The following is a 288,358-nucleotide window of genomic DNA, read 5'->3' on the forward strand; positions in this document are numbered from 1 at the left end:
TCCGTTCCGCAGATGATAGCGTGGTAGCTGGAGCGGGTCCGGTGGTGGTGCGGATCCGTTCCGCAGATGATAGCGTGGTAGCTGGAGCGGGTCCGGTGGTGGTGCGGATCCGTTCCGCAGATGATAGCGTGGTAGCCGGAGCGGGTTTGGTGGTGCAAGGATCGGTTCCCAGGTGTCCTGTACATAGGTGGTGAGGCAGCAGGCGAACTGACTACAATCACAGCACGCCATGCCGCCTCACCAGCCCCTTTAAATCAGAACCAGGAAGTACAAGAGGACCTTCTGATTGGTCCGGATGACTTCCGCGTTCCACCGTGGAACGCAGTCGCCGCGTCACAAGCTGGAGCTGGTGCATCTTCCGCGTTCCACGGTGGAACGCAAGGACCGCAGCAGGCAAGGCAAAGGCCGTCGCGTCGGCGGCATTACAGTATCCCCCCCCCAAAGGAACGCCTCCGGAGTTCTCCCTGGGAGTAGGCCGATCAGGATACCTACGATGGAACAAACGGGTCAATCTAGGAGCATGTACGTCCCGCGAGTCTTCCCAAGAATCATCCGCAGGAGTATAACCCTTCCATCTTATGAGATACTGTATAGATAATCCCCTTTTACGGGAGTCGAGTATTTTGTCGACTTCGTACTCAACCTCACCCTGGACCTGAATTGGGGGGCCAGGGGGGAAGGCTCTAAGGGGGAGTCGGTTAGGTTTGTACGGTTTAAGCAAGGACACATGGAAGGAGGGATGGATTTTCCAGTCGGGAGGAAGAGTTAGGCGAACCGCATTTTGATTCAGGACTCTCTCGATGGGAAATGGGCCGATGTACTGGCGACCGAGTTTCCTAGCGGGTACGTTAAGGCGGAGATTTCTCGTCGACAACCACACCATGTCTCCCACACAGTATGCGGGGGGATTAGAGTGTCGAGTATCATAATGTCTTTTTTGTCGCTCCTTTGCGGTCTTTAGGTTATCTTGTAGTGTAAGGGAAGTCTCTCTTAGACATTCGAGATAGTCCTGAACTGCAGGAACGTTCCCGGGTAAGTAATCAGGAGGCAGGTTGGTGGGGTGGAAACCGTAGTTTGCATAGAAGGGGGAGTATTGAGTGGAGGAGTTCATTGAATTGTTGTATGCAAACTCGGCCAGAGGCAGTAGCTCGAACCAGTCATCTTGGAGATGACTGCAATAGCATCGAATGTATTGTTCTAGACACTGGTTTACACGCTCTGTTTGGCCGTTAGTTTGCGGGTGGTATGCGGTCGACATTCTGTGATCAATTTGGAGGGCTGTGCAAAGTGCCTTCCAAAATTTTGATATAAACTGACTGCCCCTGTCGGAAATAATTGTGGAAGGTAACCCGTGCAATCGAAGGACTTGACTGAGGAAAGTTTGGGCGGTTTCTTTTGATGATGGTAATTTTTTAAGCGGGGAGAAGTGAGCCATTTTGGTTAATAGGTCGACAGTAACCATGATGGTGTTACAACCCTCTGAGCGAGGGAGGTCGACTATAAAATCGACAGATACCACCTGCCAAGGTCTGGTGGGTGTTTCCAGTGACATCAGTAACCCATAGGGAGGCTTTCTGTCGGTTTTGGTAGAGGCGCAGACATCGCAGGTGGAGACATATTCGTGGATGGATTTGGTCATGTCTGGCCACCAGAATTTTCTGCGTAGAAGCTCCAAGGTTTTGGTGATGCCTGGGTGGCCCGCTAGAGGTGTGTCATGCATGAGTTGAATGACAGAAGGTTGCATTCTGGGAGGAACGTAAAGTTTGTCATTTTTGAAAAGGAATCCATCGGTTGTTGTCAACCCCGGAGGAGCAGGAGGGTCCCCTTCAGAGGGAGTATGTTTTAAGAGCTCCTTGAATTTCGTGGCGAGACCCACGAACCGGTTTGCCGGAAGTAGTAAGGAAGGAGGTTCTGTGTCAGTACTCTCCTCGTATAACCTGGAGAGGGAGTCAGCCTTTGTGTTTTTGGAACCTGGTCTGTAAGATATATGGAAGTCAAAACGATCAAAGAAAAGGCTCCACCGTACTTGTCTTGCCGACATGGTTTTACAAGTTTTGAGGAACTGTAAATTGCGGTGGTCAGTGTAGATCATGATGGGATGTTTGGTTCCTTCCAAAAGATGTCTCCAGTTGCCTAAGGCATCCTTAATGGCTAACAGCTCTTTTTCCCCTATGGGGTAATTTTTCTCAGCAGTGTTAAGAGTTCGGGAGTAGTATGCAACTGGGTGCAAGGGTTCAGAAAGGGACGGTTGTTGCGATAGAACTGCTCCAATGGCGAGGTGGGAAGCATCCACCTCTAGAACAAAATGGAAATCGGGGTTGGGCAATTGGAGTATGGGAGCTGAGGTATACCTTTGTTTGAGTACTTCGAAGGCCTTTTGGGCGTCGGGGGACCATGTATAGGGAATTGTAGTACTGGTTAGTTTTGTCAATGGTTTTACTATCTCTGAGAAATTTTTTATGAATTTCCGGTAATAGTTGGAAAAGCCTAAGAATCGTTGGAGTGCCTTGCGTGTGTGGGGCACAGGCCAGGCCAGGATGCATTCCACTTTGGACTGATCCATTTGAATCCCCTGGGGGGAGATGTGATATCCCAGGAAGGAAATGGAAGGTTTTTCGAAGATACACTTCTCTAATTTAGCGAAAAGGGAGTGGACCCGAAGACGAGACAGCACCCATCTTAGGTGCCTTCTGTGGTCGGTAGGACTGTCCGAGTACACCAGAATGTCATCCAGATAGACTACTACGCAGACGTCCAGCAGATCTCGAAAAATATCGTTAACGAAATGCTGGAACGTTGCCGGCGCATTGCACAGTCCGAAAGGCATTACTCTGTACTCGAACAGTCCGTATCTGGTTCTGAATGCCGTCTTCCACTCATCACCTTCCCGGATCCTGATTAAGTTATAGGCGCTTCTGAGGTCCAGTTTGGTGAAAATACGGGATGATTGTAACCTCTCGATCAGTTCGGGGATGAGTGGAAGAGGGTAGCGGTTTTTTATGGTAATTTTGTTGAGACCTCTGTAGTCAATTATTGGCCTTAATCCGCCATCCTTGTTTTTCACAAAGAACATCCCTGCGCTAGCAGGTGAGGTTGAGGGCCTAATGAAACCCTTTTTTAAGTTTTCGTCTAAGTAAGCCTTCAGGTGGACTAATTCTGGTTGGGAGAGTGGATAAATGCGGCCCGTAGGAAGAGGACTGCCGGGAATGAGGTCAATAGGGCAGTCATAGGGTCTATGTGGGGGAAGTGTGGCTGCACCAGATTGGCTGAAAACGTCTTCAAATTCAGCGAGATGAGGAGGTAGCCCCGTGGGAGCGACCTGCATGAGGGCAGTGTTTGGATAACAAGTGGAGGTACAGTAGTGGGAATCCAACTGCACCTCTCCTTTAGGCCACGAGCAGTGGTTGGGTGTGGTGAGAGATTGGTCCTGATGGGGATGTGGACCCATCTAAAAAAGTAACTGAGACCGGGTTCTGCTTCAAGGTGTGGGGTATTTTATTGGACTTAACCAGATGTGAATCTATAAAGTTGCCACAGGCTCCGGTGTCTATCATGGCCTTGATGGTGATCCTCTCGGTATCCCACTGTAGGCTGAGAGAAATATATATGTAAGAATTGCGGTGGCAGAGACTATGTGTCAGTTTGCAGATATGTATCTCCCTACCTTCTGTCTTCTTTTTAACCGCCGGGCAGTCGTCTACTACGTGGTCAGGGGAGGCACAGTAGAGACATAGGTTCAGAGTGCGTCTCCTGGCTTTTTCAGCCGTCGTGAGGGGTCCTCGCAAGGTTCCTAGCTCCATTGGCTCCTCTTTAGGGGAAGATCTGGCTCCTCTTACAGCTGGTGTAGGGGAAAAGACTCTCTCAGCTCTCCGTTCGCGGAGACGGCGGTCAATTGTAACAGAGCGTTGGATTAGGTCGTCCAAGGTGGGAGGTAACTCATCACGGGCAATCTCATCCTTCAAGGCCTCCGAAAGGCCGAGGCGGAATTGGTTGCGGAGACTGAGGTTATTCCACTCAGTTTCCCTGGCCCACCGTTTAAACTCGGCTATATAATCTTCGACTGGTCGGCGGCCTTGTTTAAGTGCTCTGATGGCAGTCTCTGCGGTCAATTGTTTACTGGAGTCATCATAGAGGAGTGCCATGGCCTCCATGAATCTGGGAAAGGAATCTAGGACCTCATCCTCTTCATCAAAGTAGGTCTCGGCCCAGGCTCGGGGTTCCCCTTTTAGGTAGGAAATGAGTGTGAGAACCTTTATACGGTCGTTGTAATAAGTGCGTGGCCGCAGATCAAACATGAGTCTGCACGAACTTATGAACTGACGGAATAGTTTCCTATCCCCGGAGAAGGGTTCGGGGGCACAGACCTTAGGTTCAGGTCCCTCTCTGGGAGGTGCAGCACCTGTGTTTTGGGCAACCAAAGCACGCAATCTCTGGTTCTCCAGCTGCAGGTCCTGCATGGAGGCAGACAGGGTCTCGACTCTTTGGGACAAGGAAACCATATGTCTAGCGAGTTCCGCTGGATCCATTTTTATGTGGTGCTGTGATACTGTCACGCCTACAATTTTTCAACAGTGGATCTCAACCGCGGAGTTAATTAGGACCAATCAGATATGAATCTCAGGCGTCACTCACAACCTTAACGGCGAGTTTGAGATTCTACCATCACGTGGTCAAAAGGAAACAACTCTGGTCGGCACAGTACTATTGCTTCATAGACTGCGGTTTGGGGTTAGTATACTAGTGTGCGGTAGGTGTCGCGGGGTTAATAGAGGCCACTCAGCAGGAAACCTACACCGTTATCTTAGCCTATGTATGTAAGGAGACGTGCTCTCTGACAGAGAGGGTACTTGCGGTTGGCAGCGGCCTTGCGATGGTGGAGACTCCGCTGCGGACTGTAGCTTCAGGGCAGAGTGGGTCCGTCTCCTAGATGGTATTGCGGAGGTGAGAAGGATTGGAGTATTGAGCGGATCCGTCCTCCGGATTGCAGCGGGGTAGCTGGAGCGGGTCTGGTGGTGGAGCGGAACCGTTCCTCAGGTGGTAGCTGGAGCGGGTCCGGTGGTGTTGCGGATCCGTTCCGCAGATGATAGCGTGGTAGCTGGAGCGGGTCCGGTGGTGGTGCGGATCCGTTCCGCAGATGATAGCGTGGTAGCTGGAGCGGGTCCGGTGGTGGTGCGGATCCGTTCCGCAGATGATAGCGTGGTAGCCGGAGCGGGTTTGGTGGTGCAAGGATCGGTTCCCAGGTGTCCTGTACATAGGTGGTGAGGCAGCAGGCGAACTGACTACAATCACAGCACGCCATGCCGCCTCACCAGCCCCTTTAAATCAGAACCAGGAAGTACAAGAGGACCTTCTGATTGGTCCGGATGACTTCCGCGTTCCACCGTGGAACGCAGTCGCCGCGTCACAAGCTGGAGCTGGTGCATCTTCCGCGTTCCACGGTGGAACGCAAGGACCGCAGCAGGCAAGGCAAAGGCCGTCGCGTCGGCGGCATTACAGACCGTGACATGTAGTGGCTGTATAGCCTGCAAACATATCCAGACTTGAAAGACCTTTAAAAGCAAATGTCACTGGAAAGGAGTATGTCATTTGCGATTAGATAAACTGCAAAACACGTGGTGTTATTTATCGGCTTACATGTGAATGTGGTAAAGAATACATTGACAAGACCACCTGGGAATTCCGCAGGTGGGTGGGTGAACATCTTAATGATATTGCCAACATGAGAGATACACCTGTTGCTAAACATGTCCACTGCCTTCATAACGGCAAGGCACGTATGTCACGGACGGTGTACAGGAAACAAGACAAAGCAACATGCATATATGACTGAGTGGATTTAAAGCTAAGGAACCAAAAGGGAGACCCCTGCACAAGACCTGAGACTATCCCTGGCTGCTCAGCCTATGCAAAGATCCGAAAGGTGGAGGTTTGCATATCCACGTACCTCGACTATATACCCCTGAACACCCTACAATAGTGAGGGGACACGACCACCGGCTCCCTACTCCAGACACGGAGGGAGTCAGGGTCACCTGGGATCCAGCAAACAGAAAATAACAGATAAATGTTCAGCACTTAACTTTGTAGCAGACAGGAAAACAAGATCAGCATGCACACACACTCCAAGAGGAAGTATAAGCCGCCCAGCAATGCACCATGGGGAGGGATTTAAAGGGAAGCAATTAGTCCAACTCCATGACAGCTGAGAGAGGCTAACGAGATGAGGAACTGAACAGCACAACAAAGAGGACTCAAGGAGGAGGTTCTGAAAGGCCTCTGTCAGAGCTTCTCAGCTGTCTGGTTGTGACAACGTATTTCCTTCATGGCCATTGACAAAATTCACCCACCCCCGAGAGGAGGTGATTGGGACAAGAACATCTTGCGGAGGGAGGCCTGTTGGATTTTTTATATTAAAACCACTGCCCCGCTTGGATTAAATGAGCAGCTGAATTTCAGCTGTTTCATTTAATATGCCATTATTATAGTTGTTTCCATGTGTGGGTTTTGTGTCTCTTTGTATTGACTTCTTTACGGGTCATCTGCTCACTGACATTTATATTCCTATAATTTTCTTTTATCTCACTCCTTAGTTTATCTGCGCCTTTGGATTGTATTATGTCTTGTTCTGCGATGATATAATACTGCCCTTGCAACTTTAGGTCTCATGTATTTTTTGTCTAAGAATTGTCCATTAGGTATAATATGTCCTGCAGCCCGTGCAGCAATGGTCTTAACCCGTACCCTGCCACAAAGCTCCACTCTTATTTCTTTGTGTACCAAAGGGCGGATTATAATGAAAAAAATTAATTTTCACCTATTTTCAACTGCAATATTTCACATAAATACTGTTCAATATATTTTATCAGAAATATATTTCCATATCTTTACTTTACTGTGGCTGCACTTTCGAAAAACCTTTACATTTTTTAGAAACTTAAAAAACAATAGTTTTAACATTAATATATTTTTTTTTAAATACTGTATTTTCACCCTATAAGTGGGGGAAAATGGCAGCGCATCTTATAAGGTGAATACTAATAAGCGCTTCCATTATGGAAGCGTTCATTAGTACAGTAGGACAAGGGAATACTTTTACTGGCTGTACTCACCACTCCCTGTTTTTTGCCGGAGCCGCATGCTGTGCTGTGACCTGCGCACAGCATCAGGACATAGGTGCGCTCAGTGACCTCACGCTGTGCGATGTCTGTATAAAATACAGGCTAGATTATTTAACAAAGTAGCCAGTTTATTATCATAGACGCATCGGGTAGCTGAGATGGCTTCTATGTATAGATGTAGGCCAGCCAGTATCCTCTTTCTCCAGGGACCTCCCTTCTTGAAATTGCTGCAGGGACTTCAATAATCAATCATTGTGTAGTGTCTTGCTGCCTGCCGCTGTATGAGTAGGCAGTATTTGCATGTAGTTGTACAGTGGGCCCCTCAAATGAATTTTACAGGTGGGCCCTAGGCATCACAGTATGACACTGTACATTGCTTTGCAATATACAGTCCTGATCATACAAGGTTCCAAGTAGAGCTTCAACATGCAACAAGAAGAAATGGGAGTGAGACAATTTTTTTTTGAGCATTCAATTTAATGAAAACGAATAAACTGAAACAGGTTGTTTTTCAGCTAATCAAAAGTCTAGGACCACATGCCTTAAAAAGGCCAAATCTGTGCAAAGATGTGGATTCATTGTCATTTTCTGTCAGGTAGTCACACGTTGTGATGGCAAAGGCAAAAAAACTCTCCCTGGGTCTCTCACAGCGGGCCATCGCTGCTGAGGTGGGACGCAGTAAGACAGTCATTTGGAATTTCTTAAATTCTTAAGTGATCCTGAGGGTTATGGAACAAAAAAGTCAAGTGGAAGACCCATAAAAATTCCATCAGCACTGAGCCAGAGGATCCAATTAGCTGTCCGTCAAGACACTGGACGATCCTCAACCCAAATTAAGGCCCTTATTGGTGCTGACTGGAGCCCCATAACCATCAGACGGCATTTGAGACTGAAGGGCGTTTCCAAAACAAAAAACGTCTTCAAAGACCTCGTCTCCTTGAACGCCACAGAACTGCTTGTTTGGACTTTGCAAGAGAGCACTAAACATGGGACATTCAAAGGTGGAAGAAAGTTTTATTCTCTGATGATGTAACCTTGATGGTCCTGATGGTTTCCAACGTTACTGGCATGACAAACAGACCCCACCTGAGATGTTTTCTACGCGCCACAGTGGAGGGAGCGCCATAATGGTCTGGGGTGCTTCAGTGGAACAATGGAGCTTTAGGAAGTGCAGGGGCGTCAAACGGCCACTGGCTATGTCCAGATGTTGCAGAGAGCATTCCTCATGACTGAGGGCCCTCCTCTGTGTGGTAACGACTGGGTTTTTCAACAGAACAACGCTACAGTACACAATGCCCGCAGGACAAGGGACTTCTTCCAGGAGAATAACATCACTCTTTTGGCCCATCCTGTGTGTTCCCCTGATCTAAATCCAATTGAGAACTTTTAAGGATGGATGGCAAGGGAAGTTTACAAAAATGGACAACAGTTCTGGACAGTAGATGGCCTTCGTGCGGCCGTCTTCACCACTTGGAGAAATGTTCCCATTCACCTCATGGAAACGCTTGCATCAAGCATGCCGAAATGAATTTTTGAAGTGATAAACAATAACGGTGGAGCTACTTACTGAGTTCATGTTTGGAAGTTGGATCCCTGTTTTGAAGTGGGGGGGGGGGGTTAGTTTTTTCTTGGAGTGTGGTCCTAAACTTTTGATCAGCTGAAAAACAGCCTGTTTCAGTTTATTCGTTGTTTTCATTAAATTGAATGCTCAAAAAATGTTTTGTCTCACTCCCATTTCTTCTTGTTGCATGTTGAAGCTCTACTTGGAACCTTGTTAAGATCCAGCCATGCTAAATATATTTTTTTTGCCATTTTTCAAGTGGTCTTAAACTTTTGATCAGGACTGTATGAACTATTGGCAAGTTTGACAAACAAGACAAAGATGTGATAGTTTTATTGCAGAGGGCACTAACATAACAAGCAAAACTGCGCTTTTAAACTTATTTCATAAATGTTTTTTAGATTTCATGCATAAACTGATACCATGAGTTAATTTTTGGAATTCAGACCTAGATATCTTCATTGGTGGCTAGGTGGCGCCATTGACATACTACACAGTCCAGGATTCTTGAAATGCTCTATCCATCTTAATATAAGGAACAGCACTTGCTGGTATGTATAAAAATAAATAGAAAAATAGGGGAACAAGTGAATACATGGGGAAATTTAACATTCTGAAAGCAAATTTTTTTTAAACAGGATTTATTAGATTTTTAACACAGTAGGAACAAAGGGAAAAGAATATTGTTCATACATAAATAGACCTATCCATCAAAACTCTATTACACATCCTATCATATAAAGAAAAAAAATTGGGTAGAAATGACCAATGCTGGTATGTGGTATTGTGAGGAGAGGAAAACAGTTAACATATTACCCAGGGTGTGATACAAGCATGTACAGATAAAGGCCTCATGCACACGACCGTTGTGTGCATCCGTGGCCGTTGTGCCGTTTTCATTTTTTTTTTGCGGACCCATTGACTTTCAATGGGTCCGTGGAAAAATCGGAAAAAGCACCGTTTGGCAGCCGCATCCGTGATCCGTTTTTCCTGGCCGTGAAAAAAATAAGACCTGTCCTATTTTTTTCACGGCCAATGGTTCACGGACCCATTCAAGTCAATGGGTCCGTGAAAAAACACTGATGCACACAAGATTGTCATCCGCGTCCGTGATCCGTGTCCGTTTTTTCCTATCATTTCAATGGCAAACTTGACTTAGATTTTTTTTTCATATTTCATGTCCGTGGATCCTCCAAAAATCAAGGAAGACCCACGGACGAAAAAACGGTCACAGATCACGGACCTACGGACCACGTTTTTGCGGACCTTAAAAAAAAAAACGATTGTGTGCATGAGGCCAAAGAAGTATAATACAGTATATGTAGGTAAAAAGGACCTTATGACAGGCAATTCCATTTTATGGCTTCCTACCCTAGGTTGCTAAGTGAGGATAACTATGAGAGATGAAAACAAATATTTAAAAAAGAGCAAATATTATAAAATCTAAAAGTATAAAAATACAACAACATACATAAAATAATGCTAAATACATGAATGATGTGCAATATTAGATTAGTGCATATGTACGATGTAAATAATATGTGGGGTATAGATGTCACGGCTGTTTAAGGGTAACCAGAGCATACACAGTAAGAAGAGCTACTGACCAGACCCCAAACTAGGGAAGAGAAAGGGTGACCCCTGTCAGACCCTGAACACTCTCCCTATGCTGCTAAAGCACATGCCCGGATCCAAATGGTGGAACGAGGCATGCCCGCGTACCTTAGACTGATGAGCCCTGTAACCCCTACAATAGTGGAAGGGGCACGGCCACCGGTGCCCTGCTCAGAATATGGAGGGAACCGTGGCCACCTCAGATCCAGTCAGGAAATCACCAGGTACACAACAAAGTCTGCACACTTAGCTGATGGAGCTGCAGCCGCAGAGAAGACGGATCCAAGGGCCGCTGGCAATATCCGGAGTGCTTGCAGCAGCAGAACACAGGTCCAGAGAACAAGTAGCTAAAGAAGTGAAGATACTCAAGGCAGAGCTACAACTGAAAAGAGAAATATAATCCACGCCCTGCAATAGGAGGAGGGGTGATTTAAAGGCAGGGAAATCAGGAGAGACAGCTGGGAGTAAAGACCTCATCACAGGGGCGGAGAAACAGAACAGTGAGAACACCTCCAAACTCTAAGTGACATCATCACAGGGGTGGAGACACAGAGCTGTGAGAACGTCTCAAAGCTCTGGTAGTGACAATAGATTTGTTATAGTACTTTTAAATGGAATCTGTCACCAGCAACCTCCCTATCCAACTGTTTGCATAGACACATAGCTGTGGTTCACCCAAAACAGTCTTTCTGTTGTTGATCTGAGGCTCCGTTTCCAAGTTACGATACATTTTCTTAATATGCAAATTAAGCCTGCAATGAGGGAGTCACCATTGCTCTTGTTACACTCAAGCTCCATCCCTTCCCTCGCTGCTCTGCCACTGTCTGACCCCGTTGGTCAAAGCAGAGAGGGAGGGACTGACCACAGAAAGGAGCAGAGCTCGACTGCAACAAGAGCAATGGTTACGGCCCTCTTTGAATTAAAAAGGATTGTCCCAACATTAACCCTTTTAGGACCAGGGAAATTTTCATTTATTTTGTTCATTTTTCCTGCTTCCCATTCCAAGAGCCATGACTTTTTTTCTTTTTCTTTCTTTTGCAGGACAAGTTATATTTTTAATGGCATGATTTACTTTACCAAATCTTGTACTGAAAAATGGGGGAAAACATTTTGTTGAACTGTTGAAACTATTGATAAGTGAATTACATGTAATCCCTAAAAATGACATGATGCCCTTAATCTGTCTATCAGTACAAATACCAAATTTATGTATTTTGTATTACATTTTAAAACTTTTAAAAATAAAACATTTTGGAAAAAAAATGTCTTTATCTTTTTTATCACTTTTTATTCAAGATTTTCTCAGGGGGCAAGGTGACCTGTGAGCATGGAATTTCACCACTGCTGCCAGAAAGATGACAACAACAGTACAGGACCGATGCACAACACTGAAAGCAGCAGGGCAGTACATTAGTAAGTATTGCTCATTTTGTAATTTTAGGCCATTTACTGCTGTTGGCTGAGATTTTATTTAACTCAGACAAACCTCTTTAAAGGTGTTATCCAAGTTCTATAATTCCCCCCTATATGCCCGGGCCCCTCACAGAGACAGTACTAACCTCGCTGCAGTGACGGGGGATGGGGGGGACTGGGGGAGTTCAGCGAATAGCAGGCCACAATGGAGACGAGCCTCCCTAGCGTCACCCGCAATACTAGGGAGGCTCGTTCCCATCACGGTCTGCTATTGGCTGACCCCGGATCCCCCCCCCCCCTCCCCCCAACATCTGTATGAGAAGCGACGAAGGTGCCAGGGAGAGAGGTAAGTACAATCTGTTTGAAGTCTGTTGAGGGGCCCAAGCATATGGGGGGGGGGGGCAATTATAGAACTTGGATAACCCAAGCACAGTCACCGCCCCATTCACTTCTAGGAGACTGACAGAAATAGCTGAGCCAGAGCTCGGCTATGTTTGGCAGTCTCATAGGAATGACTGGAGGGCGGCCACGCATATAGCTCAACATGAAAAGAAAATTACTTTTGTAATATATTTTCTGTAACAAAAATGCCCCAGTTACAAGATATTTCATTTCCTTCATTATAATGGATCCTCCTGGTGTCCAACCTGCATAGCAGTGTGCACTGTCTCTTACTGAACCAAATGAGCATGGTCACACATGCTCAGTTCTATCCTTCGGCTGCTACCCGCTGGATTTTCTTTCATTTTAGGCAGTGCTACAGAATGGTCAGCCTCTGCAAGCTGTGACACAGAGAGCTGCAAAAAGGACCCCCTCAGCTGCCGGCCTGAAGAAAATCTAGCAGAGCAATGGATGGGGAGATCTCTGGATCCATGCGTGGTACAGGGCTGGTTCTAGCTTTGTTAGAGATTTGCTATGTATTATATATTATCTTTAATTTTCACTTTTAACATTAATCACAGGATGCCCCCTTTAAGGATCTCTAAAAATATTACAGAGATTTCCAGAGAAATATGTACACCCAAACCATAATTTCACACCGTTACATATCATTAAAGTCTCTCTCTTCAGCAAACATTTTCGGTTGTCTCTACAAAAAGCATAGTTTGTCAAACCCAATCAGAGACCGTCCCTGCTGTGGGGTCTGCTGCCTATGCCCACTGAATAGGAGAGTGCTTAACTAAGTGGTTTCTGAAATGTACTATTCATATCTGCCCAGACAGTCTTTCTGTACAGCAACACAAAAATGTCACAATTCAGCCATGTTCATAATTTAGCAAATGATAAACCATCACTGAAATATTAGCACATTCAGCCTAAGATACAGTGGCCACTATAAAGCTTGCTCCAGGGATAATGCTCGTCATGCGTAGAACAGATGAATAAATATGCACATGAATGTGACCGTTATACAATGTTGTATATCTGTGTATCATACCAGGCATTGGAACATATTCTGTTCTCTTTAGGCTACTTTCACACTTGCGGCAGAGTGATCCGGCAAGCAGTTCCGTCGCCGGAACTGCCTGCCGGATCCGGCAAAACGTATGCCAACTGATGGCATTTGTAAGACTGATCAGGATCCTGATCCGTCTTACAAATGCATTAAAATGCCAGATCAGTCTTTCCGGTGTCATCCGGAAAAAACGGATCCGGCATTTATTTTTTTCGGTCTGCGGAATGCTCTCCATTCAGAACCCATGGGGATAAAACTGATCAGTATTGAGCCCCCTAGGACGAAACTCTATGCCGGAAAAGAAAAACGCAAGTGTGAAAGAAATACAAGTTATCTCTATTTTTATTTATCAGGGTACTTTCACACTTGCGTTAAACTTTTCCGGTATTGAGTTCCGTCCTAGGGGCTCAATACTGGAACAAAACTGATCAGTTTTATCCTAATGCATTCTGAATGGAGAGCAATCCATTCAGGATGCATCAGGATGTCTTCAGTTCAGCCACTGTACGGTTTTTGGACGGAGAAAATAAATTGTATACGTTTGCATACAGATTGCCGGATGCGGCAGGCAGTTAAGGCGACGGAATCCAGCAACACAAGTGTGAAAGTACCCTTACTTATTTATACACTGCCTGTCCAAAAAAAAAAAGACGCCACCAAAAAAAAAGGTCGCACACTCTAATATTTCGTTGGACCGCCTTTAGCTTTGATTACGGCACGCATTTGCTGTGGCATTGTTTCGATAAGCTTCTGCAATGTCACAAGATTTATTTCCATCCAGTGTTGCATGCATTTTTCACCAAGATCTTGCATTGATGATGGTAGAGTCTGACCGCTATGCAAAGCCTTCTCCAGCACACCCAAAAGATAATCAATGGGGTTAAGGTCTGGACTCTGTGGTGGCCAATCCATGTGTGAAAATGATGTCTCGTGCTCCCTGAACCACTCTTTCACAATTTGAGCATGATGAATCCTGGCATTGTCATCTTGGAATATGCCTGTGCCATCAGGGAAGAAAAAAATCCATTGATGGAATAAGCTAGTCATTCAGTATGTTTAGGTAGTCAGCTGACCTAATTCTTGGAGCACATACTGTTGCTGAACCTAGACCTGACCAACTGCAGCAACCCCAGATGATAGCACTGCCCCCACAGGCTTGTACAGTAGGCACTAGGCATGATGGGTGCATTACTTCATCTGCCTCTCTTCTTACCCTGATGCGCCCATCACTCTGGAACAGGGTAAATCTTGACCACATGACCTTGTTCCATTGCTCCAGAGTCCAATCTTTATGCTCCCTAGCAAATTGAAGCCTTTTTTCCTGGTTTGCCTCACTGGTTAGTGGTTTTGTTACAGCTACACAGCTGTTCAGTCCCAATCCCTCGAGTTCCCTTTGCATTGTGCGTGTGGAAATGCTCTTACTTTCACTATTAAACATAGCCCTGAGTTCTACTGTTGTTTTTCTTCGATTTGATTTCACCAAACGTTTAAGTGATCGCCGATCACGATTATTCAGGATTTTTTTCCTGCCACATTTCTTCCTGAATATGATAGGCCCCTGCTATCCTTCCAGTTTTTAATAATGCGTTGGACAGTTCTTAACCACAATCTCCTTAGATGTTTTCTATGCTTGATGCATGCCAATGATTTGACCCTTCTCAAACAGACTAACATCTTTTCCACGACCACGAGATGTGTTATTCAACATGGTTGTTTAAGAAATAAGAAGCAACTCATTGCACCAGTTGAGGTTAAATAACTTATTGCCAGCTGAAAGATAATCGCCCATGCAGTAATTATCCAATAGGAGGCTCATAACTATTTGCTTAGTTAAATCCAGGTGGCGACTTTTTTTGTTGTTGGACAGGCAGTGTATATTGCTAACATATTCTGCAACTTTTTACAGACATTGTCACCACTCTGTGCCCAATGGGGCTCACAATTTAAATTCTGTGTGTCTTGGTGGAGGGAGGGAGCAAACCAGAGTAACTGGAGAACTGTATGCAGATGGGCTGAACAAAACTAGAAGTTGCTTCCAGAAGAGCAGACCAATATGCAACAGGGTAAAGCTAGATGTGATCTGTAGCAAAATTCCACTTTTCTGGTCTGGTATAAAGAAAAGCTGAATCATCGGATGTACCTTGTGCCAGACACCACCACTGCCTGACTGATCCCATCCTGCCAGAACCTCCGCCACAGATGTGAACCTAAAAGAGATGTAGCAAGGAGATGTGGGGTAAAACCAGGGGGAACTACATGTACCAGATTACAACCATAAGGTAATTCTGTAGGTAGGCAAGCAGAGTCATGGCCAAAACACAGCAGGTTCATGACTTCACTGGAGTGGGCCAGATGCTGAGTTCTGCTAATTCTTGAGGGGAAAACACAGTTTTTCTACTTCTTTTTCAAGACGATTTGATTCAGGTATGCAGGATGAGGCCCCATGCACACGGCCGTTGTTCACAGCCGTGTGCGGGCCGTGGAACCGCGGCCTGGATCCCTCCTGAGAGCAGGAGCGCACGGCGTCACTGGTTGCTATGACGCCGTGCGCTCCCTGCTGCCGGCACAGTACAGTAATACACTGGTATAGACCATACCAGTGTATTACTGTATTGCGGCGGCAGCAGGGAGCGCACGGCGTCATAGCAACCAGTGACGCCGTGCGCTCCTGCTCTCAGGAGGGATCCAGGCCGCGGTTCCACGGCCCGCACACGGCCGTGAAACACGGCAGTGTGCATGGGGCCTGATCCTGTAAATTGATAAACCATGTTGGCATGTTTTTTTTATTTTTTCCTATTGCATTAACCCCTTCAACCCCAGGCCTGTTTTCACCTTCCTGCCCAGGCCATTTTTTGCAAATCTGACGTGTCACTTTATGTGGTGATAACTTTAAAACGCTTTTACTTATACAGGCCATTCTGAGATTGTTTTCTCGTCACATATTGTATATATATATATTTTTATTATATTTTAGAAATTACACCCCTCAAGGTATACAAAACTGATTTTACAAACTTTGTTAACCCTTTAGGTGTTCCACAAGACATGATGGAAAATGGAGATGAAATTTCAGAATTTCACTTTTTTGGCAGATTTTACATTTTAATAAATTTTTTCCAGTAGCAAAGCAAGGGTTAACAGCCAAATAAAACTCAATATTTATTACCCTGATTCTGCGGTTTACAGAAACACCCCACATATGATCGTAAACTGCTGTACGGGAACACGGCAGGGCGCAGAAGGAAAGGAACGCCATATGGTTTTTGGAAGACAAATTTAGCTCAACTGGTTTTTAGATGCCATGTCCCATTCGAAGCCCCCCTGATGCACCCCTACAGTAGAAACTAAAAAAAGTGACCACATTTTGGAAACTACGGTATAAGGTGCCAGTTTTATTGGTACTATTTTGGGGTACATATTATTTTTAATTGCTCTATATTACGTTTTTTGTGAGGCAAGGTAACCAAAAAATTGATGTTTTGGCACCGTTTTTATTTTTACAACGTTTACCTGAGGGATAAGGTCATGTGACTTTTTTATAGAGCAGATCGTTACGCATGTGGCAATACCTAATGTCTACTTTTTCTTATTTATTTAAGTTTTACACAGTAAGAGCATTTTTGAAACCGAAATAATGATATTTTAGTGTCTCCATAGTCTCCATAGTCTGAGAGCCATAACTTTTAAATTTTTTGACCGATTCTCTTAGGTAGGGTCTCATTTTTTGCAGGATTAGGTGACGGTCTGATTGATACTATTTTGGGGGGCATACGCCTTTTTTATAAATTGCTGTTGCAATTTTTGTGATGTAATGTGACAAAAATTGCTTTTTTTTTACACTTTTTTTAAACGTTTTTTCTGAAGAATACAGGGAGAGAGCAGACAGCAGCAGAGTGCAGGGGGGCGTGGCCAGCTCAGTGACATCTGGTGTACAGACACATCTGCTCTCTCAGGCTTGTGCATGAAACATCATCAGAGCAGGGAGAAATGCTGACATCACAGGTCATGTGACCCTCAGTGAAATCTGAAAAAGCAGCAACTGGAGGTAAAGTAAGTAAATTGTAAAGTCCTTACATTTGCCTAGTTAGAAACATACAAAGAACAAAAAAATAACTCACACATCCTTTTCATTTCTAGGTTTAGTGTTTCTTTGAGGGGGGTTTTCCAATATTGATGACCTGTCCTCAGGATCTGATCCACAGGAGCCTGACACCCCACACCCCCTTGATTAGCTGCTCCCTGCATCCTCTGGCGCATTAACGAACAGTTTGAATTGAACAGGAAGCACAGCTCTGTTCAAAGTGTAGTGGCCGTGGCTGAGCTGCAGTAACCCAGCATGGCCACTACACGTTGAATGGAGCTGTCTGCTTCCTGTTCCAGTACTGGAGACTGCAGGAAACAGCTGATCGGTGGGGGTGTTGGGTCTAAGACCCTCACCGATTGCATATTAATAACCTATCCTGATGAGAGGTCATCAATATCAGGAGCCTGGAAAATCTCTTTAATCTTAAGGAGCTAATAAACTTGCAGTCCTTGTCTACCTATTATAAATGTAACTATTCTGGGGATTTTCTCTGGTATACAGGCTTGCAGACGCAGTACAGAGGCAATGACAACGTCTTTAACTTAAAAAGTGCACTATTTTATTCACACAGACGTAAAGTGACAAAATAACAATTTCAAGATAAAACAGTCACCTTGAGTCTGGTGTTAGTTCACACCAGGCTGCAGCACATAAGTCCTTGAAGGAAGCAGTAGTCCATGTGCTTTTGTCCACAAACAATGTAGCAGGCTTAGTCAAGGCCCAAACCCTCAAGCACCACGACCCAGACTGCCAGCACTCCACTAGCAGATGGAGGATAATCCACACCACCTGAACATGCTGGCTGGGTTTTTATATTCCAGCCCAAACCCGGCCTGGAACCGTGGGGAACAGCCACCCACCCTGCTCTTTGGCTGCTCCCAATAAGAACCGGCCTGGATTGGCTTTACAGCCATTCTGACAGCTGAAGTGTCAGACTGCACTACAGAACTGACACTTCAGGAAAAAAAAATCCGGTTCTTACCTCACCGAGGCCAGGAACCTCGGTGACACGTATCTTCCGTCAATGACGGCTCCTTGTTCCTTCTTACATACCTCCCCCCTTTGTTCAACCCTGAGGGGGTGAACACTTGCCAGACAGTGTACGCGGGAGAGGGCATCCGCGTTTCCCTGTAACCTGCCTGCTCTGTGTTCCACGGAAAACTTAAAATTTTGCAAAGATAAGAACCACCTGGTGACCCGAGCATTCCTCTCTTTGGCCTGGCTCATCCATTTCAGGGGGGAGTGGTCGGTCACCAGACGGAACCTTCTCCCCAAAAGGTAGTAGAGAAGAGACTCGAGTGCCCACTTGATGACCAGGTACTCTCTCTCCACTATACTGTACCTAGTCTCAGCTGGGGTGAGCTTCCGGCTGAGGAAGACAACGGGATGCTCCTCCCCGTCAATATCTTGAGATAGTACAGCACCGAGACCTACCTCGGAGGCATCGGTCTGCACTATAAACTCCCTTTTGAAGTTGGGTGTCACCAAAACCGGGGACCCACACAGGGCCGACTTCAAAGCGGAGAAAGCCTTTTCCGCCTGCTCATTCCGGTGGACCGTCACTGACTTGCGTCCCTTCAAAAGGCCTGTCAATGGTGCAGCGACTGTAGCAAAATTGGGGACAAACCTCATATAGTACCCCACCATACCCAGGAACGACTTTACTTGCCGAGTAGTGACAGGTCGGGGCCAATCCCTAATTGCCTCAATTTTGTTCACCTGAGGTTTGATCATTCCGCGCCCAATGACATACCCCAGGTACTTGGTCTCTTCTAACCCTATTGAGCACTTTTTCGGGTTAGCGGTTAAGCCAGCCTTCCTAAGGGAGTCAACTACAGCCTGTACTTTAGGTAAGTGACTTTCCCAGTCGGTGCTATGGACAACGATATTGTCCAGGTACTCCGAAGCGTACCGACGATGTGGACGGAGTACAATGTCCATTAACCTTTGAAACGTGGCGAGAGCGCCATGTAGACCAAAGGGTAATACCTTGTACTGATACAGCCCCTCTGGCGTGACGAAAGCCGTTTTTTCTTTGGCAGCCTCCGTCAAGGGTACCTGCCAGTAACCTTTGGTGAGGTCCAACACAGAAAAATACCGGGCCTGGCCCAACTTTTCAATAAGCTCATCCACTCGGGGCATGGGATACGCGTCAAACTTGGACACCTCATTAAGTTTGCGGAAGTCATTACAGAACCGCAATGTCCCGTCTGGCTTGGGTATTAATACTATCGGACTGGCTCACTCACTTTGACTCCTCGATGACACCCAGCTGGAGCATTAGCTGCACTTCCTCCGTGATGGCTTGTCGCCGAGCCTCGGGTACCCGGTACGGTTTTAACCGGACTTTCGCCTGAGGCTCAGTGACAATGTCATGCCGGATTACGGACGTGCGTCCAGGGAGGTCTGAGAACACATCCGTATTCCGACTAATGAACTCCCTGGCTTCCTGAGCCTGTTTAGAGGAGAGGCTGTCAGCAATTTTTACTGTGACAGCCGCTTCCCCTGCTTAAGACTGAGGGTCCGAAACCGCTTCCCCTAGGAACCCTGGTCGTGGGTTCCGTACAGGTACGTCTTCCGTACAGGTTTCCCTTTCCTTCCACGGCTTGAGCAGATTCACATGGTACACCTGCTGCGGCTTTCGCCTCCCTGGCTGGTGTACTTTGTAATCTACCGGTCCAATTTTTTCTAGTACCTCGTAGGGCCCCTGCCACCTAGCTAGGAACTTACTATCTACAGTCGGTACCAGAACCAACACCCGATCACCCGGGTTAAAGTTTCGGACCCGGGCCTGCCGATTATAGACCCTACTCTGGGCTCGCTGCGCTGCCTCCATATGCTCCCTAACCAGAGGTAACACTGTTTCCATCCGTCCCTGCATCTGGGTGATATACACTTTTGTGCGGTGTGGTTTTTTGTTCCCACGCCTCTCTGGCGACGTCCAATAAACCACGAGGGTGTCTGCCGTATAGCAGTTCGAAGGGCGAGAACCCGGTAGAGGCCTGGGGCACTTCTCGCACTGCGAACATGAGATAGGGCAGAAGAAGGTACCAGCCCTTCCCATCCTTAGACACCGCTCTTTTCAACATATTTTTTAGCATCTGGTTAAACCTCTCTACCAGGCCATCTGTTTGCGGATGATACACGGATGTCCGTAACTGTTTTATTTGGAGCAACTTACAGAGTTCCCTTATGACCTTGGACATAAATGGGGTCCCTTGGTCAGTTAGAACCTCCTTAGGCAGACCCACTCTAGAAAAAATTTCCATTAACTCCTTAGCTATGAGTTTGGCTGACGTATGACGCAGTGGCACCGCCTCCAGGTACCGCGTGGCGTAGTCGAGGATGACCAGGATGTGCTGGTGCCCTCTAGCTGACTTTGGTACTGGGCCTATGAGATCCATAGCGATCCGCTCGAAGGGAACCTCAATAATCGGGAGAGGGACCAGAGGACTACGGAAATGTGGCTGGGGGCTGGTTATCTGGCAGGTTGGGCAAGACTTGCAAAACTCTTCTACCTCTCTGAACACACTGGGCCAGTAAAACCGCTGTAAAATCCGGTCCTGCGTTTCCTGCTGGCCCAGGTGTCCCCCAAGAACATGTTGGTGGGCTAATTCCAACACGAGCTTGCGAATTGGCTGGGGCACCACCAGCTGTTCAATATGTTCACCCCGTAGTTTATTTACCCGATACAGCATCTCCTGTTGAACCACAAAACGGGGGAACATAGATTCGGCCCCCGGTTGTTGCGGCTCACCCTCAACTACTACCACATTTTCCCAGGCTCGAGATAGAGTCAGATCCTGGTGTTGTGCTGTACCGAAATTATCTCCAGAGACATTGAGGTCTGCCAGCTCAGGACCCGGCGGCAAATCCTCTACGTCTCCCACCATCACACTTAATGGGGTTGTTTCCCCCTCTTCCACCGAAGTGGCGGTCACCCCTACTGCTGGTCGTTCTGACTCAGGTTCCCATCCTCATGCATCCACCTGCCGGCCACCATTGACAGAGAGACCAGGGCAGTGGGATACTCCGTTAAGTCCCCATGTATGTAGACAACGCCGACTCTTCGGCCAGTATACTCAGCCGGCCGCACCAGGGCAGCTCTTACCAGGGACACCAGGCTCCCTGAATCCAGCAGAGCCACCGCCAGAGTGCCCCCCACTTCCACCTGGCACAGGTGGCTATTGTCCATAGTCTCTGAAGTTCCTGTGGCACACAACATTCTGGCATATAATGAGTGGCGGAAGCCATAGTTGGTGTCCATGGGTTCCCCCCGATGGGGACAGTCGGCCCTTATGTGTCCAGGCTCCTGACAACGCCAGCAGACCACCGGGTTTGGGTCGGCAGGGGGTACATCCCGGGCGGGTCTAGCTGGCACCGGCCGCCGAGTCTGGGGTGGAGTTTTCCGGGGTTTAACTGGCCCCCTCCCAAAAGAACCCCCCTGTAGATTTCTGGTGGCCTCATAGCGCTCCACCAGGTCGACCATCTCCAGGGCATTATTCGGAGACACCTGGCCGACCCAGTGCTGGAGAGGGTACGGCAAAGCCCTCCAAAACACATCCGCCAACAGCCGATCCAACATAGCAGTGGGAGTCAACATGTCAGGCTGCAGCCATTTTTGCAAACGGTGCAGCAGATCATAATATTGTGGTCTGGCGGGTTCAGCCGGGTTAAAATCCCACTGATGCACCCTCTGGGCTCGGACCAACACATTCACCCCGAGTCTCGCCAGGATTTAACTTTTTACTGTCGGGTAGTCGGCCGCCTGATCATCGGGGAGATCAAACAATACTTGCTGGGGACCGGACGCCAGGAACGGAGCAACGACCTCAGCCCACTGGTCTCGGGGTAATTTTTCCCTTACGGACACTTTTTCGAAGACCGCCAGATAGGTCTCGACATCATCCGAGGGGGTCATCTTTGGAATCGCTGCGCGCGGACAGCTTTACGGGCATCATGGACATTCTGGGACGCTCCTGACGCCTGCCAAGCCATCACATGTTGCAAAAGCAGCTGGTTCGTTTCTTGTTGCTGCTTGTTAGCCTCCCGCTGCTGCAAGTTAGCCTCCACGAGGGCCTTCACGACCGCCTCCATTTTGTCAGGGGATACGGGTCGTAACCTTGCCGGCTTAATGTAGGACATGCACTTGTGTCCAGATAAAACAAAAACTTTTCGGCCTTCAGGCCTGCCTCACTGTGCTTGCCCGCATCCGACACCAAATGTGGGGATTTGCTCTGGTAGACAGGCTTGCGGACGCAGTACAGAGGCAATGACAACGTCTTTAACTTAAATAGTGCACTGTTTTATTCACACAGACGTAAAGTGACAAAATAACAATTTCAAGAAAAATCAGTCACTTGAAGGAAGCAGTAGTCCATGTGCTTTTGTCCACAAACAATGTAGCAGGCTTAGTCAAGGCCCAAACCCTCAAGCTCCACCACCCAGACTGCCAGCACTCCTAGCAGATGGAGGATAATCCACACCACCTGAACATGCTGGCTGGGTTTTTATATTCCAGCCAAAACCCGTCCTGGAACCATGGGGAACAGCCACCCCCCCTGCTCTTTGGCTGCTCCCAATAAGAACCGGCCAGGATTGGCTTTACAGCCATTCTGACAGCTGAAGTGTCAGACTGCACTACAGAACTGACACTTAAGGAAAAAAATCTGGTTCTTACCTCACCGAGGCCAGGAACCTCGGTGACACGTATCTTCCATCAATGACTACTCCTTGTTCCTTCTTACACTATTCTTCAGATTTTCAGCAGAATATTTCATACATAATTTAAAATAATGGAAGCTTAACAAGAGACAGCAAAATAAGACTGACTTGGCTGTAGTTGTCTCTGTACAACTTATAAATGGAAACAAAGTCAAATGCTTGGCACTGGCTAAAAGCTGGCCATACACATTAGATTAATGTTGGCCAAACCAGCAGATTTCAACCAACCATCTAATTTGTATGGTGGTGCCCTTGCTCTTCCTAATGGCACAATCCAGGAGAAAGAAAGGCCTGGCCTTATTGAGAACACATGCACACGCAGCATGGCATACATGTATATGGTGGAATAAATCGGAAAACCTCTGAGTTGAATCAGCATTTGGCCAACTGCTTTCTAAAGTGTATGGCCAGCTTAAAGGGTTTCTCATCCTGGGTGAGATGAGCATAACCATAGTAAGAGACGGCCAGGGATAGCTACTAGTCAGAGTTATGGAAATAGTCGGGCAGGCTTCCGTAACTCCCAAAGCAGTGAATGGAAACAGCATAGGTCCTATTCACTTCTTTCTTTTTTTTAAATCTTTTTCTTGATTTTGGATAAGGTAACAGCTTATACATTATACAACAAACAGAGTACCGTAAATTAGAAATACTGCCACATAAAAGGTGGAAATTCTGAAGTCCTTTATAATAGGACAACAATTTACAGAATAACAGAGAAATTGTAGAAAGTAGACTTGAAGTTGCTCAATCCAACACACCTCAATGAAGAAGGTGATCAATAGCAAAGGCCTGAGTCAGGCGCGTACTTCGTCTATTAGGCGTGGGACATCATAACCTGTCTCACTTACTGCCCCACCTTAAAATCAAGGGCACACATTAAATGAGTCCTATTCACTTCTATGGGAGTTACAGAAACAGTTTTAGCGCTCATGCCCATGAACGTAAGGGCCCCATGCCCGAGCCGCAGACCACCAATAGTGGTCCGCAATGCACGGGCACTGGCCATGTGCTCTCAATGCTGCGTACGGCCATTGACTTGAATGGGCCCGCGATCCACAAGATATGGCGAAAGATAGGACATGTTTTATCTTTTGCGGTGCGGAGGCACAGACCTGAAAGCCCACAGAAGCACTTTGTAGTGTTCCTGTGGGCTTCAGATCCATGCCTCTGCTCTGCAAAAGATAGGACATGTCCTATCTTTGGCTGTATCTTGTGGATCGTGGGCCCATTCAAGTCATCCCTAGCATGGAGTGCACACAGCCAGTGCCTGTATATTGCAGACCCGCTGTTTGCAGTCTGCAATACAGGCACTAAGCCCTTACACAGGAACTGTATATGTAGTTCCTCCTACCCCTAGCTGCCACTTGCAAGTATTATTTTGATCTCATACATGAAAGGCTGAGATGGGAATAAACCTTTCAGACAAACAAGCATTTCTTAATGGATCACTGACAAAAGTCCTATTTATTGAGATTTCTGTTTTCCAGAACTATTCCTTTCCCTGGTGCATGCACAAACTCCTGAATCCATCTAATCTGCGCATGGACCAGTTAAAGGAACAGTTCTGTCTCTGTAGACAGTGGAAGTGATGTCCCGTCCATATCTTGGGTCAGAAACCTGGTAAAGCATATCATGTTGGCAGAAGCTGAATTTTCAGAAGAGGAGCGTCACGTGACATGGTTCCCAAGAGGTGATCCATGCAACTTTGGAAAGGAAAGTATATTACAAACTTAACAGAACAAGTGTGTTATCTGTAATTAAGATGGGTTGGCAAGTGTTTAAAAGTAAAGTGGGGGCATGGCCTGCTGCACATGGAGTATGATGATTGTTCTTGAGCTCAGCTCCTGGGCTAAATTATCAACAAATAGCATTTGACCTTACCTTCAGGTTCCACAGAAAACGGGGTCCAGGAAGAATACAAAGCCTGCTGAGATGGCAGTTCCTCCAGTTCACGCTCTCTCAACATGGCCCAGGTGGGGAGCCTCAGCAAGTCCAGCATGATGCTGACAGTCTGATAATGCTCCTTCCCAAACCTTGATGCAGTCACTGTAAGGGGCAATACATTGTAAGCTGACATCCCTGCCATATTGCCACCTAAGATCACCAATGCCTACTCTCTGTCTTTCCTCTTCATTATTACTACTAGAGCATCACCTCATGTTACTTGCCCAGAACACTGCTGTTCAGTTATCCTAAACGTTAGCAGCTACAGACAATCCTATCTCTGAGAGTTCTTTGACCTTACAGTTTCCAGCGTCTCTATATACAACCTGCATTTATAAACCTGCTGAAAATGTTCAATGAACTGGGGGACAGGACACCCCATATAGAACACAAATTAGTGGAGTTCTCTGAAGTTCTCAAAATTGTAGTGGATCAGATTAACCACTTTTGTCACACTATGCTGTAAAGTGGCTGATTTAGAACACAGTTTGCTCCACAATTTTAGAGCTTTCCATAGTCGATTGCTGTCCTGCTCACCCCTGGGAGCATGGACACCATGTTACTGACCATGCTGGTTCCGCCATGCCTCTGCCTAGTGCCTCAACCTCTGTTCCCTTAGGGATCACTTGTGATCACCTATGTCCCTTAAAGGAACAGTGCGCACACCTCAAAATCCTTCCCCAGTCAATGGGTATTTAAGGCACCCTTTCCAGGAAGAGGGTGTCTGAGCTTTAAGGTTCCTGGTGATCAGCAAGGGTGTTGCAGTCTAGTGCCTCTGCGATTTTGTTGCATTTTGCCTGTATTTATCCTACATTTGTTCCTGTCAGTGCTCCAGCCCTGTACCCATCCTGCCTGTGTGTTCCTGCAACTTCCAGTTTCCGTTCTGTAAGGCCTCTTTCACATGGGCGTCATGTTTTTTGCCCGGATAAGAGGCGGGTGCGTTGCGGGAAAATGCGCGACTTTTCAGCGCGAGTGCAAAACATTGTCATGCGTTTTGCACTCGCGTGAGAAAAATCGCGCATGTTTGGTACCCAAACCCGAACTTCTTCACAGAAGTTCGGGCTGAAGAATTTGTTCTGAAGAAAATTTGTTCTCAGAAATTGTTCTGAAGATTGCATTATTTTCCCTTATAACATGGTTATAAGGGAAAATAATAGCATTCTGAATACAGAATGCTTAGTATAATAGTGCTGGAAGGGTTAAAAATAATAAAAAAGTTAACTCACCTTCTCCTCTTGTTCGCGTAGATGCCGGTCTGTTCTTTAGCTGTGGACTGAATGACCTGAGGTGATGTCAGATCACATGCTCCAATCACATGGTCCATCACCATGGTGATGGAGCATGTGATCTGACATCACCACAGGTCCTTCAGCCCACAGCTAAAGAACAGACCGGCATCTACACGAACAAGAGGAGAAGGTGAGTTAACTTTTTTATTATTTTTAACCCCTCCAGCACTATTATACTAAGCATTCTGTATTCAGAATGCTATTATTTTCCCTTATAACCATGTTATAAGGGAAAATAATACAGTGAATAGACTGTCACCTAGAACCCATGCGTGAAAATCGCACCGCATCCGCACTTGCTTGCGGATGCATGCGATTTTCATGCAACCCCATTCATTTCTACAGGGCCTGCGTTACGTGAAAAACGCACAAAGAGGAGCATGCTGCGATTTTCACGCACAAGTGATGCGTGAAAATCACCGCTCGTGTGCACAGTCCCATAGAAATGAATGGGTCAGGATTCAGTGCGGGTGCAGTGCGTTCACCGCACGCATCGCACCCGCACGGAAAACTCGCCCGTGTGAAAGGGGCCTTAGTGTTTAAGTTAATTCTGTCCGTCTGCCTGTGTCTTCACTGCACCTAGCCTGTTGGGTTATCCTATGTCTCCATTTATCTACACTACCAGTGTTAAGTCCAGATCTAGTAACCTGCATTTAAGCCTTAGTGACTGTTCAGACTACCTCTGTGGTTTTGGTGCATTTTCTGTATCCTGAGCTCTTGATGCTTGCACCGGAGTCCCTGACACGAGTGGGTTAGCTGCTAATCACAACAGGACTATCCTCAGAGGTAGCAGTCCGCTTGCTTCCCTGCAGCGAAGGCCATATCCCTGTACAGGGGTTAAAGGGTGAATATGAGGGGAGCGCCAGAATAACACCCTTAATTTTAGCCCAAAGCCAAACTGGTTAGTTGGCACAATGGGTCCACACTTACTGATCTGTAACAAACAACACAGGTTTCAGGGGCATTTCTCAATCTGTCAAGGCAGATCAGTTTACTGAATTTTTTTCTTGCATTGCTGCTTGAATCCCTGCAGTCCGATCTAATCATCATGTTCCATGGCATGCTTAAGCCACGTCTGCCACGTCTCCTAGGGATATCATAGCTCAGATCCATTGTTATCAATTTGAATTGGTATTCCCAGTGGCGTAACTAGAACTGACTGGGCCCCACAGCAAATTTTTTAACGGGACCCCCCTCCTCCATGCAACCCTCACTCCTGCAGCTAGTTAAGATAGCTCTCTCAGACTAGGCCAGACAGCCATCCATCAATTTCCTACACGTATATACTGTATATTATGTCACTGTATATACTGTCACTGTATACAATGTCATTTTATAATACTGTTGAGAATGCCTTGACTATAAAATCTTTTAGTCCTACTTCCAGGGGGCCCCTTCTGAGGTTCGGTCCCATAGCAGCTGCTTCTCCTGCTTCCCCTATAGCTACGTCCCTGGGTATTACCACCTCATACTTTCATAGCATATTCACAGGATAGATGCTGGTCCCACTTCTTTCAAACCACATCTATCTCAAGAATGGGGCCCCATCCAAGGGATAGTGAAAGGAGAGAGCTGTACATGTGTGGCCACCTCTCCATACAGTGCAAACAGGGCCCCATTTTCAAAATAGATGTGGATCCTTGAGGCAACCTGCATCTAGCAGACTGTTATAACAAATCGCGTGGATATGCTATAAAAGTCAGAGATGGCTTAGTCAAAATTTATGTTTATGACAAGGGATGCCAAAAACTCACCTAAAAGATTTTGAAACATTAAAGTTCAACTAAAGCCAGAAAACTAACACAAAAAAAAACTGCCAACAAAATGTAACATAATATCGTATCTTTGTTATTTCCTCTTGTTTCCTCACATATTACAATTTAAGGGTACTTTCACACTTGCAGCAGGACGGATCCTACAGGCTGTTCACCATGTCGGATCCGTCCTGCCGCTATATCGCCGTGCCGCCGGACCGCTGCTCCCTCCCCATTGACTATAATGGGGACGGGAGCGGAGCTCCGGCGCAGCACGGCAGTGCACAGCGAAAGCCGCCGGAATAAAAAGTCTGACATACAGGACGGCGAAATAGCGGCAGGACGGATCCGACATGGTGAACAGCCTGTCGGTTCCGTCCTGCCGCAAGTGTGAAAGTACCCTAAAGGGGTTCTCGGGGCTTTCAATATTGATGAACTATCCTCAGAATAGGTAATCAATATCAGATCGGCAGGGCAGATCGGCACCCCTGCCGATCAGCTGTATGAAGGGAAGGCGCACGCAGTGCGGGCGTGCTGTCTCCCTTCTCTATTCCTGCTTGCTGCTGCTATGTCTATGGTGAGCAGGAAGATAGAACGGAGCGTGCGCCTTCCCTTCATACAGCTGATCGGCGGGGGTGCCAGGTGTCGGACCCACGCTGATCTGATATTGATGACTTATCCTGAGGATAGGTCATCAATATTAAAAGCCCGGAGAACCCTTTCATAGACCATAAAAATACAATAGAAAAGCAGTGCATTGTTTTCTCAGGCTGCAGCCCTGACTTCTCTCCCTCTGATGCTAGGGCACATGATCAAGGTAGTAAATATGGGGGATTCAGCCCGCACAACCCCTAGCAGGTGCAGATTGCTATGGCGAAATACAGATACAAACGCAAAAACACAAAATGCAATGGCACTCTGCAACCAGCACTCTGCCCTGCCTTAATGCTGGATGTTGAATAAGGCATTGGTGTACATTTTGGCCAAAGCGTAATAAGCCACTCACCACGTCAAGGTCGCCTTCATGAGTGGTCCCTAACACTTGTTCCTACCTGTTATGGGCCATGACAGCCACACAAAGTCCAGGGAGTGCAGGTACAGCATGCACGCCAAGCACACTCTGCTTTTAACCCCGTCCGGTGCCATTACAGCTTTCATCGGATCCAGGGATGCAAGTACCAACATGCATGCTGAGCCCACTATATACTTCTCCTGGAGCCAAATGGCTACTGGTAGGTGCTATATAAGCAGACTCAGTTTTATACTGACTTTAAAACCAGCCTCCAGGGCATACTAACTGGTCAGGTGTGCATGACTGCTTGGAGATCGCCACACCTCCAATATATACTACAAAGAGAAAATATGGGGGATTCAGCCCGCACAACCCCTAGCAGGTGCAGATTGCTGCTATGGCGAAATACAGATACAAACGCAAAAACACAAAATGCAATCGCACTCTGCAACCAGCACTCTGCCCTGCCTTAATGCTGGATGTTGAATAAGGCATTGGTGTACATTTTGGCCAAAGCGTAATAAGCCACTCACCACGTCAAGGTCGCCTTCATGAGTGGTCCCTAACACTTGTTCCTACCTGTTATGGGCCATGACAGCCACACAAAGTCCAGGGAGTGCAGGTACAGCATGCACGCCAAGCACACTCTGCTTTTAACCCCGTCCGGTGCCATTACAGCTTTCATCGGATCCAGGGATGCAAGTACCAACATGCATGCTGAGCCCACTATATACTTCTCCTGGAGCCAAATGGCTACTGGTAGGTGCTATATAAGCAGACTCAGTTTTATACTGACTTTAAAACCAGCCTCCAGGGCTTACTAACTGGTCAGGTGTGCATGACTGCTTGGAGATCGCCACGCCTCCAATATATACTACAAAGAGAAAATATGGGGGATTCAGCCCGCACAACTCCTAGCAGGTGCAGATTGCTGCTATGGCGAAATACAGATACAAACGCAAAAACACAAAATGCAATCGCACTCTGCAACCAGCACTCTGCCCTGCCTCTATGCTGGATGTTGAATAAGTCATTGGTGTACATTTTGTCCAAAGCGTAATAAGCCACTCACCACGTCAAGGTCGCCTCTGAGTGGTCCCTAACACTAGTTCCTACCTGTTATGGGCCATGACAGCCACAAAAAGTCCAGGGAGCGCAGGTACAGCATGCACGCCAAGCACACTCTGCTTTTAACCCCGTCCGGTGCCATTACAGCTTTCATCGGATCCAGGGATGCAAGTACCAACATGCATGCTGAGCCCACTATATATATGATCCAGGAAGTGTAGGGTTAGGGTGCTGGGTTTAATTTGGATAACTTTTGTGTACACAGTGAGTGTGGCCATTTGGTCGGAAGGACTATCTGTGTCCGGGACCACAGGAGTCCACATAGGCTGGTGCTTTTTCCTATAGTATGCAAGCATGACCACGACTGCTCGATTGCTGGGTGGTCGTAACCATGGAAACGAGCAGTGTATAATGTGATGGAAAAATGAATCCAGCCAGCAAAGGAAGCAATATGGACAATAACAATACATTAGTAAATGGCTTGTATTAATTTCCTCTACATAATAAATGCTATTTGCTGAAGTGAGACAACTCTTCTAAGGCTGGAATAACACATGCATTTTGGTGGCAGTTTTTTGAGCCATGCGTGGTTACAAAAAATAGAAAAAAGGATTAAATACTATGGGAAAGACTTGAACTTCTCTCACATTGACTTCTGCTGCAGGCTTAAAGGGGTTCTCTGGCCTAAACCTTTTTTTGGCTCATAACTTCTAACCTGTGGAGTAAAGATTATTGGTGACATACTTACCTTCTACAGTGTAGCCGTTCCTGAGATCTGCCTCCTGGTCACGTGGTCCCTCCAGATGGATTTTCTGTTCTTCCGGGCGAAGTCTGTCTCCTTGTATTCTCTTCCGGCCTTGAGCAGGAGACGGAACGTCATGAATAACATCACCACCTCCTGCAAAAGAAAGCTCCGCCTGACCGTCCGCACTCACCACGCAAGTGCACTATGCTGAATGCTAGTGCGCATGCACTGGATTGCCGTCTGTATTGTACAGGCTTCTATGTGAAGCCTGTACTGATTCCTGCACAGCGCGATGTAAGCGCTGTGCAGGAGTGACAGCATAGAGATCAGCCACAGAGGCTGATCACTATGCTGTGCATGTCCCAGGGGGCACTGGATGGAAAACAGAGGGCACTGGATGGCACAATGGGGGGCAATGGATGTCACAAGGGGGCAATGGATAGCACAAGGGGGCACTGGATGGCACAATGAGGGACCTGGATGTCAAACAGGGGCACTGGGTGGCAAACAGGGGGCACTAGATGTCACAAGGGGGTAATGGATGGCACAAGGGGGCAATGGATGGCACAATGGATGTCACAAGGGGGCACTGGATGGCACAAAGAGGCACTGGATGGCACAATAGGGGAAATGGATGTCACAAGGGGGCAATGGATGGCACAAAGGGGCACTGGACGTCACTGTTATGGGGGCGCTGTGGATGTTACTGGTATGGGAATACTGTGGATGCCACTGTTATGGGGCAGTGTGGATGACACTTATGGGAGCACAGTGGACGTCACTGTTATGGGGGCACCGTGGACGTCATTGTTATGGGAACACTGTGGATGACACTGTTATGGGAATACTGTGGATGGCACACTTATGGACGCACTGTGGATGGCACTGTTATGGGGGCAGTGTGGATGTCACTGTTATGGGGACAGTGTGGATGACACTTATGGGAGCATTGTGGACATCACTGTTATGGGGCGCTGTGGATGTCATTGTTATGGGGGCACTGTGGATGTCATTATTATGGGTGATGGGGCTCGTGCACAGAACAGTTTCGGTTTTGCGGTCTGCAAGTTGCGGATCCACTAAATAGGGATACTGTCCGTGTGCGATTCACATTTTTTTGCAGTCCCATTGAGTTCTATAGGTTTTAGATCTGCATTATGAGGCCCAGAATAGGACATGTTCTATCTTTCGCAGAACTGACATACGGATGTGGAAAGCACACGGACGTCGTCAGTGTGTTTTTTACATCCGTATGTCTGTTCCAGTAAAGACAGAACATGTCCTACTCTGGTTCTCAAAATGAGGACCTCAAATCCATCGAACTCAATGGGACTGCAAAAAAATGTGGATCGCAAAATGAATACGGTCGTGTGCATAAAGGTTTAGATACACAGCTCAGCAGGCACGATCATACAAGATAGGATTAGATACACTACTCAGCAGGTTGTATGATACCAAATGGAATTAGATACACAGCTCAGCAGGCAGTATCATAGAAGATGGGATTAGATACACTACTCAGCAGGTTGTATGATACCAAATGGAATTAGATACACAGCTCAGCAGGCAGTATCATAGAAGATGGGATTAGATACACACTAGAGCAGGCAGTATCACACACAACAGGATGTGTATCAGGCACACATACATGTTAGGATTAGATACAGATGTGTTTGGACGTACTTGCCGATTCCAGCTGTTTATCACACTCTGGAAATGGTGAGGGAAGAGCCTGTGGACGATCAGTGATGGGATTAGATACACAACTCAGCAGGCTGTATCACACAGCATAGGATTAGATACACATGTGAGGGCAGAGCCTGTGGACAGTCAGTAATGGGATTTAGACACTGAGTGAGAAGTAGATTCATGTCTGGGTGTAGAAAGATGGACACAGGAGTTGTAGTGGGTGTGGCTGCTGCAGACAGAGCAGTGAGGGGGGCGTGTCCAGCCTGTGACTCATCTCTGTGCAGTGCAGCCAGGCTTGTGTATCAATAAAGTTATGTATTCAATAAAATAAGAAGGTTGCCCACACTTGCGGTCACCCACGCCCGCCCCGCCGCAGTGACAAAAAATATATATTTTTTATAACTGCGCAATAACTACACAAGCACTGCGACACTGTTTTTTTTTTTTAGCTGTTCTTGACTGCGGAGCTCTTGGACTTAGCCGTGGCAGAAACAAATCGGTATGCCACTCAATTTATAGCCACCAACCCGGGAAGATTTTATGCCCAGTCTTTCCGGTGGAAACTATTCCAAGCTTCCGAATGTAAAACTTTTCTGGGCCTTCTCCTCAACATGGGCCTGACAAAAAGCATGAATTGCGGTCATATTGGTCCACGAACCCAATTCATCACATGTTCTCTGCTGCCATGTCCAGGACACAATTTGAGACCATCCTGCGTTTCCTGCACTTTAGTGACAACAGCACCTCTCGTCCCAGAGGCCACCCAGCTTTTGACCGGCTCCTCAAAATTCGGCCCCTCATAGACCACTTTAACACCAAATTTGCAGATTTGTATACCCCTGAGCAAAACATCTGCATAGACGAGTCCCTTATACATTTTACCGGGCGCCTTGGCTTCAAACAATACATCCCAAGCAAGCGCGCCCGGTATGGGGTCAAATTGTATAAGCACTGTGAAAGGGCCACAGGCTATACGCACAAATTTCGAGTCTATGAGGGTAAAGATCAGACCCTGGAGCCGGTCGGTTGCCCTGACTACCTGAGGAGCAGTGGGAAGACAGTCTGGGATTTGGTGTCACTCTTATTTGGCTAGGGGTACCATCTTTATGTGGACAATTTTTACACAAGTGTGGCCCTCTTCAAGCATTTGTTTCTAAAACAGATTGGCTGCTGTGGCACCGCGCGACTTAGTCGCCGGGGCTTCCCCCAACGGCTCCTTACCACCCGTCTTGCAAGGGGGGAGAGGGCTGCCTTGCGTAACGAAGAACTGCTCGCGGTGAAATGGAGAGACAAGCATGACGTTTACATGCTCTCTTCCATTCACGCAGACACGACAATACAAATTGAACGAGCAACCAGTGTCATTGAAAAGCCCCTCTGTGTCCACAACTATAATTTGCTAATTGAAGGGGTTGACTTCAATGACCAGATGTTGGCTCCTTATTTACTTTCCCGCAGGACCAGACGCTGGTATAAGAAGGTGTCTGTATATCTAATTCAATTGATGATGTACAATACTTTTGTTCTCTACAGTAAGGCTGGGAGAACACGATTCTTCCTCAAATTTCAGGAAGATATCATCGAGAACCTCCTGTATCCAGGAGGTTCCGTGGCCCCAACCACCAGTGTAGTGAGCCGTCTACACGAGCGACATTTCCCCAATGTCATTGCTGGTACCCCGAAAAAGATGTTGTGTCTGTAGCAGGAGTGGAATAAGACGTGACACCTGCTATTTCTGTCCTGACTGCCCTGACCACCCTGCCCTATGCTTAGGGGAGTGTTTCCGGAATTACCACACACAGGTACACTTAGCATAGGGATTGCGTTACACAGGACAGGCACACAGGGCTCTTAGGGCCCATTCAGAGAGAGCTGCTGCAAACCTCTCCTTTCACCTGGGACAAAGTGCATAATGTACTTCGCCACATCTCTGGGCGATTTGCGCTTTGCACATTGTCCCATGGGGATAGAGAGGTTTGTCCTATAAAGGTAGAAAAAAAAAAAAAAAAAAAATCACCGGTAAGCAAAAAAGTTAATGTTCCAAAAGTTAAAAAAAGTTTATAAAAGTTAATGTTCTGTTTCAAATGTTATATAAAGTTAATGTTAATAAATGTATTGCGTTGCGGCCTGTTTTTTTTTTTTTTACCTTCTAGGTGGACCAACCGATCAACCAGCTGCCGCACTGATGTGCATTCTGACCTTCTAGGTGGACCAACCGATCAACCAGCTGCCGCACTGATGTGCATTCTGACAGAAGCTATCAGATTACACAAAAGTTGGTGTATGCGGCGCTGCAAGACGAGATTTCTCCTCTGCAGTAAAAAAGATACGTTTGCTGAGGCTTATGAGCTGAGAGGCGGTGTTCATATGCTTTGGCAAACACTTTGTATATAAAAAAATAATAATAATAATTCCGGCAATGATTTATTCATCCACATCGATTGATGTGAAAGGAGAAATCGGGTTTGCCAGGGCATACGGGCTGAGTGGGTTTGGATGTTGGGCGGAGCTCCTATGTCCTGGCAGACGCCTTTCCCCTCGTTTTTTTTTGCACATTTTTTGGCAGAGATTTTTTTATCCACATTGATCGATGCGAATGAAGAAATCCCAGAGGCTGAACGGAAAAAAAAAATCTCATTACCCGTATGCTCAATATAAGGAGAATAGCAGAAACTCCTAATGCTGGCCATACATGTAATGATTGTGGAGACCCTCAAATGCCAGGGCAGTACAAACACCCCACAAATGACCCCATTTTGGAAAGAAGACAACCCAAGGTATTCGCTGAGGGGCATATTGAGTCCATGAAAGATTTAACTTTTTGTCCCAAGTTAGCGGAAAGGGAGACTTTGTGAGAAAAAAATAAATAAAAAATTTCCGCTAACTTGTGCCAAAAAAAGAAAATCTTCTATGAACTCGACGTGCCCCTCACGGAATACCTTGGGGTGTCTTCTTTCCGAAATGGGGTCACATGTGGGGTATTTATACTGCCCTGGCATTTTAGGGGCCCTAAAGCGTGAGAAGAAGTCTGGAATCCAAATGTCTAAAAATGCCCTCCTAAAAGGTACTCATTGGAATTTGGGCCCCTTTGCGCACCTAGGCTGCAAAAAAGTGTAACACATGTGGTATCGCCGTACTCAGGACAAGTAGGGCAATGTGTTTTGGGGTGTATTTTTACATATACCCATGCTGAGTGAGAGAAATATCTCTGTCAAATGACAACTTTGTATTAAAAAAATGACATTTTTCACTTTCAGTTGTAAAATTTTTCAAATAAAACTACATTTCTATATAAATTTTTCTCAAAATGTATTGTTCTACATGTCTTTGATAAAAAAAAATGCAATAAGTGTATATTTATTAGTTTGCGCAAAAGGTCCAAAAATGTGAATTTCCGCATTTTGAAACAGCTCTGACTTTCCGAGCACCTGTCACGTTTCCTGAGGTTCTACAATGCCCAGACAGTAGAAACACCCCACAAATGACCCCATTTCGGAAAGTAGACACCCTAAGGTATTTGCTGATGGGCATAGTGAGTTCATAGAAGTTTTTATTTTTTGTCACAAGTTAGCGGAAAATGATGATTTTTTTATTTTTTCTTACAAAGTCTCATATTCCATTAACTTTTGACAAAAAATAAAAACTTCCATGAACTCACTATGCCCATCACGAAATACTTTGGGGTGTCTTCTTTCCAAAATGGGGTCACTTGTGGGGTATTTATACTGCCCTGGCATTTTAGGGGACCCTAATGTGTGAGAAGTAGTTTGAAATCCAAATGTGTCAAAAATGCCCTGTGAAATCCTAAAGGTGCTCTTTAGAATTTGGGCCCCTTTGCCCACCTAGGCTGCAAAAAAGTGTCAAACATGTGGTATCGCTGTACTCAGAAGAAGTAGGGCAATGTGTTTTGGGGTGTATTTTTACATATACCCATGCTGGGTGAGAGAAATATCTCTCTAAAAGTCAACTTTTCCCCAAAAATGTATACAAAGTTGTCATTTTAGAGAGATATTTCTCTCACCCAGCATGGGTATATGTAAAAAGACACCCCAAAACACATTGCCCAACTTCTTCTGAGTACGGTGATACCACATGTGTGACACTTTTTTGCAGCCTAGGTGGGCAAAGGTGCCCAAATTCTAAAGAGCACCTTTAGGATTTCACAGGGCATTTTTTACACATTTGGATTTGGATACAAGAGGTTCGCGATGATCTCTTCCTGAAATTTGAGGAAGGATCCTGTTCTCCCAGCCTTACTGTAGAGAACAAAACTTTTATACAGTGCCAATTGAATTAAATATACAGACACCTTCTTATACCAGCGTCTGGTGCGGCGGGACACTAAATAAGGAGCCAACATCTGGTCATTGAAGTCCACCCCTCCCATGAGCAAATTATAGTCGTGGACCGAGAGGGGCTTTTCAATGACACTGGTTGCTCGTTCAATTTGTATTGCCGTGTCTGCGTGAATGGAGGAGAGTATGTAAACGTCACGCTTGTCTCTCCAATTCACCACAAGCAGTTCTTCGTTACACAAGGCAGCCCTCTCCCCCCTTGCAAGACCATGGTAACGAGCTGTTGGGGGAAGCCCCGATGACTAGGTCGCGTGGTGCCACAGCAGCCAATCTGTTCTAAAAACAAATGCCTCAAGAGGGGCACACTTGTGTAAAAATTGTCCACATAAAGATGGTACCCCTTGCCAAATAAGAGTGACACCAAGTCCCAGACTGTCTTCCCACTGCTCCCCAGGTAGTCAGGGCAACCGACCGGCTCCAGGGTCTGATCTTTACCTTCATAGACACAAAATTTGTGCGTATAGCCTGTGGCCCTTTCACAGAGCTTATACAATTTGACCCCATACTGGGCACGCTTGCTTGGGATGTATTGTTTGAAGCCAAGGCGCCCGGTAAAATGTATAAGGGACTCGTCTATGCAGATGTTTTTCTCAGGGGTATACAAATCTGCAAATTTGGTGTTAAGGTGGTCTATGAGGGACCGAATTTTGTGGAGCCGTTTAAAGGCTGGGTGGCCTCTGGGACGAGAGGTGCTGTTGTCACTAAAGTGCAGGAAACGCAGGATGGTCTCAAATCGTGTCCTGGACATGGCAGCAGAGAACATGCGCATGTGATGAATTGGGTTTGTGGACCAATATGACCGCAATTCATGCTTTTTTGTTAGGCCCATGTTGAGGAGAAGGCCCAGAAAAGACTGGGCATAAAAGCTTCCCGGGTTGGCGGCTAAAAAATTGAGTGGCATACCGATTTGTTTCTGCCACGACTAAGTCCAAGAGCTCTGCAGTCAAGAACAGCTCAAAAAACCCCAGTGTCGATCCGGTCTGAGCTGTCTCAACCCGAACTCCAGACTGGACGGGGAAAGGGGGAACTACTGGTGCGGCTGAAGTTGGGGGCTGCCAATCAGGGTTTGCCAGCACCTCAGGGACTCTAGGGGCTCTATGGGCCTGTCTGTGCGGTGGCTGCGACGGGGGAACTACTGCACATGCCACCATACCAGCTTCAACTGCCCTTCTGGTGCTCGCCACTTCACCATGTTGTACGGCAGTGCTGGTACTAGGTCCAGGATGGGCTGCGCTGCTGGTGTATGCCTCACCACGTAATCCGACAGCGCCAGCCCCACTCTGCTGCCCTTGAAGCGGATCCTGCGCAACCTGTGGTCTAGCAACATGGGGCCGGGTACGCCTGGTGGTATCAGGGACCTCATCGTCCGAACTTTGGGTCAGACTGCCACTGCTTTCTACAGGTTCGTATTCTGACCCAATGGATTCGTCAGATGAGGGTTCCCATTCCTCATCCGACTGGGTCAGAAGCCTGTAGGCCTCTTCAGAAGAATACCCCTTATTTGCCATTTGGTCAACTAAATTTAGGGGGTATTCCCTGAGACTACCCAAGAAAAAAAGCAAGCCTGTCTTACAAATGGGTGGCTAGCGAAGTACCGGAAGCCGCTGCGATTGATAAAAAATGTCCAAACTGATTTTTTTATCGCCGCAGCGCTTGTAAAGTGATTGTGCAGTGATAAAAAAAAATAGGCACTGCGGCGGGGCGGGCGTGGGTGAACGCACATGTGGGCGACCGATCAGGCCTGATCGGGCAAAAACTGCGTTTTGGGTGGAGGGCGAGCTAAGGTGACACTAATACTATTATAGATCTGACTGTGATAAGTTCTGATCACTTACAGATACTATAAAAGTACAAATGCTGATTAGCGATACGCTAATCAGCGACTGCGGTGCGGTGGGCTGGGCGCTAACCGACGCTAACTACCTAACAAAGGGGCCTAAACTATCCTAAAACCTAACCGTCAATACTAGTGGAAAAAAAAGTGACAGTTTACACTGATCACTTTTTTCCTTTCACTAGTGATTGACAGGGGTGATCAAGGGGTTAATTGGGGTGATGGGGGGTGATCTGGGGCTAAGTGTGTGGTGTCTTGTGTACTTACAGTGATCTGTGCTCCTCTGCTGGGACCAACTGACGAAAAGGACCAGCAGAGGAGCACAGAAGCCATTTAACACCTTATATTTATAAATATAAAGTGTTATATGGCTTTTGATTCATTTTTTTGAAACTCATCAGCCTGCCAGCGATGATCATTGGCTGGCAGGCTGGTGACGAAATACTCCTTGAACTTTTGCCGGCCCGCAATGCGCATGCGCGGGCCGGCTGTGTGCGTAATCTCGCGTCTCGCGAGATGACGCACGGATGCGTCGCCGAGGAATGAATTGACCGCCTCCGGACCGCGATCCTGCGTTAGGTGGTCCGGAGGCGGTTAAGCTAGGGGAGCTGAGGTGGTTAAAAACTGCACAGAAAATTTGGGAATTCAGCCATATACAGGGTGGCTGTAACTCAAGATATGTCCAAACATAATGGTGTTAATGCAGATTTTTTTTATCCATATTAAATCTGTAATTCTTCACAGGAAATTCACAGAAGCAAATCCTCATCAAATCGTGCAGATTTTAGTCTAGATTTGCTTGCAGGTTTGATACAGAAAACCGTGCAGATTTTCCTTATGAACTGCAATGATAATGAATAAAAATACAGTAGATGTTAATGGGGAAAAATTGTGACAATTCCATCACAGAAATTGACATATTGTGAATTTAAAAATCTGTATTGCAGGTCAAGTTCTGCGCAGAAAATGTATGTACTTTATGGATTTCTATAAAATTCATTCTCTTTGCTGGTACTGGATCCTGACGGTAATCTGCAGCAAATCCGTTACATGTGGACAAGCACTTACAGGACATACACAGGATATTTCCCACATAAACAAGCCAATCAGGCACCTATTAGGGTTGGTGGTATTGGAGAGGAAGAAAAAGTCCTACGTATGTGGCGTCATCTTGTATAGGCAAAAATCCACGGCACTGAAGATCTGAAATCTGCAATTCTGGATAATGATTCTCCTCCTCATGCTCCGTACAGAGCGCAAGGTGACGTCACTTGAGCTGCAGAATCTCCAAAGGATCAAACTAAATGTAACGCATTCTTCCCCTAATTATATAGGCATCTCCAGAATTAAATGGACAACATAGAGACTTACTGTACTTACAGGCAGTGCTCCATGGGGAAAAATTATAGTTTGGCTATTATGATATATTGTTTCCTTCCATCAGAAGGAAGTTTAATTAGCATACTGTTTTCCCATGAAGCAATGCCTCTAAGTAAAGGCCCTTTTACACAGCTTAAAGGGGTATTCCCATCACATACATTGGGGGCATATCGCTAGGATATGCCGCCATTGTTTGATAGGTGCGGGTCCTACCTCTTGGACCTGCACCTACAACAAGAACGGAGCGGGAAGAGATGTGGTTGGAAGACCCCGAGGTTTGTCCACCACCAAACGCTGCTCCCATAGAAGTGAATGGGAGCGCACCGCGCACTTGCGGCCCCTGCTCCTATTTATTTCTATGAGGCAGACCCAAAGAAATGAATGGAGGGCGGCTGCGCATGCGCAGTGCGCCCTCCGTTCATTTCCCCGCTCCGTTCTCATTGTAGGTGCAGGTCCCAGAGGTGGGACCTGCACCTATCAGGGTCCATTGTCTGAGATGGCAAAACCCCTTTAATTGAGCAGACGATTGTAGTAAAGGAAGTGTTCCTTCCCGACAATCGCCTGCTCATCAGTGAAAGAGACCACTGCATTTACATGCATTAATCTCTTCCACAGTATAGGGAGGAGTGATCGCTAATATCATCGCTCGTCCCCATACTGAATCATTGTTTGCCAGCAGCAGTGTTTAGACAGTACGATCTACTGCCAGCAAATTATGATTTAGATGTCCACACCAACGATCCTATTACCCAATGAATGAACGAAATGAGTAACACTCTTAGGCCTCTTTCACACGAGCGTGTCCGGATAAGATCCAGATGCGTTGTGGCAAACCCACACGAGTAGGTACCCAATTGCAGTCAGTTTTGACTGCGATTGCGTTCCGTCGTTCAGTTTTTATCGCGCGGGTACAATGTGTTTTGCACCGCGTGATAAAAAACTGAATGTGGTACACAGACCCGAACTTCTTCACAGAAGTTTAGGTTTGGGTTCAAGGTTGTGTAGATTGTATTATTTTCCCTTATAACATGGTTATAAGGGAAAATAATAGCATTCTGAATAGAGAATGCATAGTACAATAGGGCTGGAGGGGTTAAAAAAATAAATAATCTAACTCCACTTGTTCGTGCAGCCGGCATCTTTTCTGTCTTCTTCTTTGAGGAATAGGACCTTTGATGACGTCACTGTGCTCATCACATGGTCCATCACATGATCTTTTACCATGGTGATGGATCATGTGATGGACCATGTAATGAGCGTAGTGACGTCATCAAAGGTCCTATTCCTCAAAGAAGAAAACAGAAGAGATGTCAGCTGCGCAAACAAGTGGATTAAGGTGAGTTAAATTTATTTATTTTTTTAACCCCTCCAGCCCTATTGTACTATGCATTCTGTATTCGGAATGCTATTATTTTCCCTTATGACCATGCTATAAGGGAAAATAATAAAGATCGGGTCCCCATCCCGATCGTCTCCTAGCAACCGTGCGTGAAAATCGCACCGCATCCGCACTTGCTTGCGGATGCTTGCGATTTTCACGCAGCCCTATTCACTTCCATGGGGCCTGCGTTGCGTGAAAAACAAGTGATGCGTGAAAATCACCGCTCATGTGCACAGCCCCATAGAAATGAATGGGTCTGGATTCAGTGCGGGTGCAATGCGTTCACCTCACGCACTGCACCCGCGCGGAAAACTCGTGTGAAAGGGGCCTTACACCAGCAGATTATTGCTAACAAGTGTTTGTACGAATGCTTGCTAGCGACAATCTGCCCGAACATCTTGCCTTTGGTCTCTATTTGCCAGCTGGATCTCTATATGTCAACTGAGAACTAGTGACCTCAAGAGCTATACTGTAGAGAGGCAGGAACCCTAAATCAGCTGTCTACAAATGGGTGTAACATGGCTAACATGATATTGTTTTATTCCTTCTGGACGAGATCTAAGTTGCATACGTCATCAAGCCAAAATCCCATAAAGCTGCGACTGCTAGGGTACGCTGCAAAGGAAAAAACTCCACAGGGCCACGCTGCACGAGCCCAGCAGACTTGATAGCAGGACATTATTAAATGACACTAAAGCCTGATAAGAAAAAATAAACATAACTAGCTAAGGAAAGTTTATCTTTATCTCTTTCTGCTTGGACATCTTGAAACTAGTTTTAGATTTCTTGTAGTCAGACAAGTGCCTCGTTCCTCCTTGCCTCTCCATCTTTGGCTTAAGACAGGCTGTCACGTGCCGGACGCCCAAGGCAGACCTCTGGGACGTCTTGCAAACCCGACACAGGCAAGATACAGACCAGGGACCAACAGAATACTTTATTACATATGTAATAAAAGCACATGACAGTAAAGCAGGTTAGGCAATAGTGGTAGCACTACCACAGAACCAAGTGCACCGGCAGCCCAAAGGCAAAACCTAGAGGGCAGAATGCCAGTGAGCCCCATTCTTCACAAAGGCCCTGGTGGTGGGGATGAACTGGGCCGAGGGCTCACTGGTCACACCTGCAGAAAGGTCCCAGTACACTGGGCCCCTACCTGCAAGGAACCACACTGGTGCAAGCACAGCGGAACAGACAACAGAACTGGAACCCAAGCAAACACAGGACATGGAAGAGACAACAAGGCAAACAGGAACCGACACAGAAGCAGATGCCTGGACCCCAAGCGTAATAGAAGCATGGCGGTCTCAGGCAGAGCTGCACACAGACTAGAGATCCTCCTTCTGGAGAACCCAGGGACCCTCTCACGAAGGCAGGACAGACACAGGAGCAGAAGCAGTAGGTCACTGCAGGACAGACAAGGAACAGACTAGATCAGAAGCAGTTTAGCACTGCCGGGCTGGACATAGGACAGGATCAGAAGCAGTTTAGCACTGCCGGGCTGGACATAGGACAGGATCAGAAGCAGTTTAGCACTGCCAGGCTGGACATAGGAGAGGATCAGAAGCAGTTTAGCACTGCCAGGCTATCAGACGCAGTTAGAGCACTCCTAGGCTAGACATGAAACAGACAGGATCAGAACACAGAACAGGTACAGAAGATCAGGCAAGGACATAACATCAACAACACCAATGCAATACCAGGGGACACCACACAGAAGGTCAGATGGTAAAAAAAACCTTGGGTCAGCAGCAAGGGCTACACCCAGTAAGGCACAGGACAGACAGAACCTCCTGGGTGAGCAGCGAGGTGCTACACCGAGCAAGAGACTGACTATAAGCCCCACAGCTCACAGGTAGATATAGCTGCATAAGGGCTCGTTCATACGAATGTGTGCTGCCCGTTTCCGTATTGTGCACCACATTTGTGGATCCGCAATACACGGGCACCGTTCTGTGACCATTTTGCATCATGGATGCGGACCCATTCATTTCAATGGGTCCGCAAATCCGTAGATACGGAACGTAAGAACGAAACACTACAGAAGCACTACAGAGTGCTTTCTGGAGTTCCGCTCCATGCTTCTGCACCGCAAAAAGATAGAACTTGCTCTATATTTTTGCGGAACGGAGGGATTGCGGACCCATTCAAGTGAATGGGTCTGCGATCCCCATGCGCCTGCCCCATGGACGGTGCCGTGCATTGCGGACCGCAATTTGTGGTCCACAGCACGGGCTTCACACAAGTGTAAACAAACCCTAATGAGGGCATCTGATAAGGCACACCCAGGAACGGACCAGGGGAAGTTAACCCCATCAGAACCAAACAGGGAGGGGAGCCTGCATGAACAGGGAAGTGAACACACAGGCTGCAGTACTAGACGTTGCCCCTGGCAAACAGCATACACGGAGTCCACTGCAGCCAGTACGCCAGAGCGCAAAAAACCTGTGACACAAACAGAAATGCATCCATACTAAAGCCATGTTCACACACAAGGCCGCAGCCAGCACACATCACAGAACCAGCATACATGGGGATACCCACAGCCAGTACACAAAGCGCATGCAGCCAGGCTACACGGCACCAGAGACAGGAGCCACAGAGCTGCAGACACGGAAGCCACAAACACAGGCCACAGTTCACACAACCACCGCAGCCAGCACGCAGTCCCAAGCAACCAGCATACACAGGAGTCAGCCTGCAGTCAGTACGCAAGGGAGCCTACACAGCACCATAGACAGGAACTGCACAGAGAAGCAGACACACGGGGAGTGCAAGCATTCACAGGCATAGTTCACACAAGACACCTCAGCCAGCACGCAGCCCTAAGCAACCAGCATACACAGGTTTCAGCCTGCAGCCAGTACGCAAGAGAGCCTGCAGCCAGCCTACACGGCCAAAACTGTCACAGTGAACTGCACCATGACACAAGCTGATATCAGTTTATGTGCACTAACAACATCTGTATGGACTTTGTATGTTCTCCCCTTGTCTGTGTGGGTTTCCTCTGGGTACTCCGGTTTCCTTCTATACTCTAAGGCCTCTTGCACACGGACGTTGTGTGCTCATGGCCGTATTGCGGCCCACATACGGCGGGTCCGCAATACATGGGAACCGGCCTGTGTGCACTCCGCATCACGGATGTGGACCCATTCACTTGAATGGGTCCGCAATCATGGAGATGAGGAACTGAAGCACGGATCGCAACCCCACGGAAGCACTACAGAGTGCTTCCGTGGTGTTTCTGTCCGTGCCTCCGCACCGCAAAAAATAGAACTTGTTCTATTTTTTATGCGGTGCGGATGGATCACGGACCCATTCAAGTTGAATGGGCCTCGATCCGTTCCGGCTGCCGCAAGGATGTTGCCCGTGCATTGGGGAACCGCAAATTGCAGTCACCAATGCACGGAACGGATGCACAACTTTCGTGTGCAAGAGACCTACTGATAGGGGACTTAGATTGTGAGCTTCACTGAGGACAAAAAGCAATGATAATGTCTTTAAAGCTCTGCGGAATATGTCAGTGCTATATAGGTGAGGAGAATAAGGGTACTTTTACACTAGCGTTTTTCTTTTCCGGCACTGAGTTCCGTCACAGGGGCTCTATACCGGAAAATAACTGATCAGTTTTATCCTAATGCTGTCACAACCAGACAGCTGAGAAGCTCTGACAGAAGCCTTTCAGAACCTCCTCCTTGAGTTTTCTTTGTTTTTGGTTTTCAGTTCCTCATCTCGTTAGCCTCTCTCAGCTGTCATGTAGTTGGACTGATTGCATCAAATTCCTCCCCATAATGCATTTGTGTGCGGTTTATACAGCTTCCTGGAGTGTGTGTGCATGCTGATCCTATTTCCCAGTTCTTCTACAAGTTAAGTGTTTTACATTCATTTATGAATTTCTGTTTGCTGGATCCCAGGTGACCCTGACTCCCTCCGTGTCTAGTGTAGGGAGCCGGTGGTCGTGTCCCTTCACTATTGTAGGGTGTTCAGGTGTTATATAGTCGAGGTACGAGGATATGCGATCATCCACCATTGGGATTATTGCATAGGCTGAGCAGTAAGGGAGAGAGCCAGGTCTGATGCAGGGGTCTCCCTTTTTGTTCCTTAGTTTTGGATCCAGTGAGTCATATATTCATTTTGCATTGTCTTGTTTCCTGTACACCTTGCGTGACAAATGCATTCTGAATGGAGAGCAATCCGTTCAGGATGAATCAGGATGTCTTTAGTTCAGTCACTGAACAACGTTTTGGACGGAGGAAATACAGCAGCATGCTGCGGTATTATCTCCGTCCAAAATTCCGGATCAGTTGCCGGAATGCCGGATCCGGCATTAATTTACATTGAAATGTATTAGTGCCGGATCTGGCATTAAAAATACCGCAATGCTGGATCCGTCCTTCCAGTCTGCGCATGCGCAGACCTTTAAAAATTTGAAAAAAAAAATAGAAACTGATCTGTTTGTCCCTATGACAAACGGAGAGACGGATCCGTTCTTGCAATGCATTTGTAAGACGGATCCGGATTTTTTATACAAATGCTGTCCGCTTGCATGCAGATTGCCTGATCTGGCAGGCAGTTCCGGCAACGGAACTGCTTGCCGGATCAGTCTGCCACAAGTGTGAAAGTAGCCCAAGTAATAACATCAACGCACAGTCACACAGCAATTTCAGGAAAGGGCTTAACTCTAGTACATTTCAATAGCCACTCCGAGCACTATGAAACGGCTGGAAACTTAGCAGATTCTTAAAAAACCTCCTTGTTTGCAGGGATACAGGCCACTGACACGACAGAAAATTCTACCCAGCTTTCCTAGATGCCTGAATGCGCAAGAAGGATTTTTCACTGACTGTCTAGGCTCTAAGCAAATCTGACATCCATCAGTGTGGAAAGGATTGAGTAGAAGTCTTGTGTAGCTATACACTTACATAGGGCAAGTAACCCAACTTTTCCAGGACCCTGAAAGACCCATCTTAGCTCACCTAGCTTTGGTACTATTGAGGAGTGAGGAGGGGCTTTGTCTTGGTAGATTTAGTATTCTGCAGTCTATTACAGTTCCACATAGTGATAACCCAGTTTTACCAGGATCTCAAAAGGCAAATCTGCATAGCTATAGCACAATTTAGGAGTGAGGAGGGGGAGTTATTTAGGCAAACTTAGTATTTAGCAGTCCTTATACTGTTCCACATAATGTGTTACCCAGCTTTCCTGGGACCCAGAATGACAAATCTGTCCAGCTATACAACAGTATAGAAAGTTTGTAATTGGGCATTTATCATGTGGTACCAGGGCAACATAATCTGTTGTCACCAACGCAGCTGCTCGGTGAGGTTTTCCAGGGCCCTGACCAGCAAGTTGCTCTAGCTACATAATTAGGCCTCATGCACACGACCGTATGTATTTCGCAGTCCGCAAAAAATACGGATGACGTCCGTGTGCATTCCGTATGTTGCGGAATGGAACATCTGGCCCCTAATAGAACAATACTATCCTTGTCCGTTATGCGGACAATAATAGGACATGTTCTATTTTTTTGCGGAACAGAAATACGGACATATGGAAACGGAATGCACACGCTTTTTTTTTTGCGGACTCATTGAAATGAATGGTTCCGTATATGGTCCACAAAAAAAAAACGGAATGGACATGGAAAGAAAATATGTTCGTGTGCATGAGGCCTAAGGCAAATTTAAAACAGGTGTAGAAAATGATGAATGAGACGGGGCTGCCCATCCCCTTCCCTGCCGTGGGTAAAAGTCACAGATTGCAGCGCAAATAACTATTGCGCCTAATATAGGTGTATTTCTGGATAGTAAATGACCCCTTATAGATTTATTTTGGTCTCCAACATACTTTCCCCATGCTACCCAGCTTTCTAAGGGCTCATTCACACAAACGTGTGCTGCCCGTTGCCGTATTGCGGACCGCATTTTCGGATCCGCAATACATGGGCACCGTTCCGTGTGCATTCCTCATCACGGATGCAGACCCATTCACCTCAATGGGTCCGCAAATCCGGAGATGCGGAACGGAAGCACGGAATGGAACACTACAGAAGCACTACGGAGTGCTTTTTGGGGTTCCGCTCCGTGCCTCCGCACCACAAAAAGATAGAACATGCTCTTGCTGTTTGTTTGGATTCTGGGTTTAGTGGTCCTTTAACCCGTAGGATGCCAGCGCTGTATATGTACAGCGCTGGAAGCTGGGACACAAATCCCAGTGCTGTACAGCTACGGCGCTCTGATCGGGCGGGTGCAGGAGCTGCGCCCGCCCGATCAGCTGCAGGGGTCCGGCAGTCACTGATAGCTGGGTGGCCATCCTGGATAGCTGGGCGATGCCTTCCTTAGGCCCCTTTCACATGGGCGAGAATTCCGCGCGGGTGCAATGCGTGAGGTGAACGCATTGCACCCGCACTGATTCCAGACCAATTCATTTCTATGGGTCTGTGCACATGAGCGGTGATTTTCACACATCACTTGTGCGTTGCGTGAAAACCACAGCATGTTCTATATTCCTCATTTTTCACACAACGCAGGCACCATAGAAATGAATGGGGATGCGTGAAAATTGCAAGAATCCGCAAGCAAGTGCAGATACAATGCAATTTTCACGCATGGTTGCTAAGGAGACGAGGGATGAGTTACCCAGGACCCCATTTACTTTAACTTGGTTATAATGGAAAATAATAGCATTCTTTAATTCTGTAAAAGTAAAAGGTCCATTGTGGGGTTAAAAATAAAAAAAATATGTAAGGCTACTTTCACACTTGCGTTCGGGGCACCGCTTGTGAGTTCCGTTTTTAGGCTCTGCCCCCTGCTGCCTGGCAGCACCTGCCAGGCAGCAGGGGGCAGTCATGTACACAGTTCTTTTAGTATATTCTAACTTGAAGCGTCCCCATCACCATGGGAACGCCTCTGTGTTAGAATATACTGTCGGATCTGAGTTTTCACAAAGTGAAAAATCAGATCTGAAAAAAACAGTTATGCAGACGGATCCATTCTGAACGGATGCAAGTGTTTGCATTATAGGAGCGGATCCGTCTGTGCAGATACCAGACGGATCCGCTCCAAACGCAAGTGTGAAAGTAGCCTTACTCACCTCATCCACTTGATCGTGCAGCCGGGCTGGTCTTCTTTCTTCTTCTTCTTGCAGGACCTGGCTGGAAAAGGACCTTCGGTGACATCACCACCCTCAAGTGAACACCGTAAAAAAATAAAAACAGTGTCAAAAAAGTAATTTTTTGTCAACTTACATCACAAAAAGTGTAATAGCAAGAGATCATATTTATCCCAAAATAGTGCCAATCAAATCGTCATCCCATCCCGCAAAAATTATACCCTACCTAAGACAATCGCCAACTAAAGACAGCCGGCCGGCGCACTGCGCAATATGAAAAGCTGTTCCTCTGGCCATATTGGGCAGAGCAGTGCGCAGGTGCGTACCAGTTCCCAGCCTGACTTCTTCTTTTGCCGCCCGTGACGTTCGCCGGCTGGAGGCAAAGGTAATAATATGACAGAAGGGCGGGCCAGAGGGCTGAAAGAGGTATGTTTTTCTAGGCACATCGCCCAGTAACGCCGCCCCTGGGCACCTTCAGAACCTCATTTGCATACATTTAAAAAGTATTTTTTTTCATGATCTGGACGAGGGACACAGAAAACAAAGTTACCATTGTAATGAGGATCAAAGAGTCTATAACCTGATCTGAGCGGTCTAAAACTTGAGCACAGCATCTAAAGGCTTTAATGACCGCGATCGGCATTATTGCTGGTCGTGGCCATTAACCGCGGATCTCTGCTGTTTGAAACGAGCGAGCACCATGTTTGCCCAGCGCCGTACATGTACGAAGCTGGTAGCAAAGGGGTTAAAGAGGTATCCTACGGACAGGGGTAAATCCTGTTTATGGTGTCTTCAAATGCGATAGATTTTGTTGCAAAAAATTTCTGCGACTGAAAATCAGTTCCACTCACTCAAATGGATTACTGCATGCCCCACCCAGTTAGATGAATGGAACTGATTTTCCGCTGCAGAAATTTTCTGAAACAAACTCTTTCAAGTGTGAAGGCACCTGTAGAGGAATGGCCAAGACTCTTTGCATTAGGTCACCTTCAGAATGAAGGATCTGTCTTTTTGGATTTCATCTCACCTGATCCTCTGTTCCCCCAGGTGATCAGTGTTACCTCTAGGAGTATCTAGCAGCGGCATATGCATGCCTTTTTATGGGGGAGACCATGTGCATGGCCAGCATGTTGTGGTCATTCTTCATAGCTATACAACGTTATTAGACTGCAGCAGACTGTCAGATGGTCCTCTGCTGTGGTGGTCCCCTACGGAAGCTTGCCAGGTAGATCGCACACAAAGATGCAATCCAACTTCCGTTGCATGCTGCATTTTAAATATCTGCAGCCATGCCAGGAAACAATGCCACTCATGCAATATTGGCACCAGGGTTGCATAGGTGGCATATGCCCTTAATCGAGTTGTTGCACACGCAGGCACATATTAGTGTAATGTAGCGTGCAGTGAAGATAGGAACATCTCTTCTCATTACCATATGCCCTTCACAATGCAGGCCTAGTATGTCTGTAATGTGGGTCAATTTATTTCTGCATTAGTGAGGACAGTACGTTGACACCCCTTCGTGACGTCACACGGATGTACCCTTAGGTGACTCATGGCCTCTGATGCCTAAATAGATCCAGCACGATGAATGTAATTATAGCTGGCTCATCTAAAGTGTTTCCGTCTCAATTTCAATCATTTATCCACACAGGAATTGTATCATTTTTAGCATTATATATTACAATGGACACGCAAATAGATTTCCCAATTTTGTCTATAAACCCAGTGATGCCCATAATCACATTGTGAAGATGGGCTGATAGAAGTAGCTCCATTTTTCAGTAAAAAAACCTTGGATGTTGCAGCTGTTGTTGACTGCGGCATCTGAGGGGTTAAACAGCCAAGGAGGCTGTCTCTGTGGCCGAGCGATCACTGTGATATATGTGTTCAGCAGGGTGCCTTGAAGAGGTGTGTCATTGGAGGCTAGAATATGCCACCGATGTCAGATAGGTGCGGGTCCCACCTGTGAAAGTGGGCGAGCAGCCACTCTCCATTCATTTCTATGAGACTGCTGAAAATAGCAGAACAGTGGCTCGGCTATCTCCAGAAGTCCCATAGAAGTGAATGGAGCAGTGGCCGTACATGCGTGGTATGCTCTCCGTTCATGTCTGTGGGACTTGGGCACACCACACAGGCATGGTGCGCTCTCCTTCACTTTTGGGCTCCGATTGTACTCTTGCCATGTGTGAGATTTTAAGACCAGGCATTGGAACAGTGAGTATGCCTGGCCCTGTCGGTCAATGGGGGATAGGAGGAGATGAAGCAGTACTCCGAGGGGCTAGGCCTGCCCCTTGGTGCCCCAAGTACCTCGTTAGCATAATAATACATGTATGAATTTCCCTGCAACGGAACGTCTGACTGCAGCATGAGAGCTATCGTTAAACTCACTGTGATCAATATTTTACTTAGGCTACTTTCACACTAGCGTTTGGGGCTCCGCTTGTGAGTTCCGTTTGAAGGCTCTCACAAGCGGCCCCGAACGGATCCGTACTGCCCTAATGCATTCTGAGTGGATGCGGATCCGCTCAGAATGCATCAGTCTGGCACAGTTTGTCCTCCGCTCCGCTCAGCAGGCGGACACCTGAACGCTGCTTGCAGCGTTCGGGTGTCCACCTGGCCGTGCGTATGCAAACGGATCCGTCCAGACTTACAATGTAAGTCAATGGGGACGGATCCGTTTGAAGTTGACACAATATGGTGCAATTTTCAAACTGATCCGTCCCCATTGACTTTCAATGTAAAGTCAAAACGGATCCGTTTGCATTATCATGAACAAAAAAAAAAACAAAAAAAAATTATTATTTTTTTGTTCATGGTAATGCAAACGGATCCGTTCTGAACGGATCTAAGCGTTTGCATTATAGGTGCGGATCCGTCTGCGCAGATACCAGACGGATCCGCACCTAAACGCAGGTGTGAAAGTGGCCTTACAAGGTACTTGAATATCCAACTTTATAACATAGGCCTGTCAGTGGGGATATGAAGGTCATGCAACTTTGGTGTTTCGCTCAAGATTTTCTTCAGATCCTCATTGATAACGGCTCATATATAAAATTAAAGGGGTATTCCCACCTCAGCCATGCATAGCTGAAATTGTACTACCTATTCCAGGGATGGCCAACCTGCGGCTCTGCAGCTGTTGTAAAACTACAATTCCCACCATGCCCTGCTGTAGGCTGATAGCTGTAGGCAGTCTTTGCATGCTGGGAGTTGTAGTTTTGCAACAGTTGGGGAGCCGCAGGTTGGCCATCCCTGATTATTCTATGCTGCAGCCAGGATGACCAGAGAGTTCCAGGGATAGCTGAGCAGGCTGCGCTATGCTGCTTCCATCCCTCACATATTAGTAAATGGGAGCCACAGAAAACAGTGCAGCACAGTGAGCTATACTTTGTTAGCTGCCAGCTTAGGCTAGTTTCACTCTAGCACATGACAGCTCTGGCAGGGAGCAGTCTGCTGGAGCTGTCTAGGAAACTGCCTGAATGCCCACTACCGGCGGAGATCCAGCCGCAGTCCGTGGTGGCAATGCCATTGTTCTGGCTGATTGGTGTAGACATGTAATGAATAGTGAGGCCTGTATATAATATGGTGGCGTGCAGTCTCCTGTTACAGCTCTGGGTGGTAATCTGCATGGAGTTCCTACATCCTCCTAGTGGCCAATCCAGTTTTCTCCCACACTACGTCAGACATTGACCCATAGGAAACCACTATGGAGACGGTTTTCTTTCCCCGGTGCGAGATACAGCTTTGCATATTATTCTGTTTCCAAGGAGCACTGCCATTAAGTCTCTATACACAGCTGATCAACCGAAAGGGGTTGTCCCATCACAGACAATGGGGGTCCCACCTCTGCAGAACAGAGGGGGGAAAGGTGCTGGAGGGCGCACTGTGCATACGCAGCCGCCCTCCATTCATTTCTATGTGGCAGCCAAAAAAGCGCTAGCTCATTATTTCTGTCAGCCCCATAGAAATGAATGGGACAGCGCACTCCTATTCACTTGTATGGGGAGAGCGCTTGGTCCTCCAGCCACCGCTCAGTTCTTGTCATAGGTGCGGGTCCCAGAGGTGGGACAGTGCACTGAGGGGCGGGTCCTAGACCTCGGTGCACCTTTCCAATGCTGGCCGTGCTTATTGGTGCTCTGAAGTCCTCATTTGCATAAAGAATTGAAGGGCATCTGTCAGCAGATTTGTACCTATGACACCGGCTGACCTGTTCCATGTGCGCTTGGCAGCTGAAGGCATCTGTGTTGGTCCCATGTTCATATGTGCCCGCATTGCTGAGAAATATGATGTTCATATACAAATGAGCGGCTAGGAGCAATGGGGGCGTTACCATTACACCTGGAGGCTCTGCTCTCATTACATTGGCACTTTGACAGGTCCAGAAAATGTTATCATGTCTGTACCTGTCAATCAAAGTGCAGAGGACACAGCAGCTGCAGAGAGAGCAGAGCCTCTGGGTGTAATGGTAACGCCCCCTTTGCTCCTAGCCGCTCATTTGTATATAAACATCATATATTCTCAGCAATGCGGACACATATGAGTATGGGACATACAACAGGTCAGCCATTTTATAGGTGCTCTTTAAGGTCTTTTTTTTCCCCTCAGGAAAGCCAACACTGATTTACACAAGACAGGTATCTTCTTAACCAGCATGCCCAACCCTACCAGGCAGTGGGTTGATCCTGCAGACTGTCTTATAACCATTGTAAGGAATTGTGGAAACATCTGAGGGGCCATGGCTTTGCTGTTTCTTTGCCTCCCATAGCAGTGAATGGAGGGACTGAAGCAGATGCACCAATGTATGAAGTAGTCCATGCGCCACAGAACACGTTGGCGCTATATAATAATAGGACGGGCTCTAGGGCCAGTGACATAGACTCCTGTCAGTCACACGGTACCACAGACGAGTATTCCTCAGCAACACAGGAGCCACCATTGTGTAAAGGGGGGTGCTCCGTACAGTCCCTGCTGTATCAGACGCCTCCGCCATCCTGAGTGACTGTGAGGCGGCCCGGGACTAACGGGGCACCATATCCAACCCCCTAAGCCTCGCGGCTGAGGTAAACGTGCGGCCGCTCTCCGCCGCTGTGCGTTTTCCAGGGCCCGGACTCCCCTCCCCCTTTGGTGAGTTGCGCGACCCCTCCTCCCCCGTGGTGGCCATGTTCCTCCAGCGCTGGAGGAGCTGCAGTCAGTGCTGTGTGCAGCTGGATCGCATGCTCTGGCTCCTCCGTCCCTCTCCTCCTCTAGCACCCGCAGGACAGCAGCATGGCAGTGGCAGTGGGCAGGCAGACCGTAAGTTGGCATCGCGTGTTTGCATGGCTCTGCTTTTCCCTGTATTTCCATCAGTGCTGCTCCTTTGTCCTGTACGATCTCCCCATCTGCTGGATTCCTCCATCCTGCAGGGAAAGCGCTACGATCCGAGGATGAGCAGAGAATGTCTTTTGTATAAAGCGTAGGAGTGAGTTATATAACGGATCCGTGCAGGGCAGAGCAGCAGGCATACACCTAGATGCAATGCCAGGTGCCCATGCACAGGAGTGTGCCAGGGTATGTGGGTGAGCAGAAGGTGTGCCAGGCGAATAGAATTCTAGATGAACCCAAGAGCTAGCAGTCTGAATACCGCTGTGAGTGACATCCTGCCTGATGCAAAAAAAGCCTGGTATTTTTGTCTCCTTTTTATACTGATGAAGATGTGGGGGGTGAAACGTCCGATTAAAAAGCCCCAAATTTCTGACTTCACGAAAGGAGATGTTGGGACTTGTAGTGGAAGGGTGTGGTTCTGTCTCCGGTGGTCCAAGCTCCGTCAGGGGTCCCTCTGGTAACGAGGGGCTCTTGTGATTTTGGCATGGGCTCCTAGTATTGCAGCCAGAGGAGGTGTTAGAGGTTACAATATGAGATGTGAAGGCATCCCTTTGTTGGCTGCAGTGGCCGGATGGAGAGGCCTCACCCCATCCCGCTCAGCTTCCCCCCTCATCCAGCCCTTGGACAAACAGTTATCATTTCCTCCCTGAATACAGTCTGGCTATCTGCGCTGTGTAGGCTGAGACAGAAATAACCCTGGCGGTTTTACACGGGGAAGTCTCCGTCCACGGAGTCGTACGGTACTTTCCCGGCTGTCGCTCCAGTTCTTGAACTTGCAGAAGTGCAGGCTGTGAGTTACTGTCCTCCGTATGCAAATGTTCCAGGAAACATCGCAGTGCCGTACGCGAGAAAAGTTTGACGATTTCAGTCGACTCATTTGGAAAAACTGGCGCAAACGATCGTTAGCGATGGGTGAAAATGTAACTAGCCATGCCGGAAAATGTTGTCGGCCGAAACTGCATGTATATGGCATAGTTCAGACAATTATTTGCCACTGTGCTCAAGGACCACGCAAGTGCAAAGCGTTTTTCGCGCACGTGATAAAAAAAACCTGAAGGCTTACAAACAACATCTCCTAGCAACCATCAGTGAAAAATGCAATGCGTCTGCACTTCCGGATGCAATGCGTTTTTCATTGAAGCCCCATTCACTTCTATGGAGCCAGGGCTGCGTGAAAAACGCAGAATATAGAACCTGCTGTGTTTTTCACGCAACGCAGAACTGATGCGTAAAAAAAAAAAAAACGCTCATGTACACAGACCCATTCAAATGAATGGGTCTGGATTCAGTGTGGGTGCAATGCGTTCACGTCACGGATTGCACCCGTGCGGAAAACTCGCTCCTCTGAAAGTGGCCTTACGGATGTGTGAATGGACCCTTAGGCCCCTTTCACTCAAGCAAGTTTTCCGCATGGGTGCAATCTGTGACGTGCAATGTTTGTGAGTTTCATTGAACGCATCCAGAGCCAATCCGCTGCGCTCGTGTGAAAGAGGCCTCAGTCTGGCATATGGCTGGTGGGATCGGTACCACAAACAATCCCACAGACGACTGATCGGCTGATGCAGCTAATTCTTGGGGTAGATTTATCAAAACTGGCTTAGTTGCCCATAGCAACCAATCAGATTCCATCTTTTGTTCAGAGCTCTGAAAGGTGGAATCTGATTGGCTGCTATGGGCAACTAAGCCAGTTTTCCTTTGCACCATTTTGATCAATCTCCCCCATTGTCTGGCCTCATGCACACAACCGTGGTGTGTTTTGCGGTCTGCAAATCGCTGATCCGCAAAACACAGATGGCGTCCGTGCGCGTTCCGCAATTTGCAGAATGGCACGGACAGCCTTCAATATAAATGCCTATTCTTGTCCGCAAAGCGTGGACAAGAATAGGACATGTTATATTTTTTTTTAGCGGGGAAACAGGACGGAGCAACGGATGCAGACAGCACGCGGAGAGCTGTCCGCATCTTTTGTGGCCCCAAGTAAAGTAAATGGGTCCGCATCTGAGCCGCTAAAACGGCGGCTCTGATGCGGACCAAAACATCCGTGTGCATGAGACCTAAGGCTATTGTTATGTCTAGGTATTGGTGGGCCAATAAGAAGTGTCTCTTTAAGTGGTCCAGATAGTGGCCCCAATTTACTAATCCCGTAGCTGGTATAATCTTAGACCGGCATCTAGACCTGTGCCAGATTTATCACAGAGGTACAGGCTGGACGATAAACCTGGTGTTGCAAAGTAAGCCAACTATTGGTTGGCATTTTTGTGACAGAATTGTGGGACAATGTTGGCACAAAAGTCACAAATTTAGACCACGCCCCTTTCATGTGAAGCTCCACCCATTCTCAGTAAGCGCCTTTTGAGCAAATCTTTGTGTGTGGAGTATAGAAACCCTAGTTGCACCACATTACGCCATTTTGTACCACTTTTTAGATTCTAGGAGCAGACAGTAAATCAGGGACTGTGTTAAGTGGGTTCACATAGTGATCATGGAGGAGACATTACCCTGCAGTCAGCCTCTTGCCCACATGAATTGGCTGAGAACAGAGAACGGTACTTGTAAGGCGAGGATGAGGTTGTAGTAACTCCACAGCAGAATTGTGTGTGGAAAATCCGCCACCGGTTAGGACAGCCTGGCTAGGCCTCCGCCATCTGGGCCCTTCTTTTTATTATGTTGTCTGGGTATGGCTGCAGTTGCTCTAATTGGTGTCCCCCACATCAGGGATATGTCTGTACAGGAGGTGACATGATGTCAGGCTTCCAGGGGCCCGCGCGCTCCCTCAGCCGGGTTCCCACACTCTAATGCACAGCTGTTATTGGTAATCTTCACTTTGAGGAATTGCTTGTCACTTTAATGTGGGAATGTTCAGCCCTCCTAATTTGTTTCTAGTGCTTTCATCATCACTTAGGCATCATGTAAACTCTCAGCTTGGGATATTTTAAAACCTAGTATACTGTTTATAATACTGTGCGATCACTCATGATGGTTTTTATTTTCCTTTGGGGAAAAAAACCAGCATGATACAGTACCAGCAAAGGGACTGAGATTTGCCAAATCTCATGTACACATTGCATATTTTGAACATACCAAAATTGACCTGCTATGCCGATTGTGTTCTTCAACAGCTTATATAGTGATTACTCCCCCCCCCCCCCCCCCCCCATAGACTTCAGATGGGTTGTGAATATAAACAGAAAAAACACAAACACAAATAGCGCAATTTTTGATGCTCTTTTCGTTCAGATTTTTGGCATATGGATTTTCTGGGCCCAACTGTAGATGAGAGTAAAAGGCGTTGTCCAGGATTTGGAAAAAAAAAATGCCTTTTTTAAATGATATATTTTTTCTTTCAGAACCAGTACTGCTTTTGCCCATGGGCTGTGTCTGGTTTTGCGGTTCATTGAATTGAATGGTGTTGAGCTGCAGAGCCAAGCACAGCCCATGGGCTAGGGTAGTGCTGTCACATGAAAAAAGACCCCTTCAAGCAAAATTCCACTGTTAGGGCTCATTCACATGACCGTGGTTTTGTTCCGCACCCGAGACGCTTTTTTTGCGGCTCGGGTGCGGACTCGTTCACTTCAATGGGGCCGCAAAAGAGTCTGGTCCTATTCTTGTCCGTTTTGCGGACAAGAATAGGCATTTGTATAAAGGGCCGTCCGTTCCGCAAATTGCGGAAGGCAAACAGGCGGCATCTGTGTTTTATGGATCCGCAAAATACGACACGTTGGTGTAAACAAGCTCTTAGGGTGTTGTCACAGTTTTTGTGGTAGTTTTTGATATGTTGTGTGTTGTTTTGAATTGCGAGGGCAATTCGTTCTCTCAGAAGTCTCGCTGGACTCCAGTGAATAACTTCAGACTTCGAACTTGAAAACCATTTTAAAACTCTGATCCATAGTCGGCCTTGGTACCGAGGTACCCTCTGGTACGGAAGCCGACTTCGCATTTCTGTTTTAAAATGGTTTCAAGTTTAAAAATCGAATGCCAACGTTATTCTCAGAAGTCTCGAACACATTTCACCTGGCCAGAGGCCATACATTTTAATGCTGTACGGAGACAGCAAAGTTTTGCAACTTCTTGGATCCGAAGCTGGCTTCGCTCAGCACTAGTTATTACGTGGGAATGCAAGTAGTTATTACAACAGACAGGTCAGGAGAGGTTCCTTCCTGCTGGATGCGCCTCTGGCTTTGACTCCCCTAATATATGGCTGCACGTAGCTGTTCTCAGTGGTCTCCGACATGGAATAAAAAAGCAAGGGACCGAACAGCTATGAATTCCCGTTTCCTGCCTCTTAATGGAGTGGCAAGGTGGATGTCCACAGCTCCATTCAGTTCTAGGATACAGCGATCCTTCCGTCCCATAGAAGTGAATGGAGCAGTGTCACTTTTCACATGGAGTGCCTACTTTCATCAGGACTGAAAGTTAGGAGCAACGTACCGCACTCACCATGGAGAATTAGACCGGCATGCCAAGTAATGGTGTGTATTATGTATTATTAGCTTTAAAGGGAACCTGTCATCAACGTTATGCTGCCCATACTAACAGCAGTATAAAGTAGAGACAGGTGAGTTGATTTCAGCGGTCTGTTATTTATAAGTTAAAAATAAGTGGTTGCTGAGAACCAACATCACAATCATTGCAGACTGGTCCTGGAAAAGAGTCCGGCCACCTGAGAAGAGTCCTGGTTATTCATGGACTCCTGCCCACCTGCTGATGGCTGACAGTCTTCTACCTAGTTTTCTCCCTTTCTGTCTAGGAGAGAACTGCCAATCATCAGCAGATGGATGAGCGTGCAGGAGCTTATGTATAACCAGGACTCTTCTCAGGTAGATTTGACTCTTTTCAAGGCCTGGGCTGCAATGATTATGATGCTGGTTCTCAGTAACCACTTACTATAATGAGTGACACACCGCTGACATCAGCATTTCTGTCACTATTTTATGCTGCCCTCAGTGAGGTCACCATAAAGTTGATGACAGGTTCCTTTTAATGGTTAATCACCAGACGTCTTTTAGTGACAGGAAGAGGGACATAGGGTTTGACCAGGATGTCATCTCTGATGTCAGCGGCACGCCCGCAGCCACTGCTTCTTCCTTCCTTTTAGCATGATAAATCCGTACAATAGTGACACCTCCTAAAGTGCTAAATGAGACCTTCCAGCATAAGAACATAACTGCTTTGGGAAGTCTCATCTTCTGACCTATGCTTGTAATAGTCATCTTATCTGAATTAGCGTTTCATGGGCTATTTGCATAGAAACGATGTGTGGGCCAATGTGCCCGTAAGCAAATGTCTGAAGGGTGCACTGTTGTATCTTTGACTGGGATGCCCCACGTGAACACTGCTTGGCAATACATTCCAAAGTGTCCATAATTTTATAAAACAAAAAAAAATCCAGTGCAATAGATTTTTTTTTTTTATTGTAGTCCGTGGCAAACATGTACATTTATCTGTGATGTGTTCGCTGGCATACACTAGTTTCAAATGGTCCCACAGAAAGTAGCTCAAATGATTTTATGTGTATATATGTATGTATATCGTATGCTTAAAGGGAACCTGTCACCTGGATTTTGGGTATAGAGCTGAGGACATGGGTTGCTAGATGGCCGCTAGCACATCCGCAATACCCAGTCCCCATAGCTCTGTGTGCTTTTATTGCGTACAAAAAACCGATTTGATACATATGCAAATTAACCTGAGATGAGTCATGAGCTTGAAAATATGACTCTTCTCTGGTCACACAAGTAAGATATGACTCTTTTATGCTAATTTGCATAAAAGGCGGGAAGTACAAAAATGCATAATACTTATTGAATTCGCCTGCAAATGAAATTTAAAGTATAATTTATATGTTTAGGGTAACACAATGAACATTTAGAAACACTCAGTGAGAGTAGCATAGTAGAGGTGACAGGTTCCCTTTAAGGGTCCATTCATACATCCGTAAGTGTTTTGCAGATCTGCAAAACACAGACACCTGCAATGTGCGATCCACACTTTGCGGACCACACATCACAGACACTATAATAGAAAATGCCTTTTATGGTCCACAATTGCGGATAGGAATAGGACATGTTCTATTATTTTTATTTTTTTTAGGAAAGGAAATGCGGATCCCGAAAATGCAGATTCACATTCCTTCCAGCCCCATCGAAAGTGAATGGATCTGCAAATTGTGGAACGAATGCGGACCCAAATTACGGACGTGTGAATGGACCCTTAGGCTGCTTTCACGTATTTCTTAGGGCTCATGCACACGAACGTATATATATATATTATTTTCTGTTCCGTTTTTTTACAGGTCTGTATGCGCAACCATTCAGTTCAATGGGCCCGCAAAAAAACAAAAACGGATGCAATACTGTTGTCATCCGTTTTATTTTAATTTTTTTCAGATCCGTGTTTTGTGGTTTGCAAAATACATACGGTCGTGTGCATGAGCCCTTAGTGTCGTTATTTGCATCTTTTCCAGCATATGTTTTTCTTTAAAGCACCAGATATTAGCAGAAGGTCTATGGGAAATATCAAAGGATCAAATGTAGGACACACAAGCGTTTACTAATGTGTCTGCACTTAGATTCTAGGTTTATTTTTTTTATTTTTATTTATGGTTTTCTCAAAAAGGGGAAGAGCTTCTCTAGAAAAGGCCATGAACTAAGATGGGCCTTTTTGTGTCACATTGCACCACAATCTGCTCTGCCCCTCAACGGTCAGTTGAGTGTGATTGGCTGCAGTGGTCACATGCACTATGCAGGCACAGACAGCGGCAGAAGAACAGAGAAGAGCACTGGACCTGAGGATAGGTCATCAATATCAGATCGTTGGGAGTCCGACTCCCAGCGTCCCCGCTGATCAGCTGTTTGAAGAGGCCTTTTACAAGGCCAGCGACGTCACGTGTCCTCGGCGCAGCTCAGTCCCATTCAGGTGAATGGGATTGGGCTGAAATGGTAACCACAGCCGCTATCCAATGGACACTGCGGTGCCTGGTAAGCTGCAAGCCTCACCAGAATGCCGCGGCCTCACACTGCTGATCAGCGGGGGGTCCCGGGTGTCAGACCCCTGCCGGTCTTATAACCTATGCTGAGGATAGGTCATTATTATCAGAATCTCTGAAAACTTTTTAACCATTCGAGTGCTTTTTTACAAAATGTTAATGGTTAGTTGCTATAGGTAACAAGGTAGTATTCATTTTGATGCATGGAGCTTTGTATACAGTATTCCTATTGAGGTATCTGCTCAGCCAGTATAGCTCAGACAGTTGGGGTATCTGCTCAGCCAGTATAGCTCAGACAGTTGGGGTATCGGCTCAGCCCGTATAGCTCAGACAGTTGGGGTATCTGCTCAGCCCGTATAGCTCAGACAGTTGGGGTATCTGCTCAGCCAGTATAGCTCAGACAGTTGGGGTATCTGCTCAGACAGTTGGGGTATCTGCTCAGCCCGTATAGCTCAGACAGTTGGGGTATCTGCTCAGCCAGTATAGCTCAGACAGTTGGGGTATCTGCTCAGACAGTTGGGGGTATCGGCTCAGCCCGTATAGCTCAGACAGTTGGGGTATCGGCTCAGCCCGTATAGCTCAGACAATTTCCAGTGTATGCTGTTTCACAGTGCAAGCATGAAGCTACTGATCCAGTAGTTTTCTATGGGTTCGTTCACATACATTCAGCACATCACGTATGATGACGGATGTCAAATAGTGCCGGATAGAAAAACGCTCCGAGTTACGTTTATGGATCAGTTGTGTTTGGCGCCGTAAAAAAACAAAACAAAAAACTAATGGACGGACACTACTAATACACAGTATGAGCACCCAGCCTTACTTTCAGAAGGCATTATGTCTTCCACTTATATAATTCTGAATTCTTCTCATTATAATCAGTTCCCATATAAAGGCTGGTGCCTGCGGGCATCTTCTTCCTCCCTGCCTTTCTTGACAGTTTATTTTACCCCGAAAAGCCTGATTGCTATGGTTGTTAATCCCCCTAATTAGTTAAATCAGATTTAAAAGAAATGCTAATTAGAAGATTAAATGAAGATATTCTGATAAGAACCTTTAAAGGTCTAAGTAGAAATGAGGATTGGGAACAGGAGTCCGTTTCCTTTCGAATTAGGGTTGACTCACACGACCGGTCTGGAAAACACAGGTTGCCTCTCCGGGACAGGCCGCGGCTCCCCTAACCTGATCTAATTTGGTCCCTGGTCTGTTGTACTGGCCTGACGTCATCATGTGGGTACAGTCCAATAGACCCACAATGCGATAGGAACTGACCGTATATAAATCACTATGATGGGGTCCAAGAGATGTGGCTCCTGGCCCGAGCACGGTCCTGTGACTGTAGCCTTACCCTCTTCACATTCTTGCCTTTCCCCAGTGATCTCCTTGTTCTTTTATGTAAGTACTTGTGCATAGTCATCTCACTCTGACCATGTTGTGCCATTTGAAGGCACTATGTAAGCTATAATAGATGCTAACTAGAACTTCAAGCTTTATATATTATGTAAATAAGGATATTTTTTAATTCATAGTCCCGTAGATTGGACTTCTTTATATTTGCGGCAAATCCTTCTGGTTGGTCAGCTTCGATGTTTGCTTGACCTGTAGTAGTCTATCCATAGAGAAACAATAAAGCCCTATAGTTTACACATGTCGGAGCTACCCATTAGAGATGAAAAGACCAGGCCACTTAACTCCCCTGCCCCCAATTTGAGACTACAGCTTGGAGGGCTATCCTGACACTTGATATCAGTTTGATGAACTTACCAGTGGCTGAATGGCTAGGGCACTTTTCTCACTTTTTCTCAGATTTAGGCCTCATGCACACAAAGGTATTTTGTTTCCGCGTCCGTTCTGTTTTATTTTTGCGGATAGGATCCAGACCCATTTATTTTTATGGAGCTGTTAAAAAATGCGGATAGTCAACAGTTTGTTTTCCGCGTCCGTTGTCCTTGGTTCCATTTCACAAAAAAATATAGAGCGTGTCCTATTGTTGTCTGTTTTGATGACAAGAATAGGCATATACGATGGATCGGCAAAAAAAAGAATGGATCCCATACGGACGTCATCCGTGTGTGGTGTGTGTGTGTTTTTTTGTTTTTGTTTTTCTCTTCGGATCTGCAATTTGCGGACCGCAAAACACATACGGTCGTGTGCATGTAGCCTTAAAGTGACAAAAAATGGTACCAGCCTTTCCCTTCCCTTTAGAGCGCTCATGCACACGGATGTATTTTCTTTCCGTGTCCGTTCTGGGTTTTTTTGCGGCCCGTATGCGGAAACATTCCCTTCAATAGGTCCGCAAACAAAAACGGAAGTTACTCTGTGTGCATTCTGTTTCCGTACATACGGTTGTGTGCATGAGCCCTTATTGACAGTTGAATTGTAAATGGTTTGCCATTTCTAAAGGGGTTTTCCGGGATTTTAATATTGATGACCCATCTTCAGGATAGGTCATCATCCAATATCAGATCGGTGGGGGTCCGACACCCAGCACCGCCACCGATCAGCTGGTTGAAGAGAAGGCTAGACACATTAGATGAATATCGGCCGACCCCCACCAACCATCTGAATATCGGGGGAAAGAAGGAATGGGCATGTGAGATTTCAACATGCCCAATCCTTTATTCTACTAAGGTGATAAGCCACTGGCCGAGCGGTCTAGCAGTGGCTTTTTCCCTCTCCCCATTCAGAACACATGCACACTTGGTCGAGTTACATGTGTATCTGTATAGGGGGTTGGGAGGAAAGTTGGGCTGCAGCTAACGATTATTTGAATAATCGATTAGTTGTCGATAATTTTATCGATTAATCGGGGGGAAAAACACCAAAATGACAAAAGGGGTTTATATGATTTTACTTGAAAAATTCTGTTCAAAGGCCATATTAAAACAAATTGTGAATGGCACTGTTATGGGGAGAGGGATCTGTGGGTGGCACTGTTTTGGGGAGGGGGATCTGTGGGTGGCACTGTTTTGGGGAGGGGGATCTGTGGGTGGCACTGTTTTGGGGAGGGGGATCTGTGGGTGGCACTGTTTTGGGGAGGGGGATCTGTGGGTGGCACTGTTTTGGGGAGGGGGATCTGTGGGTGGCACTGTTTTGGGGAGGGGGATCTGTGGGTGGCACTGTTTTGGGGAGGGGGATCTGTGGGTGGCACTGTTTTGGGGAGGGGGATCTGTGGGTGGCACTGTTTTGGGGAGGGGGATCTGTGGGTGGCACTGTTTTGGGGAGGGGATCTGTGGGTGGCACTGTTTTGGGGAGGGGGATCTGTGGGTGGCACTGTTTTGGGGAGGGGGATCTGTGGGTGGCACTGTTTTGGGGAGGGGGATCTGTGGGTGGCACTGTTTTGGGGAGGGGGATCTGTGGGTGGCACTGTTTTGGGGAGGGGGATCTGTGGGTGGCACTGTTTTGGGGAGGGGGATCTGTGGGTGGCACTGTTTTGGGGAGGGGGATCTGTGGGTGGCACTGTTTTGGGGAGGGGGATCTGTGGGTGGCACTGTTTTGGGGAGGGGGATCTGTGGGTGGCACTGTTTTGGGGAGGGGGATCTGTGGGTGGCACTGTTTTGGGGAGGGGGATCTGTGGGTGGCACTGTTTTGGGGAGGGGGATCTGTGGGTGGCACTGTTTTGGGGAGGGGGATCTGTGGGTGGCACTGTTTTGGGGAGGGGGATCTGTGGGTGGCACTGTTTTGGGGAGGGGGATCTGTGGGTGGCACTGTTTTGGGGAGGGGGATCTGTGGGTGGCACTGTTTTGGGGAGGGGGATCTGTGGGTGGCACTGTTTTGGGGAGGGGGATCTGTGGGTGGCACTGTTTTGGGGAGGGGGATCTGTGGGTGGCACTGTTTTGGGGAGGGGGATCTGTGGGTGGCACTGTTTTGGGGAGGGGGATCTGTGGGTGGCACTGTTTTGGGGAGGGGGATCTGTGGGTGGCACTGTTTTGGGGAGGGGGATCTGTGGGTGGCACTGTTTTGGGGAGGGGGATCTGTGGGTGGCACTGTTTTGGGGAGGGGGATCTGTGGGTGGCACTGTTTTGGGGAGGGGGATCTGTGGGTGGCACTGTTTTGGGGAGGGGGATCTGTGGGTGGCACTGTTTTGGGGAGGGGGATCTGTGGGTGGCACTGTTTTGGGGAGGGGGATCTGTGGGTGGCACTGTTTTGGGGAGGGGGATCTGTGGGTGGCACTGTTTTGGGGAGGGGGATCTGTGGGTGGCACTGTTTTGGGGAGGGGGATCTGTGGGTGGCACTGTTTTGGGGAGGGGGATCTGTGGGTGGCACTGTTTTGGGGAGGGGGATCTGTGGGTGGCACTGTTTTGGGGAGGGGGATCTGTGGGTGGCACTGTTTTGGGGAGGGGGATCTGTGGGTGGCACTGTTTTGGGGAGGGGGATCTGTGGGTGGCACTGTTTTGGGGAGGGGGATCTGTGGGTGGCACTGTTTTGGGGAGGGGGATCTGTGGGTGGCACTGTTTTGGGGAGGGGGATCTGTGGGTGGCACTGTTTTGGGGAGGGGGATCTGTGGGTGGCACTGTTTTGGGGAGGGGGATCTGTGGGTGGCACTGTTTTGGGGAGGGGGATCTGTGGGTGGCACTGTTATGGGGAGGGGGATCTGTGGGTGGCACTATATAGCATCTTATGCTATATGTGTCATCCACAGATCTCTCCCATAGCAGTGCCATCCACAGATCCCCCTCCCCATAACAGCCCTGGCCCCACCGCTCACAGCAGTATTCCTTAACCGGCAGTAACTTTTACTTTAAATCACCGCATCTTCTTTTACCTTACAATGAAGCTCCAGTAACAGGCAGAGTGGGTGGCGGCGTAACGTCACTTACTCACGTGACGCGCCTGCTCCACCTACTTTATGAATGGAGCAGGCGCGTCACTGTAAGGTAATAAAGATGCATTGATCTAAAGTTCAAGGGCCTGCAGGCATAGCGCCCGACCACCCGCATAGCAACGAATTGGCCGATTATTCGATAACTGTATTCGTTGACGACGAATCCCGTTATCGAATATTATCGATAACGTTGATTAATCGTTGCAGCCCTAGAGGAAAGGCTGACAGGACTCATTCAGATGGACAGTGTTCACATCTGGGTGCTGTCCGTGCAAAGCAGACTAAACACTGGCCCTTAATAGTCAATGGGCCAATTCACATTCATCTTTGGGCCATGCAGAGAGTTGCAACAAGCATCACCCAGGTCCAGTTTTCACATAAGCCTCACCCACTCAAGTAACTTGGCTAAAAGAGGCCTAAAGTGTGTGGATGGTGAGGCCTGCACCTACATTGGGGGCATATAGCTAGGATATGTCCCCAATATGCAAGACTAACCCTTTAGGAGAGAGAAAAACTCGGCCTGTCCAGTCTGTGGTTTTCCTGAGAAGACATGAGCCCTCCATTGATATTAGCCTGAACCTGTGTATTTAATAATGAGTCTTATAAATGGTTAGAAGGTTTGACCGGAGCTGGACCGTGCTTTCCTAGGAATTCATGAAGGCTCTGATTTCTAGGTAGTACAAGTGCCACACAGCATGTTCCATGTCTCCCGTTGAGCTGAACGAGTGTCCTACCAGAGTATTTTGCAGTTGATATGGCACGGTATAAAAATGTGCATAGATGGTATGGGAATCCAGTTTGAAACTTTGCAGGTGTTTGATCTATGGTGGATCTCTGACTTCTTTTATGGGGGTATGGTAAGAAGTCCTCTGACTGCAGATCCCATAATTTCCATGTGTGTAGAGAGCTAAATATAACTGGCTGAAAGTGTAGGTTATTGATTGTCACATCTTAGTAATGACCTTCATGTAAATGGCTGGTCAAAATGAGAAGGTTTTATTTAAAGGGGTTATCCGAGTAAAGAAAAAATAAAAATAAAATTATAAAACTCCTCAGGGCTTCTATCACCCCACTAAACTTTTTTTTTTTTTTGGGTACTTTATAATCCCTCTCCTGCGATATATCTATACATTATGTTATTAATCATTTTCGTTCTGTAGATAAGGCAAAAAACTAAAAAAAAAATACTTTTATAATATGCAAATTACCTGTCTACCAGCAAGTAGGGCGGCTACTTGCTGGTAGCAGCCGCAAAAAAACGCCCCCTCCTCTTGTTGATTGGCAGGGCCAGCAGTGATCTCCTCCACCCGGCCGGCCCTGTCTGCATTTCAAAAATCACGCGCCTGTCTTGATTCGGCGCAGGCGCTCTGAGAGAAGGAGGCTCGCCTCATCAGCACTCCCTCAGTGTGCCGATGACGTATTCTCTTTCGGTGACATCATCGGCGCAGGCGCACTGAGGGAGTGCTGAGGAGACGAGCCTCCTTCTCTCAGAGCGCCTGCGCCGAATCAAGACAGGCGCGCGATGCAGACAGGGCCAGCCGGGTGGAGGAGATTGCTGCTGGCCCTGTCAATCAACAAGAGGAGGGGGCGTTTTTTTGCGGCTGCTACCAGCAAGTAGCCGCCCTACTTGCTGGTAGACAGGTAATTGGCATATTGTAAAAGTACGTTTTTTTGCCTCATCTACAAAACGAAAATGATTAATAACATAATGTATAGATATATTGCAGGATAGTGATTATAAGTACCCCAAAAAAAAAAAAAAATGAGTTTAGTGGGGTGATAGAAGCCCTTTTAAAGAGGACCTTTCACTATTTTAAAAACTAAAAACTAACTTTATCAGTGGGCAGAGCGGCGCCCAGGGGTCCCCCTGCACTTACTAGTATGTCTGGGTGCCGCTCCATTCGCCCGGTATAGGCTCCGGTGTCTGCAGCTCCTTCTTTTGTACTGGGCGGAGTTTTTGTATTGGGGTTGTCCCTTGCTGCAGCGCTGGCCAATCGTAGCGCACAGCTCATAGCCTGCAGAACCCCTTTAAGGTGAAAAGTGGCTCGGTAGTGAAGGGGTTAAAGATCACCTGATGGGGCACATCATGTGATACTTTTAAACAATTGGTTGTTACAGATGTGGTAAATAATTATTTTTTCCCTATTTTTTACAATAGGAATACATTTTGTTACGTCAGCTGCCTGGATCCAGTGGTTGCAACTCCTGCATCCACCCGAACACAGCGCCCAACAGCGCTGGGCGGCAAGTTACATCCCTCTGCTTCATACACTTATGGCTCTGGCCTGGAAGGGGTTAAATAGAGGACAAACTTGTGATGTGAACCCATCCTCACAAACGTAGTGGTCCGCAAAACACGGTCACCATACATATGAACTGCATGTCACGGATGGAGATGCAATCACGTTAATTGCTCTGTGATGTACAAGATACGGAAAAACTTAGGGGTATGTCTTATCTTTTGCCGTATTTTGTGGATCGCAGACCGATTTCAAGTCAACGGGTCTACATCCGTGAAAAGGGATTCACACAGCTGGTGCCTGTGTATATTACAGACCGCTATTTGCAGTCCGCAACATGGGAACGGTGACCATATGGTTGTGTGAATGAGCTCTTAGAAGTAACATATAATGCAGGTGAGCCTGGATTCTTATCTTATTTTACACCATTTACAGTGGTTGCCATAGCATCCACTACACAGATTTGCTGCGCACATTACACACGCAGCCTGCTACACAAACACATGCATGCATTATCAGCACTGCACACATACACAGCCCTGCAACAAAACCACTATGTATATAGATTTGTAGCACACATACAGTTCTGCTACACAACCACTGCACAGATTTGCTGAACATGGTTCACACAACCACTATACATACAATTGGTGCACACATTACACACACAGCTTTGCTACACAAACACATGCATGCAATCAGCACTGCACACACAACACTACATATATATATATATATATATATATATAAAAAATATAGATATCAGCTCTGCTACACAACCACTATGCATACAATTGCTGCACACATTACACATACACAGCTCTGCTATACAACCACACCACTAAATATATTGCACACTGCTGTACAAACACTACACATGGATTTGCCGTACAGATTACACACACAGCTCTGCTACAAAACTAGACGTAGATTTGCTGCACACATTACAAAAGCACCTCTGCGTGCATCAGCAACCTAATGCGCATACTCACACACACCACTACTGCAAGTCACAACACACCCAGCCCTGCTGCATGAACGCGTCACTCCCCTGCAGAGCAGGTATAGGGACTACGACTCCCACCATTCTGTGCCAGTGCATGCTGGGGCTTGTAGTCTCACCTCAGTTCTGGTTCTAGTCACTGATGGCCTGGGCATAGATTTACTTTTGTCTGGTCATTGGGGGTGGCTTTGGCAGGGGATCGGCTGTGTTTCACTGCAGAAATGATTTCACACTGCTGCTGGCACTGGTAGGGATCGCACATGCACGATCCCTCACAGGAGCCGGCCGGCTGCCAGATGAGAGAGAAGTGGCGGGTACACAAAACTTCACCACAGGAGCCTGGTGGATGACGTCGGGGGTCACGTGACCCGCATCGGCCCTGTAGAAACACTGCATAATACATGAAGTGAGTAAATTACAAATGTATTTTTAAGAATGTTATAAGCCACATTAACATGTATACAGATAACTCGGACATCCCCTTTAACCATTGCTGGTGCTAGGGCTGTAGGACGCAGCTGTTATGTAATCGAAGTTGACTTGTGGGTGACGCATTCTTTGTCTTCATCAGATTCGGGTCCCTTTTTAATTTAAAAAAAAACCTGCTTTTGCTGCAGTGTGTCAGCACAAATCAGCTCTGCGTTCATATTCTTTACAAATCTATGTCAGTGATTTTACATAAATGATTGCTCAGGGGCAAACTGTTGCCATGATGTCCCCCTTCCCCAGTGTCTCCTATGCCATCAGCCCCTCCATTCCTTCCAGATTGCCATGATGTCCCCCTTCCCAAGTGCCTCCATGCCATCCACCATGTCCGCCACTCCCCCAGATCAGCCCCTCCATGGGCCAAATCACAGGTGCCCCCATTTCCCCATGCCAAATCACAGGTGCCCCATTTCCCCATGCCAAATCACAGGTGCCCCACCATTAGCCCACTCCCTCACAGCTGCTGCCTCTGCTAACTTTACTTACCTTTCAGTGCAGAGTGAGCCGACACATGGAGTCTGCAGGAGACGCGTCTTCATTAGTGTTGAGCGAACTTGTGTGTTAAGTTCGGTGTCTAAAGTTCGGGCAGTCTGAAATGTTGCAGCAGATATCAATGTTTCCTAAAGCAGAGCATGCATGCAGAGCTGTCCTAGTTTAATATACAGCTGGATGGTTCAGCCCCCCCATGCAGAGCAGATGGCTGTCACCCCTGATCACCTCATACACATGCCTGCTTTGCTCAGCTGAGTATGCATGTAGAAACAAAAGATTGGGGGGGGGGGGGGGGGGGGGAGTCAGGAGGTCCCTATACATCATTGCCGCAGATCCCGCCCTTGCATTTAAAAGCGTAAAATCCACACAAAAGAAATATGCAGCAAGTTAATTTCCACCCCAAACGAAAAAGCAAAGAGTATAGATTTGTGAAATCTCCTACAGTTTGCTGGTACTGTATTGCGCTTCGTTTTTTCTGCACAAGAATCGGCGCAGAAAAAGCACACAATCCGCAATGTGCGGCCTTAGGCTGCCTGATACTGCACAAATGCTGGCTGTTAGCTGGGCCAAAAACCGTTGCCTGCAACAGTTTTTATGTGGCCTAAACCAAGCATTTATGACAGAAAGTGGTTGGATTAACCCCGAATCCCTTCTCTTTTACGGTGTATGTTACAGTCACTAATTATAATGTGCTTAGCCAGATTAGCAGTCTTGCAGTGGATATACTGTACATGACCTTTGGTATTTGAACAAGTTTACGTTTTGAGTACTCTAAGCTGGACAGAGATGCCACAAAGTGTATTGTAATTAATGTGATTGCTCAGTTCCGCTCATGGTTAGTTTATTATACAGTAAATCAAGCATCCTATAAACAGGCGCTGCAGAAATACTAGCAATGCTTCATAAGCAATGGCCCCCATTATGCTTAGATTTGTGGGAAGTGACCTCTCTGTTAAACTTCAGCTTGGCGAAAAGAACAGTTTTATTAAAATCCAAGCATACGTCCAGTTTCCAAAAAACACGTCATGAGGGGTCTGGATGCTAAGACCCCTACCTGTTGCTAAAATGAAGGGGCAGAAGATCTTAGCTGGGTGTTCTTCTCAGAGTGTACAATCTGCTCAGAGATCTGAGGAGAGTCAACCAGAGCTTAAAGGGGTTTTCCAGACTACTGTTGTCCTATCCTCCAAATAGGTCATCCATATCTGATCAATAAACTGGGGGAACAGCCAAGTAAAAAAAAAAAAATGTGTGAAAAGGCGAAAGAACAGTGGGGTTTGGTCCAACTCGCCCCTGATACAAATTCCAGAGTAAAAAGTTGAAGCAGCACTCCCATAGGTAGTTCAAAAATAGGTGTCGAGATTTATCGCAGAAACAAAATCATATCCAACGTTTGCTATTAGGGATGTCCCGATACCATTTGTTTTTTAGACCGAGTACGAGTACCGATACTTTTTATTTAAGTACTCACCGATACCAATTATAACAATTAAATAAATAACACATTTATTTTGTGACCACTGACCAACCAAAAGTCCAAAAAACAGCCCCCCAGCCTCTGATCAGCCCCCCAGCCTCTCATGTGCCCCCCCAGCCTCTCCCTCTTATCAGCCCCCTCTGGTAACGCAACCCCCCCCCCCTAGTATTAATCATTGGTGGCAGTGGCCACAGGGTCCCCCTCCCCCCCCCCCCATCATTGGTGGCAGTGGGCAGTTCCGATCGGAGTTCCAGCAGTGTAATGTTGGGGCTCCGATCGGTTACCATGGCAGCCAGGACGCTACAGAAATCCTGGCTGCCATTGTATGTTAGTGAGCAGCATTATACTCACGTGCGCTGTGGCCGCTGGTCGCTCCTTCTTCTGTTTGTGCGGCGCATTGCTAATGCTTATAGCATTAGCAATGCGCCGCACAGACCTATGAGAAGAAGGAGTGCCTGGTGGCCACGATGCACGTGAGTATAATGCGGCTCACTAACATACAATGATTAAAGAGGACCTTTCACTAGTTTAAAAACTAAAAACTAACTATATCAGTGGGCAGAGGGGCGCCCAGGGGTCCCCCTGCACTTACTAGTATGCCTGGGCGCCGCTCCGTTCGCCTGGTATAGGCTCTGGTGTCTCAGCTCAGTCTGTTGTACTGGGCGGAGTATATGTATTTTTAAACATCTCTATTGAAGTGGAAGGAACCATACAATACGCACACCAGTTTCTTGTCACACATGATACAAGACAATATCTGCGGATTGTACAGACAAGTAACATTGCATAGTGCCCCACTCATTTTTCAATTTTTTCCCCCAATAAAGTAATCTCACCCACCTCCCCCTCCCCCCCCTCCCAACGCCCCCCAACCCAGAACCACTAGTCTGGTCACTGAATGCCACTTTGCATATTGCTCATTACGTCATGAGTCAGCAGGTCCCCCAAGATACATTATATTTCCAGCTTCCCCAACCTGTTTGCAAGTTGCGCTTCTAGGTACCACCTTGTCAACGTAAATGGGGCCATCAGCTCTCTGATCTCGCAAGAAGACAAAAACTCCTCTACAAAAACCTTCCATTTCTTGATGAATTTCCCCACCAGTCGCTCTTTGTCCTGCTCCACCTCCAGTCTTTCCAAATAGAGGACATTCTTCATCGTCCCAACCACCTCGTCCCATGACGGCACTTCCACTCCCAACCAGTGACGCAAAAGAGACTTTTTCACTGCCATCAACGTTTTTGTATTAGGGTTGTCCCTTGCTGCAGCGCTGGCCAATCGTAGCGCACAGCTCATAGCCTGGGACTCCCAGCAACCTCTCCAATCAGCTGTTTGAAGAGGCCAAAGCTCCCTGGTCAGCACTACAACTGATTCCTAGGCCAATGATATCACATTCATTGGTCGCCTGGTGCAGGTGCTGCTCAGTCCCATTCAATGGCAAGCGCAGCCACTATACAAGTAATGGCACTGTGCTTGGTATGTTTTATGGAGGCCACAGAGCTCCCCAGCAGCCTCTTCAAACAGTTGATCGCGAGGGTGCCAGATATTGATGGCCTATCTCGAGGACGGGTTATCCATATAGTATTCCCGTAAAACTCCTTTTAAAGGGGTTCTCCGGGAATTAAGAAAATGGAAATGCTTAGAGGACCTTTCACCGATTATTACAATGTGAACTAGGGCTGAAACGATTATTCGAATAACTCGATTAAATCAAGTCAAAAAATTCATCGATGCAGTTTCCCTGCATCGAGGAATCGTTTAAATCACGTGATCACGGAGCGGGAGTGAAATTAAGCGTCTCACTCACCGCTTCCGTGTCCTCCGGAGGCCAGAGAGGCAGGACTGAGCGGCCGGCACAGCTGAGGGAGGAGGAGGGAGTCTCTCCCTCCCCACTGTGCGCGGCTGCCGCTGAAGACCAAGTAGGAGGAGGAGGGGAGGGACTGAGTAGGAGGAGGAGGGGAGGGGAGGGACTGTGGCCACTGCACCACCAATGAATGTGCCGGCCATATCCCACAGGGTCCCCCTCCTTCCCCCCATCATTGGTGGCAGTGTCAGTTCCGATCGGAGCCCCAGCAGTGTAATGCTGGGGCTCCGATCGGTTACCATGGCAGCCAGGACGCTACTGAAGTCCTGGCTGCCATGGTATGTTAGTGAGCAGAGAGCAGCGCATTATACTCACGTGCGCTGTGGCCGGCGGTCGCTCCTTCTCATAGGTCTGTGCGGCGCATTGCTAATGCTGTAAGCATTAGCAATCCGCCGCACAGACAGAAGAAGGAGCGACCGGCGGCCACAGCGCACGTGAGTATAATGCGCTGCTCTCTGCTCACTAACATACCATGGCAGCCAGGGCTTCAGTAGTGTGACTCCTGGCTGCCATGGTAACCGATCAGAGGCTGGGGGGAGGGGGGGGGGAGGCAGATCAGAGGCTGGGGGGAGGGGGGGGGAGGCAGATCAGAGGCTGGGGGGAGGGGGGGGAGGCAGATCAGAGGCTGGGGGGAGGGGGGGGAGGCAGATCAGAGGCTGGGGGGAGGGGGGGGGGAGGCAGATCAGAGGCTGGGGGGAGGGGGGGGGGGAGGCAGATCAGAGGCTGGGGGGAGGGGGGGGGGAGGCAGATCAGAGGCTGGGGGGAGGGGGGGGGGAGGCAGATCAGAGGCTGGGGGAGGGGGGGGGGAGGCAGATCAGAGGCTGGGGGGAGGGGGGGGGAGGCAGATCAGAGGCTGGGGGGAGGGGGGGGGGAGGCAGATCAGAGGCTGGGGGAGGGGGGGGGGAGGCAGATCAGAGGCTGGGGGGAGGGGGGGGGGAGGCAGATCAGAGGCTGGGGGGAGGGGGGGAGGCAGATCAGAGGCTGGGGGGAGGGGGGGGCAGATCAGAGGCTGGGGGGAGGGGGGGGAGGCAGATCAGAGGCTGGGGGGAGGGGGGGGGGGCAGATCAGAGGCTGGGGGGGGCAGATCAGAGGCTGGGGGAGGCAGATGGAGAGAGAGTGGTTAATGGAGGCTGCAAGCACCACCTTGGCATGTATAAAGTTATTGGTTTAGAGAGGGGTTAATGAAGGCACCTCCAAGGTGCTTTTATTAACCTCTTCAAACCAATAACTTTATACATGCCTAATGCCAAGGTGCTTCCATTAACCCCTCCAAACCCAATGGGCATGTATAAAGTTATTGGTTTGGAGGGGTTAATGGAAGCACCTTGGCATTAGGCATGTATAAAGTTATTAACCCCTTCAAACCAATAACTTTATACATACCTAATTACGTACGTTATTTTAAGTAGCTTTTTCTTATTAGATTACTCGATGAATCGAGAAATATAATCGATAGAATACTCGATTACAAAAATATTCGTTTACTGCAGCCCTAATGTGAACTAAGAATACAGACATGTAGAGCAGCGCCCGGGGATCTCACTGCACTTACAATTATCCCCGGGCGCCGCTCCGTTCTCCCGCTATGCCCTCCGGTATCTCCGCTCACTAAGTTATAGTAGGCAGAGATTTCAGTCACTAAGTAATGGTAGGCGGAGTCTGCCCTTGTTCTGCTCTAGCGCTGCTGGCCAATCGCAGCACAGAGCTCACAGCCTGGGCTGTGAGCTCTGCAATGCAATTGGCCTGCGCTACAGAAGAACAAGGGCAGACTCCGCCTACCATAACTTAGTGAGCGGAGATACCGGAGGGCATAGCGGGAGAACAGAGCGGCGCCCAGGGATAATAGTAAGTGCAGTGAGATCCCTGAGCGCCGCTCTACATGTCTGTATACTTACTTCACAGTGTAATAATTGGTGAAAGGGCCTCTTTAAATATTACTTTATTATAAATATATTCTCAAATGCCTTTCCTTATTTATAATAATTTCATCGAAGCACATGGTGTGCTCTCCGCATCCATTCCGTCCCCATAGAGAATGAATGCGTCTGCACCCGTTCCGCAATTAGCGAAATGGATGCGGACCCATTATTACAGATGTGTGAATGGAGCCATACAGATAGATAGATAATTGATATATTTGTAGAAGGTACCACAGCTACCCCTCTTTTTCCTTACATTGAACTTCTGTTATGCCCATTTCACACGAGCGAGTATTCTGCGCGGGTGCAATGCGTAATGCGAACGCATTGCGCCCGCACGGAATCCGGACCCATTCATAAGATAAGATAAGATAAGATGCCTTTATTGTCACTGTACAATACAATGTACAATACAATGAAAAGTTGTTTGGAGCAATCCAAACCCATTAATTTCAATGGGTCTGCGTACATGAGCGTTTGGTTTTCACGCAACACTTGTGCGTTGCGTGAAAATCGCGATTTTCATGCAAGCTGGCCCAATAGAAGTGAATGGGGCTGCGTGAAAATCGCATTGGATTTTTCACTGATGGTTGCTGAGATGTTTGTAAAGATTCCGTTTTTTATCACGCGTGTGAAAAACACATTAAATCGCATTGAACCCGCATGATAAAAACTGAACGCGATCGCAGACAAAACTGAATGAACTTGCTTGCGAAATCGCGCATTTTTTCACTGAACGCATCCAGACCTATTCCGCTCACGCTCGTCTGCAAGGGCCTCAGTGGGATTTCTGGCCCTTCTGTAATTCAATTTATGAACCAGAAAGTGCAAACTTGATACATGGTTTAGGTTATCAGTTATTTGTATGTATTTTCTGTGGAATAGTCCTGGAATAACATTTTATTATGTGCCCATAAAACCTTATGAACTAGACTCGGAGCAGTTCTACTTAAATGGACCAAAAATTCTGCCAAGAATGTGTATGTCAGAATTTGCTGATCTTGCATTTAGAAAACCTAATGCAAAAACAGATACGTGGAATTACCGTAAAAGTTTGTATAAGAATCTCCACTCCTATTTTCTATACTTAGCATTGCTATTCAGTAGTGTACCGTTACTTCTTGGCTGTTCAAATTGCAGTGTGTTCAAAAAAAGAACGAAATTCATGTGTCATCGCACCACAGGAACCACTGATTCCTTTTCACACGTGAAATGTCACACTTCTCTCAACTGTCAAAACATCTGTGTACACAGTCGGTTCAGAATCTGCCAAAATGTACACAGGCATTCATGCTGAAAGGTGGGGTCTCCCTTTACACACACACACAAAAATGAAAGGGGTTGTCCAACCTTTTAAGGCCTCTTGCACACACACATTTTTTTCCCCGTTTACATTACGTTTTTTGCGGACCATATACGGAACCATTCATTTCAATGGATCCGCCAAAAAAAAACTGAAGGTACTCCGTATGCCTTCCGTTCCGTTCAAAGCTAGAACATGTCCTATTATTGTTCACATAACGGACAAGGATAGTACTGTTCTATCAGGGGCCAGCTGTTCCGTTTCGCAAAATTTAATCCGTATTTTTTGCGGATATGTTCTTTGCGGACGGGTCACTTGCACAATGCGGCTCAGGGGTGACCAAAGAACTGTTAAAAAGCTAGATGACCTCTTTTTAAATCCCAGCAAATGTTCCCTTACGCTCCTCCTCCTTTGATCATATTCTGTCTCTCACTGTGATCAAAACTGTGAGAAATGTATCAAGAATTGTCTCCCTGGAGATCAGCCATTGTTCGTCTCTTCTCACAAGCCGTCTCTGGCTCTAAAACAGCTGGCTGCAGAAGGATCCTCTCCCCTATAGCTCTGTCTGCCATCCGAGACCGGGAAATCTGTTCCCTGTCCTCTCATTAAACTATACCTCATCAGCTGTCTGCCTGTTAAAAATGGAAGAGATCAGGAGGAAATTAAAGGGGTTGGCCACTTTCTGGTTACTGTTGGCCAATGTGTTCGTAAGATGATTATGTGACACTTACTAATATAGTCTTTGTTGAAATTCTGTGGTATTTTCTATATTTTATAAGGTATGCCTCTTTGTTTGCCAAGTCTTTTGTGATGTCCATAAAATGGCTGCTGATGGAGAGTCATGTGACCAGGCAAATCGCCCCCATGTGATGTCTTCTCTGTTCAAACACACTGAATCTGGACTAACCTCCTAACAGAACAAGGGCAGGAGCGGTGTATCTGAATTGAGGAGACATCACACGGCAGTGATTTGCCTGGTCTCGTGACCCTCCATCAGCAGCCTTCTTATGGACATGACCTTTGTGTGGACAGCACAAAATAAATTGTAAACAAGGGGGCATATCTTATAAAATCTAGAAAATAGTGCAGAATTTCAACAAAGGCTATATTAGTAAGTGTCATATTATCATCTAAGAAACATATTGGTCAACAATAACCTGAAAGTGGCCAACCCCTTTAACCCATGTTCTCTGCAAGATTTCTACTACTTGTTTGTTTCAGGGATATGTAGAACACTTTGCCAGATAATAGGCACAGTTGTTCTGTTTACCTTCATCATTCATTTTTAGGTTTAGTGTTCCTCCTGTCACATCTCCCTCTTTCCCCTTATTGCCTTCAGTCAAGCACTTTTGAAGTCCTTACTATGTTCTCTGGGGTTCAGGTGGTAGCAGCTGGGCATCAGTAGTCGTAAACACTGGCAGAACCTCGGTTAAAGGTGGCATATTTTGATCTCTAGTTGAGCATGGAAATCTGGATGCTTCACATACTGGCCATAGCATGCATTTTTAAGCAACATCTCAAGCTAGCTTGGACTACTGCCTGGTAAACAGTGTAGACATAAAATTATTCCTAAGGGTATCTAAATAACTTCCAAATTAATAATTCTGCTGGGAAATTGCTTTGACTGGACTTTTCATTTAATAGTCTCTTTATTAAAATCATGCTTCTCCATATGCAGCGGAATGCAAAAATTTGGGCACCCCTGGTCACAATTACTGTTACTGAACAGTTAAGCAAGTTGAAGATGAAATTATGAAAGGCATACAGTTAAAGGTGACATTCCTTTTATATTTTAAAAGATGAAGATTAAAAATAGTTGTGGCTTACATTTTCAAAATAAAAAAGGAAAAGGGCCTGAAGCAAAGCTTTGAACACCCTGCATGGTTAGTACCTAGTAGCACCCCCTAGCAAATATTACAGCTTGAAAACGCTTTTTGTAGCCAGCCAAGAGTCTTTCAGTTCTTGTTTGAGAGTTTTTCATCCATTCTTCCTTGCAAAAGTCTTTCAGTTCTGTAAGATTCCTGGGCCGTCTTGCATGCGCTGCTCTTTTGAGGTCTATCCACGGATTTTCAATGATGTGCAGATCACGGAACTGTGAGGACCATGGTAAAACCTTCATCTTTTGAGGTGGTTTCAGGTTGCGATTTCCTCAGTTTGAAATGTAATTAAGAAGTGGCAGTTAACAGGAACAGTGGAGGTCAAGAGAAGGTCTGGAAGACAAAGAATAATTTCAGAGACTGCTGCTCGTAGGGTTTGCTAGAAAGGCAAATACGAACCCCTGCTTGACTACAAAAGACCTTCATGAAGATTTAGTAAAATCTGTAATTGTGGTACGTTGCTCTGCTGTTCAGCGACACCTGCACAAATCTGGCCTTCATGGAAGAGTCATCAGAAGAAAACTTCTTCTGTATCCTCACCACAAAATTCGGCATCAGAAGTTTGCAAACAAGTCTGATGCATTTTGGAAACACGTCCTATGGACTGATGAGGTTTAAATAGAACTCTGTGGCCACAAGAGCAACGGTACGTTTGGAGAAAAAAACATGGCACAGAATTTCAAAAAAGAACACCTGTCTAACCATTAAGCATCGAGGTCGATCAATCATGCTTTGGGGTTGTTTTGCAGCCAATGGCACAGGAAACATTTTACAGGTAGAGGGAAGAATGGCGTCGATGAAATCTAAGCAAATTCATGAAGCAAACACAACACAAACTGTAAAAAAAAAAAAAAAAGTTGACGTTGAATAGAGGATAGCTTCTGCAAATGGATAATGATCCTAAACACACCTCAAAATCCACAACAGACTACCTCAAATGGCGCAAGCTGAGGGTTCTACCATGGCCCTCACAGTCCCCTGATCTGAACATCATTGAAAATCTGCGTGTATAGACCTCAAAAGACCAGTTAATGCAAGATGGTCCAGGACTCTCCCAGAACTGGAAGACATTTGCTAAGGGAAAATGTATGAAAAATCCTCAAACAAGAGCTAAAAGACTCTTGGCTGGCTACAAAAAGCGTATACAATTTGTGATGCTTGCCAAAGGGGCTGTTACAAGGTACTAACCATGCAGAGTGCCCTAAGTTCTGCTTCAAGCCCTTTTCCTTGTTTGTTATTTTGAAAATGTAGGGCTACTTTCACACTTGCACTTATCCCTGATGCAGCAGGGATCAGCAAAAACACGACGTTTTTGAAAATACAATCTGCTATATCCGTTATGAACGGATCTGGTTGTGTTATCATTAAAATAGCATGAAAACCTTTGTTGGGCTACTTTCACACTGGCGTTTCTGGGTCCGCTTGTGAGATCTGTTCAGGGCTCTCACAAGCGGCCCAAAACGGATCAGTTTAGCCCCAGTGCATTCTGAACGGATAAGGATCCGTTCAGAATACATCAGTTTGCCTCTGTTCAGCAGTGTTTTGGTGTCCGCCTGACGATGCGGAGCCAAACGGAGCCGTCCTGACTTACAATGTAAGTCAGTGGGGACGGATCCATTTTCACTGACACAATATGGTGCAATTGAAAACGGATTCGCCTCCCATTGACTTTCAGTGTAAGTCAAAACGGAATTGTTTGCATTATCATTCATGGTAATGCAAACGGATCCGTTCTGAACGGATACAAGTGTTTGCATTATAGGTGCGGATCCGTCTGTGCAGATACCAGACGGATCTGCACCTAACGCAGGTGTGAAAGTAGTCTAAGTCAATGGGTGCCAGATCAGTTTTATATTGTGTTCGAGAACACGGATCCGGTACCATTGACTTGCATTGTCTGTCATGCCAGATCCATTTTGCTCTGCATCTAACTTGTAACAATTAGAAGCGGAGGCATTGAATACATTGGAGTTGGATAGATCCATGGTCATCAAGCGGTCCGACAAGGGTGGTAACTTGGTGATCATGGATCACGACTCTTATTCTGGGATGTGCCTGGACCTCCTGAAAGATGGAGGGGGTACCGGATCCTGTCAGGAGACCCGACTGATACGTTTAGGGAAAAACTGAGGATAATTCTTAAATTCAGCCTGGGCAACAAGACCATTGGCAAGGCCGAATATGAATTTTTGTTACCTGCAGCTCCACAAATAGCTACTTTCTACAGCCTCCCAAAGGTTCGTAAGGGGACAAATCCCCTCAGGGGCCGCCCGATAGTGTCTGGTATCAATTCCCTCTCCCAAAACAGTGGGATATACAGAAATCAAGTGATGAGAGATTTTGTTCTCTCACTGGCATCGTACACAAGAGATACAATGGACTTTTTGAACAAAGTAGAGTCCCTAGTCGTTGAACCATCTGTATTGCTTGCAAGTATAGACATTGAGTCCTTATACAGCAGCATCCCCCACGACAAAGGATTACTAGCAATCCAGTATTATCTCAGTACGAGAGGGACGCAGCTTAGAAATCAGAACCAATTTATCCCCTGCTTGGAATATGTCTTGAAGCACAACTATTTCTTGTTCAGGGGGCGATTTTTTTTTTATCACCAGCTCAGGGGGACGGCGATCTCTTCCTGGGCCGGTGGGAGGACAACACTGTCTTCCCCAGCCACACAACATGGTGGCAGGATAAAATCGCCTTCGGGACAAGATACATCGATTATGTTTTTGTGCTGTGGAATGGAACAAGAGATGAGTTCATGAAATTTGTGGATGCCCTTAACATCAATGAGATCGGCCTTACTATTTACTTCTGAGATCCAGACTGAATGCATTAGCTTCCTGGATGTAAAAGTCTACAAGCAGGGGGAAAGGTTAACAAGCAATGTGTTCAGGAAATCCATGGCAACTAACGCTATCTTGAGATGGGAGAGCCACCACCCGCCCCCACTAAAGAGGGGCATCCCGAGAGGACAGTACCTGCGCAGAAACTGTTCATCTCCTGGAGGATTTCCATCTAGAATCTAAAAAACTATACTACCGACTAAGGGATAGGGGGTACCCCAATGCAACTTTGAGAGAGGCTTTCCAGCAGGCTTTGGGTACAAATAGAGAGGCCCTGCTTACCCCTAAAAAACAAGATAAAAATGATAAAGCACAGACCAGACTTATTTCTATCTATGACACTGCAAATAAAGAAGTAATAGAAAATACTAGAAAAGTACTGGCCAATCCTTAAAATGGATCCCGAAATGAGTAAGAACATCATGTCTTATCCAAGTATTGCATACCGCAAAGGCAGAAGCCTGAGAGATAGGCTAGTGCGCAGCTTCTATGTACCTGTGGCACCGTCAGGAACTTGGCTGGACCGTAGACCCACGGGTATGTTTAGATGTGGAGCATGCAAGGCGTGCGCCTCCATTTCTACATGTAAGACCGTTACATGCTCGGCGACTGGCAGGATTTTCACTATAAGAGATTTCATCAATTGTAGGACTAAAGGGGTGATTTTATATCTGTCAATGCCCATGCCCAAAAGATTATGTAGGGAACTCAGGAAAAGTATCTGTGCACACCTAAATGATGCAGTGAAGAAGAATGTAACGTCAGTCACCGATCATGTGAATGAATTCCATGGAGGAAGTGCTAAGGCTCTAAAATGTTCTGCTTTGGAATGTGTACCCATGTCCCCTAGAAAGGGAGACTGGAATAAAAAAATCCTCCAAAGAGAAGCAGAATGGATTTTTAGATGTAAGTCCCAAGCACCCTTAGGCCTAAATGAGAGATTATCTTTTACTTCATTGACTAGTGTAGGTTTGGTCTGTTGAACAATCCCACAGTTGGAAAAGAGAAACTGGTCGGACTGTGGGATTGGACCATATTCTAGATGGATGTTATGGAACTGGATAGCATAAAAATAGGAATAAAAACTTCCTGAAAAGAGAATTAAGCCCCTTAAGCTTCTGTTTAAGGTATTAATGATAGTTCAAAAATTGGTCATGAGTGCGGGAAGTACTCAAATAAATACAATATGTCGCCACCAGGTCGGCATCCTATTCGCGTTCTGCGTTCCCCCAGACCGGAAGTAAGGCTGTGGCGTGCATTCCACGCGCCGGAAGGGCCTGAGGAGCGCAGATTTTAAAAGAACAGAATCTCCCTTGTATGCCACTGCCATATCGACCCTGGGAGGAGGCAGTCACGTCAGGAGCTGGGAGCTAAACTGTAAGTGTACCTGAATGTCCCTGGATCCCTGGTATTGTGATCTTCTGCCGGATGTGAAAGGGGCCTAAAAGATCAAAAAAAAATACGTTTTGCTTAAAATGCAAAGGGAATATATCATTTTTAAGTTTATGCCGTTTGGAGATCATTTCATCCTCAACTTGCTAAACTGTTCACACAGTGATTTTTACCAGGGGTGCCCAAATCTCTGCATGCCGCTGTCAAATCAATATTAGTTTCTTCTTGTTCTTAGAAGTCCAGTGCACAAGTTGTTGTGTTTTGGAAGGAAAGATGAACAGTTGGCAAATGCCGGTTGTTTTCCTGACATTCCCTTGTATTTTCAATGGTCACAACTTCCTGTTTAGTGAAGTTGAGGATGGTGGGAAGTGCGCTGCAGCCACGAGTAGATCTAATGGTCAGTGTGGTAAACTCTACGCAAGGCATTCTGCCATTTTACGTGGTTAGACAATGGTGGTTATGCTTGGTATTTATTCCGGCTTATATTATTGTCCCATTTTGTGTTCTGCAAAATCAATAATCTTCTTATTTGCTTGATTTTTATTTTGTCCACACATGTGAAATATTTTCTTCATAATGTATAAACTAGTTGTCTGCAGTGTCACAAGTTAAAAGTCCCTTTGGAAAAAAAATACTATAAGGGGAAGTATCGGTGACTGGTTATATGCAATGTACTATTAGGCCAGTTTCAGATGAACATATTATGGCAGAATTTTTATTTTTGCCTGTATTACGGTTGAATGTCCTGGCCCAATCGTGGGTATCATAGGAATCTATCATGCTATATAAGCTCTGGTCAGTAGACGCCAGGACACTTGGCTCTAATATGGGCACCAAAATACTCCCATAATAAGCTGATGTGAAACAAGCCTTAAAATGAAGTTGCCTACATTTTGTATGCAAGGGAGGCTTCTTGTCTATGGACGAGGGTATTTTCACACTAGTGTTTTTCTTTTCCGGCATAGAGTTCCATCACAGGGGCTCTATACCGGAAAAGAACTGTTTAGGCATATCCCCATGCATTCTGAATGGAGAGTAATCCGATCAGTTTGCATCAGGATGTCTTCAGTTCAGTCGTTTTGACTGATCAGGCAAAAGAGAGAACCGCAGCATGCTACGGTTTTATCTCCGGCGAAAAAAACTGAAGACATGCCTGAATTTTTTCCCCATAGCAATGTATTAGTGCCGGATCCGGCATTCAGAATACCGGAATGTCGGATCTGTCCTTCCGGTCTGCGCATGCGCAGACTGAAAAAAAGGTGAACAAAAATTAATGCCGGATCCGTTTTGCCGGATGACACCGGAAAGACGGATCCGGAATTTCATTGCATTTTTTCGACTGATCAGGCATTTTTAAGACTGATAAGGATCCTGATCAGTCTTACTAATGCCATCAGTTGGCATACATTTTGCCTGATCTGGCTGGCAGTTCCGGCGACGGAACTGCTTGCCGGATCTCTCTGCCGCAAGTGTGAAAGTAACCTGAGCTAGTTGTACATACACTATATGGACAAACGTATTGGAACACGTCTCTTAGTCGTTGAATTCAGAGATTTTATTCAGTCCCATTGCCACAGGTGTATAAGATCCAGCATCTAGCCACACAGTCTTCCTTTACAAACATTTTGTGAACGATTGGGTCCTTCTAAAGAGCTCCCTGGAACTCCAGCCAACGTTGTAACAAGTCAGTTTGTGAAATGTCTTCCCTTCTAGATATTCCACCATCAGCCGTGAATGGTGGTATAGGGAAGTGCCTGACTCGGGCAGGTGGCATGGAAGCAGACGGAAAAGCACCCAATGGACACTTCTCCTGTGCGGTAACTTTGTTTCAGAGGAGAACTGTAAAGAGGGAGCCTGGCACTGTTTCATGCCTCCGGTGGTTAGAGCAGCACAAAACTGATGATGGCTTCCCTTTGAATAGCAAATGGACTGTAGATATTATCAGTGTATGATCAATGTGGCAATTAATACCCATATTGCAAATGAGATATTACAGAAGATACATTGTCGCAGACTAGATACCCAATCCTAAGAGCTAGGATGTGGACGGAGTGAAAGTTTGTCTGGATAATGATTACTGTAGTATTTCAGACTATGGTCTGCTAAATGATTAATCATTAAATGCGTTGGCATTCTCAAAATCCATTTCTTCATTTGTACAGTAATCCAGGTTGGCAAAACATATATTTTTTTTATCATTGTCTAGGTGCTTATAAAATATAGTCTAAGAAACTGACTTCATAGCATTGTCTCTAGGGCATCCCTGCCTTTATATTAAAGAGCATCTGTCAGCAGATTTGTACCTATGAAAACGGCTGACCAGTTCCATGTGCGCTTGGCAGCTGAAGGCATCTGTGTTTGTCTCATGTTCATATGTGACTGCATTGCTGATTGCGTATTAATATATGCAAATTAGGCTCTAAGAGCAACAGGGGTGTGGCCATTGCACCTAGAGGCTCTGCTGTCTGCTACTGCCACGCCCTCTCCACTTTGATTGACAAGTCCAGGCAGGAAAACGCCATAACGCTTGGGCCTGTCAATCAAAGTGCATATATTAAAACATGTTAAGGCCTCATGCACACGACCGTATATATTTTGCGGTCCGCAAAAAATACGGATCAAGTCTGTGTGCATTGCGTGTTTTACGGAACCGCTGGCCCCTAATAAAACAGTACTATCCTTGTCTGTAATGCAGACAATGATGGGACGTGTGTGTGTGTGTTTTTTTGCGGAACAGAAATACGGAAATGGAATGCACACAGAGTAACTTCTGTTTTTTTGCGGACCCATTGAAAGGAATGGTTCTGTATACGGTCCGCAAAAAACGTAACGGACACGTAATGAAAATATGTTTGCGTACAAGAGGCCTCATTCTCAGCAATGCGGACACATATGAACATGGGACCAACACAGATGCCTTCAGCTGCCAAGCGCACATGTAACAGGTCAGCCGGTGTCATAGGTACAAATCTGCTGACAGATGCCCTTTAAAGGGAACTTGTCAGACCGATTTTGGACTATGATCTTCTACAGTAATGCATGAGTAGTGGTGCAGATCACTAGTTCTTATTTTCCTACTGCCCCCGGTTTCCCCTACTACAGCACTTAAAGCTGCACTGAAATATACAGTCTGTGTATGGTGAAATGCATTGTCAGGACTGCTGTGCATGCACACAGGAGTCCTCTCCATTATGTCAGAACAGCACAGCACACCGCTCCATGTCCCTGATAGCAGGGGAATGGGGGCGGTAGGCAAAAAAAAAATTGTGATCTGGACTCTATCTGCCTATCTATCTCTATCTGCCGTATTACTGTAGATAATGGTCCAAAATCGGGGTGAGAGATTCTCTTTGATATATCAAAGGGACGAAATCGGATGTATATTTTTATGGTAAAGCATAACTTTTAACAAAACTGTTAATTTACAACTAAAAATACATCATGCCCAAATTGAGTGCAACATGTCATTTCTGACGGGTTCCTTAGGCCCACTAGAGGGAATTATTCTTGAGGTCCAACTCCTATATCCTCAATAGAGTCTAACAGGTTTTAATCAAGGAAATAGACCCTAGTGGCAAGTGATTGGCGCCAAAGGTCACTATATATATATATATATATATATATATATATATATATATATATATATATATATATAATTTATTTTTATTTATTTTTTTTTTCTTATGGATCTTTGGGTCCTAGTGTTGTATTAGAGCTTGGTTCTATCGGAGGGTCCTCTGGTATTCTGGTGGGCCAGTCTGACCCTTCTTCAGTTGTACTAAGGAAGTCTTTATCTGGTCCTGAATGCGGTTGTATATAGTACACACTGAAGCAGCTTTTCTCTGGATGTTTTTTAGTAGTACGTTTTTGCACTCATTGCTAGGAATATGCTTGTGTTTTAGGTTTATCAAACCTTGTGAACTGGTTTTGGTTTAGGTATGTACGTGTTTCGTGTTATTTCAGGACATGCTGTAATATTTGTATGAGTTTTATTTTTATTTTTTTAGCTTTGCATTTCATACAGATAAAAATTCAGTGTATTGGAAAGTGGGCAGAGCTGACTCAGCTGTAGCTTGGCGTGGCCTGGCATGCAGACATATATGTGTGTGTATACTGATCCAGGGCTAAAACGATTAGTTGAATTAATCGATTAACTCGATACACAAAAATCCTCTGCATGTTTTTGGCATCGATGATTCGTTTGTGCCATGTGACCACGGAGTGTGAGTGAAGAGCTTGCTATTACTCACGCTCCGTGGTCGCCCGCCCAGCGCTGCACTGGATACTAACATACACACATCGTCAGGACATTTTAGTTCACTGCTGCTGTGGCTGGGCACTGATGGCAGTGGGGGGAGATGGTGGCATTGGAGGGGGAACTGATGGCACTGAGAGGGGAAGCAACTGATAACAGGGAAGCTAGTGGCACTGGAGGGGGAACTTGTGGCACTGCTGGAGGAACTAATTGCATTGGAGGGGGAACTGATGGCACTGAGAGGGGAAGCAACTGATAACAGGGAAGCTAGTGGCACTGGAGGGGGAACTTTTGGCACTGCTGGAGGAACTAATTGCATTGGAGGGGGAACTGATGGCAGGGGGTGCTGATAATTTTTTATAGAAAATGTTCTTTTAATAGTTTTTTCTTATTAGAGTACTCGCTTAATCGTTTGAATGAGGTAGAATACTTGATTACCAAAATAATGGATAGCTGCAGCCCTACACTGATCATGCATTTGTGTGGAATCCTGAGTATTCTTCCACCCAGTAAGCATTGCATTCCTATAGCTCATGGTGGCTGAGACTGGAATGTCATTGCTGTGCAGAAAAATGATTGCATCAAGGTCCAGCAATGTCCGCAGAAGAGCTCCTACACAACCCTGTCATCTACTGTATCTGGAATAAAATGTGTAATCAAATATGCACTTATTCCTAAATTATGCATATTTACATTACCTACGTGCTCCATAATTGCCCGTCTTTATGAATTGTGCGTCTTTATGCATTACAGTGTAATATTACAGTTGGAGTAACGCCTCAGGCTTTGTGATTTTCATTTCGCTTTGGCTTATCGAGCTGTAACCAGCCACAGGGGAGGGTTCCTGGTTTCTAAGTAATAGCATATTACCTTTTGAGTAGAAAACTCATTGGTGTGTGATGGTCATTGCTGTAATAATCATGACCAATGAAGGTAGGATAGGCAGTGTTTCTCCTCAGTAGATGAGGTCTGAAACTTCTGCAGTGCGGTAATGACAACAGATCAGCATTTTATGCAGCCAGGAGTTGTTGGCTTGCAAATCTTTGTATGACTAGGACGTTGTGGAGAACCTAGTCTGGACAGGGCTCTATGGAACAGGTTAGCTGCTAAGCCATGTTTCTATCGAGCAAAATAGACCGAATTATTGTCAGTAGTACAGAGAAAAAAAAATCCTCTCTAAAAATGAATAGGGCAAAAAGAGGGGAGCAACACTTTGCTTAAAGTGACTCCAGGATCAACCCTATTAAACCAGACATACTGCCTGGTAGGGCTCATCATGCTGATTCAAACTATACCATTCTTTTGACCTTCAGCCACAACTCTCCCCGGCTCTGTCCTCCTTGTAGATGCGGGTCCTAGAGGTGGGACCCGAACTTAATAGACAAGGGGGGCATATCTTAGCGATATGCCCCCATTGTCTAAGATGGGATAACCCCTTTAACCATCTCAGGACCGCCGCATGCAGGATTGCGTCCTGGCGGCGGCCCTGTTGTTCCTCCCGGACGCGCCAGCGCGTCATCTCGTGAGACGCGAGATTTCCTGTGAACGCGCGCACACAGGAGTGCGCGTTCACAGGAACCGAAGGTAAACCAGTGGATCTACAGCCTGCGATCGGCGATCATGTTTTGTTAACAGCGTCTGATATACCTGCTAACTGGTCCTCTGGTGGTCCCTTTTGCTTGGATCGACCACCAGAGGACACAGGCAGCTCAGTAATAAGTAGCACCCCCCCCCGGTCACTTATTAACCCCTGATCACCCCCCTGTAAGGCTCCATTCAGACGTCCGTATGTGTTTTGCGGATGGATCCGCAAAACACGGACACCGAGGATCTACAAAACACTGACACCGGCAATGTGCTTTCCGCACATTGCCAGAACTATATAGAAAATGCCTTTTCTTGCCCGCAATTGCGGACAAGAATAGGACATGTTCTATAGGCTCTACAAAAAACGCAGTGTTCGCCCGATCAGGCCTGATGCGCACACTTGCGTTCAGTCCGCCTCACCACAGTGACAGAATTTTTTTTTTTTCTGATCACTGCAAAAACACTGTAAAATCGCTGCGGCGCTATAAAGATCACTTTTGAGGGGCATGGCAAGTTCATAGAAGGTTTTTTTTTTTATTTATTTTTGCACAAGTTAGCGGAAATTGTATTTTTTTTATTTTTTCTTACAAAGTCTCATATTCCCCTAACTTGTGACAAAAAATAAAATCTCACATGAACTCACCATACCCCTCATGGAATCCAAATGCGTAAACATTTTTAGACATTTATATTCCAGACTTCTTCTCACGCTTTAGGCCCCCTAAAATGCCAGGGCAGTATAAATACCCCATAAGTGACCCCATTTTGGAAAGAAGACACCCCAAGGTATTTCGTGAGGGGCATGGTGAGTTCCTAGAATATATATATTTTTTTTTTTTGGCACAAGTTAGTAGAAAATGTTTTTATTTATTTTTTTTCTCTTACAAAATCATTTTCCGCTAACTTGTGCCCCAAAAAAATATTCTAGGAACTCGCCATGCCCCTCACAGAATACCATACCTTGGGGTGTCTTTCCAAAATGGGGTCACTTGTGGGGTATTTATACTGCCCTGACATTTTAGGGGCCTAAAGCGTGAGAAGTCTGGAATACAAATGCCTAAAAATGCCCTCCTTAAAGGTACTCATTGGAATTTAGGCCCCTTTGCGCACCTAGGCTGCAAAAAAAGTGTCACACGTGGTATCGCCGTACTCAGAAGAAGTAGGGCAATGTGTTTTGGGGTGTCTTTTTACATATACCCATGCTGGGTGAGAGAAATATCTCTCTAAGGCCGAATGCACACGGCCGTTGTTCACGGCCGTGAGCGGTCCGTGGAACCGCGGCCTGGATTCCTGCTGAGTGCAGGAGCGCACAGCGTCATGGGTTGTTGCTATGATGCCGTGCGCTCCCTGCTGCCGCCGCGGTACAGTAATACACTGGTAAAGACAACTTTTACCTTTTTTTTTTTTTTTTATTTTTTTATTTTTTTTTTATACAAAGTTGTCATTTGACAGAGATATTTCTCTCACCCAGCATGGATATATGTAAAAATACACCCCAAAACACATTGCCCTACTTCTCCTGAGTACGGCGATACCACATGTTTGACACTTTTTTGCAGCCAAGATGCGCAAAGGGGCCCAAATTCCAATGAGTACTTTCAGGATTTCACAGGGCATTTTTACGCATTTGGATTCCAAACTACTTCTCACGCTTTAGGGCCCCTAAAATGCCCGGGCAGTATAAATACCCCACAAGTGACCGCATTTTGGAAAGAAGACACCCCAAGGTATTTCGTGAGGGGTATGGTGAGTTCATGTAAAATTGTATTTTTTGTCACAAGTTAGTGGAATATGAGACTTTGTAAGAAAAAAAAAAAGATGATTTTCCGCTAACTTGTGACAAAAAATAAAAACTTCCATGAACTCACTATGCCCATCAGCGAATACCTTTAGGGTGTCTACTTTCCGAAATGGGGTCATTTGTGGGGTGTTTCTACTGTCTGGGCATTGTAGAACCTCCGGAAACATGACAGGTGCTCAGAAAGTCAAAGTGCGTAAATTCACATTTTTGCACCATAGTTTGTAAACGCTATAACTTTTACCCAAACAATAAATATACACTTATTGCATTTTTCTTTTTTTATCAAAGACATGTAGAACAAAAAATTTATATACAAAATGTATATAGAAATGTAGTTTTAATTGAAAAATTTTACAACAGAAAGTGAAAAATGTCATTTTTTGGCAAAAATTTCAGTCCATTTCGATTTAATATAAAAAAAAATGTAAAAATGTCAGCAGCAATGAAATACCACCAAATGAAAGCTCTATTAGTGAGAAGAAAAGGAGGCAAAATTCATTTGGGTGATAAGTTGTATGACCGAGCAATAAACCGTGAAAGTAGTGTAGTGCAGAATTGTAGAAAGGGGTCTGGTCATTAAGGGGGTTTAAGCTAAGTGGTTAAAGGGGTTGTCCCACGAAAAATATTCTTCAGTTTTCAAACCAACACCCGAATCTGGATACTTTTTTAAATAGCATATAATTAAACATTTCACATAGCCACTGAGTTATTCAATAAAATGTATCTGTATATCACCTCCTGCTCTGTGTTTTGTTTTTGTTTTTTCTTAACTTTGACCTGCTCACTGAGAAGGCCGCACATGCTCAGTTTCATCCTTCAACTGCCTGAGCTGTGATAGGGAGAGCATGGACACGCCCCCTGAGCTGCTGCAGAGAAGACACTCCCCTTGAGCTGTCAGCTTGCTATAAATCTAGCAGAGCAATGAATAGGGAGATCTCTGGACCCATGTGAGGCCCAAGGCTGGTTCTAGCTTTATTAGAAAGAGACTGTTATGTACTATATGATGTCTGGTTTTCATTCTTTAGATTAGTCATGGGCTAACCCCTTTATGGCCTAGAACTGCCGAACTCTGTCTAATGTTTAATAAATCCAGTTATTGGCACAGTGACCTGGAATCACTGATGTTCAGGGCTTCCTGGCGCTGAAGGAATGAGAGGTGCCGTGCAGTGTCTAGATGTAAACTTTGCTTGACGGGGCTATCCCATGTTTGATGTAAGATATTAAAACCATACATAATATAGTACACGAAAACCTCTTTCTAACAAAGCTAGAACCGGCCCTGTGACCCTGACGAGATGCATCCAGAGATCTCCCCATTCATTACTCAAACCTGCTATATTTATTTCAAGCTGGCAGCTTATGTCCTTTCTCAAAGGGTATGCCCTGTCTGCTGCAGCTAGTGGTAGTTGAAGGACGGAACTGAGCATGTGCTTCCATCTCGGTGAGAAGGACAGAGAAATTATAAAAAAAAGTAGGTGGCGATATACAGATAGATTTCATTGACTATCTCAATAGCTATACTAAATTTTTAATTACATGCGACTACAAAAGAATTCAGATCCAGGTGCTGGTTGAAAACTGTAGAATATTATTTGTGGGCCAACCCTTTTAAAGGGGTCATCCATTGAGGACAATGTCATTGCCTAGCACCTACAAATTTCTGCGGGAGGAATGAAGTGCACCATGTATCATATGGTTGCTATCCAAGGCTGGGTTTTTAGAATACATATACGTGACATTGTAGAACACGTTCTGAGAACGGGCACGCTGACTAAACCCTTGAACTGATATACCTACCCTACCAGATGGTGCATTTCTTATTAGTGCACTCATCCCTGCTATCCTCTGTATTTCGTAACATTTGCTCAGGGACAAGCAGTTGTTGGTGTGCACAGATAGAAGTCTAGCATGTGGCTTGCTGGCCACTGAAGCAGGAGATGCCTATTGCTGGATGCTTTGTGTGGATGGGGCATGTTGCTGATTGGGAGTAGTTGTGACATTGCATGGAATGTAATTCAGCTATCCTAAGAATACACACTTGTGCTGGAGAAGCAGCTCTGATATTTGGAGAAGAGTACTAGCAGAGGCTTGGCCCAGAACTTGGACCTAACATATGTTTCCAGTTTGACTTCGAATCTGAGAATTCTTCTTTGCCTCTCACATCCTTGTTGTTCTGGAGGAAGTTTGTGAGACGCAGAAGAATGCACAGATGTTCCTTGTCATCTCTGCACCCTGGGTTTCTAGTGGGCAACTGTCTGTTCCAATGCCTCAAACGTGTTGGATACAGAGATGTTCTCAGAAAAATATCTGCAAAGACAGGACCGTAAATTTCCAGTTTACTGCTTCTTTTTTTTTTTTTTTGTGTGTTTTTTGACCAGTATGAATTTACAGCAGCCAAGTCATGTTAACTTTACAAAGTTGTTAGCAAACCTTGAGCCCAGCAAAGAAGTAAGCCTTCTCTGTCTTGTGATACTTGTGATACTTTCCAGGGTGATAGTCCTTTTCTTCTCAACCCTAGCACTGTGGAACCTCCAGAAGGTTGACGGACCATTAATATTAGAGTTCAGTAGACCTTTTCATGAGTATTTGACTTGATTGACATTGTCCCTGAAAAATATTGGCCAACCTAATTAAGAACTGGGCATACTGTTGTAGTAAACTCAGGTACAAACGATAGAACCGCAGTATAGCGGTAAAACAATACATTGAAAAACAAAGCATCTAGTGAAGAACCATGTAATATCTCTAAGTCCTACAACTATAAAGAGAATATATAACTAACAAAAACAAAGTAAAGCCATACAATTGGTACTCCTATATCAAAACTGCCTAGCAGAAAACTGACCTTATTATCCAACCAATCATAGTGCAGCTTGTATTTTCCAAACCAGTTGAAGAAATGAAAGCTGTCCTGTGGTTGGTTGATGCGGGCAACAAGAAATGTTTTCATGACCCATTGGAGCAGATTTACTAATCCTGTATAATGTTTAGAAAGACCATGTACACTTAAACTAGACAAGTCTAAAGGCGCACAAGATTTATCAAACTCCCCTGCTGGATAATAAATTTGCATCTTTTGCCTAATTTTACACCATCTAAGCCATGCCTTTTTACAATAAGCCTCACCTTCTTGGTGGATGAGGTGCAAATAATATCTAAAACACATAGGGGAAATGTATTAAACTGTTGTAAAGTAGAAATGGCTTAGTTGCCCATAGCAACCAATCAGATTCCTCCTTTCATTTTTGACAGCTCCTTTGGAAAATGAAAGGCAGAATCTGATTGGTTGCTATAGGAAACTAAGTCAGTTCTACTTTACACCAGTTTGATAAATGACCCCAATAGTATATTTGGTGCAAAGCATGTATGCCGGGTTTGGAGGGCAAATTAGGCCACCATTCTGCCACATTTAACTTCTGCCACAAATTATACGGTCAGTCAAGAATATTGGTGATGCAGATAGTGGCACGATCCCATGTTGTCTGTACATTAGTCATACAAATATGACTATGGGGTCATACCCATATACAAACACTTAAAGGGGTTCTGCACTTTGTTTAAACTGATGATCTATCCTCTGGATAGTTGTGATGTCAGTGGGCCAGCGGTAAACAGTGAGAAGGCCGTGGCGCTGCTGGAGCGCCTCTGCCTTCTCAAACAGCTGATCGGTGGGGGTCCCGGGTGTCGGACCCCGCCGATCAGAAGCTAATGATCTATCCAGAGGATAGATCATCACTTTAAACAAAGTGCAGAACCCCTTTAAGCCTTTATTACACCAACAGATTATCTGACCAATATCTCTCGAATCCGACCAATGGTTGGTGTGTATAGTTAAAGAGCTGTGTTTGTAAACGGTCATCTGACCAATGATTGGGCAGAAAATCTCAGATAATCTGTTTAAGGCTACATTCACACGTCAGTATTTTTCTATAATCTGAATTTCGGTCCGTTTTTTGCGGATCCGTTGTTCCTGAAAATGTTTACGTATGTCATCCATTTTTTGCGGATCCGCAAAAAACGGAAACATGTATACATTTCAATAATCAAATAAAGTTGTTTGGATTTCTTTGAAAAAAAATTGGAAAAAAAAATAAAAATAATTTGCTATGTGTTTCCAGGAACGGATTCCGCAAAAAACGGAAGACATACGGAATGACATCCGAATGTCTTCAGTTTTTTGCGGATCCATTGACTTTGTATTGTACCAGGATCCGAATTTTGCGGAAAAGAATAGGACATGTTTTATATTTAAACGGACATGCGGAACGGAACAACGGAAACGGACAGCACACATTGTGCTGTCCGATTTTTTTTCCAGGACCCATTGAAAATGAATGGGTCCAGATCTGGTCCTGATCTGTTCCGCAAAAAACGGAACAGATCAGGAAAAAAAAAACGGACGTGTGAATGGACCCTTAGTGTAATACAGCCCTAAACCATACTCTTATCAGGTTGAGGTCAGAGATAAGAGAAAATCACAGAAAAAGATACAAAGCATCCTGCACAATATAGAACTGAATATGCGGATGTACATGGCAACATTTGTCAAAGAAAAATCAGGCGGGCACAGATGTGTTTTGATCAAAATAAATTGGCTATGAGCCTCCAGCTGATGGGATTCAAAGAAAACAGCTTGCAAAAAGACTGATTTATTATTTTTAATTTTTTAAACTCTGGTATCTCAAAGTGCAGTACTGTACGGCACATGCTTGGGCACCTTTTAATATGCTCCGTCCACTCTGTGACAGTACATTGTGTGCGTTTGTGCCAATAGAAAGTACCACACAAGGCACCGTCGAAATGAAGCATAAAAGAAATAGACATATTCCTATAATACATACAGAGCTGGATGAAGTGGAACTCTAAATGAGTTTATGCTTGCCAAAATCTCTCTCTAATTTATCTTTGCTGTATATGCCATGATCCCGGGGTGTGGAATTGGTAGCGGGTGAGTCATACTTTTGTCTGCAAGTGCTTATCATGTGGCTAACCACACTGCACACTGGATAGGAAGACTATTAGTGCCATGGACTCTGGTGAAAGAGGTAGTGGCCACATACTGGATTTCTGTGGGCAGGAAAGAATTCAATTATCACAGAGTAAAAGCATCAGTGCCAATATAGATGTGCAATCCATGAAAAACGAAAAGGTTGAATCGTATAATAAATAAATAAAAATACCATAATCAAATAAAGTAAATGGCGGTAAAAGCGTAATTTAATGAGATCTGTCCGCTCCCAGTGAAAGTTATTTTTGGGAAAAGTATTTGCAAAAACAGACCTGTCAAGAGAAATGACAGTTCCTCTTAAAGAGAACCCGTCACCAGGATTTGATGTATAGAGCTGAGGACATGGGTTGCTAGATGGCCGCTAGCACATCTGCAATATCCAGTCCCCATAGCTCTGTGTGCTTTTAAAGGGAACCCGTCACTGGGATTTTGTGTATAGAGCTGAGGACATGGGTTGTAGATGGCCACTAGCACATACCCAGGTCCCGTAGCACTCTGCGCTTTTATTGTGTTTAAAAAACAGTTTTGATCGATATGCAAATGACCTGATATGAGTCCTGTATCCGGAGATGAGTCAATCAAGCGGAAAGGAGCCCAGCACCACCCCACGTCCTCCGAATCTCCTCCTCGCTGGCTGACGTCAGAGCTGGAGCGCCAAAATCTCGCAATGCGCGAGCTAGCGCATGCGTAGTTCGTTCCCTGTGCTGATGCCAACACTGCGCATGCGCTAGCTCGCGCATCGCGAGATTTCGTCGCTCCAGCTCTGTGACGTCAGCCAGCAAGGAGGCGATTCGGAGGACGCGGGGCGGTGCTGGGCTCTTTTCCGCTTGACTCATCTCCGGATACAGGACTCATATCCGGTCATTTGCATATCGATCAAAACTGTTTTTTAACACCGTAAAAGCGAAGAGAGCTATGGGACCTGGGTACTGCAGATGTGCTAGTGGCCATCTAGCAGCCCATGTCCCCAGCTCTATGCGCAAAATCATGGTGACAGGTTTCCTTTAATGTGTATAAAAACCGATTTGATACATATGCAAATTAACCTGAGACGAGTCAGAGCTTGAAAATATTACTATTTGGGTGACCCTTCACTACGTGTTGAGACACCCATACCGGGGAGACCTATAGTGTCAGGCAATCAAAGCCTCTGTGAGGGGATTAGCAACTATGTTGATCAGATAATTTCTCCTTTTGTATCGAGCCTTTCATCCTACCTGAAAGACACTAAAGATGCTTTGACTAAACTCCAAGACATTCAAGTAAGTAGAACAACAATCATCGCTAGCCTTGATGTAGATGCACTGTACACGAGCATCAAGCATGATCTGGGACTTGAGGCCATAAAACGCTACCTATAAACCAAAGGTACACAATATCATGAGCACAATAAGTTTGTTTTATCTATACTACACTTTCTGTTGACGCACAATTACTTTATTTTCGATAGTAAGTATTATTTACAGACCACCGGGACTGCAATGGGGATGATTTGTGCACCAAGTTTTGCCAACTTGTTTTTAGGGTGGTGGGAAGAAAGGATAGTTTTCACAGATGAATATAATGATTTCACAAAGCACATACTATATTGGGGTCGTTTTATAGACGACATTTTAATTTTGTAGGAGGGCACTGAAACACTATTTTTTTTATTTTGTTGAAAAACTCAATGTATTAGGCCTCAAGTTCACTGCAGAAATAAATGGCAACAGGCTAAATTTCTTGGACCTTACTATTGTCTTGGACACGAGTGGTAGTATCAATACTACAATATATAGAAAGCCCACGTCTACAAACAACTTACTCCATTGGGATAGCCATTATCCAACTACTCAAAAAAAAAAAAAAAGGGCATCCCTATTGGGCAGTATCTTCGGGCAAGGCGGAACTGCTCTACTGACGAAGGATTTGAAGATGTGTAAACTCCTATACAGCAGATTCATGGCGAGAGGATACCCCAAAAAAACATTACACAAAGCATATAAAAAAGCTTAAAAAAGTAACAGGATCTCACTACTTTCTGACTTTAAAAATCAACAACAGGACAAGAAGATTGTACGATGTATAGGCAATTATGATAGCCAATATGACAAGATCCAAAACATACTCGGAAAGCATTGGCATATCCTACTCGCAGACGAAGAGTTAAAAGAAATTCTTCCTCCCCACCCTGCCATTACTTGCAGAAGGGGACAAAATGTAAAAGAAAAACTAGTGCATAGCCATTTTACATCAGAGAAAACACCATGTGAACAGACATTTGGCGGCTTGTCATTACAGACTTTGGCACGGTCTGTTCATTGTTGCCAGTGTCAGACTGTGTAGGGACACATGATAATTGGATGATAACACCCAGTTGTCAATTAATTCTCTAGATGGAGAGCGCCTAGTAGGAAGGAGTAAGGAGCCTTATAGGCCAGGCAGTGCTTCTCCAGGAAAAAGGTGTGAAAATTGACTCGTTCCAAAAAAAGAAAAGAAAGCTTAACCTCTGATGCCCCCAGAAGTAATGTAGCAATCCTATCCGAAGTCAGTGCTCGACCTTTAACTTGGATAGTAAATAAGCCAGCACCTCATCTGCAGATGGCTGTTTCGGGGGGATTGCCCCTCATCAGTGCACAGCAGAAAGAACTGGTTTAAGTGCTTGGGAGGCCCCCCGTCAGATACTATTTCTCCTTTATGAGAGGGCCTAGCAGGCATAAGGATTCCTATAGGCCAGGCAATGCTCCTCTGGGAAAAAGGTAATAGTACATCCATAATCTGCTCTGAACTGATGAGGGGCAGTCACCCCGAAATGCCGGTTTGCAGATGACATTCCGGCTTAAAGGGACACTGACAGGCCCAATAACCATAATTAGCTGTACATATGCATGTACAGGTCTTCTAATGTGCATTCAAAATATATAAGTATCCCCCCTGTCCACATTATGAATACTGCAAACTCATGTTTTATAACCTGAAGTAATCGCTTTTCTTTCTGCCCAAGGGGCGGGGTTTCAGTTCCACTTGCGCCCAGCCAGCATCAGCCCAACCGCAGTTTTTGAAGTGCCGCCCAGCTCATCAATATTCACCTAGCTGGGCGGCTTCTGCAGTCCCCGACCTTCCGAGATCCGGCGCATGCCCAATAGAAAGCTATGGGCATCGGACTCGCTTTCAGCTTCTGCGCATGCGCCCGGCACCCATAGCTTTCCTATTGGGCATGCGCCGGATCTCGGAAGGTCGGGGACTGCAGAAGCCGCCCAGCTAAGTGAATATTGATGAGCTGGGCGGCGCTTCAAAAACGGCGGTTGGGCTGATGCTGGCTGGGCGCGAGTGAACTGAAACCCCGCCCCTTGGGCAGAAAGAACAACGATTAGTTCAGGTTATAAAACATGAGTTTACTGTATTCATAATGTGGACAGGGGGGATACTTTATATGTTTTTAATGCACATTAGAAGACCTGTACATACATATGTACAGCTAATTATGGTTATTGGGCCTGTCAGTGTCCCTTTTAAGTATTAACATGCCTTAAGTCCTGTTTAAGAGATCAAGATTTTTTTTTTTTTTTTTTAGGATCGCTATCTTATCTGGTGGCATCAAAGGCCCAGTTTTCTTTTCTTTATGGAAAGCGAGCTAAGTTGCATAGGTTTGATCTAGCACAGCCTTTTTGAAGACATCTGCACATCTGCTGTGTGCTTGTGGTTTCTGCGGTTCTTGACATGCCAGACATTTTTCTTTAAAGTATGCCGAGCTAATGTAATGTGCTGGTCAGCAAAAACACTGTAGTAGGTATATAAGCTACCTTCTCACACTGCCCTCCACAAACATTACGTTTTGGTGCACTTTAGGTGTGTTTTGTTAATATGGAACCACACTGTCAAGTGAACTGTTTTCACATTAGTTTTTTAGCAAAACTATAAGCATTTAATGATGGCAGATAGGCAATAGTTGTAGAAACATGTAAATCCAGTGCAAAGGCTAACCTAGTCTTGGCTTCCGGCCCATACATTGAGATAATTAACCCCATCAATAAGTGATGCTTTCTACAGCCAGTATGTTTTTGATACGGTTTTCACACGCGTGAAGAAAAACCTGAATTGCACACAGAATCTCCTGTTTTTTTTTTTTTTCATGGATCCATTGACTTCAATGCACCAGTCCTTCTTGAAAAACGCATGAAGATGAAAATGTTCCGCTTTTTCCTGAACGGACAGATGGTCAGTGAAAAACAATGCTCATGGCATATACCCATTGAAATGAACGGGTCAGGGTTCAGTCCGTTGCAAAAAAAACGAACTCATCAGGACGTAAAACTGGTGTGAAATAAACCTTAGATCACCAGATTGTGATGAGTGGCCAGTCACTGATTTCTGCAGATCAATTTGTCAGAGTCAGAGAAAACAGAAAGGCGCTCATAGTGTAAGCGCGTAAAGACATGTATAACCAAGCAAGGTATGGGTGGGCTGAAATAGGCACAACACTATTGTGAGCTTGTAACATCAAGCGATTGCCTGGGTCTGGTTGCCAGCAACTTCCAAGTGGGAGACAAACTGAAATTGTTGGTGAAGCCGCTAACGTGCAAGTGATGGATCCAAATTCAGATCATTTTAGAAACTGATACATTTATTGTGGTCTCTTTAAAAACAACTTGAAGAACAGACCTTAGAGACCTGAAACGCGTTGTTTTTAAAAGACCACAATAAATGTATTGGTTCTTAAAATAATTTGGATTTGGATCCATCACTCGCCAGATTAAGGTCCTGCACCTTAGCGGTGTCGCTAAGGTGCGGTGTCACTTGCATTTGGCCAGAAAACTACTGCTTGTAGCTATGGGCCCTGTGAAATCTGTTTTTAGTTTAAAAAAAGAAGTGATTGAATATATGGCTGTCACAATCTAGAACATGCTGCCCCAGATAGAACCACGTGAGCAATGCCGCCCAAAATAGCTGCTTCCTAAAGGGGTTAAAGCAAAGTATAATGCTAAGTTGTAGACTGTTTCGTCGTATAGTGTCTAATATTTGCACAAAACCAGAAACCCCCTTTAACTATCACAAGCCAATTAGCTAAAAGTTAACGGGAACCTGTCACCAGGATTTTGTGTATAGAGCTGAGGGCATGGGTTGCTAGATGGTCGCTAGCACATCCGCAATATCCAGTCCCCATAGCTCTGTGTGCTTTTATTGTGTAAAAAAAACTATTTAATACGTATGCAAATTAACCTGAGATGAGTCCTGTCCCTGACTCATCTCGCGTATAGGACTCACCTCAGGTTAATTTGCATATGTATCAAATCGGTTTTTTTTTACACAATAAAGGCACACGGGGCTATGAGGACTGGGTATTGCGGATGTGCTAGCGGCCATCTAGCAACCCATGTCCTCAGCTCTATACACAAAAAATCCCGGTGACAGGTTCCCTTTAAGTGTCTTTATTGAAGTCCAGGAGATGTTAGTTACAATGGACAAAAAATGAGCATTTAAAATTAAAGGGAGTCTGTCATCTCCATATGGCCATATACAGTGCTTACATGGCTCTGTAGCACACCTATACAGGATTGTAACGGTACCTTTGTTCTTTTCTTTAGACTTGCACCAGCAGGAAAAACTAAGTTTAATTCATATGCAAATGAGCACTCGCAAGTGCCCAGGGGCGGCGTTCAGTGTGTAGGTGCCCAGGCTGCTCTGCCTTCTTTTCACTTTACTCCTCCCCAGTCTCTGCCTTTGCCCGCCCTCCAAGTCTCTTGCCTCATCGATAGGTCCGGACTTGGAGGGCGGGAAAAGGAAGAGGCTGAGGAGGAGTAAAGTGAAAAGAAGGCAGAGCAGCCTGGGCACTTGCACACTGAACGCCGCCCCTGGGCACTTGCGAAAGTGCCCAGGCTGCTCTGCCTTCTTTTCACTTTACTCCTCCTCAGCCTCTTCCTTTTCCCGCCCTCCAAGTCCGGACCTATCGATGAGGCAAGAGACTTGGAGGGCGGGCAAAGGCAGAGACTGGGGAGGAGTAAAGTGAAAAGAAGGCAGAGCAGCCTGGGCACCTACACACTGAACGCCGCCCCTGGGCACTTGCGAGTGCTCATTTGCATATGAATTAAACTTAGTTTTTCCTGCTGGTGCAAGTCTAAAGACACAGGTACCAATACAATTCTGTATAGGTGTGCTACAGAGCCATGTAAGCACTGTATATGGCCATATGGAAGTGACAGACTCCCTTTAAGATCCATACGTTAAATATGTCCCATGTGGCTATAAGGTCCTTATCTCATGGCCAGGCTGATTTTTGAGTTGACGGAAACTAAGGCCGTTTTTCACGGATCTGTTGTTCCGTTTTTGAGTTCCGTTGTGTTTCCTTTCCGTTTTTTCCGTATGCCATATACAGTAATTACATAGAAATAATTGGGCTGGGCATAACATTTTCAATAGATGGTTCAGAAAAAAACGGAACAGATGCGGAAGACACGGATGCATTTCCGTATGTGTTCAGTGTTTTTTGCGGACCCATTGACTTGAACGTGATTTGCAGGCATGTTCTATCTTTCAACGGAACGGAAATACGGAAACTGAATGCATACGGAGTACATTCCGTTTTTTTTGTGGAACCATTGAAATGAATGGTTCCGTATACGGACCACAAAAAAACGGGCCGTACACTCACAAAAAAGAAAACAATTGTGTGAACTAGGCCTAATAAGTACATTCAATTGATATACAGCTGGACTGACCCTTCTCGGGTGCCTTGATTGACCAGTGTGTTAATGTACATCTCTCTTCATCCGTATTGTACCGAGCCTATATGACAGCTCATAAATGACCATCCCAGCTTCTGTAGGATTCAGTAAAATACATTTTGGCTTTAAATGTTGGCTTTGACTTGAATAATGGTCAAGTGTTTCCTTTATCTGTGTTTATAAAGGGAAAGTATGAACAGAGACCATGAGGGAGTCTAAAGTTTCCATTATTGCCATTTCTGGTCTGTAAGGCTGGGTTCAGACCTGAGCGTTCGGGATGGAGCGCTCTTTATGCGCAATTGTATGAGTGTTTACAATCGCGGCTCCGGAACAAGCGAACGCCCATTGTCGCGCGTTCCCGGAAGTCTATGTACGCGAACGTGCGACAAGACGCCCCAAAGAAGCTCCTGGGGGCGTCGGGCATTTTACAGCGCGATCGTACGCGCTGTAAAACGTTCAGGTGAGAACCATTCCCATAGGGAATCATTGGTTCTTGCCTGTTGAGTGTTTTACAGCGCGTAGGAACACGCTGTAAAACGCTCAGGTCTGAACCCAGCCTTAGGTGTGGTGTGCAAGAGCACCAGAAAAAATAGATGGTTAACTTCCTAAGAAGAGTAGTACTTAAAGCGGTTTTCTAACATTATATCAGACCTCACAGATCGGCCCACCCGCGTTGGTGATCATGCTTGCCTGGTACCCACCACAATTTGCTGCAGCGGTCACGTGCCCCCTCCGTCCTATTTACTTCAATAGGACGGAGGGGGCATGTGACCGTAAACAGTGAAGAGAAGGCAGCAACTCATACAGAGCTGTGTTCTCCTCAAACAGCTGATCAACGGGGGTGCCGCCCATCTCTTATTGATTTACCTATCCTGAGAATGCAGCCCCTTCATTCCAGTATCGATGTGTGTACTAGTTTGTCAGACCCCCACAAATCTCATAAAGTTCGTGGCATACCCTAGCGATATCTGGGGTAGGATACTATATTTCACAAAGAAAATTAAAGCTCTTAAAGGGGTTGTCTGAAAGTATTTATTTTCATGATTTCCTCCCAGCCTTCCAAAAGGTATTTTCTGTTTACATAGCCATAGCAATGATCTGTAGGTGTGCATATTCACTGGGTAATAGGATCATTGGCGTGGTCACCTAATTCATCATTTGCCAGCAGCAGATCGTGCTGTCTAAATACACTCTCCTGCCGGCAAACAATGATTTTGTATGGGGACAAGCGATGGAGGAGGAGGAGATCGCAGCATGTAATAGCACTGATGAGCAGGCAAATTCCAGGAAGGAACGCTTAAAGGTCCTCCCATTTCAGTGCTGCGGGTCTGGTCCCCGTCAGACTGAAAGTGATGACATCACATCCATCATTGACATCACGTCTCTGGCCTCAGTGGTCACATGTCGTTCATGCACATGTGTAGGCCCAGGGACCAGACTTGAAGTGCTGGAACCAAGGGCTTTTAGCAGGTCATTTACGTTTTTGTTTTCTTAGTTTTATAAGCCTGTCTGCCCTTTTGAAGTCTTTAAATACTGCAGGACAACCCCTTTTTAATATCTAGAGCAGCGTTTATACCGAGCAACTCATCAAAGCTCCTCTCTGCCCAATGATAAATTGTGCTCATGAATGTTCCCCTTCTGGGTTTCTGCATTTTTAGTTGTTGGCGCAGGAAGTGGACTTTCCAAATGTTGTGCTTGTATCTATTTCACTAGGCCGGAGAGTCAAGTCTTCTGAAGGGTCAATTATTTTTTGCCAAGTTAATTTCTTCACTTCTCCATGTTTATGATGAATATAATTTGGACATTCCTATCTAAAGAGATGCTTGTTTTAATTTATAATGAGTGCACTGTCTCCCTTAGCATCATGAGCACAAGCTGAATAAGCAATACTGTAACTTGGCGTAAATTCATGTGAATCAATGTGTCCATTATCGTGCCAGAAAATTCTAGTTCATCAGACTTGCCAGGAATAAGTTTTGTGGTGATGGCTTTAGTGTGTGTTCACCTTTTTAATTAGAATAACCAGAATATTTTCTATTACTATGGCATTATTGTACTTTATTTGGTTTGCAGAGTGCTGTTGCATTGTGTTTTAGTCTTTGTGTTTCTAGCCATGGCAGCGCGCACCTGCGCATTGGGATGTGCTGACTGATCCCCTTTTTTCTTTGCAGTTTGTACTGGAGGTGTGGCTGACTCCATTTAGTCTTGCACCCCTGACCAGCCTGTCTGTCCCATAGGCTGATTTTAATTAGTGTAATTATAAAGCTGTAGCTCATTGGAAGCCTTTTGGCACCAGGGGAGGTATAGAGTGGACTCTCATTGCATTCATTGGAAGCCGACTGGCACCAAGAGAGATATAGAGTGGGCTCAGCATGCATGTTGGTACCGGTATTCCCTTAATTTAATGGAGGCCATTTTGAGACCCAAAATGATAAAAAGCAGAGTGGACCCAGCATGCATGTGGAACCTGCACTCTCTGAATTTTATGGTGGCCGTTATAGCACATAACGGGTAGCATTTAGTGTTAGGTTCCTGTCTTACAGAGATCGCCTTGATGCGTGGCAGACGGGCCCAAATAATTTTGTACAAAATGTATTTGCCAAGAATCTAAAATTTACAAAATAAGCGTAGTATTAGCACCAGAATATTTTCTATTACAATGGCATCACTGTATTTTATTTGGTTTGCAGAGTACTGTTGCATTGTGTTTTTAGTCTGTGTTTCTAGCCATGGCAGCGCGCACCTGCGTATTGGGATGTGCTAACTGACCCCTTTTTTTCTTTGCACCTTTTAATTAGAATTATCTGGGAGACCAACGTTCCTTATGTAATAGTAGAAAATAGCACACAAGTTAACACAAGGGTACACAAGCACACAAGGGTAACTGTCAGGTTTTCATCCAAAAATAAATTTTAGCATATGTTACTGATGCTGCAGGATTATGTATAAAGCAATCTTTAGTTTCTTCACATACCGCTGTTTTAACATTCACAATATGAGGACCTCCTCAAGGTGGCTCCTCTGCCAGTTCTGAGGCCAAAACTGCTATCCCTCACTTCCCATACACAATTGCTGTAGCCAGCAGCTTCCTGCCCGCCAATCAGATTGGATTACTGAGAGACACGCCTCCTCACTCTGAAGCCTAAAGCAGGCAAAGAGTGTGAAGGACCGCCCCTCTGTCTTCTGTTTATACTAAAGGGAAGATAGACTCAGAAAGTGTGGGGTTTGTGGTGTGAATCTAACCTAACTACCTCGTCTGGTTCTGCAGTCTCTATAGATTCTTGAAACGGTATAGTAGTGAATGTTACACGCTTATCATGATTCTAATAGCTTAAACTTTTTATTGCGAATGTATGCATGTCATGTATAGTGAATTTAATGCAACTAATTCCGTTGTACTATATTTTATTATACTTATATCAGAAAAAGTCAATTTGCTTGTTACTGTATGCTGCATAAGAATACTTTGTGTGCATATGTCTGTACCATGTAAGTGCCTTGTTACTCTTTTTCAATAAAACGAGTAAAAAAAAAAAAAGAAAAAGGGAAGATAGACAAGCCATAGCAACGGTCATTTAAGGGAGTAGTGGAAAGGGACAGGGGACATCGATTGTCAAAAGATCTGTAATTACCTTATAATAACAGCTTTCATTATTGACTGACTAACTCAGGTATACATGCCTAGCTCTAATAAACGAGCAAATAAGAAATATGGCAGTTACCCTTTAACATATTTATAGCAGAAAGTTGGCATGAAAGTTATTTCATTGTTGGATCCACTTAAAATAGAACCAAATACAAGGATTTTCCCCCAAGCTGTCCAAATTGTAATCTAATGATATTGTAGAATATTATTTTTCTTTTATTATGGAAGTAAACAGGGGAGTACACTATGCATCAGGAGTATGGTAGCACAGTGTAGCTACAGTACGAGGGACCACGTGCACCCATGTTCAAGGTCTGGGCCTAAGGTATTACGTGTATACTTCCTGATACCTAAGGGTTTTCATAGCAAGGGGCCTGTCTGCAGCCACTCATAGTATTGCTATGCTACTAGAATGCACCCTTTGACAAATATGATACGATAACTTTACACCAGACATAAGGGATCTAGGATTGTTTGATGAACACGGCAGATAAGCTTTCCAAACACCTGAATGGAACAAAGGCCGAGATGCATGACTGCACCAAAGTTATGAACAATTCTCCTGCTAGATGCTATTTAATCGCGCAACATGGTCTTTCTGGGAGGTCTGGGCTGCATGGCCTTACATTTTAAGAATTAAACCATTAACCTGTCTAAGTTTATCCATATTTTTTATTTATTCTGTATGTCAAAGTCCAAATGAATATTCTGTAAATGAAAATTTACGCAGACCATCAGGTGAAGTTGTCCCTCTAGGTCAGGGATGGCCAACCTGTGGCTCTCCAGCTGTTGCAAAACTACAACTCCCAGCATGTCTAGACTGCTTACAGCTATCAGCCTACAGCAGGGCATGGTGGGAATTGTAGTTTTACAACAGTTGGAGAGCAGCAGGTTGGCCATCTCTGCTCTAGGTGTAGATCACACATGTAGAGGAGTCTTTTATTGGTTGCTATTCAACCAAGCTGAACAATAGTAGTTTTCTCTGATGAGTTGTTTAATACGTCTTTCTTTTAATGTATATGTTTTGCTTTTTCAGTCGCCCAATGATGACCTCAGGAATCTGGCCCTTTCTGGACATGTTGGATTTGACAGTCTGCCCGACCAGCTAGTCAACAAGTCCACATCCCAGGGATTCTGCTTTAATATATTATGTGTTGGTGAGTTAGTGTTTTGTTTGATGTTACAACAATTCTATGTTCTGTCATTTAAAAAAAAAGTCCAATAGATTCAACATAAAAAAAAAGTCCATAAAAAATATTTCCGCCCTTTTACATGTTTACGAAATAGGGAAGCCTGTCTTCTTCAGGTGTAAGGTTATGTATTTCAAAGACAACGGCCAGGCCTTTGGCATATTCAGTAGAACTTTGTCTGCAAGGAGGTTACGGGAGTACTGTTTCTCCTTTTGGAGGGCGCCAAGTTGGCGTAGGGAGTCTTATAAGCCAGACAATGCTCCTTGGGAAGTATGCAAAGTAGGTCTCCCCTAGGAATAAAGAAGCAAAACATTTACTGAGACAAATCTCTTCTTGATGACCTATTGACCAGGAACTATTCCACCCTGCCTTGGGGAGTGTTGGTCACCATAAGTCCAGGAAATGGATAGAAATCTGATAGCTTGCTAGAAATATGGCTTTTTTTTTTTCTATTAAAACATGAACGTTTAGACACCCAGTCTATGTAACTTGTAGTCATTTCTTGCTTTCTTGCCCATGCTGGTATTTATAGAACTGTCATGGACTGATTAAAAAATGTGTTTTCTCTGGATGCACTTTGTTCTCTAGTTTACAGCAAATTGAAAATTTGTTTAGAGTATTAAACTTGGAGGCAATTACATCTTCCACATGGTAGTACTTGGCCGCTGGAGCTAGAAATTAAAGGAACATAGTCAATGTTTCACAAACTCTCAACCAAAATAAAGCATTTGCTCTGATTTTCCTGAAGGCTGTGAAATTTTGCGAGGCTAGCGTATTATATATAGCAAGTGACAACAAGTGAGGCCATTTACACATAGGGAGGGAAATATTTCATTGTAGATAAAGGAAACCCTGCTGGTTCCTATCCCCAGCCCATACCTGTGTCTATCAGCAGTTTTGCCCTTACAAAAGACTTCCTTTGACAAAGATATCCTATGCAACAGCATCTGCAATGGACCATGGTGACATTTTTTTTCAACAGATGTAAATAGTGAAGTGATAAAATGCTTTATGTAAAATAATAATTAGCCCGATGAACATACCAGTTAATATAGAAAGTTAGGGGGTCATTTATCAAGCTAAGTCTATATAAGGCGTACTTCAGGTGCAGATTGCCGTGCAATCTGCGACTTTTCCCCAATCACGCTAGTTCTAATAAAGTGTGTGTGTGTGTGTGTGTGTGCTTCAGGCGTAGAAAAAGCTCTAAATGTAAGACGGCTAGAAAGAATTTAGAAGCGGTGGTGGATCCGCCGAAGTTATGAAGAGGCGGGCGCCTTTTCATAACTCCGGCGGATCCAGTGCAGGGGTTTATTAAGACTGGCGTCTAAAACGCCAGTCTGAGGGCTGTTTCAGACGAGCGGATGCCGTGCGTGGCATCCGCTCCGTGAATGACAGCCAAGACCCGATGCAGACTGCAGAGGCACAGGAGCATTAACATGACTGATAATGCTCCGTGACGCTCAGTGATCTCTTTACTACGAAATCACAGTTGTCACTGTGATTTTGTAGTAAAGAGATCACAGAGAGGCACGGAGCATTAACAGTCATGTTACTGCTCCGTGCCTCTGCAGTCTGCATCGGGTCTTGGCACTCTTTCACGGAGCGGATGTCACGCACGGCATCCGCTCGTGTGAAACAGCCTTTAATAAGTGTTCCCCTTAGTTCTTCATTTACAGCAGCCGATTGGCTGGCTTGATGTAGTTCAGAGACTGATAACTGCTTCAGATTGTGCTGGGATTTCCTGCTGAACTGGCAGAGAGCGAGCTGCTTTATTGAGAATCCCGATGTCTGACCTATTCACATGACTGCTACAGGAACATCAGAGTAGAAATAAAATACATCTGTTAATTTCTGCTTTTAATATCCAATTATGTGAAATCCTGTGGGTTATACCGGTAGTTAGTTCATATATACCCCTTGCCGACTGATGGGCAGATGCATGATGTGAAAGTCCCAAATGGATATGTGGTTATGGATGATTCATTCATATGTTTATACTGGAAAACCAGAATTGTAAAGTTCCCTTTTAAGTATACTTAAGGGACATTTTTACTGCCTGTTAATTTCTCAGATGTGATGACAAGACCTTAGAGCGGAGGTAGCATTACTGTAGTAATGTATGTGCTTTCTAATCTTTGATCATGCCTATGAACCTGTGACAGTCCTCATAAAATGGTACCACCACTCTTCCTTGTGTCTGTTGGTAGCCACCTCGTGTAGCATAGAAGGGCCCCAGCATGTTCATTCGTGTGCAGAGTTGTTGCTGGTGTTCATAGAGGGATATGCTGCCTACAGTAGTGAAACCATATGTGTCCCAATAATCATTAGATCATGTGCAGTACCGTTTTTTTTTTTTCTCCATGTAAATGGAGCAAAATGATCGCCAATCCATTGGCTATCGCTATATTGTCAATCGATGCTCATCGAGAACAAGAAATCTGCCAGCCAAAAGGACCCTAAAGCTGGCCATGAGAACACTCATTCGGCGACAGATGCCTCTCCTGATCCTCCTATACATACAGTATGCATGCTTGGCTCGTCTGATGTAGATGGAGGAGCGGGGAGAAAGCTGCTGGCAGACACAACTGGCGATGGCTTATCTCTCTGAGAGCAAGAAGATCAGGCAGTTGCAACTTGCCCGATCCTTATCTTCCCCCAACATCTGCTGCTGGGGGAGAGTTGGGAGGCTCCATACACATTAGATGATAGAACTTAGCTGCCGAATTCGGTGGGCTCAGTTGACACAGATCTATTGTATATGGCCATCTTTAGGCTGCATTCACACTGGATCAGCAGATCATGACTAAATAGCTTATGATCCACCATCGTTGTTATTTTCCGGCATTGAGTTTCGTCCTAGGGGCTCTATACCGGAAAGGAACTGATCAGTTTTATCCTAATGCATTCTGAATGGAGAGCAAGCTGTTCAGGATTTCTTCAGTTCAGTCTTTTTGCCTTTTCAGGATGGAGATAATAGCGTAGCATGCTGCGGTTTTATCTCCGTCCAAAGTCCCGGAACACTTGCCGGAATGCCGGATCTGTCATTTTTTCTGATTGACATGCATTAATGCCGGGTCCGGCCCCGAGTGTTCCGGCATAACGGATCGGCATTGCGGTCTGCGCATGGTCAGACCACAAAAAAATTGAAAAAAATACTGGATCCGTTTTTCCGGATGACACTGGAGAGACGGATCCGGCATTTCAATGCATTTGTCATACGGATCAGGATCTTGATCCGTCTGCCAAATGCCATCACTTTGCATATGATTTGATGGATCCAGCAGGCAGTTCCGGTGACGGATGTGCCTGCCTGAATCCTCTGCCGAAAGTGTGAAAGTACGCTAAGCTTGGCTTAGGCAAACGTATTAATAGGGATGAGTGAATCGACTTCAGATGCAACATCCAAAGTTGATTCACATAAAATTTAGTTTCAATACTGTACCCCCGTTCAATTGAACAGAGCTTAGCCGCGCCCAGGCCAGTTGATACTAGATGTGACGTCACTGGGCCAGCGGTAAAAAGTGAGAAGGCTGTGACGCTCCTGGAGCGCCGCTGCCTTTTCAAACAGCTGATCGACGGGGGTCCCGGGTGTGTCGGACCCCCGTCGGTCAGATGCTGATGATCTATCCAGAGGATAGATCATCAGTTTAAGCAAACTGCAGAACCCCTTTGAATATAGATATTGACATGGAAAATGAAAAATAATATATATATAAAAAAAGTTAAACTTTAAAAGCATAATTTAAACAATAGGTCTTTTTCTGATGACTCATTCCCTTTAGTTGATTCTTATGACAAGTAACAAACAATGGGGAAGATTTATTTACTATTAAAAATGTGGCAGTTTTATTTGACACAATTTTAAAAAATCTGGTTTACATGCTTTGCACTGCATTTTTTAAGGGTTTTAAATGAGCGAATTTCAGGTTATGAAATTTGTTCACGCTTCGTTTGGTGGTAAAAGCAGAATTGCGTTATGGATTCCGTTACCACAGACCATAACGCAATTCTATGACTGAGTGCCTTTAGAGGCATTCAGTTATTCATTCCGCCATAATAGAAGTCTATGGGCTGCAAAACGGATCCGTCCCGTTTCCGTTATGCAGGGGAGTCCTCTCCTGCATAACGGAAACTGGACGGATCCGTTTTGCAGCCCATAGACTTCTATTATAGCGGAATGAATAACGGAATGCCTCTAAAGGCACTCAGTCATAGAATTGCGTTATGGTCAAGTAAAACTAATATAACAAATAGGTCGTGTGACGTTAAACTAGTTCTGAGATGCCCAACCTGCGGCCCTCCAGCTATTGAAAAACTACAATTCCCAACATGCCCTGATAGCTGTAGATTGTCAGGGCATGGCGGGAGTTGTAGTTTTGCAACAGCTGAAGGGCCGCAGGTTGGGCATCCCAGGGCTAGACAGTCTATAGGTGCGCCAGATTTGTCATCCAGCGTCAGCCACTGTCATAACACTGGCACAGGTTAACACGGTGTAGCCTAACTTCACACCACCTATTTGTTGGCTTAGTGTTAGTGAGAAAATGTACCAAATGTATGCACTTTTTACTGTCTAACAACTATTAGGCAGCATTAGTATACCTGCCTCAATATTCCTGTCAAATGTCAATGGCCTATTACAATCCATGTAATCTTCATATTTGCTTATTTTCAGGGGAAACGGGCATTGGAAAGTCGACCTTAATGGACACTATATTTAACACGAAATTTGAAAGTGAACCAGTCTCTCACAGTGAGCCCGGAGTGCGGTTAAAAGCAAGACGCTATGAACTTCAGGAGAGCAATGTGCGCCTGAAGCTAACCATAGTTGACACTGTAGGATTTGGAGATCAGATCAATAAAGATGATAGGTATGTATATGGGTAGGGACCGTTACCTTGTGATGTATACATAGAAATCAGCATTTACCTGTTATACTCCCACTTTGGGTCTCCTAAATCTCAAAATGGCATTTCCTCTGTGAGGAATAGCGCCGTTTCCAAGCCTTTCAATTAGAGAAGAAAGTAGCTGGATCCTACATGTCCTCAGCGGCCCAGGAGAGGCAGGTCTCCATCTGAAGATCCCACCTTGTTGATCGACTGAAAGCAGAAACCGTAAGAACTGATAAAGGTGCTTTATGTTGGAAAATTGTATAACTTTGAATTGTAAAAAATAGCTAAAACTGTAATCTTTTCAAGCCTAAAGATGCCTATCCAGATGCTACTTACAACACTGTGCTCTTTATAGCAGGAACTGGTAGTGACTGGCACCATCTCGACATCTTTCAATTGCCCCCTGTGTTGCACGGTTAAATGAGCTATTTGGGGAATTATCGTCCAAGCTGAATAAGCATAGAATGTGCTAATATATGAATTGTCATAGGAGCAGAATTATTAGAATGACGTTTCAGAAGCACAAGGCAGCTTTGAAACCCTAATTATCCTATTTATTTTCCGGGGATGGATTTATTTTTCACTATACAGGGTCACATGAAAATATTAGTATGGGTATTTTTATGGTGAGCATGGTAGCCAAGACCTTCAAATGGTATCTCAACTTTAAATTTAATCTAAACTGTAGCTATATAATAAATGTTAGATATCATCTCGATTTCAGGTATTGTGCACACAACTGGCCTAATGGAAGTGATTATTTAGAGCTTACTAATGCTTGACAGGGATTGTGACTAACAGTTTGGATGGAAGCAGAACATTTATACTGGGGCCACGTGGTGGCTGTGCCACAATTGCGCTGCAACCTCATTGAGATGACCGTATATATTTGTGTCTGCATCCCTTCCGTGTGCGGACCAATTCATTTCAATAAGGCTGCAAAAAAAGACCATGTCCTATTAATAGGCATTTCTATCATAGGGCTGGTCATTCTGTTCCGCAAAATGTGGAACGCACATGGCCAGTATTCATGCTTTGGTGATCAGCAATTTCCGGCCCACAAAAATGGATACCGTCGTCTGAATGAGCCTTTATCCTATAGCAAATAAAGTTCCAATAGACCTTGCGGCTGTCATGATAAAGATTTGACCATGGCAACCTTTTGCAATGTTGCAAGGTAGTCCATGACCATGTGTACCATAAGGAAACATTAAGATTGCTGTAATCCTGTGATTTAACTGGAATGCACATGTAGCTGAAAGTCACTTAGCCCCAACCTAAGGCTACCCAAAATCCACATCAAATCTGCGGACAAGCGGCATCTCATGCATGTGAATAGGAAAACAACTAACCGATCCAAACAGGTTTTTGGTGCCACCACAGAAATAAGTAGCATTCTACTTTAATTTTGCAGATTTCAGTCAGAAAAGTCAAAGATTAGTCTCATTAAATGTCTCTGGGCTGATTCTCACGATGACCTGCTGCATACCCTATTGGCTTCTTATAACCTATATCCCATTTTTTTTAAGTTAGATCTCGGTGAAGAAAAATATGAAATTGCACTCTGTTTTACTTATTCATGATATTTGGATGTTCAGCTGCCCACTTTATTACAGTTGTCTCCATGTATGGGCAAAATGGTCACACAAGGCCTTGTCAATCAAACGCTGTTCTTGCACTGTGCGCTCCCATGGGTTCCTGTGTGTTGAAGTAAAGAGTTCATAAGGAAGTCTGCACAGGAAAAGATGGATAGATCAAAGCTCTGCTGCATGATTGTGGACTTTTTGTGTAGTCATTGTTAATTTGGCTCTGGTGGTCTTTCTAGTAGAAAACGCTGTGCCAGAGGTATGAGAATCCCATAATGATGTAGAAAATTTAAATGACTTGGGTTGCGTCTAACCTTTACATCCTCAGAAGACTTGAACTTACAGTCCACATCAATGACTAATGTTGATCCAATCTGATCATCATGTAGGGTCAGGATGGTATTTTTCTCCTTTTTGGCTCATGTCATATGACATGAACCAATAGGGGAAGACAGTTCAAAACATTTTTCAGTTCTCTGGCTAGTCCAGCAATGTCAGATCCATAGGGGTCTAACTCCTGGCAGTCCTGCTGATCCGATGTTTGGAAGGGCCAAGGTCTCTTCATAGTTTACTTGGGTCTGACTACCGGCATACCATTTACTTGGTAGTGGGTTACAGGGTATTGTAGAGGGCATTCTGCTAGTCAGACACATGTAAACAATGAATGGTCAGAACCCCCCATTCTGATATTGTTGGTATGCGGATTCATGAGAAGCTCATCTAATATACAGTATATATTTTCAAATGTAACTCTCCTAGATATAAATGTATGTCTAGTATGATTTTGGGTTATGTCTTCTGGACGACTTGAATGGGCTGCAGTTTTAAAAAAAAGTTCATTTACTGCTAGAACAGGTTTTCGGACAGGACACTATTCTTTATGTAGAGTACAATTTACTATACTTTTTAAATTGGATTGTAAAAAAACTATTGCAATTTTAAAAAGTTACGTAATACGTCTTTAGGTGTCAGTAGAGTGACGGTAAGTGCTGATGGTGGGAACTGCAACTTATTGAGGAAGGTATTGTAATCCTTAGGTTCCCATGCACCTTCAGTAGCTGTCAGTTGAGCGATCATCTGGCCGACAGCACGGACTCTCTCAACTCCCACATATCCCACGTACATGGCTGAACATATAAGCTTTTTCCACAGAGAGAAGGGAGAAATAGTTTCCATCAGAACAAAAGGATCGGGTGTTAAAATTCAACATACTCAGTCCTTTTCTTCCTCGACATTATCTGTTGGGGAAGAGAAAGAAGCTGCTGTATATGTTAGACTGTTAGCCAGTCCCGCCAAAAACAGCAAGTTTGGCCACCAACAGTAACGCGGGGGGCTTTCGAATATGCTATGGGATTGGAGAGATAACAGTTCATTTATTTAATGTTTCACCCAAACAGAACCTAAAGTGCTTGTGTGAGAGGATCTGCTCAGACTTCTCCTCATTAGGAATAAGCAGAACTTTTTTTTTTTTTTTTTTTTAAGTAGCTTGCTCTTTCTTCCCAGGAAGCATCTAATGGGTTCCTCAATTATATAGCTTTGATAGAAATTCTGTAGAAGAGCGTTGACTGCAGTCCTCTGTACGGAAATGAACAACGCTTGTGAGCCAGTAAGATAACACTTGCTAACACAGGCGCATTATTAGTAGGAGACCCCCCCCCCTCGATCACATGACCCCCTCAATCTGTTCTGTAACATACTAGTTATATTCAGTCTGTCCTTGGGTGATGTGGATGACTGTAAAATGTATTTTCTGCTTAGTTGGTGTGATAGTAATATTGAATTCTAATAACTCAGCTCTGAGATGGATCTCTCTTTCTCAGGGCTGTAATTGTTTTCCTGTAATCTATTCTCAATTACACGAAAAAGGGAAACCACAGGACAAATTTAACGTCCGGTAATGTGTTTCATTTCAGCTACCGGCCTATTGTGGAGTACATTGATGCACAGTTTGAGGCCTACCTACAAGAAGAGCTGAAAATCAGAAGATCGCTTTTCAACTACCATGACACGAGGATTCATGCCTGCCTATACTTCATTGCCCCCACCGGCCATTCTTTGAAATCTCTGGACCTGGTCACAATGAAGAAGCTTGACAGTAAGGTACTAACCTAGAATTAGCCAACAATAAATTACGCAGAACAGTTTTTTATAATGTGACAGATAACACTAGCAATATGTAAGTAAGGCCTCTTTCACACATCCGTGTTGACGTGTGTGTGACAAGATCAGTCAGTGATTCATCTGTGAAAAATCCATGTTAAGGCCTCATGCACACGACAAAAACGGGGTCCGTAGGTCCGTGATCCGTGACAGTTTTTTCGTCCGTGGGTCTTCCTTGATTTTTGGAGGATCCACGGCCGTGCGGAGCCAAACGGATCCGTCCTAAATTACAATGCAAGTCAATGGGGACGGATCCGTTTGACGTTGACACAATATGGTGCCATTTCAAACGGATCCGTCCCCATTGACTTTCAATGTAAAGTCTGGAGTTCTTTTATACCATCGGATTGGAGTTTTCTCCAATCCGATGGTATATTTTAACTTGAAGCGTCCCCATCACCATGGGAACGCCTCTATGTTAGAATATACTGTCGGATATGAGCTACATCGTGAAACTCAGATCCGACAGTATATTCTAACACAGAGGCGTTCCCATGGTGATGGGGACACTTCAGGTTAGAATATACAAAGAAACTGTGTACATGACTGCCCCCCCCCCCCCCCTGTTTTTAACTCATTGGTGGCCAGTGTGCGCCCCCCGCCCCCCCCCCCCCCTCCCTCTATTGTAATAATAGCATTGGTGGCAGTGTGCGCCCCCCGCCCCCCCCCCCCCCCTCCCTCTATTGTAATAATAGCATTGGTGGCAGTGTGCGCCCCCCCCCCCCCCCCTCTATTGTAATAATAGCATTGGTGGCAGTGTGCGCCCCCCCGCCCCCCTCCCTCTATTGTAATAATAGCATTGGTGGCAGTGTGCGCCCCCCTCCCTCCCTCTATTGTAATAATAGCATTGGTGGCAGTGTGCATCATACTTACCTGGCTGCTGGCTGCTGCGATCTCTGTGTCCGGCCGGGAGCTCCTCCTACTGGTAAGTGACAGGTCTGTGCGGCGCATTGCTGTCACTTACCAGTAGGAGGAGCTCCCGGCCGGATGCAGACATCGCAGCAGCCAGCAGGTAAGTATGAATCTTCTACTATTGCTAAGGCTAAGTAACCATGGCAACCAGGACTGCAGTAGCGTCCTCGTTGCCATGGTTACCGATCGGAGCCCCAGCGATTAAATTGGGACTCCGATCGGAACTCCGCTGCCACCAATGATCTGGGGGGGGAAGAGGGGAGGCCGCACACTGCCACCAATGTATTAAAAGAATAGAGGGAGGAGGGGGGGGGGGGGCGCACACTGCTACCAATGTTAATGCAATAGAGGGAGGGAGGGGGGCCGCACACTGTGCCACCAATGCTATTATTACAATAGAGGGAGGGAGGGGGGGCCGGGGGGGGGGGGGGGGCGCACACTGTGCCACCAATGTTATCATTACAATAGAGGGAGGGAGGGGGGGGGCGCACTGGCCACCAATGAAATTTAAACTGGGGAGGGAGGGGGGTCTGCCCCCTGCTGCCTGGCAGCCCCGGATCTCTTACAGGGGGCTATGATAGCACAATTAACCCCTTCAGGTGCAGGGGTTAATTGTACGGATCACGGCCTCCTGTAAGAGATCAGGTGCTGCCAGGCAACAGGGGGCAGTCTTGTACACAGTTCATTGTATATTCTAACTAGAAGCGTCCCCATCACCATGGGAACGCCTCTGTGTTAGAATATACTGTCGGATCTGAGTTTTCACGAAGTGAAAACTCAGCTATGAAAAAGCTTTTATGCAGACGGATCTTCGGATCCGTCTGTATGAAAGTAACCTACGGCCACGGATCACGGACACGGATGCCAATCTTGTGTGCATCCGTGTTCTTTCACGGACCCATTGACTTGAATGGGTCCGTGAACCGTTGTCCGTCAAAAAAATAGGACAGGTCAATGGGTCCGCGAAAAAAAACGGCACAACGGCCACGGATGCACACAACGGTCGTGTGCATGAGGCCTAAGTCCGAAGCTTTCACAGACCTGTAGACTATAATGTGCGTGAGGGATCCGTAATCACAGACAAAAATAGGGCACGCTTCCGTGGTGAAAAACCACTGATGCGTGAGCACACATGTTAAAATTAACGGATACGTGAGCAGATTCATTCGTGTTTTACTGACCTGTATGTGTAAACCTCATCTTCTCGCAAATGGTATACTAACCAATTATGCAGTGATAGGAAACAAAAAGTGCATGTACAGACATGCTTTCTATTTAGGGGACAAAGGGGTTGTCGGGGTTTAGAGCTAAACCCTGACATATCACTATCTTCACCTCTCTGGTCCAACTGATATGAGCATCAGATTATTTTTAGGAGATCCAGTGATATAGCGGGCTCTCTATAGGGACTCCTAGGCGGAGGCTTCCGCCCAGCAGTGTTCCCGGTGACATCACCAGCACTAATGGGCGGGCTTTAGTGCTGCCCTAGCCTGTAAAACGGCCCCGAACTTCCGGTCTGCGGCTCCGCAAAAAATAGCACGTCGTATTCTTGTCATCGACTGCGGACAAGACTAGGCATTTCTATTGGGGTGCCGGCCCGGTGTTTTGCGAATCTGCAAAACATTTGGGACATGTGAATGGACCCTTATGGGATCATGTAAACTGATTCTTAAGTGAGCAGGCAGTCTGTCTTTTTGTTTTAACAGGACATATTTATCACAAATTTCAGAGAGAATGTTAGTTTTGCCAAATCCCAACTCCCCTGCCTCCCCATCTATCTATACACAGTGCTCAACAAGCTGTAGCTATTATTACTATGTCAGCCCAGTTACAAGAGAAATCGGCAATAAATGTAAAGTTAAATGTCCTCCAAAGGTATGGTGTGAACTTATAAGGCAGTGGTGGCGAACCTATGGCACGGATGCCAGAGGTGGCATTTAGAGCCCTCTCTGTAGGCACCCAAACCCTGGAACATGTCCATGGTGTACCAATATGCCTTAGACTTTTCCTGCCATTAATCAGCGCAGGATACACTATGAACGACACAGGCAGCGCACTGAATGTAGGCAGGATATTATAGCTAAATGATAAAGTACATGGAAGATATACTATATTGTTATTCAGGCTAAATTGCAGTGTGGACACATTACAATAAATAAGTGGGTTTTGGGTTGCAGTTTGGGCACTTGGTCTGTAAAAGGTTCACCATCATTGTTATAGGGGGTACAAAGTGTCAAATAATAAAAGTAAAGATAAAATATATAAATAAATTAAAATCTCCACTGCACACCAAAATGCAGCTTCTAGCCCTGCCCCAGCAACCATAACCCATACATCATATAACACATTGTTAGGAAACATCCACATTTATATTTTCGGCAGGACTTTGTCATGAATGTCATGCTCATGAATGGTCTGCTTTAGCTTGTATTACAGCTTGCATTGGTATGCAAATTCCAAAATTGTTTTAATTTTCTACTCAAGCATCTTCCTCTGCTTCTTCAGATCTATGCGGTTTAACTTTCAGCCTACATTTTCATGGTCACAGAGTCAGAAAAATTCCCCTTTTGAGCATGCCAGAAAGCAACTTATTGCAGTAAACCTTTATCCAGCATTGGTTTGTTATATTTAGACTGGTGACACTACGTGAAACTTTTTCTGATGAGGGAGGATGAGAACGTTGAACTTGTTTCCTGCTCTGGTATATGAATGACGGCACCACATTTCCTGTCCAAATTCTTGTACTTGCTGGGCTTAAAGTACATCAAATCTACCGCCATGTAGACTTTTGTCGATCTGTCATCCAAATCTTTTAACGTCTACTGTCCGTTAAATCTTAGTGGAGGTCCAGTCATCTATAACATAGAAGATATTTTTGGAGCGGACTTCTATATAAAAGTTAGAGCTATTCTATAGAAGTTTTTTTAAATTCTTTTATTTGAGCATACAAAATACACAAGGTATGCAAAGTACACACAACGGTATGTACCATACGAAAATCAATTACAATCTGTACCATGTCATATCACCTGTTCGTGATACCAAATACACATTTTCACATATATTGTTATGGTTGCTTTTATCACATTCAATACATTACATGAGCTCACAATTGCCTCAACATATTAGCCAGGGAGTTAGAAAGATCCTGTCGAGTGTACATTGACTGCGGTGAGGAGCACCACCTTTCCCATACCTTAGCAGATTTAGAGGCACACCCTCTATTTTTGTATACAATATTCTCATATGGAATGATGGTATTTACTAAGTTTTTCCATTGATTCAATGTGGGCCCTCTCTCCCCCATCCACTTAATTGCCACTGCTTTCCGTGCCAAAAACGAGGTCTCCCTCAAAAATATTCTATCATAGTGATCCCATAATTCATCGTCTAAAATACCAAAGATACATAATTTGGGGTTCATGGGTACTGTGCGACCCATAAGAATAGTTAAGAAGTCAGTGATTTTTGTCCAAAACCTCTGAATGTGCGAACACATCCATATCGGATGCCAAAAATCTGTGCCTTCTATGGAGCACCTATGACAACAGGAATGTGATAGTGCACCAATTTTAGCCAAACGCAAGGGAGAGGAGTATCCCTGGTGTATTATGCATAACTGTATAAACTTATTTTCTCGCCCAGTTTCCTTGGGGGACACAGAAGACCTTGGGTATAGCTCATCTCCATAGGAGGCGTGACACTAAGTGAAAACTGTTAAGCCCCTCCTCCACAGCTATACCCTCAGCCTGGAGAGAGAGACTGCCAGTTTTTAGCTTAGTGTCCAAGGAGGCAAGACACTCCCTGCTCTGCAGGGCTGTTTTCTCCTTGTTTAAATTTTAGATTTTTACTTTTTTCTTTCTTTTTTGTTCCAGATCATCAGGGACAACAGAGTCGCACTAGACCTCTCTGTTTCTCCCGGGGTTGAGCTGCGCCAGTGCCGGTCACCGCACTGCTGCCTCCCCCACAGAAGGCAAGGTGGATCAGGGCAGCCTAGCTCCCTTACATCCCGCCAGCGCAAGGGTCGCCCGCACGCCAAGCCCCTCTTCCAGCGTCCTGCCACTACGGTGCCAGTAGCTGAAGGGGCGACCCTGCTGGAATGGACCGAGGGTGAAGACGGCTGTGGTAAGAGAGTGGCTTCTCCAGCCCTACGTCCCCCACCCAATGGTCTCCTGCGTGCCTGACCCCCATACTGGGCCTCTGGACCCTTCCCCTGCTGGACATAGGCATGGGGTGCTGCTGTGCGGCAATCTGCTCCCCTTTTCTCCTGGCCTCATAGGACATGCTGCTAGTGAGGGGACTATATCCTGACCTCTCCGTCTCTGGGTCCCCCCCTGGCATCTGCGCTTCCCCCCATCTCGCCTAATCACATTGGGCTTACCGGAGGGGCAGGACGCTGCAGTGGAGTAAGGAGGACCCCTTACTCTTCCGGCCGGCGGGGTGGGCTCCCGCGGCCAGCGAGCCGCTATTCCGGCCCTTCTGTCTTTTCTGGCGGCGGGGTGGGCTCCCGCGGCCGGCAAGACCGCATTCCGGCCCCTGTCTTTTCCGGCCGGCCGGGTGGGCTCCCGCGGCCGGCAGAACCGCCACTCCGGGCCCCTGTATCTTCCGGCCGGCGGGGTGGGCTCCCGCGGCCAGCGAGCCGCCATTCCGGCCCTCCTGTCTCTTCTGGTGGCGGGGTGGGCTCCCGCGACCGGCAATGCCACGTTCCGGCCCCTGTCTTCTCCGGCCGGCCGGGTGGGCTCCGCGGCCGGCAGAACCGCCACTCCGGGCCCTGTCTCTTTCGGCCGACGGGGTGGGCTCCCGCGGCCGGCATTGGGCTTGACTATGCCCCAGCAGGTGCCGGTCGGCGGGGCTCCGCTAATTGGTCCCAGGCTTCGCGGCCTGCTGGGCCGCAATCCCGACCGGCCCGCGGGGTGGGCTCCCGCGGCCGGTTTGAACCGCCTCAGGTCCCGGCGGTATGACGGGCCGGACTCCGCAAATTTAGCCCCCGGCTTCGCGGCCTACTAGGCCGCACTTTTCCGGTCTCTGGTGGAGGGGGCGGGAACTTCTCCAGGCGCGATTTTTTTCCCGCCTGGAGGTTCCTCCGCCCTCAGGGGATCGCACGCCGCCCTCCAGGCCGGATCCCTGTTAACCCTTTGGGTGCAGGCCGGCTCCCACAAATGGGTCTGTATAGTTGGCCCCCCTTTTTTCTTTTTTTCTCCTGGTCTCTCAGGGCCCCTATATAGTGGCTCCCCTTTAGCCTCTGAAGCTGGGTTTAAATGAAATTAAAAAAAAAATAAATAAAAAAAAAAAAAAAAAAAAAAAAAAAAAAAAATAAAATGTTTTATAATGATGCAATAATTAATAATAGATCATGATTTCTATTGGGCTGCGCAGGACGCTGCAGCCTCATCAGTAATGCTGCATGTCTGCATGACCTCTTTCCTCAGGCGGCATGGTGTTGCGCTCCCAGCCTGCGTCGCTGCTAGGGCATTTCCCCTTTTAGGCGGTTTTTTCTTGCCTCTTCCAGGATACGGCGCTGGCCAAGTGCATTCGGACCTTCTGTAGGCAGCATTCATCGTCTCTCCAGTTATGGTGCCTGCCATGTGCATTCCCCCCCCTCCTAGGCGGGCTACTGCACTCTCCCTAGCTGGCCATGTGCATGACCCCCTTCTTAGGCGGAATACTGCACCTTCACCGGATACGGTGCTGGCCATGTGCACGACCCCCTTCCATAAGCGGAACGCTGCACTCTCTGGATTTGCTGCCGGCCATGTGCGGGACCCCCCTTCCTGGGCGGAACGCAGCACTCACTGGATTCGCTGCCGGCCATGTGCGTGACCCCCTTCCTGGGCGGAACGCAGCACTCTCACTGGATCTGTTGCCGATCATGTGCATGACCCCCTTTTTTAGGCGGAATACTGCACTCACCGGATACGGTACTGGCTATGTGCACGTCCCCCTTCCATTGGCGGAATGCTGCACTCTCGCTGATGTGCTATGATGTACTTATGTACTATGTTATTGTGCTGCACTCTCACTGGTTTCGCTGCCGGCCATTTCTTGGGCGGTATGCTGCACCCTTGTTGGATTCCCTGCCGGCCTTAGGTATGCCTCCTTCCCTCAGGCAGCATACATACATCCCTCTGTCGTTGGTTGTTTCCTCGCAGGTACGTTGCTGGCCACGTGCATGTACCCCATACATGGCAGGGTGCTTGCACTCTCGCTGGATCCGCTGTCGGCCATATGCATGGGCCTCTTCCGTAGGCGGTGTACGCACTCTTGCTGGATTCTCTGCCAGCCCGGGGCATGCCTTCCTTCCTCAGGCGACATGCACACATCCTTAGTGACTGTGTTTGTCTCTTGCCGGTGCATTGCTGGCCATGTGTATGACTCCCATGCATGGCGGTGTGCTCGCACTCTCCCTGGATGAGATGCTGGCCATGTGCTTTACCCTCCCTTTTTCTGGGCGTTGTGCTACATTCTCACCGGATACATTGCTGGCCATGAGAATGGCCCTCTAACATGGGTGGAACGCTTGCACTTCCATTGGTTACGGTGCTGGCCTTGTGCGTGACCACCTCTCACTTCAAGGGCAGAATTTGGCACGCTCATGAGATTCACGGCTGTCCTTATATGGCTGTGCTGGACTTGTACATGTCCCCCTTCGTTGGCAGAGTAGTTGCACTCTCGCTGAGTTCAGTGTTGGGTGTATTATTGCACACTCATTTAATGCTAGGATATCCCTGTGCATGTTCCCCTTTCGCTAGGTGGACCTCCTGCGTTTCCTGCTGGTTTATAGGGTAATGTCCTGCTTCTCTGAAGTAGGTACGGCCTTAGGCATCACTCCCTTTTGGGACGGGTCTTTGCACTCTTGCCGACTGCTGTTGGCCAGGTACAATTTCCCCCCTTTCAGGGTGGACTGATTGCGTTCCTTCGCATGCTATGCTAGGTTTGTGCATATCTCCCTTTCAGGTTGCACTTTGCAATTCCGTACATGCTGTGGCACTCTGGGACGAGCCCCCCCTTTTTTCTAGGTGGGTTGGCCCTCTCGCTGCTTACGGGGCTGCTCGTACGTATGCCTCACCTGCTTCCTGCGGCATACCTTTGTTTCTTGGGAGACTATGCTTGCCGCCAGCCTTGCACTCGTCCCTAGGGAGTTCATTCTGTCCTCCTGACCGGACAGGCTCTTTTGCTCTCTGCTGCACCGAGCTGCCAGTGAGTGTTCGTGGGTCCTAGATGCATGCCCATGCGTCCTTCTGCGGCATTACTTCCCTGCGCTAGTGGTCACATGGTCGAGAGTGCTGTTGTCTGCAGCGCCTCTCGAATTCTTCGTTGGCTCTGGCAGGACTGCGGTTCCCTTGCCTGCTGCAATTTCCTCCTCTTCGGATGCAGTGTGGTATGAGTCCGTCCTCTTGGCGCCTCTACGCTTCTGTCTGATCTGCTACCGGGTTCGGGCTGTTCTTCTCGGGAAGGTCACCCGACTTCTCTTGGGTGCTGGATTGCCCAGGTCCGGGGACCTCCGCCTTGGGTTCTTCAAGGTATTCGCCTTCTGCGAGACGGTGGACCGGGCGTCTCACAGTGTAGCGGGTTCTGCTTTTGAGTCCTATGGCTTCCCTGTTGCCCACTCCTCCTCCTTTCGGTTGGAGGGTGTTTTGTCGGCCTCTGTCTCGACGGCCTTATCTCGCCGGCTTTGTTCGGCTCCCGCTCTATACGAATCACTCCGATGTGGCTTCTCGCCAGCTTTCGGGGGCTGTATTTTCACTGTCCTCCCCTCTGGGGAGAGCATGATTGTTCATGTGGATGGTTCCGGTGTTCCTTTTGGCCTCGTACCGTCTCCCTTGTTCACGCTGGCTGTATTAGCTGTGTGCCTATTTACCGAGTCTACCGCGTTCTGTCCCCCCACTGAGTGCAGATTGCGTGGCCCGTTCTAAGACGATGGTCCTGATGTAGACTTGCTTTTCTCGATAACTTGGGGGGACTACCTCGGTCCAGATTGTCCTTTGATCTCCCTCACCGGGACTGTACAACGTGGTTGCATCAGCATGGACTTTAGCCTGCCTTCCCCTGGCGTCTGGCGGATCCTTTGGGTTCTTTCCCTCTGTCCTCTGCTCCTCCACTCGGGTGGATACGGGACAACGTTGTTCGAGGGCCGACGGGGCTAGTTTTGTCGACCCTTGTGCCCGTGTTACTGGTCTGCGCCTGATCACATTGGGTTTTTCGCCTGCTTTCCAGGCGACTGCCCACTCCTGGCTGTGTTTCGTCCAGGATCTGTCGTGAGACTTAAGTTTTTTTTTTTTTTTTTGTCTGGGGTTCTGTGGGAAGCTGTGCATTCCCCACTCTGAAGTTCTATCCCCAAGGTTCTGTCTTTTCCTTGAGGTGTCAAGTGTCGGCGCTGTTCTTCCTCTTCCAGCGTTCCCGGCCCTGTGGCCTGCCAAGACCTTCTTCCTCGGAGTGGCTCTTGGTTCCTCTGTACTGTCTTTCGGTGCCGCCCTGGGGACTGTATTCTGAGCTCTCGGCGCTCCAATCTTGTCCTTGGAGCCGTTACAGGAGTTCTCTCTATCCCTTCTGTCCTGTACGGTTGTGTTCCGTATCAGTCGTGTCTCTGACGGGTGCCGGAATGGCCCCTTTTTTTGTTATGAGCTTTCTGTCTTTTCCAGGACAGGGCTGTTCTGCATCCCGTTTCTTCCTTCCTTCCTTCCTTCCTTCTGAAGGTGGTGTTTGCCTTTCGCTTCAACACCTCACCTATTTGGACGTTGTTTGGGCCTTGCCGTTTTTACTTGGAGATCTCCGACTCTTGCAGACGTTCGGCCTCTTGGGTTTCCAGGAGGTCTGTGCATAGGGTTGACAGACTCCAGGGTGTTTTTCCTCCGCTTGATCAGATTGGCTGTTGCTGAGGTTACCGCACCTAGGGCAGGATTCTGTCTTTGGTGTCACCGTTCCTTTCACCAGAGCGGTCGGTGCCTCCTGGGCGGAGGCATTGGGCTTCGGCTGGGCATTTGGGCACGGCGGCCACAGGTCTGCCTTGCACGCCTTACTGAGTTTCTACAGGGTGCATACTCTGGCGGATGCTGCCTTACCCCGCCTGGGTTTACAGGCGGCGGTTCATTGATGCCTTTCGGGTGCTTCACCTTGGTGCTGTGGTCCCTCCCCCTTTTGGACTGCTTTTGAACGTCCCAAGGTCTTCTGTGTCCCCCAAGGAAACTGGGCGAGAAAACGAGATTTTTGTATAACTTACCAGTAAAATCTCTTTCTCGCTCTTTCCTTGGGGGACACAGCACCCACCCATTCATTGTTTTTTCTCTGTGCGTTTTCCGAGTTTTTGTTACCCGTTGGGTAGTTGGCTTTTTGGTTCCTTGTTGGTCTTTGCCTTTTCTCACTGCTTGGACACGCAACTGGCAGTCTCTCTCTCCAGGCTGAGGGTATAGCTGTGGAGGAGGGGCTTAACAGTTTTCACTTAGTGTCACGCCTCCTATGGAGATGAGCTATACCCAAGGTCTTCTGTGTCCCCCAAGGAAAGAGCGAGAAAGAGATTTTACTGGTAAGTTATACAAAAATCTCGTTATTTATAGCTGGAGATACCAGTACCAGAGATTCTAGTAAATCTTCAATATCTTCGTCAGTAAGATCTGGTATCAATGATTGCCATTTCAATATCACCTTTAATGGGGTTAGCTTACATTTAGCGTTCAGTAGATGGGTGTACAACCCCGAAATAAATCCCTTGGGGCCCTGGGATCGAATCGCCCCAATCATAGGAAATATGGTAATCTGAATGTGGTTGGTACCAAAATGTGTCTGCAGAGCATGACGTATCTATAAGAATTTATGAAATGAACTCCTGGGCAAGTCATATCTATTACACATTGTGTCATATGTACAGAAATTATTGCTGTCATACACATTTCCTAACAGATGCACATTATGCTGTTTCCAAAATTGAATTCCGGGTAATGATAGTAAAGATGGGAACATGGGATTATCCCATAGAGGAACATCTGGAATGTGATCCGAATAATTATGCAAGGTTTTAAATGCTCTCCACACTTGCATACCCAATCTATGTATTGGCAGTAGCTGTCTAGGGAATAGGCTTGGTTGTTCTAAAACGGGCCACAATGATTTAATGTTCAGCATTTCAGCTAAAAGGCATTCAGATCTGGGTACCTGGATATCAGTGGTCATCCAGGCCTTCAGGTAGCGCAGCTGGTCTGTATATACAGTACAGACCAAAAGTTTGGACACACCTTCTCATTCAAAGAGTTTTCTTTATTTTCATGACTATGAAAATTGTAAATTCACACTGAAGGCATCAAAACTATGAATTAACACATGTGGAATTATATACATAACAAAAAAGTGTGAAACAACTGAAAATATGTCATATTCTAGGTTCTTCAAAGTAGCCACCTTTTGCTTTGATTACTGCTTTGCACACTCTTGGCATTCTCTTGATGAGCTTCAAGAGGTAGTCACCTGAAATGGTCTTCCAACAGTCTTGAAGGAGTTCCCAGAAATGATTAGCACTTGTTGGCCCTTTTGCCTTCACTCTGCTCGATTGGGTTCAGGTCCGGTGACTGTGGAGGCCAGGTCATCTGGCGCAGCACCCCATCACTCTCCTTCATGGTCAAATAGCCCTTACACAGCCTGGAGGTGTGTTTGGGGTCATTCTCCTGTTGAAAAATAAATGATGGTCCAACTAAACGCAAACCGGTTGGATTAGCATGCCACTGCAAGATGCTGTGGTAGCCATGCTGGTTCAGTATGCCTTCAATTTTGAATAAATCCCCAACAGTGTCACCAGCAAAGCACCCCCACACCATCACATCTCCTCCTCCATGCTTCACGGTGGGAACCAGGCATGTAGAGTCCATCCGTTCACCTTTTCTGCGTCGCACAAAGACACGGTGGTTGGAACCAAAGATCTCAAATTTGGACTCATCAGACCAAAGCACAGATTTCCACTGGTCTAATGTCCATTCCTTGTGTTCTTTAACCCAAACAAGTCTCTTCTGCTTGTTGCCTGTCCTTAGCAGTGGTTTCCTAGCAGATATTCTAACATGAAGGCCTGATTCACACAGTCTCCTCTTAACAGTTGTTCTAGAGATGTGTCTGCTGCTAGAACTCTGTGTGGCATTGACCTGGTCTCTAATCTGAGCTGCTGTTAACCTGCGATTTCTGAGGCTGGTGACTCGGATGAACTTATCCTCCGCAGCAGAGATGACTCTTGGTCTTCCTTTCCTGGGGCGGTCCGCATGTGAGGCAGTTTCTTTGTAGCGCTTGATGGTTTTTGTGACTGCACTTGGGGACACTTTCAAAGTTTTCCCAATTTTTCGGACTGACTGACCTATATACACACCTAGCAGGAAATATAGGATGCCTTGGATGTATGCTGCTACAAATATGTATCTACCAGCAGGCTCAATCTGCATTTGCTCAAGCTCCCACCGCAATGATTTTTGTATCATTATAGATACTCCTCGGGACATATTTGTATAGCAGGAGTGCTGCACCCATTGCTGCCATGGTTTTCTCAGCCTCTTGACCGTATCTGTGGTTAAGTGTGTTTCTTGCAAACACAAGATGTGTGGATTGAATTTTCTTATCTCAGAAAATACCATGGCCCTTTTCTTAACACTCCCTAAACCCTGGATATTCCACGACATTACTCGCATGTCTGCCATTTTGGTATACAAAACTCAATGATTCGGGTCCACTGCAAATACGAATACCTCCCATCCCCCTCATCTAATACCCTAGCAATCTCATGTCCTGGCGAACTTGATAGTGTAACACTGACATAGTACAAATCATTGAACAAATAGAACAATATAGAGAAGGACTCGGAATATAACGTATTCCAGGCAGATGATCTTCAGTCCTGCAAGTGACTAAACAATGTCAAGGCCCCCGTGGAAACAATTAAACGGGGAGTACTAATGGTAGATTTTTACCAATCGCACTGATGTCAGCTGTAACATACAAAAACACATACCCTAACTTTCACATATTTAAATGAACAATGTGTATACGCACAACTTGAAAACATATACGATGGTGCCACCGTTATAAATGCTGCGGTCCGGTGAGGCATCTTCCCTCCCACCCATCCACACATACATCTACAAATATATGTTAGCTACCATTCTCGTAAAGCATAGGATATTATAGTATTATACGATTATCTCTAGAGGAAAGATGCCGCCCCCTCACAGCCTAACATGTTCAAGATCCTAAAACCTCACGGCAACATGTAAACGTGTAGCATAAGGCAGAACGTGAATGATAAAAGCGGAGTTCCGCCTACCAGGTTAATACCTGCGACACCAAGGCGTAGTTGAAAACAAATTGCATTCCCGGTAGTAAGGCCATACAACTTAATAGCGTTCACCTCTCATAGTATGTTAGCATACCACAAGTGTCCCTAAGAATAGAGTCATCTGTGATCTCTGGCGGGACGGGGTCTGCTCTCCAACCAGGTGACAGCTTCTGCCGGCGAGTTGAAAAATCTGCTCCTCTCTCCGTCTGTGATCCGCAGTCGGGCTGGGTACGCCATAGAATATGGTATGTCCAGATCTCGAAGGCGCTTTGTCACTGCCACAAACATAGCTCTGCGTCTTTTTGTAATTCCGCAGAGAAATCCGGGAAAAGCATAACTGTGGCGTTTTCAAAGCATAAATTCTGTTTGCGCCTCGCCAGTTGATGGATGTGATCCCTATCATTGGAATTCAGCAATCGCGCCAACAACGGGCGCGGAGGAGTTCCTGGTGGCGGTGCTTTGGCGGGAACTCTATGAGCTCTCTCTACGATGAATGCACTGGTAAAGCTTGCATCAGGAAAGGTAGACATTAGCCATATAGTAACGAAAGTACCAGGATCAGTACCCGCCGCTCTTTCTGGAAGTCCAACGATGCGCAGATTATTGCGCCTCGTGCGATTCTCATAGTCATCGCACTTCTGTTGCCAGAATTCCACTTTCTTTTCCAATTCGGAGATTTGCGCTGGTATCGGGTTCACTCTATCCTCCACATCAGAGATTCTCTGCTCCGACTCTTTTAAGCGCTCACGCATGTTCTGCATGTCGGCCCTTAGAAGGCCTATATCCACCTTCACTTCTTCCATCTTTCCGGATAGGGAGGACCGGCAGGTGGTGATGGCCAGTAATAGCTGCTCTGTGACCTGTTTGAGTGATGGCTCACCCTCCTGAAACGCTTCCTCTGCTTCTACTAGCGATTCCCCAGAGGCTAATAATGCGCGTGACTGCGCTCCCGCTCCGCCGCCATCTTGGCTATCCAGGCGGGCAAACTCTAAGTTTCTCTGCAGCGGTAAGAGCCCTGTTTCGGGACCTTTTCGGTGCACAGGATCTACCCACTCCCTTACCCACCGGTTAAGGATAAGCCAAAAGTTAGGGTATGAGGTCCGGAGCTTCTGCTAACCGCGTCCGTTCATGTCAGCTTCCGGCCACGCCCCCCTACTCTATAGAAGCTTATTACTACAATTAATGTTTTTCTAGTTTTAGAGCAGGTTGTCTTATATCGTATGCCCTGTTCAGACCTGACAGTAGTGGCGATTTAGTAGTAATTTTGCAATATGATAATCTATTTGTGGTTGTGATATACTTGTTATTTTAGTGAGTTTTTGCGGATAGAATATGAACTGAAAATGTAGTGTAACAGGTTTATTGCATTATGTAATTATAGCAGACACTATTGAATGTATGTAGCCGGTAGCATCTGATATAGTTGATAAAATATTCTAAAGGGTAGACATGAGATATTTTTAATTCTAGGCCCACAGACTGCTGGAGGATACACTTAATGTGTGTCTTGTGATAAATTAAAGGGTTTCTGTCATCAGAAAAATCGTTATGTATCTGGCTGACATTTGCGATGTGCTAATGTCAGCAGAACATAACTGTATGACTTATATCTCCCTGCCTGCTGCCGTTAGCGCTCAATAATGACTTTTATCATATGCAAATTAACCTCTAGGTGCTAGTCGCCATTTGGCTCGCCCTTGTAAAGGTGATTGACATCCTCGGTCTCCTCCGTGCCTCGCAAATCCCGCGCCTGAGCTGTCCATTTTAGTATTAGGCCCAGGCGCAGTGAGTGAAGTGCGGCAGCAGGCGAAAAATGATCCTAAACACACTGATAAAGCTACACTGCAGTGGTTTAGGGGAAATATTTCAATGTCTTGGAATAGATTAGTCAAAGCCCAGGTCTCAATCCAATCAAGAATCTGTGATGTGACTTGAAGACTGATGTCCGCCAACATGACTCTAAGGCCTCATGCACACGACCGTTGTGTGCATCCGCGGCCGTTGTTCCGTTTCTTTTTTTTTCCGCGGGCCCATTGACTTTCAATGCGTCCGTTGAAAACTCGGAAAATGCACCATTTGGCATCCACGTCCGTGATCTGTGTTTCTAGTCCGTGAAAAAAATAAGACCTGTCCTATTTTTCTCACGGACCCATTCAAGTCAATGGTTCCGTGAAAAATCACTGCTGCACACAAGATTGTCATCCGCGTCCGTGATCCGTGTCCGTTTTTTTTCCTATCATTTCAAAGGCAAACTTGACTTCGATTTTTTCTTCATTTTTCATGTCCGTGGAGCCTCCAAAAATCAAGGAAGACCCACGGAAGAAAAAACGGACACGGATCACAGAACAACGGAAACTATTTTTGCGGACCGCAAAAAAAAAACGTCCGTGTGCATGAGGCCTAACTTGAAGGAGTTGGAGCAGTTTTGCTAGAAGAATGGATGAAGTTCCCAGTGTCTAGATGTACAAAGCTTGTAGAGACGTACCTCATGGGACTTGCATCTGTAATTTCAGGAAAAGGTGGCCACAGTGGGAGAACACTTGTGCACATTATTGCTCTCTGTTTTTGTCTTTATTGTTTTTGTCACAGTAAATTTATTTTGCACCTTCAAGGTTGTAGACATGTTGTATAAATCAAACGGTGCAAACCTTCCAATTAGAATTCTAGATTGTAATGCAAGAAAACACCAAGGAAGGAAGTAGAGATGAGCAAATCCATTTGTTCATGAAACGGACATCTTTAGACATGAGGGGCTTGACCCGCTGCCCAACAGGCTCCCTTCTCCTTTTGATTGACAGGACATCTGTGCCGTTGCTTTGAGTATCGTTGCAAGTGTAGAGGCTCTTCTGCTACCGGAGCAGTGCTGATACCAAATGTGCATGCGTTAACACTTTCGAATACCCCGATGAGTTCCTCTGCGCTTTCGCCGCTACTCACAGCAACTGCGCAGGTACCAGATGTTCAGCACTCTCTATCAAAGGTTATGGGGGGAGTCTTTTGTGCAGCGAAGCCAACACCTCCCTGCTCAAGAAGACTGTTTGATGAACTGATCGTTTCGAACAAATTGACTTGCTCATCTGTAGAAGGGAGTGAATACTTTAATAAGGCACTGTATATTTCAAGTCTGTCGTACCATGTAAACCCGGGGATGGCTGATCCACAGTAACTTCATACTTGCCAGAGTTCAGTTATCCCCAAAAAAATAATGTTTTTAATTTTAGGTTAATATCATCCCAATCATTGCGAAAGCAGACACGATTGCCAAAAATGAGCTGCACAAATTCAAAAGCAAAATTATGAGCGAGCTGGTCAGCAATGGAGTCCAGATCTACCAGTTTCCTACCGATGAAGAAACAGTTGCCGAGATCAATGCGACCATGAGTGTAAGTTACAGTTTATGTCTGTTATTTTTAAAGGGAACCTGTCACCTGGATTTTGGCTATAGAGCTGAGGACATGGGTTGTAGATGGCCGCTAGCACATCCGCAATACCCAGTCTCCATAGCTCTCTGTGCTTTTATTGTGTAAAAAAAACTGTTTTGATACATATGCAAATTAACCTGAGATGAGTCCAGCGTGAAGGAGCCCAGCACCGCCCCGCATCCTCAGAATCTCCTCCTTGCTCCCCAACGTCATAAAGCTAGAGTGGCGTAATCTCGAGATGCACGAGCTAGCGCATGTGCAGTATCGTCATAGTGTTCCTTCCCTGTGCTGGCATCAGCCTCAGAAACGAACTGTGCATGCGTTAGGCTACTTTCACACTTGCGTTTGATCGGATCTGTTCTGAACGGATCCGATCATATTAATGCAGACGGAGGCTCCGTTCAGTACGGATCCGTCTGCATTAATAACGTAGAAAATTTTCTAAGTGCGCAAGTAGCCTGAGCGGATCCGTTCAGACTTTCAATGTAAAGTCAATGGGGGACGGATCCGCTTGAAGATTGAGCCATATGGTGTCATCTTCAAGCGGATCCGTTCCCATTGACTTACATTGTAAGTCTGGACGGATCCGCATGCCTCCGCACGGCCAGGCGGACAGCTGAACGCTGCAAGCAGCGTTCAGCTGTCCACCTGGCCGTGCGGAGGCGAGCGGAGCGGAGGCTGAACGCCGCCAGACTGATGCAGTCTGAGCGGATCCGCATCCATTCAGACTGCATCAGGGCTGGACGGAGGCGTTCTGCTCCGCTCGTGAGCTCCTTCAAACGGAGCTCACGAGCGGACAGCAGAACGCTAGTGTGAAAGTAGCCTTAGCTTGCGCATCACGAGATTACGGCGCTCTAGCTTTCTGACTGGGAGCAAGGAGGAGGTTCTGAGGATTCTGGGCTCCTTCATGCTGGACTCCACTCAGGGACAGGACTCATCTCAGGTTAATTTGCATATGTATCAAATTGTTTTGTTTTGTTTTTTACACAATAAAAGCACACAGAGCTCTGGGGACTGGGTATTACGTAAGTGCTAGCGGCCATCTAAAAACCCATGTCCTCAGCTCTATACACTATCCCGGTGACAGGTTCCCTTTAAGCCCCTTGTAGATTTTAAGAGAACCCATAACTTTTATTTTTATCTGTTTGCCGTAGCTATGTGTCAGCACTATCATAGATCAATCTGAATGGCACATGACAGACAACATTTACTTAAAATTGGGTCAGACAAGATTCCACCTTGATGGCAAGAATAGCACATTCTTCCATCCATCAAATGATGAAAACCTTAATGGAAAAGTCAAGTCTTGCAGACACATTAACCTCTTCCTGCCGCAGCAATTTTCTGTGTTTCCCTATTTTACTCCCTGCCATAACTTTTTTTTTTTTGTTTTTCCATTCACAAAGCCATATGAGGGCTTGTTTGGTACGGGACAAATTGCACTGTCTGACACCATTTCATATTGCACATGATATAGTGGGAAGCTGGAAAGAAAATGAGATAAAAATGCAATTCCACCATAGTTTCATGATTTTTATGGTGTTCTCTGTGCTGTAAAAGTGACATGTTAACTTTATTCTCTGGGTCAGTTCAATTACAGCAGTACTATATTGTTATGTTTTTGCTTGTGTTTTTCGTTACGTCTATGGAGCTGTGTGACGGTTCCTTTTTATGAGGCAACCAGTAGTTTTTATTGATACTATATTGATAATTTCTCGTGCATGGCATTGGGGGACACAGCACCATGGGTATATGTCCAACTACCACTAGGAGGCACTAGACACAAAAAGTGTTGGCTCCTCCCAGGTGGGCTATACCCTCTCCACAGGCACGAGGCTATTCAGTTTTAGTCTAGTGTCCGTAGGAGGCAGACCTGTCCTGCTTTTTTGCAGGTTCTGCTGTTTATTTTTATTCTTTTTTTCTCTCTTCCGCAGGTCGTTTTTTTTTTTTTCCACCGTTATACCTGCTGCAGGCTGGGGCTCCATCGTGTTCCACTTTAGTTGCCCCCCCTGCGGGCGCGTACTTCGGTACCATCGCCGGTCACCCAGTCCCCACGGACTGCATCCGCAGTGGCTTGCCGGCATTCCCACGGTTCCCGTGTTGAGTCTGCCGAAGGGGTGACCGTGCTGCGCCCGAAGACATCGGATGGTGAGTATATCGGATGGTGAGTATACTCCCCTGTCCCTGTGTCCCTGCCCCAGGGTTAGGTTCCCTTCTGTGGCCAGGGGGATGGGATCCACCTTAGCTGGGGGTCCTGGGGAGCCTCTTCGTTCCTCCTAGCCAACCCCCTCCCCCTCCTGGGGGGGTTATATTCATTTTTTTCCTCCCTTCTTTTCCCCCTCGGTTGGTCTTTTCTCTCCTCCCTGGCCACAGTCTCTCCCTGGCTTCCCCGCTACTTTAGTCCCCGGCTTCTGCCGGGACTAGGCCTCATCTTCTATGGCCTGTCCCCGGCTCCCAGGTGCTCTGTTTGCCCTGATCTGCCTATCCCCAGGTGTCGCTTCTCCCCCCCTACCCTACTCACCTATTTTTATGGTTCGGTGGGCCCTCTGTCGGCCGCGGTTCGCCCCGCCCCCCTTGCTCCATTCCCGGCCACCTCATAAATCGAGGCCCCGGCTTTTGGGCCTGCTAGGCCGCAATCTTCCCGGCCCCTCCCCCTTGCTTCCCGGGCTTTTCTGAGCCCCGCCCGGCCCTCGGGAGGAGCTATCTCCTCACCCTTTCCTGGGCTAACATGTTTTTTCTGTTGGAGGGGGTGGTTAACCCCTCGATTGCTTCATGTCCCCTGCAGCCCTACTGACCACCTCTTTTTTGGGGAACAGCTGCTGCTGCACCTCTTTGGGGGAACACTGCGTCCGGGTCAGGATAGACAGCCTCTGCTGGCTGCTTTTTGAGCATCTCTTCTCCCAACAGCTCCTCGGTCGCCACGTGTTTTCACGTGCGTCCGCTGTCTACAATGGCTGCCATGTGGTCATCCTGTCCCTGCTGGTGTGCAGTACCTCTTCCCAGATCCCATTGTTTTCCCTGAACAATCTTTTTGTGTAGGTTCCCCATGAATGGGTCCCTCCGTGTCAATGCCATGGGAACCTTGGCCGACTCTCCCTGGCAGTGTCGCTGGAACGCTACCAACCCAAATTGCGGCCACCTCTGCCCTCCCAGGGTCCTCCCTGCAGATGGGGCATGCTCAGTTAGGGGTACCTGCACCCGGGTTCGGCGAGGGGTAGCTCACAGTACACCCTCGGGTGGTCTCAACGGGGTCCCACCCCTCCTCGGCATCCTCGGATCCCCCCCAGGACAGGCCTGAGGCTGGTGACGAATCCTTCCTGTCACCCCATCCGTTGCCTCTGGGGACACCTCTGCACCGATTCCCTCGGAACAGAGCATCAGGCGGTCTTCCTCCATATAGAAGCCCTCTGGGAGGTCAAGACTACGTGCACGGAGGAACCTCTCCTACCTAAACAGGGTTGGTATCCCCTCTAGTGGATTTTCGGATGGTGCTCCCCTGACCGCACAGGTATTCAACCGCACAGGTAAGGCAGCCGTCCCCGTGTTTAGCATACTGAGTCACCTACCCGGTGTCTGATACGTACGCCTTCTCCTTAACAGGGGGGTTCCTGCACCACTGCCATAGGCTGTCCCTGACAAGCCTTCCTGGTTCCCCTATACCAGGGGTTATCCTCTACACATTTGAGAGTGTTTCCGTGGGGTTCCCATCCTGGTGTTGGTGTTCGCCACTCTACCTCATTACAGGGAGTTCCTGTTCTGGGCAAGCGGTTAGCTCGGCTATCGCCTCCTGTAGGTTGGTGAGTTCAGAGCAATTGTACAGCCGCCTTGCCCCTTTTCTTAGGTAGTGTACCTACAGGAGCCATTACTCCTGGCTGGCTCTATGGTGTTCCATACAGCACTATTTCTCCCTTCCGGGTGAGATATACAGGTCGCTTCAATTGCCGTTGCAATTGCACCTGTCTGTTCCCAGCCACTTTGCTCCTGTCATAGGTGGAGTACCTACACCATCTCCTGATGCTGTAGCCGATTCCCCTGGCTTGGCGCTATGGTGTTCCATGCGACACTATTTCTCCCTTCCTGGCGAGATATACAGGCTGCCTTTAATTGCCGCTGCAATTGCGCCTGTCTGTTCCCAGCCAATTTGCTTCCTTCACAGGTAGAGTACCTACGCCATCACCGGTGTTGTAGCCGATACCTCTGGCGGGCTCTGTTGTGTTCCATGCGGCAACATTTCTCCCTACGGGCGGAATATAGAGGCCACTTTCAATTGCCGTAGAATTGCCCCTGTCCGGTTCAGTTACCTGTCTGTTCCCTGCCGCCTTGATCCCTTAACAGGTGGAGTACCTGAGCCATCTCCGGATGCGGTAGCCGTTCCTCCTGTCCGGCTTTATGGTGTTCCATGTGGCATTTTCTCTCCTTACAGGACGAGATATTGAGGCCTCCTCCTATTGCCGTGGCCATTGCACCTACCTCATCATAGTGTGCACCAAACGGCCATCTTACTCCCTTCATGGGTAGAGTCCCTGAACCGTCTCCGATGCTGCAGCCGTTCAACCTGTCTGGCTTCTAGGGTGTGCTATGCGGCCCTGTTTCTGTTGCCATTGCACCTACCTGATTGTGGTGTGCACCTGTCTTGTTCTTTGTGGTACCGTGCGGCCCTACTGGGTTCCATTGTTAACGCGGTTGCTGTTGCACCTCTCTGGGTCTAGGGTGCACCATGCGGCCACATTGCTTCGATCTTAAATGTAGTTCCTCTAACACAGCCATATTTCTACCTTACAGGTTGTGTACCTGTACCCTCCGTATGCTGTCTCATTCCCAGATGCTGTGGCTATGTTTCCACTCTCCTTAGTTGGCAACATGCAGCCACTTTGCCCATATTTTAGGCGTGTGTTTGTAGTACCCCAAGCGCTGGGCCCTGTGGTGCGGTCTGTAGCTCAGACAGTTTCTGTATCACTGGGTGTTTTCTGCCCACGGGTTCTAATCTGTGCTGCGGATGTTGGTTCCATCCATTTGGTTCTTCCATACATCTGCCACTCCTTTACTGTCGCGCTCATTGGTCTCCTTCTACCTCTCAAGGCACTGTCTGCACCAGGCCCCCTTCGTTCAGCGTGTGCATGGTTTCCATGTCTGGCAGGTGTGGGCCAGCCCAACCCCCACCTTGTCGGTCTACTGCTACTTCTGGTAGCTCCAGTATATGACTGATCTGTCTGATCCGGCGGGTGGTCCTCATTCAACCACGCTCCCTACTCCGTGGCCAGGTGGTTGTTGGCCTTCGTGCTGTAGTTGCTCTTGCCTTCTCTTTACGGTACTACGGTATGCTGTGCTCCGCGTTACCCCATGTTATAGGGGAGTACTCGCGTTGTTTCCTAATTGCTGAGCGGCCCATTCCTGGTGAAGTACAAGGATCTCCACTGGATCTTCTACCTTGTTTGGACACGTAGCTGGTGGCATCGGCCGCGGCTGCGGTTTTCTGTCATCGCTGGATGTCCGCCACACGGAATCCTTCTGGGTCCACGGCTTTTATCATTGCTGGACGTCCTCCCTGATGGGTCAAGGACAGGACCTCTGAGCGCCACACACACCTGTCTGAATTTTCAGCTGCTTGCTCTGGTATCGGACAGGGCCCCGTAGTTCCTTTTGGGTCCAGGTGTTTTCGGTATTCCCTTGTATTTTCTGCTTAGTTGTGCTACATGGCGGAGGGGCAGTCCTCTTGGACCTTGCCGTCGTCTGCACCTGTCTGGTGCTTTCTCCCCCCTGGAAGTTTTCTGTATGCCGGTCGCAGCTGGTTTCTACATTTCTATGTAGGCTACCCCGGTTTTTTCATGGCGACTTCTGCATTCCTTATGCATATGGATGTCTGTCGTTTTGTGGTACATCCCGAGCTGCTGTACTTGCCCTCTCTGGGACAATGTTTAAGGTTTGCTGGTCAATATTCTTGGTACGGCTAGTTGTCCATGGCCTATGCCCCTTCCCCTATGGTGGTTTCTTTTCGCCTTTCCTGGATATTCTGGCTTGCGTTGTCTTCTGGTGGTTCAGCTTCTGGTTCCTTGTGAGCCCATACTGGGTACTCCTTTCTGGAGTCCCTGTCCCTGTTCATTTGAGGTCCTCTTGGGATTTGTGTCTCTTTTTCCAGCCTCCCACGTCAAGTACCTGGTATTGAGTGGTTTAGTGCTGCGGTTTGCAGTTCCACCGTATGGTCTCCTTCGGGAGGGACCTCCTCCTGTTGTAGGACCTTTCCTCTTTAGGTTTTTTGGAGTGCTCTCCTTCTACTCCCATGTCTCTCAGTCCAGTGTGTCCTGCCGAGGTTGCCTGGCCTGTATCTGGCTTCTTTTTTCCATGCTACTTCACATGCCCAGTGTTTCCTCTGGTCTTACGCTTCACGGTGATATCTTGTTTTCGGAGGCTTGCGCCTCGTCTCCTGTTTTTGGGGACGCAGGAGCTATCGTTCTTTTCCTGGTTTTTTACCTACAACCCCCTCCTTCTCCAGGGTTGGCGGTTTCCTCTAGCAGCCTTGGGTTTTCACCTTTACATGGGGCGCTTAGCTTCTTTCCTGGCCTTGCGGTGAGGGGAGTCCCCTCCCTTCACATGTGAGCCTTGCTATGGCTCCCCCACTCGTTTGGTTTTCAGTGCTTCCCTGTTTCTTTTCTCCCCTGGCCTTTCAGGGGATGGCCACAGGTTTTTTTGGGTCTGGAACAATGTAGAGCGTTGGGTAGTTTCACCACGCGGTGCTGTCCTAATTTTTTCTCCAGCCCTTGGCTGCGCTCTGTTTCCTTTTGCCACCTTCTTGCATTTGGGATTTTCTTCCAGTCATTTGTCCTGGGGTGCTGGCAGTCTTCCCTGCTTCTTCTGAGGTTTCTTCCTTGTTATGGAACCTCTTGCCCATCTCGTGTTTTTTCCCGTTGGGTCACATGGTTCTCCTGCACCTGTATGCCCAACCGGTGGCGCGTCTCTTCTTTTCCCTCCCTCAGGGACTGCTTTGGGACGTCCCATGGTGCTGTGTCCCCCAATGCCATGCACGAGAAAATTGGATTTTTTGTACTCACCGTAAAATCCTTTTCTCGTAGTAGGCATTGGGGGACACAGATCCCTCCCTATGTTTTTTCTTCCGCTTCTCCGGGCTGGTCTCTTGATCTTTCCCGGTACGGGAGTTGTTGGTTCCTTGCTTTTCTTCTCTCTCCTACTGCTTTTGGTACAAACTGAATAGCCTCGTGCCTGTGGAGAGGGTATAGCCCACCTGGGAGGAGCCAACACTTTTTGTGTCTAGTGCCTCCTAGTGGTAGTTGGACATATACCCATGGTGCTGTGTCCCCCAATGCCTACTACGAGAAAAGGATTTTACGGTGAGTACAAAAAATCCAATTTTTTTATTCAATTGTTTTGGGAATTGAAGGGGACAGTTTTTTTTTTTTTTTTTTTTTCTTTCCATTTTTAAAACCATTGATTTTTTTTTTTTTTTTTTTATATCTTTTTATTTCCATCATCTCAACAGAATAGAAAAAATTTCAACATTAATAAGAAAAACTTTAATTTTTAGTCTATCAAAAACATACTAGTTTTTTCTATACATAAACAAATATCTTCAATCCCCATTTACCCACCCACCTACCACCCTTATGGGGAGGGAAAGGGGGACGTGTGATAAACAAAACAAAAAAATAAATAAAAAATAAATCCTCTATCTATCCAGCCCTAAAGTAACCACTTCTTCCATATTTCATCAACACTTTTTACTTTTCTACTATGGCCCTCCATCACTCGTTCTTCTTTAATCAGTAAACCATTACTTTTATATTCTAATAGTTTGAGCATTTTGGGAATCCAGCAATACAATGATGATTATTTTTTCATGATGGGGAATTATTTTATATTTTTTTTATTTTTTATATTTGTTAAAACTTTAAAAAAAAAAAAACTTTTTGTATTTAATTTTGGTTCCTCTAGGGGACTTCAACATGTGATCATCTGATCACTTCTATGATCAAAAAACTTTGCAATGGCAGGCCTCAGAGCTTTCAGAAGGCCAGAGGCTGCCATAGCAACTGAACGGCTCCCATGATCTCGGAACAGGGAAGCCGTTCGGTCCCGTGGAGCGCAGTACTTCCGGAAAATAACTGCTCAGATGCCCTGGTCAATTATGGATGATCACAGATTCTACCACTGAGTGTCTGCTGTGTAAAGCAACAGGCACGGAAGTCTGTGGTGCCCACTGAGCTCTTAAGCAGGTGCCATCTTTAAAGACCCAACATCCAGCCCGATGTCAGAAAGCACTTAAATTCTGAGCATTATTTTTTTTATTAACACTTTGCCTTTCCTACAGGCAAACCTGTAGGAAATTCTGAGTTGCTCTGAAGCCACTTAAAATGCCAGGAGATGGATGTATCCATTTTGTATACGTAGCACATTCTTAGGCTTGCTGTCTGATAAATAACACCACACAATATAATGTAAAATAGCAAATACTTCTTTATTAATAACATATCTTATTTTAAAGGGGTTGTCCCACGAACAATATTCTACAGTTTTCAAACCAGTACCTGGATCTGAATACTTTTGTAATTTGCATGTAATTAAAAATTTAGCATAGCCACTGAGTTATTATGCAAAATGCATCTGTATGGCGTCACCTGCATTTTTTTTTTACTTATTTCTTTGACCTTCTCACTGAGATGGCCACACATGCTCAGTTTCATCCTTCAACTGCCTGCTGAGCTGTGATAGGGAGAGCATGGACACGCCCCCTGAGCTGCAGCAGAGAAGACACTCCCCTTGAGCTGTCAGCTTGATATAAATCTAGCAGAGCAATGAATGGGCAGATCTCTGGATCCATGTGAGGTACAGGGCTGGTTCTAGCTTTGTTAGAAAGAGATTGTCATGTACTACATGATGTCTGATTTAAATTTTTTACATTAGTCATGGGATAACTCCTTTAAGAGACATAAATTAACATCTTGCAGACATTAACCACGCAAAAGGGTGCCAGAAGAAAGGGTACAGTTATTACCCAATAAGGGCCAGGCCAATTTCCATTATTGCACTTTTGTTTTTTTTCTTCCTGCTTTAATCACTGGCAAATTATAGTGTTCATTGATGAAAGCAGGTTCTGCCTTGGTACTAGTGATGGCCGCATCAGGCTTTGCAGGAGGGCTGGAGCGCACCTACTTGCATCATGTGTCATGGTGTGGAGTGCCATTAGCGTCTATGCCGGTTTCCATCTGGTATTTGTGGAGGGAACATTAACCAGCCTTCAGTACATTCGGGACAGCATGAAACCAGGAGACCTGGTGTTCTAACAAGATGACGCCTGGCCACACAGTGCCTGTGCTACACTACATGTTCTTCAGGGTCTCCAGCGGCTCCCCTGGCCAGCTCAATCACCAAAGCTTTCCCCCCATCGAGAATGTCTGGGACTGGGTGGGCAATGGATCTCTCTTGCACAGCAGCCAAGAACCACATTGGCTGAGCTACAGGTCCAAGTTGAAAGAACTTAGAACTACCTACCACAAGAGGATATCCAGCATCTGTATGACTGTTACCATGCCAAAGTGGCAGCCTACGTCACAGCAATGGGTGATGCCACCCAGTATTACCGTGACTAGGGGTGCACCGAAATGAAAATTCTGGTCCGAAACCGAAAATTCAGGATGCCCTTGACCAAAAACCGAAACTGCCTTTTTGCCCAAATACTTTTAAAATACTTTTTTTAAGTAAAAAAAAAAAAGGAAACTTAAGTGAATTAAAATATAAAGTTAAACAGATACATAGATATTATACACACAATGCCACCCAAAGTGGTTATTTAAAAAAAATGTTACTCTCCCCCCCCTCCCTCCCTTGTCACTCTCCCCCCCCTCCCTCCCTTGTCACTCTCCCCCCCCCCCCTCCCTCCCTTGTCACTCTCCCCCTCCCTCCCTTGTCACTCTCCCCCTCCCTCCCTTGTCACTCTCATTTTCCCCCCCTCCCTTGTCACTCTCCCCCTCCCTCCCTTGTCACTCTCATTTTCCCCCCCTCCCTTGTCACTCTTATTCTACCCCCCCTCCCTTGTCACTCTTATTCTACCCCCCCTCCCTTGTCACTCTTATTCTACCCCTCCTCCCTTGTCACTCTTATTCTACCCCCATCTCCCTTGTCACTCTTATTCTACCCCACCTCCCTTGTCACTCTTATTCTACCCCCCCTCCCTTGTCACTCTTATTCTACCCCCCCTCCCTTGTCACTCTTATTCTACCCCCCCTCCCTTGTCACTCTTATTCTACCCCCCCCTCCCTTGTCACTCTTATTCTACCCCCCCCTCCCTTGTCACTCTTATTCTACCCCCCCCCTCCCTTGTCACTCTGATTCTACCCCCCCTCCCTTGTCACTCTGATTCTACCCCCCCTCCCTTGTCACTCTTATTCTACCCCCCCCTCCCTTGTCACTCTCATTCTACCCCCCCTCCCTTGTCACTCTCATTCTACCCCCCCTCCCTTGTCACTCTCATTCTACCCCCCCTCCCTTGTCACTCTCATTCTACCCCCCCTCCCTTGTCACTCTCATTCTACCCCCCCTCCCTTGTCACTCTCATTTTACACACCCCCTCCCCCTCCCTTGTCACCTCTAGTGTAGCCTGTGTAGCGTGGCCGAGCTCTGTTCGGTCCGCGGTACAGGAGCATTTGTTTCTTGTACCCGGCCGGACTGAAAGGAAGTGCACACTAAGTGAGCACTTCCTGTCAGTCCGGCCGGGTACAGGAAACAAAAGCTCCTGTACCGCGGAACGAACAGAGCTCGGCCACGCTACACTAACAACAGCAGTAGCACAGAGCAGACACAGCAGGCTGCGCAGCACTGAGCCGGAGATTCTTTAGAGCGGCAAGCGTTTAGGAGGCACAGCATGAGGGGCGCCGCCGGCCGGCCGCCCGAACGTATATAGCCAACCATATTTTCTGCCGATATGTACCAATATCGGCCGAAATGGATTAGGCCCATTTTCGGCCGCCGGAATTTCGGTGCACCCCTAACCGTGACCCTACCTCAACATTAACCCTTCTGCAAAACCCAAAATACAGGGTGCATCACCTCGGTTGTGTGATCATTGACCAAGCACCTCAGGCAATTTATACTTTGTCAATCGCATTCATTTTTGCCAGTGTTCTTTTCTCATTTTCCACTGGTGTCTTTAAACAGATGGTTATGAAAAATACATCATTTTTACTTAATTTTGTTTTAGGTACACCTTCCATTTGCAGTAGTTGGAAGTACAGAAGAAGTAAAAATTGGCAACAAAATGGCAAAAGCAAGGCAGTATCCGTGGGGCATTGTCCAGGGTACGTTTCAAAGGTTTCAAGCAAAATTGAACATAGCGTTCCATTTTAATAGCGTTTTTGTAAAATAAGGAGTATAATATCTAAGAGTTAGATCTGATCATTCACATTAGATATATTTCCTTCCACTGATCTAATGTGTGGGGACAGAAACAAGGTTCAGATATGTTGAATCTGTGATGAATGCCAGATCCTTTGTTCTCCCAGGGAAAGGCCATGGACAATGTCCTCTGTTTGGCTTTCATCGTTTCTGTTACGAGTGGTTTCTCACATAACTTTTTCCTTATTATTCAGTTGAGAACGAGAACCACTGTGACTTTGTGAAACTGAGAGAAATGTTAATACGAGTGAACATGGAGGATTTAAGAGAGCAGACTCATGCTCGCCATTATGAGCTGTACAGGCGCTGCAAACTGGAAGAAATGGGATTCAAAGACACAGACCCCGACAGCAAACCCTTCAGGTAAAAAGGAATACGTTTATTTGGACCTGTTCACAACCGCTAATCTTTAAGAATACATTTCAGCCACTGGGAGTGATGGCCTGCTTCATTTTTCATTTAGAGGGTGCACAAAAAGACCCCTTTTAAGGCAAAACTAATAGAGAAAATGCATGTGCAGATAGTACACTTTTCCTCCTAGTAAACCCCCTTGGCACCTTCTGGGTTCATGGGAGTCCCAAAGACTTTTTCAAAGCACAGCCTGTACAATTATTTGTACAAAAAGTACCCGAGAGGTCAGAGATTTCAAGAAATACCCATAGATTTATAATTTTTAAGCATCTGTGAGCAGATATGTAGTGTGAGAATTAATGCTTGATAGGTTTGATAAGGTTATTGACTTCCTATGAAATTACCATTAAAAAGTTCCTTTTTGATGGCCCAGTGATCAGGTCAATTAAATGTGCCTGTAAAAACCTGATGTTGAGCAAATGCTTGTATACTATGATCCAACTGCTTAAAGGGAACCTGTCACCAGGATTTTGGGTACAGAGCTGAGGCCATGGGTTGCTAGATGGCCGCTAGCACATCCGCAATACCCAGTCCCCATAGCTCTGTGTGCTTTTATTGTGTAAAAAAAACTATTTGATACATATGCAAATTAACCTGAGATGAGTCCTGTCTCTGACTCTTCTCAGGTTAATTTGCATATGTATCAAATCGTTTTGGTTTTTTTACACAATAAAAGCACACAGAGCTATGGGGACTGGGTATTGCGGATGTGCTAGCGGCGATCTAGCAACTCATGTCCTCAGCTCTATACACAAAATCCAGGTGACAGGTTCCCTTTAAAGGGGTTTTCGTGTTTCATGATATTGATAACCTGTCCTGAGGATAGATCCTCAATATCAGATCTGTTGGGGTAGGACTCCCAGCATCCCTGCTGATCAACTATTTGAAGGGGCCACGCCGTTTGTGCAAGTGCTGCATCCTTTTTAATGGTTATGTGCATGCCGTCTACTTTGTTAAATGTATGTGTCTAAGATAAGAAAAGACGGGTGTGAATGGTAACACTTGTACTGCACTGTGGAATCTGTGCTGTGTGGTTTGCTTAGCAATGTCCACAATATATTTTGTCTGCTTATGTCTTCCATGTGTATGTGTGAAATATTATGGTCTTCTGGCTTGGCTTTACCGCTTGGCCTATAAAACCCTGAGTTATCTCATATTAGCTATCCTTTTTTAAGTGAAATCACATACTTGAAATCCAATCCTTTCAGCTGAACTAGCGGCAAACCAGATGATTTGCTTCTCCGTTTACATGAACAGCAGATTATACGTTGTTTTACCACAGCAGTGTTCAAATATGTCTGTCAAGCATTTAAGGAATTTCTGACTGACTTCCTGCCTGCCTGAGGCCCCCATCTGTCCATATTAGGCTTGAAGGAGATACAGGTCCCAGTTGGTTTTCAGTAGTAGTAGTAGGCGGTCAGAATGTTGTAGAAAATGTCCGCTTGTGATATACAACAATGTACTGTCGCAGAATAATGCAGGGATACTGGATCATAGTGTTTTTCCCTAACAACTTCCTTGATGCTGTGAGACTCCACTATTTAGCGTGTGTATTATGTCACTTTTCTGACTGCTCAAAAACACCCACCTCTTAATTTAATTAAATTTGGTATACACATCCCTTGCTACCTGGAAAGGAATCTTGTGGGGGTCATACGCCCCTACACAGCAGCTGCATGGAGTTTGTATGCTCCAACTGTTTTTGCTACACACATATTGCTCTGTAACTCAGAAACTCATCGATCAATTTCTACTAAACTTGGTATACATATCACTTACTATCTGGGAAAGAATACTGTGGAGGTAACATGCCGGTACACAATGAGTTTCTGTCTGTCTGTATGTTCTTTATGCGCGACCAAACAACTGGACCGATCTTCACCAAATTTGGAACACAGGTACATCAGGTGTCCAGGAAGGTTTTAGACAGAGTCTGAGCTCTCTAGGACATACCGTTCCTGAGATATTCCCAAAAAATGACCTGCATTAACCAATACAAGCCTGCAAGTCTTTCTCTTCATATCCCAACTGCCATACACATGGTCACATGTCCCTCATCATCCACTAGTCTCCAAATACACACAGTTTTACTCCAGGTTTCCATAACAACCCAGCCATTTTTCTTCACTGCTGTAGGTCAGCTTTAGGCTAGGGCTACATGACGACAATAAGTCGCACTACACATGAGGCACAACTACACTGCTACATGTGTCGTGCAACATTGATGTTGCACCAATGTTGCGCAACAGTTTTTATAATGATAGTCTATGGTGTTGCACTGCGGCATGTGACATGCTGCGACGCGACAGATGCAGAAAAATCCACCTCGCAGTCGCAGCATGTCACATGTTGCAGTGCAACACCACAGACTATCACTATGAAAATTGTTGAGACAAAATGTTGCACATGTCGTTTTGTAGCCCTAGCATTAAAGGGGCAGGGCGCTGTGGAGGTCACTGTTAAGGCAGCAGAGTACTGGGAGGTCACTATTAAGGGAGCAGGGTTTCACCATTAAGGGGGATTGCCCCTGAGGAGTTCAAAGGTCAAAGTTAAGGGGATGGGCTGCTGTGGAGGTCCCTTTTTAAGGTGGCTCAGTACTGGAGACCATATCTCCAGAAGGATATTGATACTTTGGAGAGAGTTCAGAGAAGAGCTACTAAACTAGTACATGGATTGCAGGATAAAACTTACCAGGAAAGATTAAAGGACCTTAACATGTATAGCTTGAAAGAAAGACGAGACAGAGGGGATATGATAGAAACTTTTAAATACATAAAGGGAATCAACAAGGTAAAATGGGAGAGAATATTTAAAAGAAGAAAAACTGCTACAAGAGGACATAGTTTTAAATTAGAGGGGAAAAGGTTTAAAAGTAATATCAGGAAGTAATACTTTACTGAGAGAGTAGTGGATGTATGGAATAGCCTTCCTGCAGAAGTGGTAGCTGCAAATACAGTGAAGGACTTTAAGCATGCATGGGATAGGCATAAGGCTATCCTTCATATAAGATAGGGCCAGGGACTATCCATAGTATTCAGTATATAGGGCAGACTAGATGGGCCAAATGGTTCTCATCTGCCGACACATTCTATGTTTCTATGGCTGGGCACTGTGGGGGGGTCAGTGTTAAGGGGTGGGGGACTGTGGAGTTCACTGTTGAAGGGGCGGGGTGCTGTAGAGGTCACTGTTATGGGGGATACTGTCGATATCTATATTTTAACGACACACACAAACATTAAATGAAATATACCTGTGCGAAGCCGGGTCATTCTGCTAGTTTAAAATAAAATGAGCAAAAAAGTTTTATTTTACTCAGTTATATAGTGCTGACATATTCTGTAGTGCTTTACAGACATTATCATCACTTTGTGTCTCCAGTGGATCTCACAGTCTAAATTGTCTTTGGACAATCAGTGTGGAGTGTGGGATGAAAATACTAACTCCACGCAGATGATGTCCTATTTCAGATTAAACCTAGGACCCCAGTGCTATAAGGCACCATTGCCAATACACCAATATGTGGTACATCAGTTAGGCATATACGTACAGTCCAGTCACATTATTGATGACTTGACCTCAGGATAGGTCATCAGTATCAGATCTGTGGGGGTATGACTCCCAGCACCCCCACTGGTCAGCTGTCTGAAGAGACCACGACCTTTGTGCAAGTGCTGCATCCTTTTCAATGGTTACTAGGATGCCGTCTACTTTGTATACCGAGAAACAATGTTGTGCTGGGAGCCCTGCTGCTAGAAACGCCCTAAAACAGCTAATATCTAGAGTAACCCCAGTGTGCAGCATGGACAGCAGCTAGACAGGCTGGGGGGTGATTCAGTAAGATCCTAGGGGGCTCCACAGGTCTCTGGAGCTATACTGACTGCAGTGCATCCCACAGCTGCCACAGGGTGTGTGGGGGAGGATCCATAGAGCGAACATGATGATCAAGGTGGTTCAAATCTGGAGAATTAGGGACAGGGTAGTACTTGGAAGTCTTGTTGGACATTTCTAACAATGTGACATGTCTCATTGTCTTTCTGGAAGACAATCAGCATGTACGGGATTACATGATCTGCAAGGATAGAGTCATACCTAAATATCTGGAGTGTTTTCCCACATGGATGAGTGGGCCCAAAGAATGCCACGAAAACATTCTCCATTCCATAACACTGCCACCTCCAAGCAATGGTTCAGGGTGTTTGTGCGCTGATGGTTCTCGCCTGACACACCACTGTCCATCTCTTTGATGAAGCAGAAAACGTGACTCATCAGAGAAAGCAACCCTTTCCCAATCGGCAAAGGTCCAATTACAATACTGCCGTTAAAATTTAAGTTTTTTCTCAAATGCAACCTTGTTAGCAGAGGTGGTGATCATCCGTCTTCTTCATAGCCCCATACACAGTAGGATTTGCTGAACTGTTTTTAGACACGTCTGGTAGTCCCCTGGTTCATTATGACGGTGAGCTGCTCCATGCTAACATGACTGTTCGCTTTCGCGCACCTTTGTCGACGGTCACCTCTCTCATCAATGGCACGTGGTGCACCTCACGTCTGTTATTCACAATGGTGCCATTTGTCCACTCCTGAAACTTTCACCACAGCAGAACACAAAACGTTCACAAACTGCTCAGTTTCAGAAATACTGCACACACACCCCCCCCCCCCCCCCCGGCCTGAAAGCCAAGAATAATCCCTTTTTGCAACTCGCCAATAAATCACCCCTTTTACCAATAACAGCAACGATATGTTTATTTTATTGTATTATGGCTATCAAATACGTCGTCCCTTAGGTTCTGATTAAAGTGCATGTCTTGAGAGTCTTGAAAACTGAACGGGGAGTGTAAATTCTTTCCTTATTGTAGATACCGGTTGATATTTAACTATTGCACTTTTTTCCCATTACTTTTCTAAAAGTGACCAGATAAGTGGTAAGAGGCTATAAGCTGGAGAAGTCTGACAATGCGTGTGTGCCTCTTAATAAATGTGTGCATCATTGATCTCCTCCAGGCTACAGCATGCTGAGATGATGCACAGTAAGGCCCCTTTCACACGAGCGAGTTTTCCGCGCGGGTGCAATGAGAGACGTGAACGCACAGCACCCGCACTGAATCCTGATTCATTCATTTCAATGGGTCTGTGCACAGTGCATTTTTTTCACGCATCAGTTCTGCGTTGCGTGAAAAAAAACGCAGCATGTTCTACTATATTCTGCGTTTTTAACGCAGTCCTGGCACCATAGAAGTGAATGGGGCTTCAGTGAAAAACGCATTGCATCCGCAAGCAAGTGCAGATGCAATGTGTTTTTCACTGATGGTTGCTAGGAGATGGTTGCGAACACAATCGCAGACAAACTGACTGAACTTGCTTGCAAAATGGTGCGAGTTTCATTGAACGCATCCGGACCTAATCCGTATCGTTCTTGTGAAAGAGGCCTAAGTGCAGCCATTTTCTCCCCTGCAGTTGCTGAGGTCGGTGTTAACACCCCTCTACACTGGCTGAGCATCAGGCAGATCATCGCTAACGAGCATTAGTAGGAGCGCTCGTGATAAGAAGGTGCCACCCATTACCAGAGTTCTCCTTTGTGGGCCTGTCAATTGTTCGGACCTGTTTGTTTTAGTAAATATAACTGCATTCCCTCTAATATCATAATTCTGGAGCATATTTTCTTAGAACTCTACATTGTGCCGTTCTTCTGTTTATTCCTACTAGAAGTTAATGAATACATTGTATGTTTGGGGGGCGGGGGTCCTGCATAGTCTCTCACCATTCTGTGCTTGCAGTATTAGACTATATAGCGACGCACCCTTTTAATAAAGGGAATCATAATGTCCGGTTTTCTGTTTATTCCGAAATTTCTAAGAGGAATAACAAAGGAACAACACACTGGCAGTGCGCCAGAATTTCATGCAGTGTTCAAGTATTTACTGAGACAGACATGTCAGATGGTGAGAGGTTCTCTTTGATTAAGAAGGGAAGCTTGTTTTTATATTTAGACCGCCGCCGTTGTGTTCATAGACTAAACCCTATGGCACCCGGTAATGAAAGACACACATCTAAGGCATGCAGGCACCTTAATGATGGGAGTTTTCTTTTGGTTATTCATAGTGTAAAACTTTGAAAGGACATAGCTTTTTTTCCACCACTCATGAAGAGCCATAGATTTATTTTAATTCTATGTTATACAATAATTTTTTTTATTTTTTATTCTGTTATTTTTTTCCTTTTATGTTACTAGCCTTCAGGAAACATATGAAACAAAGAGGAATGAGTTTCTTGGAGAACTGCAAAGGAAGGAGGAAGAAATGAGACAAATGTTTGTCATGAGAGTGAAAGAAAAGGAAGCAGAGCTGAAAGAGGCTGAGAAAGAGGTAAGAAAAAAACTTTCTTTGGGAGTATCCATGTAACAAAGCTAAAACCAGCCCGGTACCTCACACATAGTTCTCCCCATTCAGTGCTCCAATTGTCCTGCTAGATTTTCTTCTGGCTGGGTTCCTAGGGGGGCGTGCTCTGTAACAGTCACAGCTTCTAACAGTAGATAGGGCTGGTGGCAGTTGAGCATGTGTGACCACCTCAGAAAGGTAGACAGAGAAGTAAGTAAAGGAACAAACAGGCGGCACTATACAGAGATTTTATAGAATAGCTAAGAGGCTATACTAAATATTTAATTGCCTGAAATTAGAAATGGTGCTACTTTGAAAAATGTAGAATAATTTTTGGGTGGGACAACCCTTTTTAACTCTACGTCTATACTAACCATTCATAGCTCCACGAAAAATTTGACCACCTCAAAAGGACTCACCAAGAGGAGAAAAAGAAGTTGGAAGACAAGAAAAAGGAGATTGAGGATGAAGTGAACATGTTCCAGAAGAAGAAGGCTGCCACACAACTTCTTCAGTCCCAAGCCCAACAAGCTGGATCCCAGCAAACCAAGAAAGACAAGGACAAGAAAAAGTAAGCAGGCTTGTGTAACTACTCCCCATCTCAAACTCTGGCTTTTGGCATGAATGCAGCTACTTGCCATCTCATCTTCATAATGGGAAACTGGTCTTCTCCTTTTTTTTTTTTTTTTTTTTTTTTAATATACATTTTTTTTATATCTTGTTACAGTCTAGTCTGAAAAATGTGTGGTAACATCCTATAGTTCCTGGATGCATAACCACAGGGTCAGCGTCAGGTCTATATGGGCACAGAACCAGTCCATTGTGCTACAATGAAAGCATATACCGGTAATAAGGAAAAGACCAACACATAGGTGATCACCACCATGCCAGTAGTGCTCACTGGCATACACCGCTATTATTGGAGAAGGGGGTGTATTGTAGACTTATAACTGACCCTTTGTAAAGAATCTTTCTATGTATAACATGTAGATATGTTACGTAGGAGGCTTAAGCTCCTTAGGCAGTGTGCAGCTTTATTTTTTTTTAAATAAGCACTTTAATAGAAATATATTTTTTATTGTTTTTTAGTGGGCAAAAAGAGAACTGTAAATAGTAACGTTGGGTGGTTGCAGGGGATTTCATGGCTTACATTATGCACTGGTTCTACCTGTCAGCGGCTTAGGCTACTTTCACACTGGTGTTTTGGTTTCGGTTTGTGAGATCCGTCATGGGCTCTCACAAGCGGTCCAAAACGGATCAGTTTTGCCCTAATGCATTCTGAATAGAAGAGGATCCGCTCAGAATGCATCAGTTTGCCTCCGTTCAGTCTCCATTCCGCTCTGGAGGCAGACACCAAAATTCTGCCTGCAGCCTTTTGCTGTCAGCCTGACAAAGCAGAGCCAAACGGATCCGTCCTGGGACACAATGTAAGTCAATGGGGACGGATCCGTTTTCTCTGACGCAATAGAAAACGTATCCGTCCCCCATTGACTTTCAATGGTTTTCATGACAGATCCATCATGGCTATAGAAGAAATAATACAACCGGATCCGTTTATGACGGATGCAAGCGGTGGTATTGTAACGGAAGCGTTTTTTTGCAGATCCATGACGGATCCGCAAAAAACGCTAGTGTGAGAGTAGATTTACTAATGGGTCTGCCCCAAACGTCTGCCTTAAAAAGTGGCCCAATTTAGTGCATCTATGGTTTCTACACTTTTTACGACATGGTTGACAAGGGTTCAGGTCTTGAAGGGGCTTGTGACACCTCACACATTGGCAGCATATAGTTAGGACACTCCAGCTGTGGTAAAGCTACAACTCTCAAGATGCACACTTGCTGGGCTGTTCTCGGAACTTCATAGAAATTAATGGAGCATGCTGGGAGTCGTAGTTTCACCACAGCTGGAGTGCCGGAGGTTAGATATCACTGAGCTAGGATATGCCACCCTCAGTTGGGTATGACTCCCACCTCTGGGACCTGCACCTATCTCTAGAATGAGGCCTCCAAAGTGAACGAGCGTGCACCTTGAATGCGTTGTTTGCTCTCTATTTACTTCTATGGGAATTCCAAAGATAGCAGACTAGGCGCGCTCAGCTATTTTTGGAAGTTCCATAGAAATGAATAGATAGTGCACCTTGCACGTGCGGCAACCGCTCCATTCACTTCTGTGGGGCTGCTGGAAATAGCTAAGCCAGCACTTGGCTATTTTTGGAAATCCCATAGAAATGAATGCTCGCTGAGCTCTGTTCTAGAGACCGGTACAGGTCCCAGAGATGGACCTGCAACCGTCTGACATTGGTGGCATATCCTAGTGATATGCCACCAATGTCTGACATGAGACATACCCTTTAATGCAAAAGTTGGAGCTTCATGTGAAAAGATGCAGGGTCTAAGATGTGCCATTTTGCGCCAAAACTTCGGCACAATTCTGGTGTAAAAATCTGCCTGAGTAAGCCAACCAGAGGCAGAGTTAGTCAGTGAAATGTGTCTGTTCCTGCAGCAGATTCATCATCCAGCCTAAGCCCCTGTGATAAATCTGGTGCCGATCTAGACAGCCTGGCTAAGATTATACCATCTGTAGGATTAGTCAATCTGGGCCTTTATATTTTGATTTAGTGTAGACCTGAAATACTTTTGTACTGGTAGAGGTGTTCCTAGAACAGTGGCGGACACATGTAACAAGGCATTTATCGGGTGCTAATTTAGAAGTGATATGATTAAAAAGGGCACCATATCTAGACTGTGCTGCCCAGCCGCCCTCACCATCTTCTTCCCAGTTTCACAAGCTCCTAACTGAATTTTCACCTAACGAGTGACGTTTAGCTATGTCATAGCCATCTCACCACGTATTCGTGGTGTAATATGCCTTCTGCTTTATTCTCTTTGAACTGAAACTAAGTTTAGATTTCTCTGTTTAAACGAATGTCTTCTATACGGCTATGAGGAAATACTTAAGAGGCTCCACTTACCAGCGGATGGATTGATTTCTTTTTGTTCTGCACATTAGGAAGTAAGCAATAAGACGGTATCGCTGTAAATTCCACGCGTACCGTAATGAAGCTGAGCCCCCATTACATTATCACCCTGTATGACTTGTTCAGTCTGCAGAAATCTCCCACGGCACAGTGTTGGCACAGGTAATAAGTATCCAGGCCGCCTTCAGTTTCTGGCATTCAGCCCTGGATATAGTATCTTTCTTTCCTATGGAGATATTCTTACAAGGCAAACACTGCAGTGTGTGGTATTTGGACTGCAGCCTGAATTATAATGAATGTCTATGGAGGAGGCCTGCTTGCTAACAATTATTAATAGTAGGGACTAGTAAAGCCGTCGGGGAAATAGAATGGCTATTACGCCAGGCGAGCATTAACAGAATCAATAGAATATCACAGCTGCCATCATCTGGTTAGTACAGGAATCCGTTACCTATAATGCCGCTAATTCGTAGGATGCTTTCCAAGTTAATTTGGAATTCTGGAGTGTCTTGTTGGCAAGGCCTAGGGGTTCGTGTCATTCCTAAATCACTAATAATACCATCCATAATACAGCCACCTTTTTTTCTCCCATAGGCAGCATACACTGGGTGATGGTGGTGGGGAAAATCACCAGTATCTTGGTTATATCTGCTTCTGAGAAAGTGGATGACAGCTAAATATGGCTGTCATATGGGTGTCAGCCAGCATTTCCATACTCCTAAATGGCCGAGTAGAACTAACATTGAGTACAAGTCAAGGGCCTATATTTCTATAATAAACTTTTGTATTTAAACGGAACCTGTCACCCGGATTTTGTGTATAGAGCTGAGGACATGAGTTGCTAGATGGCCTCTAGCACATCCGCAATACCTAGTCCCCATAGCTCTGTGTGCTTTCATTGTGTGAAAAAGCCGATTTGATACATATGCAAATTAACCTGAGGTGAGTCCCTGACTCATCTCACGTACAGGACTCATCTCGGGTTAATTTGCATATGTATCAAATCGTTATTTTTTTACACACTAAAAGCACACAGAGCTATGGGGACTGGGTATTGCGGATGTGCTAGCGGCCATCTAGCAACCCATGTCCTCAGCTCTATACCCAAAATCCCAGTGACAGGTTCCCTTTTTAAGATTCTCTTACGAACGTTTCTGATTTCCAGAGTCACTTGCCTTCTAGTGGTGGTTTTAAAGTATCCCATCGTAATACCCAAAATGCTGATTGGGGGGGGGGGGGGAATAGCCTTTTACTTTGGTGAATGTGCTTACATAGCCATGCGGCTGGATACAGAAAACTTAGTGTAAATGTCATTTCAGTTATTTTTAATATAGTTTAGGGACAGGGATGTTAAACTTTTTTGTAATATACTTTATTAGGGAAAGATGTTTCTTTGTACTAGAAAACAGGGTATAAATAGTCTTCTTAGTAAAGCTCTAAATGAGCGTCGCTAAGGAGAGTCTGTCTTCAGTCTGCTTAGCGCTGAAGACGCCTGTGTGTAAGGGTCTATTCACATGTCCGCAAAATGGGTCCACATCCGTTCAGCAATTTTGCGGAACAGGTGAGGACCTATTTATTTTCAATGGGTCCGGAATGTGCTGTCCGCATTTGCGGATCTGCACTTCCGTTCCACCAAAAAATAGAACATGTCCTATTCTTGTCCACAATTTCTATGAGAGTGCTGGCGATGTGCGGTCCTCAAAATGCGGAACCCACATTGCCGGTGTCCGTGTTTTGTGGATCCCCAAAACACATACTGACGTGTGAATGTAACCTTAGTCAGATAGGCAGGGAGATGAGCAGTGATGGACTCGGGCAGTGATAAAAGGCAGGCTGGAAGCCTCTGAATATTGCACACAGGCGTCTTCAGGGGAACTGAACACAGAAGACAGACTCTCCTTAGCAACACTCAGAGCTTTACTAAGAGGACTCTTTACACCCTGTTTTCTAGTACAAAGAAACATCTTTATCATACATTACAAAAATGTTTAACATCCCTGTCCCTGCACTAAAAAAAAATAACGGAAATTACATTTACACTTTTTAAATAACAAGGGGTTCTGACTACTAGGATCAACACTTACCTGAAGACTTTTTGGTTCAATATTCTAGAAAAAAAGCCAATCTGCCATAATGAAAATTGCAGTCCATTGTGCCAGTATGCCCGTGAAGGATCACCCTGTTAGAGTACGATAGACCAGTGCTCAGTGGAGGAGACTTTTGTGAGGAAAGATTCCGCAAAACTTCATTGCGCTAAATCTCTGGTCATTTTATGCTTAGGAGTGAAGTGGTACTACTCTGTGATTGACAACCCTCCCTGTATATTTTTACCTCCCGTGATATCCATCAATCACTGAGTAGGACCACCCACTAGACTCCCAGTTTTAGACAAAATAACTGTTATATTGAATGTTTTCCCAAAAAGCTATATATCTCAATCTGCTCAGCTCCTCCTAATCTATAACTTGCTGCCTGCAGATTGCACTGCATTTTCAACATGATTGGTTCCCTTTAAAAGGGTTGTCCACCCTCAAGGGCTAGACCTCCCACATTGCTGGATCTGTAAAGTATACTTGCTCCCTACCATGGGTTCCGGCTACTTCTGACCCCCTCTGCTATGGTCTAGTCCTTGCTGGTAAACGTCCTATTTGACAGCTGTCACATGGCTGTTGTAGCCAATGACTGGCTGTTTTGGTGATGTGTCCCCCATGTGTCATGTTACCCAGGGACATGATGTCACAGCTATGGTAGTCAATGGCTACAGCGGCCATTTGACCCCCGTCAAACATGAAGTTTTACAAGCAGTGACCATAGCGTGGCGGTTGGGGGACCGAAGGAGCTGGAACCAGGGGCGGGGAGCAGGCAAGTATGCTTCCCTCCACAGGTCCAACAACATAAGGAGATCTAGCCAAAAGGTCCCCAAAGGTGGACAACTCCCTTAAACTGCTCTGTATGTTGTGTAAAAGGTACAGTTAAAACTAATGCATTTGAAATCTATCCAAATATTGTACGATAATCCTAGGCCTTTGTTCTGCAGTTTCCATTTTACATGTATTTGCCTGTAATGTTGTGGTCTATTTTTAATGTTTGAATGTTAGACCTGTCATCATGGTACTAACAGTGTCATCGGTATACCTACATTATACGTCTATATTTAAGTGTCAAGGTTTTTTATTATATGTTGTTGTCCAACAATATCGTATTTTCTTCACACCAATATGGTAGGCTTTGTTCACAAAGTTAAACTTTATATTTTATTTTTATTTTTTACATGTCTTCATCCTGTACGGATGGAAAGCATTACGGGTATATTCCCAGCCAAGCAAGTGACAGCATATTGTGTTGTGGAGGGTCAATCGAAAGGAGCACTGTGACTCCTTTTGAATTTTTGCTTTTACAGTGCCGCTCCTGTGCAGGTTACAGTGCGAGTACCGTAATTCAGCCCCATTCACTATAAATGGAGCTGAGGTCAAATTGTCTGCACATCACCTGGGATGGGAGCAGCAGTGAGCTTTGGTGCAGGTTCCTGCTATGGTCAGACCCCCATCAAGCAGTAAGTTTGAATGTAGACCTGCCATCCTAGTACTTCCTAGCAATATTCCGTCATTTGCTAAGTTGAGAAAATACCTGAAAAACAAAAACTGCACTATGTGAAAAAGGCTTTACAGTGAAATTCATAAACTAAAGATTTTTCCACGCCTATAATATCTTACACTCTACATGTGGCGTCCTGCAATACAGTGCTCTTAGGTTTCCTGCACTGCTTCTTGGGATCTCCCCTTAAGTACAATAGGATCCAGAAAAGGGAGTCATTGTATATACATGGTCCAGTCCATCACGACAGATTTCAGTACATGTGATGAGCATGTCCTAGTTTAAAAAAAATCTGCCAGATTGCCCTAAGCCCAGGTAGATGTATTACACCAGGCCAATCAGTAACTAGCGTTTGTATGAACACTTGCTAGCGATGATATGGCAGTGTAATATTACCGCTGATTACTGCTCGTTCATTGGGCAATCCTAATCTTTTCACAGGTTTAAAAGTTATCATTTGCCGGCGGCAGATCATGCTGTCTAATTGCGATCTACTACCGGCAAACATCTGGACAGCATGGCAACGAGTGATGGTATAACGATCACTCCTCCCCGAGCTGTGGAGGAGATTGCTGCATGTAATAGCAGCGGTCTCCTCCGCCAGCGAGCAGGCGATTGCCAGGAAGGAACACTTCCTTCCCGACAATTGGTCTGTCTAATGCAGCATTAAGCCGTGCCCATATTTTACGTTTATATTATATAAATGGTTGGCTAAAAGATATAGAGAAATGTAAATTCACGCTTATGTCATTACGAGCACTTTGAACTTGACAGTTAAACATGAGTTTTTATTGAATGAAAAAAAGTGTTATCTGTATTCATTTGTGCCCTGTCCACATAACAGTGCTGACGGCAAGAATCATCCAAAGATGAACATTGTTGCTCTGGTTGTTGGTATTTTTGTTTTGTTTTCTACTTCGCCTTTAATTTGCAGTTCTTCATTGCTAATGTGAGTGTTTTGTATGTTTTCTCCCCTTGTGTGTTTTTGTGTTTTTTTTTTTTTTTCTTTAACTTACAGTGCAAGCTTCACATAAAGTGTGCCGAGCCAAGGATGTCCCAGCATTCACCTGCTTTTTGCAGTAATGTGTCCCTGCCATTTGTGTTCCTTGACACAGACCACTAATTACTCATTTAATGCATCATGTTTGGCTGCCCGTGGGGGAGACTGCGTGCACTCGGACTTAGTTTTGTTGCTGGGAAGCGAATGTTGCCAAGCCTGGCCTGCTCCGAATGGCAGGAATGCGTGCCTATCACAATCGTGCTCCTGCTGGCTAAAATCTGACTAATCCTTGAAGACCTTGCCTGCATGTATTTAGAATGGACCAATCACTGACCAGAGCCGTTACAGGGACATCGCACCACGGTTACAAGTAGCCGCCTGACCAGCGAGCAGTATGCCCATGGCTAATATCCAGTAAATCTGGCAGAATTCAGCGATTAGGTGACTAGATGATGCATTTTCATGTCGGAATCCTTCCCCTCGGATACCAGTGTGAACCATTCCACTTCGCTTTGCACATCTAATTTGCAGAAACCCGTTTTGGCATCTCCACCATTGAAAATGCTTCACACTGGTTAAAAGAGGCCAGACATGAAATGGCAGCCATATGCAACGAAAATGAACGCTGCTAACGGACACGATGATGAGCAGTCACTCGTTAATAAGCTCTTATTTTCTATCTTTTTAATCTCTTGGGAAAATGCTATGGCCTCAGCTTAACGCTTGATACCTTTTTGGTTTCCTTCTGAGCCTCCGATTCAACGCGAAGCTCACTTGTTTGGCAAGGCAGCTGGCTTACTAAGCAACACGACCCTTCCTTTTTATACCAGTATTATCCAGTTGTAATAAATGTCACTTTTCCGTAACCTCACCTTTGTACGTTTACTTCAGAGAGCAGGAGATTTCTCGGTTTGTGTGTGTGTGTGTGTGTGTGTGAAGGAGCTCCTTGACCCCGCACATTACTATTATTATTTTTTTTTCCCAAGTAAACTTTCAACCCTGACATCCAGAGCCCATCTTGTGTTGGCATACATGGTAAGAAATCTGACTAAACTGTGTCTTGTATTCTCTCTCTATGCGGTTCCTTCCCGGACAGCAGCTATCCCAATATGATACATTCCAGGAAGTGGCGACCCATGTTTACCTTTTGACTTCTGGATTTCTTTCTCTTCTGATGCTGTTTTGCCTGATCCCTGTCTGCTCCTAGCTAGGTAGCCTCTTTTCTTGTCTGTAAGCCCACCCGGGTCACGGCTCACCTACTACTGCACCTCCCACTATGCCTGCAGCTGACTCCCCCCCTCACTTGCCAGAATGCATCCAATGCGCTTCTCTTCTGCTTGATATTGCCAGGATGGTGCCTAGTATGTATTTTTGCACTGCCTAAACATGGCTCTGGGTGGTGTTTTATATAGGAAGGACCACTATGCAAGCAGCAACATACAAACCTGCAGGGGCATTGGGATTTACGGGTTTAGCAACGGTTGACGCTTTAGACAGCAAATCAGAAACCAGTTTCCTTCTCATTAGTGTCTAGTCACTCATTACGCCCAGGCTCTTCATGTTGTGTGTGGTGGTTTTGCCTGCTATGCAGTTAATGTACACTTTTTGTATACTTTTTAAGACATGTGCCAAGATCTGTGCCCATTTCAGCACCATTTTTTATAGTATTCTCTTTATATTGTTTGAAAATAACATTTTGATTGGTCTCAGGAATTTTTACCAAAGCTGTATTTTGAGGAGAAAAGTCCAAACCAAAAGCATTGCATTATATATATTATGTGGCATAATTGCTACATTATGTGGTTAAATCTTAATTTTACATGTATTATTTTTTTTTTTGGTACTTGGATATAATTTTTTTAGCATTAAAAAAATGGAGTCTTCCAAGTTGGTGTCTTCTACCAGCCTTAATTCCATGCCATATCCCTGGGCCATGTTTAGCACAATGCCGCTGCACCTGTATGTCTTTCTTTCTGTCTATACTTTTTCCACAGTAGTCCTTGGCTGTGCACGGAGTAAGTGGCTTCGTTCCAATCTGTTTGGATGTGCTTCCCCTGCCCGCATGTAAGTATCTCAGAGGCCTGGGTTTTTAATCTGGATGGATGCTGTAGAATGTGGACTTGTTTGAACAAGAATAAAATAATGTCAGCTTTGTTATTTAGTTACGTCAACCATTCAGCCAGCATGAGGGCACAGAGGGAAGAACTGTACAGTCGTGTCCTTTCACTCAAATGTGCAGTTTTTCTCTTCAGTGATTTGATGGTTGCCTTCAAAAACTCAACATTTTTGTGAGTAAAAAGCCAATGCCCAAAAAATCTGAAGGTACAGAAAACTCCAGTTTTCCAAAAATGTGTTTGTGTTTATAGAAAACAGCAGAATAACTTTGTGTCATGACGGTTATTGAACTTGCTACACGTGGAAAGCTTGTCCTTTGGCAAGTTCCCATAGGCCAGATTTGCCTTGGTTACTGTCCAATTTTACCAATAACTCAGGTTTACTTTTGAGTCTTGCGTTGAGTCTCCTGGTTGCTTTATGCAGGCTCTTTGTGTGGAAAGATAGAGGTAGTGAAGCCAAAAGAAGCCTCTTGAGACACACAAACTAACACCGTAGCAAATATGACACTCGAAACTGCATTCACAAAATATAAAAAGTTCCAAGATCCAATGAGTTATTATAACATTGACTAACCAGGAGCCATTATAAAGCTGAATGCTAACACAACAGCCATGCTTCCATGCGTTCCCACTGCATTGTCTTGGCTCTGCTTGCCTTTGCCTTGTTTCTCATCGCTTCTCCCACTGCAGTGGGTGCAAGTTCTTGGGTCGTCACATTTTCTCATTCTAAAGATACATCCATTGTCCTCACCGCATCTTGTTTTGCAGTGCATTTGGATTAATAAGGTGTATGCCATCTGGAAAGCTTATGGATGCAATTTAAAGCTCACTGTTACTTTTTTTTTATCCTGAACATAAAGCTGTGAACAGCACTAGGAATAATGTAATGTTGTACTTTAATTTTTATATATATTAAATATACCAATAGCCTTAAATTGTAGCTTTAGGAGTTTGAATACCAGTATTGTTCAAAATGTCTTTTTTTCCGTTATTTTTACCTTGCACCCAGTGTTAATGCAGTATTCTAGAATTGATGCATATGGTAGGCACTTGTTATATGTTTGAATTTTTAATGGTGTTTGAACATTTTGTGTATAAACTATAAAACTATATAACTTTTTGAATACCATTTTGTATGTTAGACAGAGGACATGAAAATGTTGCCAGCACATAAAAATATATACTTTTACCCCACCTTGAGACGCGTTTGTCCTTCTTTTTGTATATTCTGTATTCATTTTCACTTCAGGGAACATTATATGTTGATGTGAATGCACATGAGGAATAATTGTCAAGACCAGTCCCCAAGGAAGACAGGAAAAGAAGTATAGTTATATCATCCATAAACTTTTGTTTTCTGCATCTTCCAGATGAAATTTGTAAAAGTGAGCAGTCCATTTGCTTAGGCAACGATGTAAGATGCTGAAATCCTCTCCTGAAAATGTTTTGAATTGAAGGTCTGGCAGGAGTTAACTGGAAGTCCATTTTTGAAAAAAAAAAACTGTATTGGGCTCTCATTAAGTTTTATCCCTCTGCAGGCCATTTTGTGGTATTCAAATAGTAAATGTATACCATGATGGGTACATTCACTTTAATAGGTCAGAGTTCAGGGTTCATCTTTGGTCTCATGTTTGACTTGCTCTCCATTCATTTTGCTTCCAGCTTTTTTGCTGTACAGAATATTGCTGTCTTCTGTTATACTGTCCAGAAAAAGGCAGTAACAAACGAAAAACAGGTCAAACAAGAGCCCAAACTCAGTTTGACACATTAAAGTGAATGTACCCATCATGGTATACATTTAAACACAGTTTTCAGGTATTCAGACTTAACGGAAAGCCCTGTGTGAGGTCTAGGATGCAGTGTGATCCCAGAAGTTAAGGTAGATGGACAGGTAGATAATCTTGCAAATCATCACTAACGATCTTTTGTATGAACGCTCGTTAGCAATGATCTGGCAGTGTATTACTGCCGCCTGTTACCCAATGAACAAGCAAACATTCATTTATCGGGTTCGCATGTTGTTCCATAGCTCTGATTTTGAGGGCAAAGGTAGATTGTTAACCTATGTGCTAATTTATTTAACCTACCAGGCTGGATTCACACTTCCAGGGTCTGTATGCCAGATGTGTCCTGGCAAGACCTCTGATATAATGACCCAAACTCTGGTTTAAAATCCCAATTATGCAGTGAGTTTGGGTCTGTAAACACAGTCAGGCCATGACACATGTCCAGAGTATGTACTCCAGAATCTAGCCATAGAAAACTAATTTCTCGTGCTTTTTTCCATTGGGGGACACAGACCATGGGTATAGCTTAGAGGTATTAGTAGGAGGGACACTATGCAAATGAAAGAGCTCCTCCTCCTCGGGCTATACCCCCAGACTCCACCAGGAGGAACTCAGTCTTTGCTTAGTGTCTGGTGAAGGAGGTTGACACTCTCTGATTCTACTCCTTTTTGTTATTTTTATTCTAGATGGGGACACAGGTCGGCATGGCGCCTTCCTGGTCCCCCGTGGAGTGCCCGCCGCCGTCTTTGGGACGTTGCCTGGCTGCCTCCATTTCCCCCCAAGAAGATAAGTGGATCCGGGCTCGACCTGTTAGCTCCGGAATCCCACCAGCTGCTGGGACGCCTGCTGCCTACCCTCCTCCAGAGCACTGTTCTCCTGGATTGGAGTCAGAAGTCTGAAGAGGCGCATCCCTGCTGGTCTGGACATCGAGGGAGCATGCTGAGCAGATAGGTGTTGCACAATCCCTCCCCCTCCCTCTGTGTCTATTTGTCTGTGGCTGCCTGGGTGAGCTTGAAGAAGGATCCTGATGGGGCACTTTCTTCATTTTGGCACTGGAGTACTGGCATCTCTTCCCCTTAAACTGTGGGCTTCAGCGCTTCTCTCGTCGGGCCTTGCCTGCTGCGCTCCCTCAGCGCCCGCCGGCAGGCCGCTCCTCCACGTGGTGCGCTTATTTTCGCGCATATTTTCGCGCTCACGCATATTTTCGCGCGCGCGCTTATTTTTCGTGCGCGCGCTTATTTTCGCGCGCTTTTTTCGCGCCATAATGACGCGTTAGGGGAGGCGGAGCCTCGGCATGCCGCTCTGACTCTCCTTACACCGGAGACTCTGTTTGCTCATGGCCGTGCAGCTCCTCATCACTCTACTCCGTTTTGTGCCAGGCAAGCTGGTAGCTCAGTGGTACTGCTGCTGTTGCCCCATGTCCAGGCTTTCTGAGTTCAAAGCCCCTTTCAGCCTTCAAAAATTGTTTATATTATTCTAGATGGGGACACAGGTCGGCATGGCGCCTTCCTGGTCCCCCGTGGAATGCCCGCTGCCGTCCTTGGACGCTGCCTGGCTGCCTCCATTGCCCCCCAAAGAAGACAAGTGGATCCGGGCTCGACCTGCAGCTCCGGTATCCCACCAGCTACTGGGTCTCCTGCTGCCACCCTCCACCAGAACACTGCACTCCTGGACAAGGAGTCAGAAGCCTGATGAGGTGCATCCCTGCTGGTCCTGGAGTCGAGGGAGAAGTTCTGCAGGAGCAGATAAGTATTACCTGCATCCCTGCCTTACCCCCCTCCTCCACCCTCCTCCACGTCCCTGGGGGCCTGCGGTCCCCGCTTGGGCATCTGCCATGTCCAGCGCGGCCGCTAAATTGGTCTTAGTCACCAAGGCAACCATGTCCTTTAATCCTGTGGCGCTAACGACTCCATCTCTCTGTGGTCCCCACAGTGGGTGACTGACTACGAAGAGGCAGCGTGAGCGGCAGCATCCCACCTCGGATGTCTCTGTCTCTCCACCCCCCTCACCTCGCCGGTGGCGCTTGCGGACTGCTCTTCCCCCTCCCTAGGGAGAGTACTCCGAAGGAGAATTATCCGGCTCGGACGAGCCACGTCCTTTTTGGACTATAGGGCATTTTCAAATCCTGTGACGCCAACCACCTCTCTAAGTGGTTTTCCACAGAAGACGCCCGAATACTAACAGGGAGCGTGAGCAGCAGCATCCCTCCTCGGATGGCTCTGGCTCTCCCCCCCCCCCCCCCCCCCCTCGTCTAGAGGCGCGTTCGGGCGACTCTCCCCTCCCTTAGGGAGCGCAAGTCTGAAGGAGAATTTCCGGCTCTGATTAGGTCATGGAGCGGGACCCCTCGCCTAAGCTCTCCACCAGGGTGGCTGACTTAGTGGTGACTGTCCGAGACACCTTTATTCTCCAAGGGGATTCTCCTCCTTCCACTGGTCAGGAGTTCCCCCTTTTTCCGTCCAGGCAGTCGGAGACTACCATGTTCCCGGTCCATGAGGGATTTTTCCGCGGTCATGTCCAGGGCCTGGGGTGGTCTTAATAAGGTTCTCGACCACCCAGCGCATGAATATACTTTCCTTTCCCTGCTGACGGCGAGGAGAGGTGTCTCCTCCCCCTAAGGTGGATCCTCCGGTGGCCGGATTAGCCAATTATGTGGCCCTTCCTGTCTTAGTCAGTTCCTCTTTCCAGGATGCTGTAGACAGACGCATAGACTCTCTTCCAGGTCCTTTTTTCGCTGGCAGCGCGTCCCTGTGACCTACCTTTCACTCAGCAGGGGTAGCCAGTGCTCTCTCGGTGTGGTTACAACACCACCACCAGGAACTGGCGGTACGAGATGCGGCTACTAACACACTGGAGTTGGTTCTCCAGATGTCTCAGGCTTCTAACATTCTTTGCGAAGCTTCTAGGGACATTGTTTCCCTCTTTGCCCGCAGGTTGGCCATCTGTCACTCAGCGCGAAGAGATCTGATTGAAGGTGTGGGACGCTGACGCCTCCACCAAGCGTTCCCTTGCTAATCTCCCCTTTGGGGTTTCCAGGCCTTGTGGGGATCAGCTGGACGAGTTCGTCTCTGCATGCCTTTTGCCGTTTCTCATCTGGTAGGCCGTCGCCTGCTTCCTCCGCCGGGGGTCTCAGGTCGCCCGCAAAGAGGCCTTCCTTTGCACCAGCCTTCCCGGCACTAGAGGGCCCAGTCAGCCCGCCCTGCTGCTCCTAGGCCTATCACATGTCCCGATTGCGGAATCCCACCATCGATTCCTGCGCTTCACCATTATGGGTCGACACTGTCAGTTTGTCGCCCTTCCTTCGGGTTGGCGACCACCCCGCGGGTCCTTGCCACGGTCCTGGACCGCTCATGGCGCTTCTTCGTACCAGGGGCATTCCTTTGCTGCCCTGTCGGGACGATATCCGGATAGAGGCCCCCCTCTCTACCGCAGACCACGGACAGCGTCCGGATCACTGTTCAGACCCTGGAACGGTTCGGCTGCCTGGTAACTTTCCCAAACTCCTGCCTCTTCCCGTCCCAGAGGCTCTCCTTCCGGAGGGTGATTTTGGACACCTCGGCTGCCAAAGTATTCTACCAGCCTTCAAGTCCTCCCAGGTCCAGGGGGCAGTGTCGCATCTGCTGCGCTCCCCGTGCCTCTCCATTCGGGAATACTGGCAGGTCCTGGGTCTTATGGTAGCCTCTTTCGAGGCCTTTCCATATGCCCAGTTTCACACTCGCCTGGCGCAACAGGAGATCCTTTACCTTTCAGCGGGTTCGGGCAGTTCTCCCTTGGTGGCTGTTCCCAAAGAACCTGAGGTCGGGGAGTTCCTTTCTCGCATTCTCCTGGACGATCGCCGCCACCGATGCCAGCATCCTGGGTTGGGGGGGCGTTTTCCAGTCTCGCACGGTTCAAGGAATTTGGCCGACGGCAGAGTCTCGCCTTCCAATCAACTTTCTGGAATTGAGGGCGATTTTTTTCCGCTCTCTCTCTCCTATTGGACCTCTCTCCTTGCGGGCCTCCCAGTGCGGGTTCAAACGGGCAATGCCGCGGCCGTGGCCTATATCGACCATCAGGACGGGACCCGCAGCCGGATGGTGATGCAGGAGGTGAAGTGAATTCTGACGTGGGCGGAGACTCACGTTCCGGTGTTGTCAGCAGTTTGCATTCCAGGAATGGACAACTGGACAGCGGACTTTCTAAGCCACAACACGGTGGATCCAAGCGAGTGGTCTCTGCATCCAGAAGGGTTCGAAGAAATCTGCCACAGATGGGACCGTCCGGATGTGGACTTAATGGCGTCCGGGTTCAACAACAAGATCCCAGTGGTCCTGGCTCGCGCCCGAGATCCGGAGGCGTACGGATGGATGCGCAGGTGTCTCCGTGGCAGGACTTCAGCCTCCTCTGTTTTCCTCTCCTACCAAAGGGTCTACGCCAGTTCGAGGCGGAAGGGACTCCGACCGTTCTCATCACCCCAGAGTGGCCTCGCCGCGCGTGGTTTTTCGGACGTGGCTCGGTTGCTGGCGGACGCCCCATGGCCTCTTCCCGACGGACAGGACTTACTGTCTCAGGGCCCGTTCTTCCACCGGAATTTGCGGTCTCTTCGTTTACCGGCGTGACTGTTGAAACCGCCATCCTGATAAAGATGGGGTTCTCGGATTCAGTGGTTAGGACCATGATCAGTCCGGGGAAGTCTTCTTCCTCCCGGATTTACTATCGTACCTGGATGGCCTTCCTAGCCTTTTTTGAGGGTTCGGGGTTCCCTCCCCTTCGGTTTTCCATCTTGATGGTACTGTCTTTTCTTCAGTCTGGGCTTGTGCAGGGACTGTCGCTTAGTTCCCTGTAAGGTCAGGTTTCGGCGCGGGCCGTCAGAGGTCCCTTGCTCTTAAGGGTCCGGTGGTGACCTTTCTTCGGGGGTGGCGCATTCGGTTCCCCGTATGTTCCCCCTTTGTCTCCTTGGGATCTCAATTTGGTTCTGCGCGCTCTGCAGTCGGCTCCCTTCGAGCCTTTGAGGAGGGTCTCTCTGACTGTTCTCATCTGGACTTCCTTGTGACCATAGCTTCTGATACAGCTACATAGCGTAGTGATTAAAGTTCTGGGCTATTATGCAGTGGCTGTGAGTTCACGTCCCATCACGAGCTTTTAGGTCAGACTGGTGTCGAAGCTGGCCGCTCTTTCCTGTCAGGAGCCTTAATGGTTTTCCTCCAGGATTAAGTTGTGCTCCGTCCAGTCCCCTTCTTTTTGCCCAGGGTGGTCTCTCCCTTCCGCCTTGATGAGGATCTTGTCCTGCCTTCCTTTTGTCCTTCTCCGGCTAACCCCAAGGAACGCACTCTGCATTCCCTGGATGTTGTACGGGTCCTGAAGGTGTGTCTCGCGGCTACTGCTTCCGTCCGCCGTTCTTGGCGCTCTGGATCTGCTTGGCTATTTCCGCGGCTTGTCACGCTTGTGGTGGAGTTCCCCCGGCTAGAATTGCCGCTCACTCCATTGGGGCGGAGGGGGCTTCCTGGGCAAGACGCAGTCGTGCCTCTGCGTCTCAGCTGTGTACGGCGGCCACCTGGTCGTCCTTGCATACCTTTGCAAATTTTTGTCAGTTGCATTCACTGGCTTCGGCTGATGCGGCTTTGGCCGCAGGGTTTTGCAGGCTGTGGTTCCTGTTTGACCGTTGGGGCGTTCCTCCTGGCGGTGCTGATATTTTTTCCCACCCCATGGACTGCTTTTGGACGTCCCATGGTCTGTGTCCCCCAATGGAAAAAAGCACGAGAAAAGGAGATTTTTGTGAAACTCGCCTGTAAAATCTTTTTCTCGTCTTTTCCATTGGGGGACACAGCTCCCACCCATTATTCCTGTTGCAGGAGGGGTCTTTAGTTCAGTTTTTCTGTTTCTGGTTGGACCTTATGGCTTGGTCCGATGGTTTCCATGATTTTTTCTTGCTCCTTCTCCTACTGCTTGTGCAACGCCTGAGTTCCTCCTGGTGGAGTCTGGGGGTATAGCCCGAGGAGGAGGAGCTCTTTCATTTGCATAGTGTCCCTCCTACTAATACCTCTAAGCTATACCCATGGTCTGTGTCCCCCAATGGAAAAGACGAGAAAAAGATTTTACAGGTGAGTTTCACAAAAATCTCCTTATTGTGACTAACGGGTCAATACTTAAAAGGATCTTGTTGGTATGTGATCATATTAATCCATATTTCTGCAATGTTTTCCAGACTTCCATAAAAAGTCGTTGTGAAACATGGCAACAAATGAACCTATCACACAAAATTTTACCGTAAAATATAGTCAAATCTGTATCTCTACATATAGTCTGGATTATCTGTTAAGTTGGATTCAATCTTTTGAATTTAATATTTCATCTGTTGCTGGGTGCCAGTGACATAATGTGTCTGGTGCCATTATAGCGTTATTGAGGGATAGCGTCAGTGATATTATGCAGTACCTGGTGACAGGGAGAATGCCATTATAGCATTTTTGCCAGAGCCATTGAGCCTCCTTTCACTGTCAAAAAATAAGAAAGACTAGGAAAATGTCTTATCAACTATAATTGTTTAATCTGGGTGTCTTCTTAAGCGGCTAACAACTGACGTGTTCAGTTGGCTTCAGAGTGATAGAAAGCTGAAGCAACTTTCCGGTTTGCACGGCAAACTTTCCCCATCATATTATTGAAAGTGACTGGAAAGTATAGAGAGCTGAAGGATGACGATATTTGGCCCAGTTCCATTTAACTTAACCCAATTTGTTGTTTTAGATGTTAATTCGTTTTAGGGTCCTGTTACACAGTCCAGTGCCAGACCAATAATGAGTGCTAGTCAACAATATACAAGTCAATCGGTGCTTGTTTAAAGGGCTTTACACCCGATCCGATGCAAAGTGAAAATGGAACCAACAATCATTATAACTGTTCGTCCCCCTTTCACTTTTCATACAGTCAGCAGAACATCCCATTTACACAGGGCGATGAAACAAAGATTTAAGTGCTGCATGAAAGATCTGATCGCCTGACAAACCATCCTTTTTCTTGTTTGTTGGGTGATCAATGGAACCTTTACACGAGCCAGTTATTGGGAACCAGCATTTAGAAGTACAAACGTTTGTTCCCCATACATGTTCCCCACAACTGATCCTTGTTCCATGTAAAGGGACCTATATAAGTGGCTGTAAGATAAGGAAACAAAATGTTAGGTTAGTTTCACATCTGCGGCATAGCTCCCTGGCAGGCTGTTCTGGCAGAGAACAGCCTGACTAATTTCTCATGATGCAGCATTGCCGGATTCCATAGACTATAATGGCATGCGGCTGTTCCCTGGCAAATATGCTGGGATTTAGCGGGACAAAAACCGCTGCACGCAACTGTTTTAAGGCCAGAAGGTTCCCGGCATTCTCTGCCAGAACAGCCTGTCAGAGAGCTTTGCCGCAAATGTGAAAGTAGCCTAATTTTTTACTGGCAGTGTTCAGAATACATATTTGATCAAATCTATGAGCTAAACTCCTCAATATTGAAATTGCTACTTCATAAAGGAAAGGTCATGGAATTATGGAAATCTTTGGATCGATAGACATAATAATGATATGCATATGATAAAATATTCAAAACATCTTTACTTATTCAGTATAGAGTATGAAACCATTCCTTGGCATGCTATCAATAAGGTTATTCATGATATTAGGCACGTAAATCATCAAGATCCACTGCTAGCAGTTTCCTTTGCAATTGCCGACCAATGATGTCCCATAAGTGCTCAATGGGAGACAAGTCTAGACACGATGCAGGCCATGGTAGCATCTTTAGGCTGCTCACAGTAGCACAAGCAAAATGCGGCCTAGTATTATGTTGAAGAATGGCTCCTGGGACACTTCAGATGAATGGTTGTACCAGTGGATTCACAAGCAAATCAATGTAATGCTGAGCTGTTGGTGTACCTGAAACTAAGACTACTACTACCATACGTTATGTCACCCCACACCATTATCCTGGGAGTAGGACAGGTGTAATGTTCCTTTGTGAAGACCTCTTCATGGCATAGCCCACATTGTCTCCAGACCAATCTTTGGCTATCATTGCATCCGAGACAAAAGCAGGACTCCTCACTGAAGAGCATAGACCTTTACTTCAGCTTCCATTAGGTCCCTTTCACACGAGCGTGATTTCCGCGCATTGCACCTGCACTGAATCCTGACCAATTCATTTCTATGGTGCTTTGTACATGAGCGGTGATTTTCACGCATCACTTGTGAGTTGCGTGAAAATCGCAGCATGTTCTATATTGTGCGTTTTCCACGCAACGCAGGCCCAATAGAAGTGAATGGGGCTGCGTGAAAATCACAAGCATTCGCAAGCAAGTGCGGATGCGGTGCGATTTTCACGCACGGTTGCTAGGAGACGATCGGGATGGAGACTCGATAATTTTATTATTTTCCCTTATAACATGCTTATAAGGGAAAATAATAGCATTCTGACTACAGAATGCATAGTACAGTAGCGCTGGAGGGGTTAAAAAAATAAACAATTTAACTCGCCTTAATCCACCTGCTCGCGCAGCCAGCATCTTTTCTGTCTCTTTCTTTGCTGATTGCAGTCAATGGACCTGTGGTGACGTCACTCCGGTCATCACATGATCCATCACCATGGTAAAAGATCATGTGACGGACCATGTGATGACCGGAGTGACGTCACCACAGGTCCTTTGACTGCAATCAGCAAAGAAAGAGACAGAAAAGATGCCAGCTGCGCGAGCAAGTGGATTAAGGTGAGTTAAATTTTTATTTTATTTTTTAACCCCTCCAGCGCTATTGTACTATGCATTCTGTATTCATAATGCTATTCTTTGCCCTTATAACCATGTTATAAGGGAAAATAATACAATCTACAGAACCCTGATCCCAAGCCCGAACTTCTGTGAAGAAGTTCGGGTACCAAACATGCCGATTTTTCTCACGCGTGTGGAAAACGCATTACAATGTTTTGCACTCGCGCAGAAAAATCGTGCATGTTCCCACAACGCACCTGCACCTTTTACCGCAACGCCTGTGTGAAACCAGCCTCACTGTCTTGCTGTACACCATGTTAACCTTTTGAGAGGAGTGGCATAGGGTCAATGGAACTCCTGTAGCCGGATGTCTGGCTCGTAGCCCATTGTGGTGCAAGCACTTTCTGATGATTTGTGTAGACACTGTTTGCCACCCTAGGGTTGGGATGTGACAGACAATTTTACTTGCAGTATAGAATGGATCACTAAGTGCCATTCTTCTAATCAGGCGATCAGTCAATGCAGAGGTTCTTTTCTGTGACCTCTTACTGTAATTCTAGTTCGTTGTCATTCTCCCAACCAACGGAACACACAACATTGAATAGACATCTCGGCCTAGGCGCATAGTGATCTGCTAGAATGATAAACCAAGGTCTCTCGGTGCAAGGATGTCGTCCCTGTCAGTTTTACGACAAGTAGCCATAATTCGCACAATCATCCCACACAAATTGATCCGATTTAGTAGGTTTCATGTGACTAAAAAAACGTTGCCTTCAATCTCTTTTATGCCTCTCCTACTTGCCACAGATTGGAGCTAGGTGCTTGAAATTTGATCATCTGCAGATCTTAGCAAAACCTGCTGCTTCCTCGATTTGCATAACCTTATGGCTTGTCTTTCTTGGTGTTGCAATTTCAATGTTGAGTGTATAGTTAAGGTACATAGGATAGCTTGACTGCATTCAGGATGGCCAATGGTCATCTACCCACATATGGCTGCCCATGCTACGATACTCCAAAGTCTTAGTATGTATCACTATAAACAATAACTACAGCTGACAAAGGGGATGTGTCACTTTAGCAAATAACATTCATTATGTAGAAAAAGTTAATACAAGCTACTCACTAATGTATTATTATCCATATGGCTTCCATCGCTGGCAGGATTCATTTTTCAATCACATTATACACTGCTTGTTTCCATGATTATGACCTCCCTGAAATCCATGCTATAGAAAAAAAGCACCTGCCTATGCACACTCCCGGGGTCTCATCCACCAGAGAGGCCTTTTCCTATAATGTGCAAGCACGACCACCGCTGCTGGATTTCAGGTAGTTCGTAACCATGGAAATGAGCAGTGTATAATGTGATGGAAAAATGAATCCAGCCAGCGAAGGAAGCAATATGGCAGGCATGGGCAACCTGCGGCTCTCCAGCTGTTGTAAAACTACAACTCCCACCATGCCCTGCTGTAGGCTGATAGCTGTAGACTGTCTGGGCATGATGGGAGTTGTAGTTTTGCAACAGCTGGAGAGCCTCAGGTTGGCCATCCCTGCAATATGGTTAAGAATACATTAGAAAGTGCTTTGTATTAACTTCCTCTACAGGATAAATGCCACTTGCTGAAGTGACACAACCCCTTTAAGTGACTCAACAGTTTGGGGGACACTTCAGAAAAAGCATGACTCATGCACATTTATGAGCCTCTTGATGTCTAGAATTTGCCACAGGTTTTTGGCAAAATCTAGACCTAAAGGGCCAGATTTATCATTACTCTGACAGCTCACTCCACTTTCACATATGGCTAAAGTCAGTTTTAGCCAAGTCAGATTTATGATCGGCCCTTTAAGACTGTAATAAATGTGGTTTGATGGTAGCAGTTTATCCGTCAGTAAGCAGCTTTACAAAAATATCCCGTCTTTACGAAAAAGTTGCATGTTCTATTAAAAAGTCTCATAAGATAAGCATGGTCCTCACTGGAACTGTTTAGCAGTTTTAGCGATTGCGCAAAAATTTGTGAATTTTTCACTCCATTATTCTGACTTGAGCTAATGATAAATCTGGCCCAAAGTATGTTAAAGGGGTTCTGCACTTTGTTTAAACTGATGATCTAGCCTCTGGATAGATCATCAGCTTCTGATCGGCGGGGGTCCGACACCCGGGACGCCCTCCTTCTAACTGTTTGCCGCTGGCCAAGTGACATCACGCCTTGTATCAACTGGCCTGGGCGGGGCTAAGCTCCATTCAAGGGAACGGAGCTTAGCCGCCCCCAGGCCAGTGTTACTAGTCGTGACGTCACTGGGCCTGTGGTAAACAGTGAGAAGGCCGCTGCCTTCTCAAACAGCTGATCGGCGGGGGTTCCGGGTGTCGGACCCCCGCCGATCAGATGCTGATGATCTATCCAGAGGATAGATCATCAGTTTAAACAAAGTGCAGAACCCCTTTAAAGTATTTTATTTCCAGATTTTGACAAGACAAAATGCACTGCTGCATGTTTGATATGTCTGTCATGCATATTGTATGTTTTCATTGTGTTTTACACACACATACATATATCGACACATTACAAATAGAGAACTTGGAGGTTAAAACTTGAAGGAAACCTTTTTCTATAGGAACACTGATGATGCAGTGCAGTTATGTCAGATTTTTGCTTGGTTTTTAACTGCCCTAGTGTATAGTAAGCAGCTTTTAAAGGATTGCCACAATAAGGCCCCTTTTGACTATTACACTACAAAAAGATTTAATATTTTTTTTTTTATAACATGGCCCATAGGTCTGTCCTAACCTTCTTTCACCAGATCTTTGTCAAAAGGGATTATGTTCAATTTTCAGTTGAATTTCAAAAATACAAATTCAAAATACATGTTGGAGACTACCATTTTAAACTGTGCATACAGTATTTACCAGGTATTGTAGTAAATTGGAAGATACCCATGAAGGTAAGTTTCCATGATACAGTTCCACCTTCTACAAAAAGAAATGTATGGTCTCTTTACTTTCACGAGTTGTTCGCTAATCTGTGATTTATGATGAACAGTATGTGTAACATAAAGTACAACTGATGGGCTTTTTGCCTGGTTATTAAAATTACCCCAGAAAAGATCATTTGTCTTGTATGTATTATTTTTTTTTCTTGATCTTGAGAAATGAACAATGAGTTTTTCCAACCAAGCACAGGAATGAAAAGATAACCTTATATAACGTAATGGCAGCTAAATATGCCTTTTAAAGGCCATGTTGGTTTTAACTGGCCTAGTATAAAATCTTGTGTGACCCATCAAATAATGACTAAATGGAATAAAAAAACATTATAAAATTCTGGGAAAAGATATATTTCCCCTGGTAATACCTATACCATAACTTGGAGTTACCATTATTATTATTTTTCTTTTCTTTTCTTTTTTTTTTGTAGGCCAAAAAGCATAGTTTTAAATAATATATGTAACCAACAGATGTCCATCAAATAGTCACAGGTTTTTTTTTGTTTTTTTTGTTAGTACAGCTACTGACAGACAATCTGTTAAAAATTCGATCTAATAAGTTGGATCCTTTGCCCAATGATCTAACATATTTATTTATTTATATATATATATATATATATACACACACACAACGGAGAAAAATCCAATGAACCCAGCTTTCAAAAAATATTAAAAAAAACATCCTTTATTGTTCCATAAGTATAAAATCCAAGAGAGACACCAAGTCTACGCGTTTTCAGGTCAAAGACTATTAATAATGTCTTTGACCTGACACGCTTGGTTGGATTTCTGCTGTGTTCCTGGCAATACCCGTGCTTCCATTGTGTATGCAGGTGAGCTTGGCTACTATCTTTCTTCTTTCACGTTTATATACATATATACAGTATGATGTGTGGCCCATTGCCATCCAATTGTACATTATTTTGCCACTTGGCCTGCATAAGTGGGGGCAAAAAAAACTCAAAGCATGATGCCTATGGTAGCATGTTTAGACCAAAGCCAGATGGTATCTGGGTCCATGCAGTACCAGCAAATGTTTGCACACATCTCTTTGTAAGGCTTTTACCATTTTTAAAGAGGAAATCAATGAAGCTGGTGGGTTTACAAGATGCATTTTCTGAATATCTGATATGGATCAGCAGATATTGGTATTGTGTGCTGTGCATCTGTTTTTATAATTCATTGGTTAAAGGGGTTTTCCATTAATAGCGAGTTACATGTGGGCAGTTGATAACTGCAAGATTTGTGGAGGTTCAAACGATGGGACCATCATCTGTCCTAAAGAACGGGGCCCCCAAGTCACCCATTTGAATTGAAGGATAGACGAGTATATGCACCGCCTGTCCACTGGATAACTTGCTATTACTTGGAATTTTCCAATATTTTCTTATTCATGGACTATCCTCAGGATAGGCTATCAATACCTGATTGGTGGGGGTCTTAATCAAACATCTAATTGGCGGGGATGCTTTGAGTCCTCCACCCACCAAACTGATATTGATGACCTACTGTATCCTGAGGACAGTTCATCAATATTAAACACCCAGAAAACTCTTTTAAATGTATTAGTTTTTTTTTATGAATGCAATTAAAGGGTTGTTTTCCGCAAATGGGATGTTCTTTCTTTTTTTTTTCTTCCTAGAAACAGTATCTCCCTTGTCAATGACCACACACCCATTCCAGTATCGCGGAATACCAAAAAAGCAATCCACGTACAAAGGTGGTTCTGTTTCTAGGAAAAATGCAGACTTTTTTTTTTTTTTCTAACATCAGACAACCTATTCCGTTATAATTTCTAACAATAACCCTATGGTTTCACTCTTTTCTTTTCCCTTCCATGCAAATCACTCTAGATTACTTTACTGAGCTGGTTGGCCAACATGTCATTTTTCCAGTTACTGTTGAGCTTCAAGCTAACTTCTAGTTCAACAGCTGAAGGCTCACGGTTGGTGTTGCAGATTGTACCCTGTTCTTCAACATTTTTCTCTCTCTTTTCTGTAGCTTCTTCTTTCTATAACCAGCCTGTTGACAGTCCTACACCTTTCCTGTAATGGACAGTAAGGGGAACAGAAGAGCAGCAGTCTAAGGGTACATGCACCCTTTGGAAGATTTGCCTCATGACTTGTACCATTGTTCTTCCTTACGTATACTTTTTGTGGATTACTTGTTCCTGTGTATTGGGGACTGAGTTTGCTTGCTCACTGAAGTGTGTCATGGTTGTAAGTTTCTGATACAATGGATATACTATTGCATTGCAAGTCCTCTAAAGACCCAATAGGCAGGTAATGTCCAGAGACTAAAGATCTGACCAGCTTCTGGTCTCTAAGGATGACTGTCAGCAGTACCTAGTAACATGGGGGAACACGTGCCTGCAAGTTTTTTTTGGACAATTTTCATATGGTGTATATTCGTGTTAAAAGTGGCGTGTAAACTGTGCTCATGTCATTCTGTAAGCTACAGTAATCGGTCGTAAGTTGCTGTGGTTTTGGTGAAGGTTAGTGCCTCAGACCAGTGTTATTTTATTATTGGTGATTTACTTTATATTTATGATATATTTATATATAATAAGATTACTCCTATCATGGTTCTGCTATTTCAACAAAGGGCATAGTCCCCCAGATTTTTTTACTGGTGTTGTGTTTTTTTTTTTTTTGTTTTTTTTAATTAGTTCATCCTTACTCTCTTACCTCTGACCCCATTGAATAACGAGGGATAAAAAAAGGTAAAGTTTGTCATTTGGTTCAGACACCTGATGACTTTAGATTTTCCACATTTTACTTTGCAAACAAAAAAGCCAAATGGGTTTAAACCCAAGTGATGTCACTGTGTTATCTAGATTTTAATCTCAAGAGGTAAAAAAACAACAACTTTTGGCATCAGTATAAATGCCATCTGTATTACAATATTTGCCTGATATTTATTATTTCATTTTAGATAGTTGGTATGAAATTACAGATTTATTTTATGCCCTGATGTTTATGCAAAGATCACTTTAAAGCTAGTATTGCTAGAGCCTTTAATATTTCTATCACAATTCATATATTTGCAACGTATGGTATGGAAGACCATTTCAGGGACTTGAATTACATTATGAATTATTTTTGGTGTTTAATATACAGGGTTAATAAAACCTGGGTAAATGTTTTGATGTCTTTAGGTTAAAATCCAAATTTCAATTTGGTTGTCATGCTGCTGAGAACAAACTCTAGGGCAGGGCCAAGAAACTTGTACATCTTTATCTAGGACCATCCTGCATAGGCTGGCATAAGAGGGAATAGGGTGAATTTAGACATTCAGGGATTAGTCTTATTGGCACAGCTCCTCATAGCACCATGGTATGAAGCTGTACAGCCTCGACTGGACTGTATATAGGAAGATATTCTGTTCTAGAAGCACCAGCTACACAGTTTGATGGAACATCCCTATAGGGATTTTTTCCATGTGAAATAGGATATACAGTTGGTTCTAAAACTGTAGAACAACTAGCAGTACAGTAAAGATGGTGAACATCTGAGGGTTATCTTATTTTTATTTATTTTTTAACCTACCTTGTGAGCAAGTCAGTGAATAACTATAGGGCCCATTAAAGATGTTGGAGAAGAAGAAGAAGATTCTTCCATTAAAGATGTTGCCTGAGATAAGAAAAAAGTCAATGGGGCTGAGCTGCAAATGCCAACAAAGCCTATGGAGAATTTGGGGGTTGTTTTCTAGGGGGGAAAAGATCAAACCCTTGTTTCTAATCTTTCATTATGTATTAAGGCTGTATTAGATACAGCGATTCTGTAGGCAATTGTCAGGAGGGAAGCGTTTCTTCCCGGCAATTGCCTGCTCATTAGTGAAGGAGACTGATGCTCATGCAGTGATCTCTTTCTCAGTATGGGGAGGAGCGACGATTAGACAGCGCGACCTGCTGCCGGCAAACAATGATTTTTAAACATTCCAATTGCCCAATCAACAAGCAAACCCATTGATCGAGTAAAGTAATTGGCTCCAGTTTTACACTGTCAGATCATTGCTAACGAGCGTTCCTGCGAGCGCTCATTAACGATACACTGGCCAATGGTCTGCCAGTTCAATACAGGCTGGCTTTACAAGCATTGACAAGTCTGTTTCTGAATTGAAAGACAGTTAATCAATTTCAGGAATTAGCTTATGTTCTTGAAATGAGCGTAACTGATAATACTATCCTTGATAAAACAAGGCATCAGTCATCCAGATACCTAAAGGAATGCTTATTTAGCTACAAGACATATGCAACTGAGCTCACTAGTGGTAAGTCACTTGTTTTAAGTCATTGTAGATGTACCTACAGTAGATATCATACTTTTTTCAGCAGATTTTGTCACTGACAATCTCATGTCTATGGGTACAATCCATAGGGTCTTAGGAGGGAATTTATCATTCCCCTACTCATAGATTTCATATTGGCGCATGGACTGCCAGAGGAGGCATGTCATCTGACAAATCCCTATGCCTCCTCTAGCAGCATAGGACCCATCAAAACTGGCTTAGTACATGTCTGTCTTGATGAATCAGAGCCATAATGTTTTCGTCAAGTATGGTAAATGTAGAAAGGAAACCGCGGCACTCCAAGGTCTTCAAACAAAGTTACGTGTTTATTCCCACCAGGCAAGCAACGTTTCGACTCGGTCTTTTTCTTTTGCTTGAAAAAGACTGAGTCGAAATGTCGCTTGCCTGGTGGGAATAAACACATAGCTTTGTTTGAAGACCTTGGAGTGCTGCGGTTTCCTTTCTACATTTGCTATACATCTAGGAGTCCAATAAGCCAGGATTCAACACTGCTGACACCACCACTAAATGGTTACCTTGAGTAAACAATCACAGTGAGTAGTGCTGTCTTACTACTATTTTTGGTTTTGTCAAGTATGGTATCCTCAATATCTGACAGCCACCTATTCCACTGCTTTGACAGCAAAGGATTAAGGTGGAGCAGGGATGTATGACATTGGCTCACAAGGTGATCCCACTCCATATGCAGCAGGACACCCAGCCACAATAACTGGGACTGGAGATGACTCCATTCTCCCTCATTTAACGCCTTACATGCCGCAGTCAATAGCAAGCATGGCATCTGAGTGGTTAGGGAAGGCTCACAGGGTCCCAATCAGTTACTATGGCAGCCTTCGGCCTTGTGAAGCCTTTCGATAACAAACTGACTGTTAAGCCATGCCTACGGCAATCGTTTTCTGTTGCAAGAAAAGGGGACTAAAAATTACCATTAAAAAAATATAACATTTTTATATATATATATATATATATATATATATATATATATTATATTAGCAAATACCGCAGCAGCACAGTCAGACCGTATGCACTGGGTGCAATTCCTCAGAGGTCGGCTTCTCCTCCACGATATATACTTTCCAAAGAACGAGGCAGCACTTCCAGATTTCGGTGACAGGGTGAAGACCCCAAAACTTTATTCCCCAGCAACGTTTCGGCCTACTCAATGAGGCCTGACAAAGGCCTCGTTGAGTAGGCCGAAACGTTGCTGGGGAATAAAGTTTTGGGGTCTTCACCCTGTCACCGAAATCTGGAATTGCTGCCTCGTTTTTTGGAAAGTGTATAAATATATATATACAAAACGCCCTCTTTCCCCATTTTAAATAAACATGGGCCAAAAATTAAAATAACTGAAAAAAAATGGCCGATTTGCAGTTTTTTGGGTCACATCCACTTCCTTGAAAAAACGAAAGTGGCCGTTCACATGTTTTTGCTGTATGTCAAACAGAAAAAGACATAGAAACGTATGACTTGACCAAACTGCATGTGTGATTCCATCCTAACACCTTATGCACATGTTCATATCCGTTTTGCAGTCCTCAAACCATAGATAATGTCGGTGTGTTTATTTATTTTTGTTTGTTTTTTTGCAGAATCATTGACATTTTGTGGGCAAGAATAGGACCTGTTCATTCTTTTTATGAAACGGAAAAACCACAGTGTAAGGGCTTGTTCATGTGCTGTGTTTTGCGGGCCGCAAATTGCAGATCCGCAAAACACTGATGCCGCCCGGAATTTGCTGAACGGACGGCCCATTATAGAAATGCCTATTCTTGTCTACAAAACGGACAAGAATAGGACATGATCTATAATTTTTGTTGGGCTATGGAACGGAGCAACGCACTCCGTGTGCTGTCCGCATCTTTTGCAGCCCCGTTGAAGTGAATGGGTCTGCATCCGAGCCGCAAAAAATGCAGCTCAGGTGCGCAAGCAAACCACGGTCGTGTGAATGAGCCCTAATACAGTACCAACAGAGTGTATGAGGTTAGACAAATCTCATATACATATATTTTTTTTTTTCCCTTGGGTTCAGAAATTGTACAGATTTTAAAATCCACAGCATGTCAATTGTGGGTTTTTTTGTGCAAAGGGTGAGCGCTGCAGCAAAAAACGCATTTATGTATGTTTTTGTGCAGCTTTAGTGCAGGTTTCTTTGCAGATTTTCTGCACACACATCTGAACCATTTGCAGGCACCCAAGAATGGAATACACTTCTGATGTTTCACTTTTGGCCACTATAGGACTATATTGTAGTAATGTAAAGTGAAAGGACACCGTAATAGCCTGTTTTTCCTGACAAACAAGCAAAATGATTATTGGTTATCACTTTTTCAAGCAGCACATCATTTGCTGGCAGAAGATTGTCCTGTGTAAACAGTGATCTGCTGCCAGCAAACAATGAATATGTATGTGGACAAGAAGTAGTAATCTTTCATCTCCATAGAGAAGAGATAATTGCTGTATGTAAATGCAGCAATCATCTCTGCTCAACCAACAGGCCGTGATCAGGAATTAATGAATGGTTCATTCCTGATCACTGGATATGCATCAGTCCATGTAAAACAGTAAAGGCTATTTTCGGCTGCTCCATTAATGTACTCGGCTATCTCCGGAACTCCCATAGAAATTTAATGGAGCGGCCACTCGCATGTGCAACAGGCCACTTCATTCCAAGGGAGCTGCAGGGGGTAGTGGGCTCCCATTCTTGTGATCAGTAAGGGTCCCGGTGGTAGGAGCACCGCCGATCTAATAGTTATCCTGTGTATAGGAAATAACTGCAAACAACCGGAATACCCCTTTAAGGCTCCGAGGTATTGTTTTTGGCTATTTTGAGCCTGCTTGTATTTAAACCACCACTGGGGCATTTGTGAGACCTAGGGCAAATCTGGTATTATAAGCTGCCAAAATGGGAAGCAGGAAACATAAACCTTAGTGTACCGGTCATTTAATGTACTCTAAGGCACCAGCAATATATAATCTCATGTAACCTATTAGATACAGAAACTTAGTGAAAGGACAGTGAACGCTATAGTACATTGCTCACAGGGCAGGTTAGTGGTCTACTTTATATTGTTTCCATTGGTTATAAACTTGCACCAACCTTTTCTAATGTAAGTATATCTGCATTGTTTTACCAACTTTGTGAGCTTGTGTAAAAAGTATTTATGTAAAATCTTTGGGATGATAAAGAAATGTACAGCTCAGGTATGTGAATCTTATAATAAATTTATTAACATATTCTGTGTGTTTCTCATTTAATTTGAGTGTTTTATAGAACAATACACAAAACTTCATCTACTGAGTTAGAATTAAGTTGGGGAAGGAGGGCTCTAGCATTTAATCATAATTTATCATTTCATCACACCAACATAAGTAGCCCTTTTGTAACCATATCTACCTAAATCAGACAGTAAGGCTTATTGCACACGAATGTGTGCGCTCCGTGGCCATATTGCAGACTGCATTTGCGGATCCGCAATACACGGGCACCGTTCCGTGTGCATTCTGCATCAATGATGCGGACCCATTCACTTCAATAGGTCTGCAAATCCAGAGATACTGAACGGAACCCTACAGAAGCCCTATGGAGTGCTTCCGTGGGGTTTCGTCCCGTACTTCCGTTCCGCAAAAAGATAGGACATGTGCTATATTTTTGCGGAACGGCCGGATCGCAAACCCATTAAAGTGAATGGATCCCCTGCAGCTGCCCCACGGTGGGTGTTCGTGCATTGCGGGCTGCAGCATAACCACAGGGTGCACACGTTCGTGTGCAAGAGGCCTAACACGCCAAAAAGAAAACCGAAGACTGACCCCCCTCTTCCCCTTTGTAATATAAATATCCATGGTTAAAGCATTAAAAGGCAATGACCAAACACACGCAACACAATGACATTACGATTGTGAGTGCTGTTAGTCCTTGTAGGTTTATCATTTTTCCACAGGATAGGTAATAAATGTATCAAGCTGGTACTCCCAGCAATCATAAAAATGGGGTTCCCCAATTCCCACGACTGAATGGAGAGTTTATGTGCATGCTTCACTACCACTCTATTCACTTCAATGAAACTGCTATGTACAATGCTCTGCTTTCTCTAGCAGTCCTATAAAAGTGAATCATGCAGTGGTCATGTGAAAAAAAAAAGTATTTTTCTTTCTTTTGGTTCTACTCCTAGCTTTGGCTTAAAAAAAGTGGTTCCAGCCTTAACCCCTTGACGTTATTCTCTGTATATATACTGCGCTGTTACCAAGGAGTTTCTGCAATCCGCTGTATATTTACAGGATTGTGATGGTGTAGGTGCAGATGGTTAGTGTGGGCTAACCACAGCTGACACCCTGCTGCCATGGCCTGGATCAGAGATCCCAGCTGTTCAAAGCGTACATGAGGTTTTTAAAGAAAGTTTTGCTTAATGGCTTCTTTGTACAATCATAACTGTGAAGGAGCATGTTTGGGCTTCCCTAATTATTATTTTTTTAACCATGTTATTCCCTGTTTCAGCTGCACAGCCAAATGCATTTCACTCAGAAGCAGGGGGCTTCCCTAATTAATTTTTTTTCAGCCATGTTATTCCCTGTTTCAGCTGCACAGCCAAATGTATTTCACTCAGAAGCAGGGGGCGTCTGCCTTCTGCCAGCACTGTACTGCTGTGACATCCTTTCCCTTACTTCCCACTTTACAGTTTTACAGGTGGATGCAGGTAGTAGAACATAAAGAAACTATCAAAAATATGTTGCTGTAAATGTACTGACCTACAGAATAAAGTTAACGCTAGTTTCACACTAGTGTTATAATATTCAGGCAGGCTGTTCTGGCAGAGGAACAACCTGCTGGAGTTCATTCTATCCAGCATAGACTGAAAGGGCCAAAGCGCAACCAGGCCCCGTTTACGATAATAGGATCCAGCCGGTATATGGCATTAGTGCCAGGATTCGGACAGTACATGAAGCAGGATTTTGTCTGGCTGAATTTCAGCACTAATGCCAGAAACAGGCCGGGTCCCGTTATAGTCAACAGGTTCCAGCGAGGAAAGGCAGTATCCTACTGTGTCAGATACGATGACCTCTGGCAGGCTGTTCTGCCAAAACAGCCTGATGGAAGATTTTAAAGCTTGTATGAAACTTGCCTAACGTGTCAAATATATTGCACAATGTGCACGGAGTAAACAAAACCCAATGAGTGAACAAACCCCAAAATACATAAATCCACATGACTGCATACAGCTTTTTCTATGAAAAAAAAAGTTGTGTATCTGATAATTTGAAGACACAAAATTTTTTTATTATTTTTTTAAGTGCTATTATTATGAAAGTACTAAAACACCCACATTAGTGGAATGCAATTGTACAAGGACTAGCTTAGAATAAATATTTATCATGCCAAGTGAAATAGTAAATACAGCTCTAAAAATCCTAAATTCACAAACCCCCAGTGGAGGTCCTTAAAGAGGACCTTTCACTAGAATAAAAAATCTAAACTAACTATACAGACCTGGAGAGCGGCGCCCAGGGATCTCCCTGCACTTACTGTTATACCTGGGCGCCGCTCCGTTCTCCCGGTATAACCTCTGGTATCTTCATATGTTAGGCTCCACCCAGTTGAACCTGCCGGCGTCTCATTCTCCCATGCTGTAGCGCTGGCCAATCGCAGCGCTCAGCTCATAGCCTGATAGAAAAAAAAAGCCTCTCAGGCTATACCGGGAGAACGGAGCGGCGCCCAGGTATAACAGTAAGTGCAGGGAGATCCCTGGGCGCCGCACCCCTTGTCTGTATAGTTAGTTTAGATTTTTTATTCTAGTGAAAGGTCCTCTTTAAATGGGTTCTCTGCTTTTGCTATATTGGTGACTTATCTTCAGGATAGGTAATCAATGTCAGATCGGCAGGGGCCAGACTGGCAGCAGCCGCATGATCAGCTGGTGAGAGTGCAGTGCGTATATATGAGTGCTGTGCTTTCTTTTCTGTTTACATGCTTGCCATTGACATTGCAGCAGTGAGCAGGTGTAATTACAGCTCTGCTGTCCCATTCACTTCAATGTAATTGCTCCCTCCTGTTTACTTCTCTCTATTGGTTGGCTTACTTCGAGACCTATTTTTTAAGCAAGAACTTCTACAAAAATGGCGCATTATAATCCCTGCCCCTTTCAAGAAAAGTTATTTCTACTTTCAGCTAAGCCCTATCCCCTCATCAAGCATGTCAGGGGGAAAAGTGTAGAAACCCAAGATGCGCCAAATTGTCTGTTTTTAGACAGATTGTTGGTAGATAGATTAATATATCTGGGCCAAAGTATTTGTTGTCCACCCCTACTGTCATCTGACCAGGCAGGGCCCTGAGGAACAATTGGGGCACCATGGCTGCTCTTACCGGCAGGAAGCCATGCCGGGTAAGGGCCCCATGGTGCTGCACCGCCCCCCTGCTGCTCCAAGAGCTGCGATTGACTGGTCAATGAAGACCGGCACATCGCAGTGCCAGAAGCTGTAAGAAGCATCGGCGGAGGTGACTGGTGGTGAACTGGTCAGCACCGGTCTCCTCGAAGGTGAGGCAGGGGACACCGTTGCCCCCACTGCGATTGGCTGGAAAAATGCTCCAGCCAATGGCAGTGCTATGGCTGCACAGGAAAGGGCTGAACCTCCCTGCATGCAGCCATTCTAGCTGGTGAACTGCATGCATAGAGGTTCTGTCCTTTTCTGTGCTGCTGTTGGCTTGCAGGGACTTGTGGTGCACCACACCTGCACTTTCAACCCTTTCCTGCTTAAAGAAGAAAAAAAAGAGAAGAACAACATCTGGAATTGCTGCACTGACTTTATTTATTTTCATTTGCCACTGTTCCATCCCTGTCCCTTCCCGTCCTTTTTTTACAGACGCCATTTGGTCCGTGTGCTTTTTGTGGTGTTTTTATTTTTTTAAAATTTTCTTGCTCTGCACCACTTTTTCTGCATGCGAGCTGTGACCTCCAAGTGCTGTTCAGTGCATACCTGCCTGAACAGCACCTGGGGATTATCCTTTGCACTTTATTTTCTTACATCTATGTTGATTTTTTTTTTGTGCCAATTTCCCCCTTGTAGTTAGGGCATTATATATATATATATATATATATATATATATATATATATATATATTTTTTTTTATTAGTGAAGAACAGAATATATATATATACAGGTCCTTCTAAAAAAAATTGCATATTGTGATAAAGTTCATTATTTTCTGTAATGTACTGATAAACATTAGACTTTCATATATTTTAGATTCATTACACACCAACTGAAGTAGTTCAAGCCTTTTATTGTTTTAATATTGATGATTTTGGCATACAGCTCATGAAAACCCCAAATTCCTATCTAAAAAAATTAGCATATCATGAAAAGGTTCTCTAAGCGAGCTATTAACCTAATCATCTGAATCAACTAATTAACTAAACACCTGCAAAAGATTCCAGAGGCTTTTAAAAACTCCCAGCTTGGTTCATTACTCAAAACCGCAATCATGGGTAAGACTGCCGACCTGACTGCTGTCCAGAAGGCCATCATTGACACCCTCAAGCAAGAGGGTAAGACAGAAAGAAATTTCTGAATGAATAGGCTGTTCCCAGAGTGCTGTATCAAGGCACCTCAGTGGGAAGTCTGTGGGAAGGAAAAAGTGTGGCAGAAAACGCTGCACAACGAGAAGAGGTGACCGGACCCTGAGGAAGATTGTGGAGAAGGACCGATTCCAGACCTTGGGCGACCTGCGGAAGCAGTGGACTGAGTCTGGAGTAGAAACATCCAGAGCCACCGTGTACAGGCGTGTGCAGGAAAAGGGCTACAGGTGCCGCATTCCCCAGGTCAAGCCACTTTTGAACCAGAAACAGCGGCAGAAGCGCCTGACCTGGGCTACAGAGAAGCAGCACTGGACTGTTGCTCAGTGGTCCAAAGTACTTTTTTTGGATGAAAGCAAATTTTGCATGTCATTCGGAAATCAAGGTGCCAGAGTCTGGAGGAAGACTAGGCAGAGGGAAATGCCAAAATGCCTGAAGTCCAGTGTCAAGTACCCACAGTCAGTGATGGTCTGGGGTGCCATGTCAGCTGCTGGTGTTGGTCCACTGTGTTTTATCAAGGGCAGGGTCAATGCAGCTAGCTATCAGGAGATTTTGGAGCACTTCATGCTTCCATCTGCTGAAAAGCTTTATGGAGATGAAGATTTCATTTTTCAGCACGACCTGGCACCTGCTCACAGTGCCAAAACCACTGGTAAATGGTTTACTGACCATGGTATTACTGTGCTCAATTGGCCTGCCAACTCTCCTGACCTGAACCCCATAGAGAATCTGTGGGATATTGGGAAGAGAAAGTTGAGACGCAAGACCCAACACTCTGGATGAGCTTAAGGCCGCTATCGAAGCATCCTGGGCCTCCATAACACCTCAGCAGTGCCACAGGCTGATTGCCTCCATGCCACGCCGCATTGAAGCAGTCATTTCTGCAAAAGGATTCCCGACCAAGTATTGAGTGCATAACTGAACATAATTATTTGAAGGTTGACTTTTTTTGTATTAAAAACACTTTTCTTTTATTGGTCGGATGAAATATGCTAATTTTTTTAGATAGGAAATTTGGGCTTTCATGAGCTGTATGCCAAAATCATCAATATTAAAACAATAAAAGGCTTGAACTACTTCAGTTGTGTGTAATTAATCTAAAATATATGAAAGTCTAATGTTTATCAGTACATTACAGAAAATAATTAACTTTATCACAATATGCTAATTTTTTTTAGAAGGACCTGTGTGTGTGTGTATGTATATATATATATATATATACACACAGTACAGACCAAAGGTTTGGACACACCTTCTCATTCAAAGAGTTTTCTTTATTTTCATGACTGAAAATTGTAGATTCACACTGAAGGCATCAAAACTATGAATTAACACATGTGGATTTATATACATAACAAAAAAGTGTGAAACAACTGAAAATATGTCATATTCTAGGTTCTTCAAAGTAGCCACCTTTTGCTTTGATTACTGCTTTGCACACTCTTGGCATTCTCTTGATGAGCTTCAAGAGGTAGTCACCTGAAATGGTCTTCCAACAGTCTTGAAGGAGATGCTTAGCACTTGTTGGCCCTTTTGCCTTCACTCTGCGATCCAGCTCACCCCAAACCATCTCGATTGGGTTCAGGTCCGGTGCCTGTGGAGGCCAGGTCATCTGGCGCAGCACCCCATCACTCTCCTTCATGGTCAAATAACCCTTACACAGCCTGGAGGTGTGTTTGGGGTCATTGTCCTGTTGAAAAATAAATGATGGTCCAACTAAACGCAAACCGGATGGAATAGCATGCCGCTGCAAGATGCTGATGTAGCTGTGCTGGTTCAGTATGCCTTAAATTTTGAATAAATCCCCAACAGTGTCACCAGCAAATCACCCCCACATCATCACACCTCTTCCTCCATGCTTCACAGTGGGAACCAAGCATGTAGAGTCCATCCGTTCACCTTTTCTGCGTCGCACAAAGACACGGTGGTTGGAACCAAAGATCTCAAATTTGGACTCATCAGACCAAAGCACAGATTTCCACTGGTCTAATGTCCATTCCTTGTGTTCTTTAGCCCAAACAAGTCTCTCCTGCTTGTTGCCTGTCCTTAGCAGTGGTTTCCTAGCAGATATTCTACCATGAAGGCCTGATTCACACAGTCTCCTCTTAACAGTTGTTCTAGAGATATGTCTGCTGCTAGAACTCTGTGTGGCATTGACCTGGTCTCTAATCTGAGCTGCTGTTAACCTGCGATTTCTAAGGCTGGTGACTCAGATGAACTTGTCCTCCGCAGCAGAGGTGACTCTTGGTCTTCCTTTCCTGGGGCGGTCCGCATGTGAGCCAGTTTCTTTGTAGCGCTTGATGGTTTTTGTGACTGCACTTGGGGACACTTTCAAGGTTTTCCCAATTTTTTGGACTGACTGACCTTCATTTCTTAAAGTAATGATGGCCACTCATTTTTCTTTACTTAGCTGCTTTTTTCTTGCCATAATACAAATTCTAACAGTCTATTCAGTAGGACTATCAGCTGTGTATCCACCTGACTTCTCCACAACACTACTGATGGTCCCAACCCCATTTATAAGGCAAGAAATCCCACTTATTAAACCTGACAGGGCACACCTGTGAAGCGAAAACCATTTCAGGTGACTACCTCTTGAAGCTCATCAAGAGAATGCCAAGAGTGTGCAAAGCAGTAATCAAAGCAAAAGGTGGCTACTTTGAAGAGCGTAGAATATGACATATTTTCCGTTGTTTCACACTTTTTTGTTATGTATATAACTCCACATGTGTTAATTCATAGTTTTGATGCCTTCAGTGTGAATCTACAATTTTCATAGTCATGAAAATAAAGAAAACTCTTTGAATGAGAAGGTGTGTCCAAACTTGTGGTCTGTACTGTATGTGTATATATATATATATATATATATATATATAATCTTAGTCCAGAACGGCACTCCAATAGGTCATAAGAAAATAACTCAAATAAAAGCAGCAGCCTAATGCACGCACCTCTAATATTGGACATTTTCTACGCAGCGTGCATAAGGCTGCTGCTTTTATTTGAGAAATGCTTATTTTTTATGGAATTGTGAGTATAATAAATACCTGTTTTATATAAATTGGAGAAGGTACCTCACTATTGTAGTGAACCCCTTATAGGGTCAACATCGGGAAGGAGGACCTAGATGGAGTTGCTCCTATAGCGTCTTTTGAAGTGTCTGAATACTGCAGTGCGCTTGTAAGTATAACTTCAGGTGTGCTTGCGGTCGACAATAGCAGTTCTTCACTATCAGTGTGATTTTGGTATTCCATAGGAGTCAGTGGAGAAAAAGGGATTCCTGTGGATACTAATGATTTACCCATACGTACAGCAGTGGATACTCTGATTCTGGAGTGGTCACCTGAAATACGCGCGGTCGCATTTATTACAAGCCCCTTCACGTGTAAAAACACAACATACACACCCCTCACACTAAATTAAGGTTTACACATTTCACACGTCACAACCCAATAAAATAAAAATGGACCGTCCGTCCCAACGAGTATACTCAGCTGAAGAGGCATACGCCATCCTTACCTCCGATACTGAGTCTGCCAGTGAGGGAGAAGAGGATGCCACTTTCTTCTACTCATCATCCGGTGAGGAGGGACCCTCTAGAAGGTGCCCCAGGGTAGCAGCGTAGGCAGCCCCCCCATAGTGAACCCTTATGGACCCCAGCCCCTGACAATTATCAGCCCTAAATTTTGGATTTTGAGCGCAGCTCCAGAATACAGATAGACTGTGCGGGCTTCACTGAATTAGATTTTTTTAAAAATTTTCTTCTCTGAACACTTTGTAAATTTAATGGTGGCCCAAACCAATTTATAGGCCCAACAATTCATTGCTCAGAACCCTACATCGGCATACGCAAGACACCTAGGTTGGACCCCATTAAGAGCAGCAGGGATGAAGTTTTCGGGACTCGTGCTGCATATGGGCATTGTAAAAAAAAAACAAAAAAAAAAAAAAACTTAGGCAATATTGGAGTTTGGACATTTTCTACCAGACTCCAATTTACAGTCAGACCATGACCCAGAAGTGATTAGGAAATTGACAGTGCCCACCCCAAAACGACCCAACATTTGATCATCTGTTCAGTTAGGCCTGTCATTGACCACTTTAACTCCAGGTTTGCTGAGGTGTACAACCCAGATAAAAATGTCTGTGTAGATGAGTTCCTATTACTCTTCAAAGGGAGGATTAATATTCCGCCAGTACCTGCCTAGCAAATGGGCAAGGTATGGCATAAAGTTATACAAACTTTGTGAGCACCCACTGCTGGATAAGAATTACCACCTCTATGTGAATAACTATTATACCAGCATACCCCTATTCAGGTCCCTAACTGCCAGAGGTACTGTGGCTTGAGGTACAGTGCGCAAAAATCAGAGAGGCCTCCCTAGATCCCTGGTAGGGCAACCACTGAAAATGGGTGAAAGTAGGGCTCTTCTCCGTGAGAACATGCTGGTGGTTAAGTACAAGGACAAGAGGGATGTCAAAGCAGTAATCAAAGCAAAAGGTGGCTACTTTGAAGAACCTAGAATATGACATATTTTCAGTTGTTTCACACTTTTTTGTAATGTATATAATTCCACATGTGTTAATTCATAGTTTTGATGCCTTCAGTGTGAATCTACAATTTTCATAGACATGAAAATAAAGAAAACTCTTTGAGAAGGTGTGTCCAAACTTTTGGTCTGTACTGTGTATGTGTATATATATATATATATATATATATATATATATATTTATTTATCTTTATTTTGGGCAATAGCAGGAGTGAAACACCAGAGGGCGCCAGTATCCTTGCCTGCAAAAATCGGGATCAGGCTGACCCCTGCATCCTACCTACACTGCCGCGTGGGAGCCAGGGCTGCCGGGCAGATCGCTCCGGTGCAGAGTGACTCCCCCTTACCAATAAATCGGCCTTATTACTTATCACTTTATTTGGCATGTTAATATTTATTCTGGGCTAGTCCTTAGTCTATCATCACTTTTCCACTTATATGAGTATTATTAATGAGATTTGATAAAATTTGTACAGTGAACTGTGAAGGTTTTTGTCTCTCGTATTTTAGGTGGTCATTATATTGATTGGGCAGCTATCACTTATGGTTTAATACTATTTAGGGTGTAGCAATCCATGAACAGCAGTTGCCTACTTCTGTCACAAGAGGGAGATCGCTTGCATGATAGTACTATGGATGTGATTTTTTTTTCCTTTAGTGTGGTTTCTAATGTGTGTGGTTTTTGCATATTAGGCTACTTTCACACTGGCGTTTCTGGGTCCACTTGTGAGATCCGTTTCAGGGCTCTCACAAGCGGCCCAAAATGGATCAGTTAAGCCCCAATGCATTCTGAATGGATAAGGATCCGTTCAGAATGCATCAATTTGGCTGCGTTTGTGTCTCCGTTGCGTTTTTTAGACAGTCTCTAAAACGCAGCTTGCAGCGTTTTGGTGACAGTCTGACGATGCGGAGCCGAACGGATCCGTCTAGACTTACAATGTAAGTCAATGGGGGCGGATCCGTCTTTCACTGACACAATATGGTGCAAATGAAAACTGATCCGTCCCCCATTGACTTTCAATGCGTGTCAAGAGGGATCCGTTTTGATGTACTTTTTTTTTGAATGAATAATGCGAATGGATCCGTTATTAACGGATACAAGTGTTTGCATTATTGGTGCGGATCAGTCTGTGCAGATTCAAGACGGATCCGCACAAAACGCGAGTGTGAAAGTAGCCTTAGATTGCAGAGCTTCCTTACCTGAAATAAAAAAAATATTTCTGCACAATGCAACCAGCCCTACTGTACATATATGGGAGCAAAGACTTGTAATCCAAAATGTCCCCATTACAGTACTCAATGGATATGATTATTTAAAAATAGGTAACTGACAAAAGAGAACAATCGAACCATATAGCTAAATTACAATAAAGCCTCTGCTTAATTACTGCATTTATTTCCTTCAAATCACAGCTAGTTTTTATCACTGCCTTACAAGAGCCATTTAATGTACCAAAAATGTATTGAAAAACTTATTGCATGGCCAAATGTAGCATAAACGCAGATTTTCTACAGCAAAATTGCTTGTAGAAAATCCAAATTTACGGTAGCAGCAAAGTGGACAACATTTTGACACATTTTATCCTCACACTGTTCACAATGGCATTCCCAGGATAAAATCTGCATCAAATCCGCAGCATTTCACCAGCAAAATCAGCACTATTTGGTGAGGACTTTTCAGCTGCGGGTTTTCTACTGTCGATGGAATGGGGGAAATTAAAAGCAGTTCTACCATTCTGCCCCCTTTTTTTTTTTTTTTTTTTACAAGGATTTAGCTACCCTTTAAGTTTATCCGGCGAGTCAGTGTGATTACGGCAATATAAAATTTGTATGGTTTTCATTATGTTTTACTACTTTTATAGAATTATACGTTACATTAAAAAAAACTTGCATTGTGTTTTTTTCACTTTTCTGTCAATGGAGTTATGTGAGGGCTTGTTATTTTCTTGCTTGAGCTGTAGTTTTATTAGGTGCCATTTTGTAGTACATGCTGATTGTTTATCACTTTTTCATAAATTTTTTTCAGGCAAGGTAACTAACGCACTTCTGGCACATTTATCCTTGCTGCTCAAGAGGCTCCCCCTTCCGACTTGATTGACAAGACTAGATATCTCGACCGGCCCTGTCAATTTTGTGCCTGTACGGTACCACAGAGAAGAGGGCATCTGCAACTGGCTCCTTATGTAACGTGTACCCAGCATAGCTGTGCATGGATAGCACAGCCAGGGTTAACAATTAGGGATCAGCAAACTTCAGTTTTTGATGTTCGGCTAGTATAACTATAACGGATCTGTGAATATTCTATATATATTCCATGGCAGCAGTCTAAAGCTGGTCATAGACGAGTAGCTGTAGGCAAATATTATTTCTCCAGTCCAAGCCTGCTTGTTTAGTTCAATGGGAAATCTTCCTCAGGAACAAAATATAGGAGAGAGAGGGACCGAGAGAGAGACCCATCCACATACGAATACTGGCTGATCCCACTGCAGGTTTATACAACTTTTTTTTTTTTTTTGTGTGTGTGTGCGGACCGCACATTACAATAGAACATGCCTTGTCTGCGGACAAGAATAGGACATGTTCTGTTTTTTTTCAGGAACGGAATTGCGGATCCCGAAAAAACTGATGCGGATCGCGGAAATGCAGATTCGCATCCGTTCCAGCCCCATTGAAAGTGAATGGGTCCGCAAATTGCGGAACGAAGGAGGACCCAAATTACGAACGTGTGAATGAACCCTTAGGCCCCTTTCACACGGGCGAGTATTCCGCGCTGAATCCGGACCCATTCATTTCTATGGGGTTGTGCACAAGAGCGGTGATTTTCACGCATCACTTGTGCGTTGCGTGAAACTCGCAGCATGCTCTATATTCTGCGTCTTTCACGCAACGCAGGCCCCATAGAAGTGAATGGGGCCGCGTGGAAATCGCAAGCATCCGCAAGCAAGTGCAGATGCGGTGTGATTTAAACGCATGGTTGCTAGGAGACGATCGGGCTGGGGACCCGATCTGTATTATTTTCCCTGATAACATGGTTATCAGGGAAAATAATAGCATTCTGAATACAGAATGCAAAGTAAAATAGTGATGGAGGGGTTAAAAATAAAAAAAATTAACTCACCGAGTCCACTTGATCACGTAGTTGCGGATCTCGTTCTTCTTCTGTAATGTTGAGCTGCCGGCTAAGGACCTGTGGTGACTTCACATCACATGATCCCTCACCATGGTGATGAACCATGTGATTGGACCATGTGATGAGCACAGTGACGTCATCAAAGGTCTTATTCCTGTGCGCAGCAAAGAAGAAGACTGAAGAGAAGCTGGGCTGCGCGATCAAGTGGATTAAGGTGAGTTAATTATTATTTTTTTTAACCCCTCCAGCGCTATTGTACTGTGCATTCTGTATTCAGAAGGCTATTATTTTCCCTTATAACCATGTTATACATGTCTACAGAACACCTAACCCAAACCCGAAGTTCTGTGAAGAAGTCTGGGTTTGGGTACCAAACATGCAGATTTTTCTCACCTGCGTGCAAAACGCATTACAATGTTTTGCACTTGCGCAGAAAAATTTTGCATTTTCCCGCAACGCACCCGCATCTTATTCGGGCAAAAAACATGACGCCCGTGTGAAAGAGGCCTTAAGGTGTTGTCCATTGCTGAACACTTATCACCTAGACCAGTGTTCCCCAACTCCAGTCCTCAGGACCCACCTACCGGTCATGATTTGAGAATATCCCACAGAATGAATACCTGTGGCAAGTCCTGATGCATTGACACTAATTATATCACCTGTTCAATACTAAGGAAATCCTGAAAACATGACCGACAGGTGGGCCCTGAGGAACCCTGACCTAGATGAAACACCTCCTTTAAGCATTCCTTGCCTCTTATTACAGACAGCAGTTAAGGAAGGTTCTTGATGCATATTTTATTTTCTAATCACACATGACCGATATTTGCACAGACCCCATTCAGATGAATGTGACATTCGCAGGAATTTCTGCAGCGCATGAATATACCCTTACATTATGTCCACATCTAGCGGAATACCTACAGATTTTTAGTCCGGATTCGCAGATGGAAACTCACAAAGGAATATAGTAGCAGCAAAGCGGATGAGATTTATATGAATGACTGCATGGACATGCAGTGCGGATTTTTACTATCCGTGGCTTGTCAATTTCTGCATTTCACCCCTTGCAATGTGAGGTGAAATTACACATGTGGATATTGTCCATTGTGTCTGATAAAACTATCCTGACCGATGAATGAAGACTTGTCTGTGCGAGACCTTGTCCATTGTTACCTGATAGACTGACCAATTATTTATGCACTTATATAGCGCTGTCATATTCCGCAGCGCTTTACAGACATTATCATCAAACAGTCCCCAGTGGGGCTCACAATCTAAGCTACCTATACGTATGTCTTTGGAGGGTGGGAGGAAACTCACGCAAATATGAGGAGAACATACAAACTTCATGCAGATGTCGTCCATGGTCAGATTTGAACCCAGGACCCAGGCGCTGCAAGGCACCAGTGATAAACATGAAGCCACCGTGCTGCCCAAAGAGAAATGTATAAAACATCAGGGTTGCCCACCCAAATTTTTCTTCATTCCGGAAAACTTATTCGAAAATCTTATTCGAAAATCACGGACATTCAACATTTTTTACGGACAAATTAGTACCATAATGAATACTTGTAATACTTGTCTATAAGGGTACTTTCACACTAGCGTTATTTTTTTCTGTCCTAGGGGCTCAATACCGGAAAAGAACTGATCAGTTTTATCCCCATGCATTCTGAATCGAGAGCAATGGATTGTGGTGATTAATATCACCTTGGTTGCCCTATTTCAACTTTTCACTGTGTACTCAATTACCTCTTAATTCCACAGTTTTGTTCCCTGTACTGCCTACTTATACCTGTGCTTAAAATAGGGTTGCTAGGCATGGTCCGTCTATGTGTTGAAGGACGGAGGACGCAGAATCAGGCTGCGTTCAAGGTCACATTACTGACAGCCAGGGACTGCAAGTAAATGATTAAAGCCAGGTCTTTCCCAGCAGCTGATAACAGTGCCTGGGCTGTGTGCACTTCTCCCTGTCCCTGCGCTTGGCAGACGCTCCCTCACTCAGCAGAGCTGGAGAATGCAGAATTGAAGCAGCGCAGACCATGGAAGAGAGATCTGCCATCTGCTCAGTGTATAAATGAAAGGAACATGTGGTAAGAGGACTGCAGGAGATTAACCCTTTGGGGGGGGCTCTGGTTACTGACACTTGGGGGCTATTGTTACTGGCTAGTGAGGGCAGGCGGGATTAGCCTCAGGGGGAGGGCAGTGGCGGCCATCTTAACTGAATAGTGAAATTGCAGTTTTATGCAGACTGGTTGCTAAGGGCTGAATCTTATTAAATATGGGGTAAGTCAGTCTAATAGTAACCGATTCTGGAATATCATGTTATTAGTAACTACATATATGAAAATTTAAATTAGGGTCTAAATGTGACAGTTATCCTTTAAACAGAATAAACTGGAGCTGGAACTTTTCAGTTAGCAGTTGAAGTTCATCTACAGAAGGATACTTTACATGTGTAAGGCCGATTCATTGGCCTGTATTTGTGGGAGGGGCATGGCTGCCTACTTCAACAGCCAGCGTCCCTCTCACTCTGTACGTCGTTACAGCGTTTGATGAGCCACACCTGGCTTCCCAGTGAGAGTTCAGTGTTAGGGTCCGGCCGGCGGGGGGCTCGTTCCCCTAGGTGAGGGGGGGCTCCCCCGCACTGGAGCATAATGCCAGGGTGTTGCGCGGCTCCCCACGCGGTACGGGTGTCCAGCCGGCGGTGGGTCGGTCCCTGACTGATGGGGGCTCCCCCGCACTGGTGCACTCTGCCAGGGAGCTTCGTGGCTCCCCACGCAGCATCAACTTCAAAATGCCAGGGTTCATAATGCCAGGGAGCTGCGCTGCTCCCCACGCGGCAGGAGTGACCAGCCGGCGGTGGGTCGGCCCCTGGCTGATGGTGGGCACCCCTGCACTGGTGCACTCTGCCAGGGAGCTTCGTGGCTCCCCATGCAGCATCGACTTCAAAACCGGTGGGGGGCTTAGCCCCTGATGGAAGTAAGGCTCCCCCTACCCCGGTTCATAATGCCAGGGAGCTGCACTGCTCCCCACGCGGCAGAAGTGACCAGCCGGCGGTGGGTCGGCCCCTGGCTGATGGGGGGCACCCCCGCACTGGTGCACTCTGCCAGGGAGCAGCATGAGCTCCCCACGCGGCACACGAATTTTGCTGATGGGGGCGGGGGCCACGGTGTATGAAGGGCTCCCCCTGGCCCGGTTCATGGTGCCAGGGAGTTGCGCGGCTCCCCACGCGGCAGGAGTGTCCCGCCGGCGGTGGGTCGGCCCCTGGCTGATGGGGGTTCCCCCGCACTGGTGCACTCTGCCAGGGAGCTGCGCGGCTCCCCACGCGGTTATCGTGTAGGGACGCAGGGGACACCGTGGCCCCGCTCCTTATCTTCGTTAAAGTCTGGCATGGGCCGCCGTGCCGTTAGTGAGGCAGGGATCAGGGATGAGAGAACCAGGCCGTTCAGGGGGAGCAGGTCATAGCCGGTGGCTAGCTTCCTTCTGCCGGCTGCACACAAGGTCGCCAAGAGGGTCATTTAGGCACGGGGGATTAATTAGTCCATACAGGTGAGTACTAGGTCTCTGGGGAGGGGTGGGTTACAGAGTACTGCACGGTCTACAGACCTGGTCCACCGTAGTAAATCCTAGCTGGGATTGCTGGTCAGCCAAAAAAATATATAAAATGTAAAAATAAAAAAAAGATTCTTTTTTTTATTTTTACTTGTTTGCGTGGTTCTTTACGACAAATGCACAATCCAGGGTTAATGTCTTGATTGTTTTGCTTCTAGGTCCTAACTTGTCTCGGCTACACCCTGATTTGTGGCTTATCAGCAAGGTACTAGGGGTACATGTCGGGGGGGGGGGGGGGGGGAGAGAAGTCACAAGCTTGGTTTTCAATAAAGTCTGGCACGCGCTGCCATGCCGTTAGTTAGGCAGGTTTCAGGGGTGGGAGAACTAAGCTTGGTTAGGGTGAGCACGTTATAGATGCCTTCCTTATGTACGGCTGCCAGCCGTACATAAGGTTTCCCAGGGGGTTATTTAGATACAGGGTGTTATGAGTCCATGCAAGTGATTTATCTTAATTTGCAAAGGGTTGATTTCATAAAAAAAAAAAAAAAAAAAAAAAAAAGGATAATAATGCTGAGCTCCCCGCTCGGCAATTGCATAAAAGTACAGGGGACAGCATGTCCCCGCTCCTTGTCTTCAACAAAGTCTGGCATTAGTTAGGCAGGGATCGTGGCTGGGAGAACTAGGCTCGGTCAGGGGGAACAGCTCATAGGCGGTGGCTGGCTTCCTTCTGCTGCCCGTACATAAGGTTTCCCAGGGGGTTATTTAGGTACAGGGTGTTATTGAATCCATGCAGGTGATTACCAGGGATCTTAGACGGGTGTGTTGGGTCTGGTTTAGTAGGGACGGGTTTTAAGAAAAAAAAAAAAAAGGGGAATTCAGAGTTGGCGAAGCAAGGTCTCCGGGGAAGAGCGGGTTACAGAGTACCGCACGGTCTACAGGCCTGGTCCGCTGTGAGCAATCCTAGCGGAGGCTGAAGGTCAGGGGCCTAGGTTCGCTGGTGCCAGTGTTAAGCCGGTACGGGGGCTTAGTAGATGCGGCTTGCCGCGGTATTTTACCCTCCCTAGGTTTCCAGGTTAAGTAAATTTTAATTGGTAAAGGGTTAATTTGTAAAAAAAAAATGCTGCTCTTGTTCCATCATTCACGTTTTACACATTTGCAGGGTTTCCTCACGACATGTGCACAATCCAGTATTGATGCCTTAATTGTTTTGTTTCTAGGTCCAAACCTTGTCTCAAGTTACATCCTCAATTTTGGCTCATCGGCAAGGTAGTAGGGGTACACGTCGGGGAGGGGGGAGGAAGCTTGGTTTGTGTCTCATGCACTGGTTCATGTCCAGGTCGTGCTGTGTTACTACCGTTCTGCGGTTGTCAGTCCGTAGGTATTCTGAGCAGGTAAGTGCATGGTCACCCTCTGGGTGTTACTTTCTGGGTGTCTGTTCTTGAAACAGAGTTGGAGAAGGGTTTTGATCGGTCCTTTTGAAGTGCCCCCCTTTCAGCAGTGGAGAGTTAGTCCCGATGGGGTGGTCACAGGTAAGTTTAGCAAGAAGGAGAGACTTATCATCGACCTGTCAGCCCCACATGGTTCCCACGTCCCTAGTCTTAACTCCCTCATTCCTTCAGAGGAAGTGGGCATGAGGTATTCTTCTATTAATAAGTGGAAGGTCCGATACTACTTTTCCACCAAACTCACTTTCTGTTCTAGGAGCAGCCCGTGGCTCTTTGATCAGTTGGCTCAGGCCTCCATTGGGTTTTAGAATATAAGGTACGCTCTGAATTTGTTATTCATTATTTAGATGACTTCCTGCTGATCTCGAGGCCAGGGTCAGTCCCCTTAGGGCTGGGGAGATTGTTGAGCTGTTTTCCCAGTTAGGTGTCCCGGTCTCCCCCCAAGAGACCTGCTAGCTCAGGTTTTGCTGCTATTTTGGCACCCACTTGGTCGCAGGCGAGTGGCCTGCTGAGGTGAGACAAATCCCAGGTTTCCTTCAAACCTCAGCACTTTTCGAGCTGTACCCCAGCTACCATCTCAGGACATCTATTCGTATAGGTGCAGCATCCACAGCCTACAAGAATCAGGTACCAGCGCATGCCATACAGTTGGGTCGTTGGCGCTCCTCGTGTTTTTATCCGCTATATACCTTACCCCAAAACTAAGATGTCAATGGCTTTCCAAAGTCTGGTTTTGTGATCTATGCTGTAATAATTACTCCTGCTACTCAGTATGTATTTTGCCCTCTTTCAGGTGTCCCTACTACGGCGCGGTTGCGGCATAACTCTAACCGCTTAGGGGCAAGGTAGTCTCAGGTAGGACTGGGTGCATTCTCTTGGTTGCCACGACCACAAGTGTAAGGCCGATTCATTGGCCTGTATTTGTGGGAGGGGCATGGCTGCCTACTTCAACAGCCAGCGTCCCTCTCACTCTGTACGTCGTTACAGCGTTTTCCCCACCTACCCACCCACCCTTACTATCCACTACTCTTAAAGGGGATGCCCTCTTTCAGGTGTCCCTACTACGGCGCGGTTGCGGCATAACTCTAACTGCTTATTGGCAAGGTAGTCTCAGGTAGGACTGGGTGTATTCTCTTGGTTGCCACGACCACAAAGAAATGTTATCCCGATAGAAACTGACTGCTTTCACTGAAACAGACTTCCTAGCTGATGTGTTGCTGTCAGATGATGTTAAAGGGATTCTGTCACCGGGATTGTGGGCTGCTAGATGGCCGCTAGCACGTCAGCAATATACATTCCCCATAGCTCTGTGCTTTTATTGTTTCAAAAAAACAATTTGATATATTTGGAAATGAGGCAAGTAAGGTGCCCAAGGGGCTGTTACTAACATTCCTGGTGCCCAGCCACACCCACTGTGAAGGAGCCCAGCACCGCCCACAAACTCCGAATCTCCTCCTTTCTCCCCGACGTCACAAAGCTAGAGCGCCGTAATCTCGCAGCTAGCGCATGCACAGTTCGTTCCCTGAGGCTGATGCCAGCACAGGGAAGGAACACTATGCCGGTACTGACATGCGGAGTACTCACGCATGCGCGAGATTATGGCGCTCTGAGGCCGCTTGCAGAAGAGGGTGTCCGGATGCATTCAGTGAAAACTGTGCGATTTCACAAACAAAACCATTCAGTTTTAGACTAGGTCTACACGACAACATTTGTCGCACAACATTTTGTTGCACTAATGTCGCGCAACAATTTTTATAATGGCAGTTTATGGTGTCGCACTGCAACATGCAACATGCTGCGACTGCGACGCAACAGTCACAGAAAATCCATTTGAGATGGATTTTTCTGCGACTGTTGCGTCGTAGTCGCAGCATGTCGCATGTTGCAGTGCAACACCATAGACTGCCATTATAAAAAATGTTGCGCGACATTAGTGCAAAAAAATGTTGCGCGACAAATGTTGCGTGACTTTGTGTCGCGCAACAAATGTCGTCGTGTAGACCTAGCCTTATTTCCGATCGCGTTCAGTTTTTATTGCACGAGTGCAATGCGATTTACTGCATTTTGCAAGCGCGTGATAAAAAAACGTAATTAGACTTACCGGTAATTCTTTTTCCTTGAATCCACCATGATGGCTACGGATGAGATTGACCTCTATAGGGGCAGGAAATACAGAGAGAGAGAGAGTTTAAGAAGCCCCCGCCCACTCTCACCCTCAGTGTGTACCTATATATTTTTTTATATTTTATTTTTTTGTTATGGGAGGGAATATATGAGACGTCATGGTGGATTCAAGGAAACAGAATTACCTGTCTAATTACGGTTTTTCCGTTTCATCCACCATGACGGCTACGGATGAGAACTCCCAGATTACTAAGTAAGGGGGGGCAACTGCTTGTAGCACTCTTTGGCCGAACACCAAATCTACTGTAGATGAAAAAAGTAGGCGGTAATGCCTAATGAAAGTATTTATACTGGACCAGGTTGCAGCCTTGCATATTTGGTCAAGAGATACTCCTGCTTTTTCCACCCAGGAGGAGGCCATAGCTCTAGTTGAGTGTGCCTTAATAGCAAAAGGGTATGACTGGCCCACTCAACTATAGCAGAGAACAATAGTAGTTTTTATCCAACGTGCTATTGATGTTTTCTTTTGACCTTTATTTTTTCCAGAAAATTGAATTATTAGATTATTATCTTTCCTAAAAGGGCTGTCACTTTTAGGTATTGGATAATAGGCTCTCTTATGTCGAGTAGATGCCATTTTTCTTCCGAGGGATTTTTTGGTTCTCTACAGAAGGAAGGTAGGATAATCTCCTGGTACCTATGGAAGTTGGAAACCACTTTTGGGAGAAAACCTGGATCTAGTTTTAGTACTATCTTATCGGGAAAAACTAGAAAGTATGGTTCCTTACATGACAGGGCCTGGATTTCTCCTATGCGTCTAGCAGATGTAATCGCTATCAGGAAAGTTGTTTTAAAGGAGAGATGTTTTAGGGAGATTTCCGATAGTGGGTAAAAAGGAGGATTTGTTAGTCCATTAAGGACTAAATTTAGGTCCCATGGTGGAGTATTTGTCTTTAAGGATGGTCTGAGGCTGGACGCGGCTTTAATAAATCTTCTAACTCATCTATGATTTGAAAGGTTGGTGTCGTAGAAGGCCCCCAAGGCTGAGATTTGTACTTTTAAAAGGTACTAGGCCTAAGTCTAAGCCCCTTTGTAAAAATTCTAAGATTTTTTTGTATGGGGAGGGATGATATGTCAGTACAATCTTTCCCCAGCCATGAGCAGTATCTTCTCCATATCTTTAAATAGATGGCGTTTGTGACTTTTTTCCGACTGGCTTTTAGGGTACTTATTACGGAATTTGAGAGGCCCCTGCTCCTAAGCCAGTTTGAAGAGTCCCGGGTTTGGGTGTAAAATTGGGCCCTGTGACAGAATGTCTTTCAGAAACAGCCATGGATCTTCCAAGGATAGATTTCTCAGGATGGGAAACCAGGTTTGCTTGGGCCAATAGGGTGTGATTAGAATCACTGTAACTGGATCAGTGACGATCTTCTGAATAACCTTGGGTATTAATGCCCATGGAGGAAATGGGTAGGCTAGGTACCAGTTGCATTTTATTGAAAATGCGTCCACTGCCTATGGACTTTCCCTGGGGTTGAGTGAGCAGACCTTTGCGTTCTTTTTGGAGGCGAATAGGTCTATTTGTGGTTGGCCCCACTTTTTTGTTAGTTTTTGAAAAATGGCTGTATTTAAAGACCATTCTCCTGGATCTAGGGTTTGTCTGCATAGAAAGAAAGCCTCAGTATTCTCTGAACCTTTCAAGTGAATGGCTGTGATGGATAAGACGTTTCTTTCTGCCCAAAAAAAATATTTTTCTTGTTAAGCATTTGAGTTTTTCGGATTTGGTGCCTCCTTGATGTTTCAGATAGGCGACTGTTGTTGTATTGTCTGAGGATATTTTTAGGTGTTTGCCGTTTAATAAAGTTCGGTTTGATTTTAGAACCTCCCAGACCGCTCTTAACTCCCTGTAGTTTGAGGATTTGTTTTTTTATTTGTTCTGGCCATTTTCCTTGCCGGTTTGAGGAGCACACTAATGCACCCCATCCTGTTGCGCTTGCATCCGTTACTACCTGAACTCCCGGTTCTTTTTGCCAGAAGACCCCCTTGGTAAGATTGGATTCTATTTTCCACCAATTTAGGTCTATTTTTACTTGCCAGGGGATTTTTATTATCCTGTCCAATGATGAAGGGTGTTTGTTCCAGGTGTTTAAAATCCAGGATTGGATTGTTCTTGTGTGGGCTTGGCTCCAGGCGACCGCTGGTATACAGGAGGTCATGAGACCTAGGATACTCATTGTGTTCCTGATTGAAGTATTCTTTTGGGTTTGAAACCTTCCAATTTTTTCTATTATGGCCCTTAATTTTTCCGGAGGTAGTTAAGTCTTTTGGGCATCTGAGTCTAGGATTAACCCCAGGAATTTATTTTTGCGTGATGGTATTAGGGAAGACCTCTTAATATTTATCAGCCAACCCAGGCTGGAAACTTTCTGTAAGAATGTCTCCGTGTTTGAGACTTATTCTACTACCGAATTTCCTAATAGAGGGAAAAGTCCCGCTTCTCTTAGGCAGGGCAACATTTCTACTACAAGTTTTGTAAAAATCCTTGGTGCAGATGAAATGCCGAACGGAAGAGCGCAGAATTGGAAATTATGAATTTAATGATCTGGGCCTGGCAGGGCAAAAGGCAGAAAATTTTGCGAATTTTGATGTATCGGGACGTGATAGTATGCGTCTTTTGATGTATGCTCCTTTTCTTATTAGGGGTAAGATTGAGGAGATTGATTCCATTTAGAATTTTTTGTACACTATGGACCTGTTTAAATCTTTTAAGTTTATGATGGTTCTGGAAGAACCATCTGGTTTCTGGATTAAGAAGAGTCTTCAGTAGAACCCTTGTTTTTTTTCTGGTATTGGTACTTGTTTTATTACCTTCGACTCTTAATTCTATTATGCCCTGCCAGATCTTTGAAAGGGTATGTGGAGCGTGAGACGTTACCTGGAACCTTTTGGGTGGGCTTGAGGTAAATTCTATTTTTTATCTGTTCTTTACAATATCTAGAGCCCAAGGGTTTGATGTTGTAATATTCCACTGGGCTAAGAATTTTTTTTTAACCTCCCTCCCCCCACTGTGGTGTCATTGTTTTTCGCTTTGCTTGTTTTGGGGGTTAAGGAGGAAACCCCGGCCTTTGCCGCACTTCTGGTAACTCCAGCGACCAGACTTGCCTTTGCCTCTGTAGGGTTTGGATTGTTGACCGAAGGGGCGAAAAAAATTTCCTTTTTTGTTCTTCCGTGAAGCCTTTCTTTTTGTCAGCGGCTTTTTCTAATATTTTATCCAGTAACGGTCCAAAAACATTTTCCCCCGAGAATGCTATGGAACACATCTTGGATTTAGAAATTTTATCGCCTCCTCCCCAGGATTTCATCCATAGTGCACGCCTGACAGAGTTGGAGAATGCGGCATCTTTTGCGGCAAACCTAACCGATTCAGCTGAAGCGTCTGCTAAAAACGCTGTGGTAGATTTTAAAAGGGGGATAGACTGAAGGATCTGTTCACTAGGGGTCTTATTTTTTATATGACCTTCTAATTTGTTGAGCCAGAAATACATGGCTCTAGCCACTGAAATAGCCGTGAATATTTGTTTTAATTCCAAACATCAAGGTTTCCCAACACTTCCTTAGGAAGGAATCTGCTTTCTGTTCCATGGGGTCACGTAGTTGGGACGCGTCTTCAAATGGTAAGGAAGTCTTTTTTACGACCTTTGCCACTTGAACGTCGATTTTAGGGGGTCTTGTCAAAGATTTTTGATTCAGTTGGGTCAAAAAGTAATCTTTTCCTAAATTCTTTAGAGACCCCTAGTCTTTTTTCAGGATCTGACCATTCGTCAATAATCCTTTCTTTTATATTTTCGTTAATGGGGAAGACCGTAGCTTTTTTGGTACGCAAACTCCCGAACATTTCAGCCTGAACGGATCTAGTTTTCTGGATGTTTTCAATTCTCATGGTTTCCCTGACTGCTTTAGGCTACTTTCACACTTGCGGCAGTGTGATCCGGCGGGCAGTTCCGTCATCAGAACTGGCCGCCGGATCCGCCGCTGACTGAAAGCATTTGTGAGACGGATCCGGATCCGTCTCACAAATGCATTGCAAGGACGGATCAGTCTCTCCGCTTGTCATGTGGACCGAATGATCCATCTTGTACATTTTTACCGATAAGCGCATGCCGGAACGACGGACCCGGCATTCTGAATGTCGGATCCGGTGCTAATACATTCCTATGGGAAAAAATGCCGGATCCGGCGTTCAGGCATGTCTTCAGTTTTTTTCGCGGGAGAGAAAACCGTAGCATGCTGCGGTTTTCTCTTTTGCCTGATCAGTCAAAACGACTGAACTGAAGACATCCTGATGCAAACTGAACGGATTACTCTCCATTCAGAATGCATGGGGATAAAACTGATCAGTTATTTTCCGGTATAGAGTCCCTGTGACGGAACTCTATGCCGGAAAAGAAAAACGCAAGTGTGAAAGTACCCTTAATAAGCTCGTCCATGTCTTCAGAGGAGAAAAAATATTTTTTCCCTTCCTCTATTATCTCTCCCTCTGATAATTGATCCTCATCTAGATCATCTTTAAATGCAGACACTCCTTCTTCCATGTCCTCAGAATCTGAGGAGGATGGAACAGATAGCCTCGTTTTTTTTTTTTTTATAGGAGGTGCATTTTGAGGGGGTTGGAGAGAGGCCAAAGATAATTTGATTTCATCCTGAATCATAGACTTAATTTCTGTCATAATAGACGGTTGCTCGTCCTTGCAGAGCTTTTTCTTATATCCATACGGCAATTTTTTGGAGCAGTTTATTTCTTTACCCTAGGCAGAAAGAAGAGCACTCTTATTAGGCCTATGGACTAAGGAGGCAACATATACAAGAAAATGTGCAGGCTTTTCCCCACTGGGAGACTCACAGTTGGAGTTACCGAAGGTGGGTCATTGCAGTCACCGCGGGTCCCAGGTGCTTCCGGAGCCGACATCGCTGCTGGAGAGGCTGGGGGGCCGCCCGCCGGCGCGATGACTTGTGCTCCAGCAAGCTCCTTAAACTCTCACTCTGTGTGCATTTCCTGCCCCTATAGAGGTCAATCTCATCCGTAGCCGTCATGGTGGATGAAACGCAAAAACAGAAATTTTTTCAATCATCATCTCTTAGCAACCATCCGTGAAAATTGCATTGCATCCGCACTTTCTCGCGGATGCGATTTTCACGCAGCCCCCTTCATTTCTATGGGGCCAGCGTTGCGTGAAAAATCGCAGAATATAGAACATGCTGCGATTTTTCACACAACGCAAAAGTGATGCGTGAAAACCACCGCTCATGTACACAGACCCATTTAAATGAATGGGTCTGGATTCCGTGGGGGTGCAATGCATTTGCATCACGCATTGCACCTGCACGGAATTCTAGCTCGTGTGAAAGGGGCCTAACTTCGTGACGTCAGAGAGCAAGGAGGAGATTCGGAGGATGCGGGCGGTGCTGGGCTCATTCACAATGGGCGTCGCTGGGCACCAGAACAATTAGCAACAGCCCCTTGGGCACCATTTACATATATATAAAATCGCTTTTTTGACACAATAAAAGCACTGAGAACTATGGGGAATGGATATTGCGGATGTGTGAGCGGCGATCTAGCAACACATGTTCGCAGCTCTATAGGCAAAATCCAGGTGACAGTGTCCCTTTAATGCAATCGGTGATGCAAGTTTTCTTTTCTTTGTTACCAAAAGAAGTTTCTCTTTAAAGAGTATCAGAACCTGAAGTCTTGCTCTTATTAGGTAACTTTCACATTAGCGTTTTAGTTTTCCGGTATTGAGTTCCGTCATAAGGTCTCAATACCGGGGGAAAAAAAAAGCTTCCGTTTTGTCCCCATTCATTGTCAATGGGGACAAAACGTAACTGAACAGAACGCTCCAAAATGCATTCCGTTCTGTTCTTATACTGGACAGCAAACCACAGCATGCTGCGGTTTTCTTTCTGTCCTGGGATGCGGAGCAAGATAGATCCGACATGACCCACAATGCAAGTCAATGGGGACGGATCTGTTTTCTCTGACACAATAGAAAAAGACTCCGTCCCCCATTGACTTTCAATGGAGTTCATGACGGATCCATCTTGGCAATGTTACACATAATACAACCGGATCCGTTCATAACGGATGCAGATGGTTGTATTATCAGTAACGGAAGCGTTTTTTGCTGAACCCTGCCAGATCCAGTAAAAACGCTAGTGTGAAAGTAGCCTTAGCAAAACACTGTGTGAATGTATCCGTATAACACAGGCTCATTTTGATCAGAGGTAGAAATCTTTGCAATGCATCTGTTTGTTTTTCACGCTTGGTTTTGGCTTACAAATACTGATGCAAAACACACAAAAGTGTTAACGAGGCACTTTAGTTTCTACAGTGTTCCTTTCATAGTGATTATACATTTCGGCAGACTTCAATGCTTTAAACAGGATGTTGAGGCAGGGACACCGAAGAGCATCAGTGGCATGGGTGAAGCAAAAGGGCTAAAACACAGCGGTGGGGATCAGGCAAATATGATTCGATTCTTCTGCAGATCCAGCCACGCTGGGGAAGGGGGGTCTGCCTGCAAGGCTCTTAGGCGTGAATAACCCCTTTAAAGCATGTTACAACAATTAACATAACCTATCGACAATAACGAAGAGGAGACAAACCGTTAGGGCAATATCCTTTATTGCAACCAGGAAAAACTTATACGGGAGTTAGATTCCGTTGGCCATGCCTGCTCCAGATTAAGCAGTGCTCTCTAAAGTAGGTTGTTGTGAAAGGCAGTTTTACAGAAAGAATAAATATGCATGCTGGGACATAGAAGTATTGCTAACAATTTCATATTTTCTTAAGTTATTGAACTCTATAGAACACTGTCCCAGGGGAAAACAATAAAAATCCTGAGTGCAAAATGTGCTAACAACATTCCTCCAAACCAGGCATGATCATGATGCATTCTGAACACAACTACAAGTGAAAGCCCAATTTTTGCTTTTTCCTAACAAATGATCTGGTGAGTTTAGATCTGCAAGGAAAAGTACCTTACATTGACTGCAAGAATACATATCGTGCTCTCACTACAAGCAGAGGACTGCTGGGCCCAATGCTTGGCATGAAGGCAAGGATGCCATTTCTACAGCTAATTAAACATTGATTGTTTTGTGTAGCAGATACTATACACTGTATAAAACCCACATGATGCGGAAAAACAAGAGTACTTAGGACTGACAATGGAGTAAGTCAATTCTTATCTATTATTTTGTCTGTCAATTCAATTTGATAACTGAAAATCTTTTTAGTGTAAGGTCAGTTTTCACAAGAAAGCAATAGCACAAGACGAAAATGAAGAAGGGAGGTAGAGCACAGGCCTAGATAAAGCCTCTACTGAAGGACAAGTCTAGAACACAAGATGGGACAGGCTTGCAGGGAAATGTCAAGGTGCACAAAATACAGTAAATATACCAGCAGAACACAAGGGAACTGACAACACTAGGTTAAACAATTCTGCTAATTAATTTTTTTTGTTATTGTTTTTGGTTGTTTTCGTAATTTTTTTTGTACTTTTGTTTTCTGTTCATTTATATTTTTTTTTAAGCTTTTAGTTAAATGACAGATGGAACAAGAATCAGTAGCACAAGTAATACAGACTTCTGTCTAGGGCTGGTTGGGCATGGCCTCCGAGTACACACAGTTATTAGTGAGATGTGAACACCGCTCACGCTTAGGGGGCCTGCAATGCACTGCATTGACACTGCTTACCCCACCACATCTGAAGGTGTCAAAAGGGAATCTAATCTAGCATGTGGCTTTGCAATATTTGTGCTGATATTACATGACAGACACTGCTTGAAGTTGGGGGCAAGGGGATATGCTGCCCTCTTGAATGGACAGACCACCGTTACATGCAGCAATCTCCATGACCCCAACGTCAACAGTGCTATCTTCATTATAAAGCCTCTTGATCCCGTCATAGAAGTCATCAACTTCCATCTGCTCCACTTTTCTCTTAGTAGAGGCCTGCTTGCAGGCTACCGGAGCTGCCAGACGCTGGTAGAAGTACGGTGCTCCCTTCATAAGAGATCCTGGTGTGCTTTTGCCCTTGTAGTGGACTCTGGGGCCTGAGACAGAGGAGGGACGGAATTGGTACTCTCCTCTGTTGCAGGTCACCAGTGTCCTCTTGAGGGGACTGTAGACATATACAGTGTTGGGAGGCAAGGAAGCCTGCAGAGAAGAAAGGTGTCGCGATACTTCTTCCCGACAGAGAAACAGCTTAGTGCTATCCATCTATGAGAAAGAAGATTACACATATCATCAGTGATACAACAGCTAACCACAATTCAGCTTAAATAGGTTATCCAATTCTAAAAATGGCCCCCACAATGCCCAAGCTTTTCCTATGGGGGGGGGGGGGGGGGTGTGGATATACAGCGGTGGCCGTGCAGGGATCTGGAGTGATGCAGGTGCCGGGGGGTGGGGTAAGTATGATCTATAGGAGGGGCCCGGTCATTGTGGGGGGCATTTTTAGAATTAGATAACCCCTTTAAAGAGGACATGTCACCACAAAATGCAGAACAATCTGAAGACTGCAAGTTATAGAGCAGAAAGACATATTGACATATTGTTTTGTGGCAAAAGATTCAGTGAAATTTGTATTATACACTTATATCTGCTTTTTCTGACTTCATTATAGACAAAAGGTGTTACCAGTGACTGACCGCATTCTCTGTTTAAGTGTGTATACATAGATAGCCGTCAGTCACAGAGTTGTACACAGAGAGGTGTTATCAGTGATGAATAGCATTCTCTGTGTAAGTGTGTATACATAGATAGTTGTTAGTCACTGATAGTTGTACACAACTGAGGTGTCATCGGTGATAGCATTCTCTGTGTAAGTGTGTATACAGAGATAGCCGTCAGTCACTGATAGCTGTACATGGGGAGGTGTTATTAGTCATTGATAACATTCTCTGTGTAAGTGTGTATACAGAGATGGCTGTCAATTATGAATAGTTGTACACAGGAGTAGTATTATCAGTGATTGATAGCATCTCTATGTGAATACATAGACAGCTGTCAGTCACTGATAGCTGTACATGTACTGGCATTGCAGTTATTGACCACAGCGTCTGAGGGCACCTGCCAGCTAGTGCGCTCGCGCCAGATTAGGCACCATCTTTAACCGCCTCCGGACCGCCTAACGCAGATGTGCAGTCCGGAGGCGGCAGCCCTGCGCACAGTGACGCATATACGCGTCATCTCGCGAGGGCCGGGATTTCCTGTGAACGCGCGCACACAGGCGCGCGCGCTCACAGGAACAGAAGGTAAGCGAGTGGATCTCCAGCCTGCCAGCGGCGATCGCTCGCTGGCAGGCTGGAGATGTGATTTTTTTTTAACCCCTAACAGGTATATTAGACGCTGTTTTGATAACAGCGTCTAATATACCTGCTACCTGGTCCTTTGGTGGTCCCTTTTGTTAGGATCGACCACCAGAGGACACAGGCAGCTCAGTAAAGTCGCACCAAACACCACACTACACTAAACCCCCCCCCCCGTCACTTATTAACCCCTTATGAACCCATGATCACCCCATATAAACTCCCTGATCACCCCCCCTGTCAGGCTCCGTTCAGACGTCCCTATGATTTTTACGGATCCACGGATACATGGATCGGATCCGCAAAACACATGCGGACGTCTGAATGGAGCCTTACAGGGGGGTGATCAATGACAGAGGGGTGATCACCCATATACACTCCCTGATCACCCCCTGTCATTGATCACCCCCTTGTAAGGCTCCATTCAGACGTCCGCATGTGTTTTGCGGATCCGATCCATGGATCCGTAAAAATCATACGGACGTCTGAATGGAGCCTTACAGGGGGGTGATCAATGACAGGGGCGTGATCACCCATATACACTCCCTGATCACCCCCTGTCATTGATCACCCCCCTGTAAGGCTCCATTCAGACGTCCGCATGTGTTTTGCGGATCCGATCCATGTATCCATGGATCCGTAAAAATCATACGGACGTCTGAATGGAGCCTTACAGGGGGGTGATCACCCATATACACTCCCTGATCACCCCCTGTCATTGATCACCCCCCTGTAAGGCTCCATTCAGACGTCCGCATGTGTTTTGCGGATCCGATCCATGGATCCGTAAAAATCATACGGACGTCTGAATGGAGCCTTACAGGGGGGTGATCAATGACGGGGGTGATCAGGGAGTCTATATGGGTGATCATCCTCCTGTCATTGATCACCCCCCTGTCATTGATCACCCCCCCTGTAAGGCTCCATTCAGACATTTTTTTGGCCCAAGTTAGCGGAAATATATATATACACATATATATATTTTTTATTTTTTTTTTTCTTACTAAGTCTCATATTCCACTAACTTGTGTCAAAAAATAAAATCTCACATGAACTCACAATACCCCTCACGGAATCCAAATGCGTAAACATTTTTAGACATTTATATTCCAGACTTCTTCTCACGCTTTAGGGCCCCTAAAAAGCCAGGGCAGTAGAAATATCCCACATGTGACCCCATTTCGGAAAGAAGACACCCCAAGGTATTCCGTGAGGGGCATATTGAGTCCATGAAAGATTGAAATTTTTGTCCTAAGTTAGCGGAAAGTGAGACTTTGTGAGAGAAAAAAAAAAAAACAATTTCCGCTAACTTATGCAAAAAAATAAAAAAATTCTATGAACTCGCCATGCTCCTCATTGAATACCTTGGGGTGTCTTCTTTCCAAAGTGGGGTCACATGTGGGGTATTTATACTGCCCTGGCTTTTTAGGGGCCCGAAAGCGTGAGAAGAAGTCTGGGATCCAAATGTCTAAAAATGCCCTCCTAAAAGGAATTTGGGCACCTTTGCGCATCTAGGCTGCAAAAAAGTGTCACACATCTGGTATCGCCGTACTCAGGAGAAGTTGGGGAATGTGTTTTGGGGTGTCATTTTACATATACCCATGCTGGGTGAGAAAAATATCTTGGTCAAATGCCAACTTTGTATAAAAAAATGGGAAAAGTTGTCTTTTGCCAAGATATTTCTCTCACCCAGCATGGGTATATGTAAAATGACACCCCAAAACACATTCCCCAACTTCTCCTGAGTACAGCGATACCAGATGTGTGACACTTTTTTGCAGCCAAGGTGGGCAAAGGGGCACACATTCCAAAGTGCACCTTTCGGATTTTGCAGGCCATTTTTTACACATTTTGATTGCAAGGTACTTCTCACACATTTGGGCCCCTAAATTGCCAGGGCAGTATAACTACGCCACAAGTGACCCCATTTTGGAAAGAAGACACCCCAAGGTATTCCGTGAGGGGCACGGCGAGTTCCTAGAATTTTTTATTTTTTGTCGCAAGTTAGTGGAATATGAGACTTTGTAAGGAAAAAATTTTTTTAAATAAAAATCATCATTTTCCGCTAACTTGGGACAAAAACTAAAAAGTTCTATGAACTCACTATGCCCATCAGCGAATACCTTAGGGTGTCTACTTTCCGAAATGGGGTCATTTGTGGGCTTTTTCTACTGTTTGGGCATTGTAGAACCTCAGGAAACATGACAGGTGCTCAGAAAGTCAGAGCTGCTTCAAAAAGCGGAAATTCACATTTTTGTACCATAGTTTGTAAACGCTATAACTTTTACCCAAACCATTTTTTTTTGCCCAAACTTTTTTTTTTTATCAAAGACATGTAGAACAATAAATTTTGCGAAAAATTTATATATGGATGTTTTTTTTTTGCAAAATTTTACAGCTGAAAGTGAAAAATGTCATTTTTTTGCAAAAAAATCGTTACATTTTGATTAATAACAAAAAAAGTAAAAATGTCAGCAGCAATAAAATACCACCAAATGAAAGCTCTATTAGTGAGAAGAAAAGGAGGTAAAATTCATTTGGGTGGTAAGTTGCATGACCGAGCGATAAACGGTGAAAGTAGTGTAGTGCAGAAGTGTAAAAAGTGGCCTGGTCATGAAGGGGGTTTTAGCTAGCGGGGTTGAAGTGGTTAAAAGGAATCTGTCACCTGTTTTATGCTGATGGGATCTGACAGCTCCAGAGCATGCCAGTGAGTCCTGATTAGGGATCGACCGATTATCGGTTTTACCAATATTATCGGCCGATATTCAGGATTTTGAACATTATCGGTATCTGCATCTATTTTGCCGATATAACGATAACGTATGGGGAACAAGGATCGCGCTGCTGACAGCGCTCTCCGTGTTCCCTCAGCAGCACAGGGGAGAAGGAAGCAGTGTCTCCCGCTGCCAACAATGAGGGGAGGGAGGACAATAGGAGGGGAGGGGCTGTGGCCACTGCGCCACCAATGAAGATACCTCTCTCATTATTTCATATACAGGAGGCGGGAGCTGGCTGAAATGTTAATTTCATATAGTCATCTTGCATCTTCCTTTGAATAATTTATTTCAAGACATAGGATAGTTGGTTAAATGTTTTCAGTCTTTATGACCTACTTCACACCTGGTTACATTATCACATTATGATATAAAGTAGACCTAAATAACAGTATAAATATACATCAGGGGCAAAACAGCATTATAAAACAGGATCAAGTCATAATCCGAATTCCCATTTTATATATATATATATATATATATATATATATATATGTGTGTGTGTGTGTGTTTTTTTGGATCTACTTTGTTATATGGTGTAAATAAGTTACAGATTATGGTGCACGTTGTATGTGCACAATAGTTAGCGACTTTTATACTTCTTGGCTTCACATGGCCCACTGGATTTACTTTAACTTTTGCCAGAAACTGGTGGAAGTTATAGCTTTAGTCTGCTCCAGCTCCTGGGTGGTGTAGACTTGTTTCTGGCCTACGTCAATCAAAAGGGGCATAGATGCCCTTGATGAGAACATAATCCTACCACTTTACAAATCACTGGTCAGACCACACATGGAGTACTGTGTACAGTTTTGGGCTCCTGTGAACAAGGCAGATATAGCAGAGCTGGAGAAGGTCCAGAGGAGGGCAACTAAAGTAATAACTGGAATGGGTGGACTACAGAAAAAAGACGACTGAGGGGAGATCTAATTACTATGTATAAATATATCAGGGGTCAGTACAGAGATCTCTCCCATCATCTATTTATCTCCAGGACTGTGACAAGGGGACATCCTCTGCGTCTGGAGGAAAGAAGGTTTCTACACAAACATAGAAGAGGATTCTTTACGGTAAGAGCAGTGAGACTATGGAACTCTCTGCCTGAGGAGGTGTTGATGGTGAGTACAATAAAGGAATTCAAGTGGGGCTTGGATGAATTTCTGGAGTGTAATAATATTACAGGCTATAGCTTCTAGAGAGGGGTCGTTGATCCAGGGAGTTAGTCTGATTTCCTTATTGGAGTCGGGAAGGAATTTGTTTTCCTCTTAAGTGGGGAAAATTGGCTTCTACCTCCGCTTTTTTTTTTTTGCCTTCCTCTGGATCAACTTGCAGGATAACCGGCCTAACTGGATGGACAAATGTCTTTTTTCAGCCTTATATACTATGTCAGGGCAGAGATGCACCTAATCTGCCTCTTAACCCCTTAGTAACCACCAATATGCCTTTTTACAGCAGTCACTAGGGGGCCTTAGACAGGACCGCCGCCATTTCACGACGGTCTGGTCTAAGTGACTCTGAAATGAGACACACGCTCCTGCCCTAACAGCCTGGAACAGAAGGAGTGCCGATCCGGGCTGTTTAACCCCTTACATGCCATGGTTCCCGCCGCATGTAATCGGTAACGGAGGGAGCGGACTCCCTCTGTCTCCCATCAGGACCCGCGGGGTGCCAATGTGTGTATAGGCAGGCTGGGACCTGGTGTAGAGGCCCCAAGCCTGCCTTCAGTGCTCTCCAGCAGGCTGTGCCTCTCTGGCATAGCCTGCTGGTCTATATCGGTATAGCACTGACATTGAAATGCAATGCACTGTAGGGATAGTACATTGTATTTTAGAAGAAATCAAAATATTGCGTTAGTTACCTTGTGGTACTATTAAGTGGTTAAAAAAAAAAAAAACTTAAAAAAAATGTTTTTTTTTCCTCATTGAAAATATATGTGTTTCAATTTTAAAAAGTTGCAAAAATAAAATCTCCCCGACATTTGGTCAAAAGGACTGAAAACATATACCAAATTGTATCCTATGTCTTGGAATAAATTATATTCAAAAGAAAATTGAGTGTGCTGGATACCAGGAGGGTTGGTACCCTATTTCAAGGCACCTCACGGAAACCTGAAACCCAGTAGACGCTGCTCACCTGTGCAGATTGAAGTAGTTTGATAGTAAGAGCAAGCCAGTCAGGAAGCAGTTTTTCCATGTCTAAGCTTAGAACGGCCAGTGCCAGCATGGACCCCTTGAACTGCAGAAGCTGGTGGGAGGCTATGCACTGTAGGAGCTGGCGAGTCAGCAGCGCTACGTGCTGTGATGGGTTCACCTCGGGCTCACTGTCTAACAGATGTTGGCTGGTCGTCAGCAGCATGGCATGAAACTGGTAACAGAAAAAAATGCAAGATGGTAACTGAGAACATTCTGAAATCACAAGGCGTTACCTACTTACATAACTTGTGTCAATGTTTACAAGAAACCTCATTCACAGTCTCATCCAATAATAGATAATGATGTTGTTGATGAAAATCAATCATTCATGCATTTCTTTTAACCACTTAGTGACCTAGCAAAATGTATTACCGTAATTTTTCTATATATATATTTTTTTTTCCCCCCTGCACAAAAAGTGATTTTTGGAGTGTTTATTTTGTACATCGTTCCATGTTTCCCGTGAAATAACCTGATAATTAAATTCTTCAGGTTATTGTGGTCATGTGGATACCTAATGTGTTTTGCTGTGCACACATTAAATAAAAAATATTTCACAGTAAGGCTCCATTCACACATCCATAATAATGGGTCCGCATCCGTTAAGCAAATTGCGGAACGGGTGAGGACCCATTCATTCACTGTGGGGCAGGAATGGATGCGGACAGTACACAGTGTGCTGTCCACATCCGCATTTCTGGAGCGCGCCCCTGATCTTCCGGTCCACGGCTCTTGAAAAAAAATAGAGCACGTCCTATTCTTGTCCGCAATTTCAGACAAAAATAGGCATTTCTATGGGGGTGCCGGCCGGGTGTATTGCAGATCCGCAATACACTACGGACGTGTGAATGGACCCTTAATGATGCCAATAATTTTTTTATTTTTTTTTGGGGGGTGCAATTTTGAAAAAAAAATTATATTATTTATAACATTTTATTTTTTTAAATCCCATTATGAGATTACAATTTTATGACTTTTTTCACACTTAGAATGTACTAGCATACTCCTGTATACTAATACATTATGATCAGCTGCTGTTAGGGAAACATTAGTGTGCCTTAACAGCATACAGTCCTGGGGTCCTTCATAGGACCACAGGGCTGACTACAGACCAATCACCCATTCTCCGATTAGATCACAGGGGGAGTCTTGTTTGATCATGCCACAGTAGGGACCGCGGCATGATTAAAGGGTTGACAGCCAGGATCAGAGGTTCTTCTGACCCCAGCTGTGAAGCGGACCCTGTGCTCTAAGAGCCAATTTTTAGTGCTGGAGCCTTCTCGCGGCCTTTAACCCTCCTCAACTGCAGCAAAGTCTTTTAGGTACGTACCTGCACTGCCCATCATCAAAAGACAGTGGGTGGTTATTAAGCGGTTATTTACCTGTACTATAAGAACTGATTAAACTTGATTGATCACCCTTACCAGAGCTCTACTTCAGTGGGACTTCACACGTGCATGCAAATCGGCGTGACACGGTGAGACTGAACCCCAAGTCAGAAACGGGAAAGATGATCCAGCACTGCCATAAGTAAAAACTGATTCTTTATTTCTTTGCAAGATACAAGCAGGCTACACTAGCCCTTTATAAAAACCTACAAGCATACACATAGTTCAACCATTGAAATACCCATACCTCCCAACTTCCTAACTAAACAGAGGGACACATTGTGCTGCGGAAAAAAAAAATTCTGCACTAGGCCCTGCCTCTAACGCCTCCCAAAACATAACTATGCACCTAATCCCAACCAGTCCTCTTAATGCGCCCACATAGTAATTATTCCCCCTTCATGCCACCGAACAGCATTTATGCCCACATTGTGCCCCCTCACAGAATTATGGCCAGCTGTGCCCTCAGTAATATGCCCAGTTATGTGCCCCCCAGTAATATGCCTCGTTATGTGCCCCCTAGTAATATGCCCAGTTATGTGCCCCCCAGTAATATGCCCAGTTATGTGGCCCCCCAGTAATATGCCCAGTTATGTGGCCCCCCAGTAATATGCCCAGTTATGGGCCCCCCAGTAATATGCCCAGTTATGGGCCCCCCAGTAATATGCCCAGTTATGGGCCCCCCAGTAATATGCCCTGTTATGGGCCCCCCAGTAATATGCCCTGTTATGGGCCCCCCAGTAATATGCCCTGTTATGGGCCCCCCAGTAATATGCCCTGTTATGGGCCCCCCAGTAATATGCCCTGTTATGGGCCCCCCAGTAATATGCCCTGTTATGGGCCCCCCAGTAATATGCCCTGTTATGGGCCCCCCAGTAATATGCCCTGTTATGGGGCCCCCCAGTAATATGCCCTGTTATGGGCCCCCCAGTAATATGCCCTGTTATGGGCCCCCCGGTAATATGCCCTGTTATGGGCCCCCCGGTAATATGCCCTGTTATGGGCCCCCAGGCTGTCCAGTTATGTGGTCCTCACAGAAAGTTAAAAAAATAAACACCACATACTTACCTTGTTCCTAGCAGCAGCAGCAGAACATTGGCTACTCTGGTCTGTGGAGGAGGTGGAGCTGAGGCTGACTGATGGCCAGCCCCGCCCCCCGCACAGACAAGAGGTGTGGAGAGCCAGCAGGGGGGAGGGATGATGAAGCAGGGAGCCAATGCCAGCTCTCTGCTTCATCATAATACAGGCAACTGTCTCTGCTTCCTATGGAAAGCGGGACAGCCACTGAAATCCGGGACTGTCCCGTCAGATCCGGGATGGGTCGGAGGTATGCAATAGGATCACTGAACGTCATTGATTAATTAGTCCCCATGCTTATGCAAAACTTGGAGTTGGAATAAAAGCATATAGGAATGAACTGGATAAGAAACACAAGCACTGTTCATACTATAAAATAAACCCATCCAAAATTTCCAACACAATTCTATATTGATTCAATAGTAAAAGTATGAATCCAGTATTTTTTAACCCCTTTGGATTTTGAAAATCTAAAAAGGTTTCTCTGGACAATAATTTCTTCATAAAAAGGTTTCTCTGGACAATAATTTCTTTATATAATCACCACTTATTTGTGGTCTCAGTGCTTGCTCTATCCCACATAAAGAGAAACCAGAAGTGTCACCCTTATGGATGTCCTTGAAATACTGGGACCCTGCCGAAGGGTTAGTGGCTTTATCATTACTAATAGCCGAGAGATGCTTCCTTATTCTAGTTTTCCAAGAATCCTACATACTGCAGTCTGCATGTGCTGCAACCAATATGGTCTAGTGTAGGTTGTGATGTTAAAGGGGTTCTGCAGTTTGTTTAAACCGATGATCTAACCTCTGGATAGATCATCAGCATCTGACCGGCGGGGGTCCGGTATGTTAGGAGATTTTCTCTAATATACTTGAAGACACTTGTGTTCCCAGAAGGGCGCAGACTATAGGGAGTTTACTTTTTGTGAATAGTAGGCCACAACATACTTGGTGGAATACTAAAGGTTATTTTTTAATGTGGCCATAGAGGGTGTCGCTGCTGTGAGTTTCTGAACAGCCCTAAGGGGGAGATTTATCAAACTGGTGTAAAGTAGAACTGGATTAGTTGTCCATAGCAACCAATTGGATTCCACCTTTCATTTTCTAAAGGAGATGAGTAATGAAAGAATCTGATTGGTTGCTTTGGGCAGTTCTACTTTAGACCGGTTTGATAAATCTCCCCTTATGTTTAACTTCCTACAGCAATGGCAAGACATTTAACACCACAACCTACACTAGATCATATTGGTTGTCCAGAGAAAACTTTTGGATTTTCATGTTGGAAACAAGATATCCAAAGGGGTTAAATAAAAAACCGGAGGTCATACTTTACTATTGAACAATCCCATCAATATATAATTGTGTTGAGAATTTCAGATGGGTTTATTTTCTAGTGTGAACAGTGCTTGTGTGGGATTAGGTAATCATTCACTGACATTCAGTGATCCTATTGGTTCAGGGTTTTCACGTGTATTTTAATGGTTGATTCTGTGTATGTTTTGATAAAGGGGTAGTGTAGCCTGAAACGCGTCAACGTTTTATCTGCTTGTATCTCACAAAGAAATAAAGAATTCGGTTTTACTTATGGCAGTGCTGGACCATTCATGTACTTTCATGTACAAGAACTGACTGGCAGAACTAAAATGCCAGAGTAATCTGAACAGGGCTGAGCTGCAGTACTCCAGACACATGGATGAGGGCAGTACTTTGCAGGTTGGTACAGTGAAGGTACACTACAGCCCCACAATTCTGAGTTCCAGGAGTCAGAGTCTTCAGATCAGACACTGATGGCCTATCCTACAGATAGTACACAGTTACTGTGCTGATCCTTTAAAGGGGTTGTCCAGGAAAGAATATCATTTTTCCAGGATGCCCGCAGCGTGCCTCTGCTAGGGCGAGACACACCAACACTGAAGCCAGTGGTTCGCTGCAGTGGAGCACGCGGCCCGCCCTAGGAACACAGCTGCGGCAGCCTTGGATGCTTCAGGGGGACCGAGGTTGCCACGAGAATGAACAGCTCCCCCCAATCACCACTAGGGGGAGCCATGCTGGCTTGTGAAAATCAGTTGTGGTGTTCCCGAGAGACTTTTATTCCTTATGCTTCAGGACAATGTGGTCAGCAATGGAACGCTGAGGTGCACAGAAGGGCTAGGCCACACCACTGGGTGCACTCATTTCCGTAAAGAATATACGTTTTTTTTCTTCTCTGTAACGTTGCAACAGATTTTCACAAGACAGGTATCATATTAAAGGGAGTCTGTTCATGTTTTAAACTGCTTATATTGTGTTCTTGCACATGCACACACAATAATAACGGTACCTTTCTTGTTTTGGTCCAATTCTGTAAAGCTGCAAAAACGAGGATATAATGTTATGCAAATGAGGGCTCACAAGTTTTGCATGCCCAACTACTCCCCAGTTCTTTCATGTTACACCATCTCCAATTCCCGAGATCCCGCGCGTACACCGCGGGGCCCGGGCATGCCCACTCAGATTACCACATTGCCGCTGCTGACTGCTGTTTTTCCCCACTCCGTCTCCTCCATCTTTACCAGAAGCCAGTGCATGCACACTGCTGCAAACGAAGCCAAGGCCCTCAGTGGTTATCGGAGGGCGCATGCTCGGCGGTGAACTGTGCACGCGCGGGATCTCAGGAATTGGAGATGATGGTGTAACATGAAAGGGCTGGCCAGACGATATACTAGGGAGGAGTTAGGCATGCAAAACGCCTAGAGGTATGGGCACTTAAAGCAAGAACGCCGCCCCTGGGCACTTGTGAGCCCTCATTTGCATAACATTCTAACATCGTTTTTGCAGCTTTACAGAATTGGACCAAAACGCGAACACACAATAATGAGTAGTTTAAAACATGAAAGTTGGTGATAGACTCCCTTTAATCAGCTGGATCAACCCTGCCAGTTCTTATACCTGGTTTTATAGTATTGATCCTGCCGACCATGTGCTCTTTAAAGCATACTTGCCAATGCTCCAGAAACGTCCAGGAGGCTGCTGGAAAATGGGAAGACCTGGAAGAGATGGTTTCTCCCTGGCATAGCAGAAACCTTCCAGTACCTTCTGGACAGCACCCCTGAGGTACCAGGATGCTGTGCCATCAGATGCAGCTCAGGCATCTAAAACTCATTGAGGAGGCAGCTCCATGTCTCAAAGGTGTCATGGCCAACTTCTAAGCTCTGAGGCCTCTTGGAGGACTCTCCCTAAGGGTCCATTCACACGTCCGCAACTGTTTTGCTATCTGCAAATTGCAGATCCCCAAAACACAGACACAGGCCATGTGCGTTCCACATTTTGCGGACCCCACATGGCCAGCATTATGATATAAATGCCTATTGCTGTCTGTGGCTGCGGACAGTTATAGGACATGCTCTATCTTTTTTGCGGGGCCTCGGAACGGAAGTGCAGATGCGGACAGCACACGGTGTGCTGTCCGCATATTTTGCGGCCCCATTAAAATGAATGGGTCCGCACCCATTACGCAAAATTGTGGAACGGATGAGAATCCATTGATGCGGACATGTGAATGAACCCAAATAGTTGGCAAGTATGGACTTTCCTTTCGAAAGCTTTAAAAAAAAACAAAAAAACAACTTAATGTTTTGTTAAATGATATTTACAATGTGAAGGAAATCCAGTGGTGTAGCCGTATGAAGATCCCAGCTCAGTTTGTCCAGAATAATCCTCTCCATCCTGAGAACTTCAGCTGGAGAACAACCGCAGGAACTTCCTTGAGTCAAGACCTTGAGGAGAGGAATCCGCTACAGGAGAATGAAATCACAAATTAGAGACTTAATTCCAGTTGAAATATCCAAAAATAAAAAAATAAATAAAATTCTGTCTTCATCATGTATAGCTGACCAAACACAATAGAAAACTGTTGGTAGAACAAGCTCCCTCTCCGCCATTTTCATTTCAGTGGGAAGAGAGGTCAAATCCAACATTTCTCATCCATCAGAATGCACCCATACACATTAGATTTGGGCAGTTTTGCCAAAATGGGAGGATTCCGCCAACTATGAGCTAAGGTTTATAGCCAACTGCATGCTCATGTCAGAGGGGCTGCTTGGGTGAAAAAGGGGATATGCCCGGATTCAGCTCTGAACCGAGACAACTCCTTTAAATGGGTTGTCCAGGATTTTGTTACTGAAGGCCCATCTTCAAAATAGGTCATCAATATCAGATTGGTGGGGGGTCCAATACCCTGAATCCCCCCCCCCCCCCCAATTGTTACCTTGTAGCTCTGGAAATCATTGATGCATATCTTTTAACACCTTATTCAGCAGCCATAACCGGTCTATTTCTTCACTTACGTGGCCTTGTTTTATGCAAGAGAAATGTTATTTTTTGACATTGGTCAGGGGTAGGGACAAGCGAATCGCCTTCGAATGAAACATCCGAAGTCGATTCCCATAAAACTTCATTCTAATACTGTAGGGAGAAGGAGCTCCGTACAGTATTCAAATGTATTGGCTCAGGTGAGCCAAAGTTATTGCTTCGCGAGACTTTGTGCAATAACTTCATAAATTAAGTTTTACTGTAAAAAAAAAAAAAACCTTTCCCAAACTCTGGTTCGGTTCCAAGTGGTACTCCATACAGTATCAGAACGAAGTTTTATGCAAAGTCGATTCGCTCATCCCTAGGCAGGGGTACATACAGTCCTGATCAAAAGTTTAAGACCACTTGAAAAATGGCAAAAAATCCTATTTAGCATGGCTGGATCTTAACAAGGTTCCAAGTAGAGCTTCAACTTGCAACAAGAAGGGGTAGTGAGACAAAACATTTTTTGAGCATTCAATTTAATGAAAACAACGAATAAGCTGAAACAGGCTGTTTTTCAGCTGATCAAAAGTTTAGGACCACACCTCCCAATAAAAAAATTAAACCCCCCCAAAACAGAAATCCAACTTCCAAACATGAACTCAGTAATGAGTAGCTCCGCCATTATTGTTTATCACTTCCAAAATTCGTTTCGGCATGCTTGATGCAAGCGTTTCCATGAGGTGAGTGGGAACATTTCTCCAAGTGGTGAAGACGGCCGCACAAAGGCTATATACTGTCTGGAACTGTTGTCCATTTTTGTAAACTCCCCTTACCATCCATCCCCAGAGGTTCTCAATTGGATTTAGATCAGGGGAACACGCAGGATGTGACAAAAGAGTGATGTTATTCTCCTGGAAAAAAATCCCTTGTCCTGCGGGCATTGTGTACTGTAGCGTTGTCCTGTTGAAAAACCCAGTTGTTACCACACAGACGAGGGCCCTCAGTCATGAGGAATGCTCTCTGCAACATCTGGACATAGCCAGCGGCCGTTTGATGCCCCTGCACTTCCTGAAGCTCCATTGTTCCACTGAAGGAAAAAGCACCCCAGACCATTATGGCGCCCCCTTCACTGTGGCGCATAGAAACCATCTCAGGTGGGGTCTGCTTGTCATGCCAGTAACGTTGGAAACCATCAGGACCATCAAGGTAAAAAAAAATCTCATCAGAGAATAAAACTTTCTGCCACCTTTGAATGTCCCATGTTTGGTGCTCTCTTGCAAAGTCCAAACGAGCAGTTCTGTGGCGTTCAAGGAGACGAGGTCTTTGAAGAAGTTTTTTGTTTTTGAAGCCCTTCAGTCTCAGATGCCATCTGATGGTTATGGGGCTGCAGTCAGCACCAGTAAGGGCCTTAATTTGGGTCGAGGATCGTCCAGTGTCTTGACGGACAGCCAATTGGATCCTCCGGCTCAATACCGGAAAATAACTGATCAGTTTCATCCCCATGCATTCTGAATGGAGAGAAATCCTTTCAGGATGTCTTCAGTTCAGTCATTTTGACTGATCAGGCATGCGCAGACCGGTAAAATTGTGAAAAAAGATACAAGACTGATCCGTCTGTCCGCATGACAAGCGGAGAGACAGATCTGTTCTTGCAATGCATTTGTGAGAAGGATCTGCATTCGAATGAGTCTCACAAATGCTTTCAGTCAAATCCAAAGCCTAAATTAGGGTGTAATTTATATCATTTTTTTTTCTATGCAGATATAGAAGAAAAAAGAAAAGAGTTTTGGTTTAGTCTATTTTTCAGGCCATTCATGTTTCTCCTGAGATAACCTGATAATTAAATTCTTCAAGTTAGGCTACTTTCACACCTACTTTCACACAATGGTTTTAGAGACGGATCCGAGATAATACAACCGGATCCGTTCATAACCGATGCAGACGGTTGTATTATCACGACGGAAGCGTTTTTGCCGATCCATGACAGATCCAGCAAAAACATAGATGTGAAAGTAGTCTTATTCCTGTGGATACCCGTCCATTGTGCAGTGGATGCAGCTGGTAACTGCTGATATGCTACCAGTGACATGAGCAGCTTCATCCACTACACAAAGAACAAAGCTGTGTAGTTCTGGCGCTGACTTCTCTGTCGGAGCTACAAGGAGGAGACACAGGGAGACATCAGGCCCCACTGATGTAATACCGATAGACTATCCTGAAGATAGGCAATCATTTTCAAAATCCTGGACAACCCCTTTAAGGCTAGTGCTGCAACACCCAGTGCATGATCAACGATCACAGCGTAGTGCTGCTGCAACCACAACACTGCAGTCTCTAGGATTCCAACTCTGCTGGTTACTGTTGTGTCGCAATAGTGGCAACTGGTGGATCTCATTGACTTACATTAGTTGAGATTACCTTCAGAGTAGACAGCCCAAGTCACTATGTAGCCCCAGCCCCTGACACCTTTGGGAGGTCTCTCTAGCCAACGCCCACTCCTGTCTACAATATATGCCCCTTGCTACAGAAATATTTAGTCAAATGTGTTAAGGCTCTATTACATGGGCTGACGATGTTTGTTCCCCACCATCTCCCAGTTTAAACATGCCCTGCGTCCTGCCGACAAATGAAAACGCTCCTCCATTGGTTGCATCCTTATGAAGGCATAACGGTCGTTGTAAATCCTTGTGTGCTGACAGTATGAAAATTGTAAAGATTGTACTAATTATTTAGGACAGTGGTAAAAATACATTAGCGGTACTGCAGATATACAGTCCAGATCACTTTATTTTGCTACTGCCCCCTGTTGACAGCACTCAGATCTGCGTTGAAATACATTGTCAGGACTGCTGCGCATGCGCCCTCTCCATTATGCAGCAGTCCTGACTAGTATTCCAACGCAGCTTTGTGTCGCTGACAGCAGGGAAACTGGGGGCGGTAGGACAATAAACAAATTAGTGATCTGCACTCCTTTTCTGCAGTACTACTCATAAACTACTGAAGATAATAGGCCAACATCAGGGTGACAGAGTCCCTTTTAAATAACTACATTTCATGCATAATGGAGAGGTCGTGAGAAATGAAGCTGAACTTACTTCATCCTCCTCAACGGTTTTGGTAGCAAGGTAGAAGCAGCTGATTGCAATGCACCTCAGGTACTTTGGATGGGCCTGCCAATAAAAGACAACATATTTAGCATCCATGGTCATTATTTCTACCTTTTAATGTGAATTAGTTTAAAAATTGTAGTTTTACTCCAGTATAGCGTATGCCAGACCAATCAGAGCCATACCATGGAAGGCTCAGTCATGTTGCTCCCTAGATGATCCCCGTCCATCTCTGGTATACGCAAGGTCACCGTTTCACAGATTGGCCAATTAGAATGCACTTGCCAATAAAGGCCACAGAGGGACAGACGGAACCCTTTAGCTGGCCTTGGAGTATTAGGTTTTGTCCTATAAAGGCTGAACTGTTTCAAAGCTTTTTGGTCCAAGTATTCACAGATGTCTGACCTCCTCTCTGTTTTACCAGTTGATGCTACGGTCATATCTGTTTTAACCCCTTAGTGACCAGCCTGTTTTGGGCCTTACTGACAAAGCATTTTTCTTCCTTTTTTCATCGTCTATGACTTTATCTTTCTATGTAGCTGCAGGAGGGCTTGTTTTTTGCAGGACAAGTTGCAGTTTTGTAATGGTGTCATTTTGGGGTATACACAACTTTCAGATTAACTCTTTCTGGGAGGGAGATGGAGAAAAAACAGCAATACTGCCACTGAGTTCTTACACTATAATTTTTACAGCGTTAATTTTTCGGTATAAATAACACGATAGCTTTATTCTCTGGGTCAGTATGATTACAGCCATACCAAATACAATTTTTTTTTAAGTTTTACAACTTTTGTGCAATAAAACCCTTAGTTTTTTTTAAAAAGGAAAAAAAATATTTTTGCATCACTGCTTCTTAAGACCCATAACTTTTTTTTATTTTTCTTTCTATGGAGCTGTGTGAGGGTTTGATTTTTGTGGGGCGATTTGTAGTTTTCATTGGTATCATTTTGGGGTAGATTCCTCTTTTTGATCACTTGTTATTAAGTTTTTTGGGTGGCGACTAAGAATGAATTAGCCATTCTGGCATTTTTTTTTTGTTACGGTGTCCACCATAGGGAATAATTTACATATTTGTGTAGTGCGGTCGTTATGGATGCGGTGATACCAAACATGTGGGGGAGATTTTATTTTTGCAATTTTTTTCAATGAAAAGCGTATTATGGGGGGGGGGGGGAGGATTTTTTCATGAAATTTTTTATTTAATAAATGTTTCTTTCCTACTTTTTTTTTTAGTAACACTCAATAGTCCCACATGTAGACTATAACAGGCAATCTTTTGATTGCTTTTAAAATACAATGCACTATCCCTATAGGCCCATTGCATTTTAATGTCAGTGCTATACTAACATTGACCAGCAGGCTGCACCAGAGAGTCACAGCCTGCTAGAAAACACCAGTCCCCAGCTAGCCTTTACACACATCAGTGACCCGTTATCGCATTTGCGGGGTAACGATGGGAGACAGAGGGAGTCCGCTCCCTCTGTCACCGCTTACGTGCGGCGGGAGACATTAAGGGGTTAAACAGCCGGGATCAGCAGTCTTGCCAGTCTAGGCTGTTAGAGCAGGAGTGTGGCTTTCATGTGGGAGCCAAGCCCCGGCTCTCCGCTGCACGTGAAAAGGCGGCAGCCCAGCCTAAAGCCCCTTAGTGACCACTGTAAAAAGTGTATTGGTGGTTACTAAGGTAGTTAAAGGTAATCCGGTAGTCTGTTCCGACAGAGGCATAGCCGAGTGCCGCCGGGCACTGCTTGATCCTCACTATAATTGGATCTGACAGCCTTCCAGCATAAATGTCAGCTTCCAGCCAGACAAATACTGCTGCATGCAGTGGTTTTTGTCTGACCAAAAGCTGCCAGATCCCTATCGGATGCCATTATAGTCAATGGGGATTCGCCTGTGTGTGTCAGTTTGCAGCTATGCCAGTTACGGTAACGCCTCTGCTGGAACAGACTACAGGATTACCTTTACCGCAGATGTGATACCTACCCTTACCTGTGCTAAACACTCGTTTGTTCAGTCAATAGCACAAAATACAGAGAATTGGGCAGTAAGGACAAATTAAATGCAATTAAGATAAGAAACTAAAATATGGACAAAAAGTAGCAAATATGACATTAAATATCTTTTCAAAGACTGACAATGCACAGCACAAAGTTTATAGAACAGTTCCCTACATGACTTCTAGCTGTATGCCACCTGCACACGGTGCCGATTACACATGGTTTTTCCACGCAGATTCTTGTGCGGAAAAAGCACAGCATAATCCGGTACCAGCAACATGTATGAGATTAGACAAATCCCATGTACACTTGGCTTCTTTCTTCTGTGTGGATATTGACCTGCTATGCAGATTATCACATTTGCAGCATGTCAATTCTTTGTGCAATTTTTTTTTGTGCATTTGTGAATTTCAACTTTTGCAATGCAAGGGGAGAGATCTGCGTCAAAACTGCATCAAGTAACACATGCGGTATATGATGCAGAAATGCTCCTTGTACCCCTGCACTAGCGCATTAGGTTGTCACAGAACTTTCTACAGAGCCTCAAGGTACCCTGCCGGCCGAGTGATCACTCAGCTGACTGCTATCCCTGCCCAGTCCCCAGTACATGGTTGGTTTAGCTGAACATGTATGTGTTTAAATGGGGAGAGAGATCAACGGATCAGATAAACAAAAACTATTTTTTATTTGCCTGCTACTGGCCATGAAGTTAGTTTATCGATTAATGGTTGCATCAGGATAGGTCATCAGTATCCGATTTTTAGGCATCCGACTCCCAGCACCCCTAGTGATCAGCTGTTTAAAGAGACTGAGGCTCTTCTGAGCGCCACAGCCTCCACCTAGGCCACGGAAGTCACATCTATCGGTCACATGGGCTAGGCACAGCTCAGTCTTAGTCAAGTGAATGGGGCTGAGCTGCAATACCTAGTACAGCCACTGAACAATGTACAGCACTGTGCTGGGTAAGCTGCGAGATGGCTCTTCAAACAGGTGATCGGTAGGAGCCCCACCAATGAGGATAGATCATCAGTATTAAACACTCGGACAGCCACTTTAAAGGGAACCTGTGACCGGGATTTTGGGTATAGAGCCGAGGACATGGGTTGCTAGATGGCCACTAGCACATCTGCAATACCCAGTCCCCATAGCTCTGTGTGCTTTTATTGTGTTAAAAAAAAAAAAAAAATTGATACATATGCAAATTAACCTGAGATAAGTCTTGTCCCTGACTCATCTCACATACAGGACTCATCTCAGGTTAATTTGCATATGTATCAAATCGTTTTTTTTTTTTTACACAATAAAAGCACACAGAGCTATGGGGACTGGATATTGCAGATGTGCTAGTGGCCATCTAGCAACCCATGTCCTCAGCTCTATACACAAAATCCCGGTGACAGGTTCCCTTTAAGGCATATACAACTAGTCTACCACCACCTGTGTGTCAGACTTTACTGTAATTCAGCATAACTAGACATAAGTATATGTGTCTGGCACATAAGAAGGATATTGGGGAGAACAGCAGGCACACTCATTTTTGGGTACCGAGGTATAGAGATTACCTCCCCTTGGAGTAATCAGTGAATAGTGGGATGCCGATATCCAGTCACTCGCATTCCTCTGCGGTGCACCTGCAAGCCAACTGTGATCCATAGAGGACTCTATGTATACTTCTAGTACTAGTTTAGTTAGGGTTTCCGAGGTGACAATGTCTCTTTAAGGCTGTGGTGAATGTTAACGAGAAAAGAAAAAAGGACAAAATACCACTGCATGCAGCTGTATTTTGTCCGGCAAAATGCTCCAGAAACCCAATGGACACTATTATAATGAATGGGATCCATCAAGTTCCTATGCAGGAATAGAATACTGGAATCTAAATGCAGATGTTCACATAGCCTAAACTTAAAGGGAATGTGTCATCAGAAAATGACCTTCTGTTTAAACCAAGTTTTTATGTTAAACATATTTTTTGAATTTTTCATAACATTTTTTTAAAAATAATTATAAAAAATGTTCATGTTACTATCTATATTTAAATAAAAATCCTAAAATCCTGCAGTATTAACACTGGCCACTAGGCCTAAAATATATCAAGACTTCCTGTTCTTTGACAGCAGCCACCATGGGCCATAGACACAATGGTCAGGGGGGGACCTCACTGACTTCTAAGGGATATTTTTCTAGGCATGCTCTGTGACCTATGCAGAAGTCACTATACAGGGAATAGATAAGGCTACTTTCACACTTGCGTTTTGGGCGGATCCGTCATGGATCTGCAAAAACAGATCCGTTACAATAATACAACCGCATGCAAGACTTTCGTCTCCGCTCAAAAATCATGTTCTGAGCGGACACCGAACGGACCCCATTATAGTCTATGGGGTCTTTAGGCTCCGTTACACTCAGTTAGGTCTCAGTTATCTGCAGAATCCATCCTTTCCATTCTCCTGCTCCTCAACGGAGCTGGAGAACAGAAAAGAGAAACGGTGACGTGAAAGGAGCCTTAATTTTATTTTCCTAAATACTATAATGTGACATTCCATGACATCCATTTATTCATGTTTTTTGAAGAAAAAAGACTCCAATCTTTTTGAGGTTTTAAGTGCAGTATTTCACACTGTGCGCCAATTGGTAACAATAGACAATAGGAGTGATCACCTTTACAGAGGCCAGAAAACGGTCCAAAATACTTATGGCCAGAGCGAGGGTTTCTGGGTAAACATGGAACTGGTGCTTCAGTTTGGCCAACCAGTGGATCACCTCTTCCCGCTGTTGTGGAGAAATAGCTGCATCCTATAAAACAATATAAAGAGGGGGAGGGGGTTGAATGAATTAATCCAGAACCAGTACTTTCAAACTTCAGCATATCCACATTCAAAGGTCACCGAGTTTTCAGCGAACTTTAGATATATGTCATAGTGACATATCAAAACTTTTGATCAGTGGTGGGCTGAGTGCCAAGACCCCCCACCAATCACTACAACAAGGGGAGAGAAGTGAGACTGGCCAAATAGAAAGTCTATGGTCCAGTCTTAATTCCGTCTCCTGCAGCGAGGAGAGAAAGTGTACTATGTGAGCGCTTCTCTCTCCTCATTCTAGTGATCGGTGGGATCTCTGCACTCAGATCCCACCAATCAGAATGTTTGACATGTCTCTATGACATGTTAAAAGATTGCTGAAAACTCAGTGACCCTTTAAGGTCTATAAGCATGTCCACCACTGTTAGATTGCAGGGTGGTCGTAACCATGGAAACAAGCAGTTGAAGCCGTAGCAGAGCTCAAGACGCAGTTTTGCTAGTGCACCTTGATGACGGAACCTCCAATTATGTGTTTTGTACAAAGTCATTTAAAGAGAACCTGTCACACAGAACACAGTGGTATTCATATTCATTTTCAGTGCAGAGGTTTTAAAGGGGGAAATTCAGTGTTAAGCCAGGCACAGTGCTGTCAGCTGAATGGAATGATACCTTTCACTAAGTTAAGTGCCGCGAGGGCGGGCCCAAGCTAGTCTGAGCACCATTGCTTCCTGTGCCAACCCCTCCCTCTCCTTGATTGACAGGGTTCCTGCATGGCCATCTTGGCTGGCCCTGTCCAAGGAGAAGGAGGGTCTGGCAGAGGAAGAAGGAGGGGCAAGGCTGCACAGAGTAACTTGGGTCCGCCCCTGGTGCACTTAACTGCTTATTTGCATGTGGATTCAAAGTACTTTGTCTCCAGAATGAAGCAACAGATGACTAAGTGAAACGTCATTACATTATTTGGCCTGATGAATTTCCTGGTAACAGATTGCCTTTAAGAGGACAATTACCTCCAGGAGGCACATGGGACCTGCATTTGGCTCCCAATCTGTTGGCAGATACAGGTATATATACTGGTGGCACCAGGGACATCAAAGGATTATTGAACTTGACACAAGGTTCAAACCCATATAACCACCTGTCATATTGGGAAATGGTTCATAGCCTACAGAAAGCTGGATACATCTGCTGTACCTCCTGTTCTCTTAAGATAATGTATTGGCTTATCTGCCTCATTGTGATGGTTGTGCCTAGGACAAACACAGCTGCAACCAAGTGTACAGGTCCTTCTCAAATAATTAGCATATTGTGATAAAGTTCATTATTTTCTGTAATGTACTGATAAACATTAGACTTTCATATATTTTAGATTCATTACACACAACTGAAGTAGTTCAAGCCTTTTATTGTTTTAATATTGATGATTTTGGCATACAGCTCATGAAATCCCAAATTTCCTATCTCAAAAAATTAGCATATTTCATCTGACCAATAAAAGAAAAGGGTTTTTAATACAAAAAAAGTCAACCTTCAAATAATTATGTTCAGTTATGCACTCAATACTTGGTCGGGAATCCTTTTGCAGAAATGACTGCTTCAATGCGGCGTGGCATGGAGGCAATAAGCCTGTGGCACTGCTGAGGTGTTATGGAGGCCCAGGAAGCATTCGATAGCGGCCTTAAGCTCATCCAGAGTGTTGGGTCTTGCGTCTCTCAACTTTCTCTTCCCAATATCCCACAGATTCTCTATGGGGTTCAGGTCAGGAGAGTTGGCAGGCCAATTAGAGCACAGTGAATACCATGGTCAGTAAACCATTTACCAGTGGTTTTGGCACCTGTGAGCAGGTGCCAGGTCGTGCTGAAAAATGAAATCTTCATCTCCATAAAGCTTTTCAGCAGATGGAAGCATGAAGTGCTCCAAAATCTCCTGATGGCTAGCTGCATTGACCCTGCCCTTGATAAAACACAGTGGACCAACACCAGCAGCTGACATGGCACCCCAGACCATCACTGACTGTGGGTACTTGACACTGGACTTCAGGCATTTTGGCATTTCCCTCTCCCCAGTCTTCCTCCAGACTCTGGCACCTTGATTTCCGAATGACATGCAAAATTTGCTTTCATCCGAAAAAAGTACTTTGGACCACTGAGCAACAGTCCAGTGCTGCTTCTCTGTAGCCCAGGTCAGGCGCTTCTGCCGCTGTTTCTGGTTCAAAAGTGGCTTGACCTGGGGAATGCGGCACCTGTAGCCCATTTCCTGCATACGCCTGTACACGGTGGCTCTGGATGTTTCTACTCCAGACTCAGTCCACTGCTTCCGCAGGTCCCCCAAGGTCTGGAATCGGCCCTTCTCCACAATCTTCCTCAGGGTCCGGTCACCTCTTCTCGTTGTGCAGCGTTTTCTGCCACACTTTTTCCTTCCCACAGACTTCCCACTGAGGTGCCTTGATACAGCACTCTGGGAACAGCCTATTCGTTCAGAAATTTCTTTCTGTGTCTTACCCTCTTGCTTGAGGGTGTCAATGATGGCCTTCTGGACAGCAGTCAGGTCGGCAGTCTTACCCATGATTGCGGTTTTGAGTAATGAACCAGGCTGGGAGTTTTTAAAAGCCTCAGGAATCTTTTGCAGGTGTTTAGAGTTAATTAGTTGATTCAGATGATTAGGTTAATAGCTCGTTTAGAGAACCTTTTCATGATATGCTAATTTTTTGAGATAGGAATTTTGGGTTTTCATGAGCTGTATGCCAAAATCATCAATATTAAAACAATAAAAGGCTTGAACTACTTCAGTTGGTGTGTAATGAATCTAAAATATATGAAAGTCTAATGTTTATCAGTACATTACAGAAAATAATGAACTTTATCACAATATGCTAATTTTTTGAGAAGGACCTGTATATGAAAGAACCACAAAAACGACTCTTTGGTTTCGGCCTATAGAGCTGCATTGTAGGTCCTACATTATATGAGCATTTTTCTCTGAAGTTAAAGGGGATTGACCAATGTGTATGTAAGATGCCTATAGGCACTTACTAATATAGCCTTTTTTGATACTCTGTGCAGTTTACTATATGTCACATGCCATGCATTCTAGTTAGGTAAATCTTCTGTGCTGTCCGCATAGAGGTCCTATCCAAAGGATGGCCACTGATAGAGGGTCAAGTGACCATATGACGCATGACTCAGCCTCCTCATATAAACACACTGCACCTGCACTAAACTGCAAGCAGTGCAAGTGCAGATGGTAGGTGCACTGTATTTGAATGGAGGAGACACCACATGGAGGTGATTTACCTGGTCACATGGCTCTCCATCGGCAGCCATTTTATGGACAGGACTTCTGTGTGGACAGTAGAAAAGACATGGCCAACAATAGGGTATAACTTATGAAATAGCAAATGGCACAGAATTTCAACAAAGGCTACATTAGTAGGTGCCATATAGTCATCTTACCTACATATTGGTCAACAGTAAACAAAAAGTGGCCAACCCCTTTAATTGTTATACTTCTACTAATCTTTCATGTATCAGATTTGTCATATCTTGCCAAAACAGAAGGTAAAGCTGGATATACACAGTTGTGTGGACAATAGCTTTCTCTCCTAGCTCCCCTGTACACGTGTATGTACAGCTAGGCCAAGACTCACAGAGTGGAGAAAGTCCACAAAAGTCTTTTTTTTTTCCCCCAAGAACAAAGGAATCAGGTAGTTGAAGTCCATCTGCTGACAGAGGAGAGTCAGAAGGAACCAACACACATTAGATGGTCAAAATTGTTGTGTTTGGCCAACAAATAACTAATGTGTGCAGGGCCAGCTGAAAATGGAACTAGGGCCAGAATCCAAGCATACAAATTTGCTCTTGTTTCCTCAGATATCACAATTGCAGACCATGGAAAATACAAAAGAAAAGCAGTACAACTTTCTCTTAGGCTGCAGCCATGTCTGCTACCCCCTCCTTCTCACCCTCTGAGGCTAGTGCACCTTAGCCAGGAAGTGTTGGAGGAGGGGGCTGGGTTTAGTCTGGATAATTTCTATCTACACTTACATAATGCTATCTCAGGACTATAGAAGACCATCTGGAAAGGTATTGGAGGGGTGCATCTCACTCAGAATGCTCAGATGGCCTAGGTAAAAGAATCCAGGAATGTCGGGTTGCTTCAGCAAAGTGTAGTTTGCTGAGGCTGCTTTTTCAAAGTTGTCCGACGGGCTAGATTTTAATGGAATGGCAGATAGGTGTTGGTAGTGGGACTTTCCAGTTCCTCCCCACTCCAGTACACCACTTTCCCCTAGCCAGAGTCAACCCAGGTGAAGCTATTGGCATCATTGCTGGGGGAAATAGATAAAGGGCTGGAAATCTCATTCAGTGTCAGAAAGCTGCAAGACCTGCTTGTTGTGCAAAGCCTGATCTACTGTTTAAGCTAAGTGCATAGGTTAGAAAGCCCCTGTGTTTACTTAGTGCTCAGACAGGCAAGGACTTTATGTTGCCGTTTATGGTTTATTTTGCATGGAGTCATACAAGTCAATGTATAACTTGGATGCCATTATCTTGGGTTGGATGAAAAAAACTTTTTTTTTATTCTTGGAAGCCTGTGTCATGTCATTGCCTTCCTCATCCACAAGTACCAATCCCAACTATATATACACAAATGTGTGTGAATATTTACATCTCCCTGTTATTAGCAGGTACCTGCAGATTTAAAGGGGTTTTAAGTGTTTATTTTTATCCTCAGGTTTGAGTTCTGGGTTTAAGTGAATTACGTAATGGATTCCGTTCTCATATAATCACATAATTCAATGCCCACATGCCGCATTATACAAGTGTATGGCCAGCTCCAAGGGTTTCTATTCTGATGGCCATACACTTGTATTATGACGGCACGCAAAACAGAATGCCTCTAAGGGTCCATTCACACGTCCGTTGTTTCTTTCCTGATCTGTTCAGTTTTTTGAGGAACAGATCTGGACCCATTCATTTTCAGCACAATGTCTGATTTTTTTTCACGAGCCATTGAAAATGAATGGGTCCAGATCTGGTGCAGATCTGTTCCGCAAAAAACGGAACAGATCAGAAAAAGAAACAACGGACGTGTAAATGGACCCTAAAAGGCATTCCCTTTGGCATTCATTTAAACCCTGAACCCAAACCTGCCAAAAGGTTTCACTCAACTCTAGTCATCAGTATCTGATCAGTGGGGGGTTCGACACCTGGAAATTCCAGCTGACCAGCTGTTTGAGAAGGCTTGCAGTAGAACCGTGGCCTTCTCCGGCTTACCAACTACAGCGCTGTACATTGCATATTGCCTGTGAATGGTATTGAAGCTGAGCCCTATTCTCTTCTATGGGGCTGAGCTGCACCTAGGCCATATGACAGACGAACCTAACGTCACGCAGCCTAGAAAAAGCTACAGTGAGCGCCGCTGCTTTCTTAAACAGCTGATGGCTCATCAGTAAAATAAATAAATAAAAAAACACTTGGAAAACCCCTTGAGGTAGAGCTGCCAAACAATCTTACATGTATGGAAACCACCTGACTCTCCCTGACGGCAGATATTAGGGGGAATGGTTTGAAGTTTGAGGCATCAACCAGATCTGTTTAGTAAAAAACTGATGGTTTTGCATGCAAGTTCAATCAGTTTATTCTGCGATTGCGTTCAGTGTTCCTGTTTTTCCTGTCCGGATTGTATGTGGATTGCAGGCTTTTTTCACAAGCGTGAAAAAAGGCCACGGTTCTTGATCGCTTGGTGTTGCACTTTTTGTGATATAAGGTGACAAAAAAAAAATTTTTTATTTTTTTTCTATGGCGTTCAGGTGAGGGGATGGATCATGTCATGTGGCGTCTCCTCCTCCTTGTACCGATGCTCAGTATGAGCATACTGAGCGGGAAAACTACAGGGGGCCACAGCGGGGCGTAGGATCGATAATAATAAAATAAAAATAAATTAAAAAAAACAACATTCAGGGGTACCCCACAAGTAATAGTATTTATCTAGAATTAAAAAAAAAAAAAAAAAACGTGAAAAGTTCCTCTTTAAGGCCTTTTAGAATGGGCTGATTATCGGGAACAAACAATTAACCCGTGCAAGTGTGCCACTGATCACATAATGTTCGTTCATCGTTGCAATAGCAGTAGCGTGCACTCCCCCATACGTCAGAGGGGACTGCTGCATGTAAATGCAGCTCTCACCTCCGTTCATAATCAGTCGATTATCAAGGATGAATGTTTCAATCCCAATAATTGCATGTGCATCAGCCATCTTGCTGGGGGAAAAAAAAATAATATGATACTCACCTGACCCTATCCCCAAATTACCGTAGCAAGACATCCTCTTACAACTACGTCCTTGCACTTTGCCAACATACTGAAATATTGTGCGTGGTCCAGACATTCTGTAGGTGCCTACAACCAGCCATGACCCCCTGCTCTATCTCGGGTCCTTTGGTTGCCGATACAGTTGTAAGTTGCACTAGCTTGAGTCGTCCCCTGGTGGGCAACTCCATGCAAGTGGGCCCCTGCTGCACCGCCACTAGTTATGTCTCTGCTGAAAACCAACTACTGATAGACAATGTTAGGTAAACTGTCATGTGTGTGAAATTTTGTGAATGGGGGTAAAATGTCAGACAGTCTTAGGCTACTTTCACACTAGCGTTCGGGGCTCCGCTTGTGAGTTCCGTTTGAAGGCTCTCACAAGCGGCCCTGAACGCATCCGTCCAACCCTAATGCATTCTGAGTGGATGCGGATCCGCTAAGAATGCATCAGTCTGGCACCGTCTGTCCTCCGCTCAGCAGGCGGACACCCGAACGCTGCTTGCGTCTGGTCGGATCTGTCTGAGCAACTTTCACACTTAGAATTTTTTCTAAAATATAATGCAGACAGATCCGTTCTGAACAGATCCCATCGTCTGCATTATAGGAGCGGATCCGTCTGTGCAGACACCAGACGGATCCGCTCTGAATGCAAGTGTGAAAGTAGCTTTAATCGTGAATGGTTGTAAACGTGGTTTCTATGTTTAAATACTAGGACTACAGCAGAGTTTGTGTTACCAACATAGCAGAATATTCAGATGATGTCTCCACGTCACCAAGTGTTGCAAGATGCAGTAAGTCTCCTATCTGGGTGCAAAGATCACAAGACCTCTATAGGTCCTCTGCACGGTACTGACTGGACAATCTGTAGTTTACAGGGTATCTGCATGGTGACATGCTCGGTGGTCATTTGCTTGTCTCCTGCACTGGTTACACTTGGCAATACCACCTCTGGTGAACAACGGCCTACAGCACTGGCCTCCACAGGAGTATAGAAAGCCAGCGTCAGCTTCTCTACACATAAAACCGATGCAATACATGCTGTATCAGATATGAATGAAAGATAATGGGTTTATAGAGGAGCATTGTATACTTAAGGGCACTGACCCTTCAACCTTTTGAGTCTACTTCAAACGTGCACCGAAAACAGTGGCCTGTGATTCAACCTTCAAACCTCACATGATCCAGTGATCAACGTGGGAAAAAGTAATGCTTCTGGCTTCCAAAGCAAACCTTCAGAGCTCGGTGTACATTATGCGGCAGCTAATTAGAAATGACTTGCAAATGAACTAATGAAAGGCACAGCAGGGAAACACACAATGGGGCTCATTCACTATAGTGTCTGCGCCTGTTTCCGACAGTCTTATTTCTTAAGTCTCATTTACCAACTGATTTTACGCCCGTTTGAGACATTTACGTCTGTTGCACCTATTTAGAGTTTTAAGACTAATTCCGAATTTTTTTAACTTTTCTAACTTTTTTCCAACCCATTTATGTTGGTGAGCCTTTTTTTTTTGTTGTTGTCTGAATTAGGCCCATAAACAGTCTTATGTGTACTCTCCTTATCAGGCTCATTTTTCCAGTCTCTTTTGAGAGGGAGCCTGTGCAATATTTTACATTATAGAGACAGAGATGCAACTTTTTTTCCGGTCAATGCGCAAACCAATCAGACAGTTCTTAGTAAATTTGAACCTGTCTTACAAGAAAACAACCACTAGATGATGCCCACACGGCCACTGCTGCATCAAAACATCCAGCAGAGGAGGGGAGGGGTTACAGCCAATAGCAGGCCGCGACGGGGACGAGCCTCTCTAGCATCACGGGTGACACTAGGGGAGATGCAGCAGCGGCTGTGCGGGCAACAGAAACAAAGTGTGTGCCCGGGAAGCAAGGCAAGTACAATCTGTGAGGGCCCCAAGCATTTGTGGGGGCATTATAGGGGTTGGATAACCCCTTTATGGAATAATAAACGAGATGCAAATTAAAAACGGTTGTTGCCAACACACCTATTTTTTATTTATTTTTTACTTAAAAAATAATAAGCGAGCTTGTTGAATGTGCCTCAATATGTGCACGACAGAGCAATAAATCTATGGCGAACTAATATAAAATAAAACCCATCTATTGCAATAGTGAGCGCAAAATTGAACATATGATAGAAACTAGTTACTAAAGGAACTCTAAATATTGGCATTACTCACTAAAATATCCTCCTCTTCTTTGGTCCTATTCTAACCCATGTGCCAAACAAAAAACCTGAGAGGCAGCTTGCTCTGTACAATGGCAGACTAGGCAAGTTATATTACCTCTATCTAAACAACACTCCTCCGCAATTCCAAAGCCAAAAAGGCAACAAAGAGGTGAAGGGTATAAAAGTTTATGCCGTAAAAGCAGCTGAAAGTCTTATGATGTCCATAAACCTAAGAGTAGGACAAGAGTAGCTCCTAGGCAAGAAAACCCCCTTTAAAGCACAGCAGGATCCATTAGGCTTCAGGTGCTTTTTGTTGTTGTTGTAACCAGGCAGAATAAGGCAGCAAATTCTGCCCGTCAGTAGTAACAGAAACCTGAAGGGGTCAGTGTGAACAGAGGCCAAAAATACAGAAGTCCAGGCATTCCTGGTATATTCTGTGCTATCTGTATATACAACAGGAAAACCTCTCTGTAGACACGCCATTTATTTACTGGCTGGGATTCAAACTATCTACGCCATAAGGCCTCTTGCACAAGAACGTGCAGTGTTTTGCGGTCCGCAAATTGCAGATCCGCAAAACACGGATGCCGTCCGTGTGCCTTCCGCAATTTGCAGAACGTACGGCCCATTATAGAAATGCCTATTCTTGTCCGCAAAACAGATAAGAATGGGACATGATCTATAATTTTGGCGGGGCCACGGAACGGAGCAATGGATGCGGACAGCCCACGGAGAGCTGTCCGCATCTTTTGCGGCCCCACTGAAGTGAATGGGTCTGCATCCGAGCCGCAAAAAACGCGGCTCGGAGGCTGAACCAAACCATGGTCGTGTGTAAGAGGCCCAATTGTGCAGTACTAAGACGCAGACACAATTAAAACCTTCCCATAAGCAGATAATACAGATTATTACTATGAAGAAGGCCTTCGGACATCAAAACACACATGGAACACGACGTTCTACAGAATGCACACTATAGAAGAAACTGTTCTTTCTATGGAATGCAGAGATATTCTATCAGTAACAGATGCTGGACAGAAAATCTAGTTTAGATTTTATTTATTTTTTTAACTCTGTGATGCTTAGAATTAAAAAAAAACTACCATCACAATACAGAAGCTTATGTTCTTGGTCGTGAGACTCCAGCAGAAAACGAGGAGCCCTGTTTGATTACAGTACATGGTCAGTGGCTGCCACGTGGGATGACCTCAAACCAATGTATAGCATAAAGAAGACCTGCAAAGTAAAAACTGCAAAAAGGCACACAGCACATAGTAAAACTGTTTCTTTTTACATTTAACCACCTAATCCATACACACCCGATTCAACCCAGTTCCCTTGTATCCCCACACACAGTAAAGGAGCTCCCAGACAAAAATGGTGCTCTCATTTCTTTCTCTTGCTTATATAACACTGACATATTCTTCAGCGCTTTACAGACCTTAATACCAATCAGACAGTAATGAAGACCTCTTATTCCCCCATCCCTCACACAGTATGATGGCCCTTTAATGCCTCAGACATAGTATGATGCTCCCTTAGTGCCTTCATATTCAGTATGATACCCACTTAGTGCCCCCACTCAGTATAATGCACCCACAGCAGAATGCCCCATCTGTACTCCGATGCAATATGATGCCCCCTTTGCGTCCCCACACAACATGATGCCCCCTTAGTGCCCCCATACAGTATGATGCCCCATTAGAGCCCCCATGCAGTATGATGCCCCATTAGAGCCCACATGCAGTATGATGCCTCTTTAGTGCCTCCACACACTGTATTACACCCCCTCAGTACCCTCATGCTGCATGGTCTCCCTATAGAGCCTGCCCACGCTGTATCATACCCCCCTAGTGCCCCCATGCAGTATGATGACACCTTAATGCCCCCTCGTGCTGTATTATGCCCTCTTAGTACCCTCATACTGCATGGTCCTCCCTTAGAGCCTGCCGACGCTGTATTATGGGCCCATGCAGTAGGATGACACCTTTTTCTCTTCCCACATAGTATGATGCCCCTTTATTAAACCGTGTTATACCCCAAGACTTTACCCATGCAGCATGATGCACCTTTAGTGCCCCCCAAGCAGTGCGATGTCCCCTTAGTGCCTCCTCATTGTATTATTCACTTTTGGTGCCCCCCCATGCAGTATGATGCTCCCTTAGAGCCTGCCCACACTAAAATATTCCCCTTAAGTGTCTCCACATGTAATACTCATCGAGCCCCAGCATTCCCACAATGAATGAAGAGCACCACTCAGTACAGGCCTCTGCTGATTGCAGGGTGCCCAATGACATCATTACGCTGCACCAGCACCAAGCAGTGCTTGCATCATATATGGTGGGGGTAGGGAGCTGTCAGCGCCATGCTTTACTATTTTATGCAACTGTATCTGTGTCCTGACTCCTGAGAATGCAAAAAAAGTTAAAAGTAGGACATGCTACAGCCCTCCAGGAACTGCGGGACAGTGCCTAAAATTCAGAACTGTCCTGCTGGATTCGGGATGGTTGGGAGGCACGTGATATTTAAAACTTTTGTTTTTCTGCAACAACTGAAAAGGACAATTAAGCAGTTTCCCAAAATAAAAAATAAAAAAAAAGGATGATCTAAACTTTTGATAAGCTGGCTATATACATTGATATTTACTGCCCGAACCGACGAAATTGGGTAGAACCAGTTGGGCTGAGGGTTGGGAGAGAATGTGTATGCCACCCTTACAGGCAAAATCTAAGCTGGTAGAAAAATACTAATTCAAGAGTGGCGTGACAAGTCTTACGGCTCTTATAAAATATAATTATGTGGCGGTATAAAAGGCAAACAGAGCCTATTGCCAATATGAAACTTGTGAAGAACTCTGTACATAGATCGCATTCGGAGACATGCCCTGTATATAGAATAAAGATCAGGAACTAAAAAAAGAACATTAGAAGAACATGCACAATGTAGGAACAAGAAAAAAAAAAAATATTCCAACCCCTTTATACTGAAATTTGTTCCTTCCCCCCCATTTTCTAAAATCTACTCCTCTAGTCATATAATCAGTATGGCAGACACCAGCGGGAAGGAAAGTGATAGCAGGAAACAATGTGACTGAATCTTGTAGTTACAGAGGACCTACAGATTTTCTCACGTGAGCACTACTTCCACTTCAAAATTACCTGCACGTCGTCTCCTGCAGAGGAAGAGCAGTGTAATTCCAACTGCTCCTTCCCATTCAAGTGAACGGGACAAGGAGTTGTAACTACACTGCGCAGCTGCTACAAAAGGAAGCGACGCACAGGTACAGTAAATATTAAAGAGGACACTGCGCTCGCATGAACACCCCAAACTCTTCAAATAGCTGATCAGCAGGGGTGCCGGGAGTCGGACCCCCACTAACTAACTAACCTATCCTATACTGAGGATATAGCAGGGTGGATAAAAATCTTTTTTTTTTTTGTAAAAAAATAAAAATCGGATTTTTTTGTATTTAAAATCGGATTTTTTTTATATAAAATGCTTTTTGAGGAAAATATATTACCATCCAAAAGGTTATTCCATCATTAAATAAAGATTAGTTTTTTAATTATGTAGAATAAGGCTGTACGCGGACTCCCATATTGTTTAATGGATTACGCAGTGGCTGAGGGACAGGCAACAGAGGGTTGTAGTCAATGAAGTATATTCAGACCAAGTTCTTGTTACCAGTGGGGTACCTCAGGGATCTGTTCTGGGACCCATATTGTTTAATATCTTTATCAGCAAAATTGCGAAGGCCTCGATGGTAAGGTGTGTCTTTTTGCTGATGACACAAAGATTTGTAACAGGGTTGATGTTCCTGGAGGGATACACCAAATGGAAAAGGACTTAGGAAAACTAGAGGAATGGTCAAAAATCTGGCAACTAAAATAAGTGCAAGATAATGCACCTGGGGCGTAAAAACCCAAGAGCAGAATATAAAATCAGTGACACAGTCCCAACCTCAGTATCTGAGGAAAGGGATTTAGGGATCATTATTTCAGAGGACTGTAAGGTAGGCAGACAATGTCATAGAGCAGCAGGAAATACTAGCAGAATGCTTGGGTGTATAGGGAGAGGAATTACCAGTAGAAAGAGGGAGGTGCTCATGCCGCTCTACAGAGCACTAGTGAGACCTTATTTGGAGTATTGTGCTCAGTACTGGAGACCATATCTCCAGAAGGATATTGATACTTTGGAGAGAGTTCAGAGAAGAGCTACTAAACTGGTACATGGATTGCAGGATAAAACTTACCAGGAAAAATTATAGGACCTTAACATGTATAGCTTGGAAGAAAGACGAGACAGAGGGGATATGATAGAAACTTTTAAATACATAAAGGGAATCAACAAGGTAAAAGAGGAGAGAATATTTAAAAGAAGAAAAACTGCTACAAGAGGACATAGTTTTAAATTAGAGGGGCAAAGGTTTAAAAGTAATATCAGGAAGTATTACTTTACTGAGAGAGTAGTGGATGCATGGAATAGCCTTCCTGCAGAAGTGGTAGCTGCAAATACAGTGAAGGAGTTTAAGCATGCATGGGATAGGCATAAGGCCATCCTTCATATAAGATAGGGCCAGGGGCTATCCATAGTATTTATACAAATTTTATTGGCAGAAAATGACAGTATTGTATATGACTTGACATGTCTCAAACACTAGTATATTGGGCAGACTAGATGGGCCAAATGGTTCTTATCTGCCGACACATTCTATGTTTCTATATGTGTAATTTTTTGGGTAAATAAATTCCATTAATCCATTCACAATGTCATGCTCTTCCAGAGGTTTTTGTAAGATTATTGGGCATTTTCTCTGCCTACAAGATATTATCACAGATGCTTGGTTTACTTTTGCAGTTCTCAAAACTGAATTTGACTCAGCAGAGATCACATGCCTCTTCTTCACAGCAAAAAATGTTATAACATAAACCGAGTTGAGAAAAATACCTTAATCCTAACTTCTACAAACCTATAAATGCAGAATCAACCTAATCAAACTAATATGAAAAGTTGTTATACTAAAAATCTTCATCTACTTGCATATTATAAGTTATACCAGCAATAATTAGTCTTTATGTAGAAAACTATGATTTAAATCAAGCTTTGCTGACTAGTGATTTAAATCAAATCCACCCTGGGATATAGCATCAAAATTGTAGCACTATACAACCCCATTTAGTCCTCTTCTGTCCCTTGCAATGCATGGTATGCATTTTCAATTATGAACTCACTGATATCCCTGGAAAACTTGAAAACCCCAGTATGCAATGAGCAAATCTGTATTCTAGCCCCAAAACTCCCAAATGATAATACATGTTATTGCGTAAAAATCTGCACTTTACATGATTTCAAATATAGGCATTTCTAAACTGGCAAATTAAATGTGAATTAGGCCACATGCACATGGCCGTTGTTTGGGTCCGCATCTTGCTGACCCATTCACTTCAATGGGGCCGCAAAAGATGGGGACAGCACTCCGTGTGCTGTCCGCATCTGTTGCTCCGTTCCTCGGCCCCGCAAAACAAATATAACATGTCCTATTTTTGTCTGCAAAACGGACAAGAATAGGCAGTTATATCAATGGACGCCCGTTCCGTTCCGCAAATTGCAAAAGGCAGACGGACGGCTTCAGTTTTTTGCGGATCCGCGGTCTGCGGACCACAAAAAACGACACGGTCGTGTGCATGTAGCCTTACATTGTAAACTGAAATAAATATTACAAAACAAGTAACTAGTAATAAACTAAATTAACATCATCATTTTGAAGAGAAACTGCATTACAACAGTTATACGATCCAACAGATGGGTATGTCAAGTTACCGTCTGGGGCCTTAAAGAGAACTTGTCATGTCAATATGCGGTGACTGACAGCACACACTTACACAGAGAATCCCATCAATCACTGATTACACCTCCCCGTGTATAGGTATCAGTGACTGTCTGCTATCTATGTATACACACTTACACAGAGAATACTATCAATCACTAATAACACCATTCCTGTGTACAACTATCAGTGACTGACAGCTATCTATGTATATACACTTACACAGAGAATGCTATCACTGATAACACCTCCCCCGTGTACAGTTATCAGTGACTGTCCGCTATCTATGTATAAACACTTACACAGAGAATGCTATCACTTATGACATCACCCCTGTATACATCTATCAGTGACTGACAGTTATCTATGTACACACACTAACACAGAGAATGCGATCACTGATAACTCCCTGTGTACAACTATCAGTGACTGACAGCCATCAATGTATACACACTTACACAGAGAAAGCTATCAATCACTGATAACACCTCCCTGTGTACAACTATCAGTGACTGACATCCTCTGTATGTATACACACTTACACAGAGAATACTATCAATCACTGATAGATAACAGCTTCCCCATGTACAATTATCAGTGACTGACAGTTATCTCTGTATACATACTTATACAAAGAATGCTATCACTGATAACACCTCCCCCATGTACAGTTATCAGTGACTGATAGCTATGTATACACACGCTATGTATACACACTTACACATAGAATGCTGTAAATTACTAATAACACCCCCCATGTACAAATATCAGTGACTGACAGCTATCTATGTATACACACTTACACAGAGAGTGCTATCAATCACTGGAAACATCTCCCTATATACAACTATCAATGACTGACCTCTATCAATATATACACACTAACACAGAGAATGGTATTAATCACTGATAATACCTCCCCTGTGTACAACTGAGAAAAACAGAGATAGCTGGAGTAATGCAGCACAGCCAACACTAATTTGCTGTTTGTTGTCACTTAAAGGAGTTATCTGATATCCAAAATATTCCCTCCAGGCCCCCGGCACCCGCCTTGCTCCGGAACCCTGCACGGCTGCAGCTGCATCCCCCTATAGCTCGGATGAAAACAACCGGTGATGGGGGGAGAAGCCAATAGCAGGCTGTGACGGTGACCAGCCTCAAAAGGGGCAGCGGCGGCCATGCAGGGATCCAGAGCGACTGGTGTGCCAAGGAGCAGGCAAGTATAATCCATACAAGGGGTCTGGGCATTAGGCGGGATATTTTAGATATCAGATAACCCCTTTAAGGGAAGAGATATCGTTATTATGGGCAATGAATAAGACTGGCCATACACAATAGTTAGGTCAGCCAAACGTGCCAATTTGTGGGGTTTGGGCTGACCATCTGGTGTGTTTGGGTGCCTCTCTAGTCTCGCCCCACAGCAGATGTTGGGGAGAGAAGGGTTGAGCATGTTGGATCTCAACAGAGACAGACAATAATTTATAGGTAATACATATCATAGGGAAATCCTAGATGAGCTCATCTGGAACGGCAAGAGGCTTAGATTAGTCACATAGTGTGATGCAATTTATTTTATTATAAATAATTTATACACCAGAAAGAATGAGTAGGTTTCGGGGATGAGGTAGATAGATAGGTATATAATAGATGTCGTTGTGAAAAATCTCATGCTATTCATGTGTGGTGGGTATGTAACAATTTGCAGCAATTTTTGCAGTGATATAATGAGACTTTTTGTGTAAACCTTAAAAAATAACTTCCACTGTGTGATCTTCGAGGCGAGTGGATCAAGGGAGAGAAGGGTGGTAATATATATAAAATATTGTTTGCAGCCAGGTTGGTAATTGCTAGGCTTTGGATGACACATGCCCTCTATTCTTTAATACGTGGAGAGCTAACAGTGAATACGTTATTAGGGCATGAAAGGGGGAGGGGAAGAAAACGGATTAAAGAAGGAGGAAAGATCAGGGATATATGGCAAATGTGTGTAGAATACTGGAAACAACCTCATTAATTGAGGATTTTTTTGGTGCCCTTCTTAGGCCCTCTTGATCTTCTCACATCGGATGTGAACCTGCTACTTTCGGCTGCACCATTCCTGGCATTTGAGAAAATTACATATGGTACATAGGATTGCTCTTTTTTTTCCCCGCTTCCTCACTCCTCTTAATTCGGGTATAGGTTTTGATAAGATATAGGTTTTGAAATAACACATTTTATTTATATTTGTATAATATATATATATATATATATATACACACACACACACATACACACACACACACACACACACACACACCCCTGTCCCTGACACAAAAGTCTACACACTCCTGTTAAAATGTCAGGTTTCTGTGCTGTAAAAAATGAAACAAAGATAAAATCATTTCGGAACTTTTTCCACCTTTAGGCCTCATGCGCACGACCGTTCAGTTTTTTGGGATTCGCAAAACACGGAAGCCGCCCCTGTGTCTTCTGCAATTTGCGGAACGGAACAGGCGGCCCATTGTAGAAATGCCTATTTTTGTCCGCGAAACGGACAAGAATAGGACAGGTTATATTTTTTTGCTGGGGCAACGAATGCGGAACAAAACAACGGCCGGGTGCATGAGGCCATAATGTAACCTATAAAGTGTACAACTAAATTGAAAAACAAACTGAAATCTTTTAGGTGGAGGGAAGAAAAAAAAAAAAAATTAAAAATAAAATAATATGGTTGCACAAGTGTGCACACCCTTAAAGGGGTTGTCCAAGTTATATTTATTGATCCTGAGGATAGGTCATCAATATCAGATCAGCGGGGGACCGACGACACCCGGCACCCCCACCGATCAGCTGTTTGAAGAGAAGGCGTGCGCGGTGTCAGCGCTGCCTCCTCTTCACTCTTTATCTTCTAGCCGTTGCATCTGCAGTGGTGAGCAGGTGTAATTACACCCAAGCCTTCCTATTAAAATGAATGGGACGGCTTGGGTGTAATTACACCTGCTCACCACTGCAGATGAAACGGCTAGAAGGTAAACAGTGACACCGCGCACGCCTTCTCTTCAAACAGCTGATCGGTGGGGGTGCCGGGTGTCGGACCACCGCTGATCTGATATTGATGACCTATCCTGAGGATAGGTCATCAATAAATATAACTTGGGCAACCCCTTTAAACTAATACTTTGTTGAAGCACCTTTTGATTTTATTACAGCACTCAGTCTTTTGGGGTATGAGTCTATCAGCATGGCACATTTTGGCTTGGCAAGATTTGCCCACTCTTTGCAAAAACACTACAAATCTGTCAGATTGCGAGGGCATCTCCTGTGCACAGCCTTCTTCAGATCACCCCACAGATTTTCAATCGGATTCAGGTCTGGGCTCTGGCTGGGCCATTCCAAAACTTTAATCTTCTTCTGGTGAAGCCATTCCTTTGTTGATTTGGATGTATGCTTTGGGTTGTTGTCATGCTGAAAGATGAAGTTCCTCTTCATGTTTAGCTTTCTAGCAGAAGCCTGAATGTTTGGTGCCAATATTCACTGGTATTTGGAACTGTTCATAATTCCCTCTAGCTTAACTAAGGCCCCAGTTCCAGCTTAAGAAAAATAGCCCCAAAGCATGATGCTGCCACCACCATGCTTCACTGTGGGTATGGTGTTCTTTTGGGGATGTGCAGTGTTGTTTTTGCGCCAAACATATCTTTTGGAATTATGGCCAAAAAGTTCAACCTTGGTTTCATCAGACCATAACACCTTTTCCCACATGCTTTTGGGAGACTTCAGATGTGTTTTGGCAAAATGTAGCCTGGCCTGGATATTTTTCTTCGTAAGAAAAGACTTTTGTCTTGCCACTCTACCCCTATAGCCCAGACATATGAAGAATACAGGAGATTGTTGTCACATGTACCACACAGCCAGTACTTGCCAGATATTCCTGCAGCTCCTTTAATGTTGCTGTAGGCCTCTTGGTAGCCTCCCAGACCAGTTTTCTTCTTGTCTTTTCATCAATTTTGGAGGGATGTCCAGTTCTGGGTAATGTCACTGTTGTGCCATATTTTCTCCACTTGATGATGACTGTCTTCACTCTGTTCCATGGTATATCTAATGCCTTGGAAAGTCTCTTGTACCCTTCTCCTGACTGATTACTTTTAACAATGAGATCCCTCTGATGCTTTGGAAGCTCTCTGTGGACCATGGCTTTTGCTGTGGGATACGACTAAGAAAATTTCAGGAAAGACCAACTAGAGCAGCTGAACTTTATTTGGGGTTAATCAGAGGAACTTTAAATGATGGCAGGTGTATGCTGACTCCTATTTAACATGATTTTGAATGTGATTGCTTAATTCTGAACACAGCAACATCCCCAGTTATAAGAGCGTGTGCACACTTATGCAACCACATTATTTTAGTTTGTTTTCTTCCCTCCACCTAAAAGATTTCAGTTTGCATTTTCAATTGAGAGGTACAGTTTATAGGTCACATTAAAGGTGGAAAAAGTTCCCAAATGATTTATCTTTGTCTCATTTGTTTACAGCACAGAAACCTGACATTTTAACAGGGGTGTGTAGATACACACACATACATACATAATATATATACACACACACACATATACACAATTGCAAGAAAAAGTATGTGAACCCTTTGGAATGATATGGATTTCTGCACAAATTGATCATAAAATGTGAATTGCTCTTTATCTAAGTCACAACTGTTGTGGAAATTTTATTATGCGGACATTTTATCTTAGGATGTGTGTGTGTTTTATAGATTGTCATCATGTCTCTCAGTGGTAATGGTAGATTATTGTATACATGTGTTTGTATGGGGTGTGTCCATTGTCTGCACAGCCACATTGGCTGCCCCTCCCTGTCCTTTGATATGTCATCACTTCCTGTATCCTTGTCTTGGGCCAGCCCCTTTTACACCTTTTGTTTTAGTCAATAAAGGACGCACTGGGCATGGAGGAGGGGGGAGGATATGCTCAGGAGAGTTGAATGAAGATGGTAGCATTTGTGTGGTTCTCTGGCTGTAGCTGATGTAGGATGGACTTGCCTTTTCCTTACACTAACTATGATGCGGGCTGATTACAACTATTAATATTTTTACCACAACAGATGGCGAGCTCAGGAAGGAAATAATTTTTTTTCCCTGTTATCGGCAGAACTTAAAAGGAGACACAGTTTAATTTTCAAAAAGCAAAAAAGGCCGGCATAAGGTAATATCCTTTTCTTTACTCTCATTTTTGAGAAAGTTTTGCTCTTTGTGAACTGAAATCTGTGTCCTCCAATCTGCTGGTACCAGAGGAAAGAAAAATCTGTTCAAACAACCTATGTGGTTGTTGTCTGCCGCATCGAGTGGTGTAAGGATGGGGTAAGTGTTTTTCCATTGTGTTGATTGTACAGAGATTGTATGATGAGCAGTACAGGGAATTGTGTTTTTTGTAACTTTTTAACTTTTATGTTACTGTGTTTTTCTAAGAGGCGATTTTATAGAGGCAGCAATTGGTTTTAGTGTGTGTATTAGAGACAGCGTTCAGAGTGGTTTTTGTATTGTTAGCCTGTAAATCACCCATAGAGTGGAGGTTTTGCTCTGGTTTAAACATAGGGAAATATAAAAACTGTTTTTATTGCTGGATATTGTAGACACTATCTTGATTTCCTTTGTGTGACCATGCTTGTAGGCCATCTTTACCATGCTTGTCGGCCATCTTTACCATGCTTGTGGGCCATCTTTACCATGCCTGTCGGCCATCTTCACCATGCTTGTCGGCCATCTTTACCATGCTTGTCGGCCATCTTTAAGTTTGTCGGCCATCTTTGTCAGTTTGCTATGGAAAGCGATTTGATTGTTTTTGCCTGAAATGTTAGTTTTGTTGAATAGTTATCTTGTCTTTTTGTAACCTTTCTATGTACAGTTTGATTTTGTTTTAATAAGTTTTGTGCTGATATCGGTTTAGTGTTCGGTTATGTTATAGCTCAGTGACAAGTCTGATACAGGAACCATTGTGTGAGCATTAGTGGCAGTTTAGTGGTGAAATCGTCCTATAGTTGATGATTCTGCTTGATGTTTGTGTATCTGTGGCTGTTACACTGAATTGTAGACTTGTTTGGCATAATTAATGTGGGTATTACAGTGTAGAAAGGAGGTACTTGTAGTTCTGTGCCAAAAGTATTGGGACAACTAGTACTAGTGTTTTGTTTTTTGTAGCAACCATTGTGATGTTTGTTTTCTGGTGCAAGGAGAATGAAGGGTTATCTGAAAGCCTGAGGCCTGCACAGGGTGCTGTAAGGGAATTGCCAGAGTTATTGAAACAACCGTTGGAGAGTAATGTGTCTGGGATTAGAGGAAATGTATGGGCTGTAAGCATGGAGAAGTCTGAGGACTGTGGTTCAGATAGTGGAACCGATTCAGGGATGGAGATGGACAATTTGTCTGACCCTGGAGCTGGAAGTGTTAACACAATGCCAGAAGATTCCTCAGATGAGTCCGTGGTAAGTGGACTCAATACAGATCGTAATGTGGGAGCTACTCATGCTAGGATGGTTAATGTTGTGCGCCAATTCAAATCGCCATGTGCAAGTTATTGTGGAGGGAGGCGAGCTATCCTTTGTTTTGCATGCAGGGAATACGGTCACATTGCACGATATTGTAATGTTGCTAATGGCAACAGACACAGGTATGTGGAGTACCCCAGAACCACACCTAGAAGTGAAGTGGTTTATTCAGCAAGATGGGGTAATGGTCCCAAACACGGTTCTTTGCAAAGGCAGAGAACCCAGGGACAATCAAGGTCATTTATCAGTGAAGCAGATTTTAAATCACAATATGAACGGTTAAAATGTGAAAATGTGAAGCTCAGAGAGGAAAGAGATCGGTTCTTGGAATTCAGTAGAGTTTCTAATTTTTGTGTGCCAAAGAAGGGTACATTAAGGGCTTTGGAAACCATTTTAACTTTTAAGACCTAATTTGAATAGAATCCCTCCTCCTAGGAAAAACCGGTTTTGGGACCTTGTGATGTTAAATCCTGCTTCTCTGGTCAAATGAATCTGAAGCTGTTTGGGGCTGGGCAAATTAACATTTCAATTACTGGGTGGGTAGGAATTTCTCCTGTACGGTTTCAGGGGAACCCTCCAGGACATTGATTTGTTAATTCAGTCCTATACAATGTGTTCCTAAGTTTTTGCATGAGTTTGGGTTTTAAGGTAAAATTAATTTTTTACTGAAGCTCAATGTAGATAATCAAGTGTTTTTTCCTTTTTTTATTTTTCAGTTATATTTGTCTATTTTTGTGTGGGTATTTCTTTGATTAATTTATATTTACATTTTTCTTCTTTTACAAATTTTTATTTTTTAGGTTTTTATTGTATATTTAAATTTTTCTTCTTTTACTCATTTTTATTTTTTAGGTTTTATTGCATTTTTGCTGCTTTTCTCTCTCTCCCTCTCTTTTCTCTGTAGATTTGGTTAGGAGTACTGGGGGTCTCATGATATTGTGTGGGAACTACTGTCTGAATTCAAGGGTTGCTGCTGAGAGGTTTTTGATCAGTCACTGCAAAAAGGGCTTCGTGTGCTGTTCAGCTTGACTATATAGAATCATATCGGCAAAGGAAAGTGAGTTGATGAGCATTTTTTTTAAGGAGACAAGGTGATGTATATCACCTGGGCATACCAATAGCTATGTGAGTAACCCCATTCCCCACAGGAGTACTGTGTGTTTGTTTCCTGTGCACCCCTCATCCCCACAGAAGGCACTGTGTGTTCTCTGTGCACCCCCCTTTTCCACTCCATGTCAATTGGAAGCCCTATCCTGTGGTCAGGTCACTATTCAGAGCCAAAACAGAGGCTGGTATATCTCATTAGGAGACTCAGAGGGCCGCCGTGTGTCGGCGAGAGCCCTTTTCCTCACACTGATTACTCCTTTTCCTGAGGTCTATCTAGGGTGAACGGAGTCCGTGTGTCGGTGCCAGAAACCCTAGGGCAACTCAGAGGCGAACGAAGAGGAGTAGCAGCCGTCCAGGCGTTTGTCGCAGGACACTGGAGGTGGACGCACCTACTTTTAGAAAATTCCGTGCGTAGGTCGCAGGAAAATTTATGCTCGAGCATGGGTTTAGGGAAAATTAGGGATCAGAAGGGTACCACTTCTGACTACTATAGGACAGCCAAGCAGTACATGAAATCCGACTATAGAGGAGGAGTTGTTAAGCCCCCTCAAAGATTGGCACCAAGGGACTGTAGTTTCAGAGTGGATCATCCCCAAAGAAGGGACCTTTGAGGTCTGGATTGGGAAAAAGTTCGTCCGTAATTTCCCCACTAGACTCCAAAGCCATAGTTCCCTCCAGAAAGCAGAACTGTGGCTGCACGAATCCATCGATCTCCAGCAATAAGGACATTCAAAAGTCCCAGACAGTGCGAACTAACACTGTCATGTACTCCCATCCCGCTAAGACTGCAGAGTCCAAGAGAAGCGCTTTTCTTTTCTCTTCTCTATCTCTCGCTCTCTCATCCCTTCCGTCATCTCTCTATCTAACCTTGAGACGATGCACCATGCTAATCCAGCTTCTCTTCGTCCTGGTTTTAAGGCCGATGAGAAGGGGGGAAAGTGGTGCAGAAATCAACAATCTTCAAACTTTCTAACCTCTCAAATGTCAATCAATCACAACTGCCTTTTCTTTGCTGGTACTTGGGTCAGATTTTTGCAAAGTAGGTAAAGAACACGGCCGATCCATGGCCTGAATGTTCCGCTGTAACCCTTTTATTCCATCAGGTATGCCTCCAGGCAGCCCCACGGGTTATCACCCGATGTCCACCACCGGGTTCGGGAATTTCTCCCGGACCCAGACTCAATAACCAGTGTTCATTCTAGCCAACCAGGTGATTGGGTCGTGCTAAAGAAACATCCGAGGACGGGACTATAGCCAAGATATCTTGGGCCATTCCAGGTGCTGCTGATGACGCCAACCTCTCTGAAGTTCGAGGGACGAGACAACTGGATCCACACCGGTCACTGCAAGAAGCTGCTCAACTAAGTCAAAGAATGCAGAGTATCACTTTTGTTTATTTGTTACAAGGAGGCATTTGTTGATAGACGATATTAATATTAGCTCTGGCTCCTGCTCCTCGCTTGTTAATCCTGTATGGGTGTCCGGGCAGCTAAGCGACCCGTAGATTTGGGATCCTCCAGTTGTGAGGAAGGTATATGGTTATGCCAGGTTAGCAGACACCATTGACAAGGGTCAGGCCCATACTGACAGGAGCAGGGCAGGGGCGGAGCTATGACTAGTGAGAGTCAGGAATCCTTTTTAAAAGCCTTGGGAGGTCTTGGGGCTCACTGGTTTTCCATTGGATCCTGGGCGAAAGGAAATAGGACATATACTTATGTTTTTTGTCTCCATTCCTTCTATACGCCGGAGTGAGATGTTCCTGATGTCTAATCGACTGATATACCGAAGCCCGAACAGACAAGACGCCCTGAAGACCAAACCATGGACCAGATGCAGAGGATTCCAAACCAGCCGGCGACCAACGCGAAACGTCACCTCCCGAAGAAAAGAAGCTACGTGTCAAGATTGACTTTCTGTTTTCTATTTGTTTTATGGATTCAGGACTTTTCGTAGACAAGACAGTTTTTTTTTGCAAAGAAGAAGATCAAGATTCGTCAAGGGACACTGGGGAGCATATGACAAAGAGGAGGGACTGTTGTGGAAATTTTATTATGCGGACATTTTATCTTAGGATGTGTGTGTGTTTTATAGATTGTCATCATGTCTCTCAGTGGTAATGGTAGATTATTGTATACATGTGTTTGTATGGGGTGTGTCCATTGTCTGCACAGCCACATTGGCTGCCCCTCCCTGTCCTTTGATATGTCATCACTTCCTGTATCCTTGTCTTGGGCCAGCCCCTTTTACACCTTTTGTTTTAGTCAATAAAGGACGCACTGGGCATGGAGGAGGGGGGAGGATATGCTCAGGAGAGTTGAATGAAGATGGTAGCATTTGTGTGGTTCTCTGGCTGTAGCTGATGTAGGATGGACTTGCCTTTTCCTTACACTAACTATGATGCGGGCTGATTACAACTATTAATATTTTTACCACAACACAACAATAGACAATCACAGTCTGCTTAAACTAATAACACACAAAGAATTAAATGTTACCATGTTTTTATTGAACACACCATGTAAACATTCACATTGCAGGTGGAAAAAGTATCTGAACCCCTAGACTAATGACATCTCCAAGAGCTAATTGGAGTGAGTGACTCCAACTGGAGTCCAATCAATGAGATGAGATTGGAGGTGTAGGTTACAGCTGCCCTATAAAAAACACACACCAATTCTGGGTTTGCTTTTCATAAGAAGCATTGCCTGATGTGAATGATGCCTCGCACAAAAGAGCTCTCAGAAGACCTACGATTAAGAATTGTTGACTTGCATAAAGCTGAAAAGGGTTATAAAAGTATCTCCAAAAGCCTTGCTGTTCATCAGTCCACGGTAAGACAAATTCTCTATAAATGGAGACAGTTTAGCACTGCTGCTACTCTCCCTAGGAGTGGCTGTCCTGTAAAGATGACTTCAAGAGCACAGCGCAGACTGCTCAATGAGGTGAAGAAGAATCCTAGAGTGTCCGCTAAAGACTGTTAGCGAATCTACGATACATAAACCACTAGACAAGAATGGATTTCATGGAAGGATACCACAGAGGAAGCCACTGCTGTCCAAAAAAAACATTGCTGCACATTTACAGTTTGCACAAGAGCGCCTGGATGTTCCACAGCAGTACTGGCAAAATATTCTGTGGACAGATGAAACCAAAGTTGAGTTGTTTGGAAGAAACACACAACACAATGTGTGGAGAGAAAGAGGCACAGCACACCAACATCAAAACCTCATCCCCACTGTGAAGTATTGTGGTGGGGGCATCATGGTTTGGGGCTGCTTTTCTGCGTCAGGGCCTGGACGGATTGCTATCATCGAAGGAAAAATGAATTCCCAAGTTTATCAAGACATTTTGCAGGAGAACTTAAGGCCATCTGTCCACCAGCTGAAGCTCAACAGAAGATGGGTGTTGCAACAGGACAGTAAATCAACTACAGAATGTAAATCAACAACACAATGGCTTAAACAGAAGAAAATACGCCTTCTGGAGTGGCCCAGTCAGAGTCCTGACCTCAACCCGATTGAGATGCTGTGGCATGACCTCAAGAAAGCGATTCACACCAGACATCCCAAGAATATTGCTGAACTGAAACAGTTCCGTAAAGAGGAATGGTCAAGAATTACTTCTGACCGTTGTGCACGTCTGATCTGCAACTACAGGAAACTTTGGTTGAAGTTATTGCTGCCAAAGGAGGTTCAACCAGTTTATAAATCCAAGGGTTCACATACTTTTTCAACCTGCACTGTGAATGTTTACATGATGTGTTCACTATAAACATGGTAACATTTAATTCTTTCTGTGTTATTAGTTTAAGCAGACTGATTGTCTATTGTTGTGACTTAGATGAAGATCAGATCACATTTTATGACCAATTTGTGCAGAAATCCATATCATTCCAAAAGGGTTCACATACTTTTTCTTGCAACATATATATATATATATATATATATATATATGAATGAGACACATACACAAGGAATCGGGCCTTGATTAACCGTGATTTTCCCAGTAAAGATTCCTTTTAAAGAAAACGAAAATATGTACCTGATTAACTGTTGTCTTATGCACGTACACCTTCCACATCTGGGCTTCTCTAGAGACTGCCCTTTCTAAAAGAACGGACAGTCTCTGGCTCTCCAGGGGCCCAGAGTACTTCATGGTACCCCTTGGATGCGCCTGCCACCCAACCGGATACAGCTACCTGCAAAAGAGAAGACATAACATTTGTTAAAAGAAGGTGATTTCACGTGACTTATAGCATGCCATACCTTTCTATCAGATCATGTACACTGTCACTGCATAGATATTAGCTACGATTTTTACTGTGACGTAACTAATTTCAGTTGCATTAAAGGGGTATTCTCATCTCAGACATTGATGAAATATCGCTAGGACATGCCATCAATGACAGATAGGTGTGGATCCCAGAGCTGTGACCTGCACCTATTTCCTTGTGATATGCCATCAAAGTCTGAGATGGGTGTAGCCCTTTAAAAGTTCTTTCGTAAATTTTAATACTGATGACCTATCCTCAGGAACGGTGGGGGTCCAACACCCAGGACCCCCGCCGATCAACTGTTTGAGAAGGCAGCAGCGCTCGCAGTAAAGCCATGGCCCTCTCTCAGCTTTTCCTAGGCCAGTGACGACAAGTTCATGTTTCACGTGGCCTAGGAGCAGCTCAGGCCCATTCAAGTGTCATCTGTGCTTGGTAAACTGCAAGAAAGCTGCAGAGCTCACCCCCATTCATTGCTCATTGCTCTGCTAGATTTATTTCAAGTTGCAGCTCAGCGGATGTGTCCTTTCTGCTGCAGCTCTTTTCCTGTAAAGCCTCTATCACATGACAGATATCGAATGCGTCAGCGTCTGTGCCGTGGAAAACGGATGGCTTTGCATGCAAGTTAAATAAGTTTTGTCGGCGATTGTGCTCAGTGCTTAACTTTTTTTTTCACGATTTCATTGGTTTTTCACACATGTGAAGGAAAGCAAAAAGATAATACTAGAAAAACAGCAACCATCAGTGAGAAACGCATTGCATCCAGATGCCTTCCGCTTTTCCATGCAGCGCCAATTACTTCTATGGGCAAGAGTTGCATGAAAAACGGACAATATAGAACATGCTGCGACTTTCCTGAACACAAAGACGAACAGTGAAAACCAATGTTGATATACAGACACTTTGAAATTAATGGGTCAGGATTCAGTCTGGATGCTGACCGTTCACAAACGGAAAGCATCCATATGGAAAACTCATGTGAAATTAGCATGTCCCAGCTTCTAACAGTAGATACACCTGGTGGCAGTCAAAGGACAAAACATGTGCATCCACCTGTCCTGGTGGGGAGTGGGGGGAAACGCCACACCGTACAATGTAGGCTGGTGGGATATGCCACTAGGCCTGGAAACAGGAATAAAAAGAGCAAGTCACCTTCTAACACATCCCTAAATCCTAGCCCTGACCTCTTAACTGTATGAGCGAACCCCAATGGTGGGAGGGCTCATACCCGAAGCCTCAGGCCCTACTAACCCTAGAGATCCCTTGTAATAATGACAGGGCTAGGAGACGACCTGTTCATCCACAACACGGATGAACAAGAGTCTCCAGCAGGCCTAGCAACAAGGAAAAGGACAGACAGTAGCATAAACCAGATTGGCAGGTAAGCACCCAGCGCAAACAACACACACTGGAACAACAGCACTTACCTGCCACAACAACTGGATGAAACAACAACTGCTACTGACTAGTGGTTCCCCCTCCGGGAAACCCTGGAGCCCACTTCCACAGGCAAGTGGCCAACGTGGTTCCCCCTCCGAGGGACCCAGGAGCCCCCTCACCGGAGGCACAACACACAGGGAAACGCCTTAGGCTACTTTCACACTAGCGTTTTTCTTTTCCGGCGCCGAGTTCCGTCCTAGGGGCTCAAATCCGGAAAAGAACTGATCAGTTTTATCCTAATGCATTCTGAATGGAGAGTCCGTCCATCAGGATGTCTTCTGTTCACTCTTTTTGACTGATCAGGCTTTTCAGAAAAACGTAGCATGCAGTATTTTTACCTCCGGCCAAAAATCCTGAACACTTTGACTGAACGCCTGATCAGGCTTTTTTCCCATTGACTTGCATTAACGCCGGATCCGGCGCCGTGTGTTCAGTCAAAACTGATCCGGCTTTTGCATGTTAAACCCGAAAAATAGGAAAAAAAAGTTAAAGTCCATAAATGGCGGATCCGTTTTTTCCAATGCATTTTTCCATTGTGATCGAAAGCCTGATCAGGATTCAAATGTTCACACGTTTTTCCGGATCCGGCGGGCAGTTCCGGTGTCGGAATTGAACGCCGGATTCAAACAACTGTAGTGTGAAAGTAGCCTTTACATACATGCTGGACAAACAACACCAAAAGACCAGACATAAAACTAGGTGACCCTCAAACTGGACAGATGGTAAGGTCTAGGATGGCAGCATAACTCCAGCTCCACAAGAAGCTGAAGTCCCATTAACCTCAGGCTTCCAGCCCAAGTACTGTAAGTGCCCACACCCAGCTCCACCTTGCTCAAACTTTAACCCCATACCAACCAGAATGGGAAGGGACAAAAACTTTAAAGGGGAAATGTGTAAACATGCTAAAAACTACACGTTGCCACCGGCACGGCTAAAGTGTCACGGTCCACTACCACCAGACCATGACACAACTGTGACACCACCTCAGCGATATTAGAGAGGTGGACAGAAAAATAAGGAAAAGAACAAACAGCAGGTGGCGCTATACAAATACATTTTATTGAATAAGTGGCTATAGTATAAATTCAATTACATGCAACAAAAAGATTATTCAGATACAGGTGCTGGTTTGAAAAATATTGAACATTTTTCGTGCAACAACCACTTCAATGACCTGTAGAAGCTGGTTTCATCTTATACCTTTTTAGGTTGTCAGCAACGGTGCCCCACTGTCAACTCATCATCACAAATTGTGGTGTCTAAACAAACATAGTCAGTCTGTAATGTACAATCTATATTGCATCCATAACATCATCGAACATATCACATAATCTATAGAAGGGGTCTCCATAACATCAACCTCTATGCTAAAACGGCCTGTAGGACATACTGCTGGAAAATTCTACACCTGCCTAGTGCCATAGGGTGGATTTTACTGGATATTCTGGATCACTAAAATGACATGAGAATAAAGATAAGAAAATACAAACTCAGCCAGAAAAGATTTGCTATGTGTAGAGAAGCTTCACAAATTCCTGGGCATCTAAATTTCAGACTGAGGTTACATATTTGAGTAATAAGGATAAGAGTCAATGGGGATTAGGCCATCGACTCTCATGACTTCTGAAATATGTAGGGATTCGCTCTGGTAGGCACGGTAAGCAGACGCAGTACAGAGGCAAAAAAAATGTTTGTAAAGCAAAACTTCAGTGTTTATTAACATATAAGGTATAGCACAAAACGCAAGTCACTTTGCAGTTTTGTGTGTTTGTTTACACCCTGCTGGCAGTTCTGCCTCGTCAAGTCCATAAGCAGGCTTTAGGAGGCCTGTTTCCTCTACATCTGGGTCTCAGCCCTCCAACTTGACACAAGCCTCTGATCCCAACACATAGATCCCCTCTGCTGATCCCATCTATCTTTTAAAGGCAGCTAGGTGTTGCCAAAACCCTGGACCGGCACCTGAGATCCAGTCCGGTGTTTGACCCCACCTGGCCGCCAATCAGTCCAGCAGCACACACTGGGAGGAAAATACCTGTTTTCCCAGACAATACCCTTAACTGTGTCACATACACTCCCCCCCCCCTTGTTCAACACTGAGAGGGTGAAAACATGCCAAACAGTGCACCCGGGACAGGGCATCCGCATTTCCCTGTAACTGACCTGCCCTGTGTTCTACTGTGGCTTGTCGCCGAGCCTCGGGTACCCGGTATGGTTTTAGCTGGACTTTCGCCTGAGGCTCAGGGACAATGTCATGCCAAATTGTGGAAGTGCGTCCAAGGAGGTCTGAGAACACATCAGTGTTCCGACTAACGAACTTCCTGGCCTCCTGAGCCTGTTTAGAGGAGAGGCTATCAGCAATTTTTATTTTGGTTTTACTGCCCCACAAACCAAAACCGGATCTCCCCAGCTAATGTTATGGACCGCAGATGCTCGATTATAGGTGCGACTCTGAGCTATCTTCCTATGCTCCCTACCTTCCCTATTCCGTGGGGTTGTCTCCCCCTCATCCACCGGACCTACGCCAGGCCTCGCTACTGGAGCTTTCCCTATCTCTCAGGGATAAGTATGTACAACGGCTGGCCACAGGGCTGGGAAAAAACGGAAAGTCTCTTCCTAATATCAAGTCATAGTGCATGCTCGTGGTTATGGCCACCTCATGGAACCGCCTGCCGGCACACGTGCTTAGGAACGCCAGAGCAGTGGGGTACTCTTTTAAATCTCCATGTACGCTGAGCACCCTGACTTTCCGGCCTGTAAACTCGTTGGGGTGCACCAGGGAAGCCCTCACAAGGGTCATCCAACTCCCTGAGTCCAGCAGAACCACCACGGGAGTGACTCCCACCTCCGCCTGACACAAAGTTTTGTTATTAAGAGTTTCTGGAGTGTCTGACGCATCGACCCTTCTGGCATACCATGACGACTGTCGATACCCAAAGTTTACGTCCATGGGCTCGACCAGGTGGAGATAGTCGGCCCGTACATGGCCGGGCTTATGACACCGCCAGCAGATTATCGGGTTCCGATCCCCAAAGGGCACATCCTGTGTGGTCTCTCATCTCAGGCCACCGGGAGTCCCTCAGTAGCCCCATCCCGTTCGACCAGGTCCACCATCTCCAGGGCACTAGTAGGAGACGTCTGGCCAACCCAGCGTTGGAGGGGTGGTGGCAATGCCCTCCAGAACTTGTCAGCTACAATACGGTCCTGCATAGCAGTGGGACTCCGTACGTCAGGCGGTAGTCATTTTTGTAAGAGATGCAGCAAGTTATAATACTGGGGTCTCGCTGGCTCAGCCGGGTTAAACTCCCACTGATGCAGCCGCTGGGCCCAGACCAACACATTGACCTTATAGTAGTCTGCCGCTTGCTCGTCCGGTAAATCAAAGTAAACCTGTTGGGGTCCTGATGCCAGGAACGGAGTGATGAACTCAGCCCACTGGTCTTGGGGTAGACTCTCCCTCACGGCCACCTTCTCGAACACCGCCAGGTAGGTTTCGACGTCATCCCTCGGTGCCATCTTGGGGATCGCTGTGCGGACCGCTTTCCGGGCATTGGACTACCTGAGATACTCCTGTCATCACGTGTTGCAGCATCCGCTGGTTCGTTTCTTACTGTCACTGATTAGCCTCTAGCAGTTGTCTATTAGTCTCCTGCTGCTCCATGGCCTGTTGTTGCCTTAGGTTGGCCTGCACCAGCTGCTTCATCATCTCCTCCATCTTGTCCCATGATGCTGGTTGCAACTTAGCAGGCTTAATCCAGGACATACAACAGAGCCCGAAAAAGATGCAACAAAAATATTTCGGCTTTACGCCAGCCTCAATGCGATTGCACGCATCCTCCACCGATTGTGGGGATTCGCTCTGGTAGGCAGGGTAAACGGACGCAGTACAGAGGCAAATGCCAGTTTGTAAAGCAAAACTTCAGTGTTTATTCACATATAAGGTATAGCACCAAACGCAAGTCACTTTCCAGTCTTGGTGTTCGTTCACACACACGAAAAGTTCATAAAGCAAGAAAGTCACCTTATCTCCTGGGTGTTAGTTCACACCCTACTGGCAGTTCTGCCTTGTCAAGTCCATAAGCAGGCTTTAGGAGGCCTGTTTCCCCTACATCTGGGTCTCAGCCCTCCAACTCTGCACAAGCCTCTGATCTCAACACAGAGATCCCCTCTGCTGATCCCCGCTGTCTTTTAAAGGCAGCTAAGTGTTTCCAAAACCCCGGACCGACACCTGAGATCTAGTCTGTGGTTTGACCCCACCTGGCCGCCAATCAGTCCAGCAGCACACACTGGGAGGAAAATACCTGTTTTCCCAGACAATACCCTTCACCGTGTCACAAATACCAAAGCAATTCTCATACATAAGTCAAAGCTATGGGTCAATTTCTAGCTAAAATGCAAAACTACTTCTTAATACACCCTGCAAAATTATATATTCAAAATAAATTGCAAATTACAGCAAGTAGGACATGCAATCTATTGTATAACTCCCTTTAGGCCCCTTCAGGGAACACACAGCAATTGGAAGGTTTTCTCATCCACAGGTCAAAATGAGGAACAATAGTAGAGCAGACACACGTTGCTGGTGGTACATGGTGGAAGCATATAGAGAGCTCCCATCAGGACTCCTGATTCATCCAACGCACCTACATATTTGTTCCACACTAGATTCTTCTGCCTACACAATTTATTTGTGAATTCCTTGGGCACTAATCTGATAAAATGAAGACTGTTATATTGGCAGCTCGTGGTGGCCGCCGTTCTTCTATCACGGGCAGGCACGGGTGCTGCTCCACTTACCCCTTGATGTTCCAGATGACCAGCTTGCTTGCGGCAGGTCCAACTCAAACCTTCTGGGTCTATCCCCCTGTGCTTGCCACCTAGGCCTTTCTAGTGTGCCCCACAGGGTGCATTAAACTGTACTAGGGAGGCCTGTTATTGGCTGCAGCCCCCACACCTGTCGCCAGATGTTTTGATCCGCGCAATGGGGAAATGCAGCGGCTGGCTGTGCAGGGACCCAGAGGGACGCAGGTAAGTATAATGTATATGAGGGACCCTGGCATTATAGGGATTGGATAACCCCTTTAAAACACAGTTCAGTGTTCACTACAACACACAACCGATGTTCTAAAGAGCTGACAGTCAACCCCTACAGAGAGAACACATACAGGCATCATAATGTAGAACATCAAGTATTACTTGGTCACTCATGTTCACAAAAAGTCATCATGTAATACCACAATGCTTAGGCAGAAAATATACAGACGCCAGCAGTTTCACTGGACAATAACAGTAGGACCCCGAAATCAGCCTCTGCTTACACCTGGAAACAGGAGTCTTTAAAGAGAACCTGTCCCCTCTCCTGACATGTCTGTTTTAGTATCTGCTTACATTCCCTATGTAATTACAATTCTGGAGCATCTACTCTTATGACTATGTTGTGGAATTCCTTTATTATTTCTGTTAGACTTTATGAATGAATTACTAGAAGTTTTCAATGAAGGTCCAGATGGGTGTTACTAGTTGGGATGTACACCAACACAAGCCTACATTTTGGGGAAGTGATGGATATGTGGTGTGAAAGCTCTCTCTCCCATTGATGTTACTGTGGATAGGAGAACGCAGCAGGTTTTCTGATACCTAAGAGGTTAAAGAGTTTGTGCCAAGATAGAAAGGTATCCACTAGACAGGGAACAGTGCTCCCTCAGGACACAATAGTCTCAACATACAATGGTCTTTTCTGGGCCATCGTAAGTTGAAACCAGACTCAACATACAATGTCTCAGACTCAGAGCCAACCAATCAAGGTTTATATGTCTTAGTTATCTGCTTATTTTTCTTAAATCCTCATTTTCTTTCATCTTGGATGACATTTTTGGACTTTGGAACCAGTTACTCAACTTACAATGGTTTCAACATACAATGGTCGTCCTGGAACCAATTATTATTGTAATTTTAGGGACCACTGTTCAAGTACCTGATCATGAGTATCTGGAACTCATGAGAACAGAGCTCGTATGCCCCTGTATCAATGGAGCGGCAGGTAACAAATGTCTGATGACGCTCTGTTTATCCCCTTTGGACTATGGGACTTTAGGAGATAGCACTTTGGAATACTGTAGCAATGGACATGCGTGATGTGCCGCTCTATTCATTGGTGGGCATGGGAACCCTGTTCTTGTGATCGGTGTAGGTTCTAGTAGTCAGACCCTCCTGATCAGATAGGGAATATGTTTCCATCCTGGCAGAACCCCTCTAATGGATGTTGGGGAATAAGTACCAACGTTCTAGCATTGAGTATTTCCAGTCTGAGTCCCATTGGTGAGGAAAGCACACTACAAATGCTTGCGGTTCTATTTTCTTATGTTATGAACATGGCAGAAGACTTGTCTTGTCTTGAGAAACGGTTGTCAAACTGCTCGCAAATGATCTGGGACTTCTCAGCTCGGCACAGGTAAGGGCCGCATGGATCCCATTGCAGCTGAGTACAGGGGGGTCACTGCATTGTTTAGTTGGTCTTCATTGTTAATGGCCATGTGGCACCCACAAAACCATGCAGCCATTAACAGTGAAGACCAACTAGAGTCCCAATGATGGTTAACCTCCGGCACTCCAGTTGAGTATTGAGAGCAGCCAAGCAAGTGTGCATCTTGGGAGTTGTAGTTTTACCACAGCTGGAGTGCCGGAGGTTTGCCATCACAGAACTAGACAGTGAGGTCCTGATTAGTTCATTTGAGAGTGCTGCGGCTTGTATGGCCACAAAGTAGTCATCTGCAACGCGCCCATGTCAAAACCGATTGCAATTAAAATATCCCATAGAAACTTAACCCCTTAAGGACACATGACGTACCGGTACGACATGTTTCCCGAGTCCTTAAGGACACATGACGTACCGGTACGTCATGGCTTTAAATAGCGATGCCGGCGCCGTGGGGGTTAATCGGAACGGGATGCCGGCTGAAATCATTCAGCCGGCATCCTGTAACAATGCAGGGGGGGTCATTTGACCCCCCCGCATCGACGATCGCAGAAAACCGCAGGTCAATTCAGACCTGCGGTTTTCTGCGTTTCCGGTCCATTCGGGTGTCCTGTGACCCGATGAACCGGAAAAAGACTGCGATCGGTGGCGTAATTATACACCACCTATCGCAGTCCGAGGATTTGCAGAGGCGGAGCTGGCCCTGGTGCTGAACGCCGCTGTCCAGGGTGCTGATTGGTGCAGGGGAGAGAGGCGCGAGATTCAAACTTCCTGCGCTCCTCTCTCCCCTCCTCTTCCTGTCTAGCACCCTGACCGTGCAGCATCGTCCAGCACCAGCTCCTGTGTCCCCCTAATCGGCATCCATCACCCTCCTGCACCCATCGCCACCCAGGTAGGTTAGGGTCAGTGAGGGAGAGGCACCTTTAGGCAGGGATAGAAGGAAGGGAAAAGTTAGGGAAAAAAAAAAAAAAAAAAAAAAAAGCACATTTATTCTAAACTTTTTTGTTTCAGCTTTCAGACCCCAGACCCCCCCTGCCACTTGCCCCCCCCCGCATCCCCGTGCCCCCACACACACGCACATAGAATAAAGGTTTACACACACACCCATGGCCCGCCGGGTGTTCTCGGCCGAGGAGGCATATGCCCAGATTGCCTCCGACTCTGAGAGCCCCAGTGAGGATGAGGATGACCCCACGTTCCTTTTGTCATCCGCATCCTCCTCATCATCATCGGATGACGATGAGCCACCAAAGCAGCGGAGACGCCGCCAGGCGGAGCCAGGGGCCACACATGCTAGGGATCCTGTGGCCCACCCTAGTACGAGCCGCCCTGGGGTTCGTACTGGTTTCCCGGCCCACCAAATAAGTTCACCGGAGCCCCCTGCCGATGAACTTAGCTGGTGTCCCCCAGTGGACTTTGAGCCTGAGATTCCGGATTTCGCTGGCAATCCTGGAATCCAGATTCCCACAGTGGGGTTTACTGAAATAGACTTTTTTAGTTTTTTTTTCAGTAACCCACTGGTGAATCTGATGGTGGAGCAGACGAATCTGTACGCCCAACAGTTCGTCGCTCAAAACCCGGGCTCATTTTTGGCTAGACCCGGTGGCTGGACGCCGGTCAGTGCAGCCGAGATGAGGACATTTTGGGGCCTCGTGCTGCATATGGGTCTAGTGCAAAAACCCAGTGTCAGGCTGTACTGGAGTGGGGACGTCCTATACCAGACCCCACTGTACAGTACGGCCATGACACGCTCCCGGTTTGAGGCCATCCGGAAATGTCTGCATTATTCCGATAATGCAGCATGTCCCCCCCGAAGTGATCCTGCCTATGACCGGCTGTACAAGATACGGCCGGTCATCGATCACTGTGGGGCCACATTTCAGCAGGCCTACGTACCTGGAAGGGAGGTCGCGGTTGATGAGTCTCTCGTTGCGTTCAAGGGGAGACTCAGTTTCCGCCAATACATTCCCACAAAGCGGGCGAGGTATGGCGTGAAGCTATACAAAATTTGTGAGAGTACCTCAGGGTACACTTACAAATTTCGTGTGTACGAGGGGCGAGATTCCCGGATTCAACCACCAGAATGTCCCCCCACTCTGGGTGTTACCGGGAAACTCGTGTGGGACCTTATGTACCCACTGCTGGATAAGGGTTACCACTTGTACGTGGACAACTTTTATACCAGCATTCCCTTGTTCAGGTCCCTTGCCGCCAGATCCACGTTCGCTTGTGGGACCGTGCGGAAAAATCAACGCGGCCTCCCTGCCCTCCCCCTCCAGGTACCTATCCCCAGGGGTGAGACCCGTGCCCTTACCAGTGGAAGCCTGTTGCTGGTCAGGTATAAGGACAAGAGGGATGTCCTTATGCTGTCCACAATCCACGGTAACAGCACCACCCCCGTCTCTGTGCGAGGTACCGCGGCAACGGTCCTCAAGCCCGATTGTATCGTCGCCTACAATCGGTATATGGGAGGAGTTGATCTCTCTGATCAAGTCCTCAAGCCATATAATGCCATGCGCAAAACCCGGGCATGGTACAAAAAAGTTGCGGTCTACATGGTGCAGGTTGCCATGTACAACTCTTTTGTACTATCCCGAAGCGCTGGCAGCACAGGGACATTCCTCCAATTCTATGAGGCAGTCCTCAAAGACCTGATCTTTTCGGACCGGGAAAGAGCAGGCCGGAGTACCTCGGGAACTGGAGGCGCCCGGATCGTCCCTGGCCAACACTTTCCAGGTGTGGTCCCCCATACTGGAAAGAAGGGACGAACCCAAAAAAGATGCAGAGTGTGTCACAAGAGGGGGATACGGAAGGACACCACTACTCAGTGTGACACTTGCCCCGATCATCCGGGCCTCTGCGTTATCGATTGCTTCAGGGAGTATCACACTTCCATGGAGTACTAAATTTTTATAATCTCCAACAGTCCCCTAGAGAACATAAAACACTATGTCTCTCAGACTTTGGAGACACAGAAACAATTTTTTTTCCCCAAAAAAAATATTAGTTTTAGTGCAGGCATCCTCAAACTGCGGCCCTCCAGATGTTGTAAAACTATAACTCCCAGCATGCCCAGACAACCTACAGCCATCAGCAGGGCATGGTGGGAATTGTAGTTTTACAACATCTGGAGGGCCGCAGTTTTAGGATGCCTGCTTAGTGTCTCCAAAGTCTGAGAGCCATACATATTGGGCATCGTCGCGTGCGTAAAAGTCGTCGCTATAAAAATAACATTTGACCAAACCCCTCGGATGAACGGTGTTAAAAATATAAAATAAAAACGGTGCCAAAAATTTCCATTTGAATCCTTTTTTTCCAGTAATAAAGCAAGGGTTAACAGCCCAAAAAAACTCAATATTTATGGCCCTGATTCTGTAGTTTGCAGAAACACCCCATATGTGGTCGTAAATGGCTATATAGCCGCACGGCAGGGCATAGAACGAAGGGAACTCCATATGGTTTCTGGAAGGCAGATTTTGATGGACAGTTTTTTTTTTGGACACCATGTCCCATTAGAAGCCCCCCCTGATGTAGCCTAGAAACTCCAAAAAAGTGACCCCATCTAAGAAACTACACCCCTCAAGGTATTCAAAAGTTACTTTATAAACTTTGTTAACCCTTTAGGTGTTCCACAAAACTAAATAGCAAATGTAGAAAAATTTTAGAATTTTATTTTTTTGTTACCTTGCCTCAAAAAAGTGTAATATAGAGCAACCAAAAATCATATTTACCCCTAAAATAGTACCAAAACAACAACCACCTTATCCCATAGTTTTCTAGATGGGGTCACTTTTATGGAGTTTCTACTCTAGGGGTGCATCAGGGGGCTTGAAAGGGTACATGGTGTAAATAAACCAGTCCAGCAAAATCTGCCTTCCAAAAACCGTATGGCGTTCCCCTTCTTCTATGTCCTGCCGTTTAGCCAAATAGTAGTTTACGACCACATTTGGGGTGTTTCTGCAAACTACAGAATCAGGGCAACCCATTTTGAGTTTTGTTTGGCTGTTAACCCATTTTTTTCAGTAATAAAGTAAGGGTTAAAATGGAAAATTTTCCAAAAAATAGAAATTTCTAAATTGTTTCTCCATCTGCCATTAACTCTTGTGGAACACCTAAAGGGTTAACAAAGTTTGTAAACCCAGTTTTGAATACCTTGAGGGGTGTACTTTCTTAGATGGAGTCACTTTTTTGAAATTTTTATTCTAGGGGTACAACAGGGGGCTTCAAATGGGACATGGTATAAACAAAACCAGTCCTGCCAAATCTGCCTTCCAAAACCCATATGGTGTTCCCCTCCTTCTATGTCCTCCCGTTCGGCCAAACAGTAGTTTACGACCACATATGGGGTGTTTTTGCAAACTACAGAATCAGGGCAACCCATTTTGAGTTTTGTTTGGCAGTTAACCCTTGTTTTACTCCTGGAAAAAATTGATTATATTGGAAAATTTTCCAAAAAATAGAAATTTCTAAATTGTTTCTCCATCTGCCAATAACTCTTGTGGAACACCTAAAGGGTTAACAAAGTTTGTAAACCCAGTTTTGAATACCTTAAGGGGTGTACTTTCTTAGATGGAGTCACTTTTTTGAAATTTCTATTCTAGGGGTGCAACAGGGGGCTTCAAATGGGACATGGTATAAACAAAACCAGTCCTGCAAAATCTGCCTTCCAAAACCCATATGGCATTCCCCTCTTTCTACGTGCTCCCGTTTGGCCAAACAGTAGTTTACGACCACATATGGGGTGTTTCTGCAAACTACAGAATCAGGGCAACCCATTTTGAGTTTTGTTTGGCAGTTAACCCTTGTTTTTTTCCTGGAAAAAATTGATTATATTGGAAAATTTTCCAAAAAATCTAAATTCTAAAAATGTATGTCCATTTGCCATGAAGTGTTGTGGAAGACCTAAAGGGTTAACAAAGTTTGTAAAAACAGTTTTGAATACCTTGAGGGGTGTAGTTTCTAGAATGGGGTCATTTTTGGGTGGTTTCTATTATGTAAGCCTCACAAAGTGACTTCAAACCTGAACTGGTCCATAAAAAGTGGGATTTTGAAGATTTCTGAAAATTTCAAAATTTGCTTCTAAACTTCTAAGCCTTGTAACTAGGGGTGCACCGAAATTTCGGCGGCCGAAAATATCGGCCGAGAATGCACCTAATCTGTTTCTGACGATATTTTTACATATCGGCCGGAAATAGCGGGGAGGAGCTGGGGGCCGGTGCGTTCACTGTGCTCCGGCCCCCAGCTCCAGTAGTTATAAAATGTTGTACAATTAATAAGCATTCTATTCATTTGGCCCCCCTCTGCAGTATTACATTCAATACAGCCACATCCTACTCACAGGGCTGTGCTGGCCGGCCGGCCAGATGAGCGGCAGCATCACGACTGACGTCACATGCCTGCGCCGCCTCCTTCATTCAGAAAGTAGGCCGGGCACATGACGTCAGTTGTGACGCTGCCGCTCCTCTGCCCGGCCGGCCAGCATTAAGATGACAGCCCTGTGAGTATGATGTGGCTGTATTGAATGTAATACTGCAGAGGGGGGCCAAATGAATAGATTTCTTATTAATTGTACAACATTTTATAACTACTGGAGCTGGGGGCCGGAGAACAGTGAACGCACCAGCCCCCAGCTCCTCCTCCCAGTTCCTCCCCGCTATTTTCTATTAATCTATTAATTGTACAATGGGGGCTGTGGATGGCACTGTTATGGGGTGGGGGTCTGTGGATGGCACTGTTATGGGGTGGGTGGGGGTCTGTGGATGGCACTGTTATGGGGTGGGTGGGGGTCTGTGGATGGCACTGTTATGAGGTGGGTGGGGGTCTGTGGATGGCACTGTTATGGGGTGGGTGGGGGTCTGTGGATGGCACTGTTATGGGGTGGGTGGGGGTCTGTGGATGGCACTGTTATGAGGTGGGGGGGTCTGTGGATGGCACTGTTATGAGGTGGGGGGGGGTCTGTGGATGGCACTGTTATGGGGTGGGTGGGGGTCTGTGGATGGCACTGTTATGGGGTGGGTGGGGGTCTGTGGATGGCACTGTTATGGGGTGGGGGGTCTTTTAAAAGTATTTGGGCAAAAAGGCAGTTTCGGTTTCGGTCAAGGGGTATCCTGAATTTTCGGTTTCGGTCCAGAATTTTCATTTCGGTGCACCCCTACTTGTAACATCCCCAAAAAATAAAATATCATTCCCAAAATGCTACAAACATGAAGTAGACATATGGGGAATGTAAAGTCATCACAATTTTTGGGGGTATTACTATGTATTACAGAAGTAGAGAAACTGAAACTTTGAAATTTGCAAATTTTTCAAAATTTTTGGTAAATATGGTATTTTTTTATGCAAAAAAATTAACTTTTTTGACCCAATTTTAGCAGTGTCATGAAGTACAATATGTGACGAAAAAACAATCTCAGAACGGCCTGGGTAAGTCAAAGCGTTTTAAAGTTATCAGCACTTAAAGTGACAGTGGTCAGATTTGCAAAAAATGGCCTGGTCCTTAAGGTGAAATAGGGCTGTGTCCTTAAGGGGTTAAAGGGAATTCAAAATTGTGGATAAAACAGGGAGTGTGCTAAAAATGCACTCTCCTGGAAAATCCGCCATTGCTTCAGCGACGTTGCACCTACCCCAGAACGACCTCTGCAGCTGCAGAGACTGGCGGGAGCAATGGAGCGGCAGGAGACTTTCCAGGTATGTGAGCATTCTTTTGTTACCATACAACATTCTACTAGTTTGGGGCTAAAAAATAAATTAATTAATTTTTTGTGGGTGTTTGCAAAAAAATTTCAACACTTTCTTTCACTTTCTTGTGATGCGGAATGCACACAGAACGGGGTCCATTTATTGAGGATCCGTGTATGCGGTCCGCAATACAACAACGGAACCCATACGTTCGTGTGAATAAGCCCTAAAGGTGCCGCCCAATTATCGGGTGAAGCTGTCGTTCATGCAGGCACCTACATTTTAGTTTCTGGGCAGCAGATCGTGCTGTTTAAACAGCGATCTGCTCCCCAGAAACAATGCATATGTATGAGGACGAGCGTTGGCAATAGAGATACCCCATCCTCATACTGTGGAGGTGATAATGTAGTGCTTCACCTCCACTGAGCGAGCAGCCGACTGTCAGGAAGGAGCGCTTCCTTCTCGACAACCTGCTGCTGCTCGTAGCATGTAAATTCATCTTTAGGTTAAAAATGATTGTTTATGAGCTGCCAGGAGTCCAGAGATAAAAGCTAGAGATCTAGCAATCAGAGGAGAAGGGGGAAGCAGTGTCTGCAGATGCACTGAAAGTGAAAACTGCAGAGGAAAAACTGTTGAAAATTGTTTCAAATACCAATTGGAAACATGTTTTAGCCCAAACAATGTAGATCTAAATCTTGATAAACTATCCACCACAGTTATAGGATCCTCTACTAACGCATTTCAGGCCTGATTATCAGGCTGATTGCTGGGGATGAGCATTTGTATAAGCGCTTGTGTAGGCCTGTGTAAAAGGTACCGGCGATCACCCAGTGAACAACCAAACCCTCATTTATCGGGTGACTGTGTTGTTCTATCAGCACCAAAAATCATCATTCATCAGATTGTGCCATCTAGACAGTAATCTGCTGCGCAGGAACAAGGATTATCTAGGGGGACAAGCGATCGCTTGTCCTCATACAGCAGTGATGATTGCTTCATGTCAATGCAGCCCTCATCTCTGCGGACGGTCAATTATCAGGAACGTTTGGTTCATGCCCAATAATTGCCTGAAACATTGGTCTGTGTAAAAGGACCTCATAGAAACATCAATAGCAAAAACTCTATTATTCTAAGGTATTGGAAAGTTGTTGTTTTTTTGCTTCCTTTGGAGATATAGGCAAGTCAGCTGTGAATTACAAACAGTTAAGATATAAAGTAAACGGTATAGCTGTGAGGAAAGAAGGGAGACAGGCGACATGATCAAAACCTTTAAATATGTCAAGGGTTAGATAGGTTCCAGTGTTTTTAAAAATAAAAATTAATGTTCAGGCCCCCAAGAGCGTTTCGCTTGGTGGACACATGGGGGCAATGACACCATTAATATGGGTACTTTAGTATGGTTTTGTTTGTTTTTCTCGCCCCCCCCCCCCTTTTTTTTCTTGCTTTCCTGCTCTTTTATTTCAGGTTTTCATAAAAAGGGTTAAGTTCTGTCAGAATCAGCTGGTTTTAGCCTGCCTCACCTGAGCCTTGGATGTCAAGCAGGGATCCTCTCTGATTGGTGCAGCTGGTTGCTGGGGGAGATTTCTGGACAGCTGATTGGTGTGGATGCCAGCGGCGGGAAAGTATGGTCCTTAAAAAGAGGGTTTCAGCGGTGCTTCTGGGCCAGTTTTATCAAGAACGGATCGTCGCCCCGCCCTCCCTCCCTATTCTCATGCTTTATGTCGCTTTGCTTTATTAGAGGGGCTGTATCACTCAGCTATTTCTGAGTGGATTTCGGTAATTATTGGGAATTTTTTATGGTTATTTAATGAATTTGTAGTTTTAATTATTTATTAATTTATTTACCCTTAATAAAGCATTGCGGCCATTTGGTTTAGTTATTAAGTCTGAAAGGGGTCATTTGCCTCCATGGGAGAACAAGGGGGCAAAATCTGAAGTCAGTTTGGGGGACGAGTAGAAGCAATATCCGAAAATATTATTTTACTGAAAGGGTAGCTGAGGATTCCTGCAGATGTGGTAGGAAAATCTACAGTAAGTGACTTTACACGACTGGGACAAAGACATATCCAGCCTAAGAGAAAATAATATAAGAGCAGACTAGATGGACCACGAGGTCTTTTTCGCCCATCACTCTTCTGTTTTTTATATCGCACATTTTTTTTTTTTTTTTTTTTACTGTGTTCACTTGTCTCGAAACCTACAGAAAAGGTATGGCGATGGAAGCTTTCCCGGCACATACAGTGTACATGAAGTAAAAACTATGGTGGTCATTTATCAAACTGGTGTACAGTAAAACTGCCTTAGTTGCCCATAGCAACCAATCAGATTCTATCTTTCATTTTTCACAGCTCTTTTGGAAATTGAAAGGTGGAATCTGATTGGTTGCTATGGGAAACTAAGACAGTCCTACTTTACACCAGCTTGATAACTGACCCCCATGTATAAACTGAGCCTAAAGATGAGAAGACAAAAGCAATCACCTCCACATAGGGCTGCAGCTATCAACTATTTTTGTAATCGAGTATTCGATTAGTTTTTAGTTATTGTTGGATTACTCCAATAACAAGAAACAAATTAAAAGAACGTTTTTCTTTATAAAAACTCATCAGCCGCCCCCCCCCCGTGCCATCAGGCTGCCTCCCCCCCAGTGCCATGAGCTGCCCTGTCAGTGCCATGAGCTCCCCCCCCCAGTGTTAGTGCCATCAGCTTCCCCCCCAGTGCCATCAGCCGCCGCCCCCAGTGCCATCAGCTGTCGTCACCCCCCCCCACAGTGCCACCATCTCCCCCTCCTAGCCATGTTCCCAGCGCCAGTGAAATAAACGATGTGTCAGGATACAGTGAAGCGCGGTGCGGGTCGGCGGGTGACCATAGAGCGATGAGTAATAGCAAGCGCTTCACTCCCGCTCCGTGGTCACATGACAAAACGAATCCTCGATGCAAAAAATTAGCATCAAGGATTTTTTAGTGTCAAGTTGCTTGATTCAATCGAGCAATCGTTTCAGCCCTAACTCCACAGTATCAGAACAAGGGCTCGCTACTGCCATCATCGGGTGATCGGCGGCACCTTTACACAGACAGATTGTCGGCAATCAGCATTTGCAGGAATATTCGTTCCCGATTCTGCCCGATTATTGCCCCGTGTGAACCCACCTTTAGGGCTCATGCACACGAACGTATTTTCTTTCCGTGTCCGTTCTGTTTTATTTTTTTGTGGATCATATGCGGAACCATTCACTTCAATGGGTCCGCAACCGAAGTTACTCCGTGTGCATTCTGTTATATATATTTACATCTTTCCCCTGGTCCTATACTGACTGTGACATCACTGTAAGCATTCTCTCTACAATGTGACATCACTCTGAGCATTATTAGGCTGCTTTCACACTTGCGTTGTTAATTCCGGCATTGAGATCTGGCAGAGGATCTCAATACCGGAATTAAATGGATCCGTTTTGCTTTTGCATATCAGGATGCATCCGTTCCGTTAGGATGCAGTTGTGTGAAATCAAAACAGAAAAAAAAAAAAACGGATCAGTCACTAAAAACATTGAAAGTAAAAGGGTGACAGATCTGGTTTTTGAGGCTCCTAAAAAAAAGGGATCTGTCACCATTGACTTACATTGTTTTCAGTGCCGAATCCTTTTTTTTTTGTTTTTATGACCGGACACAAAACCGCAGCTTACAGCGTTTTCTGGGGATGCTGCTGGAACGGAAGACATCCTCACCGGATCCCTTTCCATGCAGAATGCATGAGGACTAAATGGAAACGTTTTTTCTGTTATTGAGATCATCTGCCGGATCTCAATACCGGAAAACAACAACGCAAGTGTGAAATTAGCCTTATCCGACATCGCTGTGCGCATTAGTACCCGACTCCGACATCGCTGTGCGCATTAGTACCCGACTCCGACATCGCTGTGCGCATTAGTACCCGACTCCGACATCGCTGTGCGCATTAGTACCCGACTCCGACATCGCTGTGCGCATTAGTACCCGACTCCGACATCGCTGTGCGCATTAGTACCCGACTCCGACATCGCTGTGCGCATTAGTACCCGACTCCGACATCGCTGTGCGCATTAGTACCCGACTCCGACATCGCTGTGCGCATTAGTACCCGACTCCGACATCGCTGTGCGCATTAGTACCCGACTCCGACATCGCTGTGCGCATTAGTACCTGACATCACAGTGAATATTATCATTATAGAGACTTAAATCATTCTGAAGTTGCTGCTAATGGTGGTCCTGGTGGAGTGGGACCCCCATGGTTGCTCATCTGGCCCCTGCTATGGTCTATAGGGGGGATTGTGCACTGCCTGCCATTAGGTCACCGATTCTGCACTGCTGCTGGTGCTAATAAGCCCAAGAGCTTGCACTCTACATCTGCATTAGAGCAGTCACATGACAGCGAGGTCGGCGCACACAATGTCACCCGCAGAAGACAGCACAACAATAGACATCTGACGTCCCCCGCATTTCTGGCTCACCTCCCCCGCAAAGCTGTAGCTTTCACTGTCGTAGTTGGAGATCATCCGGTCCATTAAAAAAACAGGTAAAAAAACATTTTTTATAAAAGAATGCCCTCCATGGATTTAGATGAGGGGTCGTCCTCCTGGCTTCTGGAAGCTGGAGGGGCTCATGATTACTACCTCTCCCAATGAGGTTATCTCGTCCTTCTTCTTAAGGGGGAGAGGAGGTGGAAGGTGGATGGGGTGTAAAATCAGAAGGATGAGGGGGGAAAAGAGAGAAGGAGGAAGGGAGGACTACTTTACTTCCTATGGGGGCGGGGAGGGAAAGAAGGACCGGTCGGAGGAGGAGGAGGAGGAAGGATATATCTGCCATGGAAAAGCTGAGAAGGGGGTGGAGCCTGTTCGCGTAAACATGAATGTGGGCGGGAGGGGCTGAGTACAAGAAGGCGGAGGTACACTAACGGCGGCAGGACTTATATAAGGCAGTCATATGTTCTGTATGGGCACAGACCCGACTATACAGCTGGGCGTGTACTCACCTAAAGGGGCACCCAGCATATAGAAGCATCAGTTCTGGAAGAATGCACGGAATTGTGCTAAAGATGGAGCTTACTGACCTTTAGGGCTCATTCACACGACCGTATCCGTTTTGACCGAGTGCACGCTGCCATATTTTTTTAAACTGCTCTAGAAATGTCCTATCCTTGTCCACAAAATAGACAACAATAGGGCACGTTCTGTCTTTTTTGCGGTACTGCGGCTGACGACAGCGTATGGTGTGCTATATGCAGTTTATGTCTCCCTTTTAAAATAAATGGGTCTGCACATTCGCAGGAGCGCCGGTGTGTTCACAACCTGCTGATCTGTGGTGGTCCTGGGTGTCGGACCCCCACCACTCAGATACTATCCAGAGGTAGTGTTGAGTGAACTTGTGTTTCAAGTTTGGCGTACAAGGTTCGGGTTTAGGTTATCTGAGAATTCCGTTCTGTATTCCGCTACCACGGACCATAAGTGATGGCAACGGAATTCTTAGATGATCCAAACCTGGTACGCCGAACTTGAAACACAAGATCTACTGCCGTCAAATGACGATTTAGGTGTCTACATAAACAAGCATGGTACCTGGCAAAAGAGAGTTTCGCTCTCTCATCGAGTAATCGGCTGCACCTTTATTCCACCAGATAATCGCTAACGAGCGTTCCTGTGTTGAAGGGCCTATAGACCGCCGCACAACCTCTTGCTCTGTACATGGACATGTTACGTTATCTTAAACTCCATATAACTCTAAATTTATACAGGGGTTTGTACGTGTACCCTCAGATGTCATACTCTAAGGCCTCGTTCACACTTCAGTGTTTGGTCAGTGATTTCCATCAGTGATTTGTGAGCCAAAACCAGAAGTGGAGCCTCCATAGACATTAGGTAGAAGGGAAAGATCTGCTCCTGTTCTATGTTTAGAGCTGCACCTGGTTTTGGCTCACAAATCACTGATGGAAATCACTGACCAAACACTGAAGTGTGAACTAGGCCTAAAGGTATACTCCCCTAAAAACATTGCTCCCCATGGAGAATATCTGTAATATGGTGCACACTACAGCGTATATAGAATATTGCCTAGCTCCACGGGGATCTGTGCCTCCCTATAGGCTCCATGCAAATGACAGGAATTTCTCTCAATCTGTTCAGTAAATAACTAGACAAAATGTTTAATTTCATTCACCAGTCATTTCTTTTTATATACTAACAATGGTATACAAAACAGAAAGTTCATTACACAAAAGTTAAAATAAGCATTACATGTTACAGTACATCCTAGTGATATGTACAGTACACAGTGTTTTGTCATGGTGCTGTCACATTACTGTAAAGTTATATAGACCCCCCCCCCCCCCCCTTTCTTGGTGTAAGTCTACAGCGGAGGGATCAGACTGCATGTGAGCTGTCCTGTGTGTTACATGAAGCTTCCAGGCACACCCCTCACTTGTCCCACAGCCATAGAAACATAGAGGTCAGAAGAGCCTATTGTACTGTCAGCTGCTTTGGAGGTGTGTCTGTACAACCAATAGCAGGTTACCATGTGCCGTGTGACACCCACCACTACCTACAGGATCACAACACTGTGTATGTATACGGCCAGCATCATAGCAGGTCACCATGTGCAGTGTGACACCTCCACCACCTACAGGATCACAACACTGTGTATGTATACGGCCAGCATCATAGCAGGTTACCATGTGCAGTGTGACACCTCCACCACCTACAGGATCACAACACTGTATGTACACGGCCAGCATCATAGCAGGTTACCATGTGCAGTGTGACACCTCTACCACCTACAGGATCACAACACTGTATGTATACGGCCAGCATGATAGCAGGTTACCATGTGCAGTGTAAAACCCCCACTACCTACAGGATCACAACACTGTATGTATACGGCCAGCATGATAGCAGGTTACCATGTGCAGTGTGACACCTCCACCACCTACAGGATCACAACACTGTATGTATACGGCCAGCATGATAGCAGGTTACCATGTGCAGTGTGACACCTCTACTAACTACAGGATCACAACACTGTATGTACACGGCCAGCATCATAGCAGGTTACCATGTGCAGTGTGACACCTCTGCTAACTACAGGATCACAACACTGTATGTACACGGCCAGCATCATAGCAGGTTACCATGTGTGGTGTGACACCCCCACTACCTACAGGATCACAACACGGTGTATGTACACAGCCAGAATCATAGCAGGTTACCATGTGCCGTGTGACACCCCCACTACCTACAGGATCACAACACTGTATGTATACGGCCAGCATGATAGCAGGTTACCATGTGCAGTGTGACACCTCTACTAACTACAGGATCACAACACTGTATGTACACGGCCAGCATCATAGCAGGTTACCATGTGCAGTGTGACACCTCCACCACCTACAGGATCACAACACTGTATGTATACGGCCAGCATGATAGCAGGTTACCATGTGCAGTGTGACACCTCTACTAACTACAGGATCACAACACTGTATGTACACGGCCAGCATCATAGCAGGTTACCATGTGTGGTGTGACACCCCCACTACCTACAGGATCACAACACGGTGTATGTACTCAGCCAGAATCATAGCAGGTTACCATGTGCCTGTGCCGTGTGACACCCCCACTACCTACAGGATCACAACACTGTATGTATACAGCCAGCATCATAGCAGGTTACCATGTGCAGTGTGACACCCCCACTACCTACAGGATCACAACACTGTATGTATACTTTCACTATCATAGCAGGTTACCATGTGCAGTGTGACACCCCCACTGCCTACAGGATCACAATACTGTATGTACACAGCCAGAATCATAGCAGGTTATCATGTGGAGTGTGACACCCCCACTACCTACAGGATCACAACACTCTACACAGCCAGAATCATAGCAGGTTACCATGTGCAGTGTGACACCCCACTACCTACAGGATCACAACACTGTATGTACACAGCCAGAATCATAGCAGGTTACCATGTGCAGTGTGACACCCCACTACCTACAGGATCACAACACTGTATACTTTCACTATCATAGCAGGTTACCATGTGCAGTGTGACACCCACCACTACGTACAGGATCACAACACTGTATGTATACTGTCACTATCATAGCAGGTTACCATGTGCCGTGTAAAACCCACCACTACCTACAGGATCACAACACTGTATGTATACAGCCAGCATCATAGCAGGTTACCATGTGCAGTGTGACACCCCCACTACCTACAGGATCACAACACTGTATGTATACTTTCACTATCATAGCAGGTTACCATGTGCAGTGTGACACCCCTACTACCTACAGGTTCACAATACTGTGTATGTACACAGCCAGAATCATAGCAGGTTACCATGTGCAGTGTGACACCCCCACTGCCTACAGGATCACAACACTGTATGTATACTTTCACTATCATAGCAGGGTACCATGTGCAGTGTGACACCCCCACTACCTACAGGATCACAACACTCTATGTACACAGCCAGAATCATAGCAGGTTACCATGTGCAGTGTGACACCCCACTACCTACAGGATCACAACACTGTATGTATACTTTCACTATCATAGCAGGTTACCATGTGCAGTGTGACACCCCACTACCTACAGGATCACAACACTGTATGTATACTTTCACTATCATAGCAGGTTACCATGTGCAGTGTGACACCCCCACTACCTACAGGATCACAACACTCTATGTACACAGCCAGAATCATAGCAGGTTACCATGTGCAGTGTGACACCCCACTACCTACAGGATCACAACACTGTATGTATACTTTCACTATCATAGCAGGTTACCATGTGCAGTGTGACACCCCACTACCTACAGGATCACAACACTGTATGTATACTTTCACTATCATAGCAGGTTACCATGTGCAGTGTGACACCCCCACTACCTACAGGATCACAACACTGTGTATGTACACAGCCAGAATCATGGCAGGTTACCATGTGCAGTGTGACACCCCCACTACCTACAGGATCACAACACTGTATGTATACTTTCAATATCATAGCAGGTTACCATGTGCAGTGTGACACCCCCACTACCTACAGGATCACAACACTGTATGTACACAGCCAGAATCATAGCAGGTTACCATGTGCAGTGTGACACCCCGACTACCTACAGGATCACAACACTGTATGTACATAGCCAGAATCATAGCAGGTTACCATGTGCACTGTGACACCCCCACTACCTACAGGATCACAACACTGTATGTACACAGCCAGAATCATAGCAGGTTACCATGTGTAGTGTGACACCCCCACTACCTACAGGATCACAACACTGTATGTACACGGCCAGCATCATAGCAGGTTACCATGTGCAGTGTGACACCTCTACCACCTACAGGATCACAACACTGTATGTACACGGCCAGCATCATAGCAGGTTACCATGTGCAGTGTGACACCTCTACCACCTACAGGATCACAACACTGTATGTACACGGCCAGCATCATAGCAGGTTACCATGTGCAGTGTGACACCTCTACCACCTACAGGATCACAACACTGTATGTACACGGCCAGCATGATAGCAGGTTACCATGTGCAGTGTGACACCTCCACCACTACCTACAGGATCACAACACTGTATGTACACGGCCAGCATGATAGCAGGTTACCATGTGCAGTGTGACACCTCTACCACCTACAGGATCACAACACTGTATGTACACGGCCAGCATGATAGCAGGTTACCATGTGCAGTGTGACACCCCCACTACCTACAGGATCACAACACTGTATGTATACGGCCAGCATGATAGCAGGTTACCATGTGCAGTGTGACACCTCCACTAACTACAGGATCACAACACTGTATGTACACGGCCAGCATCATAGCAGGTTTACCATGTGCCGTGTGACACCTCCACTATCTACAGGATCACAACACTGTATGTACACGGCCAGCATCATAGCAGGTTACCATGTGCAGTGTGACACCTCTACCACCTACAGGATCACAACACTGTATGTACACGGCCAGCATCATAGCAGGTTACCATGTGCAGTGTGACACCTCTACCACCTACAGGATCACAACACTGTATGTACACGGCCAGCATCATAGCAGGTTACCATGTGCAGTGTGACACCTCTACCACCTACAGGATCACAACACTGTATGTACACGGCCAGCATGATAGCAGGTTACCATGTGCAGTGTGACACCTCCACCACTACCTACAGGATCACAACACTGTATGTACACGGCCAGCATCATAGCAGGTTACCATGTGCAGTGTGACACCTCTACCACCTACAGGATCACAACACTGTATGTACACGGCCAGCATCATAGCAGGTTACCATGTGCAGTGTGACACCTCTACCACCTACAGGATCACAACACTGTATGTACACGGCCAGCATCATAGCAGGTTACCATGTGCAGTGTGACACCCCCACTACCTACAGGATCACAACACTGTATGTATACGGCCAGCATGATAGCAGGTTACCATGTGCAGTGTGACACCTCCACTAACTACAGGATCACAACACTGTATGTACACGGCCAGAATCATAGCAGGTTACCATGTGCAGTGTGACACCCCCACTACCTACAGGATCACAACACTGTGTATGTACAGGGAGTGCAGAATTATTAGGCAAATGAGTATTTTGACCACATCATCCTCTTTATGCATGTTGTCTTACTCCAAGCTGTATAGGCTCGAAAGCCTACTACCAATTAAGCATATTAGGTGATGTGCATCTCTGTAATGAGAAGGGGTGTGGTCTAATGACATCAACACCCTATATCAGGTGTGCATAATTATTAGGCAACTTCCTTTCCTTTGGCAAAATGGGTCAAAAGAAGGACTTGACAGGCTCAGAAAAGTCAAAAATAGTGAGATATCTTGCAGAGGGATGCAGCACTCTTAAAATTGCAAAGCTTCTGACGCGTGATCATCGAACAATCAAGCGTTTCATTCAAAATAGTCAACAGGGTCGCAAGAAGCGTGTGGAAAAACCAAGGCGCAAAATAACTGCCCATGAACTGAGAAAAGTCAAGCGTGCAGCTGCCAAGATGCCACTTGCCACCAGTTTGGCCATATTTCAGAGCTGCAACATCACTGGAGTGCCCAAAAGCACAAGGTGTGCAATACTCAGAGACATGGCCAAGGTAAGAAAGGCTGAAAGACGACCACCACTGAACAAGACACACAAGCTGAAACGTCAAGACTGGGCCAAGAAATATCTCAAGACTAATTTTTCTAAGGTTTTATGGACTGATGAAATGAGAGTGAGTCTTGATGGGCCAGATGGATGGGCCCGTGGCTGGATTGGTAAAGGGCAGAGAGCTCCAGTCCGACTCAGACGCCAGCAAGGTGGAGGTGGAGTACTGGTTTGGGCTGGTATCATCAAAGATGAGATTGTGGGGCCTTTTCGGGTTGAGGATGGAGTCAAGCTCAACTCCCAGTCCTACTGCCAGTTTCTGGAAGACACCTTCTTCAAGCAGTGGTACAGGAAGAAGTCTGCATCCTTCAAGAAAAACATGATTTTCATGCAGGACAATGCTCCATCACACGCATCCAAGTACTCCACAGCGTGGCTGGCAAGAAAGGGTATAAAAGAAGAAAATCTAATGACATGGCCTCCTTGTTCACCTGATCTGAACCCCATTGAGAACCTGTGGTCCATCATCAAATGTGAGATTTACAAGCAGGGAAAACAGTACACCTCTCTGAACAGTGTCTGGGAGGCTGTGGTTGCTGCTGCACGCAATGTTGATGGTGAACAGATCAAAACACTGACAGAATCCATGGATGGCAGGCTTTTGAGTGTCCTTGCAAAGAAAGGTGGCTATATTGGTCACTGATTTGTTTTTGTTTTGTTTTTGAATGTCAGAAATGTATATTTGGGAATGTTGAGATGTTATATTGGTTTCACTGGTAAAAATAAATAATTGAAATGGGTATATATTTGTTTTTTGTTAAGTTGCCTAATAATTATGCACAGTAATAGTCACCTGCACACACAGATATCCCCCTAAAATAGCTAAAACTAAAAACAAACTAAAAACTACTTCCAATAATATTCAGCTTTGATATTAATGAGTTTTTTGGGTTCATTGAGAACATGGTTGTTGTTCAATAATAAAATTAATCCTCAAAAATACAACTTGCCTAATAATTCTGCACTCCCTGTATACGGCCAGCATCAAAGCAGGTTACCATGTGCAGTGTGACACCTCCACCACCTACAGGATCACAACACTGTATGTACACGGCCAGCATCATAGCAGGTTACCATGTGCAGTGTGACACCTCCACTAACTACAGGATCACAACACTGTATGTACACGGCCACCTACAGGATCACAACACGGTGTATGTACACAGCCAGCATCATAGCAGGTTACCATGTGCAGTGTGACACCTCCACCACCTACAGGATCACAACACTGTATGTACACGGCCAGCATCATAACAGGTTACCATGTGCAGTGTGACACCTCCACTAACTACAGGATCACAACACTGTATGTACACGGCCACCTACAGGATCACAACACGGTGTATGTACACAGCCAGCATCATAGCAGGTTACCATGTGCAGTGTGACACCCACCACTACCTACAGGATCACAACACTGTATGTATACTGTCACTATAATAGCAGGTTACCATGTGCCGTGTAAAACCCACCACTACCTACAGGATCACAACACTGTATGTACACGGCCAGCATCATAGCAGGTTACCATGTGCAGTGTGACACCTCCACTACCTACAGGATCACAACACTGTATGTATACTGTCACTATCATAGCAGGTTACCATGTGCAGTGTGACACCCGCCACTACCTACAGGATCACAACACTGTATGTATACTGTCACTATCATAGCAGGTTACCATGTGCCGTGTAAAACCCACCACTACCTACAGGATCACAACACTGTATGTATACAGCCAGCATCATAGCAGGTTACCATGTGCAGTGTGACACCCCCATTTCCTACAGGATCACAACACTGTATGTATACTTTCACTATCATAGCAGGTTACCATGTGCAGTGTGACACCCCCACTACCTACAGGATCACAAAACTGTGTATGTACACAGCCAGAATCATAGCAGGTTACCATGTGCAGTGTGACACCCCCACTACCTTCAGGATCACAACACTGTATGTATATTTTCACTATCATAGCAGGTTACCATGTGCAGTGTGACACCCCCACTGCCTACAGGATCACAACACTGTATGTACACAGCCAGAATCATAGCAGGTTATCATGTGCAGTGTGACACCCCCACTACCTACAGGATCACAACACTGTATGTACACAGCCAGAATCATAGCAGGTTACCATGTGCAGTGTGACACCCCCGCTACCTACAGGATCACAACACTGTATGTACACAGCCAGAATCATAGCAGGTTACCATGTGCAGTGTGACACCCCCACTACCTACAGGATCACAACACTGTATGTATACTTTCAATATCATAGCAGGTTACCATGTGCAGTGTGACACCCCCACTACCTACAGGATCACAACACTGTATGTATACTTTCACTATCATAGCAGGTTACCATGTGCAGTGTGACACCCCCACTACCTACAGGATCACAACACTGTATGTACACAGCCAGAATCATAGCAGGTTACCATGTGCAGTGTGACACCCCCACTACCTACAGGATCACAACACTGTGTATGTACACAGCCAGAATCATAGCAGGTTACCATGTGCCGTGTGAAATGCACCACTACCTGCAGGATCACAACACTGTATGTATACAGCTAGCATCATAGCAGGTTTACCATGTGCAGTGTGACACCCCCACTACCTACAGGATCACAACACTGTGTATGTACACAGCCAGAATCATAGCAGGTTACCATGTGCCGTGTGAAACGCACCACTACCTGCAGGATCACAACACTGTATGTATACAGCCAGCATCATAGCAGGTTTACCATGTGTAGTGTGACACCCCCACTACCTACAGGATCACAACACTGTATGTACACGGCCAGCATCATAGCAGGTTACCATGTGCAGTGTGACACCCCCACTACCTACAGGATCACAACACTGTATGTATACTTTCAATATCATAGCAGGTTACCATGTGCAGTGTGACACCCCCACTACCTACAGGATCACAACACTGTATGTATACTTTCACTATCATAGCAGGTTACCATGTGCAGTGTGACACCTCCACCACCTACAGGATCACAACACTGTATGTACACGGCCAGCATCATAACAGGTTACCATGTGCAGTGTGACACCTCCACTAACTACAGGATCACAACACTGTATGTACACGGCCACCTACAGGATCACAACACGGTGTATGTACACAGCCAGCATCATAGCAGGTTACCATGTGCAGTGTGACACCCACCACTACCTACAGGATCACAACACTGTATGTATACTGTCACTATAATAGCAGGTTACCATGTGCCGTGTAAAACCCACCACTACCTACAGGATCACAACACTGTATGTACACGGCCAGCATCATAGCAGGTTACCATGTGCAGTGTGACACCTCCACTACCTACAGGATCACAACACTGTATGTATACTGTCACTATCATAGCAGGTTACCATGTGCAGTGTGACACCCGCCACTACCTACAGGATCACAACACTGTATGTATACTGTCACTATCATAGCAGGTTACCATGTGCCGTGTAAAACCCACCACTACCTACAGGATCACAACACTGTATGTATACAGCCAGCATCATAGCAGGTTACCATGTGCAGTGTGACACCCCCATTTCCTACAGGATCACAACACTGTATGTATACTTTCACTATCATAGCAGGTTACCATGTGCAGTGTGACACCCCCACTACCTACAGGATCACAAAACTGTGTATGTACACAGCCAGAATCATAGCAGGTTACCATGTGCAGTGTGACACCCCCACTACCTTCAGGATCACAACACTGTATGTATATTTTCACTATCATAGCAGGTTACCATGTGCAGTGTGACACCCCCACTGCCTACAGGATCACAACACTGTATGTACACAGCCAGAATCATAGCAGGTTATCATGTGCAGTGTGACACCCCCACTACCTACAGGATCACAACACTGTATGTACACAGCCAGAATCATAGCAGGTTACCATGTGCAGTGTGACACCCCCGCTACCTACAGGATCACAACACTGTATGTACACAGCCAGAATCATAGCAGGTTACCATGTGCAGTGTGACACCCCCACTACCTACAGGATCACAACACTGTATGTATACTTTCAATATCATAGCAGGTTACCATGTGCAGTGTGACACCCCCACTACCTACAGGATCACAACACTGTATGTATACTTTCACTATCATAGCAGGTTACCATGTGCAGTGTGACACCCCCACTACCTACAGGATCACAACACTGTATGTACACAGCCAGAATCATAGCAGGTTACCATGTGCAGTGTGACACCCCCACTACCTACAGGATCACAACACTGTGTATGTACACAGCCAGAATCATAGCAGGTTACCATGTGCCGTGTGAAATGCACCACTACCTGCAGGATCACAACACTGTATGTATACAGCTAGCATCATAGCAGGTTTACCATGTGCAGTGTGACACCCCCACTACCTACAGGATCACAACACTGTGTATGTACACAGCCAGAATCATAGCAGGTTACCATGTGCCGTGTGAAACGCACCACTACCTGCAGGATCACAACACTGTATGTATACAGCCAGCATCATAGCAGGTTTACCATGTGTAGTGTGACACCCCCACTACCTACAGGATCACAACACTGTATGTACACGGCCAGCATCATAGCAGGTTACCATGTGCAGTGTGACACCCCCACTACCTACAGGATCACAACACTGTATGTATACTTTCAATATCATAGCAGGTTACCATGTGCAGTGTGACACCCCCACTACCTACAGGATCACAACACTGTATGTATACTTTCACTATCATAGCAGGTTACCATGTGCAGTGTGACACCCCCACTACCTACAGGATCACAACACTGTATGTACACAGCCAGAATCATAGCAGGTTACCATGTGCAGTGTGACACCCCCACTACCTACAGGATCACAACACTGTGTATGTACACAGCCAGAATCATAGCAGGTTACCATGTGCCGTGTGAAACGCACCACTACCTGCAGGATCACAACACTGTATGTATACAGCTAGCATCATAGCAGGTTTACCATGTGCAGTGTGACACCCCCACTACCTACAGGATCACAACACTGTGTATGTACACAGCCAGAATCATAGCAGGTTACCATGTGCCGTGTGAAACGCACCACTACCTGCAGGATCACAACACTGTATGTATACAGCCAGCATCATAGCAGGTTTACCATGTGTAGTGTGACACCCCCACTACCTACAGGATCACAACACTGTATGTACACGGCCAGCATCATAGCAGGTTACCATGTGCAGTGTGAAACCCACCACTACCTACAGGATCACAACACTGTATGTATACTTTCACTTTCATAGCAGGTTACCATGTGTAGTGTGACACCCCCACTACCTACAGGATAACAACACTGTATGTATACAGCCAGCATCTAGGCAGGTTACCATGTGCAGTGTGACACCATACCTCCTAACTTTGTAAACAAATAGGGACACACTGGGAGCTCCGCAGCAAACTTTTTCTGCGCTAGGCCCTGCCTCTAACTCCACTCAAAACATAACTATGCACCTAATCCCACCCAGTCCCCTTAATGCCCCACATAGTAATTATTCCCCCTTTATGCTACCGCACATTATTTACGCCCACATTGTGCCTCCTTCACAGAATTATGCCCAGTCGTTCCCCCAGTAATATGCCCAGTTATGTGCCCACAGTAATATGCCCAGCTGTGCCCACAGTAATATGCCCAGCTGTGCCCCCAGTAATATGCCCACATTGGGCCCCCAGTAATATGTCCAGATGTGCCCCACAGTAATATGCCCACATTGTGCCCCCAGTAATATGCCCAGCTGTGCCCCCAGTAATATTCCCACATTGTGCCCCCAGTAATATGCCCAGCTGTGCCCCCCAATAATATGCTCACATTGTGCCCCCCGTAATATGCTCACATTGTGCCCCATGTAATATGCCCATATTGTGCCCCCCAGTAATATGCCCACATTGTGCCCCCTAGTTATATGCTCACATTGTGCCCCCCAGTAATATGCCCACCGAGATTCCTGGCCTCAGCGAGGTAAGAGCCAGTAGTTTTAAGTGTCAGCGGCAGCTAGTGCTGACTGACACTGTTTGTTGTTTAGTATGGCTGTAAAGCCGATCTGGGCCGGATTTTACTGGGAGTAGCCAAAGTGCTGGGTGGGTGGCTCCTCCCCACGCTCCAGGCCGGGTCTTTTTTTGGCCGATATAAAACCCAGCCAGGAGTCTCAGCTGGGTGTGGTTTATCCTCCATCTGAAACAGAAGCTGGAGAGTCTCTGTGTTTTGGGACTTGTGAATTTGTGCCGTGCTAAAGGTCTGAGAGCTGCATGCCAGGAAACAGGCCCCTAAATCCTGCTGTGGACTGCGGGTGGAAAACTGCTAACCAGGTGAAGATTTTGTTCTATGGACATTGCATGGTGTGAACAAACACCAAGACTGTGAACCGTCATTTTGTTTTTCCTTATGTGTGAATAAACACTGAACTGTTTAAGTTAAAAACGTTGTGATTGCCTCTATACTGCATCCGCTAGCCTGTCTACCAGAGCAAAATCCCCACAATATATATACACTGAACAAAAATATAAACGCAACACTTTTAGTTTTGCACCCATTTTGCATGAGCTGAACTCAAAGATCTGAAACATTTTCTACATACACAAAAGACCCATTACTCTTAAATAGGGTTCACAAATCTGTCTAAATCTGTGTCAGTGAGCACTTCTCCTTTGACGAGATAATCCATCGCACCTCACAGGTGTGGCATATCAAGGTGCCCACAATAAAAGAACACTCTGAAATGTGCATAGTTTTGCCTTACTGGGGCGGGGTCAGAAAACCAGTCAGTATCTGGCGTGGCCACCATTTGCCTCACACAGTGCAACACTTCTCCGTCGCATAGAGTTTATCAGGTTGTTGATTGTGGCCTGTGGAATGTTGGTCCTCTCCTCTTCAATAGCTGTGCAAAGTTGCAGAATATTGGCAGGAACTGGAACACGCTGTCGTATACGCCGATCCAGAGCATCCCAAACATGCTCAATGGGTGACATGTCCAGTGAGTATGCTGGCCATGCAAGAACTGGGATGTTTTAAGCTTCCAGGAATTGTGTACAGATCCTTGCAATATGGGGCTGTGCATTATCATGCTGCAACATGAGGTGATGGTCGTGGATGAATGGCACAACAATGGGCCTCAGGATCTCGTCACGGTATGTCTGTGCTTTAAGAAGGTACCTGCAATTATCGTGGATGG

General features: G+C 45.3%; 2 protein-coding genes across 3 annotated transcripts; one reads left to right on the forward strand and one right to left on the reverse strand.

Annotated features, from left to right (window-relative positions):
• The first annotated feature begins 53,673 nt into the window (after window positions 1–53,673).
• On the forward strand, window positions 53,674–177,962 carry SEPTIN11 (septin 11). Of its 2 annotated transcripts, none has more exons than XM_044304401.1 (10): window positions 53,674–53,823; window positions 106,636–106,756; window positions 111,462–111,657; window positions 115,178–115,364; window positions 131,856–132,017; window positions 143,263–143,359; window positions 143,651–143,819; window positions 150,100–150,232; window positions 150,628–150,815; window positions 175,420–177,962. In XM_044304401.1, the coding sequence occupies exons 1-10, from the start codon at window positions 53,797–53,799 to the stop codon at window positions 175,433–175,435; spliced, it is 1,296 nt and encodes a 431-aa protein (XP_044160336.1). In that variant the 5' UTR covers window positions 53,674–53,796; the 3' UTR covers window positions 175,436–177,962. The 2 variants fall into 2 exon arrangements, with proteins under 2 accessions (XP_044160336.1, XP_044160327.1); XM_044304392.1 differs by lacking the exon at window positions 175,420–177,962 and adding an exon at window positions 157,835–161,130.
• A 28,801-nt stretch (window positions 177,963–206,763) lies between these two features.
• CCNI (cyclin I) lies at window positions 206,764–274,694 on the reverse strand. The gene is made up of 7 exons (XM_044304414.1): window positions 274,378–274,694; window positions 255,070–255,226; window positions 228,935–229,069; window positions 224,268–224,342; window positions 220,530–220,670; window positions 214,375–214,605; window positions 206,764–208,379 (listed from the first exon to the last, which is right to left on the reverse strand). The coding sequence occupies exons 2-7, from the start codon at window positions 255,181–255,183 to the stop codon at window positions 207,924–207,926; spliced, it is 1,152 nt and encodes a 383-aa protein (XP_044160349.1). The 5' UTR covers window positions 255,184–255,226; window positions 274,378–274,694; the 3' UTR covers window positions 206,764–207,923.
• Between the last annotated feature and the right edge of the window lie 13,664 nt (window positions 274,695–288,358).

The sequence above is a fragment of the Bufo gargarizans genome, chromosome 1 (genome assembly GCF_014858855.1).
Source record: "Bufo gargarizans isolate SCDJY-AF-19 chromosome 1, ASM1485885v1, whole genome shotgun sequence".
Lineage (NCBI taxonomy): Eukaryota > Metazoa > Chordata > Amphibia > Anura > Bufonidae > Bufo > Bufo gargarizans.

Coding starts and splice junctions, on each gene's coding strand:
- SEPTIN11 (XM_044304401.1), top strand. CDS start 53,797: ATGGCAGTGGCAGTGGGCAGGCAGACC. Junction 143,820..150,099: donor CCCGACAGCAAACCCTTCAG/GTAAAAAGGAAT, acceptor TTATGTTACTAG/CCTTCAGGAAACATATGAAA. Junction 150,233..150,627: donor TGAAAGAGGCTGAGAAAGAG/GTAAGAAAAAAA, acceptor AACCATTCATAG/CTCCACGAAAAATTTGACCA.
- CCNI (XM_044304414.1), bottom strand. CDS start 255,183: ATGAAGTACTCTGGGCCCCTGGAGAGCCAGAGACTGTCCGTTCTTTTA. Junction 220,671..224,267: donor AAACCGTTGAGGAGGATGAA/GTAAGTTCAGCT, acceptor ATTCTCCTGTAG/CGGATTCCTCTCCTCAAGGT. Junction 214,606..220,529: donor CACTGGATTTCCTTCACATT/GTAAATATCATT, acceptor TTCTGTTACCAG/TTTCATGCCATGCTGCTGAC.